This window comes from Pelodiscus sinensis, chromosome 31 (assembly GCF_052426305.1).
Source record: "Pelodiscus sinensis isolate ZL-2025 chromosome 31, ASM5242630v1, whole genome shotgun sequence".
Classification (NCBI taxonomy): Eukaryota; Metazoa; Chordata; order Testudines; family Trionychidae; genus Pelodiscus; species Pelodiscus sinensis.
The window spans coordinates 17,035,893-17,317,178 of record NC_143082.1 but is presented as its reverse complement, the minus strand read 5'-3'; the positions used below and the strand labels follow the sequence as shown (position 1 = coordinate 17,317,178).

Genomic DNA, 281,286 nt, shown 5'->3' with positions numbered 1-281,286 from the left:
GCCATCACGGAAGAAGAAAATAATCACAGGACAGCACCCCTGGAGAGCACCCCCACTGACATTATTTAAAGCTGGTAGGACAATGTTTCAGTACAAACTTTGCCAAGTGCTTGCCAAACCTGCTCATTGAGAAGAAATCCACCTGACTTTAGGAACACAAATCTAGATAAGTATCAGAGGGGTAGCCGTGTTAGTCTGGATCTGCAAAAGCAACAAGGAGTCCTGTAGCACCTTATGGACTAACAGATGTATTGAAACATAAGCTTTCGTGGGCAAACACCCACTTCATCAGATGTGATTATTCCCCTGGTGAGGCCACATCTGGAGTATTGAGTCCAGTTCTGGGCCCCCCACTATAGAAAGGATATGGACGCATTGGAGAGGGTCCAGCGGAGGGCAACCAAAATGATTAGGGGTCTGGAGTACATGACCTATGAGGAAAGGCTGAGGTATGTGGGCTTATTTAGTTGCAGAAGAGAAGAAATAGGGAGGGGATTTGAGAGCAGCCTTCAACTACATGAAGAAAGGTTCCAAAGAGGATAGAAAGAGGCTGTTCTCAGTAGTGACGGATGGCAGAACAAGGAGTAATAGTCTCAAGTTACAGTGGGGGTGGTTTAGGTTGGATATTAGGAAAAACTATTTCACTAGGAGGGTGGTGAAGTACTGGAATGGGTTACCTAGGGAGGTGGTGGAATCTCCATCCCTAGAGGTTTTTAAGTCTTGGCTTGACAAAGCCCTGGCTGGGTTGATTTAGTTTGGATTGGTCCTGCTTTGGAAAGGGATCTGGACTTGATGACCTCCTGAGGTCTCTTCCAGCCCTAGGATTCTATGACTCCACGAACACCAACATTACCACCATATTCGAAAAAGGGCACAAATCTTTGTGCAGGAATTGCAGAGTGATGGGCCTTTCTCTGCTGCTGGGGAAGATCCTGACCCAGATTCTAATAAACTACCTTCCCCACTTTGCTAAGGAACAACTGTCACCAAAGTGTGAGAAGCCACAGGGCCCTGCACCCCATCCACAGTGAGAAGAGACTCTTAGTCAGCAAGGAGAACAGAAGGGTTATTAGTAGATTAGGATGCAGTGCACAACAGACTTGTCAGCACAGAAACTCAGAAGTGGTCAGTACAATCCATCTTGGGCCCAGTGCCGAGACACTCCCTTTACCCCAAAGCCCCTGAGAATAACTCTCCCACACACAGCATCTTGGCCCCAACCCCCTCCTCTGCCCTTTTTTTCTCCTTCCCAGGCAGACAGGTGTTACTTGGCTATATTCCCTCCTGGACTCCTCGTCACCATCTAGGTATTAGCGCCGTGCCCTGGGAAACTGAGGCATACCCACGGGGTTACTATAGGGCAGTAAAACTCATATGCAACACAACAAAGTGAATACAATCCCCACTTTGTCACCGTGGCTTCAGGCCAACATGAGGCACGACTGATATCTTCCTGACATTGCACTTTTGTTGCCATTGTATACAGCTTCTGGAAACTTTGTGGCATTCATCTATCTAACCAAGGCCTTTGACTCCATCAATCGTGTTGCTCTGTGGAAGATGCTGTGTGGGTTCTGTGTGTCCACAGAAATTCATTTCCATCATCAGACTGCTCCACAATAGGACAACTGCAGCTACTCAGTTGCCAGACACCTTCACAAAAAAATCCCAAACATGGTGGGGGGAAAAATTAGTTGATAAAATCAGACACCTGGCAACCCTATGAGTCAGAGACAGAGGACAGAGCCCTTCGTCATTCGCACTGATGGTGCCCCCTGAGGACACCATGGACCCAAACCCCATGGGACCCCGCCCCCAGCAGGGTGTTATGCTTATAAGAATCTTTTTCAGAGGAAAAGGCAATACTCTACCCCCCCAGCTTTATCCCCAGGCACTCCCTGTCCCCATCTCCCTTCCTCTGGCCAGACACCCTCCCTCCTGGCGAGAAACCCTACTCCCAGCCTGGCTTTCATTGGCACATATAAAACTATAAACCATTCCACTCTCCATATCTCTAACGTGACACAGATGAGTGATACCAGGGCCGGCTGTAAGAACCAACAAAGGAAGCACATACTTGGGGCAGCATATTTTCAGGGGTAGCATTCTGGCCCACAGGAGGAGCAGGCGGGGACCCCTGCAGAGGCTGCCTCAAGCTAGGAGCCCCGCGCATGGCTGCACGGAGCTCTGTGCGGGCAGTCCTGAGGCACAGCCCCTCCTGGGGTGCTTCCAGCAGGGCGGTGTGGGGCAGCCGCTGCTGGTGACGCTGAGCCCGGCAGCCTTTTCTTCGCCTTTGAGTGCAGCCCCTTCCTGCCCATGTGCCCCCCTGGCCAGCCACCCCCCCCCCATGCACCTCCCTGCAACTCCTCCTCCCCTTGTGTACCTCTGCGGCCAGCCACCCCTCTCCCCCGCCTGTGAACCCCCCTTGCCCATCTGTCTTCCCCCCCCAGCTGTGTGCCCCTACCCACTGTCCCACAACCCCCCCGCCTGCTACCTCCCCCCTCTCTTCTCCTTCCCCGGCTTGGCCTCTGCCCAGCAACCCCGCACCCCACCTCCTGGCCCACTGCAACCCTGCTGGGACCCCGTCTCCTCTTCCCCCCCCCCCCCCGCCACCCATCTGGATCCCCATCTCCTGTCTGGATCTCTAAACAATCCTCCTTCCCCCTACTCTGAACTGGTTCTAATGTGTACATTTAATAGTGAAACTAACTAAGGGTTATGGATTTTTAAATTCAAGATGAGGGCATCCTTTAGAACCGTGGTGTCCAACACGCTAGCCACTGGTGGCTATTTGGCCAGGTGAGGGTGGCTAGTTCACTATAGTAGCATCCACTAGAATTGCTACTACATCAGAATTAGCTGGACCCCACGGTTTTAGAAAAACACACCCAAAGAATTCTTTTGAACGTTGTATTGCCTATGTTTACAAGTAATCAGGCGCGATGATCACAAGGATTCCTTCTGGCCCTGGAAAAACCAGTCACTTACCTTTGTAACTGTTGTTCTTAGGGGTCTGTTGCTCGTGTCTATTCCAATTGGTGTGCGTATGCAGTATGCATGATCGTTGGAAGGTTCTCTCCCTAGTGGACTTTTGTAACTGTTGTTCTTTGGGATGTGTTGCTCATGTCTATTCCAATAGGTGTGTGCGTGCAGCGTGCATGATTGTCGGAAAGTTTTCCCCCAGTGGTACCTGTCAGGCCAGTGCCAGCTTGGAGTGGAGCTTATATAGCACAGTATATAGGGCCCAGCTGACCCTCTACCCCATTAGTTTCCTTCTTGCTGGCTTTCCAACAGAGGAGGGTGGATTTGGAATGGACATGAGCAACAAATCTTGAAGAACAGTTACAAAGATAAGTAACCATTTTTCTTCTTCTAATGATTGCTCATGTGCATTCCAATAGGTGATTTGTGAGCAGTTTACTTGGAGAAGGGATTAGAGATCAATACTCTGCCATCTGGAGAACCACTCTCCCAAACATTGTATCAGCCCTTGTCCACTGGTTGCTGGCATACTGCATTGCGAATGTATGGATGAAGGACCACATCGCCACCCTGCAAATGTCCTGAATGGGAACTTATGCAAGGAACGCCACCAAGGAAGCCTGTGCCCTCATGGAGTGAGCTATCAGGGCCAGAGCAGGAACACTGGCCTAGTTATAGCAGGTCCTGATTAAAGACATGATCCAGGAGGACAGCTACTGGGATGAGACGCACAGTCCTCTCATTCTTTTTGCTACTGCAATAAAACCTGGTGGTAATTTACAAAACAGCTCAGTGTATTCAATATAGAAAGGTAGGGAACACCTGACATCCGGGGAATGAAGGGCCCACTCACTTCAAGTGGCATGGAGTTGTGGCAGAAAAACGTCCTGGTTAACATGAAAGCGGGGGAGCACCTTAGGCAGAAAAGCTGGGTGGGGACAGAGCTGTGTCTTGTCCCTGTAAAATAAAAAAATATGTATACTGAAGTTCAGAGTCTAGAGCCTGGAGCTCAGAAATCCACCTGGGCTGAGGTTATAGAAGGTAATCTTCCTAGAGAGGTAGGACAAAGGATAGGTGGATGTGGCTCAAAGCAGAGGGAGGGAGGGACCTGAACCGGGACAGGACCAGACTGAGGGACCACCGAGGGAGTAGGTGTTTAACCTGAGGGTATAACCTTCCCTGTCCCTTGAGGAAGCAATCTACTGTGGGATCAGCAAAAAAAGGATCTGTTTGCCATCTCCCAGGTGGAAGGCCAAAATGGCAGCCAAGTAGACCCTGATGGATGAAAGAGCCAACCCTTGGGTGCTTCAGGTGCAAAAGGTAATCCAGGACCAAGGACATGGCTGCCTTCTGAAGTCAAGTGTCCAAGCAGGACCAGAGTGAGAAGCACTTGCACATGGCTAAATATGTTGCCCTAGAAGAGGGTTTTCTATTGCCCAGCAGGGCCTACAGTGCTTTTTTTGTTTAAAAAAAAAAAAAAAAAGGTGCTGGTACTCCAGGGGAAAAGTTGTTGAGTTCCGACTAAAGGTGCCGGTACTGCGTACTGGGCAGTTCCATCACAAAAAAAGCATTGAGGGCCTTCCAAACTAGTCAGAGCAGGGAAGCTCCATTAGGTTCAGTCACAGTTTCCATGCCATGAGGTGGAAGGACAGGAGGTTGGGGTGGTTCTGGGAGAAAAGGTTGGGATAGAGAAGGAGGGCCACTAGAGTGCCCACCAAGAGGCTGAGCAGCGTCGTGAACCAATGTTGCCAGGACCACACAGGTACAAGGAGAAGGATGTGCACCTTGTCCTGCTGAATTCTGAGAAGGACTCTACATTCTATCAGGGAGTGAGGATGAAGAAACTGTGCAGGTCCATGTGGGGATGACAGAGGGGAGAGAAGCAAGCACCGCCCTGTTTGTTTATATAGACATGGCAGCCATGTTGTCCATCAGCATGTGTCACATTACTGGATTTAAGGGGAGCAGCCAGATCACTGCTGCACTCACGAGGAGGTGGTTACCCCAAAGTCTGTACAAAGGGGGCCATGCGAGGTGTCAAATGCAAGTTTATGTTCTACCGATTCTATATGTGCTATTCATATATTTGTATGATGTCTGCATGTGGAGTTATGAATATGGACTCTATGCTGGTATTGGGCCTGGACTGCAGGTCATGAGGAAGGAATGGCCAATGAATGACTATGCTAACTAGCACAGCCCTAAGGACAATGGCTCTCAAGGTGCCCAATACATACCGGAGGAATGCATGTGGAAACCTGCAAACCAGTCAACATCTAATGTCTGCTGGCATGGGACAGAGGGATAGGTCACTTGGCCATGTGACCCACTCCAGTTTGGGAGGTACGAGGAATGGATATAAAGTGCAATGAGGCAAACTCCATCTTGTCTTCAATTTTGTCACTGATCCCAGATGCAGCCTTGCGAGTCCCAGCGAGCCAGGAAGGATTATCAACCTATCCTGATATAGGATGTACACCAGAGACTTCCAAGATAGCAGTTTGTAACATCTCTGCTGCGAGCCTGCATGTCATGTATTTTCTTTAACAAACTTACTCTCTGCCTTTTCTTTCTTTTATTAATAAACCTTTAGATTTTAGATTCTAAAACCTGGCCCAGCATGATCTCGTGGGTAAGATCCAAAGTGTAAATTGACTGGGAACTGGGGCTGGTCTTTTGGGACCAGGAGAACCGGTTCAGGGTAGGTGAGATTGGGTTCTATAACCCCTCACCTGTGTGTTAGGCCCAGGGCTGATTGTGGCACAGGGAGAGCTGGAGTGTCTGAGGCTTCCTGCTGGCCAGACTGGCAGCTGGAGCGCTCAGTGTGACTGGTTTGTGACCTATTTGGGAAAGGTCTCGAGTCAAGGGTTGTAAGGAGCCCTAGTGTTGAACAATTCACCCTGCGTGGATACCCTCAGCAGTGCCCAGACCTGGCCCGTCCCATCATGGCACTGCACTGGTCCCTTAGATGGTGCATGAAGATCTTGTAGATGAACTACCCTGATTTCCCTGACATTGATGTGCAGGGAGAGTTCTGCCTGAGACCATAACTGCTGCATACATTACTTGCACTCTTATCCATCTCCAAAGTATTCATTTCCAAAGGGGAAGGGTTGGAGGCTGGTGAAGGGACCTCCCACACACATCTGCTGGGGCTGCAGCCACTAGTCTAGGGAGCAGAGAACTGATGTTGGTCTGTGCACAGTGGTGAACCTGGTCTGAAGAGGCCAGAGGCAAAGCTTGTCATGCCATACCATGAATATGCAGACTGCCGTATGCCTCAGGAGCCTCATACAGTTCTTCGCTGTAGTGGTAGGGAACCTTTGAAGACTGTGAATGAGGTCTGAGCGTCCAAAAGTGAGATTTGGGCAGGGAGACTTTTACACATGTAGAGTCTAGGAGTGCCCTAGTGAACTTGATTTGTTAAGCTGGGACCAGTTTTTACTTGGAAACATTGAAAATGAGCCCCAGTGCAGCAAAGGTTGCTTGCATCAGTTCCATGTGCTGGTGGACATGTTCCTGGGACCAGCCCTTGATGAGCCAGTCAAGGTACAGGAAGACCTATACCTGATGTTTGTGTAGAAAGGAAGCCACCACCATGCCTTGAAAAGGCCCAACAGAAAGACGGGTGAACGATAGCGGCAGCTGCTGCTAATAGACCCAAGAAACCTCCTGTGTATGTGAATGATGGAGATACAGCCAAGTAAACCATGCGGAACCTGAACTGTCTTATGAACATGTTCACATTTCAAAGATCCATGATAAGCCTGAGCCTGCCCTTGGAGATGAGGAAATACCGGAAATAGTAATCCCCGTCCCTCAAGATCTCCTCTACTTCCCCTAAAGCAAGAAGGGACTGAACCTCCTGATTTGAGGACTGCTTGTGAGATGGGATCCTTGAAGAGGAACAGGGAAGGCGGAGGGTGAGTGGGCGGAAGGGTAGAGAACTAGATGGAATATCCCACCGCTATTTTGCTCAGGACCCAATGGTCAGCTTGACCTTCTGCTCACAAACAGGGAGGAACTAATAGGGGAAACAGAGGTGGGTGACAACCTGGGAAGCAGTGATCATGAGATAGTAGATTTCAGGATCCTGACCAAACGAAGAAAAGAGAGTAGTAAAATACACACCTTGGACTTCAAAAAAAAAAAAAAAGCAGATTTTGACTCCCTCACAGACCTGATGGGCAGAATCCCCTGGGATGCTAACATACAGGGGAAAGGAGTCCAGGACAGCTGGCAGTATTTTAAAGAAGCCTTATTGAAGACACAGAAAGAAACCATCCTGATGCGTAGCAAGAGAGGCAAACATGGTAGGAGACCAGATTGTCTTACAGGGGAAATCCTTGGTGAACTTAAGCTCAAAAAGGAAGCTTACAAAAAGTGGAAACTTGGACAAATGACCAGGGAGGAGTTTAAAGGTATAGCTCGAGAATGCCGGGGGGTTACCAGGAAGGCGAAAGCACAAATAGAATTGTGACTGGCTAAGGATGTGAAGGATACAAGAAAGGTTTCTACAGGCATGTTAACAAGAAGGTGATCAGAGAGGGTGCGGGGCCCCTACTGGATGAAGGAGGTAACCTAGTGACAGATGATGTGGGGAAAGCTGAAGTACTCAATGCTTTCTTTGCCTCTGTATTCACGGACAAGGTGGGCTCCCAGACTAATGCGCTAAGTGACGCAAGATGGGATGAAGATGGACAGACCTTGGTGGGTAAAGAACAGCTTAGGAACTATTTAGAAAAGCTAAACGTACACAAATCCATGGGTCCAGACTTAATGCATCCAAGGGTACTGAGGGAGTTGGCAAATGTCATTGAGGAGCCTTTGGCCATTATCTTTGAAAAGTCGTGGAGATCTGGAGAAATCCCGGATGATTGGAAAAAGGCAAATGTAGTGCCCATCTTCAAAAAAGGGAAGAAGGACGATCCAGGGAACTATAGGCCGGTCAGTCTTACCTCGGTTCCTGGAAAAATCATGAAAAGGATCCTTAAGGAATCCATTTTGGGGAAGAGAGGAAAGTGATTAGGAATAGTCAGCATGGATTCACAAAGGGAAAGTTGTGCCTTACCAATCTGATTAGCTTCTATGATGGGTAACTGGCTCTGTGGATATGGGGGAAGTCAGTGGATGTGATATACCTTGACTTTAGCACGGCTTTTGATACGGTCTCCCACAATATTCTTGCCAGCAAGTTAAGGGAATGTGGATTGGATAAATGGACAGTAAGATGGAAAGAAAGCTGGCTAGAAGGCCGGGCCCTGCGGGTAGTGATCAACGGCTCGATGTCAGGAAGGATATGACAGGATGGTGGTGTTGAGAAGCAGGGGAAACGAGGGGGTAGGAGTACAACTTGATGGTGCAAAGGAAGGAAGGAATAAGGAAGGCTGAGAGGTCGCAGACCTAGCGAGACAGGGGTGTGCAGATTGAGAAGGAAGGAAACAGGGCTGAGAGATCCCATGACCAGGGATAGGGTGCAGGTCGGGATAAACTAGGGGGTATTGTAGGGAGGAAAAAGGAGGAACTGATGGACCCCATGAATGGAGGGATTAGCTAAGGGTGCAGGTTTGGTTTTGGTGTTGTGGAGAAGAAGGAAACTGAGATGTCCCAAGGATAAGAATATGGCTGGGGGTGGGGGAGGGCACTGATGGGAGTGTAGGTTGTCCTGGGGGTGTTGAATGGACTAGGGGGTGGGGGGGAGAAGGCGGTGTAGGTTGGCTGGGGATATTGAATGCACTGGGGGGTGGGGGTGGAGGAATGGAGGTGCAGGTTGGGCTGAAGGAAATGAGGGTGCAGGCTGGGCTTGGGTGCAGGTTGGGCTAGGGTGGGAGAAATGCGGGTGCAGGCTGGGCTAGGGGTGATGAATGGATGGGGGTGGGGAAATGGGGGCAGGTTGGGCTGGAGAGGGGAAAATGGGGGCACAGGTTAGGCTGAGATGGCGAAATGGGGGTTCAGGTTGGGCTGAGATGGGGGAATGGACTGGGGGTGCAGGAAATGAGGGTGCAGGTGGGGTGGGGGGAATGGGAGTGCAGGTTGGGCTGGGAGAATGTGGGTGGGAGGAATGGGGGTGCAGGTTGGGCTGGGGAAATGGAGTGCAGGGGGCCTGAAGGTGGGGAATGGAGGGGGGTGCAGGTTGGGCTGGGGGAAATGGGGGTGGGAGGAATGGGGCTACCGGTTGGGTTGGGGAAATGGGAGTGCAGGTTGGGCTGGGAGAATGTGGGTGGGGGAATGGGAGTGGAGGTTGGGCTGGGGGAATGCGGGTGGGAGGAATGGGGGTGCAGGTTGGGCTGGGGGAATGGCGGGGGGAATGGGGGTACAGGAGGGCTGAAGGTGGTGAATGGAGGTGCAGGGGGGCTGGGGGAATGGGAGTGGAGGTTGGGCTGGGGGAATGTGGGTGGGAGGAATGGGGGTGCAGGGGGCCTGAAGGTGGGGAATGGGGGTGCAGGTTGAGCTGGGGGGAATGGGGGTGGGGGAATGGGAGTGGAGGTTGGGCTGGGAGAATGCGGGTGGGAGGAATGGGGGTGCAGGATGGGCTGAGGAAATGGGGGTGCAGGGGGCCTGAAGGTGGGGAATGGGGGGTGCAGGTTGGGCTGGGGGAATGGCAGGGGAAATGGGGGTGCAGGAGGGCTGAAGGTGGGGAATGGGGGTGCAGGTTGGGCTGGGGGAATGGGGGTGGGAGGAATGGGAGTGGAGGTTGGGCTGGGGTAATGGAGTGCAGGGGGCCTGAAGGTGGGGAATGGGGGGTGCAGGTTGGGCTGGGGGAATGGGGTGCAAGAGGGCTGAAGGTGGTGAATGGAGGTGCAGGGGGCCTGAAGGTGGGGAATGGGGGTGCAGGTTGGGCTGGGGGACATGGGGGTGGGGGAATGGGAGTGGAGGTTGGGCTGGGGGAAATGGGGGTGGGAGGAATGGGGGTGCAGGTTGGGCTGAGGAAATGGGGTGCAGGGGGGCCTGAAGGTGGGGAACGGGGGGAAGGTGGGGCCCTGGGCTGGCAGGACACGGCACAGGGAGAGCAGAGCACGAGCTGGGCCGCCGCTCGGGGCGGGGCTATGAAGGGCCGGGGCTGACTGACAGACATGCCCCGGGATGCAGCACAGTGAGAACTACAAGTCCCAGGATGCATCGCTCTGGCCGTGAGCGACTCACGCGTATTGAGATCCATCCCTTGGCGCACCGAGGTCACCGCACAGACTTGTGACGCCACTTCCGCTCTCCCCTTCCCCACTGATCAGCGCCGAGCCCCCACCGCCTGTGTGATGGCCGCTGGGAGCTGCGGACTCGGGCACGCGACCTTTCCCACAAGCCACTCCCCAGGGTGGGCGGCGGGGAGCGGCAGAGAGCTGCAGGTCCCGGCTTTTTGGTTGTCGTCCCCCGCACTCTGCTCCCCCCTGCACTGCACAGACACCAGCACCCCCCCCGCCTCTCACCCACCCCCCTGCTCCCTCTGCCCTGCAAACATCAGCCCCACCGCCCTCTACTCCCCCCCAACACTCGCTGCATTGCACAGACACCAGCACCCCCCTTCCCCACCCACCCCCATGCACTCTGCTCCCCCCCCCCACACGCAGCCCAGCTGGGCAGGGCTCATACCTATCAGACTGCAGCACCCCAGCCCTGACATAGGAGACCACATACCCCTTTCTGGTGGGCTGTGAAGGCTCATGCCCTACATCTCTCTCCATGCCACCCATAGGCCTTTTTCTCTTTTTAATTCAGCCACCTGCTCAGTGCCTTGCCCCTGTTGTGAGATCTCTGGACAGAGATGGGGCAAAAGGGCATCTGCAGAGATCTTAGGATATCTCCCCTTCAGGAGGGGACACACAGTTTCCAGTGGATGGAAAAGAGAAATAACGTGCCCCTCTTCCCCATACATTTAATGGTCTCATGCAAAAAATCTGTTGTGACAGTACACCTGGAAAAACAGCTCTCTATACATTACCATAGGGAAGCCTCGACAGCCCCGCCTTGACAACAATGTCTGCGAAATCCAGGCATCTGTCACATCTGGTGCATGTAAGCACATAGGCAAGGCTGAGGTGGGGGAAGCATTCCGAAGCAGGAATGTTTTGCATAATCATGCAGGTACAGTGAGGCTGCATCAAGAACACACGACGATCAACGCTGTACTGGTACTTCTATTCTGATAAGCAAAAGTACAAGATAACAGCCATAAAACCGTTACAAAAACTGTGTGTGTGGTTAACATCCTGAAGTAGCAGGTTATAGCTCAATTAAGGACACTGGGCATTGTAGGTCTCTCACATAATATGCAGTTGGTTGCTAAATATTATTTGAATGACCAAGTCCCGCTTTGCTATAAAATGGGCTTAGTAAGACGAATCGTAGGGAGAGAGCACAATTGACCCACAGCTCCTGCTTGTTGTAACAAGAAGTAAATAGACCCTTCACATCAGCTGCAACAGTGCATGGTGTCCCAACGAGGGGGAGTAAAAGGGACCATGACCTCCTGCTTGATACTGTTGGTGGCATATGTTGAAGTGTAAGTGAACTAGGCCTAATTACTGTAATATAATAAATCTTCTATTAATTGCTTTTGCATTGTTTTGTGCTAAGAACAGCCACATTGGGTCAGACCAAAGCCCAACATCCTGTCTGCTGATAGTGACCAATGCAAGATGCCCCAGAAGGAGGGAACACAACAGGTAATCTTCACGGGATCCCTCCTCTGTCACCCACCTTCAGAGAAACAGAGGCTGTGTCTAGGTTAAGGATGTTAACCTAGTCGATGGAATTTCCATTGACTAGTCATTAAGGAAGGGCACTTTAAACACTTACTTCTCGCTCAGGCTGTGTCTAAGCACAGCTCCCAGTTGCCACTCTGCTCAGTCTCTGGTCCCCCGCCAGGTCTCAGGACAATCCTCATGCTGCCCCTCTGCATTTTTAGATAGCACAGCCATTCCTCACAATAGGCAGTCCAGGCCCATTGCTCCCTCCCAGATAGAATATTTACAATACAAGAACAGAGCCCATATTCATAACTCCACATACAAAAGTCATACAAATACACAGGGCTCGCCGAACCGCAGCGAGCCCTGCTCACCAGCTGTGCTGTCCGGCGATCTGCACCTGCGCAGATCGCCCGAACCCATCTCTTCCAGGTTGCAATCTACTCGCCATGGGCAGAATGGGCAGAGCATAAAGCTTTCATTTGACACCTTGCACAGAATGTGGGGCACACACCCTCCCATGGGTGCATCAGTGAGGTCTGCTCACTTTAAAATCAAACAACATGACAAAAGACATGCTGAGATATTGCCATTTCTGGCAGGGGGCAGTGAAGGGACCGGGAGATGACGGGCTCCTACAGGGTCATAGGGGTTGGGCCCATACCTCCAGCCCATATCTCAAGAACATAACCTGAGCGGGGATCCCTGCACCCAGAAGTAAGGGCGGATCTGTTCCCCACTGAAAGAGGCCAGAGGGATAGAGAACAAGAGGGACTTCCAATCAGCATCCAAAAATGCCACCTGCCTTGCTTCGTAATCTAGAGAAACTCCTATCCGCCTGAATGTATCGGTTGAGATCAATCTGGCTGGCATGGAGGTGTAAAGCCAGTACAGATTTATAGATCCTGCACACCGGTGGAGCCCCATAGCCCAGATCCCCTCCTCGGGGCTGGGGCGGATCCGTCCCTTCCTTCTCACAGACTCTCTGGCCACCCCCACAGCCCAGTATTTCCCATTCCCCACCTCCACCACCCAGTAATGTTGCCCCGAGCTGAACCCCTCTGAGCCCAGCACACAGTGACTGGTGTCGAATCGCTCAGGGATGTCAGGCAGATCCTGCAACGTGTCTGCTCGGCTCACACTTTTCCTGTCCTCAGACACAAGCAGGATGGAATGAGCCGTGTCCGGGTCCAGAGTCACGTTGGCTGCAGAGAGAGAAAAGCCAGACGTGAGAGGCAGAGTTGAGCCCTGGGGCAGCTGGGAAACTTCCTCATACTGCTTCAATCTGGCTGGGACAGGCCTGGATCCCAGGCAGCTCCTGTGCACCTGAGTCATTCCTCTATTTCACCCCCAGAAACAAAGCAATAGAGACATGGAGGAAAGAGACTGACTCTGCAGGCAGGGAGTCAAGAAGGAGGCTGGGCACAGATTTAAAACCCTTGGAAATCTCCCTCCCTTCCATGTCCTGGCAGAAGAGGGGAAGACGTGGCATTGGTGAGGAGCCGGTCCAGACCACACAGTGGAGGATGTGCTACTGTGAGAGACAGCCCTGCCATAGTCCAGAGGAGAAAGGCCATGGCATGAGTGCAGGCAAAGCCATGCCTCAGCTCAAAGTGAAGGGAGCAGTGCTCAGGGAAAGGTCAGAAAGAGCCCAGCTCAAGGGGAGGGGGAGGGGGGGAGAGACTGAGATGAACCATGGTATACAACCTCACTGCACTCCTTTCTCTGGGTTTAATACACCACAAATCTGTGGAAGCTCTCCCTGGGCCTCCGGCGAGAGTTAAGGGTGTCTGGAAGCTGGACTGTGAAAACATTTCTGTTCCGCATTGTGAGCATACACTGTGCGATCAGGGCAGTGTCAGGATTGTTTGTTTGATTTTGGTTTGGGATCACATCAGTGCAGGATAAGTTTATTAGAGGCATATTTCTGGCTTGTTATTTTACCTACGTGGGCAGTCCGATGTTTCTGTGAGAAATTACTCTTATTGGCAAGAAAATCTCCCCCGGCATTGCTCCCTCTCTCTGTGATTACACCGGATCCCACTGCTTTAATCCAATTCAGATGGCACAGCATGTGTGAGGGAGGATAAAAGATTTCAGGCTGTCCTGTTTCTAACATCCACGCTCCGAACTGACAAATCTGGATGGGAAGTGACCACCTTGCAGATTAAACTGCCTCCACATAAACCTCTAGCTAAAATGTGTAAAATAGCCCACCTGGATACGCAGCTTACTCCCATCCATGGTGACCTTTTCACATTCCCAAAACTTTTGGGCTACGTCTACACTGGTATGATTTTCCGGAAATGCTTTTAACGGAAAAGTTTTCCATTAAAAGCATTTTTGGAAAATCGCATCTAGATTGGCAGGATGCTTTTCCGCAAAAGCACTTTTTGCGGAAAAGCGTCCGTGGCCAATCTAGACGCGCTTTTCCGCAAAAAAGCCCCAATCGCCATTTTCGCGATCGGGGCTTTTTTGCGGAAAGGAAATCTCTGCTGTCTACACTGGCTCTTTTGCGCAAAAGTCTTTCAGAAAAAGACTTTTGCCCAAACGGGAGCAGCACAGTATTTCCGCAGAAACACTGACAATCTTACATGAGATCATCAGTGCTTTTGCGGAAATTCAAGCAGCCAGTGTAGACAGCTGGCAAGTTTTTCCACAAAAGCAGATGATTTTGCAGAAAATCTTGCCAGTCTAGACACAGCCTTGCAGCCATACCATCCCTGGCCATGTTGTGGCATTGTGTGGGAAACATGCTTTAGAATTCCTTGCTATTCCAGCCCAGTATAACAGACATATCTGGAAAACAGTCAAAACCAATGCTCATGGAGATGATTGTTGAATTCAACTTTAACTATCTGTGACTACTTCACTGACATAACTCTAAAATACAAAACGGAGTGGGACAAAAACATCTGGAGATCTTTACTAAACCTTGGTTGGAGAATCTTACGTGCTGAGAATCTTATGTGCTGAGATGAGGCATCAGAGGGCTGGTGGTCAGCGATGTTTCTGATAAGTGGATGTTTTGAGTTGTGTGTTACAAAGAAGTTTTTATATGTGAGTTGTCTCTAGATGTAAACACAACCACCACCTTGGCCCTCACCCTGTGTATATGACAACAGCCACTTCCAACAATCCCTCTCCATTTCAGATGGAAGGATGTCTGGAGGGAATAAAAGAAGAAGTGAGATGAGATTTCATTGTGTCACACTTACAAAGGCATTGCCACTACTAGTTGGCATAGTAAGGATTTTATTACAACGGACACACACACACACACAGGTCATTCTAAAAATCCCAAATAAAAAGCCTTTCCTTCAGGCACCTTACAGCTGCTGAACCAACTGCCACCAAATATCACAACTATCCTGAGAAATAGAAGAGCATAAGAATGGCCACACTGGGGCAGACCAATGGTCCAGCTAGCTCAGCATCCTGTCTTCCAACAGTGGCCATGTCTGATGATTTTGGTAACTGGAGACTTAAGAACAGCTGGAGCATGGGCTTGCACCCCTGACCATCACAGCTAATAGCCAGTGATGGACCTGTCCTCCAGGAAATTCTCTTATTTTTTGGATCCAGTTACCCTTTTAGCCTTACGGCTTGACTGAGCAGTCTGTAAAGACATATTTCCTTTTGTCTGTTTTAAGCCTGTTTTAGCAGGCTGGCCAGCAGCCTGGCTTAGTGCCTGGTCCAGAACCTATCCCCATTACAGGTCTGCATTTACAGTATATTAGGAGCTTAGACCCACCCTGGACAGGGGCCGTTGCCACCTGTATCAAAGGCAGCAGTGCTGGGCAACAGGCAGTCGTTTTTTAAACACAGGCAGCAGCATGGAATAGCAGAGAGCTCCTGGGAAGCAGGGCCAGATAGCACTGGCTGCCCACCCCATCCCTGAGGGATATAGAATAGTCAAGTAATTGATAATTCATGAGGTTAATTGCCTGTTCAATTAACTGATATTTAACATCCCTACTTCTGAACCCTGCTAAAAGCAGCCAACTGCAGGGACCTTGTGCTCTATGTGCCACGAGCTCCTGGGAAGCTGCAGGGGGAGGGGCTTTGCACACTGCCCCTGTCTCCAGCATAATCTCTAATGTCCCATGGGCAGGAGGGCCAGCAGCCTGCTGCCAAAAACCGAGAAAACGACCCCCCAAATCATAACAGGGAACTGCCTGTTAGGCCCTAGAAAAATAGGCCTAGTGCAGTTATGCTAAAGCAAATGTAACAAAGGTTTCTGGGTAGTCCCTGGACAGAACTGGAGATAAGTTCAAGCAGGGACGCACCCTACACGCTTGCTCAAGTTGGCAAAATGAGATAAGCAAGAAGCTGCATTTTTGTACCTGCTGTGATGAGGAACAGTTTGTTTTGAGAACTGATAAGGAGCCTCCCTGTTTCTGCTCTCCCCATTTGTTCCAAACTCCCTGTTTCTGTTCTCCTTTGGCCATAACGAACTGTCTCCTTATTGCCCAGTACCTGTCTTTTGGGCTGATAAGAAATTGCTGATGCATTATGAATTGCTTAAGGCCATGATGTATAGTTGGCCAGATATGCATGGGAATTAGAGGTTTCTAACTGATAAAGGGGGGTTGGTTGCTTGGGCGAATAGTCTATGACGTGACGGAACTGTCTATATAAGCCTACCTGTAAATGAAATCGGGGCTGGTTCACTTTGGAGACGGGCCGCTCTCTATTGTTGTGTGCACCATTCAATAAAGAGCTTGTAATTGTATCTTGCTGGTGTTGCCTGTCTCTTTGCGGTCAGACAACGAACAGAGGCCGTCCGGGTTCGAGTCCCCGACAAATTTGGCACCCCAGATGGGACCCGTCTGACTCTCCGGTGCAGAGGATCGGACTCCGAAGCAACGCAGCGCGCATCCTCCGGTTTTGAGGAGCCTTGCCAGGTGGCCTGATCCCTGCTCTGGCGATAAGGCGTGTCCTGTGAACCAGCTGAGGCCCGCAGAAATCCAGCAACATCACCTACCCGTTGTGTAGGATCCAGGACCTCGGGGTTAAAGTCCCTGGAGTCCTCGGGGTTAAAGTCCCTGGAGTGTTCGGGGTTAAAGTCCCTGGAGAGGTAAGCGAGCGCTCGGTATTGAAAAATTGGGTTAAGGATCCTTTGGCTGGTAAAGATGGGACAGGGCGGCAGTAAGTGCCCGGGGGATGCCCCGTTGACCCTGATCCTAAGGGATTGGAAGGACATTTCTGGAACGGCCGGTCAAGCAAAATCTAAAATGAAGGATTTGTGTCAAACACAATGGCCTTCACTCACTGCTAATTTGTCCCCGGATAATGATTGGCCAGACTGCGGGATGTTTTCCGTAGAAAGAATGAATGCCACTTAGGACAGAGTGCATCATCTTATGCAAGTAGCAAAAGATCATGGAAGAAAGAAAGGGGATTCTTCGTGGAGCGACCTGTTTAGCTGGTTTCCAAATGTCGGTGGTTAGCTCCATAACCTACTTCGTAGCGCTGTCATTGTTATTTGTGGTTTGGTAGTTCTCTATGTCCTAATTCGTTGTGGATGTTGCAAGTAGTAAGTTGTTACAATGTGTCCCAAGAGTCCCTTCACGGTACTCTAGGGACAAAGGGGGGACTGTTAGGCCCTAGAAAAATAGGCCTAGTGCAGTTATGCTAAAGCAAATGTAACAAAGGTTTCTGGGTAGTCCCTGGACAGAACTGGAGATAAGTTCAAGCAGGGACGCACCCTACACGCTTGCTCAAGTTGGCAAAATGAGATAAGCAAGAAGCTGCATTTTTGTACCTGCTGTGATGAGGAACAGTTTGTTTTGAGAACTGATAAGGAGCCTCCCTGTTTCTGCTCTCCCCATTTGTTCCAAACTCCCTGTTTCTGTTCTCCTTTGGCCATAACGAACTGTCTCCTTATTGCCCAGTACCTGTCTTTTGGGCTGATAAGAAATTGCTGATGCATTATGAATTGCTTAAGGCCATGATGTATAGTTGGCCAGATATGCATGGGAATTAGAGGTTTCTAACTGATAAAGGGGGGTTGGTTGCTTGGGCGAATAGTCTATGACGTGACGGAACTGTCTATATAAGCCTACCTGTAAATGAAATCGGGGCTGGTTCACTTTGGAGACGGGCCGCTCTCTATTGTTGTGTGCACCATTCAATAAAGAGCTTGTAATTGTATCTTGCTGGTGTTGCCTGTCTCTTTGCGGTCAGACAACGAACAGAGGCCGTCCGGGTTCGAGTCCCCGACATGCCTTAAAAATAAAACTTTTGCACCGTCTCGGTGCAGTTTGATGTCTGACCCCCCCCCCCATACATGCAGCTCTTGGGTCCCAGGGCAAAACCTGCCCCACACGGCTCCCCCGGGATGTATCTGCCCCGCCCCAAATCAACCCCCCCCCGTCCTCCCTCACTCTGCCCCGCCCCTCAGGCGCGTCCTCGCCCCCTCCTCACTTCTGCTCCCCCGGCCGGGCGCTACCGCGATAAGCAGCAGGGACTCAGCCCCTGGCCGGGCGCTCCTCGAAGCGGAAGCGGAAGCACAACCGGAAGCAGCCAGGAGTGACGCAGACGCTCCCTTGGACTTTAAGCCCCGTACAGGAAGCCGATCGCGAGATGTGGGGAGCTCAGCGCATGCGCACTGACAGCGGCGGGGTCTGCTCCCTCCCTCCGGCCTTAGGCTGAGTCAGACGCTGCTGCTCTGCGCTCCCGACCCGCAATGGGCCAGCCAGGGTGCGCCGCGCATGCGCAGTCGCTCTGCTGAAGCCCCTGTCCTTCGCCGTGCCCTCAGGCGCAGTCAGAGGATGCTTCTTTGGGCTGCCAGACCCTACCCCGCCTCTGGGCTGTGTGATGTGGGGGGCCTGGCAACAGGGCTGGGCAGGCCTGTGACAGCCCCAGCCCCCTCCTTGCCTCTGCTCAGCCTCCCCTCTCAGCCCTGGGAAGAGGCTGTGCCCCTCCCACACACTTTCCTTGGGGGTGCCATTCCCAGCCCTTTGGGTTTCGGGGGGCCTTGCTCACAGGCTGAGTCTGGGTGGGTGCTGGCACTGGGCGTTCACAGCCAGGGTCCTCAGCCTCAGTTATTTGGCCCTACACAGCAGATCTGCAAAGAGCTAAACATTCAAGAGCACCTCCCATCCAAATTCTGCATCCCCCACACACACCCAGGTCCTGTACCCCCCACTCTCATTCCACTCACTGCCAGCCCCATCCCACACACCGAACCCCTCATTTTTGGCCCCACCCCAGAACTTAGGAGAACTAACAAAATCCACTCACCCTGGAACCCCAGAAGAATTATTGTGGCCTATGGCAGGAGTGGGCAATAATTTTCACAGTGGCGGACACAATAAATTTTGGTATGTGGTTGTGGGCCAGGTCCATCCCCAGAAGGTGTGGGGCCTGAAGTGGAAAGGGAGGGGCTAGAGACTAGTCTCTCCCATAGAGTTGTCTGAAGCTGGAGGCTTTGAAGTAAAAACGCAGCAAAGGGCTTGAGGCTCCCAGCTCTTCCACCACTGCATTTCCTGGTAGCTGCCTGGGATTGCTGTGGCTATATAAAGGGCTTGCAGCTCTAGTCCCTGCTAGGGTAGCACGGTGACCAGGAGCCATGAGCCATTGAAATAGGATCTTGCTGTCTGTGCCACCACCTGAAAATTGCGGCATGGGCAACAGGATATATAAATAGTGGCCAGATGCAGCCGGCTCCAACCTGCATCTTGCTCACCCTGGGCCAATGGGTGCGTCAGTTAGGGGCTACATCAGTGATAAAACCCTAACCCTAACCCCAAACCTAAACTCTAACCCTAAATCCAAATCCTAAACCCTAACCCTACCCCTAAACCATAAACCCTAACCCCTAAACCCTAACCCTCGAACCTGAACCCTTAACCCTAACCCTCCCCCCCACACACACAGAGATCAGCGGTGTAGCAATGGGGGAAGGGTTGGCAGTTGTCTCTGGGCACCTCGCTGGGGGGGGCGACAGGCAGTGGTGGGAGTGCACAGCCCCATGCAGCGAGCCCAGTGTTGGCGGGCCACTTGCCCCCTGCAGACAAGCCACCAACGCAGGGCCGGGTGGTGGGAGCAGGCACTTCTAAAGTTGGGTTACCATATGTTCGCTGCCTGGCTCTGTGGGACGGGGAGGGCATTGGGTTAGAGCCGGGGGGCGGGCCTGGCTCTGGCGGTACTTATATTTTTTTTTAAAGGGGAATTTTATAAAAAGTTGAGAAACACTTCTCCAGACCTTTAATCATTTTTGTTGCTCTTCTCTGGGCCGTCTCCAATTTCTCCACATCTTTCTTGAAATGTGGTGCCCAGAACTGGACACAGTACTCCAACTGAGGCCTAACCAGCACAGAGTAGAGCAGAAGAATGACTTCTCATGTCCTGCTCACAACACTCCTGTTAATACATCCCAGAATCTTTTTTGCAACAATGTCACACCGTTGGCTCATATTTAGCTTGTGGTCCACTATGACCCCTTAGAGCCCTTTCTGCCGTACTCCTTCCTAGACAATCACTTCCCATTCTGTATGTGTGAAATGGATTGGTCCTTCCTAAGTGGCATACTTCACATTTGTCCTTATTAAACTTCATCCTAGTTACCTCAGACCATTTCTCTAGGTTGTCCAGATCATTTTGAATTATGACCCTATCCTGCAAAGCAGTTGCAGCCCCTCTCAGCTTGGTTTCATCTGCAAACTTAATAAGCATGCTCTCTATGCCATCATCTATTGATGTTGTTGATGAAGATATTGAACAGACCCGGTCCTAAAACAGACCCCTGCGGAACCCCACTTGTTATACCCTTCAATCAGGATTGTGAACAGTTAATGACTCTCTGAGAATGGTTTTCCAGCCATTTATGCACCCACCTTATAGTAGCCCCATCAATTGCATTAACCCAACTTGCACTGCATTAACTTCAGGGGGAGAGACTGAGGGAAGTGTTTCCTCTAAGATTTTCTTCCCATGGGTGGAGCGAATTGTGTCTTGTGCACCAGAATTGAGTCCATGTGCGCTTGTTCAGATGTGTGCCACTGTGGCACCCAAGTTATTAATAAATATCTTATAAACTTCTCCCTTTTCCCTCTGCTGCCATGTCTCCACCCTTCCCCTCAACTGCTCTCCTGGTACTTGCTGCCTCCCACCCTTTACACTCCTCTGTTGTTCTGACTCCTGCCCTTCTCACTCCCCTCCGCTCTTTGGGGACCTGCATCCCCTCCTCTGCACCAGCCCTTCTCTTCCGCTGTGTCCACTCCTCCTCTAGCCCCACTCTGATCATCTGTAGCTACTCCACCCCCATTCCCTCGCCTAATACCTCCCTCTACCCACCTCCCTGCCTCTCTCCTTTGGTGCCCGTCCCTCTCCTCCATGTCCCTCACAATGACACCTGCACCTTCCTGCTGCCTCCCCCTTCCCTTACTGCCCTTTCCCTCTTCCTCCCTGGTGCCCACCCTCTTATCACCCTCTGCCCCATTTCTCCTTATGCCCCTCTGTGCCCTCACATGTGATGTGATCCATCCCCTGCCTTCCTCATGCCCACCCCTCCTTTCAACCCCTCTTCTCCTGACACCCAATGCTCCCCTCTCCCTCCCTCTTACCCCCATTGTCCTTCCCCTCTCCTCTCCCAGCATCACCCCTCCCTCTCCCCCCACTGTCACCTTCCCTCCCCTCCCTCCTCCTGCCCTTTTCCTCATTGTCTCTTGGCCCCCTGGCATTTGACTCTCCTCCACCCTGCCCCTTGGCACCTTCCCCTCTCTACTCCTGCCCTGCCCCCCCCCCCCAGCACAAGCCCCTTCGTCTCCTTAGCCCCACCTCCCTTAGTTCTTCCCTGCCCCCTCTCTCACCTTCTGCCTTGCAGTTTGCAGGGCAGAAGCCTGTGGTCCGACCCCAGAAGCCCCTGCAACTCCTGCCCCAGCTGTGCCCAGAGCAGGACCACTTGCCAGGACTGGAGCGGAGGCCGTGAGGCTGCCCTGGCTGGCATGTGCTTCGCATGCCTGCCACTTGACTCCAACTGGAGCCGGGGCTGTCTGCGAGGACCCAGACTGCAGCTCTAAAAAGAGTTCCACAGAGGCCTCAGCTCCAGTCCCAGCACCTGCCAAGCCTGAGCACACCCTGCAGCACCCCATGTGGGCTCTGCACAGCTCCTGCTGGGACTCCGAGGTGGCCCAAAGGGGTCACCGGACCAGGAGCCCGTGCAGCAGAGGCAATCCGGTTCAGAGAGGGAGGGTCTGTATGCCATTGGAAGCCGGTCCAGATGCCCTACATGCCCTGCTGGCAGTAGGGGGAGGAGACAGGGCTTTCCAGGACATTTCACTACTTGATGGGGCACCATGACAGAGTATTTAAATTCAAGACAGTCCTGGAAAAATCGGGACATCTGGTCAGCATACCTCTAGGAACTAGGCAGGTGACAGCTGCTGTAGGGGGAAGAGGGGCTGCTGGGGGAGGGGTAAGGCGTTCACAGCCATAGTTCATGCTGCTTGCACACTATTTGACAGCCTCTGCTAACACTGTGAGAGACACACAGGTGATGCTCTGTCTCAGTTCTCCTCTCACCCCTCCAGCCCCCCCTGCCGCTATCAGATAATGGGACTGGAGGAGTGGATAGAGGGGAGAAATAGGGTTCAGGAGCTTAGGGTGCCCCACTTTATGTAGGAGCTGTTAATGATTTAAGGAGGAAAAGTATTCTTTTAACAACATAATTCTTTTGGGCTGTGTCTACATTGGCATGATTTTGCGCAAAAACATGCTGCCTGCCTACACTGGTCGGGAGTTCTTGCGCAAGAACACTGACGTTCTAATGTGTGAAATCAGTGCTTCTTGCGCAAGAACTTTGATGCTCCTGCTCAGGAATAAGCCCTCTTGCGCAACTGATCTTGCGCAAGAGGCCAGTGTAGACAGGCAACATGAATTTCTTGCGCAAGAAAGCCCGATGGCTAACATGGCCATCGGAGCTTTCTTGTGCAAGAGAGCGTCTACACTGGCACGGATGCTTTTGCGCAAAAGCACATGCCAGTGTAGACGCTCTCTTGCACAAATACTTTAACGCAAAAACTCTTAGGCTGTGTCTAGTTAGGCTGTGTCTAGACTGGCCAGTTTTTCCGGAAAATCAGCCGCTTTTCCGGAAAAACTTGCCAGCTGTCTACACTGGCTGCTTGAATTTCCGCAAAAGCACTGACTTCCTACTGTAAGAAATCAGTGCTTCTTGCAGAAATACTATGCTGCTCCCGTCTTTTTTGCACAAAACTTTTGCGCAAAAGGGCCAGTGTAGACAGCTCAGTTTTGTTTTCACGATCGGGGCTTTTTTGCAGAAAAGCGCGTCTAGATTGGCACGGACGCTTTTCCGCAAAAAGTGCTTTTGCCGAAAAGCATCCATGCCAATCTAGATGCTCTTTTCCAAAAATGCTTTTAACGGAAAACTTTTCTGTTAAAAGCATTTCCAGAAAATCATGCCAGTCTAGACGTAGCCTTGCGTTAAAAGTATTTGTGCAAAATCTTGCCAATGTAGACATAGCCTTGGAGTTTTGTAGATAACTGAAAATGTGATCAATAACTTTTCTAACAAAAATTGTGTTGTTTTACTAATTAATACATGGTACATTTAAAACTGGAAGAACTTTTGCATGGATCTTGTTTGTTTGGCTTTTCAATTAAAACTTAACACAAATCCCTTCTAGAATTTGGGAAGAGGTATTTGAAACCATTAGGCGATTGTTCTGGCTCTTCGGAAGGATCCTATTGACTCTCAAGCATTACCTAGTGCTTGCTGCTTGGGTGTATTGGAGGATGAAAACCTTATTTGCAAATAGGGCTTCTGGAATCATAAATTGTTTAGTGCCCCCTGCAGGCAGGCAAAAGGACAACAAGGACTGAGTCCATGTCACCAGGGGAACAAAATGCAGCCATCTCTCAGCAACAGTTAGCACCAGAAACAAGATAGACACCACAATTATTAGTAACAGCTTTATTGAGAGAACTGAAAAGGCAAAGCCCTCCAGGGCAGGGTAATGAAAGCAGAAGGGCCCAACTGAACATTGTACTGCAGAAGGAGGCAAGAAGCTGCTTACAGTCAACACCCCCCACTGCACACAAGGAGCGGGGGAGGAGGAAGAGAAAGGAAGAATCACACCATCAGAAAGATTTGCTCCCAGTTGTGCTGACAAAGCATAAATTGGTGCTGCCAAGGCTAGAGAGAAGCTGTTATTGCTGACCCACTGGGAACAGGATCAACAACTTCCCACACCAGTTGCCTCCCCTAGGTGCTGATGGGGAGACAGACATTGTTTTCCTCCCTACCAGCCACCCAGGGAGGAGCGCTTCTTTCAGGGCAATGCAAAGAGCCACAAAGCAGTGGATTGAGGGTAAAAAGGGCCTAGTGGCATCTAACCATAAGACAGTGGGTTACACCCTCCTCATTATTTGGTCCATGCCTCCCCTCCCCCTGGAACCAAGGCTGGGAACAGGACTGCAGTCAGGATGCTGGGACCAGAATCCAGGGGCTGGAACTGCAGCAAGGAGCAAGGCTGAGAGACAATGGCCAAGGCCAGAGTCAGAATGGGATATGATAGGGCAAGGTGGCGCTCATTCCAGTCTCCTGTGAGGGCTGTCCCAGGACCAGATACACACACTCCCCGAACACTTCTCTGCACCCCCCAGGGGCACTCCCCAACATTTGGGGACCACTGCCATGAGAGATCGGTCAAGACCCCATTTTACAACAATCTGAGTACCCAGAGGTGTTTGGAGACTGAGGGAATTGGTCTGGGACCAATAGGCCCGCCAAAAGGGAGGGGCAAAGGGAGCAACTACCCCCCAGGGCCTGAGGATTCCAAAGGGCCTGGGGGGTCCTGGCTGCTACCATAGCAGCAGCCAGAGCCTTAGGTCCTTTCAATCGCTGCCAGGGGACAGTGCTCTCTGGGCGGCGCTGAGGGCTAGCTGCTCCAGCCTCACCCCTTCTGCCTAAGGCCCCGCCACTTCTGGGGCATGCTGCCAGTCCCCACATACGGCCCAGGGGCCTGATGATAGCCCAGCCCTGGGCAATGAGGCTAGCAGCATGTCCCAGTGCTATCACAATGCCACATTGGCATTCTGGCAGCCGCCCACGTGGGCTGACCCACAGGGTGCATGTGTGACCCCTCAACAGCTCTGGACAACACCAGTTGAAATACTTGGTCCAGTCCTGATCCAGTCCACAAAGCTGAGTTGGTGCTGGATGGAACAGCAAAGGACAAAGGGGTGGGAACCTGGCCACTGGGACTCTGATGGGTGGATTCTCAGCTCTTCCTCCTCATGCCTGAAGAAGGGAAGAGGCAGGCAGAGGAAGCCATGGGGGCCTTGGACGGCTCATCTATTTATTAGCACAAGAGAATTTGCAAACACTGCTAGGTTTGGGGTGGGGGATCCTGAGTTTCTGCCCTTGTCCCAGTCTCCCCCAGCATCCTAGTAGCTCTGCTGATTAGGAAAGACTCATCTCTTAAGGCACATATAAGCTATGGAGGCTCATCCAGTGGCCACTCAGTTGGACAGGATGTCTGAAGTCTCCGACACCAGCCTCCCATCCCTGGTCTCTATTTTCTTGATCACCACGGTCTTTGACTTGCTGACAGCAGCACTCTCCAGCGTGGGGGAATTCATGGAGTAGCCGCTGCTTGAATAGGAGCTGTTGTATCCTCCCCCATAGCTACTATATGCACTGCCAAGCCCACCTGCAGGAGAGGAGCAAGACAGAGGACCACTAAGACCATGCAGGACATGACTCCCAGCTGAGGGCAATGCTAACTGCATGAATGGCTCAACCCACAGCCTGGGGGCTTGCAAGGCAATCAAGCATGGGTGACCTGTGGGGGTGCATGTAGGACCACTCCAAGGAGGGAGGGCCAGCCAGCATGGGGGCTAGCAAGCCAGAGGGCCGGCAGCAGCATGGGGAAGGCGCAGGCTAAGTGGCTCTAGCTTAGGGGGCTCGGCTCTCCCTCTGTGTTGCTTCCACTTCTGGGGAATGCCGAGGCCATCTCCTTATCCCCAGGAGTGATGTGGCCAAAGAACAATGCCACACGAGTTGGAGCCACCTATCCTGCACCTTCTCTGCTGTCACTGCTGGTGAGCGCAGGGAGGTGGCAGCGTGGCCTCATGGCACAGCCCCACTAGCCCCCTGGGCCCTGGGAAGAGGTGAGACAGGGAGGGGCAGAGCAAGGGCAGAGTAGGCAGGGCTTGGAGCACAAGGGGTTGTCTCATCTCTTCCTGGGTGTGGGTGGGGAGACACATGACAGCGCCCGCTCCTTCCCTTCTCACCAGTTGCCTCTGCAGCCAAGGATTGAGCGCTAAGGACCTTGGAAGGCTACAGAACTTGATCTCTGCTACCGAACCTGGCTCAGACCTATGGCTGCGTCAGCAGTGTACCTCTGTACTTTAGAACCAAGGCAGGGAGGGAATGGGAAAGTCTAGACCTTGGGCTATGTGGTGGCACCTCGGTCAGCAGGATGGAGTGAGGACCACACGTGGTCCTGACTCACTAACCAGATCCCCTAAAGGATGGAGAAAGTATGGGCAGGACTGGTCAGCCTCTAATTGACACCCCATTACAAAAGCAGAAAGGATGTCATTACACATCATCTAACCCTTTAATTCCTTCCCTCATTTCTCAGACTCCCATTGCTGAAGAGACAAATCACTCTCCAAAGCATCTGGTTCAGTGCAGGTAAGACTGTGCGCTCACAGGGCATGTGGGAAAGGTGGATCAGACCCAGCTCTGCAAGGTACTGAGCACCCTCAGCTCCTACTCAAGTTAGAGCACGAGGGCCCTAAGTGAGTTGTAAGGGGCCAATTTCTCCTCCCCGGCCCATGTGTCTAGTCCGTAGTTGTGTGGATCTGCTCACATGTGTCAAACTCTCTCCGAGTAGCAGCACCCACCCTCACCATAGGGGGGACTCTGCTCCAGTTCGAAGTGCTACCCTCCTGCCTCACATGACCAGACCCCACCCAAAACTAAATGAAATGCATTTACCCGAATAACTGCTCTTCGTGGTCTGAATACTCATCTTTTGCATTCCAGAGTCCAGCCTGCCAAACAAAAGTGCATGACATGAGTTAGCCAGAGGCGGCCCGTGAGTTTAGGCTGACTCGGCCGTCACCTAGGGCGCCGCCTTCAACGGGGTGCCCGGGGTACCCAATGATGATGACACGCCAACGTCATACCGTTAAGGGCCGTGCAGGCGGGGGCGCCGTTCTGCCTGGGGTGCCAGCTGCTGCAGCCCGCCTCGGGCCACCCCTGGAGTTAGCAACGCACAAAGTACTGAATGGAGTTGGGGCACAGAGAAGGACAAAACCAGCACTGCATGGTATGTGGAAGCCACTGCCAACATGGCATCAGAACAGTTCATGTGTGTGTCACAAACCCAATATTGCTAACAGCAGCGATAGCTCCATCGAAAAAGGCCTGTTATTTTTTAAGTAGCAGTTCCATCCCAGCTCCCCTGGGAACTTCTGTGCATCTGTAGCCTGCCGGAAAGTGACACGAGTGAAGCCTTAGATGAAGAGGACTTATTACAAATATTGTTGTCCTTGCCTTCTAGATTAGCCACTGACCCAGCTGAGGCCAACCAGTGAGCCTGTAGCGAAGGCAGGACTAGACCCCACCTATGTTAAATGCTACATAAGGGGGTCTCAAGCATGGGGCTGAGACCAGAGTCCCCTTGTTATATAGCTATGTGGGATTGGGGGCAGTATCTTAGTATGGAAATGGAGGTCCCCGCATGAAACGGGTTTGAGAATCCCCACACTGGGCAGCACTGCCCCTCCTGCATCTCAGGTATCTGAGTCTGTGAATCAATTACAGATTAAGTATCAGAGGGGTAGCCGTGTTAGTCTGAATCTGCAAAAGCGACGAGGAGTCCTGTGGCACCTTATAGACTAACTGAAGTGTAGGAGCATAAGCTTTCGTGGGCAAAGACCCACTTCGTCGGATGGATGTAGTGGAAATTTCGTCAGATGCATGTAGTGGAAGTTTCCTGCCTCTGGAAATTTCCACTACATGCATCTGACGAAGTGGGTCTTTGCCCACGAAAGCTTATGCTCCTACACTTCAGTTAGTCTATAAGGTGCCACAGGACTCCTCGTCGCAATTACAGATTATTCACAGGAGTCTCGCTGAAAAACAGATATGACGAGAAGCTGTAGTAATGGGGGAGGTACCATGTAAGCTCCTTAAGGTGCCCGCAGCCCCTCCTAGGCTCCACGTATTCAAACTGGTTACACCCAGAGCAAACCTGAGTCACATTTCCAAACAACCCGTTTAAACGGGGGCCCATACGTTGAGGGCCATCAATCCAGTTTGCACTCAGAATGCTGAGAGCCCAACTGCGGGTGACCTTTGGCAAGCTGGCACTAAAAGGGGCACAAGGGTCAGAATGTACGGGGTTAATCTATAGACCTTGCTCAAAGACATGCAGCACACTGGAGATAAGTTCCAGCAATGGGCCGGTCTGTCGTGTCCCCGCATCCCAGCCCTCCACTCCTGCTCTCTTATTGAGCCTCCCACTGGATAGAAGGAGAAACCATCCAATCATGGCACACAATGCCTGCTTCCCACACCCACCTGCTTTCCTCTCCTTCCAGCAGCTTCCTGTAGGTGGCAATCTCGATATCTAGGGCCAGCTTGACAGTCATCAACTCCTGGTACTCCCGCAGCTGGCGAGCCATGTCCTGCTTGGCCCTTTGCAGGGCAGCCTCCAGCTCAGCCAGCTTGGCCTTGGCATCTTTGACAGCCATCTCGCCACGCTCCTCCGCTTCAGCAATAGCTGCCTCCAAGCTGGCCCGCTAGAGAGGAAAAAAAAAAGATAGTTTCCACTGAGAACCGGAGCCTTCTCAGAGCAGTAGAGGGAAGCTCACAGGAGAGATCTGCTGGGGCATTTACAAGTCATTTTTGCACCCATACTGCTGCACCAAAGCCACCCCCCCCCCCATGTACTCGCATTGCACCCAGGCAAAGCAGGGGCTTGCAACTGGTCAGTTTCCTTCCATTTCAAACTAGTATAAGCAATGTGCATCCACACACTGCTTTGCAGATAGTTTGCACCCCATGGAACATATAGAACAGCCTATTCAGATTTTGCTTTCTCCCACCATACAGGCTTCTCCACAGAGCACTGGGGAACAGGGAAGTGAAAACCTCTCTGGAAGAAACCGAAGCAGGCTCCTGTCTACACCAGGGCTGCAAGCATAATGCCTTCCCAACACATGCCCCTGATCCTGTTTCTAAGCACTGTTCCATTCTTCAGTGCAGGCTGAAGTTAGTGTGCAGTTTGGGACTGGTGAGGTGCTTCACTGCTAGTCTTGAGAGCTGTGAAAGAAACTAGGTTGAGAGAGAAAGTGACTACCCAGGCAGAGAGCTCACAGAGACAAGAGCTGGGGAGATCACAACCAGATCAACAGCCTGGGTAAACAGACAGCTGTGGTGCTCCACTGATTACATTGGCTGGAGAACTGGCCCAGAGACTGAAAATTAGCTAGGAGCCCAAACTAAAGGGCTGTGTCTAGACGGGCCAGTTTTTCCGGAAAATCAGCCTCTTTTCTGGAAAAACTTGCCAGCTGTTTACACTGGCCGCTTGAATTTCTGCAAGAACACTGACTTCCTACTGTAAGAAATCAGCGCTTCTTGCGGAAATACTATTCTGCTCCCGTTCGGGCAAAAGTCCCTTTCACGCAAAGCTTTTCCACAAAAGGGCCAGTGTAGACAGCTCAGATTTGTTTTCTGCAAAAAAGCCCCGATTGCAAAAATGGTGATCGGGGCTTTTTTGCGGAAAAGCGCGTCTAGATTGGCACGGATGCTTTTCCGCAAAAAGTGCTTTTGCGAAAAGCGTCCTGCCAATCTAGACGCTCTGTTCCGAAAATGCTTTTAACAGAAAACTTTTCCGTTAAAAGCATTTCCATAATATCATGCCAATCTAGACACAGCCCAGTTGAATAGCCCAAGGGTTTGGCACAGCTGAGACCATGGGGAATTCCCTGTCTACACTAGAGAATGGGGCTGTCTTGCACCACAGCTGCAGTTGCAAACCGAGCTCTACTAGGTGGACTGAGAGGGACCTATGGCCTGGCAAGCTGAGTGTGGTAAAAGGGAACCTTTTCCCCAGGTCACCAGGGCAGGTACCATGCCCCCAAATAACTGCAGAAGGAGGAACCAAGAGGCTGGTGCAACCTCGGAGAAGTCAGCACTTTTCTGACCTGGCCTTTCAGAGCATCGATCTCTGACTGTAGCCGGTGGATCATCCTGTTGAGCTCATTGATCTCAGTCTTGGTGTTGCGAAGGTCATCTCCATGCTTCCCCGCCACTTCTTTGATCTCCTCATACTGCACGGGAAGGAGAGACAAGGAACTGAGTACATTGCAATGTGTACAGTGCCATCAGTTGTCCCCCTTTCATGTCTGCAGGATCCAGGCCAGGATTTAGGGCAGTGTCAAGCAAGATATGGCCCGCTGAGCCTCCAGATCTGGCCCACAGCCGCCCCACCAGGACCCTCTGGCATGGAGCAGCCAGTAACTTCAAAGCAGCTCCACACCAGTTAGGGGTGAGGGGAAAAGTTCACATGCAGCCCCTGCCTCACAGCAAAATCTCTCAGCTATTTTGAGCAGCCTGTCCTGCAGGGGTCCTGCAGCCTGTCCTGCAGGGGTCCTGCAGGGGTGCTGGCTGGGAGCCACCCAGGTAAGCACCGCCTAGGCAGTGCCTGCCTCTGATACCTCAGCCTCTCTCTTCCCTCGACTCCCTGACACAGGCCACTACCCCCTCCTGCCCCAAGTCATAACCCAAACCCGTTGCACCCCCATTCCCAGGTCACAACTCCCTCCCAGACCCTCAACCCCCTTCCACACCCTCCCCCAGGCCAAAATCTTCTCCTGTACCCTTGACCCCTCCCAGAGTCCATACCATTGCCTGCACCTCAGTCCCTTACCCCAAGCTCCCTTCTGTACAAAACCTCGGTCTCAGACCCCGCACTCCCTCCATAGAAAAGTGTGGCCCTTGACCACTTACCAAAATTTTGGAGTGGCCCCTTATCAAAAATTATTGCCCACCCCTGATTTAGGAAGATCCTGTGTGGGGAGAGATGCTGGCCGAGGCTGGGAGCTAGAGAGACAAACAGGGTTTCTGTGTCCAGCAGCCTCAATAAAAAAATCCTCTTTATAACCATTACAGCTGATTCCTGGCTCTTTACCACCAGGAGTCTTGGTGTCCTGTCACAACACTGCTCTGGAAGGCTTTATTTTTTGTAGCTTTAATCAGCCATGCAAATTTGCCAAGAAAATTCATGAGACTGCAAATGGCGAGACTGGTGGCATTTCACTTCCCCTTCAGTCAAATCCTTCTCCCCTAGAGGAAGTAGGATTTTGCAAGACCGGAAAATATTCCATATGTTGGGGAGGGAAGCCAGAATGACAGCCACTTAATATTGCTGTTTAGACAGCCTCGTGCATGCTGCTATGCAAATTTCAGGTCAGCTCTGCAGCGAAGGGTGTCATCCTGGGGTGGAGGAACTAGTGTGGAATTACTCTGTGCAAATGTAACACCAACAGATGGAACTGAACCTGGGACCTCTAGAGCTTAATGCCTAAGCCTCTACTGCATGAGCTAAAAGCTCTTAACTAAGGCAGAGGAGCAAACTCATCCTCTCTCTGTAAGTTGACTAGATGGGACAGTGCACCACACCCAGCAGGTCTGTGGGTTACACAAAGTAGGGATGTTAAATTGCATGTAATCAACTGAATAGTTAATGGAATTTTCATCAACTGCTCTACTAGTTGATAAAGGGGGAAAGTGCAGAGCCGCCACGGGGTTAGCTCCCAGTCCCTGGAGCTAACCCTGCAGCAACTCTGCCTTTAAAGTGTATTAAGAGCTGCCTTGAAAGGCAGAGGTGCAGTAGAGGGGACCGGGCGCACCTGTGCAGAGGAGCAGCGTCTGGAGGGGATCAGACGGGAGTCAGGAATCAGCTGAATCCCAGCTTGTGCCGGGTCCCCCATTACACCTCTACCTCTCCCTGCCCCTCAAAATGGTGCTGGGGGGAACCGGCTTTTAAGCCAACTCCCCACAGCCCCAGCTCCTCCTCACCCCCACAGCCTTTCTTTGATAGCATATGCTTATCGGGTACTTGACTAGTCACTTAGATCCCTAACACAAAGTCAAAAAGCGTACACTGCCAAACCCCTGCAGTATTAGAGGCAGCTGCTCGGGGTGGAACAGCACAGGTCCTGCAGGTCGGGCGGTGTGAGCAGGAGCTCAGTACAGAACTGGCAGTGGGGTGCTTCTGGGCGGGACTGGAATGATGCTTGACCTGCAGGGGAGCCCAAGGCTGGACTGCCAGAGGGTGTGGCAAGTACCAATGGTGTGTGGCAAGCACTCGCCGTTCCTGCTTGCACAAAACTCGGCCTTAGGAGTGAGACTTCCACCTAGGGCAATCAAAGAGAAGGGAAGCATGGTCCAATGGGCAGGGCACAGTTCCCAACTTGTCAGTCAGCCTATCTGTGCTTCATTTCCCCATGTGTGAAAAAGGGATGACAACCCGCCTGGCCTCCCCAGCATGTGGGGAGTACACACATGCTGAAGCTTGGGAAATACTCTTCTATTATAATTGGAGGTGAGGAGGAGCATAATTAGTACTCCTGCAATGAGGAGTAACAGTAGTTCGAATTAGGAGCTTTAGTTCGAACTGCCTAGCCCGTGCTGCGTGTAGCCACGGGCAGGGAGTTTGAACTACCGGGCATTTAAAAATGGCGGCGCCCGGGAACATGCAAAGTTTGCAAGTTTGAATGACTACATTAGCCACCTAGTTTGAATGACTACATTAGCCACCTAGTTTGAATGACTACATTAGCCACCTAGTTCGAACTAGGGTGGCTAGTGTAGACATATCCTTATATACCCAAGGAAATCCAGGCTTTCATGTCAATGTGTATTGGATTCTAGCAACTGTTTATTTAAGTCCCATCTTCTTGCCAGGACAAATTTGTTTCTCACAAGCCACTTTCTAGTCCATCATTCAGTCTGTTTTAAAATATTCCTAGTGATGGAGCTTCCCTTGGGAGAACATAAGAACAGCCATACTGGGTCAGACCAAAGGCCCATCTAGCCCAATATCCTGTCTGCTGACAGTGGCTAATGTCAGATGCCCCAGAGGAAGTGAACACAACAGGGAATCATCAAGTAATCCCTCTCCTGTCACCCATTCCCAGCCTCTGACAGAGGCTAGGGACACCATTCCTACCCATCCTAATTGATGCACTTAACCTCCATGAATTTATCTAGTTCTTTCTTGAACCCAGTAAATGTCCTGGTCTTCACAACCTCCTCTGGCAAGGAGTTCCGTAGGCGGACCATGCGCTCTGTGAAGAAGAACTTCCTTTTGTTTGTTTTAAACCTGCTACCTATTAATTTCAGTTGGTGACCCCTAGTTCTTACGTTATGGGAACAAGTAAATAACTTTTCCTTGTTCACTTTTTCCACACCAGTCATGATTTTATAGACCTCTATCATATCCCCCCTTAGCCTCCTCTTTTTCTAAGCTGAAAAGTCCCAAGTCTTTTTAATCTCTCTTCATATCAGGCCCGTTCCAAGCCCCTAATCATTTTTGTTGCCCTTTTCTGAAACTTTTCCAATGCCAATATATTGATATGTGGCGACGATATCTGTATGCAGTATTCAAGATGTAGGTATGCCATAGTTTTATAAGGAAGCAGTAAGATGTTCTCTGTCTTATTCTGTATCTTTTTTTTTTAAATTATTCCTAACATTCTAGTTGCTTTTTTGACTGCCACTGCACATTGATTGGATGTTTTCAGAGAACTATCCACAATGACTCCAAGATCTTTCCCTTGAGTAGTTATAGCTAAATTAGTCCCCATCATATTGTATGTATAGTTGGGATTATCAGGGCTCGACAAATTCTGGAAAACCCTACTCGCCAGACAAAAAAGGGACTCACCTCCCTTCCCCCGAAAAAGTAGGGTTTTTTTATAGCATAAATTCCTAATAAGAACAAGAACAGTAATTACTAATAAAAAACAGGACTGTATAGCACTTTAAAGACTACACAGTCCTATTTTTTTGTTGCAGCTGCACCAGACTAACACGGCTACATTTCTACCACTAATTACTAATAAGTTATTATTAAATATCACCCAAGTTATTAATAAATATCTCATAAACCTCTATCTTTTTTCTCTGCTGCCATGTCTCCTCCCCTTGCTCCATCAGCTCCCTTTCTGCCTGCTGCCCCCCAACCCCTCACCCTCCCCTGCTGTCCTGACTCCTGCCCTTCTCACTGCCCTCAGCCTTCCTGAGACCTGCCCCCCTCCACCAGCCCTTATCTCCCCCCTGTGCCCACTCCTCCAGTAGCCCTACTCTGATCATGTGAGCTACCCCTCCTCATCCCCTCTCCTAACACTTCCCTCTACACACCTGCCCTGCCTCTTTCCTCTGGTGCTGGTCCCTCCCCCACAGGTGTCTGCCCTTCTGCTTCACCCCCAGAATCCCCTGGCACTGCACCCTCCTGGTGCCCCCCCTTCCCTCACTGCCCCTGCCCCCTTTGCTCTCTTTTTCCCTGATGCCCACCCCCTCACCACCCTCTGCCCCCATTCCCCTCATGCTCCTGTGCCCTCACACATGACTTGCTCCATCCCTGCCTTCCTCATGCCCACCCCTTCTTTCTAGCCTTCTCCCAGCTCCTCCCCTGCTCCCCTTTAGCCCCCAGTGCCCTTACTCTCTCCTCTCCCAGCATCACCCTGTCTCCCCTGCCACTGACACCTCACCTCCTGCCCTTTACCTCATTGTCTGCACTTGGCCCCCTGGCATTTGTGTCTCCTGCACTCCTGTCCCTTGGTGCCTTCCCCTTTCTTCTTCTTCTCCTCCTGACCTGCTCCCCTCCCTTCCCCTGAGCACAAGCCCCTTCCTCATATTTTTCTCCTCCCCTCCCCACAGTCCAGTCCAGTCCAGCCCAGCCCCGTCCCCTCTAAGTTTTTTGCTGCCCCAAGCAAAATATTTTTGACCGCCCCCCCCTTTTTTGTTGTCTTTTACACGTTTGCATTATGCAATGGGGTTTTTTTTGTTTGTTTTCATTTTTGTCCCAGCATTTTAGCCCTATAAATAGCAAATAGCATTTTCATTTGTTTTTTTCCATAAAGGCAAAGGCGCTTCAAGTGAAATCCTTCTTTCATTCGCTGCTGGATCACAGCAGCCTTTTGCCTGCCCTGTCCAGCCCCTCCCTATGGACAGGCACCCCTCACTCCTGACCCACAGGGGAAACAGGGTGCGGGGACAGCACAGAGCCAGAGGGGTACAGGGAACAGTGGAGGGAGGTTAAAGGGGTGGTGCGGGGAATGGGAGGCATAGAGCCAGAGGGACGCAGGGTGCGGTGGGGGCATAGGGAATGGGACGTGGGGAACAGGAGGGGCAGAGGGATTGGGGTCCAGGGGCAGTGCAGGGAATGGGCAGCATAGAACTGGGGGGGCAGGAGAAGAGATGGCTGAAGAGCCAGGAGCTTAAGAGTGGATGTTCTTGCTGGACCACAGAGGGGAACACAGGTGCAGTTGCTGTGAACTGTGACATGAGCCACTAGAGGGATACCGTGAGTCCGGTTGTATTTTAGAATTACACATGCATATGCAACTCCTGCTAAGCAGAGGATGCTTCACACAGACCCATCAACAGAGTGGGGGGCAGCAATCCTGGGTCCTGGTGATTCAAAAGGGCCCAGGGCTCTCACCATGTGCTGTTGCCGCAGCAGCAGTAAATACCCAACAGAGCACTGCAGGGGTGGGGCACACTGCAGTCCAGAGTAAGGATGTTTAATACCAGTTAATTTACTAGTTGAGTAGTCGATGGAATTTCCATACAAAGCCAGGGGAGCCGACAGTAGTCCAAGGCTGTCGGCTCCCCTGGCTTTGCATGTTCAACTCACGAGCTGGGAGGAATGGAACAGGTGCCACCCAACAGACATTCCCATGGGCAATACCACACACCCTGACCTGCCCTCATCAAGGACAGCCAGCACACTCAGAGACGAGACTGCAGCTCCAAGGAAAGACCGGCACCTCACCTTGATTTTATACATGTTCTCGGCTTCTGCCCGGCTCTTGTTGGCAACCTCCTCATACTGCGCTCTGACCTCTGCGATGATGCCATCCAGGTCCAGCTTGCGGTTGTTGTCAATGGTCAGGACCACAGAGGTGTCATTGATCTGGGACTGCAGCTCACGCAGCTCCTGAATGGGAAGAGCAGAAGAGTTCTTTGTCACTACGGAGCATGGAGAACTTGGAACACCCACTGGAATTCCCAGACCCTGGCCTGGGCTAGGCTTACCGTATTTCATGTTCCCAAATAGGAACCACTGCTAAATGGAGGGGGAGGCAGCATGTCACGAGCAGCAGCACAGAAGTAAGGGTGACAATACCCTACCATGCCACCCTCACTTCTGTGGGTGCTGTCACTTCCTGCAGAGTTGGTAACCCAGCCAGCTGCTGCTGCTGCTGCTGCTTTCCAGCCTCCCAGCTCTGAAGACAGTGCAGAATTAAGGGTGGCAAAACTAAATCATGGACATAGGTTCCTAGTTCTAAAATCCACCAGGACAGGGATCGGAGGACCAATGGTAACCCTAATCCAGACCCACCCAGCCACTGAACCCACTGCAACTGATGTTGCCAGCAGACGGCTGTGATCTCCCACCTTAAAGGCTGGGAGCAGCAGCAGATGATGCAGGGGATATGGCCTGTCTCTCCAGGCATGGGGAGAGTCACCATGCACCCTGGGAGCAAACACCATGCACCCTGGGAGCACCCTGGGAGCCCTTTAAAGATCCCTCACCTCCTGCAGGAAGACATTTGTCTTCATCTTTGCAGAAACTCTGTTTTTCAGTGGGATTCCCCCTCCCAGTCAGGAAGGAATTGAAAGGACCAGTGCTGCAGCATTGAACCAAAGGGGGACATCACCAACCTCATCATACAGATGCCTCAGGAAGTTGATCTCGTCAGTTAGGCTTTCCAGCCGGGACTCCAGCTCCACCTTGTTCATGTAGGCCTCATCCACATCCTATGGGAGCAGAGCACAGACCCTGTAAGAGACACCTGAGCCCTCTCAGCCCAAGCACTCCACTGAATCCAGGAGCAGCACGGACTCACCTTCTTTAGCAGGACAAACTCATTCTCCTTCTCAGTGCGACGGTTGATTTCATCCTCATACCTGTGGGAGGGAGAAACCTGTCAGTTCTGGGGCAGGGCTGGGGCAAGAAGCTAGGAGGTCACTCTGAGGGATGCTACCAAGAAGCAGCAACCATCAGAGGATATAGAGACCCATCTAAGAGATGCCAGGAAGCAGACCCCTTAGCAGGCACCCATCAATGACCTTATAAAGGACAGCATGGGTTTGGGAACCTGTGCTCACTGCCTATTGCAAAGGTGGGGTCGGATTGGGAAGTGGTGTCAAAACATGGAGGCTACGTCTACACTGGCAGCTTCTTGCGCACAAAAAGTCTTCCACGAGAGCATTACGTCTACACTGGCATGTGCTTTTGCCCAGAACGTCTATGGCAGTGTGGATGCTCTCTTGCACAAGAAAGCTCTGATGGCCATTTTAGCCATAGGGGTTTCTTGTGAAAGAATTTCATGTTGCCTGTCTACACTGCCCACTTTTGTGCAAGAGCTCTAGCGCTAGAGGGCTTATTCCTCATGGGGAGAGGAATAACTCTTCTGGAAGAAGCCCTGTTTTCCACCGCTGTACTGTAAATCTACTTGCGCAAGAACACACGTGCAGTGTAGACACCCGGCAAGTTTTTGCGCAAGAACACCTGTTCTTGCGCAAGAAGCCGCCAGTGTAGATGTAGCCAAAGTGATGGAGAAAGAGTCCCAACCATCCCCCATCAAGAGCAGCTGAGAGCCTCCCCAGACTACAAGTCAGGCAGATGTTGATAACCTGCCCAGATCCAAAGAACGCCCTGTAGGAGGCAGTATGCTGGTGACAGATGCGGCCATTGAAAGCCTCCTTGTGCAACACTACCGATTCACACGGGTGAGAGAAGGATCAGGACACAATGGGAGGCTGGTAGGGGATTTCAGGAGCATGAGTGGGAAGAAGTTGTCCGTGGCAGGCTGTAATTATCCCAGTAGGAGATTCCTGCCTCCTACATCCCGCCCCCTTTTGAAGAGCCCAGGAAGCTATTTCCCCCCACACATACACACACAAAGACACATACTCCCCTTTTGCCTCAATTGCACTCATGGGCAGCAGATCTAAGAGGCTGGGGAAGGCAATGCCTTCCCAAACTGCCTGGCTCCACCCACTCTCCACCCCCAGACCCTCACTGCTACAGCCCTGGGCTACAGCCCTGTGTTGCCAGCTTTCCCAGTGCCACAAGTGCTCCAGGGACCGCCCATGCTCAGGAGGAGTGAGTCACCCATGCTTGGGGGGAGCTGTTTTTACATTGGGAGGGCTTGGCTCTTATAAGGGCCAGCCATGGGCAGTAAGGGTGGGGTCTCAGGCAGAAGGGACAGGGCTGGGGCTTGCCTCCCCCAGCTCTAGGTTGCACTCACTTATTCTTGAAGTCCTCCACCAGGCCCTGCATGTTGCCTAGCTCAGACTCCAGCTTCATTTTCTCTTGGCCCAGGCCGTCCAGCTGCCTGCGCAGGTTGCTGATGTAGGCCTCGAACAGGCTGTTGATGTTGCTGCGTGTGGTCTTCTGGCCCTGCAGCAGGTCCCACTTGGTCTCCAGCATCTTATTCTGCTGTTCCAGGAAACGGACCTGAGCGGGCAGGAGAAGAGAGGTTTGTCAATTACATCTGCAGAGCTTAGCAGCCGTGGATGTGGGAGGCAGGAATTTCCTGCCAGGATAATTACAGCCTGCCAGGGATGGTTTCTTTCCACTCATACTCCTGAAATCCCCCACTAGTCTTCCACTGGGGGGGATCCTTCTCTCACCCACATGAATCAGGAATATCTCCACTGAAGTCAATGGTGTTCCCCATGAGTTTTCTGGAATGAATCAGGTGTAAAAGGAAAGTCAAACAGGCCTATAATAACTGATTCTGCTCCCCCTCCACTCATGTAAATCCAAAGTAGCTTCACTGCAAGCACTCAAGTTCCTCTTATATAAGTGACTCTGGACCACAGGGACTGATCCTGCCTTTGTATGTGTGCACTGTGAGATGAGTCCAGGTATCAGAGGGTATGTCTACACTACCCTCCTAGTTCGAACTAGCGGGGTAATGTAGGCATACCGCACTTGCAAATGAAGCCCGGGATTTGAATTTCCCGGGCTTCATTTGCATAAACTGTGCGCCGCCATTTTTAAATCCCTGCTCATTCGAACCCCGTGCCGCACGGCTACACGCGGCACAGACTAGGTAGTTCGGACTAGACTTCCTAGTCCGAACTACTGTTACTCCTCGTGGAATGAGGAGTAACGGTAGTTCGGACTAGGAAGCCTAGTCTGAACTACCTAGTCCGTGCCGCGTGTAGTCACGCGGCACGGGGTTCGAACGAGCAGGGATTTAAAAATGGCGGCGCCCAGTTTATGCAAATGAAGCCCGGGAAATTCAAATCCCGGGCTTCATTTGCAAGTGCGGTATGTCTACATTACCCCGCTAGTTCGAACTAGTGGGGTAGTGTAGACATACCCAGAGGGAGTGATTTTCCCTGGTGAGTCCAATTCTGCTCTCAAAGTAAATCCAGAGTCACTCTCTTAACTTCAGTGGAGTGATTCTGGATCAACACTAGTATAACAGAGGGCAGAATTCAGCCATAAGTAAATAGTGCCTCATTTTTATTTACACCAAGGCCCATTTTTCCTACTCTGGAGGTGTAAAGTAGACTCAGTGTAAGTGAGAAAAAACGCCAATAAAATAAGTGGAGTCACTCTGGATTGACACTGATGGAACTCCCCTTCACAGCAAAGGAGTTTTCCCAGAGCGAGTGTGACAGCTGCCATCTTAGTCAATATAGGAGGGATTGAATCAACAACCTTCAGAGCTAAAAGTGCAAGGAGCTGTGGCTTGACCTAAGAGCCAAAGCAGTCACAACCCATACCTTCTTCGATGGCCATGGAAAAGGGAGCAACTGGTCACAAATGCCCCACAATGGGTTACCCAGGCATTGGACCATAGATCCACAATCCTACTGATGGGCAGAAGGGTCTTTAGCCTTTACTTGCAGACATGGAGCCATTAAAGTCCATGGGAGCTTTGCCAGTGGGAGACTAGGGGTTTAACTAGCCAAAGCATTCAGCCCCCATGGAGAAGTATGGACACCGCTAGAGCCAGAGCATGTGCAAAAAGCTGTCCCGCTTAGCATGAGGCTAAGCAAAGGGCATGATGCAGTCCTGTGGCCAAGGTAGGGGAAATAGGAGAACATCACTGAAGCTGGTAAGAAGAGAAACCATGGCATCAAATTAGTAAGAGGGAGAAGCAGCTGTTGCCATGAAGGATTCTGGATTTCCACCTGTGGACAGGAGTTCTCTGCAATCCTACATGATCTGGACTAGGGGGCACAAGAGGATTGGTAAGAACCTTGAAGCACAGCAGGGACCCTTGGACTCCTGGAAGGGTGGGACAGAGAAAGGCAGTTGGCCCAGCCCTAGATAAGAGAGATGTCAACACAGCCTTTGCTAACAGGCAATAAACCCTGCTTGTTCAAATCCAATCCCCCACAGAACAGTGATGGGTGGAGTGGGGGTTCTGGTTAGACAGTTACAGAGCCATTAGACAAGCATTGCCTCCAGCCAAGTGTGTTCACAACCCTTGCTGAAAAAGGGCAGAAAGAATGCAGCTGCCTCTTTTCCAGGGCACCAGCCTCTGAAGCAAAAGCCCCTGTTAGAGGCGGGGGGGGGGGGGGAAGGGCAACACTCATCCTCTTTAAACTGAACTTCCCACAAACCATGCTAGGCCAGAGAGCAGGAATCTGGAAAGGGACTGGGACCAGTGTGCTATGGCTATGCACTAGGGCTACGTCTAGACTGCAAGCCTCTTTCGAAAAAGAGCATCTAGACTGCAAGCGGAGCTTTCGAAAAAGCGAGCTGCTTTTTCGAAAGAAAGCAGCGAGTGAGTCTGGATGCTCTCTTTCTAAAAAGCCTGTTGGCATTCAAGAATGCCTTTTTTCGAAAGAGCACTTTCGAAAGAAGGCGTTCTTCCTCGTGAAATGAGGTTTACCGCCGTCGAAAGAAAAGCCACGTTCTTTCGATTTAATTTCGAAAGAACGCGGCTGTAGTCTAGACGCAAGTGAAGTTTTTTCGAAAAAAGGCTCCTTTTTTTAAAAAAAAACCTGAGTCTGGACACAGCCTAGGGCCTTGGAAGTAAGGAAGAAGAGAAGGAATCTCAATACAGCCCCTCGGGCCTTTACTGCAGGCAAGGGGTGGTGGGAGCAGAGGGCAGGAAAGCGGATACCTCTTGTTCCAGCCAAGATTGCTGGGGCATGAGGAGGAAAAGAGTCATTTGGTTTCCTCTGGCTCACCCCAACTCCATTACCTCGGGAGTTCCTCCAGCTGTGTTTATTTTAGGCCCCACAATTTTGGGTGCCTCCATTTCTGAAAATCAGGCTCTGGAGTATCCAGAGGTGCTGACCCCTGTAGCTGCCAGTGCCTGGCACCTCTGAAAGCTGGGCACCTAGAATCAGCCCCTCCGCCCCCAGTTGTTAGCTTTTAGACAATGGAGAATCCTATCCTGGCCCTCCCAGTCACACCCTTTAACACCAGTGTTTTGAAAGATGGCACATTTTCCCAGGTACAGGCAACTTCCCCATTAGCTTTCTAGCTGCTCTCCAGTGCCAATGATTTGATGACAGCACAGGTGCCTCTATTGGTAGGTGTCCCAATGGGGAACATTGGCACTCTAGCTCCATACCATTCCCTCACCACCGGGAGAGGGGCATTTTCACTCTGCCAGCTGGTGTCATGACCAAAAACATTTGTAGCTAAGACAAGCAGAGGAAATTTTTCTACACATTCTCATACACCTGTAGGAGGAGCCTTTGGCTTAATAGTGGCTCAGAAGGCTCTGCTCTCCCTTCAGATCTGTTCCGATTTCCCCTTGATTGCAAAGATATTGGCTGGCAGGTCACTGCTCCCTTTATATGCTACCTGGTGGACAGATTACCCAGAGATGTTTACAGCACACACAGCCATACCTCACTTGGGTCACTGTGGGTTGCATGGGGGCATAATTGAGCATGGAATCCGGACTAGCTCCTTCCAGCCTATAAGTGTTACAGCAACTGGGCAAATCTGGTTGACTTTTGCCCATCCCCTAGGAACACACCCACTTCTGTCCCTGCCAACCCAGCTCTGCAGATGCCAGCTTCGCCTCAACAGAGCTAGGACTCACCTTGTCAATGAAGGAGGCAAATTTGTTGTTGAGAGTCTTGATCTGCTCCTTCTCCTGTGTCCGCACATGGTGGATGCTGGGGTCGATCTCCAGGTTAAGGGGTGCCAGCAGGCTCTGGTTGACATTGACAGCAGTGATGCTGCCTCCAGCACCAGCTCCATAGCCCATGGATGGTCCTCGGAAGCTGCCTGCTCCGAATCGGCTCCCACCATAGCTGGAGAAGGACGAGCTGATTTTGGTGCTGCCCACAGGCCCCGCTGTGTAAGAAAGGCTGCTGAAGGAGCGAGGGGCAGTGGAGGAGGTGCTCCTGTAGCTTTTTTTGTTTATGAGAACAGACATTTTGGACAGGCAAGTGGAGGACGACAAGAAACAACACCGGCTGGGCAAGCACAGAAACTGAAGGAAGAGCTCTGGAGGCTGAGAGCAGAATGGGGTGTGTGCAGAGTTATATGCCATGCCATCAGGGGGCGGGGATTTCATACCTAGGGCACCCACTGGCTGCAGGCTGCTGGAGGGGTGTGGCTACAACAGGGCAAGCCAACACCTGTTCCCTCCAGCTCATTAACCCTTTCAAAGCCAGAGAGGGACAATCAGATGCATCAGACTTGTTCCAAAAAGCTTTCAGCATGGTCATTTCCATCTCCTCCCTGTTATGTTTGGAGGAGCACCTGGCAGAAATACCAGAGGGGGGCAGCAGCCTCATGAACTCCCATAGAGAAGGAAATGCAAATATCCAGACAGCTTCTGGTCTGCTACACTGGGGTAAACTCAGAGCTGGCCCTACACATAAGTTGACTAAGCAATCGCTTAGGGCTCCCATTATGGAAAACCACTGGCTTTGCTGGATTTATTACATATTTACACCCCCAGAACTGTGCGCTCCAAAGACACGAGTGAAGGTTTGTTTTATCAGCAGGTGCCCAGAACATAAAAGGATACAGCAGAGGAGAGATAGTCAATAAGGTGTTTTGCAGTGGCAGGTGCCTGAGATAGGGCTGCCGGATGGTTTCAACAAAAATACCGGACACACTTGACATTACATCACAATCTACATTACATCTGATTTAGAAAATACCGGATATTTATATTTTCTCAATTTGTTTCCCAAACAGAAAGCTCAGATACTGGACTGTCCAGTTCAAAACCAGACACCTGGCAACCCTAGCCTGAGATTTGAGAGTCTCTCTCGCATGAGGTTCAGGGCTTCCATGCAGCAGGGAATTTATGTTACCATCCGCTCCCCATCACCACCACTGCAGTTCCTCCAGCGAATGCAATACTGGAAGCATTGGTAGAGACTATACACTCTAGTGTAGACACTGTAGGAAGCACCATGTCACACAGATGTGCTTCACAAACCTACCAGTGGTAGGAACTGTCACAAGCTACAAAAGTGTCCACACATAGATGCAGCATGCATGGCAGACAACACAGGCTGGAAGCTTATGCCCTAATAAATCTGTTAATCTCTAGGGTGCCACAGAATTCCCCATTGTTAATGAAGGATGGAACTGTGCAAGTTCTTATGCATGGCTGGCTTGACAGAGGTGCTGTAGGCCAGTCTTGGGGGTTACTGGCAGATTTGGAGGGGTGTCCTGGACTGGACTGGAAGAACACAGAGGCTACAGCAGGTCAGGGCTAGAGCTGGGTGCGGAAAACTTTTCCAGTCTCATCAGAATTTTTGAGATTTTTGAACATTTTAAATTAACCCAAAGCACATTTTTAGCTCGCAAAATTACTTTTTACCTTGCAAAATAGCAGCAGACCACCAGAATTCTTTGTTTGGACAATGACAAAGTGGGACATTTCAAATATTTTTTCCTCAACATTTTTGAAACCAAGCAATTCCCCGAAATTCTTTTTCCATTCCAAGTTTTTGGTTTGACAAATCTGCATCTTCCAGCAAAAAAACATTTCATTAGAAAACTTCCCACAGGCTACAGTCAGGACTGATAAGCAATGGCAACTGTATGGGGGAAGCTAGGTGACATTTTCCAGCATGCTGCCTGGTTTATGCCTGCAAAGTTGGGCAAATATATCCAAACACATGTAAAATTAAAGGAGTGGGGGCAGGTCGGGTCTGGCCCACAAGCAAGTGCCATATCTGGGGCAAGTTATTGCCATATTTGGGGTTGGGAGGAATTTTCCCTTAGGGCAGATTGGCAGGCACTCTGCGGGTTTTCACTCTCCTCTGCAGCAGGTGTCACCTGCTGGTTTGAACTCAGAGTGGTGGAAGGTCCCTAAAAATGGGGGGGCCACCAGCGCCCACACAATGTCCCTACCACTTGCCTCGGACTGCCCTGCCCCTTGAATCCATGCCCCTGCACTTCCCCTTCCCAAGGCATTTCTAGCACGCTGCCTCTTCTCCCAAAACCCTGCATCCATGCTGCCTGTCCCCTTGAGGCTACCCCTGACATCAACCCTTTCCTGGTCCTCTTCCCATACTGCCTCTTCCCCCCCAGGACCCTGGATCCCCATGTTCCAGAGCCCCTGATCTGAACTAGTGTAAATGGTAGGGTTAATGAAGTGGAGTCTTTAAATCAAGAATTGAGGACTTCAGTAACTCAGCCAGAGGTTATAGGCTTACCACAGGATTAGGTGGGTGAACTTCTCTGGGCAGTGATGTGCAGATGGTCAGACTACATGGTTGGTCCCTTCTGGGCTTAAAGTCCATGAAATCCCAAGATTTCTGGAAGGCACCAGTAATACATAGATTACAAGAACATCCAGGATCAGAACAGTTAATTGTAAATGTGGTGAAATCCCAGCAAATCCAGTGCACAGGATATGTTAGCACAGCAATACTGAGACCCTCAGTGGTCCAGGAGCCAAATTAGTAACCAACAGAACTCAGAAGAGCCACAGGCATGTGGATTCATTGTTTCATTTACCGTAGTCACATTTACACAGTATAAAAAGGCAAATACATGAGATTCTCACAGCAAAATCACGGCGTATTATTTTACCAGCTACAACTGGTTAATAACACAGTAAAAGCATCCTGATTTGTTGTTAACTTTGAGTGGCTAATAATTACAATCACATTGTGTTTTAATAGCATAGGCTGCAAAGAGCTGTGGGAGACACATTAAAGAGCCTCTAGCAGCTCCTGCACCTCAGTGTGAGTATCTCTTGAGTTCTCATGACCAGAGACAGAGCAGCCGTTCAACCACAGAGCCCAAGGAGGAGTCATGCTGGCCAAGTTCTAGCATTGTGTCATGCGAACCTATCTTCATTGGGAAAACTATGCTCTTCACTGGAAGAGGGGGCACCCAATGGTGATCGTGTCCAAAGCCCTCGATGGTCTCTCCAGCCAGGGAGAAGGAGTCAGAGAATCACTAGTTATCAGAAAGTGTTTGAAAGGGATATTAAATCTTGAGCTTTGAGGTATCAGTTGAGATCTAACCATTAGGGAGAAGGGTGAGAACTCTATGCGGGGACAGATTATCTGACATCTGCCTATTGCAGGGTTTATGCATGTTCCTCTCAGGCATCTGATCTAACCATTGTTGGAGACAGAATACTGAACTAGATGGACCTTGGGTTTGGCAATTCCCTATGTTCCCCCATCCTTTTCCTCCACCCCTTCAAATTTTGGAGATCCTCCTCCAACCCCCATCCCCCATCCCAACCACATGCACCCCGGGGGGGGGGGGGGGAATTCCTGAGCTCCAACAAGCAACCAGGAGTCAGACCAACCTTTGGCTCATGGGTGCTCAATGGATTGGTGACTCATCAGATTTACCTGTAGGGGGAAATCAGACTAAAGGAAAGGGCAGACTATTTGCCCACTTAGATCATTCAAGCTTTGCTCAATGGCCTAGTGAAAAGTTAAGATTCTTGGGTCTGTGGATTCAGGATCAGGGGACGTGCCCATGTCGCAGTAGGAGTGTGAGCTGTCAGATTTGAGGAGTGTATGACCGGTGCCCCTTGGATCTATGAACCCATTCTCTGAATCCATTCCCAGTCTTGGGTCTAGTTCAGTGTTTCTTAAACTGTGTTCCGTGGCACACCAGTGTGCCGCGAGGCAGTCGGAGGTGTGCCGCGGAGAACAACAGAATTCAAAATGGCCACCCCTTTTTGCTCAATAACTTTTCCCCAGCCTCTTTTTTTTTTTCCTCTCAACAAAAAATCCTTGGTGTTTCTCATTAAAAAAATTATTGTTTGGAGTTCCTCCATCTTAAAAAGTTTAAGAAACACTTGTCTAGATCAACCCAAGAAGGCTCCATAAATCAGCCACAGGTTTACCCACCAGCCTTTAGAATGGCTCACATTCTTCACAGCTTTATTGAATTCTACCCCATTAACTGGCATGGAGTGCAGTCCCCACCACACATACATGTGTGCATACACATGCACACACAACCTAGCAATAGACTTACAAGCATGGGACAAGGCCTTTGCACCTGTTGCTCCCTGCTCATTCACGGGGATGACTGAGCCTAGCAGGTTGGAATGTTCTTGGCAGCTGGTGAGTACCAGGATTAAAATCTAGATAGTGAAAGGATAATGAGGCAGGCCCCTCAGGGCTGGAATTGTCTCTCACTAAAAGGAATGACTGCGCTGGGCTGGAATGGTGAGGGCAAAGCAACACCAAGCAGGGCTTTGTTCCTTTCTCTTAAGTGACAGCATTTCAGGCACTGTTGTTTTATGGTCAGGCAGGAAATAATCTTTTCACAAACAACAAACAACACATGGAAAGTCAAGCTGGAGAAAACAGCTGGTGACTGTAACAAAGATTCTATTGGTGGAGACTCATCTATCTTTCCCCTTATACATTCATTATACATCCATCATGCATTATCCATCCCCAGATACTCCTATTCATCCATCCCCTCCCTCCATCTATCTAATTCATCTGTCTATTTATGTATGTTCATACACATTTATCCATCTATCTACAACCATAGTTATTTGTCCATCCCCATACAAATCCATCTATGGATAGCTATATATCTATCTACATACACCCACACCCCACCTATTCATCCCCATGCACATCTATCTAGATATCTGTCCTGGGATGGGAAGTCCAGCTCCCTGGGAGGCAGGGTGGGGAGCCTCTTAGCTCCTGTCTGTGGTTGCTCCAACCTGTAATCGTTCCACGCCTTCATGGTCACTGTCAGCAGGGCAGCAAGGCCCAGCAGCCACATCAGTACTGTATTGGAGGCACCCCCCCAGGGGTCAATGGGATGGGGTAGGGGGACCCCCAGCCCAGGGCCCTGTCAGTGGTGGGCATGTCTCACCACTAGCTCAGCAGGGAATCTGCCCAAAACACACTGAGCTCATGGGGGACCCGTCCAGCTCCCTGCCCCGGGCTGTTTCCTACCCCATCCAATGGCCAACATCTTCTGCACCTGCATGCTCCAGGCTAGTTGCTCCCCCCCATCCATCCTTGGAGCAGCCTGTAGGAAGAGGGAGATAAAGATCTACCTCCCATACAGACGGAGGGATGGCTAGATGGATGTTTGAAGAAGTGGGCTGTGCCCACGAAAGCTCATGATACCATCTCCATGTTTTCTTAGTCTGGTAGCATTTTATAGACTATTGGTTGTTTTTTAAGTTTAGCCTCCTAACAGACTAAAAACAAGTGGAGTGGGGATTCCCACTTGTTCTCACTGCAGGGGTGGATTCTCTGTTGCTTTCATGAGAGCCAGGTGGAAGAGATTCTCCATTGCTCTCAATGCCAGCCTCTGGGCACAGGGCACTGTGCAGCATCTGGCCCTGCATGCACAACTCTAATCATATAGGACCACAGGCTAGGAAAGCAGCAGCCAGAGGAGAGAAACAAAGCAGGGAGGATTTGGCAAGGGGGAGACTCCAAGCACTGAGTATCTATAGGAAAGAGGTGCTTTTGCCAGGGGCTGAGGGACCCCTCTGTCACAGCCTGCCCTGACAATGGCTCTAAAAATCATAAGAACATAAGAATGGCCACACTGGGTCAGACCAAAGGTCCATCTAGCCCAGTACCCTGTCTGCTGACAGTGGCCAATGCCAGGTGTCCCACAGGGAGTGAACTGAACAGGTACAGATCAAGGGATTTCTCTCCTGCCATCCATCTCCACCCTCTGACAAACAGCAACTACGAACACCATTCCTTATCCATCCTGGCTAATAACCATTAATGGACTTAACCTCCATTAATCTATCTAGTTCTCTTTTAAACACTGTTATAGTCCTAGCCTTCATAAACTCCTCAGGCAAGGAGTTCCACAGGTTGACTGTGTGCTACAAAGAAGAACTTCCTTTTATTTGTTTTAAACTTGCTGCCCATTAATTTCATTTGGTGACCCCCTAGTTTTTATATTATGGGAACAAGTAAATAACTTTTCCTTATTCACTTTCTCTACACCAGTCATGATTTTATAGACCTCTATCATATCCCCCCTTAGTCTCCTCTCTTCCAACCTGAAAAGTCCCAGTCTCTTTAATCTCTCCTCATATGGGACCCATTCCAAACCCCTAATCATTTTAATTGCCCTTCTCTGAACCTTTTCTAATGCCAGTATATCTTTTTTTGAGATGAGGAGACCACATCTGCATGCAGAATGCAAGATGTGGGCGTACCATGGATTTATATAAGGGCAATAAGATATTCTCCATCTTTTTCTCTATCCCTTTTTTAATGATTCCTAACAACCTGTTTGCTTTTTTGACTGCTACCACACACTGCGTGACGTTTTCAGAGAACTATCCACGATAACTCCAAGATCTCTTTCCTGATTAGTTGTAGTTAAATTAGCCCCCAGAATACTGTATGTATAGTGGGGGTTATTTTTTCCAATGTGCATTGCTTTACATTTATCCACATTAAATTTCATTTGCCATTTTGTTGCCCAGTCACTTAGTTTGGTGAGATCTTTTTGAAGTTCTTCACAGTCTGCTTTGGTCTTAACTACCTTGAGCAGTTTAGTATCATCTGCAAACTTTGCCACCTCACTGTTCATCCCTTTCTCCAGATCATTTATGAATAAGTTGAATAGGACTGATCTTAGGACTGACCCTTGCGGAACACCACTAGTTACTCCTCTCCATTCTGAAAATTTATCATTAATTCCTGCCCTTTGAGAACTGGTTAAAAGACATGGAACAATCCATGTAAGGATCTTCCCTCTTATCCCATGACAACTTAATTTACGTAAGAGCCTTTGGTGAGGGACCTTGTCAAAGGCTTTCTGGAAATCTAAGTACACTACATCTACTGGATCCCACTTGTCCACGTTTGTTGACCCTTCAAAGAACTCTAAGGCTGTGTCTAGACTGCATCCCTTTTCCGTAAAAGGGATGCAAATTAGACACATCGCAATTGCAAATGAAGCAGGGATTCGAATGAAGCGGGGATGTTTGCATAAACATGGCTGCCGCTTTTTTCCGGCTCGGAGCTTTGCCAGAAAAAAGCACCAGTCTAGGCGGGGATCTTTCGGAAAATAAAGCCTTTTCCAAAAGATCCCTTATTCCTCTTAAAATAAGTTTATCAATTAATTCCAAAACCTCCTCTAATGACACTTCAATCTGTGACAAGTCCTGAGATTTGTCACCTACATAGGACGGGCCAGGTTTGGGAATCTCCCTAACATCCTCAGCTGTGAAGACCGAAGCAAAGAATTCATTTAGTTTCTCCACAATGACTTTATCATCTTTAAGTGCTCCTTTTGTATCTCGATCATCCAGGGGCCCCACTGGCTGTTTAGCAGGCTTCCTGCTTCTGATGTACTTAAACATTTTGTTATTACCTTTTGAGATTCTGGCTAGCTGTTCTTCAAACGCCTTTTTGGCTTTTCTTATTACACTTAATTTGGCAGTGTTTATGCTCCTTTCTATTTACCTCACTAGTTCTCGTATGCTGAGAAAACTGCAGCCCCCATAGCAGCCTGAATCCCCCCAGGAAAGAGCCCTGCTTCCCCCTACCGCACCCATGTCTCATGAAAGGCAGGGAAAAAGGTTTGCTATGGAGATCCCTTCCCATTCCACCCCCACCTTTCTTATTAGGAAAGAATTTGCCACTCAGACAAATGTTTCACTCTTGCTGAGATATAACTGAGGAAGGGAGTGGGACTTGGAATCCAGCCCGGTGCGGTGCCCCTAGAATGGGGTGGGACCGGTCCAACAGATCCCTGTTCCTTTTTATGGCACTGTTCAGTTTGTCAGTGAAACAAAGAAGAATGACAGCCACAAGAGTGATTACACCCAGCTAGGTGAGCAGGTGTGTGCAGCCTGAGGAGACTGCAGGGCCCTGCAGAATCACTCTAAGCCCCCTCCATGGCTCGTAAGGTTGAACGGCAGCAGCAGGTCGAAGGACATGGCTGCCCTAACACTTTATTAATAATCCCCTTGCCTCTCTCATCTCTATGTGACGGCAGTGGGAAGTGTCACCTTTAGATGGGGAAACTGAGGCAGGGCAGGGACACACCCCTCATCCCCTCTGGCCTCATCATGCTATAGCTAACAGCACAGGTTAGCAGCTGTGTATTGAAATCACTGTGCTCTGAGTTGAAGTGCCCCTCTGGGGTGGGCTGACCCTTGACAGCTCTTTAACTCCGCAGAGCAACAATGCTTCAAAAAAATGCAAGGAATTGCCAGAGCTGGGAAACCTGAGGAAAACCTCTTGACACCATTCCAAAAACAGGGATGTAAAATCCTGTTGAATTGGCTAACCAGTTAACATAACCAACTGACGGTGGGAGAGGGGGGAGGCCACTGGTTGGAATGCCTGCCCCCACCCTCGCCTCCCACTGCAGACAGGAGCTGTACCGATCAGGCTAGAGCAGCCCCTGCCTGTCGTGGGTCAGGGCACCCCACAGGCAGGGGCTGCTCTGGCATCCCAGCCAGTGCAGTCCCTGTCCAAGGTGGGCCACCTGTGGGGCTGAAACAGGCATGTAGGTAACTGGGTTAACCCGCATGGGTTAACCTTAACTGGTTAACCCTTCACATCTCTACTATCTAGCCATTCCCACACATCTTCCCCTCTCTAATCCAGCTAGATAGTTAACTAGATACTTCAATTTCGGCTTGGCAGACTTTTTTATTTTAATGTGTGATTTTTCACAGATACCAATGTTTATTTTGAAGCATTTTTTAATGTTTGTCAATGTGACTGTGCACAATTTAAGGAACGTTAGGCATTTTCTTCCCCTACTTTTGTCAATTTAAATTGTAACCGTTGTGAATTATGGGGTAGGGTAGGACTATGGGGGTCTAGCAGGAATTATTTACTGACAGCAGGTGTTCATATTTGAAAAGTCAACGCTGTATAACATTAAAACAAAATGTCAACAGCCCATGTCAAAAAGTAAATAGCCTTAAAGCAAACACTAATGAGCACTCCTCTGTGGTCTAGCTGTGAATTTTGATCACTATCAATGGAAATGAATATTTATCTACAAAGTCTAACCCTTCCCACCCTACTTCCCAATCTCAGTTTAAGCCTCATGGTGAATGCTATTCTTCAGGGTAACTTGTCTACATGAGAACTGGCAGGATGCCACTGTATATTTATTTGGTGCCAGGAGAGGAGTGGAAAATTTGGCATAGGTGTGTAGTGTAACGATAAGGACCTTTTTGTAGCCATAGTGGAAGTCCTGACGCCTAAGGCAGTGCTCACCAACCAGTAGATTGGGATCTACTTGTGGATCTTGGAGCCTCTGACAGATGAGCCTGACTGGTTTGGCCAAGAGGCTGTCAAGCACAGCACCTCAGCTGCCCCTTTCCCCACTGCTACACACCTCCTGCCCTTTGCCTTGGAGCTCCCCCCGCTTCCTGCGAGCCTGCTGATGTCAGGGAGCCCCCTCCCCCATCCTGTATTCTATCTCCACAGAATGGATGGGCAGGGCACAGGGCTTGGGATGGAGGGAGTTTGCTGGCTGCTTTTGAGAGTGGTGCAGGGCCAGAGCAAGGGTGAGCCTGCCTTAGCCCCACTGCACCATGTCCAGGATTCACCTAAGGTAAGCAGTGCCCAGCTGGAGCCAGAGTCCCAAACCCCTGCCCCAATCATGAACCCCTTCCTGCAACCCAAGCCCTAGCCCTGAGTCCCTTGGATCCAAACTCACATGCAGAGCCTTATCCTGAACCCCCTCCTGCATCCCAACTCTCTGCCCTAGGCTCAGCTCAGAGCACCTCTCACTCCAAATCCCTTAGCCCAAGACCAGAGCCTGTGTCCCAGCCCTCTGCTTGGTGAAAGGAAGGAAGAATGGGGGAGGGAGGGAGGAAGACAGTGACCAGGGGCAGGGCCTCAGAGAAGGGGCACGAACGAGGCAGGGCAAGGGTATTTGGGTCTGAGGTAGATCCTGGGTTGCACTTAAATTCAAAAAGTGAACTCATGCTTAAAAAGGTTGGAGACCCCTGGTATAAGGCCTTTGTCTGCAGCCAGATTGAAAGAGAAGCAGCCTTAGCTGAAAAGCAGGAAGTCACACCCTCACATTCCATCTACATTGCATTAAAACACTGTAGTGTCATAGCTTGCTGGTAAGAAGGAAACCCTGTCCACTATCACCAGATAGAGAAACAGAGCTCAAGATGGTTAAAGAAAACTTACAGACTAACATGGCTACCCCTCTAATTTTGAAAATGAGTAGTCCTATGACACCTTCGAGACTAACAAATATATATATGCTATCATGAGCTTTCATGGGCAAAATCCACATCTTCAGAGCTTGAGATCAAATCCATTCTCACCTTTGCAGTGAATTAAAATGTAGCTAAATGGCTGGGTGAGCAAGGTTTTCTGCGGTGGAAGACAGCCCTATTTCAAAGCAATCATATAGAGGTGTCCAGTAGGGATGTCAACGAGTAGTCAACTAGCTGATTAACCGGCAAGCCTAGGCCTAGGAACTGTTCCATTTTAAGTCCTCCCATTACCTGCTCTTCTGTCGCACAAACTAAAAAAAATACCAATTTACACAAATGGAAATCAGCCGAGGGAAAAAAAAATCCCACTTTACATCCTTTTGCTATATGTCCACTTTTTTGAACATATCTTGGCTGTATAGCGGGGATGCCCTGTAATGATCAGGGCCATGTGTATGTGCATATCTGCTTTTCACGCTATATTTCCAATAAAAGTGGCCTATTGTCTTTTCCCTTTTGATCCCGTGTGCTTCTTATCAGCATAACAGTATGAACCAGCGCCCAGCGCGCGCCTCCCATAACTATCAGCCCTGTAAAAGTACAAGCCATAAAGTGCTAGGTGAACAAAGCCACTTCCTTTCCTTATCAGGCACCCCTGGTGCTCCACCTCCATTGCTAGGACAACCGGTCATTAGCATCCTGGCACTGCAGCCAAGTCTAGGGGAGGCTCCATTCACCTGCTTCAGGTTGAGCGGGTCTCTGCTCCAGAATTCAGGCTCTGGAGTTATTTCTAAAAGGCAAGCTCAGAAAGGCACAGGCCAACCCCAGCCCCCTTATTGCAAAGCAGTTAAAATGCCGGCAGCTTTCACTGATGCCTTTTGGGACAGGGTCCTATCTCCCACCAGAACTTTGTTTGCACTGGGTGAAGCTATGCTTTATCCAGCAAGGCCTGCAAAAATGTGCACTCTGCAGCCAAGGTCTGGAAAGGGGCTTATCTTGGCCCAGGCCTCAGTGCCGTGAATTTCAGTGGGGTTACCCGTGGTCACACCCAAGGGGAATCTTGCCACTCACTGAGGTGAGGTGGGCTTGATTGGAAAACCCTGGCCCAAGTCAGGCAATCACTTAAGCATGTGTTTAACATGAAGAGCTTGAAGAGGACACATTCAGTCCACTTTTTTAGTCTCATTAACAGGAGTCCTACAATGGACAGGTAAATGCTTGTGCTGTTATATATATTAGATTCTCTTCTTTCCCTTCAACTCATCTGAGGAAGTGGGTTTTACCCACAAAAGCTCATGATACATTTTGTCACTCTCTAAGGTGCCACAGAACTACTCATTTAAGTTATAGATGAACACGGCTACTCCTCTGAGACTATGAACCTCTAAGACCATCCATCAGATGAAACCTGGGAAGGAGTCATCCACATCTGAGGTATTCATTCCCTGGATGCAGGGCTGAAGAAGCCAGGAAAAGGGATACCCTCTGCCAGGAGCGGCCCTAGACGAGCTGCTGGCAACTGGCACCCTAGGTGAAACGTGCAATCAGTGCGCGATCAGCGCCCCCGCCTCCAAAGCCCTCAACGGCTGTTTATCTTGGTGCCCTAGGTGACTGCCTAGGTCACCTGTATTGACCGGCTGCCTCTGCCCTCTGCAAAATGGTCTCTTGAATTCTATAGCAGCAGGCATGATAACAGGGGGATAGGTTTGCAGTTAAGGAATGTGACCCTGAAGATTTGCATTTCCTCAGTGACTTTGGGCAAATCAGCTAAGAAGCTATGATTTTTAATGCACAGTGGCATGAAATTCCAAATGTTCATGTCTAAAGTGCTGCAGTGACATGGGTCATAGAAGTGCTTAAGTAGAACATCAACCTGGCCTCTCTAAACTAAAATGGGAGCAAGCCATGAGGCTGCTGGGTCAGCAATTCCAAGATCGTCAGCCTAGAGTAAGACATTCAAAGCTCTAAAATCCGGGGAGTATAGGTGCAGATTCCAGGTCCCTATCCTGCTCTTCCAATTCAGTTCCAAAATCACTGTTGGCAGGAGAAGATGAAGATACGCTTTAGGAAAGTCATTACGCAAGTTGGATTCTGCTCAGCCTTGGCAGCATGTCTGCAAATTGATACTGTCAGTCATGTTTTTATGCTCTTCTTGCACAGGCACAAGGGCCTTGTTCTGATCTCACTTGACAGTGATTCTACCCCAGTGTATGCCTGTTAATTACAATTAAGTTACTCGTAATTTGCGCCAGGGATAAGCATCAGGAGAATCAAGCTGCTTGTATACTGGGGCAAGACAATGTTTTCTACAGTGACTTTCTTCATTGCTGGAAAAACATACATAGTCTAATACGGGGTGGGCAGTAATTTTTGGCCAGGGGCCACTTCAACAATTTTTGACGTGGTTCTGGGCCACCCCAGAAGGGGTGGGGCCAGGATGCTTCTGAGCTTCCCCATCCCATGATTGGTCTGGGGGTGGGGGAGCCCCTTTACCCCCTTCCCACTAAGCACCCATGCCCCTGGCAGGGCGGGAAGAGGCTTTGCATTCTCCCACCCCCCCTGGCCAATCAGGGCTTGGGGTGGGGGAAGACGTGACATCTCCTCCTGCTCTGTGAGCAGCACATGGTGCTTCAAAGCACTGCGTGCTCCTGGTAGGGCAGGAGGAAGTTCATGTGCTCCCAGCCCCAAGACCCTAAGTGGACTGGGAGCTGAAGGGCCTCCATGGGCCAGATCCAGCCCGTGGAGGCTCTTTTGCCCACCCTGGTCTAGTAGCACCTTCAAGGGTAACAAAACATGTAGATGGTATCATGAGCTTTCGTGGGCAAAACCCACTTCCTCAGGTGACTGGAGCATTAAAAGTCCAGATCCACGAATAAATAAGGGAAGCAGGGGGAGGGGGAGGGAAAAAGTGAATAGATTGTTCAGTCTCTTGTAACTTGAACAATCTATTCACTTCCCCCTGGCCCCCTTCCCTTATTTATTCTTGGATCTGGACTTTTAATACTCATCTGAAGAAGTAGGTTTTGCTCATGAAAGTTCGTGATACCATCTACATGTTTTGTTACTCTTTAAGGTGCTACTAGACTATTTGTTGGTTTTTTTAAGTTTTTCCAGTTACAGACTAACTCAGCTATTCTTCTGAAGCTTTCTTCATTGTGGTCTGTCTTGAGTATTATTGACAAAGTTTGAGGCTGCACAGTTTTCCTCTTTATCATGATAGCATGCAAAATGATGCATCTGGCCCAAACACAGCTCTGCCCTAAGCCTCACGAGGGCCATAACTACAGCTGCAAGGTATTACAAGCAATTTTCATCTATGCTACCCCAGCATCTGCAGGCTGCTCCCCAAACAATAGGAAGGGAAAGAGGCAAGAAAGTCCAGGGGATCTTCACACCAAGCATTCACAAAGTCACAGTGGATCATAGCGTGAAAGAAGCCAAAGACAGGCACATGGAAAGGCTATGGCCAGTGTTCCCTGTAAGCTGAGCACTTGGGCAGCCTTCCAGGAGAGATTCAATATGCCACCCAGCTGATTAGCAGAGTGCCCAATAGCCAGCAACATGTGTTTTTAGTGATGGTGCAAATCTGTATATGCCCCACTGCCCATAAAAATTATTCTGCACGTAGATGGAAAAAATAAGAGGCAACATTGGCTGTGATGGAGGCCTTCCTGGGGTCCTAGTGGAAGAGACCTATCAGATCTTTCAGTTCATCCCAAGGGAGAACAATGCAGATGAACATTAAAGTGGATTACCAGCATACCATCCAGCAATGGGTGTTTGGATGGAGAAGTGTTTGAGTAGATCAGTGCATGATATCCTATATGGTCTTCTGCAGGGCTTCACACTTGTCCAGCTTTAAACAGGGAGGGTATGTCTACACTACAAAGTTAATTCGAACTAACAGCCATTAGTTCGAATTAACTTTAATAGCGGCTATACATACAAACCGCTAGTTCGAATTTAAATAGACCTAGTGGAGTGCTTAATTCTAACTAGGTAAACCTCATTCTACGAGGACTAACGCCTAGTTCGAATTAAGTACAGGCAGTCCCCGAGTTACGCGGATCCGACTTATGTCGGATCCGCAGTTACGAACGGGGTTTTTCTCGCCCCGGAGGATGGGAGCGGCGGGACGCCCAGATGCGCCGCGGTCCCGCCGCCCGCCCGCGTCCCCTGGGGTGAGAAAAGCTGCTCCACGTCTCCCTGGTCTGCAGGGGGGGAAGCCCACCTCAGCAGACCAGGGAGACGCTGAGAAAAGCCGCGAAGCACACGGGCAGCGGGACAGCCCAGACGCGCCGCGGCTGTCTTTGCTCCCCGTCTCCCTGGTCTGCTGGGGGGCGGGTGCAGCTAGTGCGCCGCCCCCCCAGCAGACCAGGCTTTTCTCCGGACGCCTGTGGTAGAGCAGCTGGGGCGCTGCCGGTTGGTCCCGCAGTGCCGCTCTGGGCGCTACTAGACCAACCCGGCAGCACCCCAGCTGCTCTGCCCCAGGTGTCCTGATTCAGCCGCTGCTGGTCAGTTTTAGCAGTGGCTGAATCAGGACACCTGGGGCAGAGCAGCTGGGGTGCTGCTGGGTTGGTCCAGTAGCGCCGAGGAGCGGCGCTACTGGAGCAACCCAGCAGCACCCCAGCTGCTCTGCCCCAGGCGTCCCCAAGTCAGCCGCTGCTGAAACTGACCGGCGCTGACTACAGGAAGCCCAAGGCAAAGTTGCTCTGCCCCGGGCTTCCTGGAATCAGCCGCTGATCAGTTTCAGCAGCAGCTGACTTGGGGACGCCTGGGGTTCTTAAGTTGAATCTGTATGTAAGTCGGAACTGGCGTCCAGATTCAGCCAGTTGAAACTGATCAGTGGCTGATTCCAGGAAGCCCGGGGCAGAGCAACTCTGCCTCGGGCTTCCTGTAGTCAGCCACTGGTCAGTTTCAGCAGCGGCTGAATCTGGACGTCAGTTCCGACTTACATACAGATTCAACTTAAGAACAAACCTACAGTCCCTATCTTGTACGTAACCCGGGGACTGCCTATAGTTCGAATTAAGGGCTGTGTAGCCACTTAATTCAAACTAGTTGGAGGCTAGCCCTTCCTAGGTTGCCCTGGTGGCCACTCTGGGCCAAACCAGGGAAATTCTTCTGCCCCCTTCCCGGCCCCGGAGCCCTTAAAAGGGCACGGTCTGACTACAGTACTTGTGCCAGTTGCAAGCCTGCCAGCACCCAGCCAGCAGACCCTGCACCTGGCACGGCATGAGCCAGCCACCCGCTGCCCTCCGCCTCTTCCCAGGACCAGGCTGGCGGCTCCCAGGAGCCTGCCCAGGGCTGCAAGAGGTGGGCGCCCACCTGGTCTAGTGTCCTTTATTTTTTACATCAGGAAGGGGGGCTAGGGAGGGGTAAATGGAAGGAGGAATGGGGCACGAGCCCCCGATGGGGAGGACTGGGGTGGCTCTATGGGCTCCCCGGGGTGGAAGCTCTCCTGCAGGGCCTCCTGGATCCTGATAGCCCCCTGATTGACCACCCCAGATGGCAGCCTGCAGCAAGTGCAGCTGGGCTGATGGCCGAGTGCTGTGATGTGCCGAGTGTGGGCACTCAGGGCACTCCAAGACAGGACTGCTTTGCTGTCCCTCATCGAGACAGACAAGCAAGCGGGGAACCCTGGGAACTGTCTGTCCGGGGTGGGGGTCGGGTCCCTTTAAGCACAGCCCTCGGCTAGCCTGAGGCAGCAGCTCCACACTCTAAGTCTTAACCTGATGCCCTGCTGGTGCTGGTATCGGCCAACCTTAACTTTGGTTCAGGGTCCACTCAGTGTGGACGTGCTATTTCGAATTAGCAAAATGCTAATTCAAATTAGTTTTTAGATCTAGATGCACTAATTGGAATTAACTTAGTTCGAATTAACTAATTCAAATTAAGTTAGTTCAAATTAGTGCTGTAGTGTAGACATACCCGGAGTTCTTCAGGTGCTAGTCTGAGACTTTGGAGAGCCTGGTTCAAATTCCCATTCTGCTGTTAACCAAAGGCCCCTTTAACTTGTTCTATCTATGTACAGAATAATTTTTTTATGTGAACCTGTGTGGCTGCACAAGCATAGAGCTTGCTGTTGACTTTCTCTGTGACTCTGGGCAGAGGATTTATAGCCAGAGCTGCAAAGGTCTTTAGGCATCCAACTCCGCTGTGTTCAAGTAAGATCTGTGCCTCAGTTTCCCATCTGTGTAATGGGGGACAAAAGCGGGGCCCTGCTACTCAGGAGTGTTAAGAGGATAAATACTGTGAGGCCTCCAGTTCCTATGGTCATAGGGACTTCATGCAGTGAGCTAGATTGGAGAGAACACCTAGATCCTGGGGCTAAGTCTCTTCAGCCCTTTACTCAGCACTGTCATTTTGAAAGGAACATAATGGCAGATGAGTGACAAATTACTCATTTTCCAGTAGGTGAACAAGCTTTTGCCTGTTTCCAGAAACATTTTGCGCTGTTCCCAAAGCAAAGAAGGCAGAGATGGGGAGGAGGTGAATTCCACAGGGATGGTGAGGCTTGCAGACCAGCTGCCCTCACCACTCAGGAATGTACAGGGACATCAGGTTATGGGCTGGGGGAGGGAGCTGGGGGTTGGGAGTATTGCCTAGAAAGTTTAACCCTTTGGGAGCTGGGCAGCTGAGGCTGATTCATTTACAGGACAACAAATGGTCTGGTAGCACTTTATAGCCTAAAGTGCTACCATACCATTTGTTGGTTTTTTCCCTGTAACAAAGTAACTTAGCTACCCCCTGAAGCTTTCATTTATAGGAGTTTGCAGATGGATTGAGGTGGGTTTCCAACCCCAGGGGATCTAAGCAGGTCAGGATTCCTATATGGAATCCACAGTATGCTAATATCTTTATGGCTGACTTAGAACAACGTTTCCTCAACTCCCGTCCCCTTTTACCCCTTCTCTACTTACGCTACATCGATGACATCTTTATGATCTGGACGCATGGCCAAGAAACACTGGAGACATTCCACAGAGATTTCAACAACCTACACCCCACTATCAACCTCAGCCTGGACCATTCTACACGAGAGATCCATTTCCTGGACACCACAGTACAAATCAGCAATGGAAAATTAGACACCACTCTCTACAGAAAACCCACTGACTCATACAGTTACCTACATGCTTCCAGCTCCCATCCAGCACACACCATACGATCCATCATCTATAGCCAAGCCCTTTGATACAACCGTGTCTGCTCTAATCCCACTGACAGAGACCAGAAACTTCAGGATCTCTACCAAGCATTTATAAACCTCAACTACCCACCCGGAGAAATAAAAAAGCAAATTGAAAGAGCCAGACGAATACCTAGAAACCATCTACTTCAAGACAGACCCAAGAAAACCAACAATAGAACACCACTTGTCATCACCTACAGCCCCCAACTTAAGCCTGTCCAACACATTATCAATAAACTTCAGCCTATACTGGAACAGGATACTAAACTCCAAGAGGCTCTGGGAGACAGACCCATAGTCTTCTATAGACAATCACCTAACCTCAAGATGATTCTTACCAACAACCACAGGACATACCACACTAATACCAACCCTGGTACCTTCCCTTGTAACAAACCCCGTTGCCAGCTTTGTCCACATATTCACTCTGCTGATACCATTATTGGACCTAACCAAGTGAGTTATAAGATCAAGAACACATATTCCTGCGCATCCAGAAATATAATTTATGCTATCATGTGCCGAAAGTGTCCGTCTGCTATGTATATTGGACAAACGTCTCAGACACTTCGCCAAAGGATCAATGCCCACAAAACAGATATTAGACAGGATCATAAAGAAAAAACAGTTTCTTGCCATTTCAACCAGAAAGGACATTGTCTCAATGACTTAATTACCTGCATCCTGCTTCAAAAGCCTTTTAAGACTGCACTTGAAAGGGAATCCTCTGAACTGTTATTCATGCTTAAATTCGACACTTTACACCTGGGTATGAATAAAGAATCTAATTATCTTACCCATTACAAAGATAGCTTCCCCAATTATCACCTCTAATATCATTAGCTCACAGACATTTACTTCCCCCCCCATCCCCCTTCTGTTCTGAAATTTGATTTGTCCTTTTCATATGTGTTCATTTTTTTAAATTGTATCCTTTGGTTGTGACAATTCTCTTCCACTATTTGATCTGAGGAAGTGGGTCTGGCCCACGAAAGCTCATCACCAAATAAACCATCTTGTTAGTCTTTAAAGTGCTACATAGTCCTGTATATGGAACCAGTTTTCTTTCTCCCAGCCCTTTCCAGTGGCTAAAACCCTGGCTGGGCATTCAGGACACCTGGATTCCATTCTTCGCTTTGCCACTGCCTTGCAGCAGGACCCCAGGAAAGTGGCTTTGGCCCAGATCATCCAAGTTCTCGAGACTCCTGACTCCCATGGGAATTAGGCACCTAAACATACTTTTTGTTTATAAATTCTTGGGAATGGGCTCTCACCAGCTGCACAGTGCAGCACCAAGCATCATGGGACCTGGAGTCCGATCGGGAGCCCTGCAGTGCTATTATATGAATAATAATCAACCACTCTGTAGTATGTCCAGTCACCACCTTCGGCACCAGTCTGCCTCCTGCAGGAACCCCACCTGCTCTCTTGGGATCAGAGGGCAGGGTAGTTAAGGAGGCAGGTTTAAGGAGCAATATAGTACTTTAGGAACCAACCATGTGGAATGAGATGAGGATTGGAGTGCTTGCTGGGGAGGGAGGGAATCCGAGCTGATTTTGCCCAGCATTGCTCCTAGCAGTAGAAAAGCGACATGCTTCTTGGTGCCAGCTGCGTGGAATGCATCATTCAGAGCTTTGCCTTGGGTGCACCATGGTGAGATGTCACTGGCTAGAGAGCTGCACCGACGTGGGTGGGATCCTGCCCAGAATCTGGGCCTTGGTTCACAGCCACTCCTGACAATGCACAGGCAAACTGTGCCCAGTAAGTGCCTTGCGTGAATCATGCCAGATGCCAACAGTGGGTCAGATCATTTCATTCTCAGCAATGGGTCCTTTGCACCAAAGTTCATTCCCCCTATGAGATTCCTAAATCCTGCATCTGGTCCGATGGCCTTGCCTGGGAGCTTCAGCAGAGCCAGTGCTAGGAATATGCAGATGAAGCAATTTCTTGGGGCCCACAGAAGCTCAAGGAGGACCCCTATTCGCTTTATGTGTGCTATATGGGGGGGATATTCCAGACTGGGGACCCACTGGCCTAGCACTAGGGATGTTAAAGACTAGTCAACTATCCGATAAGCATTTACTTATTGGATGGTCTTTTGACTAGTCAATTCTCCCTGCCCCCCTCCCCCGCCCGCCCCTTGCTGCCTCTATAAGATAGAGGGAGCAAAGGGGGGGGGAGGAAGGGGTACTTCAAAGTGGCAGCTGTGCCCGGGGTCAGCTGTGCGGTGGCTGTCCATTTAAAAATGCTGAGGTAGCTGCCCCTTTAAAAACACTGCCTCCCCAGATTTCAAAGGGGCAGCAGTGGAGCCTGGGGTCAGCTGGGGACTCCCCAGCTGATCCCAGGTTCTGTGTGGCATTTCCCCAGAACCCAGGGTCAATTGGGAAGTCCACAGCTGACCCTGGTTTCTGGGCTCTGTGCAGCAGCAGAACCGGGGTCAGCTGGAGACTCCCCAGCTGATCCCAGGCTCTGTGTGACATTTCCCCAGAACCCGGGGTCAGTTGGGGAGTCTCCAGCTGACCCTGGTTCCGCTGCTGCTCAGAGCCCAGAATAAGCCGGGAGTCCCTAGCTGATTGCAGGCTCAATGGCAGCTGCCCCTTTGAAACGCCAGAGACCTGCTGGGGTCTCTTGTGCATTTCAAAGCAGACACCCACGTGCAGCCCGGAGTCAGTGGGACTTCCCGCTGGCCCCCAGACTGTACACAGAATTCTACATTCCTCCTTTGAAATGTACAAGAGTCCTAGCGGGGACTCTTTGTACATTTCAAAGGAGAAATGCGGAAGTGTCTATTGACTAGTCAATTAATTGCGTTTTAACATCCTTACCTAGCACCACTTCGCTCTGTGGTAGATGGGCATGGGGTTTAGCCACAGGCTTTGGAAACCAACAGGAAAGGCTGTTTGCACTCTAGCATGCTCAATCACCATGAATCTGGAATCACTACAGCAGCTGCTCGCTGATGATAATCCTAACCAGAGTGGCTGGTGGAGCTCAGCAGGATAAGCTACGCCAGAGATGCTACAAGCATTTTTCTCCCTGTAAAGCACTCGTTTATCTGAAGGACATAATCCGGCCCTGAGCCAGGGCTGCTCTAAGAACGTGTCAACACAGGTCTGCTGCAGTTTAACTCAAATGGATTTTAAAAGTAGAGCAAACCACTATGTGGACTTCAGATATCAGTTTAAAACAGGCTAGATTGATTGAATTTGCAAGTTACCAGTACAGGCTCAACCAGTTTACACCAGGTTTCAAACTGATTTAAGAGAATCCATACACCCAGTTAACTCAGAGACCTAACTGTACTTTGTCCTAAGCGCAGTCAGGGAGGCTGTGTCTAGACTGGCCAGTTTTTCCAGAAAATCAGCCGCTTTTCCGGAAAAACTAGCCAGCTGTCTACACTGGCTGCTTGAATTTCTGCAAAAGCACTGACGATCTCATGTAAGATAGTCAGTGTTCTTGCGGAAATACCATGCTGCTCCCGTTCGGGCAAAAGTCCTTTTGAGCAAAAGTTTTGCGCAAAAGGGCCAGTGTAGACAGCTCAGATTTGTTTTCCGCAAAAAAGCCCCGATCGCGAAAATGGCCATCAGGGCTTTTTTGTGGAAAAGCGCGTCTAGATTGGCACGGACGCTTTTCCGCAAAAAGTGCTTTTACGGAAAAGCATCCGTGCCAATCTAGACGCTCTGTTCCGAAAATGCTTTTAACGGAAAACTTTTCTATTGAAAGCATTTCCGGAAAATCATGCCAGTGTAGACGTAGCCGGATTGTGAGATAAGGGCATACCAGCCTTGCCCCGTATACTGGGCTAAAGCTGCCAGAACTACACTGACCTTTGACCCATGGGAACTCCCATCCAGCTGTTTGCAGTATTTCTTTGCATCACCAGAGTGGGACCTTAATGGTTGCAGGTAGGCCCTCAGGTCAGGTACATGAGCCCACTCCCAAAAGCTAGGCCTTGTGTGTGGATGTACAGCTGGCACAGCATAGAAATACAGTCAGCCTTATATCAGGGCACTCTGTTCCTTTGCTCCCATTTTCCCTGGCCAAGGAACTTAGGAGCCCTTCTCCTGAACTAGGATCCCAATGTGTGACATGCTGCATGGACCTGTAGCTCCCTGCTCCAGGCCACTAAGGTTGCCAGATGGTTTCAACAAAAATACTGGACACACTTGCCATTACATCACAATCTACATTACTACTTATTGAGAAAATATCGGACATTTCTATTTTCTCAGTTTGTTTCCCGAACAGAAAACTCAAATACTGGACTGTCTGGTTCAAAATTGGACACCTGGCAACCCTATAGACCACATGTCTGGCTTGTCATTCCCCCTGCCTTTAGCATCCATTGCCCCTGTCCCTGGGTGCCCCCACACCTGTTTCCCAGCCTGTTCTTTCCCCACCTTGTTTTTTCCCCTTCCATTGACAAGCTCCCTGCCCACCTAGCCCCCAGAGCAGAAAGAAGCCTCTGGGCATGCAAATCCTAGTCAAATGGTCAAACCAGGTTGCCTGGCTCCCATTTTAATAGTGTTTTAATGATTGTAAAAGTCACCCGGCAGCTTAGACAAAAGGGGCAAGATAGACAAAAAGTTAGTTCTACCTGCACGGAACAATATCACCTTTGTCACTCATGGTTATCTCTTTAGCCCGGGGTTATGGAGCAATAATACTGCCGCTTAGTCATCACTTCCTCTGGGCCTTAGTCATGCAGGGGAGAGATGAAAGTACACAGGAGCCCACCTGTGGGTAAACAGACTTGGAGCCACATCAATGACTAACCTCACAGGAGTGCACTGAGGGGGCGGGGGGGAATCCCGGGACGGGACAATAAAGCAGGGGACAACTAGTGTCAGACAGCAGGCCAGAATTTCAGGGCTGAGCACTTTCTAGTGCACCTGGATGGCATCTGTGGAGGTGAATTATCAGCTTGCTCTTCTCCAAGGACATTGACCAGTGAAACCAAACAGGGCCTGAGGCACTCACCCCAGAACTGGAGGCAATAAAACGGTGGTTCCCAACCTGTGCAATGGTACTGTAGGGGGATCCACGGAAAGTTGAAAATAGAAATGAAAAGAAATGTACAGAACCTCTCACAGCTAGCACATCCTTCAACCTGCATCACTTCTCGCAGCTCAGGAACCAGTGCGGGCTGAGACATACTGCCTGCAGGCACATCCCTCAACAGCAGTACTCTGGGGGGCTAAGTCTTTTTACGGCTTGGGAAGCAGAACAGGCTGAGGACGTGCAGGCTGCAAGCACAGCTATATTTTTGGGGGGTCCATAAAATGTTAATATATTGAAATAGATTAAATTGTAATAGATTGGGAGCCACTGCAATAGAAATTCCTCTCCACCTGCCCACCCTTTCCCACACCAGAGCCCTAGCTCACTCTGCACAGCCCCACCCTGGACAGGCAGCCAGCAGGGATTGGCAGTCACAGGTCAAAGTCCACCTGGCGAGCGCCTTTCCTAAAGCAGATTGTGCAGGAACATGCAAGCCAGCAGCCAGGCAGGTTGTAGCTACAGCCAAAGGAGCATTCCCCCCCCTTGCCTGAGAGGGGTGGAATTTGGGCTCAGGCTAACCACAGACCTGCTCGGGCACCCTCTCCTCCCCATCTTTTGCGCTGGAGAGGGCAACACCCTTTGCAGGTGTTTAAGTTGTCTTTGCCATCAGGGTGAGAAACAAGCCTCTGAATTATGAGTGAGGAAACAGAGGCAAGAAGCAGGTAAGTGATCCGTCTCATTTCACACAGGTCTGAGTACAGAACCCAAGACTCCCCCTCCCCAAATGACCACGGAAGATCTGGGAGTCCTGATTCGGGCACTAGCCAGGAAATCATCCTTCACTCCTGGAATCAGCAGAGAACCCAGGAGTCCTAACCCCCACTACCTCCCAGAGGCAAGAGCACAACCTGGGGATTTTGGTTGCCAGCCCTCCTCTTCTAGCCATGACACCAGTTGAAGGCCATGGGAGCTGGGGACACCCCCAAACACCTCCCCTCCCCCAAGGTGTCTCACATGACCCTGAAGCACCCAAGCTCAGTGCTCCATTTCCAGACAGCTGGCCTTGGTGACTCCCCTCTGATCTCAAGTGTTTGTGAGGGAGCCAGGACTAGCTGGCTCCCAGCTCTGGGTGCTATACACCCCATCCCAATAGTGGCTATGGTGTTATTGTGACTAGCCCCCTGAAGGCAGACAGGCCACCACTACGTCACAAGCACCATAGTCCCAGGGTATGTCTACACTACAGCGCTAATTTGAACTAACTTAGTTTGAATTAGTTAATTCAAACTAAGCTAATTCGAACTAACGCATCTAGAACTAAAAACTAGTTTGAATTAGCGTTTTGCTAATTCGAACTAGCATGTCCACATTAAGTGGACCCTGAACCGGGCTTAAGGATGGCCGGAAGCAGTGCCGGCAGGGCACCAGAGGAGGACTTACAGCGTGGAGATGCTGTCTCAGGCTAGCCGAGGGCTGCGCTTAAAGGGTCCCGACCCCCACCCCGGACAGACAGTTCTCAGGGGTGCCCCGCTTGCAAAGCAGTCCTGGCTTGGAGTGCCCGGACTACCCACACTGGGCACATCACACCACTCGGCCATCAGACCGGCTGCACTTGCCGCAGGCTGCCATCTGGGGAGAGGGGGCAATTGGGGGGCTGCAGGAGAGCTTCCACCCCCAGAAGCCCGCAGAGCCAGCCCAGTCCTCCCCATCGGGGGCTCGTGCCCCATTCCTCCCTCACCTCCTTCCACTTACCCTTCCCTAGCCCCTCTTCTTGATGTACAAAATAAAGGACAATTGTGTTCAAAAATGGAATCTGTCTTTATTGAACAAAACTGGGGGAGACTGGGAAAAGGAGGTGGGAGAGGGGAAGAGAGAGGCTGGGAGAGGGGAGGGCAACTACACTGATCAGGGGTTGGGAACAGGTACCATATGAAGAGAGGCTAAAGAGACTGGGACTTTTCAGCTTAGAAAAGAGGAGACTGAGGGGGGATATGATAGAGGTCTATAAAAGCATGAGTGGGGTGGAGAGGGTGTCTACAGAAAAGTTCTTCATTAGTTCCCATAAAGAAGGACTAGAGGACACCAAAGGAAAGGAATGGGTAGCAGGCTTCAAACTAGTAACAGAAAGTTCTTCTTCACAAAGCAAAGAGTCAACCTGTGGAACTCCTTGCTGCAGGAGGCTGTGAAGGCTAGAACTAGAACAGAGTTTAAAGGGACGTGAGATCAAGTCATGGAGGTTGGGTCCATGGAGTGCTATTAGCCAGGGGGTAGGAGTGGTGTCCCTGCCCAAGGTTTGTGGAAGGCTGGAGAGGGATGGCATGAGACAAATGGCTTGGTCACTGTCTTCGGTCCATCCCCTCCAAGGTCCCTAGGGTTGGCCGCTGTCGGCAGACAGGCTACTGGGCTAGATGGACCTTTGGTCTGACCCAGGACAGCCATTGTAAGCTCAGGGCTCAGGGTCGGGTGTCTCAGTGGACCCCCTTGATTTTCATGCACTCCTGCTTCTGGGTGGCCAGGCTGGCAGCTCTCCTGCCCAAGCCGGCCACTTTCCTGTGCCTAGTGCGGAGATCGTGGACGAGGTCCACGATGTCCGCACTAGCCCAGGCGGGTGCCCGCCTCTTGCGGTCCCGGGCAAGCTCCCGGGAGCCGCCAGCCTGGTCCCGGGAAGAGGGGGAGGGCTGGGGGGCATTGGGTGGGTGGCTCGATTCGTGCCAGGTGCAGGGTCTGCTGGCTGGGTGCTGGCAGGCTTGCACCTGGCACGGGCACTGTAGCCAGCCCTTACCCCTTTAAGGGGTCTGGGGCCGGGAGGGGGACAGTAGAGTTTCCCTGGTGTTGGCCAGAGTGGCCACCAGGGAAAGCTGGGGAGGGCTAGCCTCCCACTAGTTCGAATTAAGGGGCTACACACCCCTTAATTCAAACTAGCTAGTTCAAACTAGGCTTAAGCCTCGTAAAATGAGGTTTTCCTAGTTCGAACTAAGCGCTCCGCTAGTTCGATTTAAATTCAAACTAGCGGAGCGCTAGTGTAGCGCCTAGGAAAGTTAGTTCGAACTAACTCTGTAGTGTAGACAGACCCCCAGTGAGCTGGTATTGAGCCTATTCCAGGTCACAGACTCAACATTCAGCCTGGGTGGCGGAAGGGGTTGCTGCCACTGTTCTCTGCCGAAGTTTGGCACTTCCTTAGGCCAGAGCCACTCCCTCCTTCCCACCGTCCCATAAAGCCAGAGCAGCGTGAAGGGCACTAAGCTCAAGGGATCGTTTGCAGAGTGGGAAATGTCCCCTAGCGCTCCCCACTTCGGTGCTTAGGCTGCATCTACATGTAAGAGTTTAAGGCGCGACTGCAGCAGCGCTGCGCTGAAAGTGTGGCCACAGCACAAGCACAGGAGAGCGCTTTCCCGGTGCTCTATGGAAGAGTAGCCGCAGCTCCCAGCGCTGTGGCCTGGCTCACATGGTGCTTTACAATGCCAGTGTCGATTTAGCCTCAGCCAGTGGCAGGGCAGTTGGGGAGTAAAGGGGGCATGTGACACCCCACAGCCTGTAAGTGCACTTGGCACCTTTCCAAGCATATTGCACCATTGATTAAAGGACAGGAATTGTGACATGGGACTGGAGAGCAAGCAGGCTCTGCACTGAGACAGCAGCAGGGATTCTTGCTACCTACTCTGGGCATTGCCACTAGGCAGTCACATGGGGTCATGACCCTGTGCACAGGGCCATGACACCATCCACTCACATTGGTCTGGCTAGCCCTCTGTGGCGATGAAATGCCAGTGGGACCCAATCTGAACGGAGCTGGTCACAGGTCAGGGCACTGCACCTGGATTTCCCCTCCAGAGTCCAGTAAGAGCATCCCCTGCAAGGGGTCTGGCTCCCAGCCATTACCTCTCATGGGCAGGGAAGCGCCTTTCTCCCTCCCAACCAGCTACCCAGTTCCCTGCTTAACTTGTGTTATTCCCAGCCAAATGGGCAGCCTTAGCCGGACACAGCCTTCTCTTATACGAAGCAGAAATGCCCACAAGTATTCTACCACACAGCTGCAAGCACATTTATTCTCAAAGTGAAGGCATTACAGGGAAACCAGTAAAACATAACCGTGGTCCCCAACGTTTAAGCACAAGATCACTTTTTGAATCCAAGTCACTCCAGGATCTACTTCAATCCCAAATACCCCGACCCACCTCTTCAAGGCCCTCCCCCGACCCACCTCTTCACCAAGGCCCTGCCCTCCTCAGTCTGTAAAGATAGGGTACAGGGGAGCGGGACAGAGTGACATCAGTACCCCCTTGCCTCTGACTACCCCACCCTGCACAACAAGTGGGAGCCTCCCGGGGACAGCTCTGGGCAGGAGCAGCAGGGCAGTGTGGGGAGGAGCAGCTGAAGTGCCTCCCAGCCAAACCAGTCAGGATCACCTGTCAAAGGCTCCAAGATCTACCGGTAGATACTGATCTACTGGTTGGTGACACCTGCAAAAGAAGAAAGCATGCTGCACGCATGTGATAAGCTTAACACAGATCACCTCCTCCAACTTCAGTGAGGGCTCTGGCAGAAACAGTTCTTAAAACCCCACCAAATGGGTTTTCCAAGGAGACACGTTCCTTCAGTCTTAGTTCAGGGCTAGCACCTCCATGCATAGGTCGCCTATCCTTTCCACACATTGGGCCTTTGAGCTCCAGGGCGTAGCTCCGGAAGGCTGGGTTTTGAAACCCCCAGGGGGGAGGCAGCAGGGGAATCTGCATTCACACTCCCCCCCACTAGCTATTCAAGGGGCAAGCTGCTTGGAAAAGCCCTTGTGTCTGGCCCATTGTTCAAGATTGCACTTTGAAGTTCTTAACATTCCTCACCGCTCAAGATAACACATCAGAGGTGCCCAGTGACTCCACTGGAATGGAGCAGGGCAGCTCTGAATCATCTCCGTCCTATGCCATGCTAATCTCTCCCCAGGGCAGCAGACAGTCAGTCCCTCGTCCCAGCCCCATTTCCAAGAAACTGCACTGGCTAAGGAGAGGGAAAGAGACAAGAAATGTGGTTTGCAAGGAACTGAGCTAGCAACAGCTTTCACCTATCGTGGGTAAAAGGCTACAGGGAGAAACATGGACATATTGATGAATGGACAGGCACTCAAGCGATAAATAGGTGGACAGAGAGAGAAACAGAACCACCAAGGGAGGGACCTAATTGCAGTAAGAGAGGTAAGTATGTGGTAGGGGTAGGGACAGGGACAGAGACAGACAAAGACCACTCCCTGGGCTCCACCATGCCCCATCATGAAATGAGCTCACCCCATGTGGGTATGGTCCTTACTCACTGTCCACCCTGGGATAACTCCATGAGCTCAGCCACAGAAAGAAGCCCGTCTCAAGCTGAGCAGAAGGGATGTTTTAGCAGCAGCTGTAACCAAAAAGGACCTTTCTGACCACAGGTGCAAAGCTGGGCCAAAAATAACAGCCACTTCCCTTGTCCCCAGGGCTCTCCTCTAGGGTATGTCTAGACTACATGGCTCCGTCTACAGAGCCATGCAGAAGAGTTTACTAGACATAGGAAAATGAAGTGGCAATTTAAATGATCGCCGCTTCATTTTCCTATGTCTAGTAAAATAATCCGTCGACTGAGCCGTGTAGTCTAGACATACCCCTAGTGCCCTGGGTCCTGAAAGTACCGTGTACATATTCCCTTACATGACCAACAAACCCAGCCCCTAACCACTCCTACCCCTCTAGTCATAGAAATGTCAGGCTGGAAGGGACAGCAAGAAGTCATCAGTGCCTCTAGACCGGTGGTTCCCAAACTTTTTGGCATCATACTCCCCTTTTTGATTTTTGAAAACCCCTCTCTCCTCTCCCCCACCCCCAATAGCAGCAAAAAAAGGAAAAGGAAAAAAGGAACTGAACAGGGCAGCAAAACTTGATGGGGGGGGGGGGGGGGGGGGCTGGGTCGCCTCGCTCCCCCCCTGGAATTTCTTCATGCCCCCCAGTTTGGGACCCTATGCCCTAGACCATCCCTGACTTTCCAGTCTGTCCCTAAAAACCCTCAAGAATGGATCAGCTCAGCACCTCAGACCCAAATCCTGCCATTAACTTTGCATCCCAATCAGATCCTCAGGCTTGTTGCCAGTCATCTTCCCCATGTGAGAATTGGGGAACTGAGGCATGAAGAAGGCATGATTTCCTTCCCCACATTGAGCCATCCTCACAGCTTAGAAGGAGGGAGTCCTGGCTTCCAGGCTCACACTCTCTCACCATAACTGCAAAGAAAAAATTCCTTTTCCAAAGAGAGACCTCCTCGTGGGAGAATATTCCCCCAACCTCCTAGCCCTAGATATTATTCCTTCCTTGATTTCATCTCCCTACTCCGGGATGGGCCAGGGAAGCCCCCATCCAAAGACAGTAGTACCCACAGCTACTACAGGTTGAACCTCTCTAGTCCACCACTCTCTGCTCTGGCCGCATCCGTGGTCCGGCATTTTAATGTGTCAAGTGCCCACCTATCATGGGGGTGGCCAAGTTTCTTGTGGCTCTCTAATGCAGGGCTACTCAACTTCGGAAACTCTGGGGGCCACAATGATACTCACAGAACATGCCAAGGGCTGCAACTTAAGTGTGGTTGCACATACATGCAAATATCTATGCAAATAGCTTCTTTCACACTGATGGGCATGAATACAAAGATTAAGACAAGACTACACAACATGCAGGCCCCATTTAAGTCAGTTCTGCTAAGATGAATAAAATGCAATATTGACCTGATTTCCACCAATATAACAGCACTTTTAATGAGCAATGACAGGCCAGGAATGTAACTACTAAAACGGATAGCAGCAGCAGACCATTCTATTGACTACCTTTTTGTTTTGGCTCCCACCCACGGGCCACATGCTGAGCCCCGTGTGAACCCAAACTGCACCGTGGGCCACAAACAAATGGGCTTCGGGCCACATGTGGCCCACGGATCACGTGTTGAGTAGCCCTGCTCTAAAGTTATACAGCCTCGGTCCTGGCTCTCAGTGCTTGGCACTGTTATTTAGCTCTCATTTATTCTTCAATGTCCAAGAGCCCAGTAAGCAGTGGAAATGTTGGTCATGCTGCAAGACAATAATGACCCCTCCTCCATGGTTCGGCAAATTCTCTGGTTCAGCACTGGTCAGGTGCTGGTGGCAGACTACAGAGGTTCAACCTGTTGATAGATTTTGCAGAGTTGCAGGAAGCCAGCTGACATCATGGGGTTGTTCTCCCCCAAACACACTGAAAAGCCTGCAAGTTACAGCTTGTGTGGCTGCTGATTCAAGTCCTGGCCCCACACATACATAAACCTTTTCACATGAGTTCTGTGCTGATTTTAGCTCAAGCCAGCTGGCCCACCCAGGTGCCAGATAAAATTCGAATACAACCACTCTCAGGGGTGGATGAGAGTTTTGCAGGGCCCAGAGTAGCACAATTTCGCGGGGCCCCCCCCTTTGGAGAAAAATTTTAAAAAGGCATCAAATGCGCAAATTGAAAGCTATTTTCATATTAAATGTGAATTGGGTAAATTTGATAGAAACTTAATTTAGTTGGACAATATTTATTTTAATTATATTGTAAGTCATTCTTAAACAAAGTTCTGCATTAATAATTAAAAATTTTCATTTGTATTTAAGACTCCTCCCCCTCCTGCCTCACTCTTTCTCTTTCTTCTCCTCCTGCCTCACCTCTCTCTTTCTTCTCCTCCCCCTCCAGCTTCACTCTCTCTCTCTCTTCTCCTCCCCCTCCTGCCTCACTCTCTCTCTCTTCTCCTCCTGCCTCACTCTCTCTCTTTCTCTTCTCCTTAGTCCTCCCCCTCCTGCCTCTCACTCACGGAGCCTAAACGGCCATTTGGGCCCCACACGGCATCCCGGCCGAGCGGCACAGAACTCAACCAAGCGCCATGGTGGAAGGTAAAGGGGAGCGGGGCAGTGATGTACATTACTTATCTCAATACAATATGCAGTCAACCTGTGGAACTCCTTGCCAGAGGATGTGAAGTCCAAGACTATAATAGGATTCAAAAAACAGCTGGATAAATTCATGGAAAATAGGTCCATCAATGGCTTTTAGCCAGGATGAGCAGGAATGGTGTCCTTAGCCTCTGTTTTCCAGAAGATGGGAATGGGTGACAGAATGGATCACTTGATTCCCTGTTCTGTTCATTCCCTCTGGGGTACCTGGCATTGGCCACTGTCAGGAGACTAGATGGATAGAGCCCTGCAAATCTGTGGATTTTGCAGCTATGGATCCAGATGCCAATACAAATGTATCCACGCAGAGCTCTCTGGTAACATACGCAGCATTTTCCATCTCCAACTGTTTCACAGACAAGGTCCATATTTGCCAGATGGGGAAACTGAGGCATGAGGGCAGTGCAATGACTTGCCCAAGGTGACGCAGCAGATCAGTGGCACAGCCAGGAAAGAGCATTCGAGTCAGCCAGACTCAACACCACTGCCATCCACATGGGGCCATGCTGCATCCACCTGAATAACACTTGTTACCTTGCACTTTGCTGGCAGCTATTTCTGCAGTTACATCCCCATGCCCTTTATCTTGTCTTCCTATCTGCAGAACGGGTGGAAGGATATGCACCCATTGAAAACTGAGGTAAAAAGAAGAATCAGCCCCAATATTTCCATATATTAGTGACTGTTCCATCACCAAATAACGTTTAAAAATTAAACTAATCTGCACTTATTATAGGTCCTACAGTAACAGAGCTGTGCCACTCCGTAATTAGAAATTCATGAGCAGCTTTCTTTGTGTAGGGCCTACAATCAGTGTAGTAATGACTGTAGAATCTCTCCCACTCTGCTTTCTGTCCACCGAAGGCTTTCATCACTCCTACTCTTTTTAATGCTGTTTCATCTGGGAGCTGATCACACATTCTCCTTCCTCAATTCCACAGCCACCCTTCTCCCTTTCACCCATTCCATGAATCAATATTTATCCATGCAGGCAGAAGTCTAAACTCATTGCCATGAGTGGTGACGGCCAGCTGCAAGGGAAATGGACCCCGCCTCTCACTGCCTTCTTCCCCACACAGACTGTGTTTGAACATGCTGTATTTACACTGGCCAAGATTTACTCAGGGACACTCTTGACAAACACCTCTGGCTAATATGCCTCTTCAAACTAGCATGGCAAGTATTTTTTAGCTCCTCCCTTTAGGCTATGGGAAGGTTTGGCGACGAAAGTGCCGTCAATGCAAAAGTCTCCAAAAGTGAAAACCGGTCAAACTGGTTTTTCTGCCTCCCATTGTCCATGTTTCATGACCACAGTGCTATCTCCTTTTTCCACAGATAGAGCAAAGCTCTGTGGGTAAGCATCCCACAGTGCAGTGTTGTGGGAAGGCAGAGCTGATCCCTGAACTTCTTGGGATTTCCTCGGAGCTCTGTGAGCTCCCCATGCTGATGAATGTCAAAGCTGCACTGCAGTCTCTCCCAGCCCCCCCCCCCCCCCGCCCCGCAGCAGCAGCCTGCCACTGTGTTCCAAGTAGGGCAGAACAGGAGTGTTCTAATGATTTGTTCTTTGTTTATTCCCCAAAAGGAGCAGCTCACTCAGCTGTCAAATACCTCCCAGCCACTTTCCTGTGCCTAGTGCGGAGATCGTGGACAAGGTCCACGATGTCTGCACTAGCCCAGGCGGGTGCCCACCTCTTGCGGTCCCAGGCAAGCTCCCGGGAGCCGCCAGCCTGGTCCCGAGAAGAGGGGGAGGGCTGGGGGGCATCGGGTGGCTGGCTCGAGCCGTGCCAGGTGCAGGGTCTGCTGGCTGGGTGCTGGCAGGCTTGCACCTGGCACGGGCACCGTAGCCAGCCCATGCCCCTTTAAGGGGTCCAGGGCCAGGAGGGGAACAGTAGAGTTTCCCTGGTGTTGGCCAGAGTGGCCACCAGGGAAACCTGGGGAGGGCTAGCCTCCCACTAGTTTGAATTAAGGGGCTACACACCCCTTAATTCAAAATAGTTAGTTCGAACTAGGCTTAATCCTCGTAAAATGAGGTTTTCCTAGTTTGAACTAAGCACTCCGCTAGTTCGAATTAAGTTCGAACTAGCGGAGCGCTAGTGTAGCGCCTAGGAAAGTTAGTTCGAACTAACTCTGTAGTGTAGACAGACCCTTAGATCCATGAGGCAGCATGGCAAAGTAGGCCACTGGATGATACTTGGGATGTCTGGGGTGTAATCCTATCTTGAGTTCCTGTGTGGGGCTTCAGTCACTCCCTCTCCCTCTGCTGCATTTCCCCATCCCACCTTTTGTTCAGCATGTGAGCTCTTCAGGGCAGCTTCTGTCTCTCACTCTGTCTATGCAGCTGCGCTTGCTTGGCAGGAGGGGGGCCTTGATCTCAGGTAGGGTAGGGCCGGTTGTTGATACTGTCATTCTGACAACAAATATGAGGGTTTTTGAGACTCATACATGAGTTAGGGCATGGGCCAGGTCCAGGACTAGGAACAGATTTCCTGTAGAGAAGAACTGACACTTTTTTTGCACCGTCCTTTGAAGCAGCTGGCTCTGGCAGTTTTTATGGCAGGCTGTTTGGGTGTTTTCAGAAGGGAGTTAATGGAAAGCAAAAATGGGAAGGTGAAAAAGAACAGCACACCAAGAAAAGCAATATTGATCTATCACAGCGATGGGCAGCCTAGGCTAGGGAGTGGGCCGCACGAGTGGCTTCCTTGGTCTCCGTGGCCGCAAGATCGTTGTAACCAAGATGGTCTCCTGAGCTAGGGGAGTTTTGCTAACTGTGTTTGTATACTTAGATTTTGCAGGGGGTGCCGATTGAACCAGAGCAGCACTGTGACTGGATGCAGAGGGAGCACACGGCTCTCGCAGTCAATGTTGTGTGTGATCAGCACGCACCTCATTTCACATGCCCTTCTTTTACGTGTGTAGCTCTTTACCAACACTGGCAGGAAAAACGATGTGGACGGAAACCAGCAGAATCTAGCAACCCTGCCCATGGGCAACGGTAACAAAATGTCTTGTGAGCCACATGTAGAATGCTGATGAGCCGCATGCCAGCCCCGGGCCACAGATTGCCCACCACTGAGTCAACTCCATCCCCACACATCTGTCCATATGTCTCTGTATCTCCATCCCCATATGCATCTATGGCTATGTCTACATGACAAGTTTTTGCAGCAGAGTATGCTAATGACCAGGGCTCGACAAATCTTGTAATCTACTCTCCTGTGGCGAGATTACAAGATGAGGTGAGACGGGGAAGTGGGAAATAAGAGATAGGTGGAGGGCAGAGGGAGTGGGAGGGAATAACAGGTAGGTGAGGGGCAGTGGGGTGAGAAGAGGGAGTTGGAGAATTTGGGATATGCAGGACTGTGGTGGCCAGAGAAAGAGGCGATTTTCCCACCTCCTTTGCAGCCTCAGCTGTGTGGTCGGGGGAGAACCCCCTACTGATATTAAAATATGAGATGTGTGCTTTTATTTGTGGAACAAGTGTTAATCATTATTAAGGGTTTTTCAAATAGCGCTTTTATCCCAAGTGCTTGACAATAGTTAGCTAAGAATAGACATCATTTAGAAAGATCATTAAGGGGTTCACTGAAACCCTCAGTGGTTTGATCTACAAATAAATACATAAATAAATAAATAAATAAATAAATAGAGAACTACTGCCTTAGAAAGAGGAATCAACAGATCACCAAGAGATTAAGTAACTTCCCAAGGCCCTGCTGCCTTCAGTGGCAGAGGAAGGAATAGACCTCCCTCCCCCAAACCCACTCCAAGATAATCACTGGACAACACTCTGTCTTGTAAAGCTGGGAATCGGAACCCAGACCCTTCGCCCCCCCATGAGGTTCTGGTCCCAGAGCCAGGCACAGAACCCAGCCTTTCAACATTGCACCATCTCCTTTAGAACCCAGATAAGCATCCTGACTCATCACTCAGTGGCTGGAGCAAACAGGCTTTGCATGCCCAGGAAATGAGCCAGGATCCATTTAATCACTTCTAGGGAATTGTCCATAAATGAAAGCTACCCTCACATGGTCACCCAGGTCTCGATGACAGTTAGACACAGCCCCTCCCTGCGTTGCAAAGTAAATTTCCAGCCACATGCAAACCCATGTAACTATATGGATGTGCCTAGGTGCACCAGCTTTGCCACTGAAAGCAATGCAGTGACATGCCTCAGCACTGACCCTGCCATCTCAGCAGGGCTGGACTAGACAATGGATCCATGAGGTCTGTGCCCAGGAGCCACAGATAATAAGAGGGGCCAGAAAAATCTGTACCCCCAGCAGACAAGCACCAGGTTGGGGGGAGTCTCCACACCCCATCCTGCTCCCCAGCAGAAGTGACAGGCAGGCAGGATGCGCTGAGCCCTGACCCTGCTTCACTCCCTAGCAGAAGCCACAGGGTGGGCAGATGAGGCCCCAGTGGCCCAATGCCTAGGATGCAGCCCTAGGACTGAAAGGGCACTGGCTCCCTGCAGCTGTCATAGGACCCTGGCAGGGGGACAGTTTGTCCAAAGAATCAAAGCATGAAAATGGGGCAGGACCGTGGGGGGAAGGAACAGAACAGGGTGGGACTGCAGGCTGAAGGTGTGGGCGGGGCTGGGGGGGGGGGGGACACACTTGCTGTGGCCCAGGGCCAACAAAACCTTACTGTGCATCCAAGTGGAGGCTTGCATGTTGGCTGGATGGCACGCCGAGTCTCATCTCCCCAGCCTTCCTCTGCTTGATCTGGCATGAGCAAGGGATACAAACTGCCCTGACTTAGCCAGCAGGTCTGTCCCAGCTGCAATGCGATGCTAGGCAGGATTCCTTTTCATTCACGCTGTTCTGCAGGCACCCACACACTGCTCAGGGCTGACTGCATTGTGCTCAGCCCTAGTACATTAGCCTGGGGAGCCAAAATATACATTAAAGTCAACAACTCCCCCAGGAATAGAGGCTGGGGGGAGCCATGCGTTGTTCAGCTCCCATGACAGCTGGCTGCCAGCATGTACTGGATCTGAAGAGCAGAGAGAGTGGGTTGCATGCACCAACCCTTAAGGCAGAAGCAAGTTCCTGCTTTCCATGCTGGATTAGGTTCATTCCCAGGTGTTAGCAGGCAGATAATCAGCTGGTTAAAGGGGCTGGCGGGATTCCAAAGGGTGGAACAGAAAAGGTCAGTTTAATATGACTGGCAAATGGGAGCAGGTGGCATGGGGTTAATGGGCTCAACGTCCATGTTGGCGGGTTATATGGGCCTGTGCTGCCCATGCTCCACCAATATTCAGGTGCATGGGGCCAGCTCCATCAATGTTTGGGCTGATATTTTCAGAGCCGTCCCCTCCATAGGATGGACCATGGCAAACAGAATCCTCACGAAAGGGATCCATAGTATGACAGAACATATCATATTGCCTCTATATAAATCCATGTGTAACCCCTAAGCCAGGGAACCTTTTTTGGTTGGGGCCACTGACCCACAGAAAAATCAGTCAGAGGTAGCACACAAATCAGAAGTTTAAAAACCCCTCACTAAATGGCCCCCATCTGAGAAGGACACTCCCCACACCAGAGCCAAGGTTAATATATTTCAGGTGTTCCAGACCTGCAGTAGGGGAGCTGAAGCACCCACACAGGCTCTCCAGTGCCAGATCTAGTCCCCTGGCTCCCCCACACCTCCCAGCAGTTCACCTCAGACCAGCCACCACTTGTAGCTAATGGCTGCCACCAGGAGGGACTAATCCTATAACCTTAGGGGCTCAAGTCATGTGCCACCATGGATGAGCTGAAAGGCAGTTTGCCCTTGTTGGGAATAATTCTTGGACACACTGGGTGCAGGTGAAGGAGAAACACAAGCAGAGGATTGATTGGTTCACACAGCTGGTGGAGTACTGGGATGGATTTGAATAGTGTTTGTCAAATTATGTGGGAAGTTTCGATTATAACATTCATAATAGTGCTGGTGCTGTACCGGCACTTCCAGAGTAAATTAAAACCCCTTAAATTGTTGCATTTAACCTGGCGGGTTGAAGAATCCTAAGGTCAAAAGAGGGGAACTGTAGGTAAATTGAGGCAGCCCATGGTCTCTTGCTGAGAACTGACAAACTCAAATCTGAAAGTATCAGACCAAGCCTGAGAAGCATACAGTACAGCAGTTACTGTGACCCTGGTTCCCCTGGCAACCACATTCCAAAAGGACCTCACTTTGATAAGGCTGGTACCAAACAACCAAACAACCGCGCGGGATTGTTTTTCATTGTCTGCTTTGTTCCTAGAAAATAAGCTTGGATCCCAAAGATCACGCCAAGGCAATACCACCCCCATGGGAGACACTTTATATTTCCGGCCAACAAAATGACCATCAACATGCCTTTGTTTATGTTGGCTTATTTAGCTTGTTAGGAATAACTATTTGTATTAGTGATAACATGTTAAATTGGTAATGGGCGGAGATGCTGTGTAACTGTTGGAGACCATTGGCTTATGTGCATATCTCACTTCCACTGCTAGACCTATCAAATCACTTCTCCTCCGTCCATCTGCTACCTATATAATCTAATGTATGTTTTGGTTAAATTAGTGCTCAGTGGGTTAACCTCTGATGAGTACTCCACCAGCTGTGTGAACCAATAAATCCTCTGCCTGTTTTCACCTGCACCCAGTGTGTCCAAGAAATTAAAACCCTATAGCCCTTAACTGTGACTGTAGAACAGACTTGGCTCTCCCATGTCAGTGGTTTCCATGCCTGTTGGTTGCACACAGTACACTCGCATCTTGATTCCTGTGGGCAGATGTGGTCACCTCATTTCAAAAAGGATCTCTTGGAATTGGAAAAGGAAAACAAAAATATTAGGGGTTTGGAACAGCTGCCATATAAGAACATAAGAATGGCCATACTGGGTCAGACCAAAGGTCCGTCCAGCCCAGTTCCCTGTCTGCCAACAGTGGCCAATGCCAGGTGCCCCAGAAGGAGTGAATCGAACAGGTAATGATCAAGCGATCTCTCTCCTGCCATCCATCTCCACCCTCTGACAAACAGGCTGGGGACACCATTCCTTACCCAGCCTGGCCAATAGTCATTTATGGATTTAACCTCCATGAATTTATCTATTTCTCTTTTAAACCCTGTTACAGTCCTAGCCTTCTCAACCTCCTCAGGCAAGGAGTTCCACAGAGTGACAATGTGCTATGTGAAGAAGATCTTCCTTTTATTTGTTTTAAATGTGCGTCCCTCTGCAGGTGGTCAAGGCCATCAATAGAGTGCTGCTCCGCAGAGACATCCGCCTCACTGATTTGGACGCGGTAATCGAGGGATTTGGGGCCCTGGGCTTCCCCAACTATGGGGGGGTGGCAATCAACGGGACGCACATCCCCATCCATGCCCCGGACCACCAGGCCTTCATTTACATCAACCAGAAGGGATACTTCTCGCTTATCCTGCAGGCTGTGTCTGACCACCAGGGCCAGTTCGTGGACATAAATATGGGCTGGTCCGGCAAAGCACAACTCCACTGTGTGCCAGAGGCTGCATGCCAGGACTTTCTTCCCCGACCGCCACATCAGGGTCTGGGATGTGGATGTGGATGTGCCTGTGTGCCTGGTGAGGGATGCAGCCTACCCACTACAACCCTGGCTCATGAAGCCCTACACCTTAACCCCTCCCAACAGGCCTTTAATGCCAAGCTCGGCAGGCCCTGCATTGTGGTGGAGGGTGCCTTCGGCCAGCTGAAGGCCCAAGTTAGATGCCTCCTCACCTGCCTGGACCTCTCTGAGTGGAATATTCCACACGTGGTGATAGCGTGTTGTGTGCTGCATAATTTGTGTGAGCGGAAGGGGGAGGCTTTCCTGCCAGCCTGGATGGTAGAGGCTGACCACTTGGCTGGCCTCTATGCGCATCCCCGCACGGCTGCTGGATGGGAGGCTCATCAGGGGGCTGTCCGTATCCAGGAGGCCCTGCGGGAGAGCTTCCACCCAGAGGAGGACTAAAGTCTGCCTCATGTGCCCCACTGACGGCTTGTGCCTCATTTCCCCCTCCCCTCCTTCCACTTTCCCCTCCCTAACCCCCCTTCCTGATGTACAATAAAAACACATGTGTTGCCAAAAACAAACTCTCTTTATTGACCATAACTGGGGTGGGGGGGGAATGAGGGTGGGAGAGAGGGGGAAACCTGGGAGGAGGGAGCTGGTAGGGGGAGGCAAGGGGAGGAAGAGGGAGGAGAAGCTCAGGGTTGGGGGTCTTGCTGGTCCACCTGTCTCCCAGCACTGTAGGTGTGGGAACCTCGACATCCCTGGGGGGAGGGGGAAGGGCGAGTGGGTATGGAGGGTGGGGCAGGTGGGGGGGAAGGAAGAAGCGGGAGGGAGAGCAGGAGTGGGAAGAAGAGCGATAGTTGGGGCAGCTGCAGGGGCTGGCGCAGCAGCAATCTCTGCACCAGAGTCTGCGGGTGGTCGCAGATGGCACACCCCGGTCAAGCAGCTCCCGGAAGCTCTCCCACCACAGCTGCAGGGACTAGCGCAGCAGCAATCTCTGCACCTGAGTCTGCAGGTGGTCGCAGATGGCACACCCCGGTCAAGCAGCTCCCGGAAGCTCTCCCACCACAGCTGCAGGGACTAGCGCAGCAGCAATCTCTGCACCAGAGTCTGCGGGTGGTCGCAGATGGCACACCCCGGTCAAACAGCTCCCGGAAACTCTCCCACCACAGCTGCAGGGGCTGGAGCAGCAGCAATCTCTGCACCAGAGTCTGCGGGTGGTCGCAGATGGCACACCCCGGTCAAGCAGCTCCCAGAAGCTCTCCCACCACAGCTGCAGGGGCTGGAGCAGCAGCAATCTCTGCACCAGAGTCTGCGGGTGGTCGCAGATGGCACACCCCGGTCAAGCAGCTCCCGGAAGCTCTCCCACCACAGCTGCAGGTCTTCCTGCACCCAGTGCTCCTGGCAGCAGATCTGCCTTCACAGGAGCTCCAGGTGCTGACGCTGGTACTCCTCCTGATTCCAGGTCAGCCTGCTGAGGGCCCAGGTGCCGGAGGATGTCCTGGGCAGGGTGGTGCACCCAACACTTGCAGCTGCTGCGGCTGTGCAGAAACACAAGAAGTGGTCAGTTCTCCCTGGGGACACAGTGGGTGAAGCCCAGCCCCCCCCTGCAAGGCGAGGACGGCAGGTGTCCGCACCGGAGTGTGAGCTGGCCCCTGTGTTGTATATAGTATGGGTGTGTGGAGCGGGGGGGAAGGGGAAATGTGCCTTACCTCTGTGTAGAGGGGGCTTGTGGAGGGAGGGCATCGTGCAGTGTCCCTCCCTGGGGTCAGGAGCATGTCATGTGCCTTCATACATACATGCATGGGGTAACAGGACAGGGCTCCTATGTGGCAACCAGCCAGGGCCAAATGCCCAGGATGGCACAGCACATGCACAGGTTGTTGCGTGCTCCGTGGTCAGCAAGGCCCACGGGCACGGTCCCTGGTCTCCCTCTCCCCCCGCCCTCCCCACATAAGGGGACAGTGATGGCATTCACATGTCGAGGCCTCCCCAGCCTCGGATGACACCGGCGACAGGCTTGCTGGGATGGCTCGGAGGTCCTAGGTGCGGGGCACGCTCTCTCCAGGCCGTCCTCCTCCTCCTCCTCCTAGGTGTCATGGGCAGGGCCCTCTGCCCCAGGGTCGATGACCACCTGACCCCCCAGGATGTGGTCCAGGGCATCCTAATAGGGGCAGGGGTCTGGGTCAGCCCCTGATTGGGAGCTGCCCCCTGAGGTCCTGGCATAGGCCTGCCTCAGTTCTTTTATTTTCATGCGCACCTGCTCTTGGGTGTGCATGTGGCCTTTGGTGGCCAGGCTGTCAGCCATCCGCCTGTAGACAGCCGTGTTCCTGTGTCTAGTGCAGAGATTGTGGACATTGGAGGCCTCCCCCCAAATCTCAATGAGGTCCACGATCTCTGCACTAGACCAGGAAGGCGCCCACCTTTTGCAGCCCCTGGCAGGCTCCTGGGAGCTGCCAGCCTGCTCCTGGGGAGCGGTGGAGGGCTGGGTGCCACTGGGTTGCTGGCTCATGCTGGGCCAGGTGCACGGACTGCTGGCTCTGGGCTGGCAGGCTTGCAGCTGGCACAGGCACTGTGGCCAGAGTCTACCCCTTGAAGGACTCTCGGGCTGGGTGGGGGAGCAGAAGAGTTTTCCTGGTTGTGCCCAGAGTGGCCACCAGGGCACCCTGGGAAGGGCTGGAGGGCCCCTATTTTGAAATAAGCGTCTACACAATGCTTATTTCGATTTAGCTATTTCAAATTGGGCGCTAGTCCTTGTGGAATGAGGCTTACCAAATTCGAAATAAGCACTCCGCTGTTTCAAATGTATTTCAAAATAGCAGTTTGGCTGTGTAGACTCTAGGAAAGTGAATTCGAAATAACATACCCTCTCTGCCATGCAGGGCAAACACTGCAGCCTGAGTCCCACTGTGCAGCCCCAAGCGAGCACACACAAACTAAACCCTGGCGCTTCCAGGGTGGAGAATCTGCTCTCAGGTCAGATCCCCTCACAGATAAACCTCCCTCTGTGGAATGTGCCCTGCCTGCAGGCTGGAATGAGAGAAGGCATAGCTTCAAAACAGCTCCTTCATCAGCCAGCGGCAGGCCAGCATGCTGGGCAAGGCCCTGAGAGACTGATCAGTTCTAGACAGTCTCACAAGCGATGGTGCTCTGCTCTGTACAAAGGCAGGTGAGGTTTGCCTGGGTAGAATCAAAGGAAGGCCATGCATGGGATGCCCCCATGGCTTTGTATGGGTCTGCAAGGTGGTCCAGACGGAGCATTGGTATGATTGTAGCCCCTGAACTCCATGGGCCAGGTGCTGCACAGCTGAGGAGAGAGAGACAGTCTCGGACTGCCCAAAGTCACAGTCCCAGTCAGCAATGGCGAGGCGGTGGGAAAAAGAGGGGAAGTGACTTACCGAAGGTCACGTGCAGGGGGCAAAGGGACCTCAAGAAGCAATATGCGTATAGCAGAAGCACCTATGGGCTCCAGCCAACCACTGGCTGTGCCCCCCTGTGCCAGGCACTGAGCAGGCAGCAGACGAAAGGCCCCTCTTTTACAGCTGGTGCCTGGATGGTTGCCTTTCATTCCAGGCACCCCCAAGCACAAAGGTCTGGTGCAGAAGAGTGGGGCTGGGTCCCATGCAGCACAGTTCTGCTATGACCATGCCTGGGAAACTGCCCTCTCTTTGGGCAACTCAGTGCCAGGGATACTGACAAGCTGGAGGGAGCTTAAAGAGGCTGTGCAGGAAAACAGTTAAGGGAGGATTCGGGTCAAAGATCAAGAGCTCAATCTATCTAATTTAGCTAAGAGACTGGCCCTTGGGAGACATGAGAGCAGGCTGCAAATATGTGAGGGCTGTAAACACAGAGATGGGCGAGGCATTAGGGAGGGCCATGGACAGGAGGAGCTGCAGCTAGGAGCTCTGAGAGGAAATGCACCAACTGGGGGACATGCAGACTGCGTATCAGGAGCGGGATCACCTGACTGTGCAACTGATCCAGCTGGGAAATCTTTGCCCCAAGGGAAGGCTCCCTTTGCTCCCCCACAGGAATCTGGATCTGGTTTGTGCATCCTCTCCTGGAAGGAAGGGCCAGAAGCCCAGGAGCTGTGATAGGGAGTTGCCCTGTCCTGGGTGGAAGGACAGCTGCCCGAGGTAGGACCAAGGGGCTCCTCTCCTCTCCCAAGTCCTAACATCCTCTCCAAGGCGGGAGAACAACAGGAGTGCTTGGCAGGCCGGTCTTTGAGGGTGGGGAGGACACTGCAGTAAGGACACTTGGGTTTTAGTCCTGATTCTGCTAATGGCCACAGGCAAGTCACTTGCCCTCAGTGTGCCTCAGTTTCCCCTCCAGCCTCTGCTTAGACTGTGACTTCCTTGGGACAGGGCCTATCTTTCAGCCTGTGTTTGTGCAGCACCCAGCACAAGCGGCCCTAACTCTGCTCACCTCTGAATGCGATTGCAAAAGAAATAATAGAGTAAATAATCCTCCATTTCTTGGAGTAAGACACAAGAATATGCTGAAAGAAACAGTCCATGGCCAGGGAACAAGGGGCCCGACAGGTCTGTACAGTTGATTTGTCCATGGCAACTTTTATCCACAAATCCCAAAGTGCTGGTGCTCCCCATTTCCTTATGCTATACCCAGCCAAGTGACAGGATTCCTGGGTGACAGCTCTAGGAGGGGTGTGGGGTCTAGTGGTTAAAGCAGGAAGACTGGGCACCAGGACTCCTGGGTCCTTGCTCCACTCCTCGGAGGAGAGTGGGGTCTAGAGGTTAAAGCAGGGAGTCAGGACCCCTGGGTAGCTCTTAGAGAAGAGTGAGAAGATCTGGAGTCTCTTTCTAGTTCAGGGAGCAGTTCTCACGGATCCCTTTGGAATTGCTAACCCTCTGTAATGTAGCTGAGCCTGGTCCATCCTTACTGCATCTCTATTGCTGTTTCCGATGACTAGACACTGCTTCAGATTGCAACAAACCCTATCATCCAGTGGTTCTCATCTTTTCCAGACTACAGTTTCCCTTTCAGGAGCCGGATTTGTCTTGCCTACCTCAAAGTTTCACCTCATTTAAAAACGACTTATTTCCAGCAGCAAACATAGAAATACAGAAGGGTCACAGCCACACTAGTCCTGACAATTGTTCCCTTACTCATTTTTACCATAGCATTATACATTAAATCCATTGGAACATAATTATTGCACTTCCATTTCAGTGTATAGCACAAGAACAATAGAAACAAGGCATTGTCTGGAATTGCAGTTTGTACAGACTTCACTAGAGCTTTCATGTAGCCTGTTGTAAAACTAAACAAATATCTGGATGAGCGGACATGCCCCCGAACTACTGTGGGGGGGTCTGGGCTGGGTTTCCTGGGTTTCAGTTCATCCCAACTACAGGGCAAAAGATCTGTGACATGCAGAAGTGAGTCTGGATTCCACTTGCCAAATCCCAGCTGTCCACAAGTAGAGCCATGTGTGGGCAGGCACATGGGCTTGGTTCTGGCTAACGCAGACAACCTAATGGCGATAGTGGTTTGGAGAGGAGAGGGAATGGCCTGTCCTGCAGGAGATGTAGGGCTACAGCACGGATGTGTGGCTGTGCCTCGCCCTTGCTGTGATAAGCCAGGAATGCAGCAGGGCTATGAAGGATAAAAGTTCTCTCCCTCTGCTATTACATGGAGATCTTTGTTGCTTTATTTGCAGGCTAGCGGGATCACATTGTTGTGTGTGCACAAGTCTCCTGCTTTGATCACAGGAGGCAGCAGATCTCAGGGTCTGGGCTGATCACCCCTCTCTCCACTGGGCTAGGCTAGGCTGGACAGACAGATTGAATCAGCTGGCAGGCTCAGCTCAGCTACCAGCTCTGAAATGGCAGTGGTGTTTAGTGGTTAGAGCGTGGAGGTGGGGGAGAGGTGAGCTAGTGAGGTTGGATTCCTGGCTTGTAGATGTGGCTTTGGCCAGAAACAGGGTATAATGGTTAGAGCTGGGGGCCAGGATTCCTGGGTTCCACCCACAGCTCAGCTAGGAGAATCTAGTGGTTGCAGCATAGGGAGGAAGTGGACCTCAAGATTCTTGGATTTCTCAGCTCTGGGAAGAGTGGTGGTCAGCAGTTAAAGCAGATTGCAATTAAAAGTCAGGACTCTCTTCCAGCTGGGAGGAGTATCATAAAGTGGGTGCATTTTTTGGATCTAAATATCCATCTTGCAGGTCAGCATGCAGGGAGGACCATGTTTACATGCCAGTTAGCATGAAGAGAGGACCACGTTTGCATGCCAGGTCAGCATGCAGAGATCCCAGCTAAGCGAGCACAGACACCGGCTAGAGAGAGATTGCTGCCTGCTCTCGGCTGACACACACTGTCACCTGTAACCCCTATGCCCCACTCTGATGGGGGTTGTTATGCTCCCTTTGTCTTTGCACCTTCCAAATTTGGCGCTCTGCGCAGCCCCAGCAGATTGCCCCCTCCCCCACCTCCGAGGCTGTTGGGAAACCCTGGCAAAACATTTGTCAGTACTGTGGCTGCCAGAAAGGGGCTTGTGGCATGTTCTGGGCAAACACTGGATGCGCTGATGACAGAAGGCAGGAGAGGTTGCAAATGGCTCTGAAACCCCGCTGGGGAGCTACCAGGGCTGACTTGCAGGCCGACGGCCAGAGCAGCTCCCGGGGTCAGCAACAGGCATCTCTGTGCCCGATTCATCTTTGCACTGCTCCGACACCTGGCCACTCTTAGATTTTTTCTTGTTCGGCCCAGCCCGATGGCAGCTCCCCCGTGGCTGGACACTTCCCTCCGTTAACTCTGCCAGCCACAGAACAGGCGTGGGTGGCTCCAGGCCTGTATCTGGTTCCACTGCAGGAACTCAGGTGAGCTGGCTGTGCGAACAAAGGCCAGGAGCAGGCCTCAGCGGAGCCACACCTTCCTGGAGCTGGGAGCCAACGCTGTGGAGCCTTGGTGGGAGTGGCTCGGCCCTCCCTGGCCCCTCCTCTGGTCCTGGCTACAAATTCCATCTGCAGCCAGTCCAGCCCTGCACTGACTGACTGAGCTGCTGCTGCAAACTCTACTCTCTGGCCGTCCCCACCTGCTGGTAGCACCATGAGTTTCCACAGATCCAGCTACAGGGCTCCGAGCTTTGTGGGCAGGAGGCCCATGACACCCACCAGCGCTGCCAGCGTCTATGCCGGGGCAGGGGGCTCTGGCTCCAGGATCTCCGTGGCTAGAACCACCAGCCTAGGCTCCAGCTTCCCAGGCAGCATCTCCGGAGGGAGTTACAGCCTGTCCCTGTCCGGCTCTGGGGTGGTGCAGAATGAAAAGGAAACCATGCAGGACCTGAACGACCGCCTGGCTGCCTACCTGGACAGGGTGCGCAGCCTGGAGGCTGCCAACCACCAGCTGGAGACTCAGATCCGGGAGTTCATGGAGAAGAAGGGTCCCCAGGCCAGGGACTGGAGCCACTACTTTGAGGTCATAGAAGACCTGAGGAACCAGGTGAGGTGCTCGTTCCTGCCCTGCCTAGCACATACAAGACCCACACACACACTATGAGGAACCCAAGGGGTCTTGCACCTGTGGGCATCCCAGCTCTCTGCGCACCCTCCCCCCCCACACATACACCCTCAAGAGGCAGGGGGCAGCATGGATTTGCTAGGGAAAGCCTCGGAACAAGCCTGCCCCCTTTTGGGATGTGTTGCAAGGGGAGTGACTGCCCCTCACCTCCTCCCATGAGCAGCCCTCCCACCTGGACTCCCCCCCCCCCCCCAGGTCCCTCTGCAGCTAGCTCGATGCAGCATCTGCGCATGTCACACCCAACTAGGCTGGGGCTGAGGGGCCCAATCCAGGCCCCTGTATGCCCCCAGGTGGAAAACTGAAACCCCACGCTCCGGGAGGCAACGGGCAGCTTTGACTGGGATGTGGGACAGCTGGGGAGTTTCTCTGCACCCGCACAAAGCAAGCCGCAGTCAACAAGCGAAAGCACCCACCTGGCACAATGCCCATTAAGGGGGGGGAGCAGGAGGGGGAGCCCAGCACTTGCTCCTTAAATACCCAGGAATCCTACCCAGAAGCCCCTTTCTGCTTCATTGGTCTTTCCCGAAATACCCCATGGACCAAGTGGGCTGGGGAGGGGGGTATGCTGGTGAACTCAGCCAGCATGAGGCCCAGAGGAGGCAGGCAGTTGGAGCCAGCTCCATCGTGGCATTGCAAAAGAGTTACTCATTAACCTCCCCGGCACAGCAGCCTGACCTTCAGCACAGCACAGAGGAGCTGTAACCAATAGGCCATGTGCCTCGGGTGTGGCAAGGCAGAATCCCACTTTGCCATGGCTCCCCTAGCTACAGCCCTTTGAAGGCACCAAAGCCTTAATCCCGCCCCCCCCACCCAAGGGGGGGGGCTGAGCGGATCTCGGCACCTCCCTCAAAGCAAATGATTATTCTGGTCATGGCCCCGTTGTGCTGGGCACTGCACAGACACCATCTAAAACAGAGGGGAAACTGAGGCATAGGAAGCAACACAACTTGCCCAAGCTCCGTGGCAGAGCGAGGGACAGAACCCAGGTCTCAGTTCAGTGCTCTATCCACTAGGCCACACTGCTGCTGTTAGGGCTGGGTTAGTCTCCTTAACTTTTTGTGCGTGCATGTTTCCGGAACCAGCCCCTCCCTCCAGTGATCTCAGGGACATTTGTCTCTTTGTTCAGAGCACTGTGCATTGAATGAAAACCCTTTCCCAGAGTAACCCGAGGGGCCAGATGCAGGGTGGGGAGGGACCAGGGATGGGGGGAAAGCAGCTGTTTGTTCGCTGGGCTGAGTCACCCTTGGCAAACAGAACAAAGACATAATGAGGCCATTTGCAAAGGTGTGGTGGGAACAGGAGTTCAGGGTGGCAGCGTCCCCTCTAAAAAAGAAGAGGAAAAGGTGCAAAGGGAGGGAGACAGAGAGAGGGAGGGAAAGTGCCAATCCCCATCTGAAAAAAATGCTACGGCTCCCAAGGGGGTAGGGAAGGCATGACCGACCACCCTGTGATCCACAGCAAATCTCTCTGCTCCCAGGGTGGGAAAAGAACCCTTGAGTCCTGGCTTCCAGCTCCTACTCTACCCACTAGCTCCTCTCCACGCCTGCGAACAGAGCCCAGAAGTCTGGATTCCCAGCCCCAACCTGCTCTAAGCATTGGACTAAACACCTTTCCACACCTGTCCTGCTGGAAGTTCAAAGAGAGAGGCTGGGTTTACCCACTGATTTATGTACAAGTATCAGTGTGCTGGCTAGTGGTGTGAGTTCATTGGCCAATGACCTACAGCCCTGCAACCCTTGGGGTGGAGGCTGATAGAAAGGGGCCCTTGAGCGAAGGCTGCATGGCTCAGTGGGCAGAGCACTGGACTGAAAAGGTGGGCTGTATTCCTGGCTCTCCTACTGGCACTGTGGGCAAGTTGCACCACCACCCAGTGCCTCAGTTTCCTCCTTTGTGAGGCAGGGATCTCACAGATTTTTGATGTGCTGGATTTTCAGCAAGAGTTCGGCACTTGGGGGGCAGGCCTGTAAAACTGTCTGTTATTTAGGGGCGTCATCGGCGCTGAGCCTGCATGGAAAGCCAGCCACAAACAACAAAGTGGCCTGTGTTGTTCACTCAGTCTCCAGTTGGGCTCTGCAGAACTGGGGTACCCAAATTTTAGACCACTTTGGGCCTAACTGCCACCCAAAGTCACCCAGTGACAGAGCTGGGAATGGGAGCCAGAACACTTGGGTCCTACAGATGATCCTACCAGTGAACAGAAGCCAGGCACCCTGGCTCTCTTGAGCTCATCACCAGTAGCAATTTGGGGGTTAGTCCCATTTTTAGGGCTCATCTCTGGATGTTGAGCACCTGGAAATAAACTGGGTGATGTCTCTTTAAGCACTTTCATCTTCCCGTTGCTGTGCAAACTGCACCTGCCTTGCACCTGAGCCGAGCTAGACAAACAATGCAGGGGTTGGCAGGAGTCCAGCAGCTTCAGGTTACAGGTTCCCGGCAGGGGTTGGCACAGGAGATCAGAGCCTGGGCGAAGAAGGGAGGGGAGTTAGCCCTCTGGCTCTCAGGGGACATCGCCAGGGAGGTGGGTCCCTGCTGCTGTCCTGGGGGCATGCAAGCTCGGAACTCAAGCCCTTTGTGCATACCAGACCCTACACCCAGCCAGCCCCAGGGCTACTCTCTGCACCTACTGATCCCCCCCTCCCTGTGTCTTTCTCTTTCCCAGATCTTGGCCAGTGCTGTAGACAATGCCCGCATTGTCTTACAGATCGACAATGCCCGCCTGGCTGCTGATGACTTCCGGGTCAAGTGAGCGTCCCACCAAGCAGACATCCAGTCACTGGGCTGGTTCCCAGCCTTCACCCTGACTCCCTTTGTCCTGGCAGGTGGAAAGCTGTGGGGGAGGGTCATGACCCAGCCCTCCCCAGGGTATATGGGAGGGGTGCAGCACCTCTGCTGTGCTGATTGCACCCCTGAAGGTGGAGGGGTCAGGCACCCAGACTGCCCTCCAAACACACAAACCCATTTTACCCTCACATATGGGAGAGGGAGTTTTCCCCCTCTAAATGCACCTCCACTACCCCTTTATTGGGGTGGGGATTGGCCACCCAAATACACCCTGACCTCCACACATGGGGAGAGGCTCTGGCCCTCAAATGCACGCTCCTCACCCCCATGCTCTCCTGCTGACCAGGAGTTCTGTCCCCAAACACTGAGTCTTGCTCACCTGCAGGTTTGAGTCTGAGCTGGCCATCCGCCAGTCGGTGGAGAGTGACATCAGTGGGCTGCGGAAAGTGATTGACGACACCAACATGGCCCGGCTGCAGCTGGAGGGCGAGATTGAGTCCCTCAAGGAGGAGCTGATCTTCATGAAGAAGAACCACCAGGACGTAAGCTAAGAGGCGGCAGTGCCCATGGGCAGGACTGCATTGTGTGGCTCAGCCAGGCTAACCACTGGCCACAGGCAGCCTAGGGGTGGCAGGTGGGAGGTAGGGAGGTCTCTTCCCCCAAAAGGGCAAACGACCTCACTGGGCTGTGCATGTCCCCGCAGGAGGTAGAAAGCCTGCAGGCCCAAATTGCCAGCTCGGGGCTGACGGTGGAAGTGGATGCCACACGCTCTCAGGACCTGGGGAAGGTCATGGCGGAGATCCGTGCTCAGTACGACAACCTGGCACAGAAGAACATGGAGGACCTAGACAAGCAATGGAGCCAGATGGTGAGCTGGGTATTGGTGCTGCCATGCCTTGTCCCTGGAGGGATCCTCCACTTCCTGCCCTCCTCAAAAACCAGGCCACCTAAGGGGACCCCTTTGGGCACATCCTACCCTTCAGTGTGGTGGTACATTCAGGATGAGCCCAGAACTAGGGGTGGTTCTGATTTGGGGCTCCGGTCTGGCCTGTGATAGAGACAGGGCTTCTGGAGTTATATCTCGCCCAGGTGTGCCAGGGTCCAGGAGGTCTGGCTCAGGCTGGCTTCCACCCCAAAGTAACCGACTTGGCCTGTCCCCCCAGATCACCGAGAGCACTGTGGAGATCACCCAGAACACAAAGGAGATCGAGGTGGCCCGCAGCAGTATCTCCGAGCTACGCCGCAACGTCCAGACGCTGGAGATTGAATTGGAGTCCCTGCGCAATCTGGTATGCTCCCCGCGATTCTCCTGCTCCCCCACCAGCATTGCAGCTAGACTCTCCCTCAGCACCATGGTCAGGTTCTCCCTGTCGCACTCCTCCCGCAGCCCTACGCCTGGGTTCTCCATTGCCTCTCCCCCGCCCAGCACAAGGAGAGGTCTTTCTCTGTCTGACCCCAGAACTCAGACGGGTAGCTTGGTTAGAGGGAAAGGGGATCCCCTCACCCTCAAGGAGGCCACCACCTAGCTTCCCCTTGTCCGATACTGCCCCCCAAAGGGGAGGAGCTAGTGCCTCTGGGGCATGGCATCCTCCCAAGAGGTGTGGCTGGTGCCCACAGAGGCGTGGCACTGACCTCTCCTCCACTTGCAGAAAGCCAGCCTGGAGGCAAACCTGCAGGATGTGGAGCAGCGCTACGCCCTTCAGATGGAACACCTGAACGGGCAGCTCCTGCGGGCTGAGGCGGAGCTGACTCAGGTTCGCTGCGACATCCAGCGCCAGGCTGAGGATTATGAGGCCCTGCTGAACATCAAGGACAAGCTGGAGGCGGAGATCGCTACCTACAGGCGGCTGTTGGAAGGTGGAGAGGAGTTCAAGTGAGTGGGAGTGCATTGGGTTGGAGCAGCAGCTCCACCTCCAGTGCCCCATCACTCCTTCCATTGGTGTTAGAAGTGGGAAGGGAAGGATTTAACCCTGGGGCCCTGCACTTTGTCATTTGTTCTGCCAGGGAAACCCAGCCCCACGATAGTCCATCTCACCCCTCACTCACTTTATAGCAATTGCCAGCAGGGCTGGTTGGGGTCTGCAAAGCCACTGTGAGCTGACCAATGCATCCAAGAGCCCCCACCCTCCCACGTGTTTGGTCACAGTTTCTGGGCCATGGGGCCCTGAGTTTCTCCAAGGAATGGAAAGGTTGGGAAGGGACAGTTAGACCCAAATCCCCACCAGGAATGGGATCTGTCCCTCTAGGAGTAGCACAGGACCAATCACACGCCTGGGATCCTCAGAGTCTGTCTCCCAGGGAAACCTCATCCCTGGAGCTCCACGTTCCCTGGATTTGGGGCTTCTGGCAGGGAGCCATGGATGTGGAAAGTGGGTGCCAATGGAGTATGGAAGGGAGGAGCTAATGCTCACCAGGGCATGATGTCACCCCAGGCTATTGATCTTATATGGGCTGCTCCCTGATTACCCCCCGCAAGGTATGCATGGCCCCAGGTCTCCATCTCTGGTTGCACGCAATGGATCAGGGACCTTGGAATGGCCCCTTGAGCATTCACCTTCCCTCCTTCTGCCCCACAGCCTGAGTGACGCCCTGGTGGACAGCAGCAGCATCACGTCAACCACCCACAGGGTTCTCACCACCACCCAGAAGATTGTGGACGGCAAGGTGGTGTCAGAGACCAGCAATACCCAAGTGCTCAAACACTGAGAAGATGTACCCCATGGTTCCTGCTCACTTCCCTTACAGTGTCGCAGGGCCCTGAGTGGGGTGCAGGGAATGGGCTTTGCCTGCCACCTTGCTTGCTTGGTCAGCAGAGCTCAATAAAAAATGCAGTTGGCCACAGAGCCAGACACGTCTCTTGGGCTCTGTTTGGCCTTGTGCAGGAGAGAGAAGGGGCTGTTTCTGAGGCTGGGAAGTGGTCATTTGCTCAAGGCATTCAGAGAGCTTCCTGTGCTGTTGCTTGGCACCCTAGTCATGTAGGGGTATAGCCTTATCTCTGTCATATAGATGGGAAACTGAGATTTGCAACAGTTAAAGTGACTGGCTCAAAGTCAGTCACTTGAAGAGCTGGGATAGATGTCCTGTCCCCTGCTCAAACTACTAACTCCCTAAGTGTATGTCTACACTGCCACCCTAGTTCGAACTAGGTGGCTAATGTAGTCATTCGAACTTGCAAATGAAGCCTGGGGTTAAAATATCCGGGGCTTTATTTGCATGTTCCCGGGCGCCGCCATTTTTAAATGCCCGGTAGTTCGGATTCCCTGCCCGTGGCTACACGCAGCATGGGCTAGGTAGTTCGAATTAAAGCCCCTAATTTGGACTCCCGTTACTCCTCATTGCAGGAGGAATACAAGCTAATTTGAGTTAGAGCTTTAAATCGGAATCCCGTTTCACTGCCGCGTGTAGACGCAGGCAGTTACTTCGGGCTAGTCAATTTCTAAAATGGCGACTGGCCGGAAACATGCAAATCAAGCGCAGGATATTTAAATCCCAGGCTTGATTTGCAATTTTGGTCACCCTTATTAGCCTCCCATGATCAATCTAGGGGGCTAGTGTAGATGTACCCTAACAAGGAGGAAAACCCAGGAATCCTGAATTCAAGCCACCACCCATCCCTGTTCTACCCATCAGATCTCACTCCCCTCCCAAAGCCACAGAGTTCAGAGACCCAACCCCCTCCCCCTCCATATAATTACATAGGACTCCCTCCAGAGCTGGGGACGGAACCCAGGAGTCCTGCGTCCATTAACCATTAACCTTCACTCCCCTCCTATAGTCAGAAATAAGACCCAGGAGTCCTGAGCCTCACCCCCCTGCTTTAACTATTAAGCAGGAGTTCTAAGCACTCACCCTTCCATTTCCCTCCCGTAGGGTTCCTGTCCTGCCCCCTGATGGCAGACTCCAGCTGTGTCTCTGAATGGCCCATTATTGCTGGCACTTGCCCTGCAGTAGGGCTCATGGATTTAACTCCTCTCATGTTAGCATAGGGAAACAGGTTCCCGAGGGGAGTGCTGCGGGGAGAGGGTGCCGGCTCCAGACCTCTCATGGTGCTGAGCTCAGTAATGCCTGTCTCCTAGACATCTATCAGGGACAGATAGTGCTTTGTCCTACCTTGAGGGCAGGGGACTGGACTCCGTGACCTCTTAAGGTCCCTTCCAGTTCTAGTGTTCTATGATTCTATGAGGGGTTCAGTGTGTAGGAGGGGGCTGTCAGAGTGGGATAGGAATAGGGGTGAGGGTGAGGGGGGGGCAGGGATGGTCTAGAAGATGGTGCTTTGTCCTGTTGTGAGGGCAGGGGACTGGACTCAATGACTTCTCGAGGTCCCTTCCAGTCCTAGTATTCTATGATTCTATGAACATTGTGAGAGCCGTGCACTCTCTCGGCATTCAAACAAAGCACTACCGGGTTCAGTCGGCACCCCCTGCAAATTCTAGGTACACCAATGCAGTGAGCAAAACCCCTATCCTGGGAGACCGGTCGACAATCTTGAGACCCATTGAGATGAAGGAGGGCCACTCACTAGCCTACATTGCCCCTCACTGATCTGGGACTTTGTCCCATCTGGGCATGCACATCAATCCCAGTACTTTGGAATGGCAGTGGCTTGAGTATGCCTGTGTGTGTGTGTAGGCTAGGTGTGCCTGTGTGTGTGCACAAGGGTGTGTGCATAGGCTCAACTGTGTGTGTTCAGCCTCAAGGTGTGTATGTGTGTGTGAAAGCTTGGGCGTGTATTTGTGTCTGCATGGTCATGTGCACAGTCTCGGGATGCATGTGTTTGTGTGCGTGCATAGGTGTATGCACAGGCTCAGCTGTGCATGTTTGTGTGCATAGGTTCAGTGTATGTGTACATGTGCGTGTGTATTCAGGCCTTTGTCATCACTGTGTGTGCAGTGAACCTTACATTCTTCAGCATTTACTGATCAAAATCTAATCCTTCCAAGCTGACCTCTGGGTGCATTCCTGGGCCGTCTGGTGCTACAACTCCCCATCTCTCATGCCAGCAAGTCATTGTCACTTCCCCTGGGCCTGGATCTCTGTTTCCCACTGGCTCAGCAGGAGCAGCCAAGGTGGAGCTGAGAGAACCCCTTAGCTCTGGGATAGCAGCTAAAATAACTCTGACTGGGCACAGCAGGATACAATGCCCTTGGAAACAAATATTTGTTTCTGGGGGTGATGCCTAGGGAGAGGTGGCTTTTTGCTGTCTGTGATGGAGTGGCAGGGCAGGATGGAGCAAGCCCCGCATGCCACACTGAAGCGGTGCTTGGCCCCTGTGCCGCAGGACGCAGGCAGCCATGCCGGGAGTGCTCAGCAGCCGCGGCGTGCGCATGTGCAGGGGTTTCCTAGCATGCCAACCCTGTTGATGGGACAGTGCATGCACCAGTGTCCGAGAAAAGGGTGCCAGCGTTGAAAAGAGGGGACGCAGACTGGCAAGGAGGAGTGGAGAGTGAGAAAGAGAGAGTCAGGGCGGCGAAGGAGAGGAGCTGTCAGCGCGACTGGCGGACGGAGGAGAAACCCGGGGCAGCAGTATAGCCACTTGAGAGGGAAGGAAGCAGCCCAGGATAGGGCTGAGAGTAGCCCGCGGGCTGGTGAGTTACGGTACGGCCCCACCGGCCAAACAGGGCACCGTAGTGCCTGTTCATAGGGTCCCGGGCTGAGACCTGGAGTGAGAGAGGGCCCAGGACTCCCTTCCCTCTCCGTGTAAAAGGGGCCACGAGGAGTAATCAGGACTGCGGAAAGACTGGTGACAAACACAGGATAGGTGGGGTACATGGAGGGTGTAAGGACTTGGGGGAGGACTAGCACCTCCTCCCTGGGTGAGGGACAGATGCAAACTATAACACTGTGGTAAATCGTGCTGGAAAGGGGCTCTGGGCTGGTGATCAGAAGCCAACCTGGGCAAATGGGGAATTCTCACTGATATCACCCCTCTGTGCATGGGAACCATGGTGTTTGCAGAAAAGAGACCGCTGGGCCTCCCCTGCTAGGCACAGCAAGACCAAGTCTCATGCTAGCTTTGCTTTAAATCCCCAGTTTCTGGAGTCCTGTGGTACAGAGATATTGGAAATGTGACTCGCGGGATCAAAAAACAGATGGCCAAGGAAAAGATCCCAGAATTATTTGTAATGGCATAACTTTGAAGCCATTTGTGAGCCTTAGGGGTTGGCCAGACAGCATGAGCTAGAGATTACAGCACAGGGCTGGGTACCAGGGCACCAGGGTTCTGATCCTGGCCCTAGCACAGGCAGGGCTAGCTAGGTCCATCTGCCCAGGGGAGAATTCCCTATTTAGCCAAGGAACGGATGATAAAGGTCCGAGAGGTCCCATCTCCTGTAGGAGGTTCAGGCCCTGGATCCCCCACCAAGAGGTCAGAGTCCTGGATGATTCAGTTACCCAGACTTCCCTGCCTTGTCCCATGGCTGCCTGAGTCATTGCCAAGGACACCCACTTCCTCTGCTGCTCTGGCATGACTCATGCTCAGGGTCCCTGCTCTGCCACTGAAATGGGGGACTTTGCACGCCCCTTTCTGTCAGGACAGGATGAGGGAGGCTCCCTGCACTGAGCGGGGTGCCTAGCTGCAGCAGGATGAGCAAAGCTAAGGTGGACTTTCCCCAAAGTGCAGACTGTGACAGTAAAGAAGCAGCACAAAGACTGGTGCCAACCCAGAGACCATGTAGCCAGCTTGGAAGAAGGGAGAGATCTGTGTGTGTGTGTGTGTGTGTTTGTGTGTGCATTCACACAAGGGTGAGTCACTGCTGAGATAACCTTGAGCAGTAACTCCGTTGCCTTGGGGAAAATATATAAACAAAAGCCGCTTGTGCTCCCACCTTATCTCCAGACACAAAAACATTTGATGCAGTTGGCTTGATCGGCTTGGCAGGAGGATCAGACACACCACACAGAGATAAGGGGAAGACAAGGTTAAGAAATGCATGCCCAACCTAGGACCCTGTGCGTCCTTCTCTGGGCATATCTAGTGCACTGTGCCCAGGAGGAACCTCCAGTGTTGGGAGCTTCCCCACAGCAGTGTCCTGCCAGGATTCCAGTGCTGGGAGCTTCCCCATTGCAATTCAGTTTTCATGGCACTGCCCAGAGAGCAAAAGTTGGCACACCTTCCTACTCCAAACATTTCCCTGCTAGCAGGCACTCAGGAGAGTAGTCCACAGTTAAAATTTAAACAGGTGCAAACATGCCAGGGGCTTTCACATGTCCTGCTGCACATGCTGCCTGTTACTGCTTTAATGACAACTCAGCCAGCAAAGCTTCAGAAAACTGAAGCCGGAGCCTGGCGGTGGGAAGAAGGCTCACAGATGGATTAAAACTTCAAGGTGCAGAAGACCCCTAGCACTCAACAAACTTCAGGCTTAGGTGGCAGGGTGAAAGTTCATTGCATGGGTATCCTGGAGGGCCTCAAACTGGGAGCCCCAAAATGAGGCATTCAGAATTAGGGGCCAATTTGGAAAATATTGTTGGATGTGACTATTTACATCCCCAGGAGCCCCATCTATCTTTCTGTTCAGGGCCTTGTATTCATTTGGCTTTATTTGGGGTGCATTGTGCCCATGACAGAATTGTATATTGTCAAGGGAGTTGTCTCTAGTGGCACTGGATTCCATAGGAACCCTTTGCCCTCTTGCTAGGCCAGTCTGTATTCCAGGAAGCTGGCAGTGCCCCAGCACAGCAAGACAGCCGGGTGTTCTTGCTGGAGGGGTGAGCCTTCGATGCATGAGTGGGAAGGCCAATGAGAAGGAGGGAAAGGGAGGAAGGGGGATATCCCCTGCATGCCCATGCCTGGGCAGATTCCCCAGCAGGGCTGCAATTTCTGCTGCAGATGGGCAAGGGGCTGGTGTGTATTCTGGGGGCTGCAGTCCCTGCCTAATGCTGGAAATTCCCACTCTTGATGAAGGTCACACCACCACAATGCCAGGCACTGGAGTTAGCTCTAATCGCTCCTCTTGATGGCCTCCCACTGCTGCTCATTTCACCTGAGAACAGCCCCAGGACAGGGTTGGGCTCCTCATGACCTTGCCTCTCCGCAGGAAATTCCCTTGGGATTACCATCCTTCTCAGCCCAGAGCAATAACCTGCAGTGGAGGAAGCTCCTGTCTAGAAGGGGTGACGAGCATTCCTTTGCCCAGTGGAGAAGTACTATGCTGCTTTGCACTAGGACGGTGCACCCCAATGTGCACTGCACTGCAACAGGCCCATTGTGCACTAGTGTAGTATCACTGCACTAGTGCAGTTGCAAATTTCCCTAGTCTAGACAGCCCCAGGGAAAGCTAAGGAACCTGGAAGAAGATTAAGGCAAAGCTGGGCACATACACCTCACCTGTGCCTTTAATCACCACCCCACAGGCTCCTAGGAGCTGAGTCTTCCCCCCATGGCCTAGTCACATAGCATCTACCAGCTCTTCCCTCTCCTCATCTGTCCTGCTCAAACTCCTCTATGTTCAGTCCAGCTACTAGAGGGGGATTGAGCATCACCCTGGGGTAGTCTGGCCCCCACAGTCCTTTCCCAGGGTCCCATGCCCAGTGCAAACACTTGGGCGTGGCAGGGGTCAAAACAAGCCAGGCCTTCAAGAAGGGGCCTGGGCTGAGACTGTTACAGGCTAGGGGCTTGTTATGAGCCTGAGTCCTTGCCTTCCGCCCCTCTCCCTACTTGCCTGGCATGGAGAGAAGCCTAAGGCTTAAATGGGCCTTCCCCCAGCCCCGAGGATGCAGCTGCCCCCAGTGTCTTTCCAGTGCCACTGTCACACACTAAAGAGAATCCATAATGCACCTGGTGTAGGTGGACTGGCCAGTCTCCAAAGAGCTAAATCCTCCATTTATCCCCACAGGAGCAGCAGCTGGGCAAGTGTCTGTCCACGCCTTCCCCTAGAACCCACCACACCCATCCACCTGCCTGACTGGTGACTACCGAAAGATCACCCAAGGCCATCATGCTCCAGCAGGTAGGGGAATTGGGCTCTAGCTGGGGCCTGAGTGCTGTTCTCACAAGATATTTGGATTCCCCTGGAATTTCAGGGCTGGGCTGGGTCAGTTGCTTTTGGCCCTTTCTCCTCATTGTTTCAGCAGCTCATGTTCAGCCAAACAGGAATTTCTATTCAATTGCCTGGAGCCACAGGATTCCCAGCCAGTGTGGGATCCACATGTTTACTGTGCAAACATCTCTGCCGGCTCACTGTGGTCCTGGGTCTCCAGTCCAGATAAACCCTGCCGCTCTGTGGGCTAAGTGAAGCTCACCCCACTGCCTGGCTTAGTGCTGTGCACTGATCAGGCAAAGGAGGTGGAATGAGTGCCAGGGACAGAGCTAGCATCCCAACAAAGCGAGCTTTGTAGAGAAACGAATAATAAGCCAGCATTAGATTTCGTGTCTCTGCACCTAATCCAGGAAGCGTCCCCAGCGCCTGTGGCAAACACTCTAGGCTCTGCTGGGGTCCATCCAAGGACAAAGGATAGCTGCCTTATGTTCTATAAAATCAGCATGAGCAGGCCAATGTGCAAGAACCCCTCTCCAATAACAAACTAGGGTGTGCAGCCAAACATTTCCTCTGTGGTGCTACAGGGAGGATCTCAGTTCCCCATATGTGCTTTGTACTGAGGGGGGAATCTTAGATGAGAATTTGGTCCTGAAAGAATCCAGCCAGCTAACCCCTTTCCTCCCCACTTCACAGTGAAATGGACAAGGATTGGGGATGGGAGAGGGAATTAGGAAAATTGACCAAGAGCATATCATTGCATTCTTTAGGGTCAGGCATGCACACTTTGCCCCAGTCCACAGACAGGGCTGGGCTGGGCTGGGCAGTCCAGGGATGAGCCCAGCACTTGATCTGTTCACACTCTGGAGTTGGCTTGGGAGCCAGGATCACGCACAATGGAAAACACAATGCCATGTAAAGGTGACAGCCGCTCAGGCTCAGCACCAGGGCTGGGACAGAGGGGACACATTTTGCCCTACTCCTATCCAGAGGCTGTGAAGGCTGATGCAGGCCCCAGCTCAGGCCAGTGCAGTTCTGAACATCACAGTGACAACAATCCTTTGTGGGAGCTCAGAATTGCTGGGGCACACTGCTGCAAAGACACTTAGTAGCTCTGTCCATCTGCTCTGTGCCACTTCCAGCAGAGTATTATACCCACACTAGGGCCCTTTGCACCTAGCACAAAACTGAATGGCTACGTCTAGACTGGCATGATTTTCCGCAAATGCTTTTAACAGAAAAGTTTTTCCGTTAAAAGCATTTGCGGAAAAGAGCGTCTAGATTGGCACGGACGCTCTTCCGCAAAAGCGGAAAAATGTATCAATTTGTAACTCCCACAGGTGGAACTAAATTTAGGATCTCTGGAGCTTAGAACATGAGCCTCTACAGCTTGGGCTAAAGCCAGCTAGTTCTCAGCTAGGGCTGTGGATCAAACTCATTCTCTCACTCTGTACGTGGTCTCAGTGCCACTAGATGGGACAGTGAACTACACCCAATAAGTGTGTAGTTCTCCTCTAAAATTCCTCCCTCAGTACAAAGCACATATGGGGAACTGAGATCCTCCCTGTAGCACCACAGAGGAAATGTTTGGCTGCACACCCTAGTTTGTTATGGGAGAGGGGTTCTTGCACATTGGCCTGCTCATGCTGATTTTATAGAACATAAGGCAGCTATCCTTTGTCCTTGGACGGACCCCAGCAGAGCCTAGAGTGTTTGCCACAGGAGCTGGGGACGTTTCCTGGATTAGGTGCAGAGACATGAAATCTAATGCTGGCTTATTATTCATTTCTCTACAAAGCTCGCTTTGGGTTACACAGATTATTTGGGAGCAGTGTCTAACCCTGTCCATGCTGCCCTTATAGCTGCAGATGCTCAAAATACCAGTTCAGTCTGGGGAGGTATTAGGGGGTGCACCACTGGCTGGGGAGCAAGGGCCAGCAAGAGATCTGTACAGCATTGAAGCCTCACCCAGGTTTTGTGCAATAGCTCTGCACCATTTCACCTGAAAGGCAGAGGGAGAGATTACAGGGAAGGCAGCCAAGTGGAACTTTTCATGCTCCTGAGTTTGCAGCGCCATCATGTGGCCATTCTGTTTTACTCCTTGGCTGTGTCTAGACTGGCAAGTTTTTCTGCAAGAGCAGCTGCTTTTGCGGAAAAACTTGCCAGCTGTCTACACTGGCCGCTTGAATTTCCGCAAGAAAACTGACGAATTAATGTAAGAAATCAGTGCCTCTTGCGGAAATACTATGCTGCTCCCATTCGGGCAAAAGTCCTTTTGTGCAAAAGCTTTTGCGCAAAAGGGCCAGTGTAGACAGCTCAGATTTGTTTTGCGCAAAAAAGCCCCGATCGCGAAAATGGTGATCGGGGCTTTTTTGCGCAAAAGTGCATCTAGATTGGCACGGACGCTTTTCTGCAAAAAGTGCTTTTTACGGAAAAGCGTCCGTGCCAATCTAGACGCTCTGTTCCGCAAATGCTTTTAACGGAAAACTTCCATTAAAAGCATTTGCGGAAAATCATGCCAGTCTAGACATAGCCCTTGAGAGCATCCGGCATTTGTTTGATGTGCTGGTGTAGCCAGGCTATAGAAGTGGGCTGTGCCCACAAAAGCTCATGATCCCATCAACGTGTTTTGTTAGTCTTTAAAGTGATACTAAACTATTTGTTGTTTTTAAAGTTTTTCCTGTTACAGACTAACTCGGAGACCCTCCTGAAACTATAGAATCATAGACACTAGAACTGGAAGGGACCTTGAGAGGTCATCGAGTCCAGTCCCCTGCCTTCACAGCAGGACCAAGCACTATCTAGACCAGTAGTTCCCAAACTTTTCAGCATCACGCCCCCTTTTTGATTTTTGAGAAACCCTCACGCTCCCTCCCCAATAGAAGCAAAACTTGTTGAGCAAAAAAAGAAAAAAAAAAAAGGAACTGACCAGGGCAAAAAAACAAAAATAGCAGCAAAACTTAGCAATTTATTCCAGGGTTTAACGGCCCTGGCAGGAAGTTTTTCCTAATGTCCAACCTAAACCTCCCTTGCTGCAGTTTAAGTCCATTGCTTCTTGTTCTATCCTCAGAGGCCAAGGAGAACAATGTTTCTCCTTCCTCCTTGTAAAGCTTATGCTCCTACACTTCAGTTAGTCTATAAGGTGCCACAGGACTCCTCGCCGCTTTTGCAGATTCAGACTAACACGGCTACCCCTCTGATACCTGATGCAGATGTTCTCCCAGGCACCACAGTAAGGTCGCCTCTGTCTCCCTTGACATCTCCCACTACATGCAGTTCAGGCTGCATCAGGGAGGTGGGCAGGATAGGGTGCACCAGGAGGGGGCATGGCGGGAGCAGGAGGGGCAGCAGGAGGAGGGGGCATGGGCATTGGCATGGGAGGGATGGCGGGTGCATGGGGCAATGCCATGCCATAATGCACAGCGTGCCCAATGTGTGCAGTGAGGGTGGTGATGGTATCGCCAATGCGCTCACACTGAGCCTGGAAGCAGCCCGAGGCCTGCTGGCACCACTCCAGGTCAGAATCCACCCGGCGTGTGATGGCTACCTCAATCCTTTCGACGACCTGGATGTGCCGCCGGAGGAGTTGGTCCCGCTGCCGAACCTGCTGGCTTGGTGCCTGGGCGGTTGGGGGTGCTGCTGCTGTCGCAGGGCTGGAGGGTCCCCGCTCCTGCCTGGTTCCAATGCAGGGAACAGAGGAAAAGAATGGGTCAGTCAGGCAGCCCAGCCACTATCCCCACACCCTCTGCCCCTGAGCCCAGGTGACACCACAGTACTGTGGCTTGGGCCCACTCGTTCCCCCCGTGTTGTATGTTTGCATACAGGACCGCCCCCAGAATAGGGTGCTCCTCCATGTATTGTAACCACCGGTCTGTGTCCTGCCTCCTTCGGGAGGGGGGAGGGCGGGTGTTGTGTTAACCTGTGGATCTCCCTGCCGGAGGAGGCTGTGAAACTTTGGGCTAATCAATGGTGTTTGACAGGGAGCAAGATGAATCCCCACACAGTGCCTGGGAGCACATATGGCAGACGTGGTCTAGGCTCTCAGATCCCCATCACGTGGATGTCTCCTGGATGGAACCAGGGGTGACTGGGGAGTGTACCATCCTTGCAGCGAAACTCAGGTGGCCCTAGGGCCAGCCCGAGCGCCTTCTCCCTTCCCCTCCCCTCCCATTAGCCTTCTCACACGTAGCCCAGGGACATGTGTGGCCGCAGTGGGGACTTCCCTTGGGGGTCCAGCCAAGGCACCGGGAGCATGCGAGGGGCTCAGTGGGGGCCACGCTCACAGGGCTGTGTCGCTGCGGTTTTCCCAGGAGCAACTGGCTGTGCCGCACAGCCAGGCATGGAACAGTGGGTGTGTCCATCGATGGAGCCATGTAGATTAGGCTGATTGGCAAAGGGAAATGAAGCCTCTGATCAGCTGTTTGTCGGCTCAGCGCGCTAGTCTGGACGTTCCCGCGCCAACCTGAAAGCCCTTTATCGATCTCCCCGTTATGCCTCGTAGGATGAGGTTTACCCGGGAGGTCGATAAAGGTCTTTCATGTTGGCAGGGGAGCGTCCAGACTGCCCCGATCTGCCAAAAAACAGCTGATCATCAGAGCGGAGGCAGCCATTTAAATTTAAATGAAGCCGTGATTATTTAAATCGCGGCTTCATTTCCCTTTGCCAAACAAACAAATCTACATGGTTCCGTCGACCCAGTGTGCTGTTCTGTGTGCTGCATCCTTCGGGAGGTGTGGGCTCTGGCCTGAGCCCCTGGCTGGTTCCAGCTGGCATCCACCCTTCCCCCCGGTCCGGATGTGTGTGAGCAGCATGGTCCCAGGCGTGCCCTGGAGCTGCCTGCCGCGGCCACATGCTGCTCAGTCACCAGGCTGCATGTGGTTGCACGCGCTGCATACTGGTAATGCTACACAGTGTGCAGCTCACGCTGCCTGAGTGACCCTCTCTCCCCCTCCCCCCTCGGGTGCCTGGCTCCTCCCCATCCTTGTAAGTGCAAAGTGCAACACTCACCAGTGGATCCTTCCCTGGCCTCTGATGACGCACAGGAGACGTCCGGGCTGCTTGAGAGGACCTCAAGCTGGAGGGTGACACTGCTCCCCTGGTCCTCGTCTTCCTCCAATCCAGTGGACAACTCTGCGTCATCCCCCGCCTCATTGTGCCTGGTGATGGGGGGGCACCTGCTGATGTCGACTGGCACCGACGGTCCCTGGGGTGCTGCCTCTCCAAGGGTGGCGTGGAGCCGCTGGTAATGGGGTCAGCTGTCGGCTCCTGCCCCGTGGCCCTCGCTGACCCAGACATAGCCCAGGCGCAGCTCCTTGACTTTAGCCCGGACTGTTCCAGGGTCTAGGCTGGATGGCCCTGGTCAGAGAGTGCCTGGGCCATGCAGCGGAAGATGTCCACATTCCGCTGATGGGACCGTGGGTCGTGGAGAGCCTCTTCCTCTCCCCAGAGGTCCAGAAGGGCCTCGATCTCCCCTGGGGACCAGGAAGGGGCATGCCGCTTTGTGCGCATTGGGGCCTCCTGCGCTGGGGGTGCGGGTTGCTGCTCCCCCCCCCCCCGGAGCAGCCATTCTGGGTGGTCTGGTGGCTGAGACCAGAGCCGCGCAACAGAGCTCATTGGCAGAGGAGCTTCTGCCGTGTGGCCTCTGCAGGCTGCATGTGCCTTTAAGGGGGCTCGGAAGTCTGGAGCGGTGCCTGCGCAAACAGAGCATCCAAGCGGCCACGAGGGCTTTTTTCCGTTTGGATGGCTCTTGCGCAAAATCTCTTGGCTGCCTGTCTACATGGGCCTCTTGTGCAAGAACAGTTGCGCAAGAGGGTTTCTTCCTGAGTGGGAGCGTCAGAGTTCTTGCACAAGAAGCCCTGATTTCATACATTAGAATGTCAGCATACTTACGCAAGAACTCGCGGCCAGTGTAGACACAGCCTCAATCTTCTCTTTTCCAAACTAAAGAAGCCCATTTCTTTCAGTCTCCCCTCATAGCTCATGTTCTGTAGACCTTTAATCATTCTCGTTGCTCTTCTGTGGACCTTCTCTAATTTCTCCACATCTTTCTTGAAATTTGGTGCCCAGAACTGGACATAATACTCCAACTGAGGCCTAATCAGCGCAGAGCAGAGCAGAAGAATGACTTCTCATGTCTTACTCACAACATTCCTCTTAATGCATCCTGGAATCATATTTGCTTTTTTTGCAACAGTGTTACATTGTTGACTCATATTTAGCTTGTGGTCCACTATGACCCTTAGATCCCTTTCTGCCGTACTCCTTCCCTAACAGTCACTTCCCATTCTGTATGTGTGAAACTGATTGTTTCTTCCTAACAATCCACTTCCTAAGTGGAGTACTTTGCATTTGGCCTTATTAAACTTCATCCTATTTAGCTCAGATAATTTCTTCAGGTTGTCCAGATCATTTTGAATTATGACTCTGTCCTCCAAAGCACTTGCAACCCCTCCCAGCTTGGTATCATCTGCAAACTTAATAAGCGTACTGTCTATGCCAGTATCTAAATCATTAATGAAGATATTGAATAGAACCCGTCCCAAAACAAACCCATGCTCTTGCAACTGCACCCCATGGTGGAGAGATGATTTTGGAGGCTGGACACAGTTCCAACTGGTGGAACCAGCTGGTGATGGAGCAGTGGGACAACCAACAGGGGCTCCATAACTTCTGCATGAAGAAGGCAACCTTCATGGAGATGTTTGCCTGGTTCACCCCTGCCCTCCATCGATGGGACACCCAGATGCGACCCACCATCCCCCTGGAGAAGCGGGTCACCATCACAGTCTGAAAGCTCGCCACCCCAGACAATTACCAGTCTGTGAGCAACTTGTTTGGCATGGGAAAGTCCACCGTCAGGGCCCTCCTCATTGAGGTAAGGCACTCTCCAGCTACACTCTCTGGAGGGGGGGGGAGAACTGGAAAGGGGAACCCTAGGGAAAGTGGGGGTTGAAGGTGTGGGGGGGGAGCTGGGGGAGGAAGCCCCGTGCCCCGGGGCTTCTGCAGCCCGACCCTCACACAGCCCTGCAGGGGGAGTGGCCTTATAGGGCGTGGCTCCTGGGGTGATGGGGGGGGGAGGGACCTCCCAAGGGCTCAAGAATCCCCTTTGATTCTCTGTTTTGTGAATTTGTTTGTCTCCTTCTGCAGGTGGTGAGGGCCATAAACACTGTCCTGCTGAGCAGGGTCATCTGCCTGGGAGACCTGAATCCCATTGTGGCTGGATTTGCCACCCTGGGCATCATCAACTATGGGGGAGCCATAGATGGAACCCATATTATTATCTGGAACTCAGAACACCGAGCCGCCCAGTACATTAACCAAAAAGGGTATTTTTCAATGCTCCTGAAGGCCCTGGTTGACCACCGCAGACAGTTTTTGGACATTTTCATCGGGTGGTCAGGGAGGGCGCACGACACCCGCATCTTCAGATAGGGCCACGATAAGGTGGGTGCATAATTGGCTGGATAACCATAGTCAGAGAGTTGTTGTTAACGGTGCTAAATCCTGCTGGAAAGGGATAACAAGTGGAGTTCCGCAAGGGTCTGTTTTGGGACCCGTACTGTTCAATATCTTCATCAATGATGTAGATATTGGGATAGAGAGTACGCTTATTAAGTTTGCAGATGATACCAAACTGGGTGGGGTTGCGACTTCTTTGGAGGATAGGGACATAATACAAAATGACCTTAGCAAGTTAGAGAAATGGTCAGAGGTAAACAGGATGAGGTTTAATAAAGAGAAATGCAAAGTGCTCCACTTAGGAAGGAACAATCAGTTCCATACATACAAGATGGGAAGCGACTGTCTAGGAAGGAGCATGGCGGAAAGGGATCTAGGGGTCATAGTGGACCACAAGTTGAATATGAGTCAACAGTGTGATGCTGTTGCAAAAAAAGCAAATATGATTCTAGGTTGTATCAACAGGTGTGTTGTAAGCAAAACTCGTGAAGTCATTCTGCCGCTCTACTCTGCACTAGTTAGGCCTCAGCTGGAGTACTGTGTCCAGTTCTGGGTGCCACATTTCAAGAAAGATGTGGAGAAATTGGAAAAGGTACAGAGAAGAGCGACAAGAATGATTAAAGGTTTAGAGAACATGACCTATGAAGCCAGGCTTCATGAACTGGGCTTGTTTAGTTTGGAAAAAAGAAGATTAAGGGGGGACATGATAGCGGTTTTCAAATATCTAAAAGGGTGTCACAAGGAGGAAGGAGAAAATTTGTTCCTCTTGGTTTCTGAGGACAGAACAAGAAGTAATGGGCTTAAAGTGCAGCAGGGGAGGTTTAGATTGGACATTAGGAAAAAATTCCTAACTGTCAGGGTGGTCAAATATTGGAATAAATTGCCAAGGGAGGTGGTGGAATCTCCCTCTCTGGAGATATTTAAGAACAGATTAGATAGACATCTGTCAGGGATGGTGTAGACGGAGCTTGGTCCTGCCTTGAGGGCGGGGGGGCTGGACTCGATGACCTCTCAAGGTCCCTTCCAGTCCTATTATTCTATGATTCTATGATTCAGAAACTCCAGCCTCTACCAGAAGCTGGAGGCAGGTACATTGTTCCCCAAGTGTATCTTCAGGGTTGGGGATGTGCAGATGCCACTGTGCATTGTGGGGGACGCAGCCTACCCCCTCATGCCATGGCTGATGAAGCCGTACACCAGCCACCTGGACCCAAGTAGGGACCATTTCAATGCCCACCTAGGCAGGGCCCACATCCAGGGGGAAGGCGCCTTCGGTCACTTGAAGGCACAATTCAGGTTCCTCCTGACCTGCCTCGATCTGGGGGGAGCACAATATCCCCCAGGTGGTCTTAGTCTGTTGTGTTCTCCACAACATTGTAGAGAGCAGGGGGGGACACCTTCCTATCAGGATGGAGGGCAGAGGCTGGCTAGGAGGGAAGGGCCTTCGAACAGCCGTGCATAGCTGCCATCTGACAGGCCCATCAGGTGGGGGTGCACATCCAGGAGTCCCTGAGGGAGAGTTTCTCTGAAGGACCCCAGTAACTCTCCCACTAGGGGCCTTTGCCTTGCCCCTCTATGCCTTCCCCAGAAAAAGCCCTCCCTTTCCCCCTTCCCTGTAGACTCAATGAAAACACCAGTTTTGTGTTTCAAAAAAAATTTGCTTTTTTTTTTTTAAATAAAAGTAACTGGGGAGATAGGAAGGAGGCTGAGAACCTTTGAGGGGGAGGAGAGGCTCAGAGTTGAGGCTGAGACTGGCACGTGGTTTGGGTGGCAGTCCCACCTCATGTCCCTGGACCTCGGTGACTTCAGGGGTGGGGTGGGGGTCCTGGGAGAACAGGGGGATAGGCAGGAGGGGGCCTGGAATGGGGTTAGGCATGGCAGGGGAACAGGGTTAGGTATGGCAGATGGGGCAGGGGCTGGGGCAGGGACTGGGACTGGGGCTGGGTAGGCCATCATCTCCCAGATGGTGGCACAGATGTTGCGGCCCTGCTGCACCAGCTCAGTTCCACATTTTTGGGCCCGCCATTGTGCATCATCCCAGACTTTCTAGGCCAACATCTGCTGCATGTCCTGGAGGATGGACATGTGCTCCATCATGAGGTCCTCGTGGACCCTCCAACACTTGCGGCTCCTCCAGTGTCTGGCAGCTGGCTTGCCTGGTGGTGATCATCCCACAGTCCCGGCTGATCTGGCTGGGGAGAATAAAGAGAGGTGGTCAATCGTCCATGGAGACACTGTGCCTGAGGCCTTGCCCTTCTCTGTGAGCTGAGAGCATCAATCCTTGGGCAAGAGGATGGTGATATCCTGGGAACAAGGCCATGTGTGGCCTGGACAGCGGGCTCTACTCTCCCATCCCACAAACAAGCAAGCAAGGGAAGTATCCGGACACATTGGGATCCCATGGGCGGGAGAGGGGCCTCGAGCAGCCTGGACTTTCATCAGACCTGGCAGCACTGTCCCCAGGAGTGGGTGGTGCCTCGAGAACTGTGGAACTGGCAGCTATGTTGTCAGTTGCAGCTCCCAGGGCCAACTTCCTGCCACAAGCTTTGTCTCAGTTGTCTGAGGCTTTAAGAGCTGCTGGGAGACAGGAACTATAGAGTTGTGATGAGTGTGGACGGAGTGGCCAACACGGTATTTGTGTTATTTCCTGGAGGCCTCTTTTTTCAAAATAATTCCCTCTTCCATGTCCACACATTCCTTTTTCTGAAAAAGCTTTATCCCTCGTAGAATGTGGTTTACTGCCATCAGAAAAAGCCCTCTGACTTTTTGCCGAAATAATGCAATTGCAGTGTGGACACAAGTATTGTTTTTCCATAATAATGGTCATTATTCCAGAAAAACACTGCAGTGTAGACATATCGGCTGTGTCTACATTGGCACCCTTTTCCGGAAAAGGGATGCTAATGAGACAAGTCGGAATTGCAAATGCAGCGGGGGATTTAAATATCCCCCGCTGCATTTGCATGAACATGGCTGCCACTTTTTTCCAGCTCGGGGCTTTGCCGGAGAAAAGCGCTCGTCTAGACGGGATCTTTCGGAAAATAAAGCCTTTTCCGGAAGATCCCTTATTCCTGATTTTAAGTTTGCTGTTATGGTTTCTCCCTCTCCACTGATCTGTGGGCCTACCATGTCCTTTGTTTTCCTCTTGCCTCTTAATATATTTATAGAATGTCTTCTTGTTACCTTTTATGTCTCTAGCTAGTTTGAGCTCGTTTTGTGCCTTTGCCTTTCTAACTGTGCCCCCGCACACCCGTATTGTTTGCTTATATTCATCCTTTGTAATTTGTCCTAGTTTCCACTTTTTATATGATTCCTTTTTGATTTTGAGATCATGCAAGATTTCCTGGTTAAGCCAAGGTGGTCTTTTGCCATACTTTCTATCTTTCCTATGCAGCAGAATAGCTTGCTTTTAGTCCCTTAATAATGTCCCTTTGGAAAACTGCCAACTCTCTTCGGTTGTTTTTCCTCTTAAAAAGTCTTGCTTCCCATGGGACCTTACCTACCAACTCTCTGAATTTACCAAAATCTGCCTTCCTGAAATCCACTGTCTTGATTTTGCTGTTCTCCCTTCTACCATTCCTTAGAATCATGAACTCTGTGATTTCATGATCACTTTCACCCAAACTTCCTTCCAGTTTCTAATTCTCAACCAGTTCCTCCCTATTTGTTAAAATGAAATCTAGAACAGTTTCCCACCAGTAGCTTTTTCAACCTTCTGAAATAAAAAATTGTCCCCAATGCAGTCCAAGAACTTATTGGATAGTCTGTGCCTCGCTGTATTAGTTTCCCAACAGATGTCTGGATAGTTGAAGTCCCTGCTCCCACCAAATCCTGTGCTTTGGATGATTTTGTTAGTTGTTAAGAAAAAGCCTCCTCCACTTCTCCTACCTGGGTAGGTGGTCTGTAGTAGATCCCTAGCATGACATCACCCTTGTTTTTTTTTAACCTAACCCAGAGACCCTCAACACATCTATCTCGTACGTTCATCTCCATCTCAGTCCAAGTGTGTACATTTTTAATATATAAGACAACACTTCTTCCCTGTTTACCCCACCTATCCTTCCTGAGTAAACTGTCCCTTTCTATACCAATACTCCAATCATGTGTATTATCCCACCAAGTCTCCGTGATACCAACTATGTCATAGTTGTGTTTATTTATTAGGACTTCAAGTTCTTCCTGCTTATTACCCATACTTCTTGCATTTGTATATAGGCATCTACGATACTGATTTGATTTAGCCTTCCAGTTCTACCTAGTCCCTCCTTTTTCTCTGCCATTATAGTGAATGTTCCCTTCCATTTCCCACCCAACTCCCAGGTCTTCATGAGAAAGACAAGATGGGTGAGATAATTCATGTTGGATCTCCCTGGTCCTGCACCCTCAGGACCTGACCAGTCCTGGATGAGGGATTTTGCCAGACTAGGGAGGTCATTTCTGGCCCCCCTGACATTGGCCCTGCCAACCCTTACCCAGCTGCTGGCCTCTAAGCTGGCTGTCCCACCACTGTCCTGCCAGCTCCACCCGGCAGCCCTGCTGCCACACACCAGGTTCCTGGCCACTCTGGCAGCCCACTGCCCTGCTATCCCTCTAGGATCCCAACTGCCAGCCCTCCACCAAGACTCTGGTCCTGGAACATCTGTAGTCCTGCCAGACCAGACACTCCCAGTTTAGAGATTCAACCCGTATCTTTATTTGGATCTGCTTCTCTTCTCAAAGCAGCTCAAAAGCTTGTCTATTTTCCCAATAGTATATAGATACAGTAAACTTCCGATAATCCGGCACCTTTGGGACCCAGGAGGTGCCGGATTATTGAATATGCTGGAGTCCTGGAAGGTGGGCTATGAAGGGTTTGGGGGGGTGGGGTGTCGGCGAGGAATGGTGCAGCGTGGGCAGCACTCCAGCTGCTCTGCCCCCAGCTTCCCCAAGTCCGCTGCTGCTGGAACTGACCAGCAGCAGACTTGGGGAAGCTGGGGGCAGAGCAGCTGGGGTGTTCTGCCCCACGACTTCCCCAAGTCCTCTGCTCGTCAGTTCCAGCAGCGGTGGACTTCGGGAACCCGGGGGGCAGAGCAGCTGGGGTGTTCTGCCCCACGACTTCCCCAAGCCCTCTGCTCGTCAGTTCCAGCAGCAGCGGTGGAGTTCAGGAACCCGGGGGGCAGAGCAGCTGGGGTGTTCTGCCCCACGACTTCCCCAAGTCCTCTGCTCGTCAGTTCCAGCAGCAGCGGTGGAGTTCAGGAACCCGGGGGGCAGAGCAGCTGGGGTGTTCTGCCCCCCGGGTTCCCGAAGTCCACCGCTTGTGGAACCCGGGGGGCAGAGCAGCCGGGGTGCTGCCAGGTTGGTCCCGCAGGGCCGCTCAGGTGAGGGGCGGCACTGCTGGACCGACCCGGCCGCACCCCAGCTGCTCTGCCCCTGGCTTCCCCAAGATCGCCGCTGGTCAGTTTCAGCAGTGTGGGACTTGGGGAAGCCGGGGGCAGAGCAGCTCCAATTGTCCGGCTGGCCAGAGCAATTCCGGGTTCCAGCTGGTGCCAGACTATCGGGAGTGCCGGACCACTGGCTGCCGGACAACTGGAGTTTTACTGTATTTATATTTATTAAAATAAATTTAAATTGTTACGTAAGAAAAAATACTAAAACAAGGCATAATTAACAAGGTGCATGACCCTGCTCCCACCCACTAAGCATCCAGTCTCACTCCCACCCAGCCTTGCTCCCACCACTTCTGCATCCCCTGCCCCCTTCATCCTAACCCCTACACTTTCCTCCCTGCTGTGGCCCCAACCCCCACCCTGTGCTTCCAGCATGTCCTGCCATGCTACCCCCCTGCCCAGTACCCTCCACCCACTTTGCCCAGGAATACCTATGCCCAGTTGCTCCTCACCCTCTGGCTATGGTGTCTTGGGCATGGGCCCAGTTTGCCCATCCCTAAGGCTGGCCCTGCAACAGGGCAGCTGACTGCCACATGGCCCTGGCTGCAAACCACCACGTGGCTCCAGCCCCAGCTGTCCCCCATTTGGCTCCAGCTCCAGCTCCAGCCCCAGGTATCCCCACACGATGGTTCAGGCCCGGGCCCCAGCTGCCAAAATTGCTGCTGCCACCCACCACACAGTTCAGGCCTGGGCCCCAGCTGCCAGAGCTGCCGCTCCTGACCAACATGCAGCTCCAATTCTGGTCCTGGCCAGGGCTGTCAGAGGCGTGTGACGGACCAAGCCAGGTCTGGGCACTGCTGCGGGTGTCCGCTCAGGGAGAATTGCTCAAATTCAGGGCTCTTTACAGCCCCTGACTGGAGATCCTTCCCAAATAGGCCACAAACCAGTCACACCAAGCAAAACCCCTCAGATAACCTAACTCTTCCTGTGCCACAATCAGTCCCGGGCTTAACACACAGGTGAGGGGTCATAGAACCCAATCTCACCTACCCCGAACAGGTTCTCCCAGTCCTAAAAGACCAGCCACAGTTCCCAGTCAATTTACACTTTGGATATTACCCACAAAAGCACGCTGGGCCAATCCTTTAGACTCTAAAATCTAAAGGTTTATTAATAAAAGAAAGAAAAGATAGAGAGTAAGGTTGTTAAAGAAAATACATCACATGCACCAATCACCAAGTTCTTGGTGCAGGCTCTCAGCAGAGATGTTACAAACAGCTAGCTTAGAAGTCTCTGGTGTACATCCTATGTCAGGATGGGTCGACAATCCTTCCCAGCTTGCTGTCCCTCGCAAAGCTGCATCTGGGATCAGTGGCAAAATTGAAGACAAGATGGAGACCGCCTCATGGCACTTTATATCCATCCCTGGTACCTTCCAAGCGGGAGCAGGTCACATGGCCAAGTGACCTATCCCTGTGTCCCATGTCAGCAGCCGTCAGATACTGACTGGTTTGCAGGTTCCAGATGCATTCCTCAGGTGTGTATTGGGCACCTTGAGAGCCATTGTCCCTGGAACTGCACTAATTAGCATAATCATTCACTGGACATTTCTGGCCCATTGCTCTGGCTCAGACAGAGAACCTTCCAGCATAAGCACAGAGTACATATTTATATCTCCACACACTGATATCACACAAGCAAATGAATAGCATACATAGAATCAGAAGAATATAAGCTTTCATTTGACACCTCACATGGCCCCCTTTGTATAGACTTTCGGGCAAACATCCCCCCCAGTGGGCGCATCAGTGATCTGTCTGATCCCTTTAAAATCCAGTAACATGACAAAGAGCAGTAGCCACCTGCCAAGCAGCTTCAGCCCTGGAGAAGGGCTGAAGCTTGGGCCAGGGCCACGTGATGGCTGCCCTGAGGCTCCCAGGATGGGGTAGCTACCTGCCACATGGCCCCCGCCCCAGAACAGCCGAGCAGCCACTGTGTGGCTCTGCTGAGGAGGTACCAGGCCTCAAATTCTTGGTGTGCATCCACACAGCTCGCACCTTAGAGGGAACACTTGTCCGAGCCAGTGTTCCCTGTAAGCTAAGTGTTTGGGCAGCTGTCCAAGAGAGATTCAAGTGCCGCCCAGCTGATCAGTAGCACGCTCACAGACGGTAGCATGTGTTTCTATTGGTGGTGCACATCTGCATGTGCCTTGGTGCACATAACAAAATTTATTCTGCACATATATGGAAAAAATAGAGGGAACATTGGTCCCAGTTACCCCTGATTCCAGCAGGCCAGGCTATGCTTCCTGTCCACAGCAAGGAATAGTTGCACAGCCAATCTGCACTAGTCTTGTATCTACCTCCCTTGTAGCCATTGGAAGTGGGAAGAGATATGCAACCACCTACTTCCTGCTGAGAAGAGGCACCACTTGTAGTAAGATGAGTACCCAAAACATAAGCCCATGTAGCACAGACCTGGTTTGAGGCCTCAGGCCTAATGATGGACAAAACATGGCGAATATAAAGCAAAGCTAAGCTGTGAGAAAGAGGCAGGCCCCTCTTGGCACAAACAAGGCTGAGAGTGTAAAACACTAATTGGTAATAGGCCCAAGTGTAGAACAGTAATTGGTACTGGTCATAGGTTGAAAGCACATTCCAAAAGTATGGTAACACCAGCTCATTAAAAAAGACCTTGGTATCCTCAGTCTCCACAGATACAGACCCAGGTTCAGGAAAGGGTCTAAAATGACAGCATGATGGATAGAGATGTTCTAACAGAACCACGAGGTACAGGGTGATGGGTGGTATCAAAGAGGCATCAGAGGGTGGCAACCTGCCATATCAGGAGTAATGTATAACATGTTTGCACCTGTATACAAAGTGGTGTCTTGGGGCAACAGTCTTTGTCTGACTGGGGAGGACACTGGGGGTCCGTTTCAAATCGGACACACCCGCGTGGAACACGAGTCAGCGGGACTTCCAGTGTTCTAGCTTTGAAATGCACAAGAGACCCCAGCTGGGGCTCTTGTACATTTCAAACCGGAAGCGCCCTCATAGAGCCTGTGGTCAGCAGGGGACTCAGAGTCCCCTACTGGGCCTGGGCTTCATGCTGCACTGGCATTTTGAAATACCATGTGGAGCCTAGGGTCATGGCATTTTCCCAGAACCCGGGGTCAGTTGGGGAGTCCCCAGCTGATCCCAGGCTCCACTTGGCATTTCAAAGTGGCAGTGGACTCCCCAGCAGACTCTTGGTTCCGCAGAAATGCCATAGGGAGCCCGGGGTCAGCTAGAGAATCCACGCGGTGTTGCTGTTTTGAAACGCCGTGGCGGCATTTCAAAGAGGCAGCACCACACAGCTGATCCCTTTGAAACGATGCTTTGAAATACCCTCTCTTCCCCCCTCCTTTTGCTGCCTCTATCTGATAGAGGCAGCAAGGGCAGGGAATCGACTAGTTGAGTTGACTATACGATAAGCATTTGCTTATTGGCTAGCTGACTAGTCAATTAGTCCTTAACATCCTTAATCATGGTGGCAGATGCTATGTGAACACAGTAAGAAACTACTCCTGCCCTGAAGAGCTAGTCCTCTAAACAGAAAACACAAAGAATGATTAGGAGGGAAAACAGAGGCACAAAATTGATGGAAGTGAAAGCCACACAGCAGAGTCAGGAATGGGTCCCAACTCCCCTGACACTGACCCACTTTCCATTGCCCTAATCATTGTCTTGACAATACTGCAGCTTGGCTGCTCTAATACTGAAGCAGTATGACTTAGAGCAGGGGTGTCCAAACTTTTTTCAAAGAGGGCCAGATTTGATGAAGTGAACATGTGTGAGGGCCGACCATTTTGCCTGACATTCTTTGAACCATTAAAATTAAACGCAAATTAACTATTTTATGCAAAGTTTATTGCAAACGGCATACTTTTCATTTCGTCACATGGATGACAAATCTAAACAGGTGTTAAATCACTCTGCCTTTCATATCTGAAGGCCAGATGAAAAAAAAATCCAGGAAGCTGAAATATATGTCAGGAACATTGTAAAGTACATTACATATTATTGGTAATAAAGGTTGTCTGTCAACTTTTAAGTTAAAAAAATATGAACAGGAACATAACACCAGGTATACATGTTGTGTCCAAATATATTTATAACTGATTTAGACCAATTGACATTAACTGAGATTTTACAATGTATTCATCTCAATACATATGGATTCGTTGGGGGCCATAAAAGATAGATATTGCCAAATTACCTGTGGGGCCGTATTAAACTGGAACACGGGCCACAATTGGCCTGCAGGCCGGACTTTGGACATGCCTGACCTAGAGGATAATGGACTGGACTGGGATTTAACAGACCTGTCACTGGCACTACTGGGTAACCTTGGGCAAGTCATTTTCCCTGCTCCATGACTCAGTTTCTCCATATAAAAAATGGGGGCAATGATGCTTCCTTCCTTCCTTTGTCATGTTAAGGACATTGAGTTCTGCTGATGGCCATCACTAAACTAGGGATGTTAAATATCGGTTAATTGAATAGTCGATTAACCTCATGAATTCTTAACGGTTAGTCGACTACTCTGTAGTCCCCAGGCAGCTCCTGTCTGGGAGGAGGGTTCTGATCTCCAGACCCAGCATGATCCTGAATTGAGCCGGGCTGCCTGCCTGCCTGCCTGGCTCCTAATACACTTTAAATGCAGAGCCACAGCAGGTGTTGGTCCAGGAACCAGTGCAAGCCGGGACTGAGCCGAGCTGCTGGCCAGCCTGCTAAAAAATTTACTGGCAAGGAGTTGGGGGGAAATGCATGTAGTCTATAGCATTAACCTATAAGCTTTTGCTTATCAGTTAATCAGTTAATCAACTAGACTATTACATCCCTACACTAAACCAGAGCTAAGTATGGTTATTTAGTGAATATTTTGTGCCAGATTTCACTGAGCTGAGTCTCATTTTGTAGTTACTTTTTCTGGGCAATTTCCCCTCTTCCCTACCCCCTGCTGGTGACCCTATTTAAAGTGAACATGGTGAACTTCCCCACCCTGAACTGGTTGCCCACTGACTGATAACTGTCTAGGGTGGTGAGCTTCCAGACTGTGATTGTGACCCGCTTCTTTAGAGGAATGGTGGGCCGCAGGTGGGTGTCACAACATCGGAGGGCAGGGACGAGCCAGGCACATAGCTCCAAAAAGGTGGCCTTCCACATGCAGAAGATTTGGAGCCACTGCTGATCATCCCACTGCTCCATAACCAGCCGGTCCCACCAGTAGGAACTGGTGTCCAGCCTCCAGAAACATCTCTCCACTGTGGGGTGCAATTGCAAGGGTCTTGTTCCCACACAGAAGGAGAGGGTCTCAAGAATGAGCTTGTTGTTAAGCTTGTTGAGGACCATGAAGGCAGACTGCACAAACTGCTGCAGAAACTGCAACATGGTTGTGTGGGGCCATCGGATGCCCAGGGGCAGCTCTGGTTCCATGGCAAAAAGAAAAATGCTGTGGCATCCAAAAAAGCTGCACAACCAGAGCATGCACTGCTAAAGCTTTACTGTCTCTCGGAGAGGTAGGCAAGCACGCAGCAGAAGCAGAGAAACAGCAGTCCAGAGGGATCCCTTTAAGCGTGCCTCTCAGCTAGGCTTGGGCAACAGCACTTAGAAGCTACTGGTAACCCAATGACCTGCTTGAACTGGTTCCGGGTGCCCTTATATGTGAGAAAGTGTCCAATCAATGTGGACGCTATCTTTCAAAAAAGCAGATAGCTTTTTCGATGCACTTTTGCTGTGTGGACGCTCTCTTTTGGAAGAAGTTTTTCCAGAAGATCTCTTCCGGAAAAGCTTCTTCCAAAAGAAGCCTGCTGTCTAGATGTAGCCAGGCAGGCGAGATGAGGTCCATAGGCAGATATGGCCCACAAAGCATTTTGATCTGGCCCGCCGCCTGCCCCGCTAAGACCCCGAGGTAGGCGCTCTGCTTGCTACAGCTCAAGGCTGGCTCAAAACATCTGGCAGCTCCCTAAGCCAGTGGTCACAACCAGTAGATCCTGGAGTCTCTGACAGGTGATCCTGACTAGTTTTGCCAAGAGGCTATCAAGTGCTGGGACTTCAGCTGGTCCCCCAGAGCGCTGTGCATCTCCTGCCCATTGCCTTGGAGCTGTCCCCTCAGGAGCCTCTGGCTTTCTGTGCAGGGCAGGGAAGGGTGAGGGATGCTCATGCCAAGATGCCTCCTCTCCCACTCTGTATCCTCTCTCCACAGAGCAGACAGGGGCACAACAGGACTTGGGATGGAGTTTGCTGGCTACTTTAGGACGTGGGCCAGGACAGGAGTGAGCCTGCCTTAGCCCCCTGCACCACCAACCAGGAGCTACCTGAGGTAAGAGGTGCCCAGCTGGAACCCACATCTTGAACTCCAGTCATGAACCCCCTCCTGTATTCCAAGCCCCTGCCCCAGCCCTGAGCATCCATATATCCAAACACCCTCCCAGAGCCTGCACTTAGAACCTCCTCCGGCACCCCAACTGCCTACCCCAGGCTCAGCTCTGAGCCCCTCCTCACTCCAGATCCCTTAATCCAAGGCCAGAGCCTGTGCCCCAATGCTTGGTGAAAAGTAGGAAGGATGGGGGAGGAAGGGAGGATGGTTGAAAGGGAAGCTGCAGAGCTTAATTTCATTTATAAGTTTGACATCTACATAGAGGTTTAAACAAAGACCTTAACTTGATTACCAGCTACATCCCACATCCTAATGACATCAAAAAACAAACTCAGGGTACTTAAGAGCACTTAGTACCCACTCCATCACCTTCATTTAGCATGGACACTCTAATTGACAATATTTTTCCATTTCTTTTTTCTTCTCTTCCCTCTCCCCCCCCATCCTCTCTTTCTCTGCTATTTATTTGGAAACTGGACCCCTAAGCTCCACTCAACTGAAGATGTGGGCTGTGCCCACAAAAGCTCATGACACCATCTGGGTACGTCTAGACTGGCATGATATTGTGCAAAAGCGGTCGCTTTTGAGCAAAATCTTGCCGCCTGTCTACACTGGCCATGAGTATTTGTGCAAGAACACTGACTTTGTAATGTACAAAATCAATGGTTCTTGCGCAAATACTCCGAAGCTCCCGCTCAGGGATAAGCCCCCTTGCACAAGTATTCTTGTGCAAGAGGGCCAGTGTAGACAGCCACGTTAATTTCTTGTGCAAGAAAGCCCGATGGCTAAAATGGCCATCTGAGCTTTCTTGTGCAAGAGAGAGTCTACACTGGCATGGATGCTTTTGCGCAAGGGCACATGCCGGTATAGACACTCTCTTGGGCAAAAAAGTTTTTCCGTTAAAAGTATTTGAGCAAAATCATGCCAGTCTACACACAGCCTCTATGTTTTTTGTTAGTCTCTAAGGTGCTGCAAGACTATTCGTTATTTTTTAAGTTTTTCCTTTATTAATAGTTGACATATACATAGCTCCTTTCATCTGAGGTTTTCAAAGCACCTTATGTGTGTGAATTAAACCAGTGTATATATGATAATTATTAGTAGTTATGTTGATTATTATCTTCCATCTTAGATAGGCCAGCATTATTAATCCCACTTTACAGGGCAGTGGAGTGAGTTAACCAGTTAGTCAGGGAGTTACTAATAGGATTAGGAAGAGGATCAAGAAGCCCTATTTCCCCAACACCTACTTTGACCAATATGGCACACTGTCAGTATTGTACTATAATCTTTCCAGGAGCCAGACTGGATAAAACTACAGTCCAGCAATAGCTTACAGTCTTTTTAAGTGATGGCCCCTTTAAGAGAAATAGAGAGAACTTTGAGCATACCAAGTTCTGAGTCGGTTGGCAGAAAAATTGGAGGAAAAAGCTGCAAAATGGGGCTTTCCCTTAGCAAGGCCCAAAAGCCTTCCAGAAATCGGGAACCTGAGCAGAAACTGTGGACTAAAGAACCAGAAATTCTGTGGTTTTCCCATCAGCTCCGCAAAGGTAGGGGGCTAATTTGAATGGGGGCATGATTTGGGATAGTTGTTTTTCTTCAATACTCTTGAATTCTAACCCCAGCCCTGGCAATTATCTTGCTATGTACACGCAGGCAAGTCATTTGCTGCTTGGTGCCTCAGTTTCTTCATTTAACATACTCACCTATGCCATAGCTGTATGCATAATAATCATCAGCTCATGTTTCCAGCAGCATTAAAAATGCAGAGTTGGCTTGAAAAAGGTAAAATAAATTTAGAGGTTATTTTTGCCTTCTTTTTTCAAACAATTGGAGGATTTTGTGTGGTGAAAGAAAAGTGTTGCACTGAAAATCTGGGGACCTTAGGCCTGTCTAACGAGACAAAACCAATGTTCCCTCTAATCTTTTCCATCCACATGCAGATTTTTCCATCCACGTGCTGAATAATTTTTGTGTCTACCAACGCATGTGCAAATGTGCATCACCAGTAGAAACAAAACCTAGCTGTGGGCACTGCTAATCATCTGGGCAGCATCTGAATCTCTTCTGAGTGGTTGCACAAGTACAGTTTACAGGAAACACTAGTAAAGACCTATCGTTTCTAGGAGCAAAAGGGCCTTCACTCTTTCTACAGATAATAGGACTACAGATAATAAGTTAAAAAGATGTGTCCAGGGATCGATACTAGGGCACGTCAGTAAGTCTTGCTAAGAACTCAGTAAAAGGTGCTCTTTCTTCAAAGTCTGCAGGGATACCCCAGTATTGCATTAGGGGATGTTATGGCTTTTCCCACAAGTCAATAAAGATTCCAGCCCAGTGAGGGGGGGGGGGGGGGGCGGGCGGAGGAATTGTGTTCCACCAATAGCTGAATTTCAAATGATCTGTAAAAACTAAGATTTTGACCATTTGGGCTCTCTTCAAGCCCTATGGCAGGATCCCCATGCCCTTCTGTTACTGGAGTAGGCATCTGTGCTGCAGCAATGGTCCTGTAGCACTTTGAGGCTACATCTAAACTACAAGCCTCTTCCACAAGAGCAAATGCATATGTCATTTGCATATGTTGTGCTCTAATTTGCATTTCCTCTTCCTTTCTCTTTTGTGCAAAAGGTTTTTGCGCAAAAAGTGCTGTGCAGTTGGCACCTTTTTGTGCAAAACCCCCCTTTTCTTTTCCTCGGGAAGAATGGCTCTTGCACAAAAGGGGCTTTTTGCGCAAAAAGGTGCCATCTACACAGTGCTTTTTTGCGCAAAAACCTCTTGCATATATCTGGCACAAGAACCCGCCAGTGTAGACATAGCTTTTGGGGCTAGCAATGACTCTTTAGTGTAGACATCTCTTATCCTGATAAACTTAAAAAACAACAAATGCTCTGGTAGCACTTTAAAGCCTAACAAAACATGTAGATGGTATTATGAGCTTTCGTGGGCGCAGCCCACTTCTTCAGATGATCAGAGTTCTGAATTCCATCAATGGAAGCCCTCTTTCCTCAGTATGGTTGCATCCACATTGGATATTATGTTGGCATAGCTACATGGCTCAGGGTGTCTGGTTTTTTTCCTGCCCCAGGCTACGTCTAAACTATGAGCCTCTTCCGCAAGAGGAAATGCAAATGGAGTGCTCATTTGCATATCATAGAATCATAGAATAATAGGACTGGAAGGGACCTCGAGAGGTCATCGAGTCCAGCCCCCCGCCCTCAAGGCAGGATCAAGCTCCATCTACACCATCCCTAACAGATGTCTATCTAACCTGTTCTTAAATATCTCCAGAGAGGGAGATTCCACCACCTCCCTTGGCAATTTATTCCAATATTTGACCACCCTGACAGTTAGGAATTTTTTCCTAATGTCCAATCTAAACCTCCCCTGCTGCACTTTAAGCCCATTACTCCTTGTCCTGTCCTCAGAAACCAAGAGGAACAAATTTTCGCCTTCCTCCTTGTGACACCCTTTTAGATATTTGAAAACCGCTATCATGCCCCCCCTTAATCTTCTTTTTTCCAAACTAAACAAGCCCAGTTCATGAAGCCTGGCTTCATAGGTCATGTTCTCTAGACCTTTAATCATTCTTGTCGCTCTTCTCTGTACCCTTTCCAATTTCTCCACATCTTTCTTGAAATGTGGCGCCCAGAACTGGACACAGTACTCCAGCTGAGGCCTAACTAGTGCAGAATAGAGCGGCAGAATGACTTCACGAGTTTTGCTTACAACACACCTGTTGATACAACCTAGAATCATATTTGCTTTTTTTGCAACAGCATCACACTGTTGACTCATAAACAACTTGTGGTCCACTATGACCCCTAGATCCCTTTCCGCCATGCTCCTTCCCATCTTGTATGTATGGAACTGATTGTTCCTTCCTAAGTGGAGCACTTTGCATTTCTCTTTATTAAACCTCATCCTGTTTACCTCTGACCATTTCTCTAACTTGCTAAGGTCATTTTGAATTATGTCCCTATCCTCCAAAGAAGTCGCAACCCCACCCAGTTTGGCATCATCTGCAAACTTAATAAGAGTACTCTCTATCCCAATATCTACATCATTGATGAAGATATTGAATAGTACGGGTCCCAAAACAGACCCTTGAGGAACTCCACTTGTTATCCCTTTCCAGCAGGATTTAGAACCGTTAACAACAACTCTCTGACTACGGTTATCCAGCCAATTATGCACCCACCTTATCGTGGCCCTATCTAAGTTATATTTGCCTAGTTTATCAATAAGAATATCATGCGAGACCGTATCAAATGCCTTACTAAAGTCTAGGTATATGACATCCACCGCTTCTCCCTTATCCACAAGGCTCGTTATCTTATCAAAGAAAGCTATCAGATTAGTTTGGCATGACTTGTTCTTCACAAACCCATGCTGGCTATTCCCTATCACTTTATTACTTTCCAAGTGTTTGCATACGATTTCCTTAATTACCTGCTCCATTATCTTCCCTGGGACAGACGTTAAACTGACCGGTCTATAATTTCCTGGGTTGTTCTTATTCCCCTTTTTATAGATGGGCACAATATTTGCCCTTTTCCAGTCTTCTGGAATCTCCCCTGTCTGCCATGATTTTTCAAAGATCATAGCTAAAGGCTCAGATACCTCCTCTATCAGCTCCTTGAGTATCCTGGGATGCATTTCATCAGGACCTGGTGACTTGCTGACATCTAACTTTCCTAAGTGATTTTTAACTTGTTCTTTGTGTATCCTATCTTCTAAACTTACCCTCTCTCTGCTTGTATTCACTACGTTAGGCACACCTCCAGACTTCTCGGTGAAGACCGAAACAAAGAAGTCATTGAGCATCTCCGCCATTTCCAAGTTCCCTGTTACTGCTTCTCCCTCCTCGCTAAGCAGTGGGCCTACCCTGTCCTTGGTCTTCCTCTTGCTTTTAATGTATTTATAAAAGGTCTTCTTGTTTCCCTTTATGCCTGTAGCTAGTTTGATCTCATTTTGTGCCTTTGCCTTTCTAATCTTGCCCCTGCATTCCCGTGTTGCTTGCCTATATTCATCCTTTGTTAGTTGTCCTAGTTTCCATTTTTTATATGACTCCTTTTTTATTTTGAGATCATGCAAGATCTCCTTGTTAAGCCAAGCTGGTCTTTTGCCATATTTTCTATCTTTCCTACACAGCAGAATTGTTTGCTTTTGGGCCCTTAACAACGTCCCTTTGAAATACTTCCAACTCTCCTCAGTTGTTTTTCCCTTCAGTCTTGCTTCCCATGGGACCTTACCTACAAGTTCTCTGAGCTTATCAAAATCTGCCTTCCTGAAATCCATAACCTCAATTGTGCTGGTCTCCCTTCTACCTTTCCTTAAGATCATGAACTCTATTATTTCATGATCACTGTCCCCCATACTGTCTTCCACTTTCAAGTTCTCAACTAGTTCCTCCCTATTTGTTAAAACCAAATCCAGAACAGCTTCTCCTCTGGTAGCTTCTTCAACCTTCTGAAACAGAAAGTTGTCTCCAATGCAGTCCAGAAACTTATTGGATAGCCTGTGCCTCGCTGTGTTAGTTTCCCAACATATGTCTGGATAGTTGAAGTCCCCCATCACCACCAAATCTTGGGCTTTGGATAGTTTTGTTAATTGTTTAAAAAAGGCCTCATCCACCTCTTCCACCTGGCTAGGTGGCCTGTAGTAGACTCCTAGCATGATATCACCCTCGTTTTTTACCCCTTTTAGCTTAACCCAGAGACTCTCTACACAGCTATCTCCTACGTTCATCTCCACTTCAGTCCAATATGTTGCACTCTAATTTGCATTTCCTCTTCCTTTCTGAACTCTGGTCATCTGAAGAAGTGGGCTGCGCCCACGAAAGCTCATGATACCGTCTACATGTTTTGTTAGTCTATAAAGTGCTACCAGAGCATTTGTTGTTTTTAAGTTTACCCTGTACAGACCAACTCGCTACCCCCTGAAGCTTCTTATCCTGATGTAAGCATGGTTTTCTTTGCTTTAGCTTCAATCCTATCCCATGTGGTATAAATTAGACAGAAAAGCCCACTCATAGGTGAATAAGAGTGTCCACATAAGAGGAGGTGATTGATGACAGTGCAGTATGATTGAACAGTATAATAGGAAAAACTTTCCTGTGTAGACAAAGCCATGGCTAGTTACAGAGCACCAGTGAACAGCTGGAAATAAACATGTTCCTTGCTCCTCTCAGTCAGCCCTCACCACACTGTGCCCATAAACGGCCAAGTACCCCAGAGGTGGCAGCTCTGCAGTGTCCTGGAGATGTGGAGCATGATCCGCCTGTGGTCTTTCAGGAGGGCTCAGCACTCTGAACACACTGCACCTCACATGCCACCCTAATCTCTCTGTCGTCCGGTCCCTCCCGGAATTCTCCCCACCCACACTCTCTGCCCTCCCGGGAACTCTCCCCACCCCCACTTTCTGCCCCTTGGGAACTCTCCCCACCCCCACTCTCTGTCCCCTTCCTCCGGGAACTCTCCCCACCCCCACTCTCTGCCCTCGGGGAACTCTCCCCACCCCCACTCTCTGTCCCCTTCCTCCGGGAACTCTCCCCAGCCCCACTCTCTGCCCCCCCCTCCCCCAGGGGAACTCTCCCCAGCCCCACTCTCTGCCCTCCCGGGGAACTCTCCCCAACTCCACTCTCTGCCTCCCACCCCCCGCTGGGAACTCTCCGCCCCTTGGGAACTCTCCCCACCCCCACTCTCTGTCCCCTTCCTCCGGGAACTCTCCCCAGCCCCACTCTCTGCCCCCTCGGGGAACTCTCCCCAGCCCCACTCTCTGCCCTCCCGGGGAACTCTCCCCACCCCCACTCTCTGCCCCCCCCCCCCCCGGGGAACTCTCCCCACCCCCACTCTCTGCCCCTTGGGAACTCTCCCCAGCCCCACTCTCTGCCCCCCCCCCCCCCGGGAACTCCCCCCACCCCCACTCTCTGCCCTCCCGGGAACTCTCCCCAGCCCCACTCTCTGCCCCCCCCCCCCCCCCCCCCGGGAACTCTCCCCACTCCCCCCCATTCACTACTGCCCCGATAGCCGAGGGCGGGGCTCATGGTTGCCCGGGGGGCCGAATACTACAGACAGCCCCCCAAGCCGGGCAATTCCAGCCCCTTCTTGGCATCAGCAAATCGAGAGCGTGCGGCGATGCTCAGCGAAGAATACTTCTCCCGCCCGCGACCCGCGGCTTTAACCGCAGCGCCTGGAACCGCAGAAACAACCAGGCTACCTCCTCCGGGGCCCCGCCCGTTCGGAAGGAGGGCTTTGGCCTCGCTATAGTCACGTGACGGCCCCATCCGGGTCCTTTGCCTTCTCTCCCTCTGCCCAACATGGCGGCTTCAGGTGAGTGGTGCTCGGCGGCCTGCGGGCCCTTGAAGCCTGAGCCGGGCCTGGATCCCTTCTCCGGCCCTGGAGCTCCACCCGCTTCCTCGGCCCGGGCCGCCCCTCGCCCTTTCTGGCCCGGGGAAGACGGGGGGAGCACGCGCCTGTCTCCTCCCATGAGGGATCGCGCGCGCGCGCGCGCCACCCACCTCTCCCCTCAGGTTTCTCCAGCGCGCGCAGCGTCCCCCCAGCCATTCGAGGCAGGAGCGCGCGCCGTGGCTCGGAACGTTCCATCCCGCAACGCGCGCGCCATCCTGCCGTGAGTGGGGTGGGGTGGGAGAGTTGCGGGGGGGTGGCTCGCGCCGGCGGTGATTGACGGGAAAGGGAGGGAGGAGGGGAGCCAGATGGAACCTTCAACCGCGCGTCTGCGCAAGCGCGGGGATTGGCTGGGGGTGGGAGCGGACTCGGAGAGAGGAAGAAGGAGCCTGAGTGGCACCCACGTGGGGGCGCGTGGAACAGGGGTCTCCGGAGTAAGAGGCCTGTTTCCTCAGCGCGCCACGTGGGAGTCCCCTCTGCTGCGTCATTGCCCGAACGGGCGGGCTGTCCCTTATTCCCCCGTATATCTGCGGCCTGCGCCCAGGGCTGAGTGTCGTCATCCCTGCCCCCGAGGATGCCGTAGGGAGGGAGAGGCAGCCCTGCCTGCGGGAGGCATGGTTTGTATCTCTGCTCTGCCGCTCTCCTGGGAGCTGGCACCCCCCAAGAACACGTCTTTGCCCCCACACCGTTTGGCGCCCTCCCGTTACAGCACACTTCCTTTTGCTCTGTACAGTTCTCCTTCTGCCTGCCCTCAGCAGGAATTGCTTGCTGTCCCAGCTCTCTTGCCCACCTTCCCTTGAGTAGCCGGGATGCAGTGCCCTTCCACTGCAGGAAATGGGGGGTTGGGCCCTGCTGTACTGCCTCTTCGCTCCAGGAAAATGGGATTGAAATTGGCTCCTTTATCTCAGAAGTACATGGCTCCCCTCCCTTTCCAGGTTTGCAGTCTGCTTTGTATTTCTTGGAGCGTAAGGACAGGATGGAATCCCTGAAAGGTTGAGGAAGGCATTCCAGCAATTTTTTCCCCTTCAGAATAAGATGTGAGAGTTGATCTAAACTGTAAGGGCTTTCTCTGCTTTTGAGATTGAATCACCTCTCTGGATGATAAACAGTCTCTGCCTTAGCTGAATTTCTGTTACTCTCTTACTCTGGGCTGTGACTTTTATATGCCTTTGAAATGCGCCAGACTGCACCATCATCTGCAGGTGTTATCCAAAAAATAACCTGGAAGATTGCATACCCTTCACTCTCCTAATAGGGCTCTTCTTTCTAACCATATGAACCCAACACCCCAGGCACTTTATTGCAAGTGATCCCTTTGAAGCAACTCTTCAGCAAAGACTGTTCCTTCTTAAAAACCTGGAGCTAAAGGCCTATTTGTTTGGGTATGGAAAGCTCCTTTATTTAAGTCTTGTCATGTCTTGAGCAATGAAATTCCCATTAATTTTTGTGCAGAATAGCTTTACTCGGTTGGACTCTTCCTGGCACCCAGCTAGTATTGCTTCATTAAGAACTGTAGCATCTGTAGCTATTGTGTTTAGGGTTGTACTGAAGCTTTTAAAATAAACTCTGACTTCTGTCTCTTAGCTCGTTGTTTACACTTCTGATTACAAAAAGGAGTCCTGTGACACCTTAACTTAAAAGGTTTATTTGGGCATAAGCTTTCGTGGGCAAAGACAGACTTCATCAGATGCATGCTGTAAGACTCCTCATTGTTTTTGTAGATACAGACTAGTGTGGCTACACCTGTCATACTTCTGATAACAGTAACAGCAAAAGTCCTAGCTGTATCACAGGTCATTGGTGCTAATTCCTGTGCAGATCTGTGGAGAAAAGGAGGTAAAATCTGTGTTCTGCATTTTTGCATAAGTTGCTACAGTGTTTGACATTTAGAAAAGGCCAAAGCATCACTATAACTGTTCAGGCAGTTTTCTTAACTCACTTTCGCTCTGGATTGAGTACTTTTTCACCTCTTTCTAAGTTAAGTACATATAATCACATGTACCCCATATGAATTGCAGTGACTGCTCTTGCTGTCCAACTGAAATGTCAAGGGATATGCATCAGGACAGCAATTAAGGAAAACTGAAAACTTTTGAATTTGCAAATGCCATTTTGAGTTCCATCAGAAGAACTGTATGGTCCCATATTTCACAGCAGAATGTTTGAGGCAGACATACCTGCCTTTTCCCTATGGCTACGTCTACACTGGCCCCTTTTCCGGAAGGGGCATGTTAATTTCAGCGATCGCAATAGGGAAATCCGCGGGGGATTTAAATATCCCCCGCGGCATTTAAATAAAAATGTCCACCGCTTTTTTCCGGCTTTTAGAAAAGCTGGAAAAGAGCGTCTACACTGGCCCCGATCCTCCGGAAAAAGCGCCCTTTTCCGGAGGATCTTATTCCTACTTCAAAGTAGGAATAAGATCCTCTGGAAAAGGGCGCTTTTTCCGGAGGATCGGGGCCAGTGTAGACGCTCTTTTCCGGCCTTTCCCTATTGCGATCGCTGAAATTAACATGCCCCTTCCGGAAAAGGGGCCAGTGTAGACGTAGCCTCCGTGTTTGCACAAGCATGTCTGTAGCTGGCTAGAACCTGAGCCCATGATGTGGTGATGCAGCCCAAAAACAGAATAATTTTTTGGAGTTTAAGGATAAGGGACAGTGGTTGATGAAACACAGATTTCTTGGAGCTACATTATATACAATACAGTATACTAATTCCTTAGTTTCACACTTGCCTGGGTAACTTTTAATGGGATAAGTTTAAGAAAGACTACCATTTCATCATATCAAAAGTTAAGCAATTAGGTTTTATGCCTAGGCTGATCAGATTTCCCAATGGTTTTACAAAGCTGCATTAATAAAAGTTAATGCTCTGTACTTTAAAATGTAGACTTTGTAGCAACTGTCTGTACATATCTGAATGGCTGATAATATTTCAATAAGCTACATTTGAGTCTAGTAGTGGCATTTGATTTTTGTTTGTATATAGCAGCTGGGGAAACTCCAATTCCAGTTGTAGATGTTAAGAAAATGTTCTTGAAGGGCTTGGCACTCCCAGGTATAACTGGTAGCTTCTGCTCATATTAAGGAGGCAGCTGGTGCTGGCTGTTGGTAATTCATAAATGGCAAGAAAGAGCTTCTTTTGTCCAACTGGCTTTCCCTACATTGTTCTGTCAGCCATATGAGGTTTCCACAGGTTCAGTGATGCATAAGCAGCACTGTGTTCAACTACAGAAGTTGCTTCATACTGTTAGCTCCTGCCTGTGACTTGTCAGCCATTTGATGAAATTGAGCCAACAGCCAGCCTGCAGGTTTTATGAATGCAGCGTCTGCTCTAGTTAGCAGTGTTTTTGCTGTCATTTAGTAACCAATCATTGACAGCAAGTAAATATTCTTGGGTGGTGGGAATGTACATGAAACACACCTTCAGCCACCTTCTTTCTGAACAACACTTGCCAGCAGGAGGGCGCTTAAACGACATTTTTCAAGGCAGTGACTGCAGTGTGTTGCTGATGATGATCTGCTAGTTCTTTGTGTGATGCCATGAGATTACCCCTGGCAAACTGAACTTCAACCCTCATAAAGGAGTAATCCTATTTTAATTCTTAACCCTTGTACATTCCAATGTCATAGCAATTAGTTCTTAAAGGTTAGCTAGATTCTCTGATTGTCCCCATTTGCAAGAACTCTTCCAACCTCTGCTTGCTGTGCTCAGCAGTAGCATTCCCATTCATGATAAAAACATGAATCCTGAGCATTTTGCAGAAAGGGGAGTCTGTGGAGTCTTCTCAATTTCTTCTACATCAGGAGGGTCCCCTTATACATCATGAGACCTTTACTCCTGAGGTTTTCTGGAGGGTTTCAAAGCTGCACAAGTAGCATATAGATTTTGTATCACCACCTTTAAAATAATTACTTTTTGTAAACTGAGTGGTTTATACAGTGTCTGAACTTCTAAAGCTCCCCTAGGGCAGACAATTCTCATTTTGATTTAATTCTCTGTGGTGTTGTTTTAATCACTGATGAAGCCATAGTTGACGTAGTGCTTAGAAGTCTTGTTACAGTACTGAATTAAATGTGTGACAAGAATTGAAAAGGTAGAGCAGAAGGCAACCAGAATGAAAAGAGATTTGAAAAGGTAAGTTTTCAGTAAAATGGAATTCTGGCCGTATCACTTGAGTAACCAGAGAAGAAAGAAGCAATAATCTGTCTTTGTACTCAAATAATTCCAGCAAATTGTATGGACTCTCCACTAAGCATTTTTCTGACACATTTTAGGTAAAGGGCATTATTCCTTAAATAGCTGTTCTAGGTAGAATGCAAAATGGGGTGTCCCTGTGATCAAATGTTAGCTACAAGTCTTGTTCTTGTTCAGTGTAGGCTGTGTAGATTCCTCTGACTTCTCTGGAAGATTGAGGGTATGTCTACGCTAGAAATGCCAGAGTGGTGCAGCTGCAATGGCATAGAGCAGATTCTACTGCAACAGAAAAAACCTATCCATTGCAGTTGTAAATCCACCTGTTCCTGAAGGAAGAATTCCTCTGCCAGCCTAGTGGTATCTACACCTGGACTGAGGCTGACTAAATTACATCGCACAAGGCCTGAAATTTCATAGCCCTGAGTGATGTAGTTAAGCCAATCTAACTTGTAGTATTGACCAGCCCTGAGTGCTATTGAGGGGCTCTGGAAAAGACAGTATGGCTTAGTGGGGCTCAGCTGGGACTTTGAGTATGAGTTTCATTCATGGCTGTGACCTTGGGGAAGTTGCTTTCTCTATCAGTTTCCTCACCTGTAAAATTGGAATGATGATACTGACTTCCTTTATAAAGAGCTTTGAGATCTACTGATAGAAAGCATGGGGTAAGCTCTCTGCCAGGAGGCTAGTAATTACAGAACAAACTTTATGGATGGTGGAGCAAAATGGGGAATAGAAGATCTATCATCTTTGTTATAGTCCTCGCATCTCAAAATTCTTCCTGACTCTAGGAACTGAGTCTGACAGCCCTACAGTCTTATTAACTGGAGCTCCTTGGAACTCAACCTGAAGGATTTTTGTTGCTTTCTGTTCCCATCTTGCTTGAGGTCAAAACTGCTTCAAGAATTTTTTTTCTCCTCTTCCTAGCCATGAAGCCAAATCTGTGATTTCACAGTTGCTTCCATGGCAACAGAATGAGGTAGTTAATAATAATAAAAAAGGACCATGGGGCTTTGCTCCAGGATTTAGACTCTAGGGTGGGCAGGGGGTAGGAAAGTGAGAAGGACAGCAGTTCAAACAAATGCCATGTATCTTTGTTCAGGATCTGCCCAGTTACAATGCAGGCAGCAGAAGAAAGTAAGTAAACTTATTTGAAGCTGCTGCTTCATACTGAGCTGCCTGGGAGGGTGTGAGAAGTGCCTTGTTGTCAAACTTAATTTCTGAAGAAAATATGCTGCTGTGAGCAGTGTAGTCTTTTAATGTTGTGAGAAGCTCTCAATGAGCTACTGCTCGAGGAAGGGGAGAAAACTTAGGTAGTGCTGAATTCCTTTAGTATGCCATTAGGAGAAGCTGAGCAGATTACAGAGAAATAGATTTCTTGGGAGCTACTGGAGGAGAAAGTCATGCCAAGACCTATTCCCATTAGAAAATACCAAGCAATCTTCAACCCTGGGCAGAACAGACAGAAGGAGATGGGAGCAGAATGAAGGGGAAGGAATAGAAACAGAGCAAGTACCCCCCACCCCCTTTGTGTGATGCTGATTGCAATAGCCTACCCTGGATCTTGTGAAGTGCCATTGATATCCCTGTGGCCCTAACTTTATGGTCACATTACCCTCTCACCAATGTTACACCATTCCAACTCAATGACATTCCTTCCTAACACTTGACTGAAGGAGTAATCTAGCCCACTTAGTACAGATACCTTGTGTGCCTGCCTGTGAAGATGGGGCCCAATGGCATCCTTGTACCCCAGGCTCTGTAAGGCATGCAGAAGGGTCACTAAAGGCTGAAGATCAAAGACAGAACATCCTCAGGGAGCTAATAGAAACCAAAGGAGAGCAGCCATGGATTCTGCAGTAACAGTACTTCTGTCATCCCACATTGCTAAGTTTATTAATGCTGAAAATCTCTTCTGCCTACTGTGTAGATTTAAGCCAGCCATGATATGGAAACTCTATTAAAGGGCCATTCTTCAAGATGCTGAATGTACACTGAACATGGGTAATCTTGATCATGTGACATCTTTACTAACTCCATGAAAGGCATTGGTGATTTGGAAAGCTTTGTATCAGCGTAAGAAGTACTATAGTAATACCTACTGTGACCACCTAAGGGAGTTCTAAATTGACTGGTGGGGTGAGAGATGTCTAATGGTCTGGGCAGTAGAGTGCCCTGTTGTCATGTGGCAGTAATCGTTGTGACTTGCCCATGTTCAGAGTCTGCATTCTTTTGCACAGTTGGCAGCATGGTGGATGGGAGGCTGTGAAATTAATTGCTGCCAGGTTATTGGTCTGTAGGAGCTGAACTGTTGCTATCTTTCTTGTGATGGCAGCAGTTAACTGCAGACTAGTCAACTTTCCAATCTTGTGCTCTCCCCCCCCCTCCCCCCCCAGATGGTTAGAGAAGCAGCTGATAAGGTCTCTTTTGGTTGCATGTGATTATACTGTTCTGACAGCCCCACAGCAAGAAGTCTTCCAGTTTGTTTACTGAAGTTTAAACTAAAGGGAAGGTTTCTAGGAATGTCAAATTAGATTCAGAGCAAGCAAAAAAAAAATTACTGGACAAAAAGAATTGGCCTTGACTGTTGCGTTCTTAACTGTTCTGTACCTCTCCTGGATGTTGCTAGAAGATGCTTAGAATGAAGATCCTGTGGAGAGTATAGCTTAACATTTCTGTCATCAAGTCTGGGCTGTGTCTTTTCTGTAGGTATGCTTTGTTTCCCAGGGTATTTAGGTGTCCTATAGTACACAATGGCCCAGGTGTTGCAGCAGAGGGCTAAAATACAGGGGTGACCCTTCTTGCTATGCTACCGTCTGGATTGAGACCAATGGGGAATATAGGAATACAGAGTAAATCAGGTATGCTAAAGAGTGGGAAATAGGGTTGGGTGACAGGGGAAGGTATTATTAGACATTCAGTGTACAGCCAGAACGACTAGTGAGTCGTTCCCTGCTTGTTCTAAAGAGAATGCTAGACAAGAGCTGGCTTACTTGCAGTTGCGGAACAGATTTGAAAGCAAGTAAGATTTGTTCATGAAATGCATTTATTGAAAGGTACTGGTTGTCACAATACAGAGATCACTTCGTTCCTCTACGAGAATGTTGATAAGTGATCTGCATGAAATTCAGCAACATTTCTACAACCAGTACTAAAGATAAGGGCATACATTTTCAAAAGCCATCAATAGCTTTGGATGTTGAGCTTGAGATATTTGGAGGGGCCTGACTTTCAAAGATGTTTGGCATCCTTCTGCTAAAAATTGGGAACCTGTAAAATGTCTCAAGTTCAGCCCTCAAAATCACTAGGTGTTTCTGAAAACTGAGGCTAAAAGTTTATTAGAATTCCAGGTTTTAAAATGTCCAGTTCCGGGTAACTGTCTTCCATGGTTGGTCTTGGACCTAAAGTGGTATTTTGAAAGTTTAAGGAAATTGCTTACTAGTTTAGAGTCATATGCTGGTGAAAATGTTTTGGTTTTTTGCAACCACAGAAAAAATCTTTCCAGGTGGGTTAATATGTGAATGTGCGTATGGGTCAGTAAGGAATTATATCCTTACTTTTCAGATGCATAGCACAAATTTTCACTACATGTGTGTTGCTGTGTTAATTACCAACTAATACAAACTTGATCTCAGTATTACCGGTGTGTGGTTGTATGGTGATGTTTTATTGTACGTTTCCATAGTTCTGTGCATGTGGAAGTACCTGATTAGTGTTAGTCTCTTCTTCTTAATGTAAACAAAATAGAAGTTGTAGAGAGTGTACAGTTTTAAAACACAAGAAATGTAATCTGGACATTTTGCGGTTGACATCAAAGGCATTTGTCAACCTCCCAGGTATGCCTCCTGGGATGAGGCATACCTCGGAGGTCGACAAATGCCTTTGATGTCAACCGCGGAGTGTCCAGACTACCGCGCTGAGCCAACAAACAGCTGATCGGCTCAGTGCGGCTGCCATGTAAATTTAAATGAAGCGGCGATTATTTAAATCGCTGCTTCATTTTCCTATGCTGGGTAGTCTAATCTACATGCCTCTGTCGCCAGAGGCATGTAGTCTAGACGTACCCTAGGAGGGTGGTGAAGCACTGGAATGGGTTACCTAGGGAAGTAGTGGAGTCTCTACACCCTAGAGGTATTTAAGTCTCGGCTTGACAAAGCCCTGGCTGGGTTGATTTAGTTGGGATTGGTCCTGCCTAGAGTAGGGGGCTGGACTTGATGACCTTCTGAGGTCTCTTCCAGCTCTATGGTTCTATGATCTTAGCATTTTTAAATGCATTTCTCCTCACAGCCTCTGTGAGGCAAGGCATTGCTGTTGCCATGTTTTACAGAGGGTGTGAATCTCTTCATCTGGTCCCATATCAGCAGTGCGGTTATGTCACTGTAGCACAGTGGTGCTCAACTTTTTTTGATTCATGACCCCCAGCACTGGGAATATTTTGTTGCGGCCCCTTTCATTGAAAATGCTGGTCCACTCTCCTGCCACTCCCCCCCCCCCCCCCCCCAGAACAAAATGGTGGCTGGCCTAGCGCTGCAGCCCACCAGGAAGACATCTGCCCCCCACGGGTTGCACACCGCTGTTATAGTAGACTCTCCAAGAGGCAGTAGTACATTGACAGAAAGAAATACTTTTGCCTGTTCCTCCTGATCATGTAGGATGCCTGCCTCCATAGGCATTATATGAAGGGCAGTAACTCTTCCATTCCCTGCATTTATTGGAATTAATTGTGCCCCAGTGTTACTTATCTGTGTCTCCTTCACCTCTTTAGCAGCTAAGAAGAAGAACAAGAAGGGGAAAACCCTTACTCTGACGGACTTTCTGGCAGAAGATGGTGGCAGTGGTGGTGGAAGCACCTTTATTCCGAAACCAGTCAGCTGGGCCGACGAGACAGATGACCTGGAAGGAGATGGTAATTTGCTGCTAGCATTCCATCTCTTGTTGGATAATCTGTACCCTGTTGTGTTATGTTCCCAACAACTGTCTGGGTAGTTGAAGTCTCCCATCACCAAGTCCTGTGCTTTGAATGTTTTTGTTAGGTTTTGTTTTTTTAATGAAAAGCTTCATCTACTTCCTCTTCCCGATTAGGTAGTCTGTAGTAGACCCTACCATGCCATCACTCTTGGGTTTTTTCCCTTTTTATCCTTACCCAGAGATTTTCAACAGGTCTCTCACCGATTTCCATCTCAAACTTAGTTTAAATGTATACATTTTAAATATGTAAGGCAACACCTCCTTTTTTTCCTTTACTGTCCTTCCTGAGCAAGCTGTACCCCTCTATACTAATATTCCAGTCATGTGTATTAGCCCACCAAGTCTGCGATGCCAATGTGTTATAAGTGTGTTTATTTACTAGCATTATGAGTTCTTCCTGCTTATTCCCCACACTTCTTGAATTAGTATACAGACATCTAAGATTTAATTTTTTTTCCCCTCCTAGTTCTGTCTCTTATCCTTGCTATTACAGCTCATGCTGCCCCCAATTTCTGACCCTTCTCCAAGGTCTCCTATTAGCTTTGGTCACCTGGTTTCCCGTCAAACCTAGTTTAAAGCCATCCTGACTAGGTTAGCCAGTGTGTATCAAAATAAGCTCTTACCCTTCTTCGATAGGTGCACCCTATCTTTGTTTAGCAGTCCTTCTTTTGTTATGTGCTATAGAATGTTTGGGAGAAAGGTGCCCTACAATAGACAACAGAGTTGAGTTGTGGGATTCTTTATATTACTGAACACTTTTCTTGACCATCTTTAATGCCTCTATTTTACAACTAAGGGAGCTGCAAGTAAATTCAAACAATTGCAATGAAGAGGGGATGTGAGAAGCTCTGGGGGAACTTGTACATGGTCAAGACATGCTGAACAAAATTTCTCTTCTAGTTTCCACCACTTGGCATAGTAACGATGATGATGTGTATCGAGCCCCACCAATTGACCGGTCCATCCTACCCACCGCACCTCGGGCTGCTCGGGAACCCAATATAGACAGAAGCCGTCTCCCAAAGTCACCCCCCTACACTGCCTTTCTGGGAAACTTGCCGTATGATGTAACAGAGGAGTCCATCAAGGACTTCTTCAGAGGACTCAATGTGAGTATCTGTTGCGCATAATTTTAAGCTTTGGTGACATGGGGGCCACATAGCAGCAGTTGGCAGGCTGAATGTAACTTACGGCTTGTGGGATTCTCTCATCTGTTAAGCTCTCAGCCCTCCTGAAGAAGCTCATGATATTGTGCCAATTCTGTGACTGAAATGACTTGTCCCACATCACCCAAAAAGTGAATGGAGCTGGGAGTAAAGCCTATGATTTTCCTTGTAGGATCCCACTTCTTCATGGTTTGTGCCCTTGGTGCTCAGTCCTGTTACATTCTGAGGCCGTCTATATGTAAAATCCAGCTCAAGGAGATACACCCATGGTTGAGGTTGCATGCTAAAAAAATAGTGGAGATGTATGTAGCAGGAAAAGCTACCCACCCTAAGTGTATGCTTGTCTATCAGACATTACTCTGAGGTGCCTAGCCCTTCCCGCTGCTGCTGCGTAGCTAACAAACTTGATCAGAGCTAATGTGCTTGCATCTCCCTGACCTGGGAATTGCACTTCCAGTTCAAAGGATAGACATACCCAGTGCCTTTTTGGTGATGGTACTGCCCGGTACTCAGTACCAGCACCTCCATACGCAGTACCAGTACCTCCAGTCAGAACTTAACAACTTTTCCACTGGAGTACCAGCACTCTTTTTTAAACCAAAAAAAGCACTGGGACCCACTAAAGAGAATAAAGGTGTTCATTGCAAGCCATTCGTGGCTAAGAGCAGTTGAGACCACTTGTTCTAGCTTCTGCAAGCTGACTTCTAACAAGGCAAATATCTTTTTTTGAAGGTTTATTGCCTGAGCCCAGCATTACTATCTCCTGGCATTCTTATAGACTGTTTTGGGTTGTGTGTAGTCTGGTACTCAGAGTTCTCTTATTCCAGGGCTACTCAACACACAGGCCACATGTGGCCCGCGGTGCAGTTTGGGTTCACATGGGGTTTAACATACGGCCTGCGGGTGGGATCCTTTGAACATGGCCTCCACTGGGAACAGGTTCCATAATGGCGTGGTGTTTCCCAGGTAGGGTGAGCATTGAAAGACGCAAGTGGAAGGACTGGTTGAAACAGATGAGTACAAGGTGTCGGTGTTTCTAGCCCCATGGAGGAGCTTTTGGGAGTGCCGGGGTATTGTGGGAAGTGCTGGCTGCTTAGCTTTTTGGGCAGAACCTGAGAGGTGCTGACTGGCTCTCACTGGTTACATTTTGGCCCAGCGTGTGGCTGGGCAGCCCTGCTTCCCTTCTTCACGGAGCAACGGACTCTTGTGTGGAGATGTCAGCCCTGCTGGGAATCCAGAATGGGGATCCCGGGCAACTGTCCTTTTTTGCCTCTTGTGTCCGGCCTGACTTGCCCAGCTCCCCACCTGCCGCAGGTTTGGAGTGCTCTGGCTTGGAAACTTTTTTTTTTTTAACAGTAAAATCACTCCAAGAAACACACAGCCTGAAACTTCAAGCTGAACACCCAAAAAATTGGTATACAATTTTTTTTTAATAAGGCGCATTTAAAACGGCAGCAAAGAAGAGATGCTTGTTGGATGAACACAGGGTTTTCAACCCTGTTTGGGAGATGAAAAACCAATGTGCCATCTTTGTCAAAAGATTATCGCTGTGTTAAAACAAACCTGCAACAATGCCATGAATCTTGTCACCCTGAGTTCAAAGACTTGTATCTACCTGACAGCAATTTAAGAGAAACTAAGATACATTCCGTACTGGAAGTTTACTGTGGTCAACAAGATGTGTTCTGTTTGCCCTATAAAAACAGCAATGCTGTTACAGCCTCCTTCAAAATGGATTGGCATATAGCTAAATCGAAAAGACCTTTTACTGAAGGTGAATTGATGAAGCAGTGCTTCTTGGACTGAAGTGAATCACTTTTTGCAGAGTTAAAAACAGAGGATATAGTTAAATATCAAAACTGCAAGTGTCTGATTCAACTATAGTAAGACTAGCTGAAAGCATTTCAGGCAATCTGTTTTTGAAAGCACTGAGTATCTCAGTCTAGCAGTGGACGAATCTACTGATCATTCAGACATCTCAGCTCATAATCTGGGTGCGTTTTTTCAATTGCAAAAACTGTCGAAGAAATTCTTACTTTGCTACCTTTGATGGGTCAAACTAGGAGAGAGAACATTTATTTTGCGCTGCTGGCATTTTTTTGAAGGACCAGGAAATGTATTGATTCAAAGAATTTTATTTTGGTAACAACTGTTGGCGATCCCTCCATGGTTGGAAAAGAGAAGGGGCTAATTTCTTTGCTGAAGAAAAATCCACAGTTTCTAGATTTCTTTTCATACCATTGCATTCTGCACCAGTTATGCAGCAAACTGAAGAGAGGATTTCTCAAGAGCACAATGGATAGTGTCTCAAAAATCATCAACTTCGTTGCTGCAAATGCCTTGAAACAGACAATTTCGAGCTTTGGTTGTGGAGTACAAAACACAGTATAGTGACTTGCCAATGCTTGCAGAAGTTAGATGACTGAGTCGAGGCAAAGAGTTAGATCTGTTTATGGATCTACTGCCTGCTGTATGAGTGTTTTTTGGAGGCAAAGGTTCCCCGGGATTTACTGTTGTGTTTAGACAGAGACATTCCTGCTAAACGTGGCTTTTCTCCTTGATATGACACGCCACTTAAATGCACTCAATCTTAAACTTCAAGGCAAAAAAAAACCCCTGCCTTCTCTGATGTGAGGTTTCTGCGTTTTGAAACAAAACTGGCCCTTTTTGCAGATGTGCTTCATGAAAGAGACTTAACTCACTCAACTCGCAAGTGACACAGCTGAGTGAACATGCTGATTTTTTTTTTTTCCAGCATACATCCAGAGCTGAAAACTGAATACTCTTCTCATTTTCTAGATGTCAAATCCCTGAAGTCAGTTCTTGCATTGACTGATAATTCATTTTCAGTTGAGGTAAAGGCAGTTTCACCTTCAGCAGTGACATTTGGTCTTGAGGGCCACATTTAAAGGAGAGATGATAGAATACTATTGTTTTGCAGTTCTATAAGCTAGGCATAAGGAAGAGGACACTGAAACATTTTGGATGACCTATAAGGATGTTAAAATGCAGTTAATTGACTAATCGATAGGCACTTCTGCATTCCTCTTTTGAAATGTACAAGAGCCCCCATTGGGTCTCTTGTACATTTCAAAGGACGAATGGGGAACACTATGTACAGCCTGGGGCCAGCGGGAAGTTCTGCTGACTCTGGGCTGCATGTGGTGTGCCTGCTTTGAAATTCACAAGAGTCCCCAGCTGATCCCGGGTTCTAGGGAAATGCTGGGGGGAGCCTGGGATCAGCTGGAACTCCCCAGCTGACTCAGGGCTCCACGGCTGCCCCTTTGAATCACTGCAGAGGTGGTGTTTTAAAGGGACAGCCCGCCGCACAGCTGATAATATAATGGTCTTCTGTTGATATGTGTTTTAGTAGTTAAATTCCTGGACTTTCATTGCTCATTAAAAGTGCTCTCATATGGGTGGAAATCGGGTCAATATTGCATTTTATTAGTATCAGCAGAACGGATTTAAATGGGGCCTGTGTGTTGTATAGTCTTTCCTTAATCTGTGTATTCATGCCCGTCAGTGTGAAAGAAGCTATTTGCATATATATCTGCATATATATGCAACCACATTTAAGTTGAGGCCCTCGGCATGTGCTGTCAGTATCATTTTGGCTCCCGGGGCTTCCAAAGTTGAGTAGCCCTGTCTTATTCTGTAATTGTCAGATCAGAGTCTTGATATTTTCTCCCACTCCCTGGTGTGAATGCTCTAGCTCAGGTGGCCAATCAGTTAGAGACTAAGAGCCAAAATAGCTGTGGATAGTAGTGCAAAGAGCTACATATTATATATTTTTATATATCTATAACTCTAATGCACCCCCAGCCCTCTCCTGCTCCAACCCAATGCACCCACCCCTCCCCCAGAGCCAGGCAGTACCAGATTCTTTTATTAACACCCTGGGTCTCACCAGAGCTGCTGCCTCAGCCACGCACTTTTTCTCTCCAGGTCCTGGGGTGCGTACGCAGAGTGGCCGTCAACTGTCTAGGCATGTGGCTCTGAAAGAGTTGACTGTTCCCTTGAAGGCAGGTACCACTGCCCCTCCCTGAATCCCAGACATTTTTTGTGTTTTTTAAAAAAGCCGGCTGGACGGCAGTTTAACACGGGAAAACTGGGACATGTCCAGGAGAAACCAGAGGTATTGTAATCCTAATAAGAGCCACATTTCTATGAGCAAAGAGTCGCGTGGAGCTCAGAGCTGCGGGTAGGCCACCCCTGCTCTAGCTGGCTCGGACAGATCACTTTTTTCACTTGTAAACTGCTGACTACACTGATTCTGTGCAGTAAGCATTAGAGCTGGGGAAAGATTCAATTTCTCCAAGATGCTTTTTTTAGCCAGTAACAGACTCCCTTCTTGGTTGTGGGCTACGCATGGGTGTCTCACTCAGGCTGGGATTTCTTTGCTGCTTCCCAGCAGAATGATGCAGTTGTTGTTCCCACTGCTTCTCCACAGCAAAGGCCACTGAGCAGGAGAACTGACTTCTGAAAGAGCAGTTCATCTCATGCATCATGAGTGTTCTGTCCTCCTCTTGTCTTTAGACCAAGTAGGGAGAATTCTACTTCTGTGGCTGATTTTGCAAGCTTGTCTGCCTAAAGGAGGCAGCTCCTGGTTTTGTCAGCAAAGACAGAAACTGTTTGTGTCATTCTCTTTCTGAAGATGTGATACTGTCCTCCACCAGCAGATGATCTGTATGTGTGGTGATCATGACATTAGGGTACAAAGTTGGGATTATCTTCCCCTCAACTCCTAGCTGCCAGCAGGAATACATAATATCTTTGTGACTCTGGGAATCCAGTCTTCAGATGCCCATAAAATCTCAATAGCCACAGATTTTATGTGAATGTATGCTGCGTCCCACAAATTGAACTTGAAGGAAAGTTTCTTCATGTCACCTGTTATTTGCTAGACAGGGTTTAAAGAAGGAAACTGCTTTAAAGAGGAGTGCAGGCTGCTATGAAATCTTAATACAGCCCTAATCAAGCAAGAGGCTCCAACAGTCTCCACTTGGAATAGAGGGGAATGGTGGTAGAAAGAGAAGAATTACAGGTAGGGAAATTTCCCCTTCCTGAAATAACACAAGCACCAAAGTGGTGCTGAAGATCAATGTGAAATACTGCTTGATGAGTCATTGGGTGTTGAACTGAATGTTGTCCATGTGACTGAGCTCCGCTGGTCACAGCAGAGAATTATGGCCAAAATGACATTGCTTGCATTTATTGTTCATTTTCAACTTGTATCTAGAACTTATTTCTTCTGCCTAATGCTGCAGCATCCCCTCCCTACTTGGAAGTAATAGCATGGCTGAAACTCCTGCAGCAAGCCATGAGTTGGATGGAAGCCAGAGGAGTAACTACTGAAGCTTAGGCAGTCCCTGGAATGGTATCTCCTCCATTCCCTAGTCAAACTTGCTCTCCAATGTGTTTAGCAGAGAAAGCAGGATAGGCAGTTTGCTTGTGCAGTGTCCTATGAGACAGTACAACACAGGGTCCATCTTCGTTTCCTGGCCATGTCAAATAGTAGCCTATATAGCTGCATCCAAAATGGATACTTAACTTGCAGTGAAGAAGTAATATGTCATCTCATATGCTCTCTAAGATCTACATATCTGAAAAATAAATGGGAAGAATAAGATGTCTTGTAAGTGACTAAGAGGGATTACAAGAGGATAATAGGGATTTAATCTCTGGTTGAGCTGAGAGTAGAACCTAAGAGTCCTGGGCCCATTTCTGTCCCTATCTTGCAGGGGAGTCTTGGGAAAGACTCTGCTGTGCTTTAGTTTCACCCTCTGTAAAGACTGCACTAGCTTTACATGGGAGGCAGTGGTGACTTTTTCCCTCTGAGAGGTGACACTTTGTCTGTACTATCACTTTGGTCTGTGTAAGTTTTATTGGTCAACAGACGTTTAATGGGCAACAGCGCAGGTGGGAACAGCGCTGTAAGCAGGTAAGGGCTGACATAATTGATGCTGCTTTTTGGGAGTGGTTTACTTATACCAGCTGGAGAGCTGTCTTCCTGCTGGTAAATACTGGCCACACAGGAGACCTTACAGGGCAGGGATCAGCAACCTTTCAGAGTTGCAGTGCCGAGTTTTGATTCACTCACCTCTATGTATGGGTCCGAGTGCCAGTGATACTTTCTCAAGTCAATAATAGTCCTCTTTACAACAGCTTCATTCATATATAAATAAAAATGCAGATCTTACCTTTTAGTGTGATAATTGGCTTTGCTGAGTTCTCTGATATTGGGCTTATAGTTTGACACTTTAAGCAGCACACAAGCCTGAGTGTTCAGTCTTTAACCGGCTCCAGGATGGACAAAAAAAGTCTTCATATGAGAAAATATTTGTTCAGAGGTATGTAGATCCAAAGTGAAAATGCCACTTTCTTCAAGCAGTCAAACTTCACAGACAGGGAATTCCAACAGGCGATGATAGAGACCCCATGATCTGTCTTGGGTAGCCTCAAGTGTGTGACGCCTCAAGTGTGTAAACTTTGAGGCCCACAAGTCTGACCTTTGCAATTCAGTTATCTGCATTTTGAAATCCTCAACACCCATCCTCTGAAACACTGTTGAATCCATATCACTGGCAGCAGCGTTGTCTAGTTTGATTAGAATGGAAAACATCAGGCCAAAACGTTGGAAATATTGAAATCTGACAAAATTCTGGTGTGAGTTCTTGCATGTACATTTTAATCTCTGCAACACTGACGGGGCAATGTTGCATTAGTTCTTTAAGATGTTGGAAATAGCAGCAAGTTGAGGTGTCAGTGTCCTGAGGAAAAAATGGCAAGTTTTGCAACAAATGCCTTCCGTGTTTCAAAAAGACCCAGAACACTTTGGCCTGCAGATCGAGATTGAGTTTGTTTAGATGCGCGGTGATGTCAATTAGAAACATTAGTTCTATGAGTCATTTGCCATCATCCCATTTGGGGTAGTTTCAACCTTTTTCTGACAAAAAGATCTTGTTTGTATCAAGACAGTCCACAAAGTGTCAAAACCTTCACACTGTTTAACCAATTAACATTGCTGTGAAGCGGAATGTCCTTGTGTCCACTGTTCGTTTCCTCAAGCAGGGCTTGAAACTGCCCAAGTTTCAAGGCACATTGAGCAACAAGAAAATTCACAATGTTCACCACTGTAGTCATCGCCTTATTAAGCTCAGTTAGAAATCTTGGTGCACAGATTTTCTTGGTAAATACAATGAAAATTTACTGTCAGGTGGCCAATATGTTCCTCAATTATCCTTACAAAATCCCTTCCATTTTCCAACCATAGCAGGGGCTCCATCAGTTGTCATAGAAAATATTTTTGTGATGTCAGTTCTTCTTTCCTCAAAATGATTAACAAACATCTTCACTATATCTTCCTCAGTTGTGCCGTGCATAGATTTTAGGCAGTATAGCTCTTCTCAAACTTTGTCTGAGGCCCAGTATCTCGCAAGAACTGCTAACTGTGGTACATCATTTATGTTCATGCACTCGTCAAGCATAATATTAAATACCACTGCATCTTTTAATGCCACCATCTGTTTAATTTTTTCTGCCATTTCACCTATGTGCCTCGCCACTGAACTGGCAGACAACAGCAAATCTTTTATTCTGGAGATGATTGGGTCTTTATTGGGCAAGCTATTGAACAAAATATCTGAACAACTGAGAAAAGCCTCTGTATATAATCTGTCTGTAAATGGCCTTCCATGTTTTGCAACACTGTGCAATTTTTGTAACTTCCCTCTGTGGCTTGATTTTTAATGACAGAAAAGTTTTGCTTTTGCTTTTCATACCTCGGGATGGCCTGTTTGACTTAGCCTTGTCTGCCTCATTCTTGACATTTTCAGATAAAGTATGAAAAACTTTTCATTGGACACTTGATGTGCACCAAACAACGCTTTCACAACATAGAGTACAAACAGCACAATCTTTATGTTGAATAAATCCATATTTGTCTGTCCAAGAAGGCTGAAATGAGCAAACATCTAACTTTGCTTTATTAGAAAACTGCCATTAGTTGCTGAGATTCAATTCTTCCTGCTGTCATGATATCTGTAAAAAAAAATTTTTTTTTAAATTTACTATTTTGATAGCATTGCTTTTTCTGTCCCTTCCTCTGGCTTCAGCTGCCTCAGAATAACATGAGGCTAGTGCATGTAGGGAAGCAGGAGACTGTCAAAGAGCAATCATTTTTCCAGTCCGCACTATGCATATGTAATAAGAGTTTTTTCAGGATATGCAATACATGTCCAACCCCCAGCTTAATCATAGAATCATAGAACTGGAAGAGACCTCAGAAGGTCATCAAGTCCAGCCCCCTGCTCTAGGCAGGACCAATTCCAACTAAATCAACCCAGCCAGGGCTTTGTCAAACACCTCTAGGGATGGAGACTCCACTACTTCCCTAGGGAACCCATTCCAGTGCTTCACCACCCTCCTAGTGAAATAGTTTTTCCTAATATCCAACCTGGACCTCTCCCACCACAACTTGAGACCATTGCTCCTTGTTCAACCCCTGATGGCAGCAACTTGCCTACCTGCTACTTCAACATATCCTCCCCCCGGTCCCCAGACCATCTGCCTGCTACTTCAACATTTTTTTCCTCCTTCATGGCCTCCCCTGGTCCCCAACCAGACCATGGCTTCAGCATGCTGTGGTGGCAACTCGCCCGGCTGCCATGTGTTCTAGGCCCAAATTGCTGTCTGTTCTCAATGTGGCCTTAGCCTCAGCAACAGCTGGCCTCCAATATGGCACTGGCTGCCCATAGCTTCAACACCCCCTCCCCCATCTGGTATTCAACCCACCTGCCCTCCCTTCCCAACACAACTGCGGGCCACCCCCATCAGCGGGAGTAGCCACAACACTCACCTTCCAGGAGCAGTGGGAAAGTGAGTGCTGCTGTGAAGGTGGGCGGGCTTAGATTTTTTGTGTGTATGCATCTCTGCATAGGTGCATGTTAAATGACGGTGGCACAGGCTCCCAGATGCTGGAGAAGGAAGGGTGGGGCTGAGCTCCTGCATCACATGCCAAGGAAAATTCTTGCATGCCACTTGTGGCATACATGCCAGGGGTTGCTGACCCCTGTTATAGGGATACAGTAGGCCCACAGTAGTGTGGATGTAGCCTTGTATAATCTGTTGGTAAATTCATTGGCATCATTACTCTTCAGAGTAAAGGGCTGCCTTGTTAATTTCCTGCCAAACAATCCATTGCATTCTGTTGCTTATTGCCATCTGATACTTGCCTCATTCTCTAGTTACATCCTGGTGCATTAGCAAATGGCTTGGTATTTTTGGTGGTATTGGTCCGTGAGGCTGAAAAAGAACACTGAGCTGTTGCTAATGCAGCAAAAAACTCTTGTTCTGCCTTAGCCAAACTGAACAAATTTAATAGGGCAATATTAATTGGTGGCAGAGTAGGGTAATATATATGGGATGTCAGTTTAATGACAGTCTCTAGAATTTTGCATTCCTCACTAGCTGAGCCCATATCATTCACTCAGCCACTGCCTAGCTGCTTCTGTAATTGCTTATCAGGCAGTGGCTTGTCACATGTGGCCCTTCTGAACACAGTTTGAACTCCTCCACAAGCCACTGTAATAATGTTCTGTGGCTTTGAGGTGTGTGCTAAGCTGCTTAAGCAGGAGTCATAGAATACTAGAACTGGAAGGAACTTGGAGAGGTCATTGAGTCAAGTCCCCTGCCCTCATAGAAGGACCAAACACTGTCTAGATTATCTCTGATAGATGTCTATCCAGCCTGTTCTTAAATATCTCCAGTGATGGAGATACTACAGTGTCCCCAGGCAAATTTTCCAGTGTTTAACCAGCCTGACTGTGAGGGTTTTCTTAATGTCCAACCTAAAACTCCCTTGCTGCAATTTAAACTCATTGTTTCTTGTCCTATCCTCAGAGGCCAAGAAAAAATTTTCTCCCTCCTCCTTGTAACACACTTTTCAATACTTAAAAACTGCTATTATGTCCCCTCTGTCTTCTCTTTTCTAAATTAAACAAGCTCAATTCTTTCAGTCTTCTCTCATTAGTCATGTTTTCTAGACCTTCAATCATTTTTTGTGGTCTTCTCTGGAGCATGTCCAATTTCTCCGTCTTCCTTGAAATGTGGTGCCCAGAAACTCAGAACAAGTATGCTTATGAGAAGTGGTCATTTGAGTGGGACTTATTAGTGCAAGTGCATTTGGTTTAGCCTTTGAAGTGACATTTAATATTTTAAGCAAACTGTACTGTAAGCAATGCATCCCAGGCCTTAATGCTAAGCATTACGTTAACTGCCCTTCCTAGCAATGGACCAGTGTTCAGTTAATAAAACTGTTCATGTTTTCCATAATTTTACTTGAAGACTCTTTTAATTGATGCAGGTCAGAAATTGACCTTAAACGAGGATTTGGTCCAATACTGTTAAGGAAGCTGTGGTAATGGGTGGAATTCACAGAAAGCTTTCCTTGTGGAGTGAGGAAAGTGCACATGGAATTTCCAAAGATGCTTTTGCAAATTGTGCAAGAGTGACGTGTTCTGACCAGTGCTGCTGGTTCTAAACCTGACCTAGGTCAATACTGATCCCTAACAGCTTCTCTTTGACCTATGTGAAATAGTGAGGAAGGGGCAGCAGTTGTGTCTATTGGTAGCGCTCAGCACAAGTTAAAGTTTGAAAGACTCTCAGACTTTGTTTTCACCTTGCTCTGCTACTACCTGTTTTTTTCTCTGTTTTGTGGATAAAGGCCTTCAGTCTCCAGGGCTGGAAGGTGAGCATTTATCAGTGCCCAGCTCTTCCCTCCAAACTAATGTCTGGGTTCTTGGACAATGGCACTTTAAACAGGAACCGGCTCCATGTGTTTGATACATTAATCCTCTTGCTTGCCTGCAAGTGGACTGTGCTATCTGCCTTGCTTAATTCATAAACCATATTTGAGTCATGTGACTTTGGATGGCTCTACATCTAATTTGAGACCCCATGCCTTCTCTAATGGATATGAACCATCAGATGAATGCATAGTTAAACCCGGACCCATTCAGTTTTCCTCTGCAGCACTCATTAGGGGTGCCTGGCCCGTCTAATGAGATTTACTTTTTGTTCCCAATTGACTGCAGATAAGTGCTGTGCGTTTGCCCCGGGAACCTACTAACCCAGAGAGATTGAAAGGTTTTGGTTATGCCGAGTTTGAAGACCTGGACTCCTTGCTTCGGGCTCTGAGTCTTAACGAAGAGGTAAGTTGAAACCTGTAAAGAAATGGGGTAAAGGCAAGCTTCAGAACTCTTGTTTCCAGACCCCAGATGGCTTCACAGGGATGTTTTGGGGCCTAGTTAACAGAAACTGCACCTTGAAGTGTTCAAAGATCTGCCTAGAACAGATGGTTTAGCCCCCTGTGGTCACCAACCAGTCAATTGTGATCAACTGGTCGATTGTGGGGGCATGGCCAGTTGATCATGAGATGTTCCCAGTCCCCCCCTTGCTTCTCTCTTCTCCCCTCCTGCCCCATTCTCTCTTCTTCCCCTCGCCCCCCCCCCCCCCCAAATGAGGAGCCCGCTGGCACTACAACCCCCGGTGAAAATGGAGCTAGTGCAGGCTTCCTGCTGTTGTGGGGAGGGGAAGAGTAGCATGTGCTTCCTGAGACAGGATTTGGTGCACAGATGTGGAACACCCCCCCCCCTCCACCCCCCCCCCCCCCCCCGGTGCACTCCTGCAGGAAGACAGGTAGGCAGCATGGGGAAGGAAGGGAAGACAAGAGACCTCAGGCACTTCCCCTGCCCACAACAGCGCACATGCTTTCTTGTCTTCCCTTCCTTCCCCGTGCTCTGGGGAATGGGGGGGGGGGCGAGGCGGGGTTTAAAATGGTGGCGCAGGATCCAGAGGGGCTTTGTCCAGCACTACTCAGAGATCCTCATCCCTGGAGACTCCCAGGTACTAGACAGGCTGTCCCTGGCCAGGCACCCTCTAGCACCCTATCCCCTGGCCAGACGCCGCTTGCTCCTGTTCCCTATTTTCCACCCAGATTCTACACCCCCATCCCTATCCCACTCACTGGCAGCTCTGTCCCACACACTGGATCCGTCATTTTTTGCCTCACCTCAGAACATAGAGAGAGCCCACAAAATCCACTAACCCTGGAACCAGAAAAGTTAATCTGGCCTGAAGTCTTGAACCTCAGTCCTGCCTACCCTCCCCACCCCCATGGGGCTGGAGTGCCAGGAGAATGAGGTGTCTCAATTGGGGCTACATCAGTGAGGCTTGGGTTTTTTTGGAGAGGTTGTGTCTTTTTTGCATCTCACTTGTGTGGTCCCTGACTGATTCTGTGGGTCAGTGACACCTGACCCAAAACAGGTTCCCTGCCCCTCCCATAAATAAAGACAATGCAGAAACGTGGTTTTTTTTTTTTTTTTTTGGACATATTATTTTATTTAAAAATGAAGCCTGGCCAACAAGCCCCCGGTTGGGGCCAAGCCCCAATCTAGCCAAGCATCATAACACTCCTGCACCCCATTCTGGCCCTGAACCCTGAGCCTATCATACACCTGAACCCCTTGCCCTGAGCCCCTCATACACACCAACTCAGACTCCTGCACCCCCCACATTCATAAGCCTGTGGCTTGCTTAGCATCCCAACCCTCCACCTGACCAACACTTTCCAGGTTGGAGCCCCCTCTCTGAGCCAGCATTCCCTTCTCCACCTCCTCCTGCACCCAGATTCCCTCCCAGAGCTTGCACCTCTCACCCCTTCCCACACCCAAATCCCTCATTCCCATCCCAGAACCCGCACATCCTGTCTCAACCCAGTGAGTAAGAGCTGGGGAGCAAATGATGGAGAGGGCGGGGGCTCAAGGGAGTGGGGTCTTAGGGCAAGCCAAGATGTACCCCATTCCTTCCCCGACATTTAAAAAGTGATCTTGGGTGAGTAAAGGTTGTAGACCACTGGTCTAGCCCCACCCGCATCCTCCAGCAAAGCTAACTAATTTGATGTGTGTTTAGTCTCTAGGGAACAGAAGGATACGAGTTGACGTTGCTGATCAAGCTCAGGATAAAGGTGAGAATTGCCTGGAATAGGTAGCAGTTTTCTTCTCTGAAACTGAATTAGTCTTCCTTTGGTCAAATTGCTGACAAATTAGATACCGCACCTGTCCCCTGTTATCATGGCTGAATCTGCCTTAGCTTGGGAGCTCATGAAGAGCTGATGGCTGGCTGGCAGCTGTACCTCCCTCTGACTTAAACACTTCAAAGGCAGCACACCAGTCCTTGTACAACAAGAAGGCTGTTCCAGATTTCATTGCAGGGTCCAGGCTTTTGCACATTTCCTTCATGCTTTGGGAATGTTCAGTGACTGCTAACTATATACCAGCAACAGTAGGGCAGCCCTCCTACCCCACCTCCATGTACTGTCCTTGCCATCATATCTGAATGTGGCTGGGGCTGTCGTCCTTCCAAAGCATCTTAGTGCCATTTACGTGTTAGCTTCCAGACAACATGCTGCACTGTAGAGATGCTGCATTAATCTCAGTGCATTTCAGATCTGTGGATTTCCTCTCTGGTGCTCAGTACTTGGGCATTTGCCACACTCCTTAAAGACTTGACCTTGTAAACATGACTCTGCTGACTAATTCCCTTCCTCCTGCAGACAGGGATGATCGTTCCTTTGGCAGGGATCGTGATCGCAACCGGGACTCGGAGAGATTTGAGACTGACTGGAGGGCTCGGCCTGCTACTGATAGCTTTGATGATTATCCTCCACGCAGGAGTGAAGATAGCTTTGGAGACAGTGAGTTGGCTGAGAGCTCTCCCTCTATGCCCATCACAGTATCTAATCATTAAACATGAACTGTGAAATGTTAGCTCACACCTCCTCTTGGGTTTCTTGTGGGATCTGCTGAGGTGGGGATTTATTGGCTTCCTAGGGTGAATCTGCACTCCCCCAGATTGAGGAGCAAGATCCAATGTCTCTTTCCCCTCCCCCGTGTGCCTGTGTTCTCCTTCCTTTTCTGATGGTGTCTCCTGGAAAACTACATCCTTTGGTATCCTAACATGCTTATTTTGAACGATGCACATAGCGGTCAATTCAGTTACTGGATGAAGGCTGTGGAGCAGGGTAGGCAATACTTTTTTATGTGGGAGAGGGGGAGAGCACTCCAAGAATTTGGTAAGTAGTCAAGGGCTGCATTCTTCCATGACCTTAATGGTGGAGGTGTGGGATCTGAGATGGAGGTTGAGTGCAGAAGGAAGCTTGGGTGAGGGATTTAAGGTGCAAGAGTGGATGTATGCTCTGGGAGGGAGTTTGGGTAAAGGGGGCGGGGGTTGTGATCTGGGGCAAGGGATTGGAGTACAGGGTCTTGTAGGGGATATGGGTGCAGGAGGACCTGAGGGAGAGGTGTAGGAGAGCGTGTAAGGTCTGGAAGGGGATTGTGACCTGAGGCAGGGAATAGGGTCTGGGCAGGGGGTATGAATGCAGGAGTGGAGGTGTAGAGGATTTGGGTTGCGTGGGGCAAGGGTACAGGAGAGGGGGACATAGGGTTGGGGAGAAGGAGCTGGGGTGCTGGAAGCAGGCTGTGGCCAGGAGGCACGGACCTATGTGGCTACCACCCAGCAGGTCTTTGTCTGTTCAGAGCAGCTGATTGCAGGAGCCATGTGGTTCTCTAAGTGCTGGGGTTGTGGGGAGGCTTTGTGCACTGTCCCCGCTCCCAGCCCAATCTTTCAGCACCCAGACCAGCCAATGGGCACTGCATGATTTTGCTGGTGATGGGGGCAACACACACAGTCCCTACCCTGCTCATTGCGCTCAGAAGTACATGCTCTGCAGCCAGCTGCTGTGAGGGTCAGGCAGAGGTTGGGCAGACAGAGTTGAGGATAATGTGTGTGACACTTCAATACCATGGTGGCAAGTGCCTTAGACAAGCTGATGAAATACATAATTCAGCAAGTGATTGAAGGTGGGAGGAATGAATTGGGCCATGTGTAGAGTCTTTGCCACCTAAGACCTTTGACCTTGAGACAGGTGTCAATTCAGTGTCTTGACTACAAAATTAGGTCAGTGTACAACCACAGCAGTAGTTTAAAAACTGAATTAATGTCCACACTGTGCTCAGTCAGTCAGCAGTGCCAGGTTTCACCAAGCACTGCACCAATTAACTGACATTGTGGGTCACTCTCAGCTGGAGACTACCCCCACCCAAGGCTGATGACTAGAGATCTGCAACAGCCCCCACTCCGTGCCTTACCAGGAGGCAACAATAGCTCAGGCTCTCTTCCCTCCACTCGGTCCCAGTCTTGGGCTCCGACTGTCAGCCCCACGAAGCAGCAAGTGATGTGAGCAGCACATTGTCTACATGGACACTGCATTGATCTTAACTCTGTTGGCTAAGTGCTACCTCTCTCAAGGAAGTGGAGTTAAGTCAGTGTAGTGTTGCTGTGAACTGTGTGACAGCAGCTGAACTCTGTAGTGTAGACTAGTGGTTTTCAACCAGGGGTATTGGGGCCCTGTAGCGGCCATGAGCAGATTTCAGGGGGGCTGCCAAGCAGGGCTAGCATTAGACTTGTTGATGCCCAGGACAGAAAGCTGGGACTGAAACCAGTGCCTTGGAGCCCACCACTTGGAACTAAACTGAAGCCTTAAAAATGTAGCTTCATGGGGGCCCCTCTGTGACGTGAGGTCCGAGGCCATTTCCTTGCTTGCTATTCCCTGATGCTGGCCCTGATTGATAGATACAGAAACCCAGTTGTTGCATAGGTGATGGGTCACTGAATTTGTACAGCATGTTGAGGAGGAAAAATTGTAAATCTCCAGCGTAGACCAAGCCTGTGTTCTGGGAATAGTGAATAGTCATCTTCTACTGTATGCCTTGTTTTGTAACCTCTGTGTCCCTCTAGGATATCGTGATCGTGATCGTGATCGTTACGATTCAGACCGGTATCGCGATGGCCCTCGAAGGGATATGGATCGCTTTGGTGGCAGAGATCGTTACGATGACCGTAGTAGAGACTACGATAGAGGAGGTAACATGGCTTGAGAGAGTTTCGTATGATCTAATGGATATAAAACTGCATGTTAATTGGAGTCTGTTTCTGTCCAGAGCTTTTATTAACCATTGACAAACCACTGACATTGTGTAGCTCTCAAATCTGGTGGTGTTCCCCATTCCATAAGGAGGGATGGAGTAGAGTTGCCAATCCTCCCAGTTTTCGACGGGAGTCTCCTGGTATTCCGAAGGCTACTCAAGTCAAATGAGCTCTTAGGCCCCTAAAAGTCAGGTAGTGGAGCAGGTCTAAGGGCTCCCTAGGTCTGCACTGCTCCTGAAAGCACCCAATAAATCCCCGTGGCCACTGTTGGGAAGCTGGAAGGGGTGTGTTTGTGGGCTGCCCTCACCAATAAGCACCACCCCTGCAGCTCCCATTGGCTGCAGTTTCTGGCTAATGGAAGCTGCAGAGTTGGTGCTTGGCGCGGGGAGCCAACCTGAAAGCTCTGTGGGGCCAGAGGCCACACCCCAGCCCTGAGTCGCCTTTCTCCATCCTGCATCCCAATTTCCAGTCCAGAGCCCATCTCCTACACCCTAGCCCCTTGTTCTAGTCCAGAACCCTCTCCAAACTCCATGTACCAACCCCCTACCCCGAGCCTGGTGAAAGTGAGTGAGGGTGGGGAGAGCAAGCAACAGGGGGTTGGGGGCAGTGTTCCCTCTAACATTTTCTGTCCTTGAGTGGGTTGAATTTATTTTGGATGGGTTGAAATTTCTTATGTGCAGTACCAATATTGAGGTAGTTTGTGGATGTGCACCACCAACACAAACAAAAACCCTAATATATATCTATATCTATATCTATATCTATATCTATATCTATATCTATATCTATATCTATATAAAACCATCCATAGGCGTGAAAGAAAATATATTAAAACAAGGGATAGTTAACATGGAGCAGTGCTTACAATATTTAATATGAAACTAAATAAAAACAAAATTAACACTACTCGTAGAGTACATGTAGCATCATCCTTTCTAACAGCTAAAGCTAGTAAACACACCAAATTGCATATTATCCACACACAGCTCAACTTTAAGATGCTAAACAAATCTGTGTCAGCTAGAAATAGTCATGCTCTCCTTGCAAATACTAATACGGTATTTTCTGACACTGGAAAGGATACTGCTTTAAGTTTCATTTCTGCTTATTTCATTGTGCCCACTGGCCCAACAGATCCAGAGAGGCTTAGTTGGCTGCAGCATCTACAGGTCAACATTTCTCCTCTCTTGCTTTTTCCTATATAGTGAATGCTGCCTAAACCAGAGTGGCCTCCCTCTCCTGCACTTTGAGTGTCAGCAGATGTAATGCTCTGTTGCTCAGGAGTAATCAGTACTGCTTTCCCATTCCTCCTGTAGGCTTCGATTCCAGGGTGGGCAGTGGCCGTAGAGCCTTTGGCAGCGGGTACCGTCGGGACGATGACTACAGAGGGGGTGGTGACCGATATGAAGACCGTTATGATAAGAGGGATGATAGGATGGATAGGTGGAACTCCCGGGACGACTACTCCCGGGATGACGTTCGGCGCGATGATAGAGGTAAAGGCTCTGCTCGTTCTCGGGGTGGGAGATTTGGTAGCCTGCAAATAATGCTCCTCTTCCAGCTGGGTCTCCCTACTCTGAGCAGAGGATTACATGAGGTTTACCCTCAATCACTGTCCACTTCATCTATTGTAGGTCCCACTCAGAGGCCAAAACTGAACCTGAAACCACGGAGCGCCCCCAAGGAGGAAGACTCCTCTGTGGCCCCTGCCACTCAATCCAGCCGCGCAGCCTCTATCTTTGGGGGTGCCAAGCCTGTGGACACTGCCGCAAGAGAGCGTGAAGTGGAAGAGCGGCTACAGAAGGAGCAGGAGAAGCTACAGCGTCAATTGGAGGATGATAAACCAAGGCTAGAAAGGCGGCCCCGAGAGAGGTAGGTGACAGTAGGGCTATGTCTAGACTGCAAGCCTCTTTCGAAAGAGAGCGTCTAGACTGCAGCGGAACTTTCGAAAAAGCAAGCACCCAGTGAGTCTGGATGCTCTCTTTCTAAAAAGCCTGTTTGCTTTCAAGAGCACTTTCGAAGGAAGGCGTTCTTCCTCGTGGAATGAGGTTTACCGCCGTCGAAAGAAAAGCCACGTTCTTTCGATTTAATTTCAAAAGAACGCGGCTGCAGTCTAGACGCAGGGGAAGTTTTTTCAAAAAAACCCTTGAGTCTGGACACAGCTTGGGGGCTGGAATGCTTTCTGCAAGAGCTGCCTGAGGTCTGCACCTGATGGTTGTGTGGTGTGCCGACTGCCCCACTAACTGCTTCCTTATTCTAAATTTGGACATACTGGGCTGTTGAAGCTTAGCGTGCCTGCAAAGCTGTGTACCTGTGATAAAGCATACTGGAGAGGGGAATGTTCTCCTCCATAACACTGCGTCAGTCGGTGGTTTGGAGTAATGTTGAAGGCTGTATGTTCATTGGAATTCCAGGTGACTCCTGTAAATTTAAAAGTGGCCAGCCTTAGTATCTGACACTGAACATGTCCTGTTCGCTAAAGCAGCTGTACATTCCTTACTTATGTTGCCAGAAGATTAGGGACTTGATTTTTTCTCTTGGATACATTTTGAAAAGTAGCAGCCCTGTCCATGGGCCGGGCCCGCCCTGGACAAATCTTTTAATCTCTCTTCGTCATGTTGCCCATCCATCAAATAAGGCAGTCCATTTTGAGATCAGTAGGGGGAAGCGCAAAGCACTTCTACCACCCTTCCCAGCTTTGGGATGCAAGGGGCCGTGTGCCTACTCACTCCTCCAGCCTCACACCAGTTCTTACCATGCATTATGGTTTGATCAGATTTCCACCTTTCTATTGTAGGCATCCCAGCTGGCGTAGCGAAGAGAACCAGGAGCGATCACGTACAGGGAGCGAGTCCTCACAGACTGGGAACACAGGCCCATCAGTGGGAACAGGCCCAACCGGAAGAAGTAAGTTGGAGGACAGCATGGGGTGGCCTGGAGCTAGCCTGCCTTTGTCAACTAGTTTCCCATGCGAGCTGCTTAGCCCCACATCTGCTGAAAGCCTCCTTACATTGTAAGCTGTTTGTGAGGAAAGATCCCTAGCAGGATTCATAGAGTACTAGAACTGGAAGAAACTTTGAGAGGTCATCAAGTCCAGTCCCCTGTCTTCACGGTAGGAGCAAGCACCATCTAGATCAGTGGTTCCCAAACTTTTCGGCATCACGCCTCCTCTTTGATTTTTGAGAAACTCCCCCCCCCCCCCCCCCCCCCAAAAAAAAAAAACAAGCAGCAAAACTTGTTGAGCAAAAATTTCTTTATCACGCCGCTTCCCCCCCTCCCCCAGTTTGGGAACCCGTGATCTGGATCATACCTGCTAGATGTTTCTCTAATCTGTTTGTAAATATCTCCAATGGTAAAGATTACACAACCTCCCTAGTCAATTTTATTCCAATGTTTAACCACTCTTGACAGTTAGGAAGTTTTTCCTAATGTCCAACTTAATCCTCTCTTGCTGCAATTTAAGCCCATTGCTTCTTGTCCTTTCATCAGTAGTTAAAGAGAATAATTTTTCTCTCTTCCCTCCTTGTGACACCTTTTTAGGTACTTAAAAACTATCATATTCCCTTTCAGTCTTCTCTTTTTCCCAAACTAAACAAGCCCAATTCTTTCAGTCTTCCTTCATAGGTCATGTTTTCTAGACCTTTAATCATTTTTGTTTTCTAGACCTTTAATCATTTTTGTTGCTCTTCTCTGGACCTTTTCCAATTTCTCCATCTTTCCTGAAATGTGGTGCCCAGAGTTGGCCACAGTACTCCAATTGTGGCCTAATCAGGGCAGAATAGAGTGAAAGAACTACCTCTTGTGCCTTGCTCACAGCACTTCTGAACACTCCATGATTCAGGGGGGTGAGGGGAGGTCTATATGTAGAGGGTGTACATACAGCCTCCAATATCACAATAGAGCCAGTGCCATGCGAGGGCTGGCTTCCTGGCTGCGGTAGCAATCCGGTTTTAGTGGTCACTTGCTACAGCAGAACCACTTCTCAGATAACTCATGGGTAGCATTGGGTCAGATCTGCTGGCCTGATAGGCAAGAGTCCAACAGAGTTAAGAGTCCATCAAGGCTGATGACCCAGGCTACCCAGATCAAAAGAGTTGGAGGGACTGTCTAAATCACCTCCTTTTGGGCTAGGTAAGTTTGGGTAATATCTTGCCCGCCAACTGCCATCTTCTGTCCTTGCAGCCACACGAAGGAGAGAGAGTGAGAAATCCTTGGAAAATGAAACCTTCAGCAAAGAGGACGATACCCCGTCTCCCACTTCCAAGACCCCCAAGGAAGAGAAGCTCCCTCTGAAGGTGATGCCAGCGCCACCGCCAAAGGAGAATGCCTGGGTTAAACGAAGCAGCAACCCCCCTGCTCGCTCCCTGAGCTCTGACACAGAGCAGCACTCTCCCACAAGGTGAGTGTGTCTGTACCAAGCTCCTAGTCCGGATCTGATCTGTCATCCCAAGATGCATGCAAGGGCCTCCAGTTACAGAAGGGAAGTTAAAACTTGTGTAAGGATGAACTACATTCCTGTTCTTCACCAAAACAGTGGCAAATGCAGCATGCACCTTGTGTTTGAGTCTGGTTTGGGGACTTCTGGTTGGCTATTAAATGACCTACAAGAAGTAAATAGCTCTCAGTCAACAGTATCCCAGGTACATGAGAGATAATGCAGGATCCCTTATGTTGACATAATTCTTTCTTCTTCTCCCCTACCAGCAGCAGGCAGACAGCACTGGCCCTGCCGTCAGAGGATCGAATACCACCTAAGAACGCCCCTAGGAAAGGTACAGTCAGTTTCTTGTCACGCACAGAGCGAGAAGTGTTGAGAATCACTTAGCTTCATGCAGATGGAATAATCATTTTGCTCCCTGATATAGCGCCCTTTGTTACATGGCGTTAGCACTGTAGAGTTATGGGATGGTACCAGGTTTGGGAATTGCTCTTGTTCATACAGCTTGTTGATCTCAGCAGGACCAATGGGTAAAAAGCTCTATTCGGGTTCATTTAGGGTGTGTCTAGACTACAGGAGTTTTTTGGAAAAAATGGCCTTTTTTAAAAAAAACTTCCCCTGTGTCTAGACTGCTGCTGCATTCTTTCGAAAGTAAGAATGCAGCAGTATTTTTCAACCATGGAAAACCTCGTTTTATGAGGAATAACACCTTTTTTTGAAAGTGCTCTTTCAAAAAAAGGCGCTATGTAATGCAAACTGTGCTTTTTCGAAAGGGAGCATTCAGACTGCCTGAGTGCTCTCTTTCGAAAAAGTGGCTTGCTTTTTCAAAAGTACTGGTTGAAGTCTAGATGAGATGCTTTTTCAAAAGTGTCTTTCGAAAAAAACTTGCAGTCTCGATATAGCCTGTGTCCTTAATCTGTTCCTATGCTGGACAGTAGAGGGCAGCAGTCTCCCTTCATTGGGAGCAGCAGATTGTTCCTTCAGATTGTTTTCCTTTTGTAGCTGGATAAACATCTACTATTAAAAGGAGTGTCTGAATTCAAACTGGATTAACTGTCATGTGAAAATGTAACTCCTCAGTCTGTGGAGTTCTCTGTGGTTGGGGAACGCTCACTTACTGTGCTTTCAAAGCCTCGTTCCTCAGTGTTGGCTTAAATGGGTGTTGGGAGAGGGTGGATTAACTTGAATAGTGCTGACTTAATAGCTCAGGAGAACAGAGATGTAAGTTGTCTGCCTGTTGTGCAAGCAGTATCCATTCCAGTGGCCACAGCCTGTATTGGAGGCAGTTGGAAAAAAGTGAGTTTTAGAGCATACGTAAGGAGGTGCATGGGAGCTGGTTCGAGAAATAGCTCCAAAGTAATGTTGTTGATCTCCACTCCTCATAGGGAAGGCATACTCAAAACTGCTTTTCAGATCTCTGAGTTCTAGAAAGAAAACTTCATAAAATGCCAAAGCAAGTCTTGGATGAGCCCTAAAATCCTTAGACTTAATACGGAGGCTGCTTAAATAACTGAGGATCACTGAACAAGAGAGGAAACGGGAAGGCAAGGAAAAACTAGGAGAATGAAAGCCAAAGGGGCCAGGTGAATATCCAGCCCTTTTGGAGCCCATAAGGAGGAGGAGGAGCAGGTAACAAGACAGGCTGGAACGTAGGAAGGTGCAGAGGGACTTAAGACCTTGACTGTAAGTTGTTTGGGGTAGTGTTGGTTCTGTGTGCATCTCAGGCTGTCTAAGGGCTAGTGCACATAGAGGTTTGGGTAGCAGTAGGGAGCACCTGGCAATCTACTGCCCAGCAGGCTAGTGTATCTGTGTGCTGCACTACAGCTATTCAGATACACAGGTCTTAAGTGGTTGGTTGAGATTTTGCTGTATTAGAGAGAAGTTTTCATTCTCCCTTTTTTCTTCAGGAGATGAGAACAAACCAGATGAGGGGAAGGAGAGCCTTCCGAAAGATCGAAGTGGGAGTTCTGGCTGTGGTCCGGGAGACAGAGATCATTGGCAAGATTCAGATAGGTACATCTGTCTATCTCGGGATGTGCATCTTCCCTTTCCCTCCTGCATCAGCGATGGCTGTTTCAGATCTCAGCAACATTCCAGTGTCATGCACAAGCCCCATCTGGCCTCATGAGCAGCAAATGTAGAGTGTTCAGCCTGCAGCACACTGTCAGGCCTTAAATACCTGCAGACTTCAGCGTAGTGACCTGTTACTGCCTCTCTGGCAATTCTGATGCTTTTCATCTGGAGCCAGGAGCACAAAGCACTGGCTGATATAATGGTCTCATGACCCTTGTTCTCCAGTTGGGCATCAGGCAGGTGTAGTCAGTTGCAGTAGAATATGCCAGGTGGTGTTTTAAAACACTGCAGCATGTGACCTGAACGTGATTTTAGTTCTCATTAACTGTAAAGTGCTGACTTTGTGCCTGTATCCGAAGACTAAGATCAAGCCCAGTAAGTCTACCCCTGCATTCCCTAGACACCTTGTCTGGCTCTCCCCACTATCCTTGCCCCTGACCGAGGCCAGTTACCCCTCCCTTCACTTAAGTCCTTGAGTTCCTACTAAAGCATTCATACAGGTGGCTGTTATGTGAAAGGGCTGAGTCGTGCCCTTGGGATGGGACAGTACTCCCTCCAACCACCAACAGCTAATCATCTAGCAGTGGTCACTACAAGAGCTATGCAGCCTCCTTCACTACCAGAAGTAGGCACATGCAGCCTAATTCCCCTGTAGAAGATCTGTAAAGTCCAGTGTCCCTTCTTAATTGGGAGTGCCACATGCTGTGTCAGGTCAGCAGTAAGCACTGAGCTGTGAAACATGAACAGCTGGCCTGTAGGTTTCATGTGAAGTTGGCCATTTTCTCTTCTCTTTGCTTGGAACTCCTTTCAAATCCAGTGGGCAACTATTGTGGGCACAGCTGTAGCCTGGTTGTCGCCCACAGACTCCATTGGCAGCAGCTCCAGCTACATTGAACTCATGTTCAACTAAACAATCTGACTCTTGCAGGAAAGAAAGCAAGAAGGATCATGACTCGCAATCTATGTCTGAGCCAAAGAAACCTGACGAGAATACAGCTTCTGTAAGCATTTAATCTGCTAGCTGCCACTTGAAGCGCAGAGCAGCAAGTGGAAACAGGAGGGCTGGTCTTGCAGTTAAAGATGCTGAACTGAGACTTCAGAAACCTGGGTTCATTTCCAAACTGTGGAGTTCCTGAGTGCAGTCTGCTTTTCATGTTCTCTCTTTCCTGACTGTAAAATGAGGCTATTCCATCTCTGCCTCTCATGTGGGAAGATAAACACATTGGGAAGCATTTGGATACTATGATGAGGGGTATGGGGGGGCATACTTACCTAGATTTAAAATCCTTTTGTAAGTAGTGGGAACTGAATGCATTTCTCCTATAAAATGCATTATCTAGACTGAAGTGTCAGTCTGGACTCCTCGTTGTAGAAATGCTGCAGAGTAGTTGCGGTGTTACTTCATTCTCTGTTTAACCTGTTGTATTTCTTGCAGAAGTTCAGCTATGTTAGCAAGTATGCTGCTCTGGCAGTGGATGGTGAAGATGAAGTGGAGGAAGACAATTACACTGATTAAAATCTCCAGATCCTGTGCTGTCTCCTAGCCTATCGCCACTCGGGAACATAGGAAAAGCAAACCAAACCAGACGAGACAGAAATAAAACCTAAAACTCAACATCTCCTGGAGACCTTTCTTAAACTTAAAAAAAAAAAAATCTCTTGCATGCTGCTGCAGCCTTTCAAGTATTGAACTAACTGGAGAATCTCTGCAAAGTGTAGCGAGAGAGAAGTGCAAGTTTTAAGAGAAAAAAGGGTGACTCAGTGTGGCTTCTGGTGTGATTAGGAGACAGGGCCTATGCTCTAGAGTGGACATTTAACACGTTAGCCAGCTGGGTGTCTTGGAGAAGCCTGAGCATGTTGGGCAGTAGGACAGCTAATTAAGGAAGAACTGGCTTTTCTCCTTTTTCTTGCTAGCCTAAATGGATGAATTCTACAATGTTACCTTAATAAATGATCACCTTGAAGGTAGGGTGTCTGGTCCATGAGGTTATTCTAGCTTCCTTCCTTTCTTAAGCTGCCAGCTCTCCTTCCTTTGCAAAGTCCAGTGCAATAGAAAGCATTACTCAGTGCACGCGGGATGGAGAAGAGTCTTACTCTCCTAACAGTGAAGGACGGGATGAGATGTTTAAGGGGAGGTGGTGTTCAACTGTGCCCATCTCTGGGAAATGAAAACCCAGAATACACACAAGCTTTGAATCCTGGCACTCTTCTCTGAAAGTGATGGACTAGGGCAGGCCAGTTTAGCACGAAAGAACAAGCAGGCTTGCCAGTGAATACAAGCACCACCCCCTGGGCAGTGGAGAATACCAGACCTCTGTCAGTTGGAAAAGAGCTAGGCATGCTAGTGGGGTTCTGAAAGTCCTGCCTGTGGAGGCACAAATACTCAACTCCTCCCTCCTCTGAGCCCTGCTGGGGCTGACCAATCACATCTCCCTTAAAATCTCTTCATCCCTCCTTAGCTACCTTCTCCCCACCTCTTTAATCACCTGGTGTTACCTCCTCCCCCCACTTTTAAATAGCCACCCCCTCCTTGACTGAGAGCTCCCTCTTCAGATTGGACATGTAGAGCAATCAAGATGCTCAGGAGGACATGCAAAATAGTCTCATGGCTGTCTGAGTGCAGGGAGCAGGCCGCATTTCTGTGCTTCTAGAATGTGTTCCTGCCCTTTGTCCTCTGCTTGGACAAGCAGGCAGACAGTACTGGTAGCATAGATCCTTGTGCAGGAAATACCTGACCCAAACTTCCACTGAGGAGAGATTCTCCAGTCCCTAAATATCCACTGGCCTGAAACTTGCAAGGTGTTAGTCAAATTTTAAAATTTTAACCATTTTAATGCACCCTCACTAGATTTCCTGAGCTGATGGCAGAGTTGTGATTTCATGGCATTGTCTAGCCAGTAGGAGGGTTTCACTGCCTTCTAAAGAATCTGGTTCTCAAAAAGAATCTGTTAATGGTGTAGCATAAGTGGATTACAAGACTACAGACAGCACTCACTTAACTTATAAGGTGTGTGCACCCATTCAGCATTCATCATCTTTTTTCCTTATTTGGGGGTAGAATTGCCCAAATGCTCATGACTTGGAACTGTTTCTCTTCGGTCAAACCCAGCAAAGCACAGCTCTCTGCATCATGCACTGGATTTGATGCATTGTTGTACAACTGCAGGTGGTTGGTTATTTCAGTGACTTTTAAGCTAGTTTTTTTAAAAATGAAATCTGAGGTGTCAGCACATACTGTGGGCAGGACAACAGGCCCGTGCTTCAACAAGTATGGCAGGAACAGCAGAGCTGGATTTCAAACACAGTATTGCATAGGTCTAGATAACACAGGGGCTGTACCTGAGAGAACGATCACTAAATTGCATCTGAATAAAGCATTCTCTCTCTCCACCCCCACTGCTGTTGGGACAGGGTCACGCTGATTGAGTTGCGTTTTACACATTCTGAAGACATGTAAAATTTGTACAAAAATATCTTCTATGAAAATGATTTGTAATCTGTAGTGGACTTCCTGGGAGATGTCTTTTATTATGTAAAATCCCCTTTTTTGGTTTTTGTTTTGTTTTGGTTTTTTGTTTCCTCCAAATAAAACTAATCTTTAAAACAGCCACTAATGGCCAAATCGTTTGCAAGTCTCACATTTCTCCATTTGCAGTTAGAGCCTGCAATCCTGCCCTCTGAGCTCTTCCCTTGGTACCATCTCTTCAAAACAGACTGGATGGTTCTGAAACATTCTCTGTGGAAACATCCACACCAGCTTCTAGTCTTCACTAACGAAAATTTCTTCAGGACCAGCAGAGCAGGAATCTTGCCTGGTTTGGTGTAAGAAGAGTAGGGGGTGTCTGCATTAGTCTCCCTCTTAATTTGTTACTCTGGCTGTATAAAATCACGGCTGCCTTGGTCATCTTGTGCTAATGTTTGGAAGCCACAAGAGGGAGGCCTTTGCCATCTTTGCTCAAATTCCTTACAGGGGTCTTGGATTGTTCCCAAAGAAACTGTGAGGCCTCTTGCTGATGGCACTATCCCTTTCTCACTTGAACTTGCTGCTTTACAATGAAGAGGAAGATATGGTATAAGACCAGTGTGGAATTCAAGTTTCCCTGATTTGAGATCAATCACTTGCTTTGCACAACAAGAGCCAGAGGGTGAAACTCTGAGTCAGCTGGAACTGTTAGCACGGAAGGCCCTTGCAGGCCAGGCTTTGTATTCAATGCTGCCCCAGGGCTGACAGTGGGTGTGTTGACAGTCTGATCTGGATTGCATAATTTGGGTTATGCTCAAGGAGGCACGGAATCCAGTTTGTGTTCTTGCTCTGTTTGGTTGTGCAAGACACAAGTGGTAAAACTCAGTGGCCATTGTAGTCCGAAGCCAAGCCAAAGCTGAACGTGATGTCATATTTATGTAAGAGCAGACTCCCCTCCCATCTGCAGTGATGGAACCAAACCTGCTTTTGAGGAAGTTTCATCTATCTATCTTCACTCCTCCCTCACTAAGGCCTGGCTTCTGTGCTGGTGCCACTGCCCAGAGCTATCAGACAGTCCTTGATCCTTTTCATCCGCAGTGATGTGCTGCTGCTGGAGGCAGTCGAAGGGCTTGGCATTTGGTGGGTGTTCCCCTGAGCATACTGCTGGTCTACTTCACTCAAGGGTCCAAGAATGCTCCAGGGCCTACTTCCCACAAGGCACTCTGCCCTGGTGGATCGTGTTTGGCTCGTATCTCTAAGATTTCATTGGTCTTTGGTCCTTTCTTGATTTCTTCTCCCCCCCACCCCCCTTCCTTGAGGCTAGCATTTGGGAGTTAGTGGGTGCAAACCCCTTGGGTCAAATCCCCAGCCTTGTTTGTGTCAGCTAATCCCCCTGGCAGCTGAATTGAGGGTGGGCATTGTAGGGGGAGGGTCTGCCCAGGTGTTGCCTCTTGGTTTGCCTGCATATGTGCCTCCAAAGGGAGGCAGTGTTCTCCGTTCAGTCCCTTTTGCCTTCCCATGTCTGTTCTGCACTATTCACAGGTGTGTCAAAGCTATTCATGACCCCCAAAGTCAGCTTTTGCTACTCTCACAGGCTGGCTACAGCAAACTTTGTCCTGGGCCTGTAAAGTCCCAAGGTCAAAGCAGCCAGCTGCACATTTCAAGATGTTCTGAGCCGCTACAAATCCCATAGCCATTAGTGGGAGCTCAACACCTTTAGACATCAGCATGGTTTTATTTAGGTGCTTCAATAAATCTTGCATTAGTCACACCTTCCCCAACTGACGCTTTCCCTGCACAGTTGCCTGGATTTATCTAAAGCCAGGGTCTCAGTGGGCTAACCCAGTTAAGGCACATCCATTTCATAGCCAAGGGTTCACAAAAGAGCCATGTGGCCATTGCTAAAACAATTTAAACTGCAGCTATCCTTCAGTGTTTCAAAATTGATCCACAGCTGGCTGGCCGACAGCGGTTCGGTTGGAGTCAGTCATCTCTGAACTGCCCTGAGCTCGTGCAAATCAGATATAAATAGCGAAGCCTTGTCCAGTAAAGAATTGACTAAGGGCTGCTCCATGATAGAAAATTCGAGCAACCCAACTGCATTCAGCGTGGGCATGAAAAATCCACAGCCCTGAGCAGCAGAGTTAAGCTGACATACTGAACTGCTACAGCTCCTCTTTGAATGGGCCAACAAGCAACCACCAGTGGGGTTTTGCATCTGTAACTGGTGTGGCTTAGTTGCCGCATTGGAGCAAATGAACAAAGTCCTCCAGGCTAGACATTAGCTGCTCATGCTTCTAGAAAGGTCTAGAGAAAATGAGCCATGAGGGAAGACTGAAAGAATTGGGTTTGTTTAGTTTGGAAAGGAGGAGACTGAGGGGGGACATGATAGAGATTTTCAAGTATCTAAAAGGGTGTCACGAGGAGGACGAAAAAATGTTCTCCTTGGCCTCCGCTGATAGGACAAGAGGCAATGGGCTTAAACTGCAGCAAGGGACGTTTAGGTTGGACATTAGGAAAAACTTCCTATCTGTCGGTGGAATAAATTCACTGGAGATATTCAAGAACAAGTTGGATAGGCGTTATCAGGAAAGATCTAGATGTTGCTTGGTCCTGCCGAGTGCACAGGAGACTTGCCTTGATGACCTGTCTGTTCTAGTATTCTGTGATCCTAGATGCCCAGGCTCTAGTCCTTGCAGACACTTCTGCCCTGCAGTGTTACAGGCACTGGAACAGAGATGAATTATGCTTGTGTTAGCAGCAAAAAGAGTGAGCCAGGGGTTATGCCCTTAACCAAGGCCACCTTTGCTGCTCTCCCCCATGCTGCTCGTGTGTGACCTTGGGCAAATCACTAAAAGTCCCTAAACTCAGTGGGAGAATTGGAGCGCAAAGACCAGTTTTCAATGGAATTTGGGAACCCACTGGGCTATTCAAAAGCACTCCTGGAACTTGGGCTTTGGGAAATCTGCTAGGTGTCTAATCTCTTTTAAATCTGGTCCCTAGGTTGTTTCTGGGGCTAGTCAGATATGCAAGATATTTCACTTCTGCCTGCCCCTAGTGCAAAGATGTCTCTGCCTAGTGACCTCTTCCAGCCTTTGACAACCCATGCTCTTCCTTCCAGGCCTGCCTGCCCCTCTCTCTCTCTCTCTCTCTCTCTCTGTGTGTGCAGATTAGCCATAGGCATGCCCCAATCCCCTGGCATCTCCCTGGAGTGAAAATAGGCTCTCTTCCCCCAGGGATGCCTGAACAATTTACGTCTTCCTGTTAATTTCCTTCTGAAGTCTCTGCAAGCTTCTCATTCATATTGGACTCTATGCAAATGGGTTTCTACAGTGAGATGCATGCTACAGAATTTAGCAGTGTTCTTGCAATGTATTGGTCCCAGGATATGAGAGACAAGGTGAGTACCCATCTGCCAGTGGGCACCAAGAGGACCTTGGATCTGTTTCCCCATCTGTAAAGCAGGGAAAATAGCACTGCCTTCCCTTGTAGTCATCTCATGAAGGACAGAGGGCAGGGTGCTCAGATTTTAATGGAGGGCCATATAATTTGCTTACAGGGTATGTTTACATGGGTATAAAAAAACCACAATTGACCTGGGCCAGCTGCTTTATAAGGCTCAGGCTGTGGGGTGAAAAACTGCAGCACAGCCATTCAGTCTTGGGCTGGGAATTAACCTCTGCTAGGACGGAGGATCCCATAACCAAACATCTACACGGAAATGTTTAACCCATGAGGGAGCTGACTCAGGCTAGCTGCCAAGCTGTGTAGACGTACCCACGCTCAGCCGTCCCTTGCATTTGAGCATCTGGTGCTGCAAGCTGTCAGCACAGTCTGGCTCTTGCGTGATGCTCACAAAACCCCAAGTTCTTTGCAGGCTATCCGAGGTCCTGAGGCTGGGAACAGGATGTTTGCTCCCGGTGCTGCCTCCTGTACATTTGTGGAGGAAGCTGGAACTGGTACCTTGGGTTTTTTTTGGCTTCCTAACTGCACTGGGCTGAGAACATGCTCGGTCTTGTCTACTTTTTAAATTATTTTTTAATAATCTTGGGGCCTGATTTTGTTCTGTGTCTTGCAAGAAAAGGCAGCCCAACTTCTGCCTTTGCTTGCACAGATTCCTGTGTACAATTCCCAAGCTTGGATGGCTTTTGTGTTACTGTGGTCATGTTTAGTTCCATGCTAACATTGCTACCTGCCCCAAGGTAACAATCAGTCTTGGTGCAGGGGCAGCACACTTAGAATCATAGAATACTAGGACTGGAAGGGACCTCAAGAGGTCATCGAGTCCAGTCCCCTGCCCTCATGGCAGGACCAAATACTGTCTAGACCATCCCTGATAGACATTTATCTAACCTACTCTTAACTATCTCCACAGATGGAGATTCCACAACCTCCTGGGGCAATTTATTCCAGTGTCTGACTACCCTGACAGTTAGGAACTTTTTCCTAATGTCCAACCTAAACCTCCCTTGCTGCAGTTTAAGCCCATTGCTTCTTGTTCTATCCCCAGAGGCCAAGATGAACAAGTTTTTTCCCTCCCCCTTATGACACCCTTTTAGATACCTGAAAACTGCTATCATGTTCCCTCTCTAAACCCTTTTCTAAACTAAACAAACCCAATTCTTTCCGCCTTCCTTCATAGGTCATGTTCTCTAGACCTTTAATTATTCTCGTTGCTCTTCTCTGTACCCTTTCCAATTTCTCCACATCTTTCTTGAAATGTGGTGCCCAGAACTGGACACGATACTCCAACTGAGGCCTAACCAGCACTGAGTAGAGCGGAAGAATGACTTCTTGTGTCTTGCTCTCAACACAGACCGAGAGGGGACATAATAGTGGTTTTCAGGTATCTAAAAGGGTGTCACAAGGAAAAGGGAGAAAAATTGTTCTCCTTGGCCTCTCAGGATAGGACAAGAAGAAATGGGCTTAAATTGCAGCAAGGGAGGTTTAGGTTGGATAGTAGGAAAAACTTCCTGTCAGGGTGGTAAAAGACCGGGATAAATTGCCTAGGGAGGTTGTGGAATCTCTGTGGCTGGAGATATTTAAGAGCAGGTTGGACAGACACCCGTCAGGGATGATCTTGATGGTGCTTGGTCCTGCCTTGAGTGCAGCGGACTGGATCTGATGACCTCTCGAGGTCCCTGCCAGTTCTAGTATCCTATGATTCGTAACCCTGGGTGTTCCTCATCACCTCCTTTATCCAGCAAGGTGATTTAGCATGGATTGTCTCTCTCAGTGCCTGACTGCTACTGGCATGTCTGGTGCTCTCAGAACTAAGTGAGAAAGCTACTCAGGCCATAGATTGCAGGAGAGTTGCAGATGCAGCATTGCCAATGCTCTAGACTCCAAGCCACTGCTGGCCTCTTGGTATGGGCTAGATGTCCTGGACCGGTGCTGGGCAGAGGGGATGGAAGAAGGGGGCCGCGGATGGAATAGTGAACAGTGCTGCTGCTCCAGTCAACCCCCTGCCTTGCAAACATGCACCTGACCAGAAGGGTTTGGGCAGTGGGGATCTGTAGCCAGCCCAGCTCAGCCCTTCTATTAACAGTAGAGTGGTGCCCAGGTGAGATCAGGGCATAAATGCAGGGGAGCCAGGTTCTGCTCCTAGAAGGTCCTACATGCTAAATTGTGGCAACAAAGGGAGCATGCTCCTGCTGACCACATTTATCCTCATTCTCTTGGATGCCCCAGACTCTAGGCTCCCCAGACAGGGGCTGTCTTGTTTGCACAGGAATGAGCCCTAGGGCCATAGTACTAGGAATAATAACTAGTAAGCTTGTTAACACAGCGTTAGCTGTGGGCAAGTTTTTCTGTGCCTCAGTTTCCCCTCCCACCATGGCTCTGTTTAGATGGTGAGCTCCATTTTTTAGTTGTGTGTACAGTGCCAAGCATAGCAAGGGTGCTGGGATATCACTAGGGTTTATAGGTGCTACTGCGGTGCAAATAATATTTGAGGCTTGTTTTATCACTGGGAGGTTGAACAACAGCTGAGGCACATCGGAATTGAATGTAGGTATCCTGAGTCACAGCCAGTGTCTTAACCACAGTGTTATCCCCCGCCTCCTTGCTTTCCCTTGGCTGCTCACTGCTCCCTTTACATTGGAACTCAAACACGCCTGTGAGAACCAATTCCATGCTCCCCCAGCCCACCCCAGATGTTGAAAGCCCTTCTTTGTGCTGCTGTGACTCACATCTGTGTACACATTTGCAGCCACATTTCTGCAAGCACAGGATGTGACGATTTGAGGTGCTCTCCTGCGGTGTCTGTGTTGGCAGCTGTTGCCCTTGCCTTTAAAGATGGCTGCGAAGAAAGAAAATGGCTTTTTTGCTGCTGCCTTGAGGTATCTTGGGATAGCACCGAGAAGTCCTGCCCAAGATCCCGACTCCATTGTACAAGGCACTGCACAAGCAATGGCCTCATCTGCATCCAGGGAAAGGGGAGTTTATTAGAACCCTAGTACAGTATAGCCAGGGCAAGTCGCTGCTTTGATTAGAGCCAGGTCATTTTTCAGCCCAACTTCCCCTCCCCCTAAAAAATGAAGATTTGGGTCGACTGAATGTTCTGCAAATGTGTGTCTGTTTCAACGCCTTATTTCAGTAAAAAAAGAAAAAATGTGTGGGGTCGATAGCATTAACCTATAAGCTTTTGCTTATTGGTCAATTGGTTAATCAACTACTCTATTACATCCCTAGTCCTTACCCCTATGCAGAATACGCGTTCTTGTAGGGCACCTGAACATCTGAGATACTGCTGGGTCTTAATGGCCATCCACCTGCCTCTTCCTATCCCTGCTCTGTGGATCCTCTGGAGAGGATCTAGTTACTTTAAAAGTGACAAAACCTGCCAGGCTATTAGCAGATGCTGAACCAGTGAAAAGCCATTCAAGTGGGAATGAAGCCATTTCACAGTCCTGGTCTGTATTGTCAATTTCATCTCTGTATCCCTTCCTTTTCTCTTCCCTCTTCAGCATCTGAGGAGGTGAGTTGTAGCTCACAAATGTTTATTCCTTAATACCCTAACAAATGTATTGGTCTCTAAAGTGCCACCAGACTCCTTCTTGAATGTACTGAGTTAGTGGACAGTACCTAAATTTAAAATTTGCTTTAAATGGTTACATGAGTGTGTTGCTGAAGATTATAAAATCACATCTCTACAAAATCCTCATCCCCTGTCTCTCCGGGCTGCCATCGGGCAATGGGGCACCAGTTTAATAGTACTGCATAGGGCCCCCTAAATCCTAAGGGTGGCCCTGGAGCAACCCTAGGGTGAGAACAGCACAGGGGTGATGTTCAGTGTAAGGATGGCAGGGCTACACGTGGTTAGAAACAGGAGGGCAAATTTTTTAGAGATGACAACTATTTCCTATCCAAGATGAGAAACTGGATTATTCACTCAATGGCAATTTTCATGGGAAATGGCTGCTTGCCTCAAACTGTCGCTATCAGGCCAAAAAACTGAAAATTTTTCATCCAAAAGCAAGGTTGGTTGGTTTGTTTAAAAAAAAAAATGGAAACCTGTCTTCTGAAAATGCCCACCAAAGTGACCAATAAGTGGTTTTCTTTGCAAATTTGTTACTGGGAGCAGGGCAATGCTTTTCAGCTGGTGCTGGTGGCTTGCTTCAGCTGCAGCACTGGGCAGAGGGGCACTGAGAGCCGGTGACCTTGATAGAGAAAGCACATTCCAGACTTAGCCATCAGAAGCATTCTCTTGCAAGTGCAATCTTTGGGAAGGGTTGACCATATTGGCCTCCTCGCATAAAGCCAGGGCTGGCACATGGGAGAAGTGTCACCAGGATCTAGGCACGTGACTTTCCCCGCACCCTGGGAGGATCTGGCACTAGTAGAAATTTACTCCTGCAGCCACCAGAGACCAGATGGATGGACAAATCAGACACAATAGATTACAAAAGGGGCAGCTCCATCCCGGCCATCTAGCAAGGGAGGCTGATGCCAGACTGGGTCAGACCAATGATCCATCCAGCCCAATAACCAGTCACTGACAGAGCCAGAGCATCTCGGTCAGTGCCAGAGCATCTCGGAGTATGTAGAACAGCACAATTTGGCAGGGATCCATTCTGTCTACTTCTCCCGGCTTCTGTCAATCAGGGGATTAGGATCCGGATCCCAGTGGCCCATGGAGAGGGGCTCCCAAGCCAGCAGTGATAGTAAGTGCCAAACTGAGCTAATCCTTGCTTGATGGGGAAGAGTTCCCCAGTGGTTAGCAGCTTAATACACCTGAGTTCAGTTCCTTGTTTTATCTTCTATGCCCACCCACAAGTCAGTCAGCCTCTCCGTGCCTTGGTTTCTCATCACTATGAGAGGAATAATAGCCCTGCCTTGCCCCACATGGGAGAGGGAGTTTGTGAGGACATGACAAGGTGCCCTGAGAGCTGTTGAGGGGGCTGTTCTGCAGGGATCCTCCTACCCTGCAGGAAGAGGGGTAAGTAAGCGTATCCCCCAATGTTGCCTCGCTGCAGCAGGGCTTGGGATGTGTTCAGGAGGCCCTTGGCCATGGCGGGACTAAAACTCCCCTTTTAGCTGTGGACAATCCCAAGAAGAGCTTCACTCTCCTCCCCGGATCTGCCCTTTCTCTGTCCTGGCAAATGCTGCTCTGGAAATGTCAAATCTGGGGAGGGAAGCAGAGTTTGTTTATGAGACTAAATAAATTCATGGAGGAAAAATCCATTGATGGCTTCTAGCCAGGCTGGGCTGATGTCTCTAGCCTCTGTTTGTCGTTTCCTCTGGGGCACCTGGCATTGGCCACTGTTGGAAGACAAGACACTGGCCTAAGTGGGACATAGGTCTGACGCCGTCTGGCTGTTATAGAATCATAGAATACTAGGACTGGAAGGGACCTCGAGAGGTCATCGAGTCCAGCCCCCCGCCCTCAAGGCAGGACCCAGCACCGTCTAGACCATCCCTGATAGACATTTATCTAACCTACTCTTAAATATCTCCACAGATGGGGATTCCACAACCTCCCTGGGCAACTTATTCCAGTGTTTGACTACCCTGACAGTTAGGAACTTTTTCCTAATGTTCAACCTAAACTTCCCTTGCTGCAGTTTAAGCCCATTGCTGCTTGTTCTATCCTCGGAGGCCAAGATGAACAAGTTTTCTCCCTCCTCCTTATGACACCCTTTTAGATACCTGAAAACTGTTCTCATGTTCCCTCTCTAAACCCTTTTCTACACTAAAACCCAATTCTTTTAGCCTTCCTTCACAGGTCATGTTCTCTAGACTTTTAATCATTCTTGTTGCTCTTCTCTGGACCCTTTCCAATTTCTCCACATCTTTCTTGAAATGCGATGCCCAGAACTGGGCACAATACTCCAACTGAGGCCTAATCAGCACAGCGTAGAGCAGAAGAATGACTTCTCATGTCTTGCTCACAACACACCTGTTAATGCATCCCAGAATCACGTTTGCTTTTTTTGCAACAGCATCACACTGCTGACTCATATTTAGCTTGTGGTCCACTATAACCCCTAATTCCCTTTCTGTTGTACTCCTTCCTAGACAGTCGCTTCCCTTTCTGTATGTGTGAAACTGATTGTTCCTTCCTAAGTTGAGTACTTTGCATTTGTCTTTATTAAACTTCATCCTGTTTACCTCAGACCATTTTTCCAATTTGTCCAGATCATTTTGAATTATGACCCTTTCCTCCAGAGCAGTCGCAATCCATTCCAGCTTGGTATCATCTTCAAACTTAATAAGCGTACTTTCTATGCCAATATGTAAATCCTTGATGAAGATATTGAACAGAGCCGGTCCCAAAACAGACCCCTGCGGAACTCCACTTGTTATATCTTTCCAGCAGGATTGTGAACCATTAATAACTACTCTCTGAGTATGGTTATCCAGCCAGTTATTCACCCACCTTATAGTAACCCCATCTAAGTTGTGTTTGCCTAGTTTATTGATAAGAATATCATGCGAGACCGTAACAAAAGCCGTACTAAAGTCTAGGTATACCACATCTACCGCTTCTCCCTTGTTATCCTATCAGAGAATGCTATCAGATTGGTTTGACGTGATTTGTTCTTTACAAATCCATGCTGGCTGTTCCCTATCACCTTGCCACCTTCCAAGTGTTTACCGATGATTTCCGTAATTACTTGCTCCATTATCTTCCCTGGCACAGACGTTAAACTAACTGGTCTGTAGTTTCCTGGGTTGTTCTTGTTTCCCTTTTTATAGATGGGGACTGTATTTGCCCTTTTCCAGTCTTCTGTCTTCTATGATTTTCCAAAGATGATAGCTAGAGGCTCAGATACCTCCTCTATCAGCTCCTTAAGTATTCTAGGATGCATTTCATCAGGCCCTGGTGACTTGCAGGCATCTAACTTTTCTAGGTGATTTTTAGCTTGTTCTTTTTTTAATTTTATCTTCTAAACCAACCCTCATCTTCTCATGAGACTCCTGCGAAAAAACGAAGGGGACAGGCAAGGGAGTGAGGAAGATGGCCATTGGCTGGTTCAGAGCTTCTGCTGCAGAGACATTAAATTCCAGCCCTTTGTTATTTTCGAAAACCATGAAAGGAACGTGGGGGACGGGGAAAGAGGTTAGAGGATTCCATGGAGAGCTTAAAAGGGCTTTTTCTGACATTGATTTCAGCTGATCTCTGTTAATCTTGCCTGTTCCTGAAGAGGGAGCAGCTGATGAAATCCAGGTACAAGATGCAGAAGGGATTCCACAGTGTGCTGGGGCCTCTGGCGATACGCTCCCGCCATTCCAGCTGAGACGCTGGAACAGCCCTCTGGCTGGGAGCCGGGCTCAAGCTGCCAGCCTCGATTACTAACAGCACCAGGAGTTTTGGCCCAAGCTGACAGGCTAGGCCACTGAAGCTACATTTGTGGCCCACAGGCCCAGCCACAAGAATGTGCCAAAGGGCCACATGTTCCCAGGGCAGGTCTGGTCCTGCCCTGCTCCAGCAGGGCGTGAGGTCACAGCCGAAGAGATAGGGCCACTGCCTTCATACTATGATGCAGATGGATGAGGCCGATTCCAGCTGGGAAGTCAGTCACGGTGTCAGAAGAGAAGGAAGAAATCATCAGGTTCCATGGGCTGTCAGTGAAACCCCCTTTGGGGAGGCCAGTCCCCCACAGCTGCTGGAGCCCTGAGCAATCCCCATGTGGACGCAGTGGAGAGGGTCCAGCAGAGGGCAACCAAAATGATTAGGAGGCTGGAGCATATGACCTACGAGGAGAGGCTGAGGGAGTTGGGTCTGTTTAGTCTGCAGAGTGAGGGGGGATTTGATAGCAGCCTTCAACTTCCTGAAGGGAAGTTCCGAAGAGGATGGAGAGAGGCTGTTCTCAGTAGTGACAGATGACAGAACAAGGAGCAATGGTCTCAAGTTGCAATAGGAGAGGTCCAGGTTGGATCTTAGGAAAAACTATTTCACTGGAGAGTGGTGAAGCACTGGAATGGGTTCCCTAGGGAAGTAGGGGAGTCTCTATCCCTAGGTGTTTAAGTCTCGGCTTGACAAAGCCCTGGCTGGGTTGATTTAGTTGGGATTGGTCCTGCCTAGAGAAGGGGGCTGGACTTGATGACCTTCTGAGGTCTCTTCCAGCTCTATGGTTCTATGATTCTATGATTCTATACCTGGAGGAGCCTCCACCAGCCCCCCAAATGCTGGGCTGGACCCAGTGCCAGGCTGAGCAACTAGCCTCCATGTGCTGAATTGACCCCAGCACAGCCCTTTTCCACTAGTAGGCCTCAATCCTGGCCAGCTTCAGGTAGAAAAGGGAGTGGGGCTTCAGGGGGGCAACCTGTGTGGGGCCACAGCTGGCCTGAGACCCAGCGCCCCTAGCAGGTTCTGATGCTGCAGTCACCACCCTGGTCATCACCATCACGGTGTAGCTGACCTGACCACATCTTAGACCAGATGGGAAGGCTGGACACTGCCTGCAGCTACCCAGGATTCCAGCCATGACACTGCCCAATGGATCCATGACATCACCTGGCTCTGTGGATGATCTCACTGCAGGGACAGACTCCCATGCACCACCAGCTCCCCATCAAGGCTCTATTAACCAGGTCCTGTGATTCAGGGCCTGCTCCCTACCTGCACAATTCCAGCTGCCAAGAGCAGGCCTGGCCAGGTCTGCAGAGCATGATTCCCAACATGTGGGGGCTAAGGAAGGGTCTAACACAAGCCGGGGTCCAAAGCCTCAGAGAGGTGAAGCAGATGGCAAGGACGAATCAGGCATTTAAAAATGCAAGTGGTTTGTTTTGAAACAGCCTCCGTATCCCGCAGCCAAGAAATGTGTGCTATTTTTAAGACTCAACTCTGGATGACTTTGAACCTAACCTTTTCCACCCAACCATGCAGGCTCCTGGCCACTCCCTGCCTGCCTCAGCCCTGGGCTTGGAGTAATTCAACTGTCCCCAAACGGGCACACTGTGTCACCTTGTTTTGCTGGGATTGATCTCCCCAGCTCCCGGACCCCCTCTGCTTCAATGAAACTAAGAAGACAGCAGCTGGAATTCAAGGATGGTTTCCCATCCATATTAGCAGCCTCTGCCCAGCCAACCATGGCTCCCGGAAAGGAACAGGGAGACACTTTGCCTGCCGGCCACATTCAGCTTTGGACAGAGTCATGCTACCCGCACAAATTCCTCTATCCCTTCCGTACTTTGGGGACACACATCTTTACCCAATACCTAGGGCTCAAGGTGCAAGCAACTCTGTTAATTTAAACACTCACATTTACCCAATTCCTACGGCTCAGGGCATAACTTCCTATGGGTTTGCAGGATCTTTTGCCACTGAAAGAGCCTCACACAGTAATATTCTTATTCTCTAGTTCTTGACAATTCCCAATCAAGCAGAATACACATGCTAAGCATACAATGTCATGCTCACCAACCCTGATAAAGGCAGGCAGACTTTCCCTGTTGGCCAGATAAGGTCCGTCTCTCTGGATCTTAGCTGCTGCACCTCATGGTTGTGCAGAGGAGTTCTGACAGCTTTGGTATTAGGCTGTATCTTGGAGGTGAGTTCTTCTTCCAGGTCTTCCCTCCTTTTCCTTGGTGTTCCTTTCCTCCTTCCCTTTTTTCGTCTTTTCTTCTTGCTGGTCTCCTTCTTGTGCCCCAGTTTATATAGTGAAACTTGAGTGCTGCTTAGCTATCCCTTAACCAATTATTTTAGTATAATTTAACTAATCAATCATAACATACTGTAACAGAATTATCTAACCAATCATACTCCACCACCTTAGTTGATTTACATCTAGCAAAATTAATTTATACAGAAGACAGAAACAGTTACAAACCAGACAGAGATCACACAGACTAACAATAGGAAAGGGAGGACAATAATCATAGACTGCAGATTCCACAACCTCAACTACTGGTAAACAGGAGCTTCAGGGGGTAGCCGAGTTAGTCTGTTACAGAAAAAAACAACAAATGCTCTGGTAGCACTTTCCAGACTAAGAAAACATGTCGATGGGCTCATGAGCTTTCGTGGGCGCAGCCCACTTCTCCAGATGACCGGTAAATAGTTTCTTGCCAGGCAAAATGCTGTTAATTAAGTTTTCTCTATCCATCTTGAGAACTGGTTTTTATCTGGTGACAGTTGGGGCCATTAGGTCAGGGTCTCCTTCTCACAGCCTAGTGTGACACTATTTTAATGCAATTTTGATGGAATGTGAGGATGTGACTCCAGGATTACTGCTCATGGCTGCTGCTCTTCAGTCTGGCTGCAGAGGAAGGCTTTAGTTTAGGCTACAGAAAAGCCATATTGTTACACTGGCACTGCACATCTCACAGTCTGGCCAGGCAAGACCAAGAAAGGGCCATGGGGCCAGGAGAGGCCTGGGAGAGGTTCATGCCTTGCCCCATCAGTGTGGTGGCCAAACTGATTGTCCCTCCAGAGCCTCAGCCATGAGGCTGCTGCCTAGTGCTGCGTGCATCCCCTCTAGCAATGTGCAATGTGCTTCCTCCCCACCTCCACTGTGACCCTGCCCCGTAACAGCTGCGCTGCTTAGTGGGACTCAGCTTCTTCCCAGCCTCAGGAAGGAATCTGGCACCTGCTCCAGATCGCCACCTTGCATCAGTTCTGACCCACTGAGCACTAGGGTGGGATTGGGAAGCTGGGATCCTGGGTGCTACAAGGGGGGCAGCAGTGCCTGCTGCTAGGGGAGTAGCTCCCAGTCCCACCCCTTCCGCTGACAAGAGACTAAATCCAGCTTCCTCTCAGCCCTGGCTCCAGGCTCCAGGTACTTGTGCAGGTCAGCAGGGCCTGCCGGTGTTACAGCAGCCAGAGGATGGGATGGAGGGTCGGTTCCAAGTGCCAGACCAGGACTCTTCTGCCACTGGAAGGCCTCAGACGAGCCCCGTCCCCTCTGCCACCCCCACTGAAGGGCTCTGCAGATGGAAAGCTCCATCAGCCTGTGGCATCACCATCAGTTAATGCAGCACGTGGATGGCAGAGGCTCCTACCCACACTTATGACCTTGTGGGGTAGGGCACTAAGCCAGGGAGCTGCTGCTAGTCCCCTCTGGCTGGCTCTCTTGGACCTCCACCCATGTCTGCACAGCTTGTTTGGTGGCACAGGGGTGAGGCAGGTACCTCAGCAGCCTGGGTTCGCCATTTCTCTCCTTATCTGATCTGATTCCTTGCCAAGTGGCTGGCCTGGATACGAGGGAAAGCAAAGTCATTCCTCCTGCGAGCCGAGCTGAGGGGGGCTATCTGGGGGCTTGTAGACCCTGAGCCGGAAGTCTGGAAGGAAATAGACACACACACACAGACCTGTATCCACAACACATGGATCTATTTGCTCGGGAGGGGTTTCAGAGCAGGAATATGTTTCCAATTATCTTCTTCCACTGCTTGGCCTCATGCACTCTAAGTAAGTCCCCTTCACCCTTTAAATCCACCCCCACCTCTGCCATCCCTGTTATTAGCCCCAAAGGTTATGACTCCTTCCCCAGCAGCCCCTGGCTGCACCTCGGAGGTCTCCTATCTCCATCTGTTTACAGCCCCTAACAGTGTGAGATTGCAGCTCACGCTGGCACTAGCTAACTTTGCTTTGGCATGGAGCGAATATTATTAAGAGACTGTGTGAGACAGAGCGGGGGGGGGGAGGGGGGAGCAGGACAGGAGGTGGAGTTTTCAAGGCAGTTTCAAAGAGCCAGAGGGAAAAAACAGCAGCGTAGAGGAAAAGCCGGAGGGAGCCGCAGGGACCTCATGGGCTGGGGTACTGGCTCCGAATGCTGGGGACACGTCTGCTGTCAGTCTCCCTGGCAGAGCAAAGGCAGCAGAACAAGAATGCAACTGACTAAGGTGTGTTACCGAAATCTGCGCAGCCTGGAGAAGTGAGGGGAGGGGAGGGGAGCAGGGCTGATCAGATCATGTGACAATCAGCTGCAGGAGGGAGGAAGCACTGCGGGATTGGGGGGCAGACATGTATGAGGCTGTGGGCGGTTTTGCTGCCTGGGAAGGATCTGTTGTTTTGCAAAAGGCGACATGGTCTAGAGAGTTAAAGAGGGGAAACAGGAGCTGGGAACTTCCTGGATTGGCCTTCAATTCCAATGCAAGTCAGTTCTCCTTGCAGCACCTGGCCCCTCATCTGCATGGTGGGGGTCCCAGCTCAGAACCCTCCCCGACAAAAGGGGACATGAAAATTATCCTAATGGAGTAGAGCAGGCCCAGCCAGCAGGAGTGTCACTTCCTAATATGGACAATTATGCAATAACGATTGCATTAGGGAAGAGACTTCCTGATACCTTCTCCCCCCCCCCCCCCCGCGATTGGTATGTACGCTGAATTAAATCCCCGGATTTTCACCCCTTCTAATAACAAACACCAAACAGAATGGTACATGGTCCCCCTGCAAACAGCCAATCCCTTGTTTAACCCTAAGCCACATCATGAGGTGGTGAGTTCCACAGGCGAAGTGCGAAGGGTGTTCATAGAGGAGAGGACCACGCTTTCCTGCAGTCTCCCAGGCTACCAAAGGGGTTTGAGCCCCCCCCATAGACCATGCCATGGAGTGAAGAGGCAGCTGTGTCAGGGCTCCCCATTTCACCTGGCATGATGGGTTTAAGTGCCAAGCTGCACCAGGGAGGTGAGCGTTGCTGAGCTGGGGACTTTTCCAGCTGGGAAAATAAAGCCCCTTTCTGTGCTGTTTGCATGTTCTCCAGAGAAGGGGCCTGACCAGAGTTTGTGTTCCTCTGCTGCATATTTTAATCCCGCCCCAGGCTGGGAGCTCTTCCTTTCTCCCAGCCTCTTTCACAGGCCTTCTTGGCGCCTTCTGATTCCAAGGACGTTCTTTACATTTTTTGAGGTTAAAACCTGATTTGAGGGATTTTGTGTATGTGTATTTGGCTGGAGCCAGGGGAGTGGAGTGGGTGAGAGCTGGTCAGGGACCCGCACAGATGTCTAATCCATGATTGGGGGGGCAGTGTGTGAGGGTTTCTGCTGACGGAGGGGGTTAGGAGAAGGAGCATGGAGGGATTTGGGGACTCCCAGGCAGAGCAAGTAGCTACTGGGAATCTACTTTGCTGGCATGAAGCTACTGGAATTTGGTGGGACCAGATGATGCAATGCACAGGCCAGAACTGCCCCCCACCCCCAGAGATGACAGCAAAGCAGCATGGTCTAGAAAAAGGAGGTGTGTGATGTGTTTGCTAGAGCATTTACACTGGGTCAAAACCCCCTGAGTTCTCCTCCAAGCTTTGCCCCAGATCAGTTGCTTCTCTGTTTCCCCTCCCCTCTCTCTGGCTGCGTGGCTTGTAAACTCTTTGGGGGTAAGCTCTGTCTCGTGGGCCAGGAGGTCATGATCTCCACTGAGCATTATGCAAATAGCTAGGGATCGTTTCTTTGTTACGACTGCAAACAGCTCACGGAGCCGTGTGTCTATAGACAGGAGCTCCCTGAGAAAATCTGAACCTGGCCCTAGCCTGAGGACAGCTGCTGGGTGGAACATGAGTCGCAACAATGTGTCATTTCGTCTCTTCTAAGCCAATAGAAGCAACTGCTGCCTGGGGTTTTAGAGAGGGCAGAAATGGCAGCAGGAGGGCAAAACAAGCCTGCTCTCCAGCCGCTCTCTTTGGTCCTGGGTGTGAGGCTCTGGTTCCATTGCTTGGGGATGGCAGGCTCTGATCCAGATCTGCCACTGATCCTGCTGGTGACGTTAGTCAAGTCACTTGCAGAGGCTTCCCCTTTTCTACTGCGAGTCTGTGGGGCAGGGACTGTGTCTGTGGGGCAGGGACTGTGTCTGTGGGTTCCTGGCCATTTCTCTAGGGCCTCAGAGGAGCGACTGCAGAGCAAATCTCTTCTGGTAGCTCGTTCTCCCTTGGCCAGGAGCCAAAAGGAAAGTGTGTGGACTGGGGGAAGGTAGAAGCAGTGGCTTGGATGCCCGGGGAGCAGGATGATGCACTGAGCTGGGAATGGCTTTGCAGAAGCACCCTTCTATAGAAGGGGAAGTTTGCAGGGGAATTTCAAAGACCCTGTACTTGGGACAGAGCCATCAGCAGCCCGGAGCCCATACAGCGCACAACTGATCTCACCAGCTGCACGGAGCTAGCTGCACCAGGGCAAGCCATGGCTTGGGCTGCATCAGGGTCTGCAACACCATACACCTTAGAGAGCCCTCGGCAGGCTGTGATGCAGTGAGGTGAGGCAGAGCAGGGCAATTAACCTCAATGCACAGTGGGGGAAACTGGAGCATGGCCAGGCTAAGTGTCTTGCCCAAGGGCACACAAGAAGTCTGTGGCAGAATAGGAAATGGCCCATAGGGTTCCTGAGTTGGTGGTTAGTGTCCAACCATTGGCCCATACTGCATGCCCATGGTGGCTACTGGACAGTGTCTGAACTGGGGCTAATCCCCAGTCTACAGATGGATTTCAGGAGCAGCTGGAGGGTGTATGTTTAGCTGTCAGGTGGGGGCATGAGGTGGGAGCTACCAGGAGCTAGATCTCATGGGTGGTGCAGCAGCCATAGGGTAAGACTATCTGGCTAGGTGCAAGCCATGGGCCCATCACCATGGCATCTGGGCATTTTACAATGATGAATGAATTTTATCTTCACAAGCTACCCCATGCAGCGAGGGTGAAACTGAGGCACGGAGGAAGGAAGAGAGATTTTCCAAGAGTTCAGCAATTAACATACGCCACTTTTCCAAAAATCTGTCAATAGAGCCCTGGGATAGGGGGGTAGGCAGCAAGGAATCAGCAGGCAGATCAGGGGCATCATATTAGCCCAGCCTCTGGGGCAGGCTGCAGCTCTTGTGAGTACTGGCATGGGTGAGCCTGGCCAGCCCCCTTCGCTAAGGGTCTTGGGGCAGGTTGTGGCACCGCGAACCCTCCTTTCTTTCCAGGACCCCTTGTCCACCCATGTGCCCACCTGGCACAAAGGGCAGAGTCTAGTCCCAAGGGAGGGCAGAGTCGTTCCAGCTGCAGAGAGGAGAGGGGGTCCTAAGCCTGTGCCCATGCCCATCCCCAGCAAACTCGTCTCATCATGTGCCCCCTCCCGCAGAGCAGACTCAGGGCACTGTGCTGCCAGGGGTCAGTGCCCCAGGCATGGACCTTTGTCTGCACCATGAATGGAGACCAGTGCTCCCTGTAAGCTGAGCACTTGGGCGGGCACCCAATGATTAGCAGCGTGCCCACAGCTGGCAGCCTGTGTGTCTACTGGTGGTGCACATCCACCCATGCCTCAGTGCACAGCACAACATTTATTTTGTCCATGCTTGGAAAGAAGTAAAGGGAACAGTGATGTAGAGAGGACGGGGAAGAACCCCTCCTAAGCAGCCTCCATCCCAGGATCCCAAGCTCTGCTCTCGGGCCGTGCAGCCTTCTGGGCACAGTTCTACCCCCCTCTCCCCCGCCAGGCCCTGGAGAAGCTGGATCTAGGCCTGCATCCCAGCAGCCACCACACAAAGGCTGGCCCCGCGCCAGCTCTGATAGCCGCCTAGAGCAGGAGCACTGCCCTGACAGAGAGCCTGGCGTGATGGAGTGACAGTGGCCAGGACACCGGATGCAGCTGGCTCAGCCAGGCCCTGCTCAGGGAGGGGGCTGGCCAAGGCAGGGCTAATTGCTGGCTAGGCTGGGATCAGAAGCCAACCCCGCCCCCAGGTTTCCTCTTCTCTGATAGTTCCCCTTCTAGATTCCCAAGGGAGCCGCTGCCAAGATAATCAATGTTCAAAAATCCCCGATTTGCCAGCAGGCCAACACAGACCAGACCAGCCCCTGTGTGAGGCCACAGCTAGGCAGGGCCTTGTCCCAGGTGGTGCTGTGGGGCCCGTGGCAGAGCTCTGCCCACTACCCCACGCTGTCTGCCCTGCTCTGCACACATCTCAGCATCGCAGGTAGGCAGCCTCTGGCTCCCACCACTGAGATCCAAAGCTTCACCCAGCCTAGTGGGGCGGGGCGGAGGGGCAAGGGCCCAGCCAAGGTTGCATAGTGAGGCCTTTGCAGAGCTACTGAAACCTGAGCTTCCAGCATCCCTCCTCCTGTTCTAGTCACTGGACCCCCGCTCCCACCCTCGAACCTGACTCTCACCCCCCCTGCTCCAACCACTAGGCCACACTCTCCTCCCAGAGCCAGGGCATCCTGATTCGTGCCCCCGGCTCTAATCACAAAAGCCCACTCCTCAGTAGCAAGCCGTGCGAGACATTTACCCAGCTGGAGGGCGAATGCGGCTCGTTCACCCTTTGCTGGATCCAGGGTAGGGCTTGTTTTGCTCCCTCTCCCAGGCACCAGTCCCTGGTTAGACAGGCAGGTATGTAGCCTGGCCGCGCTTCAGGGCATGGGCTGGGACACCCCCTGGTGCTGTGGGGGCTGGGACCCTGATGGGAGGCACCAATAAGCCAAAGGGTCATACTTACACCCCCGCCCCTTTGCCAGCTGCGGCTTGCTCTGTGCAGTTTGGTGCCTGCTCACGAGCTGGTGCCGCGTGACCCATTTGGATGGTGGGCTGTTTATGCAAGGCCTGGCCCTCAGCTCAGCTTTAGGGCCTGTACCTGCTCCACAGTACAGGTAACAGTGAGTAAAAGAGGGCGGGCCTAAATTTGTTCTATGGCCCCTTCAGTCTGTCACTGCCATACTGTCTCCTAGCTGGGCACGTCCTTGGGCCATGGGAGGTATGGAGTCCCTGCCACCCTGTTGGACCAGAGATGGAATGAAAGGTCCCCTCCCAGGGCTATGACGCCCTCTTGCCCCTGCTCCACGGCCAGCCCCCTTCCACTCCTGGGGCTTTGGCTTGTCAGGGATTTCAAGTGGCCTTGCAGGGGAGGTCCTGCGATGGCTGTGAGGGGATCGCAGGCTGAGCTGCTGTATTAACACTCCATGCTCCTGTGTCCGAGACCAATCCCCCCTTTAGATGATTTCATTTCTATGGCAGGAAGCCAGCACGCTCGGCCTGCCTGCCAGGAGGGTGGGAAAGGGGCTGGGAAAAGGGGCTGAGGGAGGGAGGAGAGGGTGTGTTTTCCCTGCTGCTCCCAGTTAGGGAAGCCAGGGCTGCATTTGGGAGACTCTCTCTGACCCAGAGGCCCAGGAATTTCCCCTCAGCCAGATCCTTGCCGGGGCAGCTGGAACAAAACGGAGACCCCACTTTGTCTGGCCAAGGGGGGCCGGCTATGCCCAAGCCAGCCACTGGGCGGCAAGATCAGCATGAAGGTAGGGACCGGGAGAGCCCTGGTCCAGCTGGGCAGCTGGCAGGCCTGTCAAGGGGCAACAGGGTGGGCAGGATGGTTGTCTGGGCTGCCGGGTGGGGTCCTGGGAATGGGACATAGGGTTAAGGCCAGACAGGACCACTGTATGATTGGATCTGCTTTCCTGTCCGTCACATGCCAGCTGCCTCCTCCTCCCCCCCCCCCGTCATGCCACACCCCACAGCCAAGGGCAGACATTCTCTGGGTGAGCAGGCTGGGGGAAAGCCCCTGGCCCTCTCTGCTGTGAGAGGAGGGGATGGTCCATGCGAGCAGCCGGTCTTTTCATATCAACGCATGATCTCAGGGTTCTGGTATTCCTGGGGGAGAAACGGCTCCCTGATTTGTCATTAGAGAAAGCAAGAGATTGTCACTTTTTCTTTCTTTCTTTCTTTCTTTCTTTCTTTCTTTCTTTCTTTCTTTCTTTCTTTCTTTCTTTCTTTCTTTCTTTCTTTCTTTCTTTCTTTCTTTCTTTCTTTCTTTCTTTCTTTCTCAGATTCTGATTGTTGTTATTCCCAGTGTAAATGCAAAGCAATGTGAATGGAGTGCCTTCAGACTGACACCAGTCTAGCTGAGATCATAATCTAGACCAAGGAGAAGTGAGCTTGTTATATTAAAAGGCTGCGTCGTTCAGCGGTTGAACTCTGCCAACAGCAGCATAGGGGTTTATGGCCACTTCTGCTCTCTCTCCAACCTGCCCTCCTCTGTGTTGATGTTATCAGCGCAGCCTAATCTGTCTGCTAATCCTAAACAGGAACAGGCCAAAATTACTGCTGGCCCAAGCACATGCAATGCCGCTGTTACACCAGGGAGGCATTTGGTCCCAGACATCTCTTGTTCCCAGGATGGGCCAAGCTGCCTGTTCTGTTCATTCCCGCTGAAGCATCTAGCCCTGGCAGCTGTCGGAAGGCAGGACCCTGGGCTAGGTGGATCCCAGAGTGATCGATTTTATGTGGTATCAAGAGCTGCCAGATCTCACTCCTGGCCTCCTTTTGCTACACTGGACGGCAGCTTTCCTGCCCCACCAGCCCAGGGCTGCATCACTCCCCCTACAGCTGTTCCCAGCATGGCTAAGCCGGCAACGAGAACCGTTTTCCAGGTCTGGAAACACGAAAACCACGCTGGGCTCTGGTGGAGAGGAGATGCCCACGCCTCATCTTAAAGGGGCAGCTGCTTCGCTGGGCTGGGTAGAGTTGGAAGCAGGTCCTGTCCATGCCCTTGCAGGGCCTGGAAGCCAGGCTGGATGGGTGAGATGACACTACTGGGGTCCCTGTTAGAACCGCCCCTGGCCTCCCTCCTGCAGGCTTCAGGGGAAGATGGCAAGTGGAAAGCCCCTTCAGCCCAGAAAGCTCCTTTCCTGGTAATGCCACTGCGGCTGTGCAGACACAAGGGTAGTGGGGTGTTCTGGACAGCTGCTCTGGACACCTCCCAAATCGTGGGGCTGCTCCCCTGTTCCCCCTGGCATCTAGGCTCTGTGCCCAAGGCAGGAACAAAGTGACTTGTGCTGGGCTGGTACCATGGTGAGAGGGCGGGAGACATTCAGGCTGCTTGGATCTAACCAGTTTGACACAGCAGCAAATTGGCAGACAGAGCTCCTGGGTTCTAGTCCTGGCTCTTCAGCAGACAGGTTACGGCATAACCCCCGGCAGGGTGTTGTACCCCTTCCCCTAGTGTGGCCCAGGCACCAGATTATGAGGGCCCCTGGTGGAGAATGGGTCCCTAGAAAGCTCACAGGCTAGATGGGGGGAGGGACTGAGGCATGGAAAGGGGCTGTGACAGCGGGAGAGGCAGAACGGGACCAAGAACCCAGCTGTGCTGAGCCCCAGGCCTGCCCCCAGATCTCCAGCATGGGCAGGCACGGTTCAAGAGGGTCCTGGTCGGAGCCCTGTGCAGGGAATAGGCAGGGGATTCTCCAGGGGAGGGGCAGCAGAGGGCTGACCCCTGGTGCTCGGGGAACTGGGAGCACTGAGCCCGCACAAGAGCGCCACTTTCCTGCAGTGCCCTTAACCCAGGGCCAGGGCTGCCAGGCAATGCAGCGGGAATTGACCAGGTGCTGGTGAATTAAAGTCACAAGACGCCCTTGGCACCCTCCCAGGGGCCTGCAGCCCTGGCCAAGAGAGGAGACACAGCAGAGGTGTCAGGCTGGGAGCAGGAGGACGAGCAGGAAGGCAGAGCAGTGGGGCCTATCTCTGGGGAGCCAAGGAGGCAGAATTGTGCCATGGAGGGCTCGTGGGGAGACAGTTCCCCTTGGAGGGGCTCTTCCCGGTCAGGCAGTTTGCCCTAAGATCACCCAGGTTACCCAGGAAGGAGCCCCCCTTCCTGTGCCCCCTGCCGCCTCTTTGCTGTGATCTGCCCCCTCCCACCAGCTGCTTGGCCTGTGCTTCAGACCATGTGGACTCAGCACTGGGAGGCGGAACCGGGCTTGCTCCATGTCTGTACAGCACCTAGCACCCATGTGTAAACGGGGGAATGGTCCCGCTATTGTGGGGAACTTTCCTGGCTTGTATACCACCCTGGTGAAATGGACCAGCGAAAGGATCTGAGTCCCGGTTCCCACTTCCTTTACCCCACGGCTCCCCTGATCCTGAGGGCTCCCCCTCCACTCTCCTGAGTAGCAGAGTCCTTGAAACCCAAACAAGGCTGGGCCCAGGTTTCCTGGGGCTTAATCCCCGACCTTGTAGTCACTAGGGGCAGGAGTTAGGGTGTCCCCACTCCGAGGTGCTCTCCTCACACTGCAGGCCTTCTTGGCCCAGTGATCATTTCATAAGGTTCAAAGCAAATACAATTTATTAAACATCAACTGATTAAAAACAAAAGAATAAGAAAAAATGAGAATGGTTAAATGAGAACACACAGCCCTGCTCTGTAGCACAGGGACATCAAAACAGCAGCCTGCAGAGTGTCAGGACAGGCCACAGTCTCTTCCTTATAGGCCCCTTAGAGACCCTGGATGTGCTGCAGGGGGGCTGCAGGCTGGACACACTTGCTCTGGCAGTGACCACACAGCCTCAAGCTCTAAGTGACCAGACCCCTCTCCCAGTCTGGCCTGCTGGGCCTCTTGGCTGGTGAGATCTCCCTGCCCAGAGCCTCTCCCCACACTTTGCTGGTCCCAGCTTCTCACCACACCCAGCTATAGGCTGTGCTGCTTTGCCAGTCTCCAGCTCCTTGCGTTGCTTCTCTGTTCCTTTTGGCTCTCTCAGCACTGCCAGTCTGCTGCTCAACACAGGGTCTGCACTCCTGGGGCTGTGTGTGCCTGGCTCTGTCCCTGCAGGACTGCCCCTCGGCACAGCTTGCACTCCTTGGGCTGTGTGTGCCTGGCTCTGTCGCTGCAGGACTGCCCCTCAGCACAGCTTGCACTCCTTGGGCTGTGTGTGCCTGGCTCTGTCGCTGCAGGACTGCCCCTCAGCACAGCTTGCACTCCTTGGGCTGTGTGTGCCTGGCTCTGTTGCTGCAGGACTGCCCCTCGGCACAGCTTGCACTCCTTGGGCTGTGTGTGCCTGGCTCTGTCGCTGCAGGACTGCCCCTCAGCACAGCTTGTACCCCTTGGGCTGTGTGTGCCTGGCTCTGTCACTGCAGGACTGCCCCTCGGCACAGCTTGCACTCCTTGGGGCTGTGTGTGCCTGGCTCTGTCGCTGCAGGACTGCCCCTCGGCACAGCTTGCACTCCTTGGGCTGTGTGTGCCTGGCTCTGTTGCTGCACAACTGCCCCTCGGCACAGCTTGCACTCCTGGGGCTGTGTGTGCCTGGCTCTGTCGCTGCAGGACTGCCCCTCAGCACAGCTTGCACTCCTGGGGCTGTGTGTGCCTGGTTCTGTCGCTGCAGGACTGCCCCTCAGCACAGCTTGCACTCCTGGGGCTGTGTGTGCCTGGCTCTGTCCCTGCAGGACTGTCCCTCAGCACAGCTTGCACTCCTTGGGCTGTGTATGTCTGGCTCTGTCCCTGGAGGACTGCCCCTCAGCACAGCTTGCACTCCTTGGGCTGTGTGTGTCTGGCTCTGTCACTGCAGGACTGCCCCTCGGCACAGCTTGCACTCCTTGGGCTGTGAGTGTCTGGCTCTGTTGCTGCAGGACTGCCCCTCAGCACAGCTTGCACTCCTTGGGCTGTGTGTGCCTGGCTCTGTCGCTGCAGGACTGCCCCTCAGCACAGCTTGCACTCCTTGGGCTGTGTGTGTCTGGCTCTGTCGCTGCAGGACTGCCCCTCAGCACAGCTTGCACTCCTTGGGCTGTGTGTGTCTGGCTCTGTCGCTGCAGGACTGCCCCTCAGCACAGCTTGCACTCCTTGGGCTGTGTGTGCCTGGCTCTGTCGCTGCAGGACTGCCCCTCAGCACAGCTTGCACTCCTTGGGCTGTGTGTGTCTGGCTCTGTCGCTGCAGGACTGCCCCTCAGCACAGCTTGCACTCCTTGGGCTGTGTGTGCCTGGCTCTGTCCCTGCAGGACTGCCCCTCAGCACAGCTTGCACTCCTTGGGCTGTGTGTGCCTGGCTCTGTCGCTGCAGGACTGCCCCTCAGCACAGCTTGCACCCCTTGGGCTGTGTGTGCCTGGCTCTGTCCCTGCAGGACTGCCCCTCGGCACAGCTTGCACTCCTTGGGCTGTGTGTGCCTGGCTCTGTCCCTGCAGGACTGCCCCTCAGCACAGCTGGCACTCCTGGGGCTGTGTGTGCCTGGCTCTGTCGCTGCAGGACTGCCCCTCAGCACAGCTTGCACTCCTTGGGCTGTGTGTGCCTGGCTCTGTCGCTGCAGGACTGCCCCTCAGCACAGCTTGCACCCCTTGGGCTGTGTGTGCCTGGCTCTGTCCCTGCAGGACTGCCCCTCGGCACAGCTTGCACTCCTTGGGCTGTGTGTGCCTGGCTCTGTCCCTGCAGGACTGCCCCTCAGCACAGCTGGCACTCCTGGGGCTGTGTGTGCCTGGCTCTGTCCCTGCAGGACTGCCCCTCAGCACAGCTTGCACTCCTTGGGCTGTGTGTGCCTGGCTCTGTCGCTGCAGGACTGCCCCTCAGCACAGCTTGCACTCCTTGGCTCTGTCGCTGCAGGACTGCCCCTCGGCACAGCTTGCACTCCTGGGGCTGTGTGTGTCTGGCTCTGTTGCTGCAGGACTGCCCCTCGGCACAGCTGGCACTCCTTGGGCTGTGTGTGCCTGGCTCTGTCGCTGCAGGACTGCCCCTCAGCACAGCTTGCACTCCTTGGGCTGTGTGTGCCTGGCTCTGTCGCTGCAGGACTGCCCCTCAGCACAGCTTGCACCCCTTGGGCTGTGTGTGCCTGGCTCTGTCCCTGCAGGACTGCCCCTCGGCACAGCTTGCACTCCTTGGGCTGTGTGTGCCTGGCTCTGTCCCTGCAGGACTGCCCCTCAGCACAGCTTGCACTCCTGGGGCTGTGTGTGCCTGGCTCTGTCCCTGCAGGACTGCCCCTCAGCACAGCTGGCACTCCTGGGGCTGTGTGTGCCTGGCTCTGTCACTGCAGGACTGCCCCTCAGCACAGCTTGCACTCCTTGGGCTGTGTGTGCCTGGCTCTGTCCCTGCAGGACTGCCCCTCAGCACAGCTGGCACTCCTGGGGCTGTGTGTGCCTGGCTCTGTCGCTGCAGGACTGCCCCTCGGCACAGCTTGCACTCCTGGGGCTGTGTGTGTCTGGCTCTGTTGCTGCAGGACTGCCCCTCGGCACAGCTGGCACTCCTTGGGCTGTGTGTGCCTGGCTCTGTCGCTGCAGGACTGCCCCTCAGCACAGCTTGCACTCCTTGGGCTGTGTGTGCCTGGCTCTGTCGCTGCAGGACTGCCCCTCAGCACAGCTTGCACTCCTTGGGCTGTGTGTGTCTGGCTCTGTCGCTGCAGGACTGCCCCTCGGCACAGCTTGCACTCCTGGGGCTGTGTGTGTCTGGCTCTGTTGCTGCAGGACTGCCCCTCGGCACAGCTGGCACTCCTTGGGCTGTGTGTGCCTGGCTCTGTCCCTGCAGGACTGCCCCTCGGCACAGCTGGCACTCCTGGGGCTGTGTGTGCCTGGCTCTGTTGCTGCAGGACTGCCCCTCGGCACAGCTTGCACTCCTTGGGCTGTGTGTGTCTGGCTCTGTCCCTGCAGGACTGCCCCTCAGCACAGCTGGCACTCCTTGGGCTGTGTGTGCCTGGCTCTGTCGCTGCAGGACTGCCCCTCAGCACAGCTGGCACTCCTTGGGCTGTGTGTGCCTGGCTCTGTTGCTGCAGGACTGCCCCTCAGCACAGCTGGCACTCCTTGGGCTGTGTGTGCCTGGCTCTGTCGCTGCAGGACTGCCCCTCAGCACAGCTTGCACTCCTGGGGCTGTGTGTGCCTGGCTCTGTCGCTGCAGGACTGCCCCTCAGCACAGCTTGCACTCCTTGGGCTGTGTGTGCCTGGCTCTGTTGCTGCAGGACTGCCCCTCAGCACAGCTGGCACTCCTTGGGCTGTGTGTGCCTGGCTCTGTCGCTGCAGGACTGCCCCTCAGCACAGCTTGCACTCCTTGGGCTGTGTGTGCCTGGCTCTGTCGCTGCAGGACTGCCCCTCAGCACAGCTTGCACCCCTTGGGCTGTGTGTGCCTGGCTCTGTCCCTGCAGGACTGCCCCTCGGCACAGCTTGCACTCCTTGGGCTGTGTGTGTCTGGCTCTGTCGCTGCAGGACTGCCCCTCAGCACAGCTTGCACTCCTTGGGCTGTGTGTGTCTGGCTCTGTCGCTGCAGGACTGCCCCTCAGCACAGCTTGCACTCCTTGGGGCTGTGTGTGCCTGGCTCTGTCGCTGCAGGACTGCCCCTCAGCACAGCTTGCACCCCTTGGGCTGTGTGTGCCTGGCTCTGTCGCTGCAGGACTGCCCCTCAGCACAGCTTGCACCCCTTGGGCTGTGTGTGCCTGGCTCTGTCCCTGCAGGACTGCCCCTCGGCACAGCTTGCACTCCTTGGGCTGTGTGTGTCTGGCTCTGTCGCTGCAGGACTGCCCCTCAGCACAGCTTGCACTCCTTGGGCTGTGTGTGTCTGGCTCTGTCGCTGCAGGACTGCCCCTCAGCACAGCTTGCACTCCTTGGGGCTGTGTGTGCCTGGCTCTGTCGCTGCAGGACTGCCCCTCGGCACAGCTTGCACTCCTTGGGCTGTGTGTGCCTGGCTCTGTCGCTGCAGGACTGCCCCTCAGCACAGCTGGCACTCCTTGGGCTGTGTGTGCCTGGCTCTGTCGCTGCAGGACTGCCCCTCAGCACAGCTTGCACTCCTTGGGCTGTGTGTGCCTGGCTCTGTCGCTGCAGGACTGCCCCTCGGCACAGCTTGCACTCCTGGGGCTGTGTGTGCCTGGCTCTGTCGCTGCAGGACTGCCCCTCAGCACAGCTTGCACTCCTTGGGCTGTGTGTGCCTGGCTCTGTCGCTGCAGGACTGCCCCTCAGCACAGCTTGCACTCCTTGGCTCTGTCGCTGCAGGACTTCTCCACACAGCTTGCACTGCTCTTAGCTGTCTCTCAGCTCTCTCCCTGCTCGGAGAGACCCAGAACAATCCCAGCTCACAGGGAGGACGGGGCCTGGCCTCTCCCTTTCCTCACTGGCCTGTCCAACCTGTCGATCAGGCCGAGCTGGAGTGTTGGCTGCTTTCCATTGTCTCTGGGGTCTGTCAGTCTCCTGGACCCTTCCCCTTTTGATACCGGGGCTGGCGAACCAAAAACTCCTGCAGACTTTTAGTAAGGGGCTAACAGTCCCCCTACACATGGGTGCTGTTGGCCCAAACTCACCTGCTTCCCACCGTGCCAGAGACCCACCCAGCTTGGAGCCATGGTGACTGGAGGGGAAGGGACGAATGCTTGCTTAGGAGCTGCAGAAGGGCTAGGAAGTGGAGGCCCCCACTCATGCAGGCCCCCTCGAGTGCCCCCCCAAGGCTGAGGAGCTGGCGACAGCGGGGGGCTGGGGCCCTGTCCTGTTAGCTCAGGCAGGCGCAGGACCACGAGCCACCCACGGGTGTGTCCTTCCAGGGAGCGGCACAAGGGGGGGGAGGAGTAGGGGCCAGTGGGGTGGGGGAAGTAGAGCTGTCCTGCTGGCAATCCTAAGCGGGGGTAGGAATGGGCCTTTGCTGTGTGTGGGGAGGGAGAACGTGGCCAGCCCTGGTGCTTTTGCCGTGAGCGGGAGCGAGAGGGGTCTCTGGAGGGGAGGCGGGCAGGGGTGAGCAGTGCGTGGGTGTGGGGGCCTCTGGGGATGGGTGGGTGAGGAGGGTTCCACATGGGCAGGTGATACTGTCCTACTGCGCCTGAGCCCATTACTCCGGGCAGGGCTGGAGGCTCGTCTATGGGACCTGCCTGCTGCTGGCTGGTGGGGGGTTGTGGAGCCCCTGGGTCTGACACTGAGCCCCTTGTGCTGCTGGAGCTAAACCTGGAGCCAGGGCCCCAGGAATTTCCGGTCCTCCTCTGGGAAGGAGCTGTCAGTGTCATGGGTGTCACAAGCGCGCTGGTGCTCATTCCTCCCTGGCCCATGGAATGCATCTGACCCCAGCCTGCCCGGCCTTGCCCATGACGTGCTTCAAGGTGTGTGGGTCTCTGTGCCACACGTGTCTGGCGGGTGGATCCCGAAGGCCATGGCCTTCTCTGTGACCTCAGCACGACGGGAAGCTGCTATTGTGAGTCAGGAAACACCAGTCCTGATCTCAGCTTCTGGGCCGGCCTCTGGCTCATTGTTTCCAGACCCACATCCTATCCCATGAACCCTGCCCCCCTGGCTCAGACTGGACTGGGCTGCCGGGAAGCTGGCTGCATGGGCTGCTGACACTGATTCCCTGTGGCTGGGACGGGTGGCGCCCACCACACCCTCCGGTGCCCCCCTGGACTGGCAGCATTGGTGCGGACAGGCACACTCTCCGGCTAGGCCGGAGCTCTGGCGCTCAGCGTCCCTGGCCAGCCCAGTGCCGCACCCGCTGCTATGAAGCCAAGGAAGACAGTGGAGATGCTGCTGAGGGTGCTGGTGCGGCGGGACAGCACCCGGGTGCCGGGCTCCAGCAGGGTAGGTGTGACCCTCCCCCCAGCCTAAACCCCCCCGGCGCAGTGGAGAGCCCCACCAGTCTAGGAAGGATGGGGGAACAGGAAAAGAGAGAACAACTCCCCTGCAGCGGGCAGGGTCAGAGACCCCGCGCTATGGGGCTCACTTGGGCAGCAAGCCCCTCGCGTATGATGTGCGGGGGGGTTAGACATGGGGTGCACTGGGGAGGTCTAGCCCCTCTCTTATGATGTGGGGGGGCTAGATATGGGGTGCACTGAGGGGGTCTAGCCCCTCTCCTATGATGTGGGGGGGCTAGATATGGGGTGCACTGAGGGGGTCTAGCCCCTCTCCTATGATGTGGGGGGGCTAGATATGGGGTGCACTGAGGGGGTCTAGCCCCTCTCCTATGATGTGGGGGGCTAGATATGGGGTGCACTGAGGGGGTCTAGCCCCTCTCCTATGATGTGGGGGGGCTAGATATGGGGTGCACTGAGGGGGTCTAGCCCCTCTCCTATGATGTGGGGGGGCTAGATATGGGGTGCACTGGGGAGGTCTAGCCCCTCTCCTATGATGTGGGGGGGGCTAGATATGGAGTGTACTGAGGGGGTCTAGCCCCTCTCCTATGATGTGGGGGGGCTAGATATGGGGTGCACTGAGGGGATCTAGCCCCTCTCCTATGATGTGGGGGGGCTAGATATGGGGTGCACTGAGGGGGTCTAGCCCCTCTCAGAGGATCGGGGGGTTAGATATGGGGTGCACTTGGGGGATCTAGCCCCTCTCCTATGATGTGGGGGGGCTAGATATGGGGTGCACTGAGGGGGTCTAGCCCCTCTCAGAGGATCGGGGGTTAGATATGGGGTGCACTTGGGGGATCTAGCCCCTCTCCTATGATGTGGGGGGTTAGACATGGGGTGCACTGGGCATTTAGCCCCTCTCATAGGCTTGAGAGCAGGCAGCCATTGGGCGCCTCTGGGAGTCCTCCACCCCAACGGTAACCAGGATAATATGGGGGCTAAGAAAGGCCGTGGGCAGCGCTGTCCCCAAGCTATGCAGCGGGAAGGATGTGGAGGGTGGGGCCTGGGCAGGTCCCCAGGCTGGCCGAAGGTCCTGCGTCCGGCTGACTCATAACTAGCTGCAGCCTTGTGACAGTGTCGGCGCCAGGGCTCCGCTAACCTTCCCGGCTGGAGCCAGTCCAACTCAGAGCAGCAGGAGAAGGTGCAATGGGGGCCCTGGGCACTGCATGGCCTGGAGGCTCCTGCCACTTCCTGGGGGAGGGAGACACACGCGGCCCTTCTGTAAAGAGTGTGGCCAATCCCTGAGCCCTAACAGGGTGCAATGAGCAGAGTTATTGTAGGGATGCTGGGAGGGAAGGGTTAAGCAGGCAGGGCCGGGCACTGGCACTGGGAGGGAAGGGTTAAGCAGGCAGGGCCGGGCACTGGCACTGGGAGGGAAGGGTTAAGCAGGCAGGGCTGGGCACTGGCACTGGGAGGGAAGGGTTAAGCAGGCAGGGCCGGGCACTGGCACTGGGAGGGAAGGGTTAAGCAGGCAGGACCGGGCACTGGCACTGGGAGGGAAGGGTTAAGGAGGCAGGACCGGGCACTGGCACTGGGAGGGAAGGGTTAAGCAGGCAGGACCGGGCACTGGCACTGGGAGGGAAGGGTTAAGCAGGCAGGGCCGGGCACTGGCACTGGGAGGGAAGGGTTAAGCAGGCAGGGCCGGGCACTGGCACTGGGAGGGAAGGGTTAAGCAGGCAGGGCCGGGCACTGGCACTGGGAGGGAAGGGTTAAGCAGGCAGGACCGGGCACTGGCACTGGGAGGGAAGGGTTAAGCAGGCAGGGCCGGGCACTGGCACTGGGAGGGAAGGGTTAAGCAGGCAGGGCCGGGCACTGGCACTGGGAGGGAAGGGTTAAGCAGGCAGGGCCGGGCACTGGCACTGGGAGGGAAGGGTTAAGCAGGCAGGGCCGGGCACTGGCACTGGGAGGGAAGGGTTAAGCAGGCAGGGCCGGGCACTGGCACTGGGAGGGAAGGGTTAAGCAGGCAGGGCCGGGCACTGGCACTGGGAGGGAAGGGTTAAGCAGGCAGGGCCGGGCACTGGCACTGGGAGGGAAGGGTTAAGCAGGCAGGGCCGGGCACTGGCACTGGGAGGGAAGGGTTAAGCAGGCAGGGCCGGGCACTGGCACTGGGAGGGAAGGGTTAAGCAGGCAGGGCCGGGCACTGGCACTGGGAGGGAAGGGTTAAGCAGGCAGGGCCGGGCACTGGCACTGGGAGGGAAGGGTTAAGGAGGCAGGGCCGGGCACTGGCACTGGGAGGGAAGGGTTAAGCAGGCAGGGCCGGGCACTGGCACTGGGATGGGAGGGTTAAGCAGGCAGGGCCGGGCACTGGCACTGGGAGGGAAGGGTTAAGCAGGCAGGGCCGGGCACTGGCACTGGGAGGGAAGGGTTAAGCAGGCAGGGCCGGGCACTGGCACTTGGAGGGAAGGGTTAAGCAGGCAGGGCCGGGCACTGGCACTTGGAGGGAAGGGTTAAGCAGGCAGGGCCGGGCACTGGCACTGGGAGGGAAGGGTTAAGCAGGCAGGGCCGGGCACTGGCACTGGGAGGGAAGGGTTAAGGAGGCAGGGCCGGGCACTGGCACTGGGAGGGAAGGGTTAAGCAGGCAGGGCCGGGCACTGGCACTGGGAGGGAAGGGTTAAGCAAGCAGGGCCGGGCACTGGCACTGGGAGGGAAGGGTTAAGGAGGCAGGGCCGGGCACTGGCACTGGGAGGGAAGGGTTAAGCAGGCAGGGCCGGGCACTGGCACTGGGAGGGAAGGGTTAAGCAGGCAGGGCCGGGCACTGGCACTGGGAGGGAAGGGTTAAGCAGGCAGGGCCGGGCACTGGCACTGGGAGGGAAGGGTTAAGCAGGCAGGGCCGGGCATTGGCACTGGGAGGGAAGGGTTAAGCAGGCAGGGCCGGGCACTGGCACTGGGAGGGAAGGGTTAAGCAGGCAGGGCCGGGCACTGGCACTGGGAGGGAAGGGTTAAGCAGGCAGGACCGGGCACTGGCACTGGGAGGGAAGGGTTAAGCAGGCAGGACCGGGCACTGGCACTGGGAGGGAAGGGTTAAGGAGGCAGGGCCGGGCACTGGCACTGGGAGGGAAGGGTTAAGCAGGCAGGGCCGGGCACTGGCACTGGGAGGGAAGGGTTAAGGAGGCAGGGCCGGGCACTGGCACTGGGAGGGAAGGGTTAAGCAGGCAGGGCCGGGCACTGGCACTGGGAGGGAAGGGTTAAGGAGGCAGGGCCGGGCATTGGCACTGGGAGGGAAGGGTTAAGGAGGCAGGGCCGGGCACTGGCACTGGGAGGGAAGGGTTAAGCAGGCAGGGCCGGGCACTGGCACTGGGAGGGAAGGGTTAAGCAGGCAGGACCGGGCACTGGCACTGGGAGGGAAGGGTTAAGGAGGCAGGGCCAGGCACTGGCACTGGGAGGGAAGGGTTAAGGAGGCAGGGCCGGGCACTGGCACTGGGAGGGAAGGGTTAAGCAGGCAGGGCCGGGCACTGGCACTGGGAGGGAAGGGTTAAGGAGGCAGGGCCGGGCATTGGCACTGGGAGGGAAGGGTTAAGGAGGCAGGGCCGGGCACTGGCACTGGGAGGGAAGGGTTAAGGAGGCAGGGCCGGGCACTGGCACTGGGAGGGAAGGGTTAAGCAGGCAGGGCCGGGCACTGGCACTGGGAGGGAAGGGTTAAGCAGGCAGGGCCGGGCACTGGCACTGGGAGGGAAGGGTTAAGCAGGCAGGGCCGGGCACTGGCACTGGGAGGGAAGGGTTAAGCAGGCAGGGCCGGGCACTGGCACTGGGAGGGAAGGGTTAAGGAGGCAGGGCCGGGCACTGGCACTGGGAGGGAAGGGTTAAGCAGGCAGGGCCGGGCACTGGCACTGGGAGGGAAGGGTTAAGCAGGCAGGGCCGGGCACTGGCACTGGGAGGGAAGGGTTAAGGAGGCAGGGCCGGGCACTGGCACTGGGAGGGAAGGGTTAAGCAGGCAGGGCCGGGCACTGGCACTGGGAGGGAAGGGTTAAGCAGGCAGGGCCGGGCACTGGCACTGGGAGGGAAGGGTTAAGCAGGCAGGGCCGGGCACTGGCACTGGGAGGGAAGGGTTAAGCAGGCAGGGCCGGGCACTGGCACTGGGAGGGAAGGGTTAAGCAGGCAGGGCCGGGCACTGGCACTGGGTGGCACTGGGAGGGAAGGGTTAAGCAGGCAGGGCCGGGCACTGGCACTGGGTGGCACTGGGAGGGAAGGGTTAAGCAGGCAGGGCTGGGCACTGGCACTGGGAGGGAAGAGTTAAGCAGGCAGGGCTGGGCATTGGCACTGGGAGGGAAGGGTTAAGCAGGCAGGGCCGGGCACTGGCACTGGGAGGGAAGGGTTAAGCAGGCAGGGCCGGGCACTGGCACTGGGAGGGAAGGGTTAAGCAAGCAGAGCCCACACTGGGTGGCACTGGGAGGGAAGGGTTAAGCAGGCAGAGCCCACACTGGGTGGCACTGGGAAGGAAGGGTTAAGCAAGCAGAGCCCACACTGGGTGGCACTGGGAGGAAAGGTTTCTCCTGGCCCATGCAGTGGCCCATACAGCCCGAAGTTCCAGTGTGACCCCACCAGGCCAAGACCGGACAAAGCAAGAGGTCAGGGGGCTTGGGAGGAGCACCAGCTGCAGCCGGCCCTGTGGCTGCTTCAGGGATTCCTGGACCCACTGGTGAGTCCAGAGCCCGTGTCTGAATCCCACTGCTGCTGCCTGGGCTTTCTGGGCATTGCCCACTGCTCTCCCGTCCCCCCACCGGCCTCGCAGGGAGTCCCGGGGCCAGTGACCCGTCAGGTGTTCTCTGACAGGCTTCACTGGCAGAATCTTGAGTGTCCGTCCCTGGCTGGTTCCATCCACGGGCCCTAGGGTGAAACCAGTTTGGTTGGGGTCTAGCAAGCTGTGCACACAGCCAGGTCCATGTCCCCCTCCTTGTGCTGCTCTCAAGTCGCTGTGTGATTAGCCAGGCCAGCTGATTGCAGCACGCGCAGACCCACCATTTACACCCTTGCAGCCTGGGTGCTCCAGGGTTATAAAACACTCATGGGAGGATCCGGCCCCAGCGTGGGCTATTCCCAGGCTGGCTGGGGGCTCTGGCTGAGGCGTGGTGCACACAGAGGGTTTTACCAGCCCGCTAATTTTTGTGGAATTGATTTTGAGTGAGAAGCGAGGTCTCCGGAGTCTGGTTCCCACCACTCCCAGGGACCTGACCCGGACATGGGAACCAGGAAGATAAACTGACTGAGGGGGTGGAGGGAGGGGAAACTGACCAGCACGGTTTGGGGATCCGGTGTGCAGGGACTGACGGGGGACGGGGTCTGTCCGGACCACTCAGTTCTAGCCTGATTCGTGGCCCAGGGAGGAGAGGCGTGTTCTAATGCTGATCATTTGACAAGACCTATTTTAAGGCCTGGCACCCTCCCTGCCCGCCCCCTGCCAGCCATTCTCTGAGCTCAGGCGAGTTTCCTGAACAGGGAACACGGAGCCCCCCTGAGGGGGAACCTCTCCTCCCACGTACATCTAGACGGAGAGGCAAGGGACGGGAGCTCTGCTGTGGCCTGGTGCAAGTGCCCGGAGGCAAGGGGGCCGGCTCTGGGTGTGTGTGTGTGTGTGTGTGTGTGTGTGTATGGGGCACCAGGAGCAGCTGTTCTCTGCCAGCTCGGGGGTGTGTGTGTGTGTGTGTATGGGGCACCAGGAGCAGCTGTTCTCTGCCAGCTCGGGGTGTGTGTGTGTGTGTGAATCTCCTGAAGGGAGGGGGAACATACACTCCCCACCCTGGGTCACAGCATGGACCCTTGGCCCATGATCCCAGCCTGGTGCTACCAGGGACACTTCTCCAGAGAGGTCCTGGGCACACCTGGCTTCCACACGTCTTGTAGTCCCGCCGAGGGCAGGGTGAGGGGCAGAGCGGGGTGGGCCTGCGAGCAATGGCAGTTTGAGCAAGCCTTGTCTGTCATGTTATAGGACACCGCCTCTGCCCTGATCTGCCAGCCCTCAGCACCAGGTGGGACAGCCTGAACCTCCCCTTTGCTCCGAGTGGGAGAACCTGGGTCCTGGCCCCATCCTGCTCTCTTTCTTTCCCCTCCCTCAGCACTTCTCCTCAGCCTCCCCCGTTTCTTAGCTTGCGTCCTAGCACCCCCCCAACGTCCCCTCCCAAGCCACTGTGACCACTGGGCACTGAACTCTGCCCACAGGGGCCCAGCCTGGGGCAGGTGGCTGGGTGCATGCCCATGCCCTGGGAGATGGCTACGGCGTGCTGCTCGGTGGTGACCCGAGGGGGTGCTAGGCGCTGCCTGAGGCGTGGGCACTCAGCCGGCGGCATCGTGACCGAGCCAGTGAGTAAACATGTTGTTCTGCTGCCCGGTTCCTGGATCCGAGCAGGGAGAAGGGGGTGGGGAGAGGGAGCAGGCTGTGTCGCAGCTCCCCACAGGCTACAATTGCGAAAGCGCAGAGCCAAGCCAGCTTCCAGCTGTTCTCTGCGCCAGCCCAGGCTGGGAGCAGTCCGCCTTGAGAGGAAAGGTGTCGGCCCACCCCCACGCCAGTGCCGTTTGAACGGGATGCCGGTAAGAGGTGCCCGGTGGGGTGGTGCTGCCCAGGCCCTAAGCTGCTTGAGGCTGGTGGGGCTGAAGGAAATGGGGAGGCCCTGCCCAGCAGGCCTGCACACACATGACATGGGGCAGTGCACAGGCGTCCAGGGGGTGGGGTGGGGTGGGAGCACAGCGTGCAGGCCTGCAGGTGTTTGAGCGGGTGCCGGTGTGTCTGGAATGGGGGTGCCAGTGCAAGCTTGTCACTCGAGCTCCCTGGCTCCAAGCTGGAGCCCAGCCGGCAGTACAACAGAGTGTCCCTGAAGTGAGCTGGCTGGTTCTGTACTGGGTCTGTCACCGGCGTGTCAGCCTCTCCAAGCCCCCGGCTGGATCCAGCGCCTGGACTGGGCTTTCTCTGGGTTCCAAGCCCTGTCCCGTGCATGCAGCTCGGGGGGAGGGCTTATTAGCACAGCAGCGTTTACTCCCCTCGCAGGGGTGTAGCCGTTGTCCCCCCACTTCACTGGGCCCTGTCCCCGTGCCCCACATTGCACGGCACCATGGCCCCGTCCTTTGCCCCCATCCCGCGGGGCCATGTGGCCCATCCCCACCGGTTCAGAAAGAGCCTTGTTTTCACAGAAGGCGCTGTGCAACAAAGCCGGCGATTCATGGCTATTTATAGTGCAGGCAGCCATGCCCAAGCTGCCTGAATGGCCCATTCAGTGGGGTTTATACAAGCGCAGGGCCAGTTTCACTCTCCCCCTTCCCCAGGGACGAACTACATGTCCCAGGAGCCTCCTGCCCTGCTGGGGGGGGATAGGAGGGGGTGCCTGGCTGATTTCATGCATCATTAAGCAGATGCGGGGAGGGGCGGGGGTTCGTTCCTGGCTGGAACAGGCCACTGGGTTGGGTGGCTTGGCTACTTAAGGGTAGTTAGCTCCAGCGTCCACTGGATGACGGGAGAGAGGAGAAAGAGGGGAGGCACCAGGAGGCACCCTGTGGTCTGTCCTCCCCCAACGGGAATGAATGGTGGTTTCAGACCCCCCCCGTCACCTTCATACACCAAGCCCAAAGAGCGCGTGGCCAGACCATGCAATGCGGGGTGTGGGGAGAAGGGGGCTCTGGAAGCAGTAAGACCCCTGCCCTTAGGAGGCAGCACTGAGGAGCTGGCAGGGCTGGGCTCTCAGAGGAGCGGGGGCCAGGCCAGGTTAACTGCAACCTGAAAGCACTTGACGTACATTTGATCTGCCTTCGACCCCCTGGCCCTGCCCGCTGCTGCTGCTGTAGCAGGCTCTGAGATCACAAAACTCATGAGCCAAACAAACCAGGAGGGGGAGGGTAAAGCAAGGCACAGAGCAGGGATCCAGATAGCACTAGCAGTGGCCATTCCTAGCCCTGGGCCAGGCTCAGGCCAGTGGAATGTGGGCGTGAGGGGGGCGGCTCTGTAGGGAATCCATGGCATTTCAGATGGAGACCCTCCCCCCGGCCTGCACGCCTGGAATCTGACCTCTGAAGAGGCTGCGTTTCCGGCAGGCCAGCTGCTGCCTTTCTGGCTAATTGGTGCTGGTTGTGGGGCTGGGAAGCCGGGGAGGGGTGGGGGAGCCAGTTAGGAAAGGACACGGTCCCTGCCTCCTCCCCATGGCCTCCGTGCAGAGCTGACACCGTCATTGGTCCAAACTGGCACTGGGGGCTGGGAAGTGGACCCTGGCACTGGCATGGGGCTTGCTGTGCCCAGAGACCAGCCCGGGGAGGACGCTATGGAGACCCAGTGTCCCCACCAGGTGGATGCCTGGGGCCCTCTCACTCTCTCCTGTAAAGGCTCATCAAGAGAGGCTGCAGGGTCACAGAGCAGAAGGGCTGACCTAGCACACGAGAGCTTGTTTCTCTCCCTGGCTCTGCCACTGCTCTGTTGGGTGACCCTGGGCTGTGGCTGCTGCCCTGCAGTGCCTGATGGGTTCTGGGGGTACAGGGGTGGCAGTGGGCATGCTCAGTGGTGCAGGGGCTCAGTGGAGTTACAGCAGCTGGCGTGGTTTGGCATGTGGGCGGCAGCACCGGCTGTTCTACCTGCACTGTACCTGCCAGGGCTGCACCAGTGACCATCTTGCAAGGTGCCACAAGCGCTGATGCCAACGGCAGTGCCCTTAGTGTCACGTGGGGCTAGTGGCTAGTGGCTGCTGTCCACAGCATGGACCTGTGGCTGATATTCGTGGGCTTGGGTCTGGCTGGGACAGATGCAGCGCCGTGTCCACGTGGGATACGTGGGGTGCCATATTCATGGGCACAATATGGCTTTCTAGTCACTATTGCTATAGGTGACACTGTAGCCACAGTGCTGTACCTGGCTTTCTCCCAAGGTGCTACTCATGGCTCTGTAGCTGGGAACTATGCATGGCTCCAAACCCAGGGCTCCATGCGCAGCCGTGGCTCTGTACCCATGGGCTCTGTTCACACTGCTTTCCCCACTCTTTAGTGTCCTCTGCATTGAACTACCCTGTGTTTGCCTCTGTAGCCAGAGAAGGTGCCAGAGCTGCACAGCTTCAAGGAGAAGGGCTTTAAGAAGAAGAAGCGAGCGTGTGTGGTGTGCAAGGAATCCATCACGGCACTGGGCCTCGTCTGCCAAGGTACCAGCCCTCACCGGCACTGCCAGCCTCAAACCTGGGGTGGGTGGTGAGAGAGATGCCACCCGTTTGATCTGAACCTGGCAGCCTGCTGCACCAGCAGCACCATACCCAGCCTCTAGTGTCATGGTTCACATTCCCAGTCCCCGAGCATGCCAGGAGCCAGGCCCTCGGGCACTAGTGCCAGGGTTCACACTCCCAGCCCTCAGGCACACCAGGAGCCAGGCCCCAGTGCACTAGTGCCAGGGTTCACACTCCCAGCCCTCAGGCACACCAGGAGCCAGGTTCTGGGACACTAGTGCCAGGGTTCACACTCCCAGCCCTCAGGCACACCAGGAGCCAGGCCCCAGTGCACTAGTGCCAGGGTTCACACTCCCAGCCCTCAGGCACACCAGGAGCCAGGCCCCAGTGCACTAGTGCCAGGGTTCACACTCCCAGCCCTCAGGCACACCAGGAGCCAGGCCCCAGTGCACTAGTGCCAGGGTTCACACTCCCAGCCCTCAGGCACACCAGGAGCCAGGCCCCAGTGCACTAGTGCCAGGGTTCACACTCCCAGCCCTCAGGCACACCAGGAGCCAGGCCCCAGTGCACTAGTGCCAGGGTTCACACTCCCAGCCCTCAGGCACACCAGGAGCCAGGCCCCAGTGCACTAGTGCCAGGGTTCACACTCCCAGCCCTCAGGCACACCAGGAGCCAGGCCCCAGTGCACTAGTGTCATGGTTCACACTCCCAGCCCTCAGGCACACCAGGAGCCAGGTTCTGGGACACTAGTGCTAGGGTTCACACTCCCAATCCTCAGGCACACCAGGAGCCAGGCCCCAGTGCACTAGTGCCAGGGTTCACACTCCCAGCCCTCAGGCACACCAGGAGCCAGGTTCTGGGACACTAGTGCCAGGGTTCACACTCCCAGCCCTCAGGCACACCAGGAGCCAGGCCCCAGTGCACTAGTGCCAGGGTTCACACTCCCAGCCCTCAGGCACACCAGGAGCCAGGCCCCAGTGCACTAGTGCCGGGGTTCACACTCCCAGCCCTCAGGCACACCAGGAGCCAGGCCCCAGTGCACTAGTATCAGGGTTCACACTCCCAGCCCTTGGTTGGCCAGGAGCCAGGCCTGGGATACACCCATTCACAGCACACCGTGCACCTTTTCATGCCTCCTTTCCTCTTCCACGCAGTCTGCAAGATCGCCAGTCACAAGACGTGCGAAGCGAAGGTAAGAGAAGGGATGGTGCCAGGTGGGGGTGGAGAGTATGGCTGGAGGCCAGCCCTCTGGTCCCTGCCTGGCCATGGGTGATGGGCAAGTCCAGCTGATGGATGCCTGGCTTGATTTAGTTGGGATTGGTCCTGCCTTGGGCAGGGGGCTGGACTTGATGACCTCTTGAGGTCTCTTCCAGCTCTATGGTTCTATGATTCTATGCCCAGTGCAGCAGGCAGGGGCCCAACTTGTCCTGGGTCAGAGACCCCAGCTGCCCTGCAAGGCCCAGCAGGCACATGGCTTGGTGTACTCCCATCCTACTAGCTCCAAGGCTGCAGCCAGAGGAGATGCTTGCCAGCCCCAGGACGTGCCCATCAGCAGCTCTCAGGCATGGGGAGGATGGCTCATCCCCCGGGGCAGGAGGGGTATGGGCAGGAATGTGCTCCTGGCTGCAGAGAGATGGGGGACCGTGGCTGCAGTGGGTGGCCTGCTACCCCCTGGCCCCGCCATGGGGCTGTTGCCTGGCTGCAGGAACTGGGCTTTGCAGCCCCATGGCTGCTATGTGGTTGGGGGAAGGAAGGAGGAAATGCAGCACTGGGAGTCCAGAGTCTTGCCCTGTTTACTGGGGGATTTGGGCCCTTACCTCTGTCTGGGCCAGCACTGGGTGGGCTCAGCAAGATATGAGCAGAAGAGGGAATCTCTGAGGAGCAGCAGGAGCAGGAGGCTAGGGGAGGACAGTGGTGGGGGGAGCAGCATGCCCTAGAAAACCCTCTCTGGGCTCTGGAATGAGGATGTGGAGTCCTTTCCTCTCAGAGAGATGGACTGCAGCTGATAACACCAGAGCCGGTTTCTGGGGCTTTGTGTGCTGGGAGACCTCAGATTTACTGAAGTTCTGGCAGGGCACTGGTGTGGGTAAGTTCACAGCACTTGGGTCCCGACAGGGCACTGCTGTGGGGAAGCTCACAACCCTGGAGCACTGCTCCCTGCAAGTGTGTCAACCTGCAATGCTGCCTGAGTCTGTACTGCCCGACACATCTGACGTGGGACCTGGTGCCAGGAACTGTTCCTTGTGGCTCTGCACAGGCTGGGCTTCTTTGAGCCTTCTCTGACAGATGCAGGTGGCCCCATGCTGAACCCCGCAGCTGCGTGCAGCCCCTTGGAGCCAGGCTGGCCCCCCCAAAGTTGGAGTCTCTGGCCCTTTAAGCCCTGGAGAGCCGTTGTGTAATTGTGGCTGCGCACAGAGCTGGGAGTTAGTCTTGGCCCCGGGCCAGCGGCTGCAGCTGGAAGTTGCTGGTTCTCCTCTGGGATTTTCTGGGGCTCTTAGCTTGGTGCAGACCGGTCTGTCCAACCAAGGGGCGGAGGCTGCGCTGGGGCCCAGGCTGGGAGCGGGATGAGGGAAAGTCAGGAGGCAAAGGGAGAAGTGTCTGCGCGAGGGAGGGGAAGAGAGACGAAACGGAGAAGATTCGGCGCTGCAGGGGGTGTTGGGGCCTCCCCCATGTGGGGAGCAGTTGGATGGAGAAGCCCAGCAGCCTAAAGACAAGTACCACCCTGCCCTGCTAACCCCCAGGTAAAACACATAGCTCTGGCCTACAGCTACGGTGCTGGCAGCGGAAGGGAGCTGCAGGTGAGGCAGGGACAGGACCAGATGCACCTCTGATCTGCCCTCTGTGCCCCTCCACCAGGGGCAGCCTGTGGCAGAGAAGAGCTCAGGGGACTCCAAGGCTTGGAGGGATGCTCAGAGTTGGGAGGGGGTGAGTTGTGAAGGTAGCATGGGGTGAGGGGCAAAGGAGATGGAGGAAGCAGGAGAAGCAGGAAGGGGAAGGCGAGGAGGGAAGAAATGGAAGAGGGAGCAGGAAGGGGAAGGCGAGGAGGGAAGAAATGGAGGAGGGAGCAGGAAGGGGAAGGCGAGGAGGGAAGAAATGGAAGAGGAAGCGGGAGGAGCAGGAAGGGGAAGGCGAGGAGGGAAGAAATGGAGGAGGAAGGGGAAGGCGAGGAGGGAAGAAATGGAAGAGGGAGCAGGAAGGGGAAGGCAAAGAGGGAAGAAATGGAGGAGGAAGCGGGAGGAGCAGGAAGGGGAAGGCAAGGAGGGAAGAAATGGAAGAGGAAGCAGGAAGGGGAAGGCAAAGAGGGAAGAAATGGAAGAGGAAGCGGGAGGAGCAGGAAGGGGAAGGCGAGGAGGGAAGAAATGGAAGAGGAAGCGGGAGGAGCAGGAAGGGGAAGGCGAGGAGGGAAGAAATGGAAGAGGAAGCGGGAGGAGCAGGAAGGGGAAGGCAAGGAGGGAAGAAATGGAAGAGGGAGCAGGAAGGGGAAGGTGAGGAGGGAAGAAATGGAGGAGGAAGCGGGAGGAGCAGGAAGGGGAAGGCGAGGAGGGAAGAAATGGAAGAGGAAGCGGGAGGAGCAGGAAGGGGAAGGCGAGGAGGGAAGAAATGGAAGAGGGAGCAGGAAGGGGAAGGCGAGGAGGGAAGAAATGGAAGAGGGAGCAGGAAGGGGAAGGCGAGGAGGGAAGAAATGGAAGAGGAAGCGGGAGGAGCAGGAAGGGGAAGGCAAGGAGGGAAGAAATGGAGGAGGGAGCAGGAAGGGGAAGGCAAGGAGGGAAGAAATGGAAGAGGAAGCGGGAGGAGCAGGAAGGGGAAGGAGAGGAGGGAAGAAATGGAAGAGGGAGCAGGAAGGGGAAGGCGAGGAGGGAAGAAATGGAAGAGGGAGCAGGAAGGGGAAGGCGAGGAGGGAAGAAATGGAGGAGGGAGCAGGAAGGGGAAGGCGAGGAGGGAAGAAATGGAAGAGGGAGCAGGAAGGGGAAGGCGAGGAGGGAAGAAATGGAAGAGGGAGCAGGAAGGGGAAGGCGAGGAGGGAAGAAATGGAAGAGGGAGCAGGAAGGGGAAGGCGAGGAGGGAAGAAATGGAAGAGGGAGCAGGAAGGGGAAGGCAAAGAGGGAAGAAATGGAAGAGGGAGCAGGAAGGGGAAGGCGAGGAGGGAAGAAATGGAAGAGGGAGCAGGAAGGGGAAGGCGAGGAGGGAAGAAATGGAAGAGGGAGCAGGAAGGGGAAGGCGAGGAGGGAAGAAATGGAAGAGGGAGCAGGAAGGGGAAGGCGAGGAGGGAAGAAATGGAAGAGGGAGCAGGAAGGGGAAGGCGAGGAGGGAAGAAATGGAAGAGGGAGCAGGAAGGGGAAGGCGAGGAGGGAAGAAATGGAGGAGGGAGCAGGAAGGGGAAGGCGAGGAGGGAAGAAATGGAGGAGGGAGCAGGAAGGGGAAGGCGAGGAGGGAAGAAATGGAAGAGGGAGCAGGAAGGGGAAGGCGAGGAGGGAAGAAATGGAAGAGGGAGCAGGAAGGGGAAGGCGAGGAGGGAAGAAATGGAAGAGGGAGCAGGAAGGGGAAGGCAAAGAGGGAAGAAATGGAAGAGGGAGCAGGAAGGGGAAGGCGAGGAGGGAAGAAATGGAAGAGGGAGCAGGAAGGGGAAGGCGAGGAGGGAAGAAATGGAAGAGGGAGCAGGAAGGGGAAGGCGAGGAGGGAAGAAATGGAGGAGGGAGCAGGAAGGGGAAGGCGAGGAGGGAAGAAATGGAGGAGGGAGCAGGAAGGGGAAGGCGAGGAGGGAAGAAATGGAAGAGGGAGCAGGAAGGGGAAGGCGAGGAGGGAAGAAATGGAAGAGGGAGCAGGAAGGGGAAGGCGAGGAGGGAAGAAATGGAAGAGGGAGCAGGAAGGGGAAGGCGAGGAGGGAAGAAATGGAAGAGGAAAGGGAAGGCGAGGAGGGAAGAAATGGAGGAGGAAGCGGGAGGAGCAGGAAGGGGAAGGCGAGGAGGGAAGAAATGGAAGAGGGAGCAGGAAGGGGAAGGTGAGGAGGGAAGAAATGGAAGAGGGAGCAGGAAGGGGAAGGCGAGGAGGGAAGAAATGGAGGAGGGAGCAGGAAGGGGAAGGCGAGGAGGGAAGAAATGGAAGAGGGAGCAGGAAGGGGAAGGTGAGGAGGGAAGAAATGGAGCAGGAAGGGGAAGGCGAGGAGGGAAGAAATGGAGGAGGAAGGAGAGAAGACAGATGAAAGAAGCCGTAAATGTGAAGGTCAAAGGAGGAGCAGGAGCCTGGCTGCAGTGCCTAGCAGTAGCGATGGCACTGCCCTAGCTCTCAGCAAGCCAGTCCCTTTGTTCTGCTCTAGGGGTACCAATTAAGGGCATTTATCAGCTGGCAGGAGGTGCCCGAGTGCCCAGAGCCTGCTGCTGGGAAGGGAGGACAAGGCCAGGCACCATGGCCAAGCAGGTATCCTGCCCAGCGGCTCCTCTCCAGATGCCAGGGCCCTTTCCCAGTGATGCTACGTTGAGATGAAACCTTGCAAGAGGAGGGTTCAGAGAATGAAGCATCCTGGCTTGGAGAGGCAGTGGGATCTAGTGGGTAGATGAAGGGGGCCCAGGACCAGGACTCCTCAGTCCTATCCCGGGCTCTGGGAGAGAGTGTGCACAAAGTGTGGGAGAAGGGGGTGGTTGGGGAGCCAGGACTCCTGAGTTGTGTCACTAGCTCTGCTACCAACACACAGTGACTGTGTGCTCTGTGCCTCAGTTTCCCCACCTACCAGTTTATTTTTGGGGGTAGAGAGGTGAAGTGCAATGGTTGGCAAAGGCCACAGTGAAACAGTCAACAGAAAACAGTGGCCCCACGCGGGGTTGGGGAGGGGACTTTGTCCATGTGCCCCCCATCCTGTCACATCCATTTGCCTCTCTCAGGGTTTCTGGTTACAGTGCTTTTCCCACAGCTCAGCCCCCTCTCCACCCAGCCAGATGTTTTCCCAGGCCAAAGCTGAGAGCGGGGGGTGGGACAGGAAGTTTGTGCGGCACACTTTGCTCTGGATGGCAAATGCTGCTCAGACAGATGTGGGCTGGGAGGGGAGGAGACAGGGCGGGGGGGCGATGGCTGCAGAAGAGACAAGAGGCAGCCAGAGAGGCGGCCGGCAGGAGCTGCAAAGGAGACGGTGCTTGCTCCAAGGTGGGAGCTCGGCCAATCCCTAGGCAGGCCTAGGAAGGCGGGAAAGGAAAGGAGATTGAATGTGTGCGGGGTCCCAGGGTATGGGGAGGGAGGGAGGGAGTACTGGGGGGGGGGTCTGGTCAGCGAGGGACTCCGGGGAGGGGCAGTGCAGGCTGGGGGGGGGGGGGGTGTCTGGTCAGTGAGGGATGTGAGGGACGGGGGTGGGGGTGTCTGGTCAGCGAGGGACTCCGGGGAGGGGCAGTGCAGGCTTGGGGTGGGGGTCTGGTCAGTGAGGGATGTGAGGGACGGGGGTGGGGGTGTCTGGTCAGCGAGGGACTCCGGGGAGGGGCAGTGCAGGCTGGGGGGGGGGTCTGGTCAGTGAGGGATGTGAGGGACGGGGGTGGGGGTGTCTGGTCAGCGAGGGACTCCGGGGAGGGGCAGTGCAGGCTGGGGGGGGGGTCTGGTCAGCGAGTGGCTCCAGGGAGGTGAGTTCATAGGGTCGGCTCCAGGAGGGCCTCAGGCAGTGGGAGGCGGATGACTGCTCTGAGGTTCTGGAGGGATTTCAAAGCCTAGAGGAGGGGAGGGGAGAGCTCAGGCTGCGGGGGTTAGGGGCTCCGGGGAGGGGCAGGGCAGGCTGGGGGGGGGGATGGAGATGGGGGGGTCCTTTTGTCCATAGGCAAGAGGCAACCAATAGCCTTTCTCCTGCCTGTTCCTTCCTAAAGGAAGTACCCCACCCCATTACTCTGGGGGGAGTATAGGCCCAGCTAGGGTGGGGCAGGGGATTTGCCTGGGTACTCAGCCTCACTGCTGCACAGGGAGGCAGGCCAGGCGGGTGGCACTCAGTCCAGTCCCTCAGATGGCTCACTGAAAGGCCCAGCTAATTTTCTGACTATTGTCAATAGAGATTTATGGCTCCTGGCTGAGTCATTCTCATTCTCCAGGGCGTGGGGTGGTCAGGAAGGAATCCCCTTTGTAAGGCACGTCAGGCGTTTCATCTGGCCTGGGCTGCAGATGTTGTCCCAAAGAAATCCTGACTTGGCAGAACCCACCTGCCTAATTCTACCGTTCCATCCTGGCGGGGCATCTGTGCACCCTGTAATTAGGGGCTTGTTGGTGCCTGGTGCTGGCACGTGCAGCTGTGGCACTGCCAAGGCTGACATGCCTGGGGCTCCGCTCAGCCCCAGCCCCACGATCTAGTGCCCAGCCAGCCATGGCTTGTGCTCTCCCTGCACTGGCTGATGGGCTCCCGGCTGCCGTGGGGAGCAAGGGCAGGTGTCTGGGGGTCTGGCTGCAGATTCAGGCGACATGGTTCATCCTGTAGCCGTGTCCCATCTCCTGAGGTGGGAGGCTGGGTGGTTCTTGGCCTGTACTCTCCAGCCCACCTCTCCCTGATCCGTATGCGTATCCATCATGTCCCCCGCCCCCCAAACCCCTAACTGAGCCAACACCCTCCCTGGTTTTCTCCACACCCCTCCTTTGCCTGTTCCCAACACACCCCGAAGCCTGAGCACCACACAGCGTTGCTAGGGTGCCTGCGATTGTTGGGTGAGCTCTGAGCCGCTCCCAGGCGGGTGCCCAGGGGCTGGAGGGCAGGGCAGGAGGGTGGGCAGGTGGCATGACACAGCCTGATGGATTGCCAGGCCCTGCTCCCCAGGTTGTACCCTTGGGCACATAGCCCCACCCCGCTTGTGCCATCCAGCGGTCTGGCGCCTCCCGTTTCCTGGCTGCTGGGAGGGCTGAGAGCATGGAGCCAGGCCAGGGGGCTGCCATGCTGGTGCGGAGCTAGGCAGCAGGGCGTGGGTGAAGGGTGGCGAGGCGAGGGCAGGCAGGACCTGGGTCTGGCAGGGGCAGGCTGGCGCTGGGGGTAGCAGGATGGTGTACTGTGCCAGGTCGATGCTCAAGTGGGCTGGGAACATGGAGCCACAGCCCCAGCTCAGCGTGCAGGGTAGATATGCCCTTAGCAGGATGTGCAGACGCTTCTGCAGCAAGTTCTTGTCCCACATGGGCCTAAGGGGGGATTGTGCTGCCCTTAATATCACAGCGCACTCAGCTCTGCCCTGGAGACCAGGCACGGACCCGCCCCACTCACAACTGCCCCAAGTGCAGCGGCCTCAGTGGTCCTCTAGCCAAAGCCCCTGAGCATTATGGGAAAGCCAGCCTGAGGGGGTGTGGGCAGGGGAGGGTTCACCAGCTCCTCCAAGGCCGTTTTCTTTTCCCTGGCTGGAGCAGGGCTGCCTGCGTGAGGCGGGGGGTGGGGTAGGGGTGGGGCCGGAAGCAGATGGGGCCGGGACTGGGCTGAATGGCTCACTGTGCGCCCCCAGCCCGGGGTGGGGCGCAGCCAGTTTATGTTTCTCTCTATATAAACCCTCCACCCCCAGCCCCATTCCGGCCTCGCCGCCTCCCAGGCCCCACCATGAATCGCAGGCTCTGTGTGTTTGTGCTGGAAAGGGCCAGCCCGGGCCAAGAAAAACACCCTCTCCCCACAGCTGGGGGGGTCCAGGCTCCTCGCTGCACAGAGCCCGCCTCATGGGCCAGCCACAGTCTCCTCCCCACTTGCCCCCAGCCCAGGGGAGCAGACGTCCCGTCTGGAGGCGGGTGGAAGAAATATCCCAGCTGCCACTGCACAGCCTTTCGGGGGACGCTGCCGGGCCGGGGTCCCTGCTCTGTGCTGACCTCGCTCTTGCTCCTTCTTTCAGGTGGCCTCATCCTGCCAGCCCCTTCCCCCGCCTGAGCTGGTAAGTGCCAAGTCCATCTGTCCCCATTCACACCCCACTGGCGATCTGAGCCATGGCTCCTCTGGCTTTTAACATGCGGAGGGGGATGGGGAGGGGGCATTTTCCTTGTGCCAGCCCTGGGAGCCACCAGCCTGCTGTCTTGAACTGGGTTCGATCTCGCCAGACCACGGGGTCAGGGGATGGCTCAGGAAACCCCGGGCAGGAGGGTGGGGGGTCAGAAAGGAGCACGCATTCCTCTGTCCCAGCGCCAGCCCTGGGCACTGCTGGAGGTGCCATCTTTCATGCCAAAGGGAGAACCAAGGTGATTCCTGCTCCTTCCGTATCTGCCGGGACTTTTTTCACGAGCAGGAGCTGTATCCACCCGGCCCCGGTCAGATTCCAAGCTGGGTAATTCCGAGTGGTCTCTGCTGGATTGTGCAATGCCAGGCTCCCTGTTGGGGCCAACAGCAGGGATGAAACCTGGCTCCTAGTGAGTGAGCTAACAGACCTACCTCGCCTCGCCTCTCTGGCTGGGGGGCACAGAGCCACCGGAGAGGCACAGCACCCTTGGCATGGAATAGAGTCAGAGTCACTTCCTGTCCTAAACAGGATGCAGTGTAGCTGCTAATGAGCTCCTGCGTTCTACCCCAGAACTAGCAGCATTTCAGTGCTGAGTGAGCCATTCCTGGATGGCTGCTTTGGATGCTCTGGTGTTTGCGTCTCGTTAGAGCTCCTGAATAGTCTGTTGTGAGGCTGGGGAAATTCCCGGGGCTTTTTCTACCCCAGTGGAAAGTGACACGGATACCCATATGCAGTGCAAGCCTTGGAATTGGGTGGCATCCGGGTTTCAGTGGCAAGCTGGGATAACCTCACTGGGTGGAGCATTTCCTGGTGACCGGTTCTTGGGGCAGAGTGGAGACCAGAACAATTGAGAGCTCATGGGAGTGGGTTGAACTTTCCCTCCCAAGGTTGCTGGCCAGCGCTGGATTAGGGCAGCTACTTGTCGGTGGTGTGTTGTTTGCAGAGCAGCCGGTGCATAGGCAGGGCTGCAACTAAAAGCCAGTCATTGCTTTGTGTTCAGAGGCCCCTCATAAGCTGAGGTGCTAAACTGTAGCTTGGTTGGGTCCAAATCTGACCCTGCCATAGGCCAGCCCATGGCTGCCTGCAGTGCACCCACACCTAGGTGCTGTACTGCAGCATGTCAGCAATGCATTAGCGCGGGGGAAGCGTGGTGCACAAACAGCTGGCGTAGACGTAAGGCCTGGGACCTGGTGCCGGGTGAGCTCATCCCTTGGCAGTAAAAAATCATCCCACCCCTCCTGGTCAGAGAAGATCCAGCTGCAGCATCTCCCAGCCAGTGGCTTTGGCAGGAGGGTTTTTCTCTGGCCTGAGACAGGAAAATCCCCTGGGAAACTCTCCAAGGCCTGATTCTCCACCGTGCTTTGCCTCAGGTGGCCCTCACACCAGGGCACAGCAGTGTGTGATGGACACTCAGGTGAGTAGAGGGCTGGTTTTGCCAGAGGTGGAAGTGGGACTCAAGAAGCCTGGGTTCAAATCCCTGATCTGTCACAGGCTTCATGTGACCTTGGGTAAGTCACTCAATTGCTCTGTGCCTCAGTTTCCCCCCTTGAAAAACAGGGATAATAGCCCTGCCCTTCCTCACGGGGTGCCTCAGCCCTGCCTAGAATTTCCAAGCTACTCAAGCCCATGGTATCTCTAGCCAGATGCTCCCAAGGAAGCAGCTGATGTAGCACTAACCTCTGCAGGCAGGTTCCTGACCCCAGCCGGTGTTGGGCATGAAGCATGGAGATGGACCACACTGGTTAGCTTTCTTGGTGCAGTCAGGTGGATGGTGTCCAGTTGGGAGCCTAGGAGGCTCTTTGGTCCATTGGGCACCTAAATAACTGGCTGGATTTCCACCAACAGCCCCTGTGAACCTCAACAGCTTTGCTCTTAATGGCCGTGAAACATACAAGGCTGGCTGCCTGCTCGGCACTCGTCCTCCACAGCCACAGCCAGCCCTGGCCACTGCTAGGAGACAGGCTACTGGGCCGGACAGACCAGGAGCTGCCATCTCCTCTGGGAGGACAGGCCATTGGTGACCTTTAGACTGAACAGGCCCCTGCTGCTGTGGCCTGCACTGCCCTCTGCATCGCAGGAGTCAGTCTTAGTCCCATGCGCCTGGAGAGCCCGATGTGCCCATGGCCAGTGCCAGCATGTTGGGTAACTCCAGCACTGCCCCCAGCTTGCGAGCCTAGGGCTGAGAAGCTCCTGGAACTAAGAGCCCTTTGGCCAGCGTGAGCTTTCCCCACCTGCCCACGCTGATCCCGGGAAGAGCAGGCGAATCCTTTCCCATGGCGATTCCTCACCCTGACATCCGTGTCACTTCCTGCTGCCCATCACTGGTGCCAGCTGGGCTCTGGCTTATCTAGGAAGGAAATGGGGCCCCAATTCAGAGGAATAACGCACGAGGCAGCTTTGGTCGCTCCCAGCACCATCGGGTGCCCACTGGGAGGCCGAAGGCAGGGCTGGGGCTCGTGCCTTGCTGCCACCTGCCTCAGAGGGCTCAGCTGGAATTAGAACCCACCGTGCTAGGCACATGACAGCTGCCCCCAGTGCTCTGGAGCTAGAAGCACATAGTGCTGAAGCACCAGCGGAAAGTGAAAGACGGGTTCACACAACAGACAAGAGGGATGCACAATCTAGCATAGGGATAAAGTGTGGGAACGGAAACTGAGGCACTCAGGCTCACCGCAGGTCACACAGCAGCTCAGTGGCAGAGGTGGGACTCAAACCTAAGTCTCCAGCATTCTTTTGGCTACTGGGCTACCTCTGCTAACAAGCAGGGAGCTCCATTAGCTGTGCCTGTCAACATGGTGCCTTTGAGGTCTGCCACTGACCTGCCCCCTGCTGCTGACGCTGTCCTGTTCCCCCACCCCCAGCTCCAGGCTGCATCACGCTGTCAGAGCTTGTGGGACCTGGAGAGGTTTACAGACTCCAGCTGCTGACCTCAGGGCCAGCTGGCTTGGCGCCCAGGCCTGACGCTGTTGCACTGTTTGCATGGTTTTCCATCTCCTTCTCCTCACTCGTCAACTCCCCCTTCTCTCTCTTCCCCGTTTCCCTTACACCAGAGGCGGAACACCACTCCAGCCCGGCGCATCGAGCACTTGGTGAGTCCCCCCTCGATGGACCCTTCTGTGCCCCCGTGGGGGAGAGAAGGGACCGCACCCCAAATCCATGCTCCATTCCCATCCAGCTTGGGGATGGCTGGACGCTGGGATTTTTTTATGACAGGCTACAGGAATGACCACCCCAAAATCAGGTGTGTTTCAAAGGGATCTGAGCATAGATTGCCGAGGCAGCGACTTCTCCCAGTCAGAGCTGAGGGTGGTGGATCTCAGCTCACGGGTGCCACCCTTCATTGCTTAGCCAAGAGGCCAACAACCTAGCTGGACGGGGACCAGCTCATCCCAAAGGGGGGGCAGAGGCAGGGTGGAGGAGGCGGCGGGTGGGGGGGAGTTAGGCAGACCTGGGAAGTAGCCATGGGGTTTGCTGACCCATCGTTCCTGGGAAATTCAGCCTCAGGGAGCCTTCTTCCTGCAGGGCAGAGGTAGGGCTGCCCCATGGACTCTGTCCCATCCATTTCGGTGACACTGTGTGGGGGGCCAGCCCCCAAAACCCTTCCCTTGGGGGTGGTGCGCGTGTGTGTGCATGTGTATTGGGGGGCATTTGCCAGGAGCAGGCTCCCTGAAGCGGGGAGCTTGCAAGGGGACCCTTCCAGACTCCTGTATGGTTATTTCCGCACGAACCAGGCATGTAAGGGACCTGGGCCGTGGGGTTCAAAGCCAGGGAAAAAGGGGGAATGGTGGGAAGAGGGTTGATTGTAGCCCCCAGTCTTGTCCAACGAGGCGTACAGATAGTTTGGAATGGCTTGCTAGTCCAAACTATCTAGCCCGTGCCGCATGTAGCCGCGCGGCACGGGGTTTGAACAAGCCGGCATTTAAAAATGGTGCCGGCCGGCTTATGCAAATAAAGCCCGGGAAATTCAAATCCCAGGCTTCATTTGCACGTTCGGTATGCATACATTACCCTGCTAGTTCGCACTAGCGGGGTAGTGTAGACATACCCTCAGAGGGGGAGGCGAGTGGAGAACTCCGCCCGCCCTCTGGGCTGGACGCCCACAGCCAGTTCCATAAAGTCAGCAGGACTCTGGGAATAGAGGGAGGGCAGCTTGGATCCCGGCCTCTGACATTCCCAGAGGGCTGGCGAGCTGCAGGCCATGCGCGGGTGGGACCCGTCCCATGCTCCCTGCTCCCCACCGGCTGTTCCTGCCCAGCTGCCTATCCTGCCCCATGGCCTGGCCCTAAAGTGATGGTTCAGTTCCAAGGAGCTGAGCACAGGGGCCTCAGTTTCCCCTTTGACCGGCTTCTCCCCTCCCATCCCCCAGGGCTCGACCAAATCCCTCCACAGCACCAAGCAACGGAGCACGCTACCCAGGTGAGTGGGTGGGGCTGGCAGGGAGGGAGGGAACTCAGCCACGAGAGGGGATCCACTGGCCAGGGGGTTGCATGTGGGTGCACAAGGTGGGGTGAAGCCAGGCACCCAGCTGCTGGCATGTCCCTGACTCCCCCACCCTCCTCCAGGAGCTTCAGCCTGGACCACGTGATGGAACGCAAGTACGACTTTGACCTCACCTACATCACCGAGCGCATCATCTCCGTTTTCTTCCCCCCCGCCCTGGAGGAGCAGCGTTACCGCGGCAACCTGCGGGAGGTGGCACAAATGCTCAAGTCCAAGCATGAGGATAAGTACATGGTATGGGAGGGAGCCAGGGAAAGGCAGCTGGGGCTAGTGGGTAGAGCAGGGGGAGGGGCTGAGAGCCAGCACTCCTCGGTTCGATCCAGAGTTCTGGTGGGGGGGTCTGGTGGTTAGAGTGTGGGGGACTGGGGGCCACTGACGTGTCCTGTGACCTTGCGTGAGTCTCAAGTGCCTCGGTTTCCATGTTGTAGCTGGCCAGGGATAACAGTGTCTGTCCCTCTGCCCCGGTGAGGTTTCCTCCATGTGCGCGTGGGCTTTGTGCTCCGGCTGGGCCCTGGCGCACTGCAGTCAGGCAGGCAGGGGCTGCGACTGGAGGCTCCACCCTGGGGAGGGACTCCCACCAAGCTCTTCAGGCTGCAGTTGGGGCTGGAGGGTTTCGGGGTGCCAGCTGGGCGCAGCCAATGAACTCGCTCTCTGCCTTGCAGCTTTTCAACTTGTCCGAGAAGCGCCGCGACATCAGCAGGCTGAACCCCAAGGTGAGAGGGAAGAGGTGCCCCCGGCCTGCGGGGATCCCCGCGTTCTGCCAGGGAAGGGACAATGGGATCTCGCTGCCTAGCTCTGAGCTGGCTCTTCCCAGGAATCTCACTGCTCCCCTCCTAATTGGTGCAGGTTCAGGATTTCGGATGGCCGGACTTGCACGCACCCCCCCTGGACAAGATCTGCTCCATCTGCAAAGCCATGGAGACCTGGCTGAACGCTGCCCCCCAGCACGTGGTGGTGCTGCATTGCAAGGTGGGGGCAGGACACAGCCAGGAATGGGGGTGACGGGGGAGGTGGGGCTGGGCAGGGCCAGGTCCTGCCAGGGTGGGGCAACTCAGGCAGCTGCACACATGGGGAGTGCTGAGTTGCTCAGCCAGGCCCCAGTGCAAATGGGGGGCTGCCCCTCCACACACACTGCGTGACCGGGGGCTCCCCTGGTGGAGGCTGGGAGCCAGGGGGCTGGGCAACCCAGTGCAGCAGGGGGGAGAGGGGGAGTGCTGGGAGCCGGGGACTGAACGCAAGAGGCCGGGGGGGGGGGGGGGGGCAGGACACATACCGGCCCTGACGTTCTTGCTTTGTTGCAGGGCAACAAGGGCAAGACGGGCGTCATCGTGGCAGCCTACATGCATTACAGCAAGATCTCTGCCAGGTACAGGGAGGGGTGAGCCCCCCACATGTGGCTCCTCTATTTCCAGCACCCGCTGGCTGCTTCCCCTCGGCCCAGACCCACTGCTCCAGGCCAGCTACCTCCCTCCTCCCAGTCACTCCACCTCTCCCGTCCCCTAGCCTCTTCCTTACCCTGCCAGAGCCTCCCACCTCCTGGGCCGTTTCCCTCCCCAGTCTTCCCCCATCCCTCCAGCCTCTCCCCCCCCGCCTGTGCCCCCCACATTCCCTCGGCTTTTCTCCTCCCTGCTCCGACCCCTTCAACACAGCCTCTCTCCCTGCCTGTCCTGGCTATTCCCTGGATTGCTCCCCCCACTTTTCTTCCTTCCCTCCCCCTCCTCAGTACCCCAGCCCCTACCCCCCCGCAGAGTCAAGCCCTGAGTCCAGGGGAGACTCTTGCACTGACTTTGTCTCTCCCACTCCCCAGCGCGGACCAGGCACTCAGTACCCTGACCATGCGCAAATTCTGTGAGGACAAAGTGGCCACATCCCTGCAGCCGTCCCAGAAAAGGTGAGGGGGGGGGCAGTAATGAGAGTGGGAAGGGGCGAGGGGCAGAGGAGGGGCATATGGAGACCATTGGCTGGCTCCTCCCCCCAGGTCCAGTTTGGGGCAGAACCCTGGGGCTGAGCTGAGCCTCCCTCCACCCCCAGGTACATCAGTTACTTCAGTGGGCTGCTGTCAGGCACCATCAAGATGAACTGCAACACGCTGTTCCTGCACCATGTGCTCATCCCGGCCATCCCCAGCTTCCAGCCCTGCGGAGGTGAGTGCTCCAAGAGCGTGTGGCACACGTGAGTGCCAGCCCTGGGCCATGCCAATGGGCAGGTGCGTGTGCAAAGTGGGTCTATGTGCACAGTGAGCCCCCCATTGTATGCAAGGTGAGCACAGCCGAGGGGGGTCGCCCTGCAGGCCGGTGCAAGACGTGTATGCTTAGGTGCACAGCCACCCATTGGTACCTGCAAACGAGCACCTGGGAACTTGCAGACTAGGCACTTAGGGGGTATGTCTACACTACCCCGCTAATTCGAACTAGGAGGGTAATGTAGGCAAACCGCACTTGCAAATGAAGCCCGGGATTTGAATTTCCCGGGCTTCATTTGCATAAGCGGGGCGCCGCCATTTTTAAATCCCGGCTAGTTTGAACCCCGTGCTGCGCGGCTACACGCGGCACGGAGTAGCTAGTTCGAACCCCGGGCCGCGCGGCTACATGCGGCACGGAGTAGCTAGTTCGAATTAGGCTTCCTAATCCGAACTAGCTGTATTCCTCATTCCACGAGGAGTACAGCTAGTTCGGATTAGAAGCCTAATCTGAACTAGCTACTCCGTGCCGCGTGTAGCCATGCGGCACGGGGTTCGAACTAGCCGGGATTTAAAAATGGCGGCACCCGGCTTATGCAAATGAAGCCCGGGAAATTCAAATCCCGGGCTTCGTTTGCAAGTGCGGTTTGCCTACATTACCCCGCTAGTTCGAATTAGCGGGGTAGTGTAGACATACCCAGGGTGTGTCTACACTACAGCACCAATTCGAACTGACTTAATTCGATTTAGTTAATTCAAAATAAGCTAATTCGAATTAGTGCATCTAGACCTAAAAACTAATTCGAACTAGCATTTTGCTAATTCGAACTAGCATGTCCACACAGAGTGGACCCTGAACCGAAGTTAAGGCTGGTCGGAACCAGTGCTGGCAGGGCATCAGGTTAGGACTTAGAGTGTGGAGCTGCTGCCTCAGGCTAGCCGAGGGCTGCGCTTAAAGGGACCCGGCCCCCACCCCGGACAGACAGTTCTCAGGGTTCCCCACTTGCTGGTCTGTCTCGATGAGGGACAGCAAAGCAGTCCTGTCTTGGAGTGCCCTGAGTGCCCACACTCGGCACATCACAGCACTCGGCCATCAGCCCGGCTGCACTTGCTGCAGGCTGCCATCCGGGGGGATCAATCGGGAGGCTGTCAGGATCCAGGAGGCCCTGCAGGAGAGCTTCCACCCCGAGGAGCCCTCCAGAGCCATCCCAGTCCTCCCCATTGGGGGCTCGTGCCCCTTCCTCCCTCACCTCCTTCCACTTACCCCTCCCTAACCCCCTTCCTGATGTAAAAAATAAAGGACACGTGTTCAAAACTCTTTATTTAACAAAACTGGGGGAGGGGATTAACCTCTGGGGAGACTGGGAAAAGGAGGTGGGAGAGGGGAAGAGAGAGGGGAGGAGGAAACCTGGGAGGAGGGAGCTGGAAGGGGGAAGCCAGGGGAAGGAGGAGGAGGGGAAGTATAAAACTATGGTACGCCATATCTTCAGTACTGTGTACAGATGTGGTCTCCTCACCTCAAAAAAGATATTTTGGCCTTGGAAAGGGTTCCAAAAAGGGCAACTAAAATGATCAGGGGTTTGGAACAGGTCCCATATGAAGAGAGGCTAAAGAGACTGGGACTTTTCAGCTTAGAAAAGAGGAGACTGAGGGGGGATATGATAGAGGTCTATAAAATCATGAGTGGTGTGGAGAGGGTGAATAAAGAAAAGTTCTTCATTAGTTCCCATAATAGAAGGACTAGAGGACACCAAATGAAATTGATGGGCAGCAGGTTTAAAACTAATAAGCGAAAGTTCTTCTTCACACAGCACATAGTCAACCTGTGGAACTCCTTGCCACAGGAGGCTGTGAAGGCTAGAACTATAACAGAGTTTAAAGAGAAGTTAGATAAATTCATGGAGGTTGAGTCCATGGAGCGCTATTAGCCAGGGGGTAGGAACGGTGTCCCTGGCCTCTGTTTGTGGAAGGCTGGAGATGGATGGCAGGAGACAAATCGTTTGGTCATTGTCTTCGGTCCATCCCCTCCAGGGCACCTGGTGCTGGCCGCTGTCGGCAGACAGGCTACTGGGCTAGATGGACCTTTGGTCTGACCCAGTACGGCCGTTCTTATGTTCTTATGTTCTAAGCTCAGGGCTCAGGGTCGGGGGTCTCATTGGACCAACTTGATTTTCATGCAAACCTGCTCCTGGGTTCGCACGTGGCCTTTGGTGCCCAGGCTGGCAACTATCCTGCCCTAGACGGCTGCATTCCTGTGCCTAGTGCGGAGATCGTGGACGTTGGAGGCCTCCTCCCAAACCTCGATGAGGTCCACGATCTCCGCACTAGACCAGGCGAGCACCCGCCTCTTGCAGCCCCGGGCAGGCTCCTGGGAGCCACCAGCCTGGTCCTGGGAAGAGGCAGAGGGCTGGGTGGCAGCCGGTGGCTGGCTCATGCCGTGCCAGGTGCAGGGTCTGCTGGCTGGGTGCTGGCAGGCTTGCAACTGGCACAAGCACTGTAGCCAGACCGTGGCCCTTTAAGGGCTCCGGGGCCGGGAGGGGGGCAGAAAAGTTTCCCTGGTTTGGCCCAGAGTGGCCACCAGGGGGAACCTGGGAAGGGCTAGCCTCCAACTAGTTCGAATTAAGTGGCTACACAGCCCTTAATTGGAACTACTTAATTGGAACTAGGCGTTAGTTTACCTAGTTGGAATTAAGCGCTCCGCTAGTTTGATTTAAATTCCAACTAGAGGTTTCTACGTGTAGCCCCTATTAAAGTTAATTCCAACTAAGAGCTGTTAGTTCGAATGAACTTTGCAGTGTAGACAGACCCTTACGTGCTCCCACCAGCACTTGCACAGTGGGCATTCTCCCGTGTGTGGGGATGTGCGACCTGGGCACACGCACAGGCACACACCTGCAGGCCTGTGCGACCGGGGCACACATTGTATACATCCCCAAGTCCTGGCACACGGGTGTGCGAACAGGCAGTGCTTTCCTGTGTGTGTAGGCTCACTCCCAAATGAGCCTGCACGCATGGCTGTGGCATAGTGCCCTCACCAGTCACGAGGAACGTCTGCCAGCCTGGCTCCGCTCTGGGCAGCCTGCCCCCTCTGACCCTCCTGTGACCCATGCTTTCTGCCCTAGGCTACCAGCCCTTCCTGAAGATCTACCAGGCCATGCAGCTTGTCTACACCTCGGGGATCTAGTGAGTATGGGGCGCCTGCTGCTCGGGAGCTGCAGGGCCTCCACCAGCTACTGACCCAGCCCTCCTGTTTCTATGCCCCCCCTTGCAGCAGCATCCCAGGCCCCGGCCCCCAGAAGGTCTGTGTCACCCTAGAGCCAGCCCTGCTGCTGAAAGGGGATGTGATGGTGAGTACCGGCAGTGCCAGGAATGGGGAGCAAAGCCCAGAGGGGACGACGGCTCTGAGACCAGCAGGGAAGGGGCAGGAGGATCTGGGGGGCTGACACAGTCACCTGCCAGACAGCTCCATGGAGCAGGCAGTGGGTGTGAGCATGGGGCAGGGCACAGCTCGTGTGGGGCTGTGAAAATGGGTGTCAAGGTGCACAAATGGAGGTGAGCGTGTCCATGGGTGTGCACAAAGGGGGTCTGAGGATGTGTGTGCAAGGGGGTATCAGCGTGCCCAAATGGAGGAGAGTGTGCCTGTGAGTGTGCGCATGGAAGGCTGAGGGGGAGTGTGCAAGGGGAGTGTCAGTGTGCATGCCCCGGGGATCTGTGTGGGCGTGCATGGGGCCTGTGTGCATGTCCATGGCTTTGCACATGGTTGGGCTCCCTACGGCAGTGCTGACCCACCCTCTCGCCAGGTGAAGTGCTACCACAAGCAGAGCGGCAGCTCCGACCGGGACGTGGTTTTCCGCGTCCAGTTCCACACGTGCACCATCCATGGTGCCCAGCTCTGGTTCGGGAAGGACGAGTTGGATGATGCCTGGCAAGGTGAGTGGGGTAGGGGGCTGCACTGGGGCAGCCTCCAAATGAGCAGCCACCTCTCTGGGGCAGAGCACCCCCAGCCTTGCGCTGGGACACCTGCTCCCCTAGTGCCTGGGATCCCCTTGCTGCCCCTGGCGTATGGGACTCCCTGCTCCCTCGGTGCCTGGGACATCCCTGCATCATACCCGGTGCCTGGGACCCTCCTCTTCCCCCTTGTACCTGGGACCCCGCTTCCCATCCCACCCTCATACCTGGAACTTTTGTGCTCTTCCTGCCCTTCACTCTCTTGTGCTACCCCCCGGCCAATGGCTGCTCCCTTCACATGCTCCCCTCTCTTTTCCTCTCCCCAGACGAGCGCTTCCCCTTCGAAGCCAGCGTGGAGTTTGTCTTCTCCTCTGGCCCCGAGAAGATGAAAGGTGAGGGGCTGGCAGACGGGGAGGGGTGAGTTCCCCCCAAGCAATAGCTCCCCACACACTGAGCCAAGCCAACCCAGGAATCTCCTGCCCCTGGACCAAGGCAATAGCCCCCCAGAGCCAGAATTGACACCCCCAGGACAGAAGTTCCCATGCCCTGGGCTGGGCTGGGAGGAGTTCCCAGAGGCAGGAGATGCCCCCAAGCTGGCCAGAGTCCCCATAGTCAGTTGGCCAGGTTGAGCAAAGCCCAGTTCCTGGCTGAGACGGTCCCCACCCCAGTTGGAGGGCGGCCCATGGCCCTCACCAGTGCTCTCCCCGCAGGCCTGGAGAGCTTGCGGAACCATCCGTCTGTCGCGGTGGATTATAACATCGCCGATCCCATGGTGCGCTGGGACTCCTACGAGCACTTCAACCTGCACCATGAGGACAGCCTGGAAGGTACAGCTGGGTGCTGGCAGCGCCTGGGCACAGCCACCCCCAGCCATCCGCCCCCTCCTCCTCAAATGACTCGCATACCACATGGGCTACCGGCCAGACCTGTGGGACTGCCCATACATAACAGTGTGGCTATGGCGCTGGGCTGGGAGTCAGGTTCTTCTCTCAGCTCAGCCACTGCTGCCAGGCCTCGGCCAAGCTGCTGTCTCTTGCCGTGCCTCAGTTTCTCTTCCCACCCTTTGTCTGTTCAGACTGTGAGGAGAGAAATGGTTTTCCTGTCCCACGGATGGGGTTTCAAAAATGTTCCTATCCCAAATCAGTGCAAAAAGTCAAAAGCTCCAAAAATATTGTGAACCAAAAAGCCAGGGGAAAATATGGGGGTTTGGGTCAATGGAGCCATTTTGTTTACATCACTCAGAACTGTTTTGGTTCGGTTTTTACCTTTCTTTTTTTCTTCTTTTTTCACCTATGAGCCCAAATTGCAGCACAAAGTTAATTTCAACTGGGAAACAGTAACTGTTTGTTTAGAAATCATCAAGCCTTGTTTCCAGGCACACTGCCGTCCCCACACTGGCTTCACAAACTTTCCGTTTTCACAACGCTGCATTTGTCTACTGAAACATCCCCCTTCTCCCGTTTTGCCAGTAAATTCCCAACAGGGATTGCTTTAGGGCCAGCTGCTCTCTCACACCATATGTACAGCACCTTAGCCCAGTTTGACCCACGGGAAACTGAGGTACGGGCCAAGAGCATGGGGCTCACTCTCTGTCATGCAGTGTGCGTGTGGCAGAGGCCAGAACTATCCCTCAGTCACCTGCCGTAACCCCAATGCCTGGAGTTCCAAATGAGAGAAGCCCAAACAAAAATTATGCACTGGCCAGGCCAGGCAAGAAGTTGCTCTTTGCCAGCCTGGTCAGGCTACAGCAAAACCCACCTCTGCAGCAAGAGCCAGAGTTTGTGTAGGACCTACTGTTTTAGAAAGAGATCCCAAATAATGAAGAGTGGGAAGGAGAGAATAGACTGTTTAAAAAACAATAAATGGTCTGATAGCTCCTTATAGACTAACAAAACATGTAGATGGTATCATGAGCTTTGTGACAGCTCCTTTGATTGAGGGAGGGAAGATTTGGGAATGGGGGGATGGGACATGGATGTCTCAAGCCACCAGATGTGTGGGAACATAATATTCACAGGATAGCTAGTCATTGGAATTAGTCTACGTGGATTCCTGAAGTTGTGTGTGTGTGTCTGTGAGTACAAGCGTGTGTTTCTGTCTGTGCCTCTGTGTGTGTAACATCTTGGAAGGAGAGTCTCTGGAGAGGAGTCCTGCTCTGTGTGTGTGTGTGTGTGTGTGTGCGCGCGCACGAGCATGTGTCTCTGCTGGAGATGAGCCCTGCTCTGTGTGTGTGTGTGTGTGTGCGCGCGTGTGTCTCTTTGCTAGAGATGAGCCCCTGCTCTGTGTGTGTGTGTGTGTGTGTGCGCGTGTGTCTCTCTGCTAGAGATGAGCCCCTGCTGTGTGTGTGTGTGTGTGTGTGTGCGCGCGTGTGTCTCTCTGCTAGAGATGAGCCCCTGCTGTGTGTGTGTGTGTGTGTGTGCGTGTCTCTCTGCTAGAGATGAGCCCCTGCTCTGTGTGTGTGTGTGTCTCTCTGCTAGAGATGAGCCCCTGCTCTGTGTGTGTGTGTGTGTCTCTCTGCTAGAGATGAGCCCCTGCTCTGTGTGTGTGTGTGTGCGTGCGTGTGTGTCTCTCTGCTAGAGATGAGCCCCTGCTCTGTGTGTGTGTGTGTGTGTGTGTGCGTGCGCGTGTGTGTGTCCCTGCTAGAGATGAGCCCCTGCTCTGTGTGTGTGTGTGTGTGTGTGTGTGTGTGTGTGTCCCTGCTGGAGATGAGCCCCTGCTCTGTGTGTGTGTGTGTGTGTGTATGTGTGTGTCCCTGCTAGAGATGAGCCCCTGCTCTGTGTGTGTGTGTGTGTGTGCGTGCGTGTGTGTGTGTGTGTGTCCCTGCTGGAGATGAGCCCCTGCTCTGTGTGTGTGTGTGTGTGTGTATGTGTGTGTGTGTGTCCCTGCTAGAGATGAGCCCCTGCTCTGTGTGTGTGTGTGTGTGTGTGCGTGTGTGTGTGTGTGTGTCCCTGCTGGAGATGAGCCCCTGCTCTGTGTGTGTGTGTGTGTGTGTGTGTGTGTGTATGTGTGTGTGTGTGTCCCTGCTAGAGATGAGCCCCTGTGTGTGTGTGTGTGTGTGTGTGCGTGTGTCTCTGCTAGAGATGAGCCCCTGTGTGTGTGTGTGTGTGTGTGTCCCTGCTAGAGATGAGCCCCTGTGTGTGTGTGTGTGTGTGTGTGTGTGTCCCTGCTAGAGATGAGCCCCTGTGTGTGTGTGTGTGTGTGTGTGTCCCTGCTAGAGATGAGCCCCTGTGTGTGTGTGTGTGTGTGTCCCTGCTAGAGATGAGCCCCTGTGTGTGTGTGTGTGTGTGTGTGTGTGTGTGTGTCCCTGCTAGAGATGAGCCCCTGTGTGTGTGTGTGTGTGTGTGCGTGTGTCTCTGCTGGAGATGAGCCCCTGCTGTGTGTGTGTGTGTGTGTGTGTGTGTGTGTGTGTGTGTGTGTGTGTGTGTGTGTCCCTGCTGGCAGGGACACACCCCACTCCCATAGCCTTGTGCCGGTCCGTGTGGCTGGCCCTGTGTGGGTGCGTTCAGTGCGCCTCTCCCTGACCAGGGCCTGCTGTCCCCTTGCCCACAGACGTGTCCCACACCCGCGGCCCCCTCGACGGCAGCCTCTACGCCAAGGTCAAGAAGCAGCGGCACCCGAGTGGCTTTTCCAGCGGTGGCGGCAGCCCTGGCAGCACGGAGACCACCCAGCAGGGCAGCCGCTTCCTGTCCATCAGCAGCGACTCCGGCCACTCCTCCATGCTGGCTGAGAAGCTGGACGAGCCCTCCCCGCCCGCCAAAGCACTGCCCACGCCGGCCGAGAGGGAGGAGCTGGACAGGCTCCTGGGGGGCTTCGGGGTCAAGGCCAGACCGGAGACCCCCAAGCAGCAGAGGGGGGGCTCCCCACCCCGGGACCTAGGGGGATACCCGCACAGCAACGGGGCCAAGGCCAGGGAGACGGCCATCTTGGAGGATGAGCTGGTGGAGATGAGCCCCTTGGGGCCGCTAGCGTACCCCAGCCGGCGTGCCCCAGCCCGTCACTGCTCCTGCCGCCTGGGCTACCGCTCACAGAGCTGCCCGGGCACTCACAGCCCTGAGAGGCTGCCCAACAGTGCCTACTACAGGCCCGAGGGCACCTTGGAGCGCCGGCGGCTGCTCTACAGCCCCAATGGGGCCCAGCTGCCTCCTGCCGAGGGCTACCCCTGCCTGCAACAGGAGGGTGGGCCTGGGGAGAAGCGACGGGCATATCGCTCCCTCTCTGAGGGCCTGCAGCCCCTCGCCCACCCTTACTCCTACGAGCTGTCCCACAGCCCTAGCAAGCGGGAGGACCTGATCTACAAGTCACCCGGCTACCGGGAGCTGGTGATCTTGGAGGATGAGCCCTTGTGCGATGTGGAGCTGTGCCCATGCCCCGACTGCCAGGAGAAGGCTCACGAGGAGGCTGGCCTGCCCCCCACTGCTGCCTTCTATGGCCTGCGTCTGGGCAGCCGTGAGCCTGAGGAGTGGGGTCTTGAGAGCGCCAAGTCCCCCCAGGCGGGGCACCCCAGCCAGCCCATACCCCTGCTGATGCCAGCCACCTATGGCCAGCGCAACCGGGGGCATCACGAGGTGTTTGACTTCGAGCCCGCCCACGGCAAGATGCCAGCGCACTTCGGCCATGGCTACCCTGCCCATGCCATGCCCAGCTCTCATCAGAAGGGCCACAAGGGTCTGGAGCAGAGCCTGGAATCCTTCCACTACCGCTATGGCCTCCCCTACCCTGCCCTGCTGCCCCATGGTGCCTACGCCTGCAGCCTCCCTGCCCACTGCCCTCAGCCGCCCTTCTACAGCCGGGCCCCAGCTAGGCCCTGCGGCTCCCCCCCAGACATGAGGCCATACACACCGGGCTACCACTCGCCCCCGTCTGGCTCGGTGTCCCCTGACAGCTCAGCCTACCCCGCCCCCAGGAAGCAAAGCCATGAGCCCCAGTTGCCGGAGACAGGGCAGGGCTGCCCATGCCCGGGACACCAGGACCGGACGCCCACTGGTGAGTGCCTACATGGTGTGGCCGGCAATCAGGCCTGGGGGAGGGGCTGGTGACTGGCTAATGTTGGGGACCGGCTAATGGCCCTGGGGGGAGAGGGCTGGTGTGTGGCTGATGCAGGGAGGGCTGTAAGTGTCTCTCTAGCAGCCATGGGGATGAAGGAGCTGGTAGTGGCTAAGAGGGGGTGGGTGGCTATTAGCCATGGTGGCAGGGGGCTAGTGTGTGGTGATGAGGGAGGATTTAACAGCCAGGGGGTGGGGCCTGCCTTTCACCCTGGCAGCTCTCCTCTCTCCAGAGATACAGGGCCCTAGGGACGAGGTTCCCTGGCGAGATGCCTCCGGCTCCTGCAACTCCCTGCGCCAGTCCCACCGGGAGGCTCATGCTGCCTGCCCCATACCCGCCGAGCTGCCAGGCCCTCCAACACCCCTGCACACCAGCAGCCCAGTGCAGAGCAAAGACAGGTGCGTACAGCAGCCTGCTCAGGGTGGGGGGTTATGGGACCACCCCCTGGGGAGAGCTGGCTCCATCCTGCCCAGCCAGACTGAGTGGGGAGGCATAGCAAGGCCCAGTGGCACGGGGATCCTAGGGGCAGGAGGGATCTCCCCACACACCATCAAAGAAGACCAGCTTCCCTGCCAGCCCCCCACATCCCATGGGGAGGGAATCAATGCCCCTGGTACCAGGTCATTGCTCCCCTAGACAAGCTGTCCCGGGGTGGAAGCTCCCAGCCCCTAGAAACAGCCTAGAGGGCTCCTGGGGACCCTGCTGCCCTGGCACAAGCTTCTTCCCTGCAGGTTCTCCGGGCCCTTTGATGGGGGGACTGTACCATGCCCTGGCTGGTGCCTAGGGTGATACTGAGGGTGCCCGCTCTGATTCCACAGCCCAGCGATGCCCAAAGGCGACACTCCATCTGAAAGCCTGCAGGGGAGCTCGGCGTCTTCTAGCCTTGAGGCCAATGCCCTAGCCAGTCCCAAGAGGACTCCAGAGATGAGTGCAGCCCTGCCGGGCGCTGTACCCAGCTCCATGCAGCCCCCTTCCCCCATACAGGCATGTGCCCACGGAACTGGCTCCCACATCCAGTCCAATGGGCCAGCCCCGAGGCAGCCATGTGTCCGAGCCCACAGCCCAGCCAGCCCACCCCCTGGCACCAGCCTATCTAGGGTGAACTTGGGCGAAGCCCTAGGTCACCTGAATGGCCACAGCTGCCCAGCAGTGTCCCCCGATCCGCCTCCCAGCAATGGCTCCCCGGCGCACCTGCTGCTCCCTGGGATGGCCAGGCTGCCCCAGCGCAGCCCCCCGGGCACGCCTGTGCACAGCCCAGCCTGTGCCGGGTGCAGAGCAACGACAACGCTCAGGAACCCAGCCCCCTGCAATGGGCACCTGCCCAGTGAGAGAGCTGAGCTGGCCCCGGGCACCCTAGCCCACTGCCCCAATGTCAGCCCCCTCCCAAGCCCCCTCAGCATGCAGCTGCCAACCCCTGGGGGCAGTCAGGCCTGCCCCCCCGACTTGCAGTGCTCCCCGACCCCCGCCTTCCCCATCGCTACAGTCTTCTACGCAGGCGGGGAGAAGAGCCCGCCTCCCCCAGGCTCCCCTAGCCAGGGCCATGCCCGCAACGCACTGCAGCAGCCACCGTTGCCTGAGAAGCGCCACACGCCAGTGGCTGGCAACTGGGAGAGGAGCTCGCCACCAGGACGGGGCACAGGGACCAACCACCACGTCACCTTCGCACCCGACGCCGCCAGGCCGGACTCAGGTTGGGGACCAACTGCACTGCGAGGGCAGAAGGACAGGGCAGGCCTGGCACCAGGGGGCCTTTTTAATTTTCCAGCCCAGAGAGTGAGGGTCTGAGCTGCCCCCAAACTAGCGCTCCTGCCCCACTCTGCACAGCGCCCCCTGCTGGGAGAGGCTGGGCTGGACTAGCTAGGAGCCCCACCCCCCACAGCCAGCGTTCCTGCCCCACTCTGCACAGCGCCCCCTGCTGGGAGACGCTGGGCTGGACTAGCTAGGAGCCCCACCCCCCACAGCCAGCGTTCCTGCCCCACTCTGCACAGCGCCCCCTGCTGGGAGAGGCTGGGCTGGACTAGCTAGGAGCCCCACCCCCCACAGCCAGCGTTCCTGCCCCACTCTGCACAGCGCCCCCTGCTGGGAGAGGCTGGGCTGGACTAGCTAGGAGTCCCACCCCCCACAGCCAGCGTTCCTGCCCCACTCTGCACAGCGCCCCCTGCTGGGAGAGGCTGGGCTGGACTAGCTAGGAGCCCCACCCCCCACAGCCAGCGTTCCTGCCCCACTCTCCACAGCGCCCCCTGCTGGGAGAGGCTGGGCTGGACTAGCCAGGAGCCCCACCCCCCACAGCCAGCGTTCCTGCCCCACTCTCCACAGCGCCCCCTGCTGGGAGAGGCTGGGCTGGACTAGCTAGGAGCCCCACCCCCCACAGCCAGCGTTCCTGCCCCACTCTGCACAGCGCCCCCTGCTGGGAGAGGCTGGGCTGGACTAGCCAGGAGCCCCACCCCCCACATCCAGCGTTCGTGCCCCACTCTCCACAGCGCCCCCTGCTGGGAGAGGCTGGGCTGGACTAGCTAGGAGCCCCACCCCCCACAGCCAGCGTTCCTGCCCCACTCTCCACAGCAACCCCTGCTGGGAGAGGCTGGGCTGGACTAGCTAGGAGCCCCACCCCCCACAGCCAGCGTTCCTGCCCCACTCTCCACAGCGCCCCCTGCTGGGAGAGGCTGGGCTGGACTAGCCAGGAGCCATCTACATCTCCATTGTGGCAAATATCAGGCCCGACCCCTTAGCACTGGAAGGATTTGCTAAGCCAGTTGCTGGGCCAGGGCATTTGTTTTTCTTCCAGTGTTTCTCGGTTCTGTATAAAGCAGCTAGGCAGGAAAACACAAGGCACTGACGCCAGGAGACAGCCCCCAGATTAGTAGGTGTCCCCTTGAAACATGAGCACACTTTTCTTTCACGCGTGTAACCCGATGCCTGCCATTCCCTTTCAGACACGCCGCCAGAGAGCCACAGCAGTGTCCAGTTTGTCCAGGATACATCCAAGTTCTGGTATAAACCCAACCTGTCCCGGGACCAAGGTACCGTGGGCGGGGGGGCACTTGATTCAGTTCCCAGGGGTTGGTTGGATTTGGCTGCAGCCATTTTATTTTGGAAAAACCTTTTCCTGGGGCTCTTCTCCTGTGTTTAGCTTTCAGGCTGACACTACAACCCAGAGGGCCAAAGCCCACCTGCTCTAACCACTAGACCAGTGTGTTCCCTGTGAGCTGAGCGCTTGGGCAGCTGCCCAGGAGAGATTCAAGAGCCACTTAGCTGATTAGCAGAGGGCCCACAGCCAGCAGCATGTGTTTCTACTGGTGGTGCACATTGTACATGCCTCAGTGCACATAACTAAATTATGCCGCACATGCATGGAAAACGTTAGTGGGAACATTTCATTAGAGCCCTGTATCTTTCCAGAAGCAGGGCTAGAATCTAGGAGACTGACCGCCAGCACCCTTGCTCTAATCACTGTCCCACCCTCCCATCTCACAATTGGGCATAGAAACCTGGAGTCCTGGCTCTTAACCGCCTGCCCAACTGGTAAGCTGCACCCTGGGCTGGAGATAGCCCATCGGATCATCCAGTGCACCAGAGGCATTCTCTGAGCTTGGCTGCTGGGCACTCCAGATAGTCTGTCTGGAAGGGCAGGCTGGGACATAGACTCCAAGTCCATCCAGGCCAGGCCCATGCAGCGGGCACCACCTGGGCATAAGCTGAACCCACGTGGGGCAGGTGGCAGCATGCCCCCCCAGCATGGCACAGCTTCTTCTCTCCCGAGCAGCCATTGCCCTGCTGAAGGACAAGGAGCCCGGCTGCTTCCTCATCCGTGACAGCAACTCCTTCCAAGGCGCCTACGGGCTGGCTCTCAAAGTAACAACCCCCCCGGCCAATTGCCTCACCCTCCCTTCCAAAGGTAAGAACGAGTCTGGGCAGCTGCCATCTGGGATGCACTGGGCCTGCTGAACAGCCATCCCCACCTGAGCTGCTGGTACATCCCCAATTATGGGGGGGGAAACTGAGGCATGGAGTGGGGCAGGAACCTGCCCAGTGAGCCTGTGCCAGAGCTGGGAAGAGAACCCAGGAGCCCTGTCTTCCAGCCCAACCCCCAGCTCTAGCCACTAGCCCCCTCTTCCCTCCCAGAGCCAGGCACAGACTCGTAGGCGACGTCTAGACTACTCGCCCTGTCGGCAGAGGGATGTAAATGAAGCACTTCGAAAGTGCAAATGAAGCCGGGATTTAAATATCCCGCGCTTCATTTGCATAATCACGTAATGGCGCTCTTTTGAAAAAGCGCTATTTCGAAATTGAAACAGCAGTCTAGACGTGGTTCTTTATCTTCGAAAAAGCACGCCATTTTCGAATGAACTGTGTTTAGACTACGGTTTCAATTTCGAAATAGCGCTTTTTCGAAAGATCGCCATTACGTGATTATGCAAATGAAGCGCGGGATATTTAAATCCCGGCTTCATTTGCACTTTCGAAGTGCTTCATTTACATCCCTCTGCCGACAGGGGGTGTAGTCTAGACGTAGCCTAGGGGTCCTGACTGCCAGCCCCTCGGACCCCTGCTCTGACCACTAGGAGCTGGTGCCCACCCCATTGCCAGGCTGCTCCCAGCCCCGAGGAGGAGGCAGGGTGTGGGGCTTTGGGGAGGGGTGTGGGTCTGGGGTGAGAGTCTTTCACCTGGTTCCCTGCCCCAGGTGACCCCATGGAGCAGCTGGTGCGTCACTTCCTGATTGAGACCGGCCCCAAGGGGGTGAAGATCAAGGGCTGTCAGAACGAGCCCTACTTTGGTGAGTGACAGGGGCACGGGGACTCCCCCACCTCCATCCACTCCCCTGCCCACCCTGCAGCCGAGCCCTGACGTGTTGGTCACCCCGTGGGCAGAGCAACTGGCACCCAGATCTGTCCCAGGCACTCAGCTTTGGGTTTCCAGTGAAGACACCGGTGCATCCTGCAACCCCTGCCACTCAGGGCTTCCTCCGCGCCCCCCCCCCCCCCCGGCACTGCCTTGCTGCCTGCAGGAGGCCTGGGGTGCATTGGGGGCAGCAGGCTGGAAGGGTGCCCAGATGGGTACAGAGGGAGGAGAGCGGAGTAGGGGCAGGTGCCAGAGAAAGGGGCTGACTGTGGGTGGGTGGGACAGTTGGGGGTGTGGGGCCGGGGTGGAAGCAGGCGCCAGGGACGGGGACTGGAGCAGGAGCAGCTGACTGTGTGTGTGCCCTGCAGGAAGCCTGCCTGCCCTGGTCTCACAGCACTCCATCACCCCCATCTCCCTGCCCTGCAAGCTCCGGATCCCCAACCGAGGTATGTACGGGAGAGGGGGTGCCCCAGCCCAGCCTCCGGAGAGCTCTCAGCCCCAGGGGGCCCTGCGCACAGCAGCCCTAGCCCCAGGGAGGGGGCAGCTCCACCACCATGCACGCCCCTCTGCCAGGGTAGAGGGAGGCTCCACCCTAATTGCATTCTCCCCAAGGGAGGTTTGAGTCCTGCCTGCTTCCTTCAGCCCTGGCCCTGCTGGGGATGCGCTGGGGTCAGGCCGGTACCCGACTGCTTGGACGTGGCCATAGGTGCAGGGCCTGTCTGCTCTGTGAGGGCAGCACACAAATCCCCCCAAACACGAGCTTGGTCTGTGGCCACATCCCTGCCACCAAGTCAGGCCGCCCAGATGTGACCCCAGGTGTCCTGGTGCCCAGTACGCCTCTGGCAGAGCTGGGAATGGAACTCAGGAGTCCTGACTCCCAACACTCGCCCCTCCCCCACTCTACCCACTAGGCCTAGGCTGGGAAGGGAACCCAGGCATCCTTGCTGTAGCCACTCGCCACACTACCTCTGTGTCCTTCTCTGGCTCAGATCCCCTGGAGGAGACCCCGGACGTGGCCATCCCCACCAACATGAGCACGGCAGCCGATTTGCTGAAGCAGGGGGCGGGTAGGTAGGGTGGGCCAAGTGGAGGGGTGGGGCTGGCTGCAGTGGCAGGGGGGGTCCTAGAAGACACCCACCTGCCCTCTCAGCACAGAGCCAAACTAGAATGGGGCACTGAAGCTTCATGCCCACCTACCCTGGCAGTAATAGGTGGCCTGACTGGGAGACCTAGACTGGGGTAGGCAGGTCTGTCCCCTGGGGTCTGCAACAGAGGGCCTGGGGGGGGGGTCACTGTCCCCAGAGGGGTGGGGGTCAGAAGGAGCTGGGGGTCAAGGTTGGGACCAGCTGGCTCCCTAATCAGACCTGTGGGGGTGGGCAGAGGAGGCCGGCTGGTCTGAGGCTGGGGACATGATGCTGTCCCGGCACGACTGAGGCAGGGGGGAGGGGAACAAAGGCCCTGGGGCAGCACCCGGCTCTGACGCCTCGTCGTTCGCCCAGCCTGCAGTGTGCTCTACCTCAGCTCCGTGGAGACCGAGTCGCTGACGGGCCCCCAAGCCATCGCCAAGGCAGCCGCCAGCACGCTCAGCTGCAGCCCCCGCCCACCCGCCTGCCTCGTGCACTTCAAGGTCTCGGCCCAGGGCATCACCCTGACGGACTATCAGAGGAAGTAAGTAACCCCCCCTCCACAGGGGCACATGCCACCCTCTCCCGATGGGCATGCCACGCCCAGCCGCCTATGGAGCAGTCCCACTGGGCATGCACATGCTCCCTTCTCCTGCCCTGGTCTAGAAGGAGAGCTCCTCAGCCCTGCACTTTAGGCGGCAACCCTTCCACCCGCTGCCTGCCATGGGGCATCAGGCCCCACTCCCCTCCCACGTGCACTGCCCCGATGCCCCTACACCGCAGACAATCCTTGAGGCCCCTCCTCCCATCCTCACGCGAGGGCCTGGGCTGCTTCCCCCAGGCCCTGCACTAACACACTGTCATTGCATTGCTCTGGCAGGCTGTTCTTCCGGCGCCATTACCCTGTGAACAGCATCACCTTCTGCAGCACCGACCCACAGGACAGGAGGTAATGGGCACTTACACACCCAAACAGTGGGTTCTGGGAGCACCCTCCCTCCTCCTCACAGCGCCCCCTGCTGGGAGAGGCTGGGCTGGAATAGCTGGGAGGTTCTCCACACAGCGCCCCCTGCTGGGAGAGGGTGGGCTGGAATAGCTGGGAGGCTTCCTCACAGCGCCCCCTGCTGGGAGAGGCTGGGCTGGACTAGCAGGGAGGTTCTCCACACAGCGCCCCCTGCTGGGAGAGGGTGGGCTGGAATAGCCGGGAGGCTCCCCACACAGCACCCCCTGCTGGGAGAGGCTGGGCTGGAATAGCCGGGAGGTTCGCCACACAGCGCCCCCTGCTGGGAGAGGGTGGGCTGGAATAGCAGGGAGGTTCTCCACACAGCGCCCCCTGCTGGGAGAGGGTGGGCTGGAATAGCCGGGAGGCTCCCCACACAGCACCCCCTGCTGGGAGAGGCTGGGCTGGAATAGCCGGGAGGTTCTCCACACAGCGCCCCCTGCTGGGAGAGGGTGGGCTGGAATACCAGGGAGGTTCTCCACACAGCGCCCCCTGCTGGGAGAGGGTGGGCTGGAATAGCCGGGAGGCTCCCCACACAGCACCCCCTGCTGGGAGAGGCTGGGCTGGAATAGCCGGGAGGCTCCCCACACAGCGCCCCCTGCTGGGAGAGGCTGGGCTGGAATAGCCGGGAGGCTCCCCACACAGCGCCCCCTGCTGGGAGAGGCTGGGCTGGAATAGCCGGGAGGTTCTCCACACAGCGCCCCCTGCTGGGAGAGGCTGGGCTGGAATAGCAGGGAGGCTCCCCACACAGCACCCCCTGCTGGGAGAGGCTGGGCTGGAATAGCCGGGAGGCTCCCCACACAGCGCCCCCTGCTGGGAGAGGCTGGGCTGGAATAGCCGGGCGCTCCATCCACAGCCAGTGCTCCTGCCCTGCTCCCCACTGCATCCTCTGCTGGAAGAGGCTGAGCTGAAGTACCCAGGACCCCTCTCCCCTCCCCCCGCCCCCGCATAGCATCCCCTGCTGGGAGTTGCCAGGAGCTCCCCCACACACAGCGCCCCCTGATGGGAGAGGCTGGGCTGGAATAGCTGGGAGGCTTCCTCACAGCGCCCCCTGCTGGGAGAGGCTGGGCTGGAATAGCCGGGAGGCTCCCCACACAGCGCCCCCTGTGGGAGAGGGTGGGCTGGAATAGCCTGGCGCTCCATCCACAGCCAGTGCTCCTGCCCTGCTCCCCACTGCATCCTCTGCTGGAAGAGGCTGAGCTGAAGTACCCAGGACCCCTCTCCCCGCCCCCGCATAGCATCCCCTGCTGGGAGAGGCTGAGCTGGAGTTGCCAGGAGCTCCCCCACACACAGCGCCCCCTGCTGGGAGAGGCTGGGCTCCACCCCGCACAGGTGTCACGTGGCTGAACAGCGCCAACACAATTTTACCTGCTGAGACGACTGTTTATTTTACTGCAGATGGACAAATCCAGATGGCACCACCTCCAAGTGAGTACAGCAAGGGGCTGGGCCAGCACTATAGTCATGGGGACAGGGCAGGCACCAGGAAGCTGTACTCTCCTGGTCTGGCCACGAGGCTGCCCTGGTGCAATCGGAGACCCTTCCTCAGCGACCTCTGCATGGCCCGGATGGAGGCTGAGCCCTGCACTTTGGGACCATGCACAGATGGGCCCAGACACCCTGCACCAGAAACTCTGCCACCCTAACCAATAGCCTGCCAGGCTCTGGGGCTAGCCCCTCTCTGGTTGTCCCAAGGTATGCGTGCTTCTAGCATCCTTTTGCTTGCACCATGTTTCTCTAAGATGGACATGGTAGGTCCGGGCTGGGAACTGGGGAGGCTGGGGTCAGTAGTGCTGGGCTCAGTGTCACCAAGCTGGGGTCAGCAGGGCTGGTGTTGGTGCAGTGGGGCTGGAGTGGCCCCTATGGGGTCAGGATTGATCTGAGGGGACCAGGTCAGCACCATGGGACCAAGTCAGTGCCATGTAGGCCTGCTTCTGCTCCCCATTACTCTCCTTCGGTGGAAGCCACACCCCCCCCCCCCCACCTGGAGAAGCCTGAGCCCACACATCCCAACCCAGAGGAGCCCTGGGCCAGCTGCAACCCTGCCACCCGTCCCTTCCCAGACCCCAGCTGCTCTGGGGAAAAGTGTCTTCAAAAATGTTTTTGACAAACCCTGTGCAGGTTCCAGGGCGGCTGAGCAACAAACACACCTGGGTAGGGTCTGAGGCAGGGAGAGGCGGCGCAGCTGCAGCTGGCCTGGGTCTCCCCCGGCAGCTGAGGGTGAGGGGGGCCCCCCCAGGCAGGTGGGGGCTGGGGCAGGCCAAGGGATTCCCTGGTCAGCAGGGAAAGAGGGGGGCTTGTGACCCCAGCCAAGGGAAGGGACTGGGGGGGCGCAGTGCTTGCTCGAGTTCAGGGCCTGGAATTGTTTTCGTTGAGCCGGGCGCCAAGGGGGCCAGCTCTCTGGCCATTTCGCTCCAGTCGCCTGCCCTCCCTCACAGGCTCTTCGGCTTTGTGGCTAAGAAGCAGGGCAGCCCCTGTGAGAACGTCTGCCACCTCTTCGCCGAGCTGGACCCTGAGCAGCCTGCCTCAGCCATCGTCAACTTCATCACCAAGGTCATGCTGGGGATGCATAGAAAATGAGCCGAGGAGACGTGGGCGCTGGCCTTCGCCCACAGCCTGCAGAGGGCGCCAGCCCCGCACCTGCCACGCTCAGCCAGGCACAGGGGCTGGGCAGCAGGAACCCTCACTCAGCCTCTGGCCTGGGATGCGGGCGCCGGGGACAGCTTCTGCCACAGGCCCTCGGCCTCAAACCTCCATATTGAAGGAAGGGGAGGGGGTTGTTTGGTGGCAGGGGAGGGAAAGCTGGAGCCAGACCTGATCCCGTGCTCCCGTCAGTGGGGAGAGGGTTTCTTTTCCAGCCCCCCACCCCCAATCTCGGCGCTTTAGCCCCATCCACTCCAGCAAGTGCAACCCAAGGCACCTTCCTAACTGGGTGTCCGGTTCCGCCTCACACCCTGTGGTGGCACCTCAGGGGTTAATGCTCAGGGCTGGTGATCTCAGGGGTGCAGGATCCCAGGAGCCAGTGGGGGACATGGACCAGGGAGGCAACCGGGGGCTTGCAGAGGGGCCGAGGGATCCTGGAGCTGGACTGTAAGAGCTGAAGGAGCAGGGATGGGAGCCTAAGGCATTTGGTAAGGCCAGGGTGTGTTCCAGGGGCCCACCCAGCCCTGCCTAGGGGTGCCAGGCCTCTGAGCTGAGGAAACGGGAGGGAGATCACGGTCGGGCCAGGGCCACAGCACAGGAGTGGAGAGCAGAGCCAGCATAGTCTAGGGGGTGAGAGCTGGTTGGGCTGGCAAGCAGGACTCCTGGGCTTTAGCCCCAGCTCTTGGAGGGGCCTGGGCGCTAGAGCGGGTGGTGGGGCTGGGTACTAGGACTCTGGGATCTAGTCTGCTGGGCTGTCAGTACTAAGGTGGGAGGCAGAAGCAGGTTGTCCCAAGGAGGCCCAGCAGGGCTTCCAGAGCCCCAAGAGGGACAGGCCTTTGTTTGGAGCAGGAGCTGCTGGCCATGGACTTGGGCCAGCCAATGCCGCATAGCACCTGCTGCTACCAAGCCCAGCTGGGGCTAAACAGCTGCGTGTGGCCATAGTGGAGGGCTCATGGGAGCAATGGATCAAAGCAGAGCAGAGTCCTCTGAGGCAGAGAAAAAGCTGCATCCAGCCTATGCTTTCTAGTGCGGGGCTGGAGTCTGCCCCTCATGCCGGGGTGGGTGGGATTTCATGAAGGGAAGAGATCTATTTTTGTCTAATAAAGAATTTCTATGAGCTTCAGTCAGAGATCTCTCTACTCGCTCACCCTGAGATGTACAGCTCTGCTGGTCTGCCTCATCCAGAGGCGTGGTCATCAGTCAGGTTCCAAGCCAACATCCTGAGCAGTGAGATGAGGGCCAGGCTGGAGAGAGCCCAGACGTGCTCACCCCACCCCATCGCTGACCTCTAAAACACCACTGGCCACTCCCATCGCCAGGCAAGAACTTCCCCCGCCCTCCCCAGCAGCATAAGCCTATGCATGGGGCATGATGCAGGGCACACAGAGCTGCTCCCTTCCTTGTCCCCAATCAGCATGAGCCTGCAGCTCTTCCTGCAGTCAGCAAGAGAGCACCTCCGGCTGCCCCACTAGCTATTCCACCTGGCTGGGCCTCTGGGCTGGAACTAGCATGGGCCAGGCCTTGGCTCTTGCTTCCAACAAAGCGCACAAAGATGATGAGCGGGAAGTTGCCTGCAAGTGGCGACCACCCCAGAACGAGGCAGCACCTATGTGGCCCCATGACAGACAAACTCCTCCACATCGGGCAGCCCGAGCTCAGGCTGGAGGGTTCAGATTGCCCAAGGTGGGGAGGTAAAAATCAAAGCAGCAGGCGCCCTGGCAGAGGTGCCATGGTTCCAGGCAGCTCTTTGGCTGCTCAGCTTTGGGGGAATTCAGTCACTTCAGCAGGAGGGGGCCATGGGCCACTGTCCCTGCAGTAGCTCATTCCTCGTGGGGCCTCTCTGGGATGGTTCCACTGCAGGATGCAGCAGTTACAGCCGGGGGGTCTGTGTGTGTGTCTTGGCTCAGCCTGATTTAGACAGGACCCTGGTTTAGGGCATGCTCTAGTAGCCTTGGGAAGAAGGGGAAGCCAGAGATGCCCTGACAGACACAGAGCCAGGATCAAGCAGGGCAGCAAATCAGTCATACTCAGCAGGATCCTCCACAGGGCAGGAAACAAACAAACAAACAATTAAATTGCTATTTAAATTATACTGTTTTCTTTTTAAAATACTTGAATTTAATACAAAACATGTGAAGGTCTAAACTGCTTCTACTCTCTGCAAATACTGAAATCACAAGTACTGAACTGCTTGCAAAAACTCGGCATTAAAAGGTGCTGTTACCATGGAATAACTCGGGGAAGGAGGTGCACGTAACTTTGGCGGGCATGCTGTGAACAGTAGGATCTGCACTAAGGGTTGTTTTTGTTTAACGAAAATAAAGTTCCTCTGCAGTTTTATGCACTTAAGGAAATGCCAGTTACCACCCTAATGCAGCTTGCCACACACAGGCTATGTCTACACTGCCGCTTTTTATCGGAGGAAGGTTCGCAAATGGCACGCCGCAGTTTGCCTACCTTTTTCTGATAGTTTTGTCGGAAGAGGCTTTTCCGAAATTTGGCCTGTCAACACTGGGCCAAATTTTGGAAAAAAACCTCCTCTTTTGGAAGAGCCCTTCTTCCTTGTGGCACGAGGAGGACAGGGCTTCTGAAAGAGCGTGTCTGCTCTTCCGCAAAAAATGCCAGAAGAGCAGTCGCATTCTCTGGACACAGTGGAGTTTTTCTGGGATACCTCTGCCATCCCAGAAAAACCCCAAAGTGAATTAGCTGGTAAATATGCAATAGCTCATTCACCATTTTCTATCGTACTAAAAAAGTAGGTAATAAGAGTCAAAACATTCAACGTTGTAACTGCTTAATGAAATGCCTCTAGTGTGCCCTCCTAGCCAGCAAAAGATGGACCAAATCCAGAGTCAAAGTGCTGGTCAGTTGTAACGCAACCCGTCTGAATGGTTCCACAAGCTAATACAAATGCACCTTTCTGGAGCACAAGGAGAAGTGGATTCAAATCGATGATTAACACTGACTTTCTGCTTGGTGATTCAAGTCAGGATTTAAACTGTTGATTTGAATTGATCCAGCCTGATCCACTGCCCACGACCCAGCTGTCTGCCACAGTCCTGGCTGGCCATCACGCCTCAAAGCCAGCCAGAGGTGGCACCACGCAGGGCAAAAGACACCAGGAACCAGACACAGATAAATATGGAAACGCCATCTTTAGTGAGCGCATATAAAGATCTCGGTATGTACAGACGTGAAGGATGGAGAGCACAGACTGGGCATCTCACCCTGGATGGTTCAAAACACTCAATTCCCCCTAGGCACAAAGTCCAGGATTCGCAGCTAGCAGCAGCTCCCATCCAGACAAGGGGAGGGGCCAGGGAGATCAGCCCCAAACAGGGTCCCAAGCCACTGGATTGTGCCCTCCCCTGGCAGCCCCTACCTGGCCAGCTGATCTCTGCCTAGCAGCTAAGGGCTGCACCCCGACCTAGGCTGAGGGTTCACAAAGGCAGGGCAGGGGGGAGACAGTTTTACACTCCACAAGAGCTGGTAACAGTTAAGCAAAAGCAGCACAAGCACCTTGGCCCTGTGCGCGCGCAGCCCCAGGGCCACAGCCTGCCCCACGGCCATCCTCACAGACACCTCCCCACAGGCCGAGGAGTTTCCAGCTGCGCAGGCTGGGGCAGTGTGGCTGGGAGAGGCCCTGGCCACAGCATCCCACCAGGAGCCATGGAGAGGAGCAAAGGCACCTGCCCCAACACTAGCTGCCAACGAGCCCTCACATGCCCCCTGAATTCACTCGGCCCTGATCAGAGCAACCCTCCTTGCTCCCTGTAGCCCTGAGCTGAGACACTGGGCTGTCCCGTGCGCCCTCCTTGGTGGGGCCCAGGTGGATTGAGTCACCATCCACCCCTCCCCCACTGGCAGCAGGGCAGGACCAGCATTAGGAGGGGCATGTGGGAGCTCTGGGGCAGGTGCTGAATAGACACTTCCCCCAACTTCCACACCTCACCCGCCTGCCCAGTGTAGTAAGAACCACTGCCATGAGCCAAAAGCCCCAAAAGGAGAGGGAGGGCAGGGTGGGAGAAAGAGACGCGGGCGTGTGTGTCGGTGAAATGCCCCATGACTGCAAACGGGGGTGGGAGGGGGAGACGCGGGCGTGTGTGTCGGTGAAATGCCCCATGACTGCAAACGGGGGTGGGAGGGGGAGACGCGGGCGTGTGTGTCGGCGACGTGCCCCACGAGTGTGAACGGGGGTGAGAGAGGGAGATGCAGGCGTGTGTGTCGGCGACGTGCCCCACGACTGCAAACGGGGGTGGGAGAGGGAGATGCGGGCGCGTGTGTTGGCGACGTGCCCCACGACTGCAAACGGGGTGGGAGAGGGAGATGCGGGCGCGTGTGTCGGCGACGTGCCCCACGACTGCAAACGGGGGTGGGAGGGGGAGATGCGGGCGTGTGTGTTGGCGACGTGCCCCACGACTGCAAACGGGGGTGGGAGAGGGAGATGCGGGCGTGTGTGTCGGCGACGTGCCCCACAAGTGTGAACGGGGGTGAGAGAGGGAGATGCGGGCGTGTGTCGGCGACGTGCCCCACGACTGCAAACGGGGGTGGGAGGGGGAGACGCGGGCGCGTGTGTCGGCGACGTGCCCCACGACTGCAAACGGGGGTGGGAGAGGGAGATGCGGGCGTGTGTCGGCGACGTACCCCACGACTGCAAACGGGGGTGGGAGAGGGAGATGCGGGCGTGTGTGTCGGCGACGTGCCCCACGATTGCAAACGGGGGTGGGAGAGGGAGATGCGGGCGTGTGTCGGCGACGTGCCCCACGACTGCAAACGGGGGTGGGATAGGGAGATGCGGGCGTGTGTCGGCGACGTGCCCCACGATTGCAAACGGGGGTGGGAGAGGGAGATGCGGGCGTGTGTCGGCGACGTGCCCCACGACTGCAAACGGGGTGGGAGGGGGAGACGCGGGCGCGTGTGTCGGCGACGTGCCCCACGACTGCAAACGGGGGTGGGAGAGGGAGATGCGGGCGTGTGTCGGCGACGTGCCCCACGACTGCAAACGGGGGTGGGAGAGGGAGATGCGGGCGTGTGTCGGCGACGTGCCCCACGACTGCAAACGGGGGTGGGAGGGGGAGACGCGGGCGCGTGTGTCGGCGACGTGCCCCACGACTGCAAACGGGGGTGGGAGGGGGAGACGCGGGCGCGTGTGTCGGCGACGTGCCCCACGAGTGTGAACGGGGTGGGAGGGGGAGACAGGGGTGACTGCGAAGGGGCGGGGGTGACTCTGATCAGGTCTAGTGGCCTCTGGGAGTCACGACATGGCAGGTGGAGCCCCAGAGGCCTGGCAATCCCTAGGATGGGAGTCAGGCTGCAGTCCAGGAGCTGGAGAAGGCAGCTGGCTTGGGCCCATTTCTCAGCTCCCTGTGGGAAGGTCTGCTGACCGTGGCGCCATCCCCTCTACCAGCCTGACCCAGCGCCAGGGCCCACAGCAGCCAGCATTTGCTTGCCCTGACCCCCTAACCCCTGATCGCAGAGGGAGGAAGAAGGCAACATAAGACAGCTGGGAGGGTGCAGGCATTGGCCTAAGGGGCAAAGGAGGATGCCTGGGGTATGGTTCATTAGCATGTGGGGTGGGGCTTGGGGCCGTCAGGACAGCAGGAAGAGGCTTCAAGGGCCCAGACCCCTGTCTGCAAGGTGCCTGGTCTCCTCCTACCTCTCTCTGGCCAGGGCAAGCCAAGCTGAGGCAGGCAGAAGGCACAGCTCCATCCAAAGGCCACGGGGCCGTAACACCATCTATGGTAAGGGGAGGGGCCCGAAAGGGGCAACGGGCTGATCGCCCCACACTGCAGCTGGGGCTGATGGGACAGGAGATGGCACAGGTCAGGCTGGTGCTCAGGCCAGGTGCCAGCCATGGAGATCCCTGTAGGAGAGCTGCAGCCAGACAGGAAATTCAAGCAGAGGAATCTCACCGGCTGGGGGAGGGGCCAGCCCCACCCGGGGGTGGGAATTGGGCTGCAGGCTGCACCCTCTCTGCACCTGGGCTGGACAGACTGGGCCCCAAGCCTGGGACGTTGTGACACCAGGAGCCTGCCCATGCTGCCGGGGCAGTGCTAGGATCTTCCCCAGCCCCACACTGTCCCCGCTGCAGCCTGCTAGGGGCCAGGGCAGAGAAGGGCTCGGCGTGGAGCCAGACGGGATAATACATGGGGCACGGGCAACAAAGCGCTGCCCCCTGCAGGCAGAGGCTCAAAGTGCAAGGGATTCGAATGACGAAGACAGTCCTGGGGCCAAGCCCGAGAGCGAGCAGTGGGTGGGATACGCCCCCGCCCCGATCTCCTAGCCGCTGAGGGGATGTAAATCCACCTTGACCTTCTCCCCACTGCTCAGCATCCCAATGGTGGGGAAGAAGCCGCCACCTGGCACCACCGCATCCTTCTTGCCAATGATCTTCCCGTTGCGCGTGAAGAACACCTGGGGAGACAGGCCGGCGCCATGCAGTTAACCCCTTCACTGCCAAAGCATGGCCTGTCCTTCGCCCCACAAGGCCCCCCACCCTAGTACTGCCATGGCATGGGGCTCCTCACTGGGAGGTGCCCAGATCTGCAGTGGTCACTGGTACCTGCCCCTTTGTCTGCGGAGATGCTCCCAGCATGCACTGCACCCCCAGATGGACACTTTCTGCAGCCTGGCCTCTGCTAAACGAAGACCCCACAAACCTCTGGTGTGCCCCAGGCTGCTGCTGTAGCCACCCCATGCCCTGCAGGAGCTGGAAAGCCTGGGGAGAAGGCCCCTTAGGACAGGAACCTTCCCAGGCTGAGCGCCCCCAGCAGGCGAGTATGACAGCTCAGCACAGGGTGGGAGGGCAGGCAGGCCAGCCAGCCAGGGGGACCCTACACAGCCAGTCCCAGCCTCACCAGCGGGCCACAGAGCCAGGTGTGGCTGGGCGTGGGGCTAGGAAAGCTGGTTCCTCGTGGCACAACCTGGAACGGGAGAGCATTGCTGGCAACAGGCACAAGGGGGCGCCTCAGGCCAAGGCAATCCCACTGGCTCCTACCCAGCGGGGCCAAGGGGCTGCGGGGGCAGAGGCCAGCTGGGCGCTCTCAGGGGCTGGGCACTGCCCGGACAGTTCCAATCGACTCCAGCTCCGCAGGGAGAAGCAGCATGCGAACGGTGCCCAAGTGTCGCGCATCCCGGACAGAGCCACCCAGTCACCCTTGGCAGGGCCTCTGGCCCCTATAGCCTGGATCCCAGAGGGACCTTGCTCTCTTCCCCCCGCCCAAATCCCTCCAGCCCCAGGGCCTGGAACTACCCCTCGACATGTCCCCGCTGGATCACCCTGAACATTCCCCCCCCCCTCCCCCCCGAGTCATCCCCCAGGCATATCCACCATGTCGTCGTCCCCAGCCATTCTGGTCCCGTGGCACATCGCTCAACTGTGCCCCTGGTCTGTCCTCCTACCCCCACCACGTCCCTCCCTAGAACCACCCCAGCCCCAGGATATGGCCCCTTCTTTGTCTAAGCCCCCCTCAAACCACCCCACGGAACAGCCTCACCCCATCCCCATGGCACAAGTCCCAGCTAGGTCCCGACAAGGCCCAGCTCTTACCACCACTTTCTTCCCTTCGTGCTCCTGTTCCATCTCCTCCACGTCCTCTTCCTCCTCCTCTTCCTCCTCCTCGGCCTCCTGGTGCAGGTACATGACATTCCGCACACCCCGCAGCTTGGGCTTCAGATCCGCGGTGTCGCAGCTGTCGTCACTGTCGCCTGGGGAGCCACATCACCCCAGGGGTGAGCCGTGCCCCTGGCAGGACCCCCTCCAGCGGCTGCACCACACACCGCCGGCTGAGCGCTTGCTAGCTAGCATTCCCTGAGAGCCACTCAGGAGAGGATGCTGATTAGCAGAGCGTCCACAGCTGGGAGTGTGTTTCTAATGGTGGTGCACATAGAATTCATTCCGCACATGAATGAAATGATTAGAGGGCCCATTGCCACTGAGGTCTCTACAACAGGCTGGGCCCTTTGCCTCATGCAGCAGTGGTTCCTGCACCTATATGCAGGGGCTCCAGGTTCCAGTCCCACCAACGGCTTCCCTGGAGACACAATCCGGATTCATTCCTGACGGGCACTACAGGCTCCCAGAACCTGCTACCATACGCTCTCTGCTCAGAACCAGCCTGAAACACCCCCTTCATCGACAGCACTGCCTAGCAATCAGGCTACCAGATAACCCTCTCTAGGCTGGAGCGACTCGACACAGCCAGAAACAGCACCCTGGCCCCTGAAGCTACCACTAGACCATGCTGCCTCTCTGCTACTCGGAGTCTCGTTGCAGCAGGTTCTGGGCGCAGCCATCACTGCTACAAGACTAAACCTGAGGTCCCCAGGCCAGCCCCAGCCAAGCCATTCAGCTGGGGGGCTGGGTGAGGCACCTACCCCGGCCACGCACCTTCACTGTCGAGGATGTAGTCCCGTGGAAACATGATCCCGCAGCCCATGATGTCACCCTTGTAGCACCGTGGCCCAAAGGGGTCACCCACACCGCTCCCGTGGAAGATCTTGCCATCATCTGGAAGGCAAAGGAGAGGCTGCTAAGCACGGTGGGCCTGGCAGGACGTCTTGAGAAGGGGAGCGATGCCACATGGCTGCTCCTCAGGGAGAGAGAGGATGCCCTGGACTCGGTCATGTGCAGTACACCCCAGACAGGCAGGCCATGCAGCTGGCCAGCTCCCAGCCTCCACTGGCACTGTGAGACTCCCAGCCTCCACTGGCACTGTGAGACTCATACTGGGAGAACACAGCACAAGCTAGCAGGCGGAGAGGGGCTCGATGCAGAGAGCAGGATGGCTTGCAGGCAGGCTGCTGGCTGGGGACTTGCAAACAGGCATGTAGCTCGTTGGACTTTCCAGGGCCAGGGGAAGTGGCTGTCCAGAGAATCTGGGCCCTTTGCTGTGTGGAGGAGAGAAGGGGATGCACCCAGATGTGCAGGTTTCCTGCTGCCATGGGGCTGTACCAGCTGGAGGCAGCGAGCTATCGCAGCATGGGCGCAGGAGGGACTGTGCTGACCCGGGCCCATCCCTAGCAGCTGGGAGAGTGACAGGCATATTCACAGGGATGGGCTGCAACCACCCTCCCCTCTCGAGGGGCCTGCCCTATGCCCAGACTGAATTGCAGAGCCAGTGCCAATGTTCCTGCAGGCCAGGGAGAGGGCACAAAGGCACCTGCCCTTTGCTTTTAACCCCTCAGCCCTGCCCTATCAGCTCCCTTGCCAACCCCAATTCCCCCATCTGCAGACTGATCATGTGCTCAGAGACCTCAGCATCTAGTCTAGACGGCTGTGGCACGAAGCTGCTGCACCAGGGCCACCCACTGAACGGGGGCAGGGAGAGAAGCCGCATGTGTGCAAGGCTCTGTGAAGGGTGGCCATGCCTCCCGGCCATGCGGCTCGTTCGTGGATGTGGGCCAAGGGGCCACGAGGGCCAGGCAGAGGGCGGGGCCTCGGGCTGGCTGTTTCAGCAAATAAGGGAGATGCATCCAGTGAAGGGGCAGTAAATATTTCTTCCTGTTGCCAGAGAAACCCAAGCTGGGAATAATACTGTGCGCACATTCCTGTGCGTCACCAGCAGAGAGCCAGCGAGCCTTGTAGGGGATTCCCTGCCTCCTGCCACAGGCGGGGCAGGGCGAGCAACAGGGCCCATAAGTGACCACGAGCTGGAGAGACGCAGAGACCCAAAGCAGGCATGGAGCAGGGCCCTAGGGCCTTAACCCAGCCCTCCATGCCACATGGCACGGAGCCCTGACTCCTCTGCACCAGGCCCCTGGACATTTTCCTGCCCACCAGCCATCTCAGATAGACCCCCCAGCAGACCCAGATCCTTGTCCTCTGCAGCCAGGGCAACAGCTACCCAGCTTGCTACCCCTGGCTCCTTGCACCTACCCCCATGACCCACCACATCCCATCCCACCTCCCCCTCCTCTCAGAGGTAGGCCGGAATCCTTCCTTGCCCTGCACCCTGCCCAGGCTCAGAGCAACCCCGGCTGACGTGCTCTTTGCAGGCCAATGTCGTGAGCCCAGCGAGGCCCGGAGGGTGGCTAGCCCTTGGACACTGCCGGCACCACCGTGCTGCTAGCATAGGGAGCAGCCTTCGGGCCCAGGACTGCATGGGGCAGTAGAGTGGTGCAGGAGCCCTGGGCGCCCTCAGAGAAATGGCTCTTTGTTGCTTAGTTTTTCTATCAGCCCCAAGTGGAAGCAGGGCAGCATGGGCCCAGACCCAGTTCCTCTGCCCCAAAGAGCTTGCAGGTGATACAAAGAGCAGGAGGGGAAACTGAGGCACAGCCAGGGGCAGGGGCTTCTCCAAGGTCACCAAGCGGGTCAAGTCAGAGCAGGGCCTCGAACCCAGGTCTGTTGCTTCCCAACACCCTGAATCGTGCTGCAGCCTCAGCCAGTTACGCAGGCCCAGGCCCCCAGCCAGCTGGCTCACCAGATCCAACTCAGACTGTGCTAGGGCTGCTGGCCAGGCAGCTGAGCTCCAGCTAAAAAGCAAGCTCCAAAATGGGGGTGGGGGTGGGGGTGGGGGAGGTCGGGCTGGAGCCACAGGCGACAGCCTGGGGCTGCTGGGGAAGGAACGATGTGGCCAAGGGGAGCTAGGAAACTTGGCCACAAGTGGTTTGCAGTGGCTGCCTGCTGCACCTCATGCTGGACTGTCTGGCAGCTGGCCCGGCCTTGTGGCACCCGGCTGCAATACCCACCGGCTGCTCTGGGGGTGCTCACAGCTGGGGGGAGGGGGAGGGGGAGAACAACAGGCAAAGAAGGTAAAAGGCCACTGCATGGAACACCTTGCCCGAAAGTGAGCCAGGAGCTGCTTGTGACTGAGTCACGGGGCAGCTGGCTCCATGAAGACCTCCCGCAACCAAGCCCTCAGCTCACGCCAGCTGCAGCCCCAGGAAGATGGGCAGGGGAGCATCTCAGACAGCTAGGTGCCATCAAGCACAAAGCTGTGAAAAACGAGGCCCGGGCAACAGCACTGCACCCAGGAGGAGAGAGAGGAGAGCAGGACCCAGGCACTCGGACAGCAAAACAAGAGATTCCTCCCAGCCAGCCAGCCAGCCAGCCACAAACTGGAGGCCTGGGAGCCGGGTGGGGGATTACCTTCCCCTCTGGGGGAGAGAGCAGCAGAGACGGAAGGACAGGTCCACGCAATAAGCAGGAACCCAAGAGGCAGTTTAGAGCTGGGTTCCTGCCCTTTGCTTCTTCCCACTCCCATCGACATGGGCCCTCTTCCACGTAGCCACCGCCTGAGCGGGTCAGAGACGCTCTCGCCCAGCTGCAGCGCTGCCTCCCAGCTAGGGCTCCCAGGCCAGCGCTACCGCCTGGCCAGTCCCCAGCGAGTGGCTTTATTGTGGTTTCATGGAGTGCCTGTGTCTGCCAGAGGTTATGGCAGCGCGGAGCAGCAGCTGGCGCTGGAAGGCTGGGCAGCACGAGGGGAGAACAGGCAGCAGGAGAATTTTTCCAGGAAGAGGTGGAGGAGGAGGAAGGTGAAGTGGCCAGCTAAGGAAAGTGGAATGCCCTGCGAGGCAGCAGATCGAATACTTGGACAGGAATCTGAATGTTCCCCTGGCGCTGAACACTGGAAAGAAAACGCCAGGAACCAAAAACGTTTACAGCTTCCCCTTCAGAGAGAAGAGTCAGACAGAAAATAAAACCCTTAATCAGACAAAGGGAGCGTGGCCCAGGAGGTCAGACTGCCCGCAGAAGGGAACACAAACATGGGGGGAAGGAGACTCCCAGCAGGCTTGGTCCCCAGGGCTTCCAGCCTGGTCATCTTGGAGCCAGAGGACCCGGTAGGATCACATGACCAGGCCTCGCTGGGTCACCGTGGGTCAAGACAGCATCCACTGTTCCCCAGTCAGATCTGCTGCAAGGAGCCAAGACTGAAGGGCTAAGCTAGACCAGGGACAGCAAGAAGGCAGACAACCCCCAGCACCACTAGACAGTGGCAACGAGGCTCCCGAATGGGGTGGCTCAAGCAGAGATGTTGACAACGTCCATGTACTGCTGGCTGTAAAACTCCTGCCTGCAGCGCTGGACTCGGACTCAAGAGACCTGGGCTCTAGTCTCAGCTCTGCCCCTGGCCTGCAGGATGACACGGGGCAAGCCACATCGCCACCCTGTGCCTCAGTTCCCCTATGTGCCATGCAGAATAAAAATATTACCCCCCTGTGACGGGCTCCGAGCTCCACTGCTGGGCTAGCCACATCCTATTCCTGAACACATGGCCGAGCCTTGGCAGGAGGAGGTAGCAGGGGAGCTGCGCAGACAGCTGCAGCTTTGACTTGCCAAGCGGCTCCTTCGATATTCAGTTGTGTGGTTATGTGCACCTGACCTTGTGGGGCTGGGCAGCAGCCCCGCAGCCAGGACCCCTGATTCCAAGGGGCTGGCCGGGAGTCCCAGAGCCTGGACTCCTGTCATGCAGAGCTAAAGCATGAACCTTGGAGCTTGGGAGGGCTAGCTGGCAGGCAGCCCCAGACCCTCAATCTTGTGGAACCAGCTGGGAGCCCTTGCCCTCTGCTGGGCTGGCCTGGCCCAGGTGGTAGCCCTGGTTCCCCACCCTGAAGGGCACAGCCCCAGATTCCTACTGCCTGGGGATGGCTGGTGACCATATCCCCGTCAGGCCAGGCAGAGCCACCTGGACCCTGCCATTCTGGGCAGCCAGAGCCGTGTGCTAACTGGGCTGCATGCAGCCTGTAGGCCAGGTGTTGAGAACTGCTGCCGTACCAAGCCCCAGCGGCCAAAGGTGACAGGAACAATCGCCCCCTTTACCCAGCAGCACTTAGCTCACAGCTGGGGGAGCACGCTGGTGAGAGCAGCTACAGGAGGACAGCTGTTTCACATGCCTGTAGCCCCTTCCCAGCTGACAGGGCCCAGGTGGAGGCCAGGGTTACAGCCCAAGGCCGGAAAGAGAACCCCAGTCTGGCTTGCCAGCCCCTCCTGGCCTAGTGCGGAGGACAGAGCACCATGAGGGAAAGCTCAGATCTCACTGCACTTGGAGATGACGGCCAGCAGGGACCACCCTGCTCATCTAATCTGTCCTCTTGCACATTGCAGGCCACTGAACCTCACCTGACCCTCTCTGGAAAGGAGGCTGCAGGGAGTCCAACCTGCTGCTCCCTGCTCTGCCTGAGGGGCCTAGTGCTGCAAGGCACCACCTGCTCCCTTGGGCTTTCGCTGTGAGCAACACAAGAGCCAGCTTCATTTCAACCTCTTGCCAAGAGCCCTGGGAGGGGGAAGGTGTCTGCAGCCCTCAGTGTTTGGGCCAAGCTTCCACAGAGGGGCTGGACGAGAACCATCCTCCCTGTGGCTCCATGAGCAGATAGGCAGGAGTGGGGACTTAGCAACCTACTCAGGACTCGCTGCTCTTCAAAGCGGGCAGAAGCCAGCATCAAGGATCCAGGGGAGAGGCTGGCAGCAGAAAGAGGCCAGGGCAGCTTTGATGTGAGAAGACTGGAAGGCAACAGGCAGATGAACTGAGACCCTCTGGCATGTGGCAGGTCCAGCTGGATTTGGCCCAGAGAACAAGCAGTCTCATAACTAAGAGAATCGCCACCATCCAGCACCAGCCGCATATGGCAGCAGTAACAAGCGGGACTGTAAGCAACTGGAACTACTTGTGGACAGAACATTGACCAGCGTTCTTGGCTGATAACTTTGTGAGCACACCCGGGGCCTCATGGGAAACCAATCCTAGAAATCCCGCTGGTCAAAGCGGAACCAACCCTAAGTAAATCACCCCAGCCAGGCCCCTCTCAAGCTGGGCCTTAACCTCAAAGGAGGGACTGAAAGCTGCAATTTGCAAACCCACCGAGGGACTGAGATGTTGAGTTCCTGTTAGAAACTAAATGAGCACCAGGCCTCCACACTCCTCAGATAGCTTGAAAACAGGCAGCCTCGATGTTCTGACAGTGCAAAGGCAGGCTGCCAATTGCGGACTCCCCAGATGCCACATCCCACAGCCAGGTCTGCCCCAGAGCAGAACGAAACCTGGACCCTTTGACGTAAAGTTCCCCCAAGTGTTCGGCACACAAGCCCCAGAGGCACTGATGAACCCAATTCCCTTAGGTGCTTTGGAAAACTCCCCCACTACAAACTTGGTGTCCAGCGTTGGGGACTTGACACTCTCCCATCTCCCAAGTGGTGTGCACAGCTGCTTGCTGGGGACAGCCCAGGGATGATGCTGATGTACCAGGAGAGTGCATGCCCAGCTGGTTAGATTGGGAAGGGGCAGAGACTGATTCCCCACCACGTTCCAGTCCTGCCTCGCTCACCTGCATGGTAGGCCACAGACCCTCTGCTCCAGCCAGGATGTCGGTTTTTCGGGTAGTCCTAGGCAGAGAGAGGAGGGAGGGTGGGTCTCACAACTTCACTGGTTATCACCTACATCTCAGCCGCGGGGGATGCTAAAATATTTTCCTATAAAATGGGAGGTAGCATTTGGCCTCGGGAGGAGATGGAAAATGCAGCTGTGAAAGTGGAGCAGACACCCCCAATCGCCATGTCCCTGGTGTCCCTGCATGCCTACCTCCCACCACAGAGGGGCTGGACAGCAGCTGCTGAGACTCTCTTGGCATCAGGAAAGGGAGGGCCCCTGTGCACTCAGAGCCACTGGATGTTGTGAGTTAATTGGGAGGCCATGGCACGGCCTGCCCGGGTGCATGACTCTCCGGCAGGTAAATCTCTTGGAATGAGATGGCTGCAGAGCAATGAATGAGGAGGCACTGCACCGAGACAGAGCCCAAAGCACCAGGGATGCCCGAAGGCTGCCAGCAGGCTAGCCAGCTCCAGCATGAGTCAGGGGTGACTCAGGGCTACCTGCTCTCTGGCGCTTTCTGGGGCCAGTTTGAAAGATTCTCTTGGGACCTGCGCTGCAACTTGCTCCACTGTGGCCCAGCCCCGTGCAGAGCCTGTGCTGGCTGACGCCACAGCGGGAAGGCTGGGGACAGTTCCGTTGCAGGCCTCAGAGGAACTGCGGGGCTGCCAGCCACAGCAATATCACCTGGCCATCAGACAGGAAGGATGGTCCAATGGTTGGGACACAAACATGGGACTGAGTCAAGAAGCGGCTCCTGTGTGACCTTGGTCCAGGTATCCAGGGTATGTCTACCCTGCACTCTGACCCTGGATCCTGACTGCTTTGAGCCCAAGCTGCCTTCCATACACACACAAATCAGTCTGATTTGGCATCAAGTCCACAAGACCTGGCTCCAAGGACCCCACAGCGCAGGGCTGACAACTCAAGGCCCAGCAGCTGTAAACCCAAGTTCACAATGGAGTAAGGACACACAAGGAATCCCAAGTCCAAGAGCCCTGGTCCCACAGATTCAGGTTCAGGGGACAGTGTAGACAGACCCATCGTCTGTGCTTCAGTTCCCCATTTGTACCACAGAACTGCCCTGCTCCCAGAGGGCGTGGGGGGATTTAAATACACAGGCCGTAACGTGCCCACATATGATGGCACTGAAGAAGTACAGGGGGTCGATGGAATTCAGGGTTTCCAGCTCATAACCCGTCACGTTCCACCTGGCTGCCCTCGGGACCATTTCTACTTATTTGCTGCATCCCACAGCAGCAAACGCAGGCAAGGAAGAGCGTGATTACACAGGGTCGTTTCTGGCTGCTTCCCTGCCTGCGCTCTAGCGGCACTTCCAGCCCTTGAGGGCCATTCACCCGTGGCATGTTATTGTCCTACTAACAGAGGAGTCTTGGAGGTCTGGCCCCAGATGGATTCCCTCGCTTTCATTGCAGAACTCATGTGAAACAACAAACTGTGAAGTCTGCCTCTGGCGTTTACCTGTCATCAGCTCTTCTTAATCACCAGCCCTCGCTCTTAGCTCAAAGTGCTCTCCACAAGAGATAGTGTTACCCCCACATTACAGATGGGGAAACTGAGGCACAGAGGGGGAAGTACCAGCAGCAGACCTCGGACTAGAACACACCTTCTCTCTTAGGGAAGAAAGCACCTAGAGAGGGCTGTGCTGGTCCCATTCTTTAAGCCTGCTTTGCACTTAGCCATTTGATCGGCAGAGCTATCGCCGTTGGGGTAGTGTTTTGCTGCCACGATTCTGCTATTAAAGCCCTACTGTAGAGCATTATCCCAGTATAAAACGGCTGATGCTGGTATTGCTTATTTTGCTCCCAGAACCTGGATAAGCCAGTGGGCGTAGCCACCACAGTTAATGCAGCAGAACCGAAGCGCGCCTCTGCTGAGAATGCCATCAGAGGTGCGCAGCAGGGTGGCTGTCTTACAGCACAGACAGACACTAGGAACTGACCTGAGAGCCCAGTCCCTCATCTCCAACCACTCACTGCCCCAGAACATCACACAAGGCATAGGGGGGTAAAATGGCCAACGCCAACCAGAGCAGAGCTGGAATGTGAGGGCATGGGAGAAAGGAAACTGGCAGCGCCAGCTCCAGGGCCGGCTCTCACACGGCATAGTGCCCCGAGGAACACTAGCCGCAGCTGGGGCGGGATGGCGGGGAATGCGCTGCATTGCCCGGGAGGCGAACGTGTGTGCATGAACCCAGACCACATGTCGGGACAAACCCAGAAACAGATGCTGCATCTGACCGGAAAGGAGCGGGGGTGGTTTGCATTCTCAAGAGAGAGGCAGCACGACCTAGTGGGTGGCGCCTCCATGGCAATCAGGTGAGACTTCACAGAAGAAATGGGCCAGGCTGGATCACTCTCTAGCTGGGGGTCATGGATGGTTAGAAAGGGGCTTTTAGGAAATAGGCAGGATGATAAAACACACAGCTTATGTAGCAATCAGGGCAGCTCTTGGAAGCTAAGCAGGGTCAAGCCAGGTCACCACATGGACAGGAATCCTCCTCAGAACAACCACTGAGGGTATGTCTACACTAGCCCCCAGTTCAAACTAGGGTGGCTAATGTAGGCATTTGAACTTGTAAATGAAGCCTGCAATTTAAATATCCAGGGCTTCATTTGCATGTTCCCGGGCAGGCACCATTTTTAAATCCCCTTAGTTCGAACTGACTGCCTGCGGCTACGTGCGGCATTCAGAAGTTAATCCGAACTAAGTCCTTAGTTCAGATTAACTGTTACTCCACCTGCAACGAGGTGTAGCAGTTAATCCCAACCCAGCCTCCGGCTGTGGGCATCCAGCCCTGGCGAGGGAGGGGCTGGAGATGGCGGAAGGTAGTGACAGCAGATGGAAGGTCCCAGTTGTGCCCTCCTGCCACAGCCATCCATCCCCAGGCTCTCTTCCTCCTGCCAGAGAGCCTGAACATAACAAGCGATCTCTCTCCTGCCGTCCATCTCCAGAGGCAGACATTAACTGTCTCCCATGGCCACGTGGGAAAGTGAAGCGCTGCAGAAAGAGCCTACAGTCGAGACAGGAAAGGAGCCCTGGTGCCCAGACTCAGTCAGTAGGCATACTCCCCACTTTCCTTACACAGAGCCAGGAGTGCTAACAGCCCTTGGCAGGTCTGGGTGATCAGGGACATTACCTAGGATTTGATATGGCCTTAATCACCCTCATATCAGCACCCCACGTGCTCACAGATTGTATCCTTCTGCCCAGCATGGGAGGTAGGGGAGATTTATCCCTGCTTGACAGGTGGGAAACAGAGGCACAGGTCAGAGTAAGTGCCTTAAGGTCACGCTGGAAGTGGGGCGAGGCCAGGAACTGCAGCCATATGTCCTGAGCCCCAGCTCAGCCCACCCTTGCTATACGCAGGCTCGCAGACAGACACACACAGTGGACAGATGAGGCACCCAGCTAGAGGGTCCTTCCCCGAAGCAGCTTTACCTTCCGGGCCAGGCCTAGCGCAATGTAGCACTTCTCCCCAGGGTCCACAATCTCCACCTCAAAGTAGTGACTCCTGGTGCTCAGAGGGTGCCTGGCCTGGGCCAGTCCCACATCGATGATGCTCTTCCCCTTGCCCACGTACTCCAGGAGCTGCAGAGAACAGAGTGGAATCAGTCCCCAAGAGCAGATGCCGGCCTGGGGACCCAGCAAGCAGGAACTCCCGAGGCAGCAGCTCTCACCATTCCCAGCTAGCCAGGACCTTCCCCTCACGCAGCACCACAGAGGATGGGGTCAGTCCCTGCCCACTAGGAATGTAAAATCCCATTCAGTCAGTTAACCCGCTAAACATTATGTTTAACTGCTTAAACGGGGCAGGCATGAGGCCGCTCCAGCCAGCTGGGCCACCAGTTATCCACTGATATCCCCACTACCCACCAGGCCCACAACCCCTGAGCTGTAGAATGACACATTGTCTGCCCCAGAAAGGTCTCCTGCATTGCACAAGTGGGCCTCAGTCCTGATCCAGAGGGAAGCCTGGACTGCAGGTGTCATCTGTCCCCAGCCAGGGGCATTTTGTAGCAGGGCAGGGGGTGAAAGAGGATGTCCCTCTGCTCTCAGGCCCAGTTTAAATCTGTGGCACTAGCACCAGGTGGCGTGAATGGCTTTTGAGACTGGCTGTCCCTTTGCAGCCCTTTGGCCGAGGTCACTTATTTAGTGCTCTAGCTCTGCCTACTGGCAGGGCTTATTTGCCCAACATGGGGGGAAAGGAGGGCTCTGCCAGATTTCAGAACTCTTTCAACAGAAGAGAGTAAGGAAGTGACAAGCCAGTCAACCTGCCCGCCTGGCAAGAGGAGGTCAGGGTCAGACAGAAGAGATGTCAGGCCTTGCCCACACTGTGCAAGATAGTAGCCCCGTGTCTGCGAGTCTGTAACGCTGACACACATGGCCACGCCCCTTGGCCGTGTACATCAGCACCCCGCTCAGCTGGGCCCTGGCAGGAGGGGAAGGAGGGCGGGGTGCTGACATACATGGCCAAGGGGCGTGGCCGTGTAAGTCACCACCCCCCTTCCCCTCCCGCCGTGGCGCTGAGTACTGCGCCCCTCAGCCGAGCCGCTACGGACGGAGGGGAAGGGGGCGGGGCAGTGATGTGACGTCACCACCCCCCTTCCCCTCCCGCCGTGGCGCTGAGTACTGCGCCCCTCAGCCGAGCCGCTACGGACGGAGGGGAAGGGGGCGGGGCAGTGATGTGACGTCACCGCCCCCCCCTTCCCCTCCAGCTGTGGCACTCAGCTGAGTACTGCGCCCCTCAGCCGGGCCGCCAGGGGAGCCAGCAGCGCAAGGGGCCGTTTGGGCTCCCCCGTGGCGGGAGGGGAAAGGGGGGGCGGATTGGTGACATACACGGCCCTGCCCCCGGCCATGTACGTCACCGCCCCGCCCCGCCCCCCCTCCCTTGTGGCAGCTTGGCAGGGGGAGGGGAAGGGGAAGGAGGGCGGGGAGAGATGGAGGGGAGAGAGAGGCAGGAGGAGGAGGAGGAGAAGAGAAAGGGAGAGTGAGAGGCAGGAAGGGGAGAAGAGAAAGAGAGAGACAGAGAGAGGCAGGAGGCGGAGGAGAGCTGAGAGAGAGCGGGAGCGAGAGACCGGAGGCTCAGGAGAGAAGGCCAAGATAGAGGAAAGACCTGGAAATCCGTCTTATGAGGGGCTAATTGGCTAGTTGAGGAAGAAAGAGGCATCCTCTAGGGAGCAGAATGAGATCACTCGGTCCTTTCAAACACGGGGGCGGGGGGAAGTCTGCAACAAGTCGTTTGAGGACACCCCCTACCTCCTACAGACCATCCAGAATGCCCCACAAACAACTCCCCCAGAGAGCCCTGAAAAGTCATCAGGCTGGGAAGGAAAGGGGACTCGTTCAAAGAAACAGCTTCTGCTGGAAAGAGAAACTAGATCGTGTCCAAGTGGTCCAGGCTGTATTAAATGCATTTGACTCGGGACCTGGTTTGGAGAGGGCAATGGTGGTGGAGGGGGAGGGGGGTAGAAAAGTTGCATTTTCAGTCCCTGTTGCCCTGGAAATCCAAAGGGAATTGGAAAATCTGGGGGTTTGGGGAGGAGTGTGGGATGTTTACAAGGCTGGGAGCTTTGCAGATTCATGAGGCAAGCTCTGTGTCATGAGGTTTTCTTTGGACAGTGCCCGACATTCCAACTCTTGCTTCACAGACATCAGCTTTTGTTTCCTGCCTGTAGCAAGCCGGGGCCTTGTCCCTCCTAACGCAGCTGCGTGGAAAAATATCCCTTCAGGGATCAGAAACGAGACAACCTCCTCTCCCCAGAGCTGCCTGGGCTCACCTCATAGGAAGAATCTTATTCACACTCATAAGATCACAGTGGCAAGAGTCGGCACACAGTGTAATCATGAAAACAACACACAAACTGGCCGACAGCTGGATCTGACAGATTAGTTTGCAATAGGCTCAAAGCATCTTGTCCATTTCAGTTCCTCCACCCCACCCTGTCTCTCGAAGCCGGCTGCATGTTGAACCAATATTTGCCGACTCCTGCCAAGCCATGGAAAGGGTCAGTGGTTTACATTTTTCCACTCGGTCGCTGCATTGCCACGGGATTCTGAGAACTGCTCATCCATCTAAGCACTAAAATAAAATCAGCATGAGGCTCTGGAAGACGAAGTCAGCTCAGGTCACTCCTTGACAAGGAACAACACTGCAAAGAGACTAAACGTTCCCTGTCTGGAAGCAAGCTTAGAAGAGAAGGATACTTACATAGGGTTGGCTCCTTCGATGAGAGCAGCAGATAATGCACGTGGCTGCAAGTTATGCATGCATGTGGCATCCAGACAGGCCTGGAGCCAATGACAGCATCATTCCAGGAGCTGGTCCTACATACAGGTGGATGGGAAGGAACCTGCTCAGCATCATGTTAAGAGGACAAGTTTCACAGGGACAGAAATTGCTCTGAGCAGGGGTGGGGTAAGGGGGAGAAGGGGATGCAGAATGGCCATGGGGATGGGGGCAGGACAGGTGTCCCCAATCTCCAGGAACAGAGGCACAGAGAGGGTAAGTGACTTGCCCATGATCACACAGGACTTAGAAAAAAAAAGCCAGGAATTGAAGCCAGGTGTGCCCAGGCTAGAACCCTAATCACTGCAGCCCTCCCTCTCCTAGCCCTGCTGGGACGGACACTGCATTCAAACCACAGCATGTGCAAACAAGAGCCCCTGGGCTGAGCAGGGCAACACAGCCAGTCTCTCGAGAGGAGATGGAAGGGGCGTGGCTTGTCTAGCCAGATGATGGCTGAGGGGTTCCAACTGCTCTTGGTGAATTACAGCGCGAAGAGCTTTAGGAGCCAAAGGACAATGCTGGCACAAGAACAATTGCAAATCCACTGGCCAGGGCTCAGTCGAGGCTGCGCAGGAGGAAGTGTGCAGCCTCAGCCTCAGCAGGACGGTGCGGGGAAAGGCGTGCAGCCTCAGCAGGACCGTGCGGGGAAAGGCGCGCGGCCTCAGCAGGACCGTGCGGGGAAAGGCGCGCGGCCTCAGCAGGACGGTGCGGGGAAAGGCGCGCGGCCTCAGCAGGACGGTGCGGGGAAAGGCGCGCGGCCTCAGCAGGACCGTGCGGGGAAAGGCGCGCGGCCTCAGCAGGACCGTGCGGGGAAAGGCGCGCGGCCTCAGCAGGACCGTGCGGGGAAAGGCGCGCGGCCTCAGCAGGACCGTGCGGGGAAAGGCGCGCGGCCTCAGCAGGACCGTGCGGGGAAAGGCGCGCGGCCTCAGCAGGACGGTGCGGGGAAAGGCGTGCGGCCTCAGCAGGACCGTGCGGGGAAAGGCGTGCAGCTTCAGCAGGACCGTGCGGGGAAAGGCGTGCAGCCTCAGCAGGACCGTGCGGGGAAAGGCGTGCAGCTTCAGCAGGACGGTGCGGGGAAAGGCGCGCGGCCTCAGCAGGACGGTGCGGGGAAAGGCGTGCAGCTTCAGCAGGACGGTGCGGGGAAAGGCACGCGGCCTCAGCAGGACCGTGCGGGGAAAGGCGCGCGGCCTCAGCAGGACGGTGCGGGGAAAGGCGTGCGGCCTCAGCAGGACCGTGCGGGGAAAGGCGTGCGGCCTCAGCAGGACCGTGCGGGGAAAGGCGTGCAGCCTCAGCAGGACGGTGCGGGGAAAGGCGTGCAGCTTCAGCAGGACGGTGCGGGGAAAGGCGTGCAGCCTCAGCAGGACCGTGCGGGGAAAGGTGTGCAGCCTCAGCAGGACGGTGCGGGGAAAGGCCCTACGGTGTCTGACGACAGACCATGATCCATTTCTGGCTGGGCAGATGTAACAGGTGTGACCTCAGCAACCATTCCAGGCCTATGGCTCCACATTTCGTGGTCCAGCTCCCCCACAGGACAACTGGAATCTTGCAAAGCAACTTCAGAGGCCTGGGGGCGTCAAGGTATTTGGAGGGGAATCCTGAAGTCAATGGCAGAGCCCCCTGGGATGGGGGAAGAGCAGCCCTCCAGCGAGCAGGGGAGGAACTCCTTGAGTGGTATTCTATTCCTACCTCTGGAAGTGTCACCAGACCCAGTCCAAGCAGGACTTGGGAGGTGATATTTCCAGGTGCTTCCTGGGTTAGGGCACAGGCCGAGATTCTTTGGTGGCTCCCCCTGGTGCCCCATTCCCTAAAGCCTGGGGAGGGAAGTGATCTCCAGGGAGGCCCACCAGCAGCTGGCAGCACCCAGTTGAACAGTCCCAGAACCCATTACTCTCCTGACCTCCTAGCGTGGAGGTGCCCAGCTTGCTGCCCCAGATCTGTTGGAAGATACCTTCAATGCTGCCATTCCAGGGCCTCTCACCAGAGCCTGATTGAGTGCCCCCTTACTGGCACAGGTTTGGCACCCACCAGCAGGCCTTCTGGGCCCTGGATACCCTCCCAGATGGGAAGCTGCCCATCGGCAGCCCATGCCTTTGGCTGTGACATGCCCCAGCAAAGGAACTGGCATGCACACTCCTACCAAAGACATGAGGGGGACACTGTTTACCCAGCGCCATGGCAGCACTACCAGCAGCAGCGGTGACTCAGCCAGTGGTGCTGCCCACAAAACACCTTAATCCCTTTTTAATTAGCTGCTTAAAAACTATGAAGGCATCATGTGAGTAAGATTTTCGGAGTAGCCGCTACCAGCCTATGCCATCCAGCCCCGCCCTGCACCATTCATCACCAGGGACCCCTCCCAGCCTTATACAATCCCCCAGTGCCATGATGCTCCAGTTCAGTGTCCCGCAGCAGCACCCCTGGCTTCCCTCGTGCCCCATTCCAAGGCCATATACCCCTGCACCAATACGTTTGCCTCGCCATCAGAGGAGCTGAGTGCTCTCTATGCTAAGGCTAGGACAGCTCCACCCACAAACGCTGCCTCGTGTCTTCCACATGACTCAGGATGCTCAACTCAGAGAGCAAGCAACAGCTTTCCAAGCTATAGACCAGCAGATGAGAACCAGCGGTGGGCACTCTGCTAATCAGCTGGGCAACTCCTGAATCTCTGTTGGGTGGCCACCCAAGTGCTCAGCTTACAGGGAACACTGGTCATGACCAGAAAAAAATTCCAGGAGGACCCTGTATGGACAAGCCACGAGTAAAGGGTGTGTGTGGAGATCAGCCTTTAATCACTTGTCAAGAGGGCATCTGTGCCACCCGTGCCAGCTTCCCGTCAAGCGATGCTGCCTAGTTGGCAGTGGGGTTTGGAAAAGGAAAAGCCCATGCAGTCGTCCAGGGAGATGGCCCAGGGCACTTGCAGCGTGAAAATTCCAGGCTTGTCTGAACAGACAGACGCAAGGTAAAACTGCCCTCGACCTTCCCCTCCCAGCCAACTGGCACACCCACACCCACACCCGGCCTTGCATAAAGGGCTTCAATAATCAGATTGTCTGAGAGAACAATGTGAATGTGTATTAGGATTTCCTGACAGTCCAGAGCTAACCAGAATGGCCCTGGCTAGAGAGTCAAGGGATGCGGGGCGGGCACAGTAATTCAGCATTAAGGGTGCAAGATGGAAAGAAGCCATCTGCAATCTCCCCTTCCGGGCCAATCCAAGGCAGAGGTGGTTTTCACAGATGGTTCTGAATCAGAACTAGTGTCAGTCCAAAGTTATTAAAGTTGGGCAGAGGCAGCATGGTGCAGTGGGCAGAGCACAGGGACTTTGAAAAGGGACCTTCAAGTGATTGAGATTCAGAGGCCCTATTGTGGCAGCCTCTTAGAGGGGCCGCAGTCTCAGAATCCTGCACACCTGTGTACTGGAAACCAGGCCTTTGGATCAGCAGTTCGGACATACACAAAAATCACTTGCCCATGCCACCCAGCATGGAGACTAGTCCTCACCTGTGCTTCAGTTTCCCTATTACATGACAGACACCAACTCTCCTTTATAAAGAGCTGAAAAATCAAGTCTGTAAGCACTTAACATCCAGGTCCCAGCTCTAAAGCATTTGCACACCTCACAATACTTAGTGTATTTACCTGTCCATCCTATTGTGAGGCATTACATGGGGAAAGCAAGGCAGAAGTTAAGAAGGAATTCTGCTGTCAAAAGTCCAAATGGCAGCTGGATGCTAACTCACCCTGAAAAAATCAGTGTTCCCCCTAAATGCCTTGCCCCAGGTGACAGTGCAGAATTGAACCTGGGTGTCTCAGGTGCCAGGATAACACCTTACAGTCTAAAGTTTCAGAAGTGTAGCCCTGTTAGCCTGTAATAGAAAAAAAAACGTAACACACAATGAATAGCCCTGAAGCACCTTAGAGACTAACAAAAAATGTAGATGGTGTTATGAGCTTTCATGGGCACAACCCACATTTTTAAACTCTAGGCTTCCTCCTAGAAGGGACAGTCTCCCTTTGAAAACCTGAGCCAAAATCTTCATCACTGTCAGCAGCATAGAATGCGCAGCCCCACCTTTGAGAACTATTTGGTCCTTTAAGTTGCATAATTTGCCATGTTATAACTTATCTTCCAGAACCCACAAACCATTCCTGGAGTGTGTTCAAAATTACTCCCCGTGAAACAGTAATAAAAGCACAGGCTACATTTCAAGAGATTCTGAAGATGTTAATAGTTATCACCGTGTTCTAACTGTGGCGTTTCCAGATCATGGCTGCGAACATACACTTCCAATGAGCAAACGGGACCTGTGACAGCCATGGATGGGCAAGCTCAAAATCCACAGCTATGACAATCATCCTGGCAGACCTGTTGAATTTACAGTAGCCCCTATTCTCAGCTTTCCTTCCCTAGCAGCATTAGGACACTGGGTGGGAGCACTAATTGAGCCACATCTGTGTCCAGTTCGCAGGCTCATCTTCACATTCTAATTAAGCACCTTGGTCTTCTGCACTGCTCAGCCAGCATGAGAATCCTGAGCACAGTTTTGAGGTTCACGTTTTAAAAGAGGATTAAATATTGGAGAAAGTGCAAAAAAGAGCCACTAAAGTGAACTAATAGCTGGAAAAAATGCCTAACGGGCAGTCAAAGTGTTCAAGTGGTTTGGGTTATCACAGAATACTAGAACTGGAAGGGACCTTGAGAGGTCATCAAGTCCAGTCCCCTACCCTCACGGCAGTACCAAACAGTCTAGACCATCCCTGATAGACATCTGTCCAACCTGCTCTTAAGTATCTCCAGTGATGGAGATTCTATAACTTCCCCAGGCAATTTATTCCAGTGTTTAACCACCCTGACAGACAGGAAGTGTTTCCTAATGTCCAACATAAGCCTCCCTTGCTGCAGTTTTAAGCCCATTGCTTCTTGTCATCAGAGACCAAGAAGAACAATGTTTCTCTCATCCTTGTAATACCCTTTTAGGTACTTGAAAACTGCTATGTGCCCCCATCTTCTATTTTCTAAACCAAACAAGCCCAATTATTTCAGTCTTCCTTCATAAGACATGTTTTCTAGACCTTTAATCATTTTTGTTGCTCTTCTCTGGACCTTCTCCTATTTCTCTACATCTTTCTTGAAAAGTGGTGCCCAGAACTGGACACAATACTCCAGTTGAGACTTAATCAGCGCAGAGTAGAGCAAAAGAATGACTTCTCATCTCTTGCTCACAACACTCCTCTTAATGCATCCCAGAATCATGCTTATTTTTTTGCAACAGTGTCACTCTGTTGACTCATGTTTAACTTGTGGTCCCCTATGACCCTTAAATCCCTTTCAGTAGTATTCTTTCCTAGACAATCACTTCCTGTTCTGAATGTGTGAAACTGATTGTTCCTTCCTAAGTGGAGCACTTTGCATTTATCTTTATTAAACTTCAACCTAGTTACCTCAGACCCTTTCTCCAGTTTGTCCAGATCATTTTGAATTATGACCCTGTCCTCCAAAGCACTTGCAACCCCTCCCAGCATGATACCATCTTCAAGCTTGATAATCATACTCTCTATGCCATCATCTAAATCACTGATGAAGATATTGAACAGAACCGGTCCCAAAACAGACCCCTGTGGAACCCCACTTGTTATGTCCTTTCAGCAGGATTGTGAACCGTTAATAACTACTCTCTGAAAATGGTTATCCAGCCAGTTATGCACTCACCTTATAGTAGCCCCACCTAGGTTGTATTTCCCTAGTTCATTGATAAGGTCATGAGAGACTGTGTCAAATGCCTTATTAAATTCTAGGTATACCACATACACCCCTTCTCCCTTATCCACGAGACTTGCTATCCTATCAAAGAAAGCTATAAGATTGGTTTGACATGATTTGTTCTTTATAAATCCATGCTGGCTGTTCCCTATCACCTTATTATCTTCCAGATGTTTGAAGATGAATTCTTTAATTACATGTTCCATTATCTTCCCTGGCCCAGAAGTTAAACTGACTGGTCTGTAGTTTCCTGGATTGTTCTTATTTCCCATTTTATAGATGGGCACTGTATTTGCCCTTTTCCCAGTCTTCTGGAATCTCTCCTTACTTCCAGGATTTTTCAAAGACGATAGCTAAAGGCTCAGATATCCCTTCTATCAGCTCCTTGAATATTCTAGGATGCATTTCATCGGGCCCTGGTGACTTGTAGACATCTAACGTCTCTAAGTAATTTTTAACTTGTTCCTTTTTTATTTTAAACTTATAAACCTACCCCCTCCCACTAGCATTCACTATGTTAGGCATCCTGTCACCACCAAACTTCTTGATGAAAACTGAACCAAAGATGTCATTAAGCACCTCTGCCATGTCCAGGTTTCTTGTGATTGTTTCTCCCTCTTCACTGAGCAATGGGCCTACCCTGTCCTTGGTCTTTCTCTTGCTTCTAATATATTTGTAGAACACCTTCTTATTACTGTTTATGTCTTTAGCAAGATTTATTGAAAAGGAGAGGAAACCTGATGGGGGAACAACGCTCGGAAGAGGAGTGACTACATGCACTCCTACCCGAAGCCATTCAGAGCACCGCTTCTCGCCCTCCTGCAGCTTGGGGACAGTTGCTGGTGGCTTCAGCTAATGGATCAGGTGCAAATCTCAGCTCAGCCCTAGTCAGTGATGCCTTCCAGGCAATGAGGTACCTGTACTGCCCTTGGGAGCCAGGGCTAGTTCCAGGCATGCTAGATGGACACCTAACACCCCTCTGATCTATCATAAGGGCAGCTGAATGACCCGGCCCCAGCTGCACTGCAAACTCACCGCCAATTCACCGCCCACCATCACTCATGGCGTCTCCCTTCAAGCCCCTGCCCACTGAATAGGCACAAATAAGATTTTCCTTTGGAGGTCAGAGCCTGCAGACACTCACTACTTGGCATAGCATTTGCTATAGCCAGCTAGTTCCACAAAGGCAACATGTACTCGCAGCAGCAAGCACTATAAAAAAAAGGATCAGATCCAGTATTCCAACCCTTCCAAAAATTGAGTCAAGTACAAAAAGTCATGAGGTTAACTTAAAAATAATCATAAGGTTAAAAAAAATCCAACATTTCAACTCTTTGTATTTGCTTTCCAGTTTCTGAACATTAGGGGGTCACGTTTTCTAGTTTCTCTGCATAGCCAAGAGGATTAGCACCTTCCAGTAATTACAAAAAAGCAAGCTGAAATTCTGTCACATGACTCCAGAAAATGGCGCTTTAAGGAATACAGAGACACCACATAGCAAGAAACTCATGAAGAGAAATCACAACAGCTGACACCACAGATCCTTGGCTATTTCTTGTCCATGCCCACAACTTTTCTAGCTCTCCTGGCTTCTGCCACCCCGATTTCAGGCAGGCAATTAATTTGGCAAACTCTTCCTGGTTGTTAAATAAAAGACAGGCTGAATGCCAGCAGACGTGTGGCACCCTGGCCTCACCCCAATACCATACAAGTTTGCTCCAGCCCAGAGAGTGCTTGGATTCAAGTGCACTGGACCTAATCCCCCAAGACAGGAGCGTGAGACCATCTCAAATGCTTTGCTGATGTCCCTCCAGCATGCTCTCTGCTGCCTCCAATGCCAGCCAATGAAAATAAAACACCTTCGAGTTTGTCTGGCACAGTACATCCTCCATACGTTGCTGCCGTCTATTATTCATTGTCATCTCAGCCCCTTGGTTGCAGAGAAATTCTCACAATTCAGTCTGTTCTTTCACTAGAGTCTGAGGCTAAAAATCCCTAGATGTGCCACAGAGAGGTTTATATCTCTGCCTGCACAGCAGTGGAAGGGCCCACCCACTAGAGAGAGGTAGTGTAGCCTAGTGAACAAAGCCCTGACTATTCTGGGTGCTATTCCCAGCTCTGTCACAGTCCTGGGTCAGGCCTTGTTGCCACTGTGCCTCATATACCCCATCCATAAAATGGAGATAATGCTACTGATGCCCTTTGTAAAAGCATGTTGAAACCAACTAAAGCACAGTATGAGTGGTATCATCATAGATGGGCTGGTCTTCCGGAGCATAAGGGGATGGGCGCAGCTAGCCAGCCTACAGCCTCAAACAGCTAGAAGCCAAAGTAATTAGTCAGCCGCCAGAATTTTGAGTCAGGCACCTAGAGGAGAGGGAGAAGGGGCTATGTTCACCCCCATGACACACAAGTAGACTGTGGAACTCATTGCCACTGGATGTTGTTGAGGCCAAGATCAAAGCCAGATTAAAAGTGAGGGGAGCATTTATCTGGCTTACAGGGATATCACATTAAAACAGCACATACCAAACAAAGTGTTGGAAGAGAGACAGAACTTCTCACTTTGGCTCAGCCGGTCTCATGGATGAGACCTATTCACACTGCAAGCAATGAAAAGGAAGCAAACAGAGGAACCTTGGGTGAGAAAGCCCAAGAGGAGCCTTTATGAACATTCTGCTGTCAGGGAGGGGAATCTCTCTTCCTGCTGCTTAAAGCCATGCATGCTCACTCCACCACCACCCATTCCTACAGGGACCCTCCCCACTCTTCCCAGCAAGGACCAGGGTTAGTTAGGTGCTCCAGGCACTAGTGGGGCAGAGTAGGCAAGAGAAAGGGGTCAGATCAGGCCTGAATTATACCAAGGACAGAGGAAAAGGCTCCTTCACACTCCTAGAGTGGCTGTGTAATAACATGACTGCCAGGCCCCCTTCCCTCCTAGAACACACTACTTCATCCTCCTTTCCTGCAGTCTGCCTGAGCCACCAACATGGTCTTAAGGAGAGAGAATCCACAGGGAGCAGCATGGCCTAGCTCTGGAAAGAGGACACCTGGCTTCTATCCCTGGCTTTACCATCAATGTGCTCCATGACTTCAGATAAGCATCTGTGGCTTGCCCAAGCAAAGAGTTTAGAGGTGTCCATCTTGAGCTAAAACTGAAAGAGGAGAAAGCAGAGTCTTTTGGCACATGCTATAGTCTAGGCTGCCCCACACCGCTCCAGCTTTCAGTCCCAGGCCTTGTTTACACGCAGACAGACAAACAGGCTACAGTGCTTTAATGGTCCTGGTCTTGTTAAAGCAGCACGAGTCCCTGGTGGGAATGCATCCATGCCAGTATAAAGGGCATTTTGCCAGTACAGTTTATTCTTGTAGGGAAAAGGAAAAAGTTATATTGGTCCAAAGCACTCTTACACCAGCGTATATCTATGCCCATGCTAGGGGTTCTGAATTACTCCAACCATCAAGTACACCAAGGCAAAACATCTAGTCATTTCCTCTACTGCCCTTCAGTCTGTTGTTTAATCTGCAAGCTCTGACAGGCAGGGATCATCTCCCACTGTGTAAGGCCCAGAGCAATGCGGCCCTCTCTCCGCGGGGCCCAAAGATGCTACCCTAATGCAGATAACAGAAGTTCCCAAACATGAGGATGCTGGGAGCCAGACCACAAGCCACTTTTGAACAATGCCAGAATCACAGCTGCTGGGGACTAACGGCAGCTCTACACTGAGCTCAGCAATCAGGGGCCTCTCTCTGGGACAGATACCCATGCTCCACCTTCTGTTTCAGAGGCATGAAGAATGGCTGCAACTTGGCTAAGGTCATCCACTGACCCAGGACTCCCAGCTCCTAATCTTGGCTTTAAGAGCTTGCTCATGCCAGACTTCCTTGCCATTCCCCACTGGGGACAGTGAGCCAGGCAACTTTGTTCAAGCCTAAGTCATCTCAGTGAGACAGAGCATGATACCAACCTGGCATGCAGGGCTATGGCTTCGTTGGCATGCCACAGCCTGCTCAGTCAGCACAGCTCCCTGGGAAGAACCCAATACCAACTTGACAAGGGAGCCCCACTCTCTCTCTGTCAACAGCACAGGGGGCCCCAAAAAGTTCACATGACATTCACATCTGAGACCCCAGAGGCCTTCTTCCCCCCTCCCAGGCTCTCCACTGGCCACTAAGGGTCTCTTCTCTCCCTGCCATGGGCGCTATGGCCAAGGGCCATGGTGGGGGGAAGGGCGAGGGGCAGGGGAGCTCTTATCCTGTCTGGTGGTAGGCAAGATGGCAGAACCCCAGCCCCACTGCCCACTCCCTGGGTGGTATGGCTCCTCCAGTAGCTATTCTCAGTATTGTGTCCTTCATCTCTGTGCCCCTCCTTTTCCATGTTATGGGAAACAGTCCCACTCCCAGCACTTCCTGTTTTCTGACCTTGCTTTAAGTTAGGAGAAGAGGAAACTGCTTGCCAAATTTGGTGGTCCTAGGTCTTACCATTTAGGAAGAGTTCTTGAACAAATGGACATGTAGACAGATGGACTCAGAGACACACAAATCTCTAAAATTATATATAAAGAAACACTCCAGACTCTTAAAATGCTATTGATTTGAGGATCTCTTTACAGACATTAAGCCTCCACACAAGAATCAGGAAGTTTTAGAGAGGGGAAACTGAGGCACAAGGCAGCATTGTGACAAGGCTATGGTCATGTGCTGCATCAGTAGCAGAGCTAGAAGAATCCAGGAGTTCCAGCTCCCAGGATGGTAACCACAGCTACCTCACCCGGCAGCTTTGGAGATGGGCGAGTTCAGCCCCATGGGAATCCCTCTGCCCCAGACGATAACAGTGGCTTCTGCTGGGGCTGATGCAAACCCAAGGAGTAAAGATGGGGTGCCACCCCACACAGGAGCCAGCTGTACTGTGAAAGAATGCAAGAGCTTATTTATAAACCTCCTAATTCAGCGTTCACGACACACCCTGCCAACCCTCCTGCACCAATTAGCACCGTACATTGTTTGAACGTTTGTGGTGGGGCGGCTATGCTGGCCGGTATTTACACATGGCAAGAGAGAAGCGGGGGGAGGCGGAGGAGAGACAAACCAAAGAGACTTGCCCAGGCAGGCACAACCCCACGCAGCTGTTCCAGGGAGACGACGAAAAACACTCGCTCTGTCTAAAGGTCAGCGAGGGCCTAGGAATGTCTCTCTGGCCCTGCCTCAAAATTCAGCTTCACAGATGTTGTCTGCACTGAAATGTCAGATGAGAATTGGGGGGGGAGGGGGTGGTTAATAAAGGTTGAGATGGAAAAGGAAGCAGCCCAAGACGTCAGATTCCTCCCTGCCGCGACGCCTTGATCAAATGGCCCAGCCCGGCTGCATCCGGTTCATGCGAGCGGCCGTTGTGTGTGCCACGACATGGAGCTTGCCTTTGCAGCTGCAATCCTTTAACAGCTGGAGAAGGTTTGGGCCCCAAATTTGTTTTTGAAAAAGGGTAGAAATGCTCCGAAAGCTTCAGCTGGGAAGAGGCGGCAGCAATGGCTAGTTCTAGCTTCCAGCCCCACTGACACCACGACTTTGGGTGAGTCACGTCCAACCACTCTGTGCCTCGGTTTCCCCATCCGTGAACAAAGGTTTGCCTTTATCTTTCTCTATCAGAGGGCTTTGGGATCTCCTGAGGAAAGAGGAGATGCAAGTACAATGGCTAAAAGGGAGCCCAGGGATCTTCTGAGGGACATTTCACCCCATAACCAAAAAGCAATGAACCCTTGTCCTCCACCCGATGCCTTCCAGGCTGGCCAGGCTAGCAAGGAGGCGGTATGCTTGTCACTGCGAAGAGCCCTCTCATGAGCGAAAAATGGGCATCAGGTGCTGTTTTGTGCATTGTTACAGTGCCAGGCACTCCAATCCCCCACTGTGATGTCGGCAGGTATTACTGACCTTCGTTTCCAAAGCAGGAAACAGGCCATGAGAACAGAGCCTTGCCCATGGTCAGACAGTGAATTAGTGGTAGAAATAGAGAAGACAGTCTCCTAGTTTAACCACACTTCTCTCACTGCATGGGACAGCATGTCGGAGCTGTCTGAACACGAGGGACTCAGGCATCTTGGAATCTGGTGTAACAGCAGCCAAATGCTTGCTCTACCTCATTTGAAGAGCAGTGAGCATCCAGACAGTGACAAAGAAGTTGTGAGGTTCAGGTGCCCACCTTCACAGTCAGCAGTTTCCCTTCTCCGCCTCCTGACTGCAGCAGGATGCTGGGAACAAGGTGAAGCACTAGGCCCTACAACTACCACCAGCCTTGCCTCCAGGTTCGCCTGTGCTGCCAGGTGACGAACCGCCCCCTGCCAGGAGCAGGCAGGGCAGACACCCCTACTTGCCAAAGGCTGGGAGGGAAGCAAAGCAGTGGCCAATATGTGGGGACGAGAGTGCTAAGCAAGAAAGGAGCCAGGCTGTAGGCTGGGCTTGTGGGACCATGGCCCAAAAGCTATGCAACAACCCAGCCATGCAAAGGGGTCATCAGGTAGCAGCCTGGCATTTGCCTCCAGGCTGTAAAGAACTTGCTCCGCACCCTCCCCCAACCAGGGCAAAATCCACCCAATATCGATAGGGATCATGCTCCAGGTAACCACACCAGCAGGGGACAGAAATGGCACAGCAGCTTTCCAAGCTATAGACCAGCAGAAGTGCTGAGCTCTGGGAAGGGCCCAAAACCTGGGCCATTGCCCCCTCTCCAGACCAGCATCCCCAGCAAGGATGGGAACACATGGTCCTGGATTACTCGGCTGGCTGCAGCAGCAAGCAAACCACCAGTGGGACTCTATTAGCAGTGCTGTTCTCAGGAGCAGGCAGAAGCAGCCTATAGTGCGGATGTGACAGGGAGAGAGGGATGCAATTACTGACTCTTCATCAATCCCATTTCATTGCAGCAGCCCCGATAACAGACGGGCATCCCAAGGCCACATTCAAATACTTCAATGGGCCATACTCACACACAGCCAGCAGGCTCACTAGCTTCACAGCCCTCTTAATGACAGACCACAGCTTTGCATCAGGCTGGAGCTGCAGAGAGAGGTTTTGTCCTTCTAAGGGAGGGGCAGAGGAAAGGGAGTGAGGAGTCCTGGGTTCTATCCCCAGCTCCAGGAGGGAGCCCAGCTCCATAGGGAAAGGCAGGAATTGAGTGCCAGGATTCCTGGGTTTTATATAGCCCTAGAGATCACAGTTTGGCAATTTCCCTATCTGTACAAGTAGACTAAACGCTTATCCACAGGTCTCCACATGTGGTGCAAAGAGGGCATGTGAGCAAGTGCAAAGCCCTGTGCTTCTCAGCCACCCTGGGCTGGAAGCACCTTGTGCATTGGAATTAATGCTTTTGGGACCAGGACATGTCTTCGGAATTGATCTTGTCCCAGGGCTGAGAAAGATAGAAATCAGATCCCAGTTAGACAGAGAGTTAATAATCTCTGGGGCAAAATGCAGCCCCTCGTCCTCAAAGACCTCAAGGCCTTCATCGCTGGGCCATGTGGGACCAGGCAAATGCCAGGGCTGAAATGCAGCAGAGCCCAAACCAGGGACTTCTGGGCTCCCAAGTAAACACAGATCTCATACAACTAGTCCCAGATTTTCAGCTCCTGCTGCTTTCCAGGGCCGGGCGGGAAGGAGGCACTGAAAGAGACCTTGGCAGAGACAACAAGGCTCTTCCCTCTCACTGGGCGTTGATCACCACCAAGGCACGTATGAGATCACACATCGCTGCTAGGGGTGCCCAAGAAGCTAAGCCAAGCAGGGTTTTCAAAGGCGCTGCTTGGAACAATTCCACTTCTTTGATGGATTTCTGGGGTCAGGAGCAAATCCCCAGCACTACCCCACCTCAAGCTTGGCTAAAAATAAATCGGCATCTGGATGTTTGTGAAATTAATAGAGTCAGCAATCCAAAAGATCACACAAGCCCGCACGTTCTTGGGTAATGCTAATTCTACTGAGCAATTAGCCAGCACTTTCCACCCATGGATCCTGAAGCACTGTGCACAGGCGGGTCGTGGGGCAGCATCACTGGCCCTGGAACAGACATGGAAAAACTGAGGCACCAGAAACAGAGCCCAAGGTTCCAGACTCCCAGTCCAGAGCCACATTTGCTAGACCATGCTGCATCCCTGGGTAGCAAAGAGGGAGAAGATGCCAGTTTGCTCTCATTGAATCCTGGGGCTCTTCTCCTTGCTTTATCTACCTGTTGGCTCTTGCCTTAGACTAAGCTCATCAGATCTTCGGGGCAGTAAGGGTCTGTCCTAGGTTTGCCCAATGCTAGCTTCTGGGCAGCCATTTATGCTATCGCAGTACAAACGGCTGCTGCCACTGTAGCTTACAAACCAGAGAAGGAAAATCTTTAAAGCCTTATTCCTAGACCCAACCTGCACCCTGCCTTCCAGAGACTCTCAGTCCAGGCCCTTTGAAGTAAGAAAGTGTCCCCGCTTGACACCACAGCGCACAGTAACCCCAGTAAGAACCCAGCACAAGCGCAGAGCCGCCACCCCCTCCAGCACAGACCACTCAACACCCGCTGCAGAAAGAAGTCATCCCCAAAGGGTCCCTGAGCATGTGCCAGCTAGGGCTATGGTCAAGTCCTGTACAGCATGAGCTCCACAGATCCCTACCCCTGATCCCACAGGATTCTGGGCTCCGTCGCTGCAGCACAGGCTAAGATGCTGGCTGGAATCCAGAGGAGCAGGGGAGTGGCAGGAAGTGAGTTAGCTCAGCTCTAAGGAAGGACCATGACCAGGAAATGCCCAGGCTGAAGGCAGATGTTGGCTCTCTGCAGGGGTCACCCAGGGCAATCAGCTCGCTCACCGTGCCGCAGACCTTCACGTCGTGGAGCCGGCCCCACTCATCCTCGTAGCTGTCCACCATCATGACACTGTCATCATCCTCAGTGCCCAGCTCGGCATGGAGATGGAGCCGGACCTCTTCTCCCAGCGAATGCATCCCCACGGCAGGGAAGAGCCCATCTGGGGACTGTGGCATTATGGTGGAGCCCACCTGTGGGATACAGCCAGTCAGACCCTCCAGGAGTGGAGTCACAGCATGACAGGTCCTTGGTATCTCAGCACAGCCTGCCAGCAGTGGCAGAGTCAGACATGGGAGCTGAACCCCAGCCTCTGCTCTCTGGCACATGGGGGTCCCTAGGGATTGCAACTGAGTCATGTCAATGGAGGAAGCCTACTCGGACCTAAAGGATCTAGCCCCTGGAAGAGCTCACACATTCTCCCCAGCCTCATCTTTGCAGAGTCTGCCCTGAAGCTGTGACTATGGGAGAGTTCAACCAGTTACTTGGTTTTTGACAGATCCATTCCCCCCACAAGCTGAGGACCACAAGCTAAATATAAGTCAACATGTGACACTATCGCAAAAAAACCTAACATCATTCTGGGAAGCATTAACAGGAGTGCTGCGAGCAAGACAGGAGAAGTCATTCTTCTGCTCCACTCTGCGCTGGCCTCAGCTGGAGTACTGTGTCCTGTTCTGGGCACCACATTTCAGGAAAGATATAGATAAACTGGAGATGGTCCAGAGAAGAGCAATAAAATGTTTAAAGCTCTAGAAAATATGGCCTATGAGGGAAGACTAAAAGAACTGGGTTTGTTTAGTTTGGAAGACAGAAGGGACATAATCACAGCTTTCAAGTACCTAAAAGAGTGTTATAAGGAGAAAGGAAAAAAATCTTCTCCTTCACCTCTGAGGACAGGACAAGAAGCAATGGGCTTAAATTGCCACAAGGTTGGACATTAGAAAAAACTTCCTGTCAAGGTGGGTACGCACTGGAATCAATTGCCTATGGAGGTTGTGGAAGCTCCATCACTGGAGATATATGAGCAGATTAGACAGACACCTGTCAGGGATGGTCTAGATCGTGCTTGGTCCTGCCATAAGTGCAGGGGACTGGACTTTCTGACCACTTGAGCTCTCTTCCAGTTCTCGGATTCTAGGATTCTGTGCATTCTATGAAACCCAGTAGGTTCTGCAACAGTTTTAACAAGCAGCGCTCACCCTCTTTCCATTCTTGGTGAAGAAAATCTGGGCTGTCTGGACCTCAAAAGAAACCGGCTCGATCCCGCAGCCAATCCGATCCCCTGAGCTGCACTTCGTCCCAAACTGTCGCCCCTTTGCTCTGCCATTGTAGAGCCTGTAGGTGCAAAGAGCAAGGAGTGACCAGCCCTGATGTGAGACTGGCTTGGCACAAAGGGCAAAATGAACACGTGGCAAGAGAGGAGCATTTTACATCTATCGACCCTGGGCCTCTGCAGTGACACACAGCACCGTCGGGGGAGTAACCCTCCCATTTGCATAGGATCCCAAGTAGCACCAGCTAACCTCAGTGCAGTTAGCCTGGCTGCTGCAGGAGATGGTCTGGACGCATGGCAGACTGGCCGCCAGCTGAGTCAGACTGGCATCTGTCCATCCTCAGCACCTGTCTGGGACCTGTCAGCAGGCCTCTGAGCACCCCACTGATGGGGAACCAAAGCACAGAGCAGCCATGTGACTTGCCCAATATCAGCCAGGAAGTCTGAGACTTGAGCCAGGCCTCCCAAGGAGGAGTCAGGCCTCCTAACCCTTAGGCCCATCCTTCCTCTCTGTGATGAGGAAGCAGATGGTGCAGCTCAGTGGAAGGCCCAGCAGGGTGTTGATGCCTGCTTAAGAAATAGGGCTGACAGCACCCAACATGCCATGGCAGTGGCAGCTTGGCACATTTTCAGAAGATTTGCATAGTCCTTTGGACCAGAGATATGGAACATGCATCCACAGCACAAAGGGAGATGTCTCCATGCTGAGCAATACACAGAGCAATCTACTGGTGTTTCCCCACTAACCCTCGGACTGCCAGAAGCTGGGATTGGGCAACAGGGGATGTCACTTGATAAAGTGCGCTGTTCTGTTCATTCCCTTTGAAACATCTGATACTGGCCATTGCTGGGCTAGCTGGACTGTTGGTCTGACCCAGTATGGCTGTTCTTTTGTTCTTGTTATGACTGTCAGCTCAGGGCTTTTACTGCTCATCAAATAAATTCCTTTGTTCACCACACACACACACACACACCCACACACCCCCCATCTGCCCTACATTAAAACCACAGCCTCTCTGAAAGCTACCAGCCCCTTGTACAGCAGGTCTCAGCCAAAGCAGTCTATGACCCCCTCTGCCATCCCTCCAGAGCCCTTTTCACTCAGCTGCTCAGGAAATGACACAGGAGACAAGCACACGCCAACATGCTCCCCAGCCATGCTCCCTCACAACACTCCGCTAATCTGGTGACTGGGTAGCACCCAACTCACTTGCCATCATCGGCATGGTAGGCCACGGAATCAGGAAGCCACCCTGGCTGATGGTCCAGGCTGTAATACTGCGGCACAAGGCCCACAGCGATGGTCCCCCGCACCCCACTGTCCACAATCGACACCTGCAAGTAGGTATAAGAACAATTCCTTTCCATTCCACCAGCAGCACTTCTGGCCAGAAGCACGCTCTCAGTTCCTCACCGGAGCACCAGCACATGCTAATGCAATGGCTTGGGTGATCAGCCAGGGCACAGCAATGCTGCACAACAGAAAGTTGGCTGTAGCTTCAGGAGCAGGGGTGCAAGAGAGTTTAGATCCTCCATGCTCAAGTAAGGGAGATGGACAAAGAACAATGGCAGAGGCTAGGCATGAGCTCTGAGAATGGCTTATCAAAAAGAAAACAGAAATCACTTGATCAATCTGTCTAAGCATCTTCCCAGGAAAAACACACCAGGGACCAAAGGTCCTTTCATCTAGCAAAGAAAGGCAAAACAAGAACCCATGGCTGGAAGGTAAAGCCAGACAGGTCCCAACTGACATAGGACACCAATTTGTAACAGTGAGGGTTGTTAACCACTTGCACAAATCACCAGCAGAAGCGGTGGCTTCTCTATCTCTTTAGGCAGGGGTGGGAAACCTTTTTCTGATTGCAGGCCACTGTCCCACAGAAAAAACAGTCAGGGGCTGCACACAAGTGATAAACAAAGAAAACCCACTCCTCACCAGAGTGGGCTCCCCAATGCTGGGGGAAGCCCCGAGCCAGGCAAGCCAGAAGCTGCACCCAGCCCCCGGGCCTTAGGTTCCCCACCCGTGTCTTGAGGATTCAGACCCAGATGGGAAGGCTCTCTGGAAGGGCTGCTTTACTCAGGCAAGTTACTGGGCTCCTTACAGGGGTAACTGGGAGGAAATTCTCTGGCCTGTTATACAGGAGGCCCCTTCCAGTCTTAACATCCAGGAATCTCAGCTCAGAAATTCCTGGCAGAACACATGGCAAAGGGCTCAGAGCCCAGAGGCGCAGCATGCTAGGCTAGCAAAAGAAGATAAGAGAAGGTGTCATCAGGAGAGACAGACAAACTCATGAAGGCTCTTTAGAGAACATTAGACCCAGGGAATTCACCCAGCCCCAGCAGGTTAAATTACCTCAAAGTAGTTGTTGTCTTTGGTCAGCGGGCGAGGCGCGACGTAGCAGCCAACTTCCCCAGAATTCCCATGGTAACTACAGAAGAGCAATCAGAGGCCCCATTACTTAGACATCATGGTCTGGGCTAGGCACTTTACATGACAAGGGATAGCAAGGAGTGGGGGACTTGTGGCTGGGCAGCTAGCCCAGCAAAGGTGACCGTCATGTTCACTTGCTGGCTGAGCTAGCGAATAGAACAATCACTGCCAAATTCAATCACCAAGTGCCCCAGGCGCAGGGGACAATGGCCTGGAGTTTCTAAAGTGACTGACAATTTTGGGTGCCCCACTTGAGATGCCTTGGAAGTGCCCAATTCTCAGACAGCCTCTGAAAGGCAGGTCCTTGGGATCTCAAGTGGGGCCCCACAAAATGATACATTACTTTGGAACTGTAGGCTCAAGGGCTCAGAAAGCAAATTGGATGGCTTTGCTTCCCAACCTGTGGTCCTAGTCCAGCCAGCAAGGCTGCTGGTCCTCGCAGCAAGTCCCTCTTTCCCCACCTCTCCTACTTGCGGGATTTGTAGCTCAGTCCAACCTGCCACCTGCCAGGCTTTGGAAACACCACACCTGCAAATAGTATGCTGCACTTCTAGAGCACTTCAAAGCCTGCTCCAGACACTTACGCCTTATGGCGAGGTAGGTCAGTAGAGCTGGAAAGGGGATTGCCTCAGGTAGATGCCAAGAACAGAACCACAAAAGCATCCATCTCCTCTATGGAAGCGTTGTCCCTTGGGACATTCAACATTATAAAGCACAGGACAATATACGTTATGTACAGCCACAGCCTAACCAGCAACCCTGGATGAAGGAGGGGGTGGAGACAATGAACCGATGTGTCTTTTCAAGCTCCGACCTTGTCTCAACTCACTGACATAACCCCAGGGTGCTGCACTACTCACTGATGACATTCAGGTTGCAGTGCCCATCCAACCCGTCTAGAGCAGAGAAAGAATCAATCTGAGCTCTAAAGCACTTCAGAGAGTTCACCAATTTCACTTTATGCTGCAGTCCCTAGTTGCAGAGGCAGAACAAGACAATACCAGGCCACAAATAGGGATGTCGAACAGGTAATCCGTTACCATCACCCTTACTGAGTGATGTTTACCAGTAACTGGTTAAGCAGCACCACAGGCCGCAAGCCAGCAGCCCTGTGGGGCTGGAGGCTGCTCTAGCCAGGCCAGATGCCCCACCTGCGCATCCCGCTTTATTGGTTAACCAGTTAAATGTAAATTTTAACCGGTTAACTGATTTAAAAGGATTTTACATCCCTAGCCATAATGGACCCCTTCCCTGTGCCAGGATGCTCCTTGCTCTATGTTCACTTTCCAGTTTGCCTGTTCAACCAGTTACCTAAGTGTGTCCCCGTCGACAAGAATGTGTTTGAATCTCTCCTGATAGCGGACTGCTCGCACCTCACGGATCTCTCGGATCCTCCTCCTCCAGTTCAGGAACCGGTAGTGCAGATTCAAGTCATCCATTATAGCTGTGAGAGTCACCCTATTGAAAGGAAAAGGGTAAGAAGTCAGCTACATAGCACATACAGCAGCTGGAATAAGACCCTAGAGTCTCTTTGCACCTGAAAAGCCAAGACAACCACAAGGCATTAGCTAGATATCAGAGGAGCCTGGAAAAACCAGACTTCTCAAACCACTGACAGACAGAAACAGCATGTACTGTATTTCCTACATTGATCCTCCTACATCCAATGCCTGGAAAACCGCTGTTTGAACTGCAATGTTATTCTTTGGGCCTGGGAGTCAGACAGGCAGTGCAAGACTTCCTAAGTATTATCCTGTTCTATGGGTAAACTGAGGCACAGAGCAAGGCAGTGACTTGCCCAATGATACACAAGTCAGCAACAGAGACAGGGAGAAAATCCAAGAGCTCTGCCTCCCAGATCCTGCTGCAACCTCTAAGCTCCCACTCCCATCCGGAGGGAAGGACCCAGGAACTTTGACTCCCAATCCTAGGCTTCCTTGATTACTACCCATTAAGACAGAAACTGACAAAGAGATAAGATGACAGACTATACCCGGAGGCAAGATAGCATCCAGAGAGTCAGTAATACCATTTCCCAAGCTAACGCAGGGTGGCTGGGAGTCACACAGCACGTGCAGTGTGGCAAGTCTCAAAGTGTAGGAAAGAGGCAAGAGACAAAGGCTAACTAACAGGACATACCACACTAATACCAATCCTGGTACCTTCCCTTGCAACAAACCCCGTTGCCAGCTTTGTCCACATATTCATTCTGCTGATACCATTATTGGACCTAACCAAGTGAGTTATAAGATCAAGAACACATATTCCTGCGCATCCAGAAATATAATCTACGCTATCATGTGCCGAAAGTGTCCGTCTGCTATGTACATTGGACAAACATCTCAGACACTTCGCCAAAGGATTAATGCCCACAAAACAGATATCAGACAAGATCACAAAGAGAAAACAGTTTCTTGCCACTTTAACCAGAAAGGACACTCTCTAAATGACTTAGCCACCTGCATTCTGCTACAAAGACCTTTTACATCTGCACTTGAAAGGGAATCCTCTGAACTGTCATTCATGTTAAAATTCGACACTTACCAACAAGGACTTAACAAGTCTTTGAACTTTCTCACCCATTACCAAGACAGTTTCCCCAATTATCACCTGTAATACCATTAACTCACAAACATCCCACTCTCCCTACTTTTAATATCAGCAATTCACAGACACTTACCTTCCTTCCTCCCCCTTCCCACCCCCCCCCCCCCGCATCCCCCTTCTGTTCTGCAATGTGATTTGTCCTTTTCATATTTGTTCATTTTTTTTAAATTGTATCCTTTGGTATATATGGTTGTGACTACTTTCTTCCACTATTTGATCTGAGGAAGTGGGTCTGGCCCACGAAAGCTCATCATCTAATAAACCATCTTGTTAGTCTTTAAAGTGCTACATTGTCCTGCATTTTGCTTCAACTACCCCAGACTAACACGGCTACATTTCTATCGCTAACTAACAGGGATTCTGCTCCAGGGATATGAAGGTCTAGTCGACTATCCTATAAGCAAACTTATCAGATAGTGACTAGTTGACTATCTCCCTCCCTCACTGCCTCTATCAGATAGAGGCAGCAAGGGAGGGGGAGAAAGTGGTTATTTCAAAGCAGCAGTGCTGCTTGAAGCCTGGGGCCAGACCCCTGGCTCCACGCAGTGCTGCTGCTTTGAAAAGCTGCATGCAGCCCGACCAGGTGCCACCTGGCACTTTCACCTTTGAAGTGTAGCATAGCCCTAGGGCTGTTGCTATACTTGAAGGCAGAGGCCCCCTATTGACTAACCAAATAGTCAATGCAAAATGCATCTACTATCTGATGAGTCAATTACCCAATATTTAACATCCTTAGTCTGCTCCCAGACCAGAGATGACAACTGACTTTCTGCTTTGCTGGAATGGCACTATATTACTATTATTTGTATTCTTGTAGCACTTTGGATGCTCACTCATGGACCAGGACCCCCATTGTACTAGGTGCTGTACAAAAGACAATCACCTGCCCCAGAGAGCTTACAATCTAAGCAAAGGGCAAGAAATCACACATGGCTACAGACAGATGGGAGCCCGAAGAAACAATATCAATCAACACATTGGGCAACATTTTGGCAAACCCTTGCTAAGCTTTGTACAGGCGCCATGGCAAAGCAGAGCTTTTAGGAGGACAATGAAGTAGCTTGGGAATGTTTACAGGGAGCACCTCTGAAGCAGAATGGGACAAAGCATAGAGGCACTTGTTTGAAAATGCAGAAAAGATGACAGAGGCTGGCATCATGGACTGATGTCTACACTCCAGAACCTATGCCAACCCAACTTCATGAGCATGGCCATGCTAGCATAGCAGCATATTCCACCAGGAGAAGAAATTCTATCAGCATAGAAACCCCATCCCGCAGACAACCTTTGCTATGCTGGTACAAGTTAGAAGTGGAGACCAGGCCTTCGCTTGCAAACTGACAGAGCAGTGCCTCTGTTGCTGCTTAGCACTTACCCAAGAAGCAGCAGCATTGACAGGATATTGGTCAGTTTCATGACTACTGTTTAGAATAGTACTCATTAAACTGATCAGCCTCATGTCAGTTTCATTCTGCCTGCTGTGGAGGAGGGGGGGGGGAATCACTAACAGCAGCAGGAGATACTGGAGCTGTTTTTCCTGGAAAGTAGCACTGGAGAGGAGAAGAGAAGGAAATAGCCTCCATGCACAAGTCAAAACCCTATGTTTGGCAGCGGGGTAAAGCGCTTTCTCTTTTCCCCTGGAGTCAGAAGGGAGCCAAATGGGACACAGATGAGCACAGCTGTACTTTACAGGTGCCTCTGCTACTTTAATCTCCAGTATTGCTTGGTCAAACCTACACAACATTAATATGTACAACAAAGGGCCATTTGCAGTCATTCAGGATAACATTTTCAAAAGATACCAGTGGTTTCAGGAGCCTCAACTGGAGTGCCATATCTTGGTCCTGATTTTTAGGGATTTTCAGCATTTGTATCTACAACCAAAGTCAGCAGGATCTGGGTTTTTTTTTTTCAACACCTCTGAACACCAGGGCCACAAAACCAAATGAAGGTACCCCAAATCACTGCCCCCCTTTGGAAACACTGCTTTTCAAAACCTAAGCTGTACCCATCTGAAACACAACTTTTGCTTTGGGCTGGAAAGCACCCATCAGGCTTCTGGTGCTACATGAAGCATTATTAATATCAATGTAGTAGCGCCTACAATCAATGCTTCAAAGACAGGTGCTTACAATCAAGGACGGATAAAATATGTTACTTGGCTATTTTATGGGGGGATCTGGCCTCTTCCAAGGGCTTGGAAGTGACGGGGCCTATGAAAGCATGAGCAGCAGTGAAGGAAATGCAAACATAAAGCTATAACTAAGGGCCTTCTGAGTCCTGATGTCAAAAATGTCCCCATTCCCTCAGCTCTTGCCTAGTCCCCAGCCTCTCCCTATCCCAACCATCTCTCCTCCCTTGATTTCTGGACCACTACCTGACACCCACAGAGCTTAGGGGACTGAGGCAGGCTTCCCAAGAAGGACATCTGTGGCTACAGCCAGCCCTACTGCTACCAGGTACCCGCTGCCATCTGCCCATCTACAACTGGATACCAACTCACAAAGGACCTGCCACATTCACTTCCCCTCAACCAAGAAAACATAGGCATCACCCCATACCACCCTAGAACATACCTCAACAAGTCCTTATCCCTTCTCCTAAGCCACCCTGTGCATCCATCCAATCCTAATGGGCAACCCCTCCCTTTGACTTACTCGGACGGACCCCCCTTACCCTCGGAGACACTTGCGTTCACCCCACAACTAGTCAGTCCTTTCCTCACCCACCACGGGTATCTCCCTTACCTTAGATCCAAGGCCTTACCCCCTTCGCCAATCCCACACCCCACCTCCCCTGGCAGCTCCCTCCTTCTAATCCCTTCCCCTATCTTCATCCTTATCGTCCTCCACCACCCCACCTACCCTAAGTTTGGCCCCCCAGATATCCCCTCCCTCTGCCCTTATACCCCTAGGCAGGTGAGGTGGAGGAGTATCTCCCCTGCTTTCACCCCAGGTATCACTTCCCCTCAACCTGCCAAGAGCCTAGGGCCCCTTTCCGCCATGCCTGTCCTTCTACTTCCCACTCCCCCAGCAATCCCCCTGGTATCCCTCCCTCCCCGATCAAGGGTACCTTTCTTCCACTCTTATCCTGCTCCTCAACCTCAACTACCCTAAGAATACCCTCAGCTACCCTCTCCCGATCACCCCCTGCCCTGAGTATCCCCCCAGGAATCCCCTCCTGTTACCCCTAGGCCTGCCCCTACTCCTCCTCCCCCCGCCCCGAGTACCCCCCAGCCACCCCTCCCCATCATCCCCAGCCCCGCCCCTACTCCTCCTCCCCCCGCCCCGAGTACCCCCGAGCCACCCCCTCCCCGTCATCCCCACCCCCTGCCCCGCCCCTACTCCTCCTCCCCCCGCCCCGAGTACCCCCCAGCCACCCCTCCCCGTCATCCCCAGCCCCGCCCCTACTCCTCCTCCCCCCGCCCCGAGTACCCCCCCGCCACCCCTCCCCCTCCCCGCCCCCACTCCTCCTCCCCCCGCCCCATCCCCAGCCCCCCCTCCCCGCCCCCCCCCACTCCTCCTCCCCCCGCCCCGAGTACCCCCCAGCCACCCCCTCCCCGTCATCCCCAGCCCCCACTCCTCCTCCCCCCGCCCCGAGTACCCCCCCGCCACCCCTCCCCGTCATCCCCAGCCCCGCCCCTACTCCTCCTCCCCCCGCCCCGAGTACCCCCCCGCCACCCCTCCCCGTCATCCCCAGCCCCGCCCCTACTCCTCCTCCTCCTCCCCCCGCCCCGAGTACCCCCCCGCCACCCCTCCCCGTCATCCCCAGCCCCGCCCCTACTCCTCCTCCTCCTCCCCCCGCCCCGAGTACCCCCCCGCCACCCCTCCCCGTCATCCCCAGCCCCGCCCCTACTCCTCCTCCTCCTCCCCCCGCCCCGAGTACCCCCCCCCCCCCCCCGCCCCACCCCCCCCATTACCCAGCCAGGCCCGTCCTCTCCCTCCATGGGCCGCTCCCGCGCTTGTCTCCCAACCGGCTCCGCCGCCACCTCACATCCGGGTACCCACCCACCCACCGGCCGGCTCTCGCTCTCCCGCCTCCCCCTGCGCCCCGACAGCCAGTTCAGCCAATCCGCGAGTGCTGCACTTTGACGGACAGTGAGACACACCAATCGAAGACTTGGGCGGGAGCACGAGAAGATCATGTGACTCGTGCGGCTCCGGAGCCGCGCTGCGGGTGACGACGCGTAGCTCGGGCGCGCGGTTATGACGTAAAAGCAGGGTGGGGCTAAATGCGGTCCTGGGCTGCCGGCAGCCTGGCGGAGAGGAAAGAGCGCGTGGAGCCGGGAGCTGAGCCCCGCTGCGT

General features: G+C 53.0%; 6 protein-coding genes across 26 annotated transcripts; 3 read left to right on the top strand and 3 right to left on the bottom strand.

Moving 5' to 3' along the window:
* Positions 1-10,835: 10,835 nt before the first annotated feature.
* Positions 10,836-18,459, bottom strand: LOC102450697 (butyrophilin subfamily 1 member A1-like). 6 transcript variants are annotated; one of them, XM_089774572.1, is made up of 4 exons: positions 18,096-18,228; positions 15,421-15,563; positions 14,773-14,832; positions 10,836-12,871 (listed from the first exon to the last, which is right to left on the bottom strand). In XM_089774572.1, exons 3-4 carry the CDS (start codon positions 14,813-14,815, stop codon positions 12,345-12,347), a joined length of 570 nt encoding a protein of 189 aa, XP_089630698.1. In that variant the 5' UTR covers positions 14,816-14,832; positions 15,421-15,563; positions 18,096-18,228; the 3' UTR covers positions 10,836-12,344. The 6 variants fall into 6 exon arrangements, 3 of the variants coding, with proteins under 3 accessions (XP_089630698.1, XP_089630696.1, XP_089630697.1); XM_089774570.1 differs by lacking the exon at positions 15,421-15,563 and having other exon boundaries at positions 18,096-18,249; XM_089774571.1 differs by lacking the exons at positions 15,421-15,563; positions 18,096-18,228 and adding an exon at positions 16,314-16,453.
* Positions 18,460-23,589: 5,130 nt separating this feature from the next.
* On the bottom strand, positions 23,590-42,415 carry KRT8 (keratin 8). The gene is made up of 9 exons (XM_006118888.5): positions 41,982-42,415; positions 38,202-38,410; positions 36,795-36,855; positions 36,610-36,705; positions 35,717-35,881; positions 29,859-29,984; positions 28,231-28,451; positions 26,641-26,696; positions 23,590-25,345 (listed from the first exon to the last, which is right to left on the bottom strand). Exons 1-9 carry the CDS (start codon positions 42,318-42,320, stop codon positions 25,155-25,157), a joined length of 1,464 nt encoding a protein of 487 aa, XP_006118950.1. The 5' UTR covers positions 42,321-42,415; the 3' UTR covers positions 23,590-25,154.
* A 44,783-nt stretch (positions 42,416-87,198) lies between these two features.
* KRT18 (keratin 18) lies at positions 87,199-93,370 on the top strand. The gene is made up of 7 exons (XM_075915914.2): positions 87,199-87,668; positions 90,406-90,488; positions 90,913-91,069; positions 91,231-91,395; positions 91,691-91,816; positions 92,177-92,400; positions 93,104-93,370. The coding sequence occupies exons 1-7, from the start codon at positions 87,276-87,278 to the stop codon at positions 93,231-93,233; spliced, it is 1,278 nt and encodes a 425-aa protein (XP_075772029.1). The 5' UTR covers positions 87,199-87,275; the 3' UTR covers positions 93,234-93,370.
* Positions 93,371-125,923: 32,553 nt separating this feature from the next.
* Positions 125,924-162,663, top strand: EIF4B (eukaryotic translation initiation factor 4B). 5 transcript variants are annotated; one of them, XM_075915929.2, is made up of 15 exons: positions 125,924-126,080; positions 135,115-135,255; positions 136,218-136,426; positions 147,580-147,696; positions 149,456-149,510; positions 150,099-150,239; positions 152,342-152,467; positions 153,847-154,026; positions 154,165-154,402; positions 155,328-155,437; positions 156,713-156,929; positions 157,235-157,302; positions 158,876-158,981; positions 159,970-160,042; positions 160,477-162,663. In XM_075915929.2, the coding sequence occupies exons 1-15, from the start codon at positions 126,068-126,070 to the stop codon at positions 160,555-160,557; spliced, it is 1,875 nt and encodes a 624-aa protein (XP_075772044.1). In that variant the 5' UTR covers positions 125,924-126,067; the 3' UTR covers positions 160,558-162,663. The 5 variants fall into 5 exon arrangements, with proteins under 5 accessions (XP_075772044.1, XP_075772045.1, XP_075772043.1 ...); XM_075915930.2 differs by having other exon boundaries at positions 125,961-126,080; positions 135,118-135,255; XM_075915928.2 differs by lacking the exon at positions 125,924-126,080 and adding an exon at positions 131,347-131,486 and having other exon boundaries at positions 157,238-157,302.
* Positions 162,664-177,639: 14,976 nt separating this feature from the next.
* On the top strand, positions 177,640-236,592 carry TNS2 (tensin 2). Of its 10 annotated transcripts, none has more exons than XM_075915901.2 (29): positions 177,640-177,795; positions 201,155-201,266; positions 202,439-202,476; positions 210,095-210,133; positions 213,244-213,282; positions 214,560-214,609; positions 214,756-214,927; positions 215,356-215,406; positions 215,540-215,662; positions 215,995-216,059; positions 216,501-216,584; positions 216,725-216,837; positions 219,995-220,055; positions 220,144-220,219; positions 220,673-220,802; positions 221,147-221,212; positions 221,531-221,647; positions 224,370-225,803; positions 226,096-226,261; positions 226,682-227,553; positions 228,797-228,883; positions 229,627-229,758; positions 230,545-230,637; positions 231,071-231,148; positions 231,692-231,769; positions 232,202-232,370; positions 232,707-232,775; positions 234,225-234,254; positions 235,265-236,592. In XM_075915901.2, exons 1-29 carry the CDS (start codon positions 177,700-177,702, stop codon positions 235,404-235,406), a joined length of 4,782 nt encoding a protein of 1,593 aa, XP_075772016.2. In that variant the 5' UTR covers positions 177,640-177,699; the 3' UTR covers positions 235,407-236,592. The 10 variants fall into 10 exon arrangements, with proteins under 10 accessions (XP_075772016.2, XP_075772014.2, XP_075772018.2 ...); XM_075915899.2 differs by having other exon boundaries at positions 231,614-231,769; XM_075915903.2 differs by lacking the exon at positions 177,640-177,795 and adding an exon at positions 182,963-183,131 and having other exon boundaries at positions 231,614-231,769.
* Positions 236,593-238,607: 2,015 nt separating this feature from the next.
* On the bottom strand, positions 238,608-281,008 carry SPRYD3 (SPRY domain containing 3). 3 transcript variants are annotated; one of them, XM_075915913.2, is made up of 11 exons: positions 280,901-281,008; positions 275,686-275,832; positions 274,297-274,372; positions 273,154-273,278; positions 271,870-272,005; positions 270,673-270,861; positions 253,235-253,384; positions 249,732-249,789; positions 243,859-243,978; positions 243,019-243,176; positions 238,608-241,883 (listed from the first exon to the last, which is right to left on the bottom strand). In XM_075915913.2, the coding sequence occupies exons 2-11, from the start codon at positions 275,811-275,813 to the stop codon at positions 241,749-241,751; spliced, it is 1,275 nt and encodes a 424-aa protein (XP_075772028.1). In that variant the 5' UTR covers positions 275,814-275,832; positions 280,901-281,008; the 3' UTR covers positions 238,608-241,748. The 3 variants fall into 3 exon arrangements, with proteins under 3 accessions (XP_075772028.1, XP_075772025.1, XP_075772024.1); XM_075915910.2 differs by lacking the exon at positions 280,901-281,008 and adding an exon at positions 280,054-280,109; XM_075915909.2 differs by lacking the exon at positions 280,901-281,008 and adding an exon at positions 279,558-279,697.
* Positions 281,009-281,286: the final 278 nt, after the last annotated feature.

Excerpts from the sequence above, each read along its gene's own strand:
- KRT8 (XM_006118888.5), bottom strand. The coding sequence starts at position 42,320 with ATGTCTGTTCTCATAAACAAAAAAAGCTACAGGAGCACCTCCTCCACT. Across the intron at positions 36,706-36,794 it reads AGTTTGTCCTGCTAAAGAAG|GATGTGGATGAGGCCTACAT; the intron begins GTGAGTCCGTGC and ends CTGCTCCCATAG. Across the intron at positions 28,452-29,858 it reads TCGATGCTCTGAAAGGCCAG|CGGGCCAGCTTGGAGGCAGC; the intron begins GTCAGAAAAGTG and ends TTTCCTCTCTAG.
- TNS2 (XM_075915899.2), top strand. The coding sequence starts at position 177,700 with ATGGGCTGGGGTACTGGCTCCGAATGCTGGGGACACGTCTGCTGTCAG. Across the intron at positions 215,407-215,539 it reads TCAGCAGGCTGAACCCCAAG|GTTCAGGATTTCGGATGGCC; the intron begins GTGAGAGGGAAG and ends TAATTGGTGCAG. Across the intron at positions 226,262-226,681 it reads CCAGTGCAGAGCAAAGACAG|CCCAGCGATGCCCAAAGGCG; the intron begins GTGCGTACAGCA and ends CTGATTCCACAG.
- LOC102450697 (XM_089774570.1), bottom strand. The coding sequence starts at position 14,815 with ATGGAGAGGGATTGTTGGAAGTGGCTGTTGTCATATACACAGG. Across the intron at positions 12,872-14,772 it reads GCTGTTGTCATATACACAGG|CCAACGTGACTCTGGACCCG; the intron begins GTGAGGGCCAAG and ends CTCTCTCTGCAG.
- SPRYD3 (XM_075915913.2), bottom strand. The coding sequence starts at position 275,813 with ATGGATGACTTGAATCTGCACTACCGGTTCCTGAACTGGAGGAGGAGG. Across the intron at positions 243,979-249,731 it reads GTCTGTGGCCTACCATGCAG|ATGATGGCAAGATCTTCCAC; the intron begins GTGAGCGAGGCA and ends TTTGCCTTCCAG. Across the intron at positions 241,884-243,018 it reads ACGAAGGGAAGAAAGTGGTG|GTGTTCTTCACGCGCAACGG; the intron begins GTAAGAGCTGGG and ends CTGTCTCCCCAG.
- EIF4B (XM_025182527.3), top strand. Across the intron at positions 147,697-149,455 it reads CTCTGAGTCTTAACGAAGAG|TCTCTAGGGAACAGAAGGAT; the intron begins GTAAGTTGAAAC and ends ATGTGTGTTTAG. Across the intron at positions 154,027-154,164 it reads CGTTCGGCGCGATGATAGAG|GTCCCACTCAGAGGCCAAAA; the intron begins GTAAAGGCTCTG and ends CATCTATTGTAG.
- KRT18 (XM_075915914.2), top strand. The coding sequence starts at position 87,276 with ATGAGTTTCCACAGATCCAGCTACAGGGCTCCGAGCTTTGTGGGCAGG. Across the intron at positions 91,070-91,230 it reads TGAAGAAGAACCACCAGGAC|GAGGTAGAAAGCCTGCAGGC; the intron begins GTAAGCTAAGAG and ends ATGTCCCCGCAG. Across the intron at positions 91,817-92,176 it reads TGGAGTCCCTGCGCAATCTG|AAAGCCAGCCTGGAGGCAAA; the intron begins GTATGCTCCCCG and ends CTCCACTTGCAG.